This window comes from Adiantum capillus-veneris, chromosome 18 (genome assembly GCF_014529385.1).
Source record: "Adiantum capillus-veneris isolate H3 chromosome 18, ASM1452938v2, whole genome shotgun sequence".
NCBI classification, from domain to species: domain Eukaryota; kingdom Viridiplantae; phylum Streptophyta; class Polypodiopsida; order Polypodiales; family Pteridaceae; genus Adiantum; species Adiantum capillus-veneris.
This window is the reverse complement of record NC_140948.1, coordinates 99,611,283-99,899,640: the sequence shown is the minus strand read 5'-3', so window position 1 is coordinate 99,899,640 and position 288,358 is coordinate 99,611,283. Positions and strand designations below refer to the sequence as shown.

The 288,358-nt window shown below is 44.9% G+C and overlaps 5 protein-coding genes across 8 annotated transcripts; 3 read left to right on the top strand and 2 right to left on the bottom strand.

Annotated features, from left to right (window-relative positions):
* The first annotated feature begins 29,381 nt into the window (after window positions 1–29,381).
* LOC147436084 (uncharacterized) lies at window positions 29,382–34,932 on the top strand. The gene is made up of 7 exons (XM_086488090.1): window positions 29,382–30,136; window positions 31,391–31,449; window positions 31,698–31,753; window positions 31,830–32,344; window positions 32,847–32,899; window positions 33,038–33,135; window positions 33,210–34,932. The coding sequence occupies exons 1-7, from the start codon at window positions 29,540–29,542 to the stop codon at window positions 34,676–34,678; spliced, it is 2,847 nt and encodes a 948-aa protein (XP_086344216.1). The 5' UTR covers window positions 29,382–29,539; the 3' UTR covers window positions 34,679–34,932.
* Window positions 34,933–84,035: 49,103 nt separating this feature from the next.
* On the top strand, window positions 84,036–264,212 carry LOC147436081 (Pseudouridine synthase family protein). Of its 4 annotated transcripts, none has more exons than XM_086488979.1 (15): window positions 84,038–84,230; window positions 105,426–105,479; window positions 106,283–106,328; window positions 106,412–106,612; window positions 115,248–115,308; window positions 168,206–168,251; window positions 168,805–168,936; window positions 169,017–169,143; window positions 169,311–169,410; window positions 169,540–169,600; window positions 170,103–170,233; window positions 197,653–197,770; window positions 231,063–231,186; window positions 262,845–263,021; window positions 263,597–264,212. In XM_086488979.1, the coding sequence occupies exons 1-15, from the start codon at window positions 84,138–84,140 to the stop codon at window positions 263,671–263,673; spliced, it is 1,548 nt and encodes a 515-aa protein (XP_086345105.1). In that variant the 5' UTR covers window positions 84,038–84,137; the 3' UTR covers window positions 263,674–264,212. The 4 variants fall into 4 exon arrangements, with proteins under 4 accessions (XP_086345104.1, XP_086345103.1, XP_086345105.1 ...); XM_086488980.1 differs by having other exon boundaries at window positions 84,039–84,230; window positions 168,826–168,936; XM_086488978.1 differs by lacking the exons at window positions 262,845–263,021; window positions 263,597–264,212 and adding an exon at window positions 260,369–261,388 and having other exon boundaries at window positions 84,036–84,230; window positions 168,826–168,936.
* Window positions 223,360–224,183, bottom strand: LOC147436083 (uncharacterized). Its single transcript, XM_086488982.1, has one exon. The coding sequence runs from the start codon at window positions 224,173–224,175 to the stop codon at window positions 223,375–223,377; it is 801 nt and encodes a 266-aa protein (XP_086345108.1). The 5' UTR covers window positions 224,176–224,183; the 3' UTR covers window positions 223,360–223,374.
* On the bottom strand, window positions 224,427–226,181 carry LOC147436082 (uncharacterized). The gene has a single exon (XM_086488821.1). The coding sequence runs from the start codon at window positions 226,179–226,181 to the stop codon at window positions 224,427–224,429; it is 1,755 nt and encodes a 584-aa protein (XP_086344947.1).
* A 149-nt stretch (window positions 264,213–264,361) lies between the features above and the next one.
* Window positions 264,362–268,032, top strand: LOC147436080 (uncharacterized). Its single transcript, XM_086488981.1, has one exon. The coding sequence runs from the start codon at window positions 266,511–266,513 to the stop codon at window positions 267,660–267,662; it is 1,152 nt and encodes a 383-aa protein (XP_086345107.1). The 5' UTR covers window positions 264,362–266,510; the 3' UTR covers window positions 267,663–268,032.
* The last annotated feature ends 20,326 nt before the right edge of the window (window positions 268,033–288,358 follow it).

Below are 288,358 nucleotides of genomic sequence, written 5' to 3'. Positions count from 1 at the left end.
AGTATGGGTGTCAAATTCAGACTTCAACCAAGCTATCCAACACTAACAGGTGCAACATTGGATGATTCTAATGAAGCTACTTGAAGCACAAGTATTTTACGAAGGTAACACTCAAATATAGTTACCTAAAGTTGTAGCTCAACCTGGAACAATGAAGGTCATTCAAGGAACAGAGGGCTCCACCCCAAAAAAGGAAAACCAAAAGAAAACAAAAGTCAATCACGAGTGAGGGTAATACAATCTCTAGATGGACACCTCAATTACAACTACAAAAGCAAGGCTTGTACAACATAAACAATCAAATATAGATACCAAAGTGTAGTGTCCATCAAGACATCAAGAAAAAGAAGAAAATGCAAAAGACGGTCACACACGGACCAAAGGCAAGGTGGGTTCCAAAATTGCTAGTGGGAACTCAAACACAAACAACTCACACAAATCAATAATCGCTTCACATGGAAGATAAATCAAAGGCTCTATCAATCCCTACAACATGCAACGGACTTGTTTCACAAAGCAATATCAACATACGATAAGCAAGTCAAGAGGAGCCGAAGAATGCCAACCTACTCATGAACAAAATGGTGGCATCCGTAGACCAAACAATGAAAGAGACCTAAATTTCCAAGACTTATGGAATTGAGTTTTTTGCCTTGAATAGGCACGTCCAATTCGCCACTAAAAATACATGGCATAATAGTCAGAGTTGGGCAACTAAGCCAAGGCGTTAGTCCCAAAGATTCAAGTAATATTCTTTGTGGTCTAAGCGTCTTAGCTACTCTAGGTATTGCTCAAGCTGGAAGAGTTGAGCATAATTACTTTTTTGCTCATGCTAGTATAGGTGAGCATAAGAGTAGTCTAGGTATATGAAGTGTTGTGAAGTGAAGGAGAAAAACCAAAAGACACAGTGAAGGAGAAGGAGAAAAGCACAGTGAGGTATAAGTGGATAAGCTTCTACATCAAAATCCCTTCTTAGAAACGTGGAATCTATTGAGACGTCCTTTGATGTCACATGTGCTACATTTATTCCTCGAAGCACCCATCAAATCCCTCTTCCATGCTGCATGCTTTTGTTTGACAAATTTCTCATATGCATATAGACTGTCCCATAATCGGTACTTGCATTAGACACTCTTTGTTTGTTTCACCCAAGCACCACCTTGCATGACAATGCTCAATTACAATAAGATTGTATACCAAAGGACTTTTTTTCCACCAAGTTTTTTTCCTATGTTTATCTAGGTTTTAAAACCTAACCTAGAAACACATCATCTTCTTGTAGATATTATTCTACATCAGCAATAAGGAAGTGGCTACCCAAATCAATTGACAACAACTTGGACCAAGAGCTCAGATCACAAGATACTTATGAAAAGCACAAATCTTACATTCACGGACAACGCCAAAGCTTCAACAAGCAATAGCGGGTCGAAGAATGGCATACAAACAAGCAATGGATTCTGTAGAAAGTCATCAACAACAATCTGAAGTAGCTACAAAATTGGTCAAATATTGCAAATGGCTCGCATTGCAATGGTCCCAAAGAAAATGATCATCAACAAATCAACGAAAGAAGCCCATCTCCAACAAAATTCAGCAACATAAGAACTATCTTCAAGGCCAAAAATGGTACCAAAAGGAGAATGTGGCAATAATTATTTCCTCGATAAATAAACTCCAACACACGCATCAACAACAACCCAGGAGATATAAAGCACTCAAGAAAGGGGAGAGCATCACCAACCACAAATCATACAGAGTTAAAGATCAATCTTGAAGACACAACTGATCGAAGACATCCTATGACAAGACTGCACATGGTTGTGTCAAGGGACGATAGTTGAAGATAATCCTATGACAAGACTGCACATGGTCGTGTCAAGGGATGACACGAGCTAGGAAGGGGGGATTGATTGAACGGGCACCCACCTAGTCAGACACATAGTAGAACACTTCATTTTTAGTCTATTATTTTTTTGAGCTATTGTAGTGATACTTTCTATAAATCCTAATTCTAGAGTAGCGGGTCAATTTCGTGAGATGTAATTGTTTCATGATGATTGTAAAGATCCATGTGAGTCGGTCACTCACCATTTAGAAATCCCTAGATATAAAGGTCAATAACTTTAATGTGAAAGGAGGCTTATCTTTGGAAGAACAAGGAGCTCTAAAAACGTATGGTCAAGCTATTAAGCTACTCCAAGTTGTAGTCAACTTTTCTAATGATTGTGTAATCCAATTTCAATTCCAAAACTTGCATTGTGTTCCTCTCTCTTTGCTCTTTCATTCAAGTGTAAGCATAATTATCAGTTTTGCTATGGTTTGTGACTCCGCGTTTGTGAGCCTTAATTAGAGATTTGAGTTCTTAAATCACTACTTTTTGAATTTTTGACCATAGGGTGGATGCATGAATAGGTGGACCAAAAACCTTGTCCCGGACAGAGGTTTTATAACCGGTACATAAAACCATCTCTATTAGTTCAATTTGATATATTCTTTTGAACAGATTTTTAATTAAATATAGAATTTCCACAACTTTTTGTTAAATATAGAAGACGGCTCTGTACCTCTTAACTATGCACGTCAGCCAGCTCTTTACACCATTACTATTTCCACGTCTCTTTTTCAAATATAGAAGACGGCTCTATAGCTCTCAACTATGCACGTCAGCCAGCTCTTTGTCTTCCCGCTCTCTCGTTTTCTTGTCTCTCTCTAACTCTCTGTGTAGGAGCACAGATTGCTGTTTTACTTTGTAGGCCTATCACACATCTATTGCTGTCATATACTGCTCTTGCTCTCTATAGGCCTATCACCTCGCTCAATCTCTCACACTGTATGTGACTGCTCTCAGCCTCACTATGAACTGTGTGCTAGGTATGCTATTGATGCGGTCAAGGAATATAATGCTAGGAGAAAGAGGGAGAAGCGTGCTAAGAACAAGCTTGAGCAGGTAGCACGTGAGGAAGATAATGATCAAAATGGTGCTGATGATGCAAAGCGTCAAAGACTTTGCAATGACCTTGTTATGCTCTTTAATCGGCGTACAAAGGCCCTCGATGTTGCATCACGCTCAGATATTTTGTGCAAGTTTGTCAATCATCCTTCTCTTGGAGACCTTGAAATGCCCAGGGCACAAACAACCTTCGTTGAAGCCATACGCAACATAGAAGATGCAATCAAATTACCCAAGAGTGGACAGGAGCTCTTTCTTAAAAGGTTCATCACCACAATGCTTATGAATGTTGAGTGTACATCTACCTCAAAAGTGAATGTTTCAGCTGCATCTAAGTTGCTAAATTTGCACAAGAGGAAGTTCATAGCTGCAAAGAATCGGTTGAGGGCAGCAGGTGATGGCAATTTGCCAATCTCTTTGTGTGCTCGACAGCCCATGGATCGTGGCTTCATAACACCTGATGAGAAAGAGTTGATCTTCTCTTTTTGGATGTCTAACACTCGTGTTTCACCCAATAAGAAGGGTGTGTGCAGAAAGCGTATTGGAAGAAATTCATATGTCAAACATCCTGTGCATCTTCTTGAACAATCTGAGGTAATAACTTGCTTCACTATATCCATTTTTGTTTTCTAATATTTGCATTCATGACCTATATTCTCTATAAATGGGTTGATAAGAGTAGATATGAAATCGGATATGAAGGAAGTTATAAATGGAAATAAGGGGAATCTGTATTTGGTCCTAGACTAAGAGTAGATAAATATTGGATGTGAAGGAGAATATAAATGGAAACATAGTTTTTATCATACGCGTATGTTTGTTGAAACATACGTTTGCAGACGCATACTTTCACACGCGTATGATATGTATAAACTGGTTAGGTAAAAAACTGGTTTACATAACCAGTAAAAATCTTTTAACACCTATTTCTCATTGGTATACATAGTGGTTAAGTGTTCACATGTACTCGTCAAGTGTTCACATGTACTGTTTGTCATGTCAGATAGGTAAAAAACATATCTGTTTGAAAGGAAAATAGTGGTTTACATATCCAGTAAATTTTTTTGTACACTTATTTCTCACTCGTATACATCGTGATTAAGTCCTCACATGTACTGGTTAGGTAAATAACATACCGGTTTTAAATGAAAAGACTGGTTTACATTAGCAGTCAGAACATTTGAACTGGTTGACACTTATATACCACTGGAACATACCAAGGACATGTGTTCATTTTTTTAAACACATTTTTCTTACTGGTATACATCGTGGTTAAGTGCTTACATGTACTGGTTAGTAAATAACATAGCGGTTTTAAATGAAAAGACTGGTTTACATCAGCAGTAAGAATATTTGAACAAGTTGACACTTATATACCACTGGTATGTACCAAGGACATGTGTTAATTTCTTTTAACACTAATTTCTCACTGGTATACATCGTGGTTAAGTGCTCACTTGTATTGGTTAGGTAAATAACATACCGGTTTTAAATGAAAAGACTGGTTTACATCAGCAGTAAGAACATTTGCACTGGTTGACACTTATATACCACTGGAACGTACCAAGGACATGTGTTCATTTTTTTAACCCTTATTTTTCACTGGTACACATCATGGGTAAGTGCTCACATGTACTGGTTAGGTAAATAACATACCGGTTTTAAATGAAAAGACTGGGTTACATCAGCAGTAAGAACATTTGCACTGGTTGACACTTATATACCACTGGTACGTACCAATGACATGTGTTCATTTTCTTTAACACTTATTTCTCACTGGTATACATCGTGGTTCAGTGCTCACATGTACTGGTTAGGTAAATAACATACCGGTTTTAAATGAAAAGACTGGTTTACATCAGCAGTCAGAACATTTGAACTGGTTGACACTTATATACCACTGGTACGTACCAAGGACACATGTTCATTTTTTTAACCCTTATTTTTCACTGGTACACATCATGGGTAAGTGCTCACATGTACTGGTTAGGTAAATAACATACCGGTTTTAAATGAAAAAACTGGTTTACATCAGCAGTAAGAACATTTGAACTGGTTGACACTTATATACCATTGGTACGTACCAATGGCATGTGTTCATTCTTTTTAACACTTATTTATCACTGGTATACATCGTGGTTAAGTGCTCACTTGTACTGGTTAAGTAAATAACATACCGGTTATAAATGAAAAGACTGGTTTACATCAGTAGTAAGAACATTTGCACTGGTTGACACTTATATACCACTGGTACGTACCAAGGACATGTGTTCATATATACTGGTTTACCTAACCAATTAAGTGAAAAAACATAGTGGTTTGAAATAAAAATACTGGTTTATAGTAATGTAACAGTTTTCCTCAAAACCTGCAGTTTTCTTTAACCATATATGTCTTTCATTGTAGGTGGAGCTCTTTCTCAACTTCAAAGAACAATACCCTGAAATTGTAATAAGGCAGCGGGCGTTTGAGTACATGAAGCCATATTTTGTGCGGAAATTGACAGACCGATATACTTGCTGCTGCATTTCACATGTTCAAATGTCCTTCCTAAAGGATGCCATAAATCACATGCGAAGTTCTGTATTCGGTCTGCATGGAAAAGCTTGCCATTGTCAATGCAACATATGCAAAGACAATGGTGGATGCAAGGCACCAAAAAACCCTATCAAGAGTGTAACAGCCTTATTGGACTCTATACTGTGTCCTAAATCAGATACGTCCACCTTCCATGCCCTTGCCTGATTGAGTGGTCAATGTAAAAGGTGTGGCCCGGATAAGTTAGACTTTTGTGCTGCAGAGGCTGCATTTATTGCTAAAAAGTTTGTGGTGAATATTTTTGAGGACCTAGAAGTAGGAACTGCGCATGACGGTCTGAAGAAGAAAAAGAAAGTCTTGTCGCATAAGGAAATATCATGCCAGGATCTCTCAGTCATGTTGAAAGACCATCTTAAGAAATACATAATGCATAATTTTGTGTATAGATGGCAAGCAGAACAATATAAGGAATGTATACAAAGCTTTCCAGAAGATGTTGTTGTGTCAGTTGTTGACTTTGCTGAAAATTATAGTTTCAAAGAACAAAATGAGATTCAGTCCATGCACTGGTATTCAAATCAAGTAACTATTTTTGTGCACATAACATATTTCCGAATTGCAGGTAACGACATCACCCTAGATCAGTATTATTTCGTTTGTATTAAGCCTTCAATAATTTCTGATTTTTATATTATGCAGGTGACATCCACAAGAAAATTCACTTCTTCATTTCAGATGACAAGCAACATGACACACATTTTGTTCAACACTGTTTTCTGAAACATGCGGAATGGCTAAAGCAATTTGGTCTAAATATAAAACGTCATTGGGTATGGTCTGATGGAGCAACTTCACAATTCAAAGCAAGAAGACCATTCTATTTCCTTGCCAGGTATACCATGTTCTAACAAACATTATCTGAAGGTGGTTTTAATATAGAGACCTATCATAGTGGCATTAAAGTTGTAATAAAATGCTTGTCTAACATCAGTAATATTATAATATGTGTTTTTTTTGGTAATTTTATCGTGCCAAGAGTATATTAATTAATCTTCTTCTATCCATTGAATAAATTGTAGATACAGTGTTTTTACGGGATGGAAAATGTCTTGGAACTTTTTTGGATCCGGACATGGTAAGGGAGAACACGATGGTGCGGGAGCAGTGATAAAAAGGTCTTTAACTCAATACCAATTGCAGCCAAACTGCCCAAAGATAGACTGTGCTACAGATGTTGTGGCATTATTGAGACGGACCTTGTCAGATGGTGCTACAGCTACCTATGCATCCCAGGCCTGTTATGTAAGCAAGATTTTTTGGGTGATTGAATTGGGAGATGTCGAAAGGGGAAAAAATTGGGATGTGAAGGCTTAAAAAATACCCGCTCAATGCACTCTGTTTCTGCATATTCAGAGCATGATACAACTGCTTTGAGAACACGTTCATTGTCTTGTTTCTGTAGTGCATGTAAACAGGAAAAGTGGAGGAGATGTGTGAGCAAGTCACACGTTCCTTTTTGGACATACCTTATTTTGGAGCCTACAGAAGAAGGGGAAGACAATGACAACGAAATAAATGAGGATGCAGCATATGAAGGACACTATGACACCCTCAGTCAAGCTCTTATTGTTGGTGATAATTTTGATGTTCCCGCACCAAATGACAATGAAGAAAAAGTGGATTTCTATATAGTGAAATGCACTGCAGCTATTCAAGAGTTTCATTCAGACGCTGAAGATGAATGGGGCAATATCATTGGGCAAGGATCCTATGCTATCAAAGGGTTTTATTATCGTATGATAAATGAGCAGACCTACGAGCTTTTGGACAAAAAGCCAGAGGTGTTCATATATTCACATCTTGTTCGGGCAATCAAAATCCCCATGATACCCCATCCCATCAACTCAAAACTATATACAATATCACTTGATGTCAGTGAGTCTATCTACAATAGTATGCCTTTTGAGCTGTAACCATCTTAAGAAATGCATAATGCATAATTTTGTGTATATATGCCTATTACTGTAAACTGAACTCTCTCTCTCTCTCTCTCTCTCTCTCTCTCTCTCTCTCTCTCTCTCTCTCTCTCTTTGTCACTTCTCAGTATCATTTCTGTATCATACCAATCATTTCTCAGTATCATACCGGTATCATACCAATCAATTCCCAGTATCATACCGGTATGATACAGTATCATACCAGTCATTTCCCAGTATCATACCCATATCATACATTCCCTCTCTCTCTCTCTCTCTCTCTCTCTCTCTCTCTCTCTCTCTCTCTCTCTCTCTCTCTGTCATTTCTAAACATCATACCAGTCATTTCTCAGTATCATACCGGTATGATCCTGAGGAGTGACTGGTATGATACCGGTATTATACAAGTTCCTCTGTGTGTGTGTGTGTGTGTGTGTGTGTGTGTGTGTGTAACGTCTCAGTATCATACTGGTCACTCCACAGTATCATACCGGTATCATACGAGTCCCTCTCCCTCTCTCTGTCACTCCTCAGTATCATACCGGTCACTCCTCCATATCATACCTGTATCATATTAGTCACTTCACAGTATCATACCGGTATCATACCAGTCACTTCTCAGTATAAGACTCTCTCTCTCTCTCTCTCTCTCTCTCTCTCTCTCTCTCTCTCTCTCTCTCTCTCTCTCTCTCTCTCTCTCTCTCTCTCTCTCGTGTCACTTCTCAATATCATACCGGTCACTTCACAGTATCATACCAGTCACTTGAAAGAATCATACCGGCATCATACATATCACTTATTTGTATGTGAGTCTCTCTCTTTCTCTCTCTCTCTCTCTCTCTCTCTCTCTCTCTCATTTCTCAGTATCATACCAGTCATGCCCAGTATAATACCGTTATCAGACACTCTCTCTCACTGTCTCCTTTTATTTGCAATATACTTCAAATATAGAATACAACGTATTTCCGTGCAACTTGCTTGTAAATGTATTATACATGAATTCTGTTACATTGATTGAGCCTTTTGGCTGAGTAATTCTCCATTTGCTTGTAAATGTATTATACATGAATTCTACTACATTGATTGAGCCTTTTGGCTGAGTAATTCTCCATTTACATCCATCGACAAAAAAATACATCGACAAAAGTCGCCCACTTCACAGACTTTATGAAGCTTTCTTTTTATATAAAAAATCTGTTCCTTTCTTCTTGAAAAAGTCAATCCGCCATTTCCAATAAAAACGACGCACATAGGTGTCGTCAGGTTGTCCGTCTGCACAAATTACAGTCCTCTTTGTATACTCAATTCTGTCCTTAGAGTATAACCAATGTGCCAGCCAGTTTATGACAGTGGTTGACAGAAAACAGGCGCGCACTTCTTTAGACTGCTTTTCTAGCTTGGGAAAAACAAGAAATGACCCCAATTGATTAAACATTAGCTCATATCAAGAATCATCAACGATAAGTGTGTCAGGTGGTAGGTCAGGAAAATTTTCGAGATTCTTGTGGAACACTGGTTTATCTGTCGCGCCCAATTTAAAAGGGGCCTTTGTGCACTGCGCCTGACTTACCACTCTATTGAATCTTTTGTGGTGGTCAGGAAACACTGTCACTAGCGTGCGTTTGAGCTTCTCAAACTCGCAGCAGCTCCATATCCACACTTCGAACCAACTGAAACAAAAATTCAGAAACACTTCTACATCGGGCCTTACCCAAAACTGTGTATCCCCTTCAACAACATACCGCATTTATGGCCAGTGGGGCAATTCTTCACCATATTTTCCATCAAATTTCTTGAGCAGTAATCCATTAGGGTCCAAAATGAGAACCCTACGCTGGACGCTCAACGGAGGTGGTGGCCTTGGCCATATCAGTGGGATTCTTTTAATTAGTCTATACCATAGAGGAAACACGAGCACTGCAGGAGACAACACGCAATTCCATATTGCACGAATGTCAGCCCTGAACCTATCTGCAAGGCACCATTCTTAAACTGAAAACATATCTGCAGATGCAAAATTACACAAGACTCAAATTTAAATATGCAATTAGGACATATCTATAGATTGAAATCATACAATAAAAACACACAATGTTCAAAAATTAGGCACAAGATGAAAGAGATGTCGAATGGGAAAGAAAGTTATATTAATTTCAGAAGTGGTTACATAAAAAGAAACATGGGGGGGCAACCTATAATCTTTTGCAGGCTTTGGGTTTAGGGTCAGAACTTGTGCCAGTATTCTGCATCTCCTTAGTGTCTTCTATGTCCATCTTCTCTTCTGGCTACCCCTGGGTCTCTTCCTCTTCCTTCCTTTTTTGCTCCATTTCAGGATTTTCATCTCCAGACTTCTCGATTTTTTTTCTTTTTTCCTTTCTTATATGCTGAGCAAGGGTCTCCTCGGGACTTCCCTCCAGCCTGACATCTACACGACCATCAGCTTTAGAAAGCTGTGCAGCAAGAGATCACTTATTAGAGCCATAATCAATGAAAAAACTTACTCTTGCCACGTTGGCCTCGTTTTCTCGGGGTCTTTGATCTTGTCACCCACACGCTGTCTAGCAACACATCGTCTTCCTCATTCTGGGTTTTCTCTTCAGCACCAGTCATACTCTGCTCCTTTACCTCAAAGTTTTGTTCTTCTTCTTTTGTTTCCAAAACAGGTTTCTCAGCATTACCAAGGACATTTTCATCAAGCAATACCTCCATAGGTGTCTTGTATGCAGGCGTCACTGCATCGTTCCCTGTGTCTTTACCGGAAGTAGTTCTGAAGCAGCTTGACTCTAAAAAAACATCAGAGAAGACAAAAATCAACCACCTGATTACCCATTGAAACAATTTTCTCACCTGTTTTTGGGCATGGTTCAACTGGTTTCTTCTTTAGAAGGGATTGATCTTCTGCAGAAATAACTCCGAGGCAATCCTTAAGCATGCACTTTCCTTTCTCAGCCAGGTGAGCATAGCAGAATGCATGGTATGCATGTGAACAAGGCAATAGAACAACATGGCTTGAGCGATTGTGATCATGAATTCTTACACCACAAGCATTGCACACATCAATGAGAACAACACTATGTCCATGAGCTGTTACTCGTGCAGGCAAGACTATGGTTTCAGGTAGCATTGGTTGACTAATCATTCCTGTCACAAACGTGACATAGAGACCAAAGGTTTCCTCACGGTCCAAGCATTTGGAAAATTCTTCCTATAGGCAAGAGACCTCTGTTATCAGACAATGTCAAACAGGTATAAAATCAGTATGAATGCTTGAAAATTAGTATAATGATGTTATCATACCGGTATGATTACATCCTGCTGGTATGATGTTATCCCACCGGTATAATGTTATTATACTGGATAGTATAACATCATACCGGTAGGATAACAGTATACCGGAAGCATAACATCAAACCGGTTGGATTTTATCATACCGGTTGGATCTAACCATACTGGTCGGATGTAACCATACCGGTCGGATGTAACCATACTGGTAGGATTATCTCCTAAATCCTACCGGTAAGATAACATCCTACCGGTAGGATATAATCATACCGGTAGGATGTAATCATACCGGTAGGGTATAATCCTACCGGTACTGTCACCTACCCTTACCAATATGATATAATCCTACCAGTATGAAAAATCATACCGTATGGTACTTTGCATGTATTATACTACAATCAGATGGAGTTAAAAGCATACCTATGCCTGCTGTAGGGTGGCTTTTGCTTGGTCAAATTTTTCTTGGAGGCTGTCAAGCAAGCCTGTTGGTACATTGGAATCATCAGGGAAGTGCATTTGGATGGTGTCAACGGCACCCTCGCAACGGTGCACATCAGCAACAGATTTGACCACTGAATCCTTAGCCTTCTGACACTCGGCTGATACATTGTCATGAGATTTTCTAACCTCAACAAGAAGTTCTTGCAAGGAAGTGGATACTTCAACACTAAAGGCAGACTGAGTGGTCGCAAAAAGTCCACTTCCGACTGGTGTACTTCTGGATGGGGTATGTACTAAGAAGACGGCAGAACCAGTTGGGGTACCTGTGGATACTTGGGAAGTCTCTAACTTCCATTGTTCTCTTTTCCTATCTAAGTGACCTTCATTGGTCACATTCTTCACCACCTCAAATGCAAACTCAGCCCACTTTACCGGACCTGTACATACGAAATAAACATATCCGCGTGCAAACTTGACTCCTAGCAGATAGTTTGGTGGTTTGGATTGGTACACCTGCTTGTAGAGCTGGTAGAGTGCCTTGTAGTGATCCGGCCTTGCTGTTTTTATCGGCACTTTTTTCTCCTTCACTAGAAGACACGTGAAAACTTTCATCCAGTCGGATATGGGCACATCTACATCTGTCAACTTCCTAACATCTTTCCCCTCAAGACATAACCCATATTCCCTGTGAAAATCCTCCTTTGTCGTGCAGAATGCCTTTAATGGCACCTCCACATCCTTGGGGTGAACAAAGCGGCTGATTTTGGGAGGAGGCTGTAACTTCTGTCTCTGAAAGGAATAAATCCATACTCATTACTCAATGTATCCACACCTCAGTACTCTACTACACACAGGTCCGCTGTACACAACACAGAGAGAGGTGACATACCTTCGTGGGAGAATGTCGGGTCTTTGTGGGGGAGACCTGTCGGGCTGCATTCCTTGGGCTCTTTCTTACACTACAAGAGGTTGTGTGCTCTTGTGACGCTGTTAGCGACGGAAATACACTGGGTTTTTATAACCCCCGGCGTCGCTAAAACCGTCGCTAATAGCGTCGCTACGAGAGCGTTGCTATATGCGTCTCTATAAGCGTTGCTATATAGAGACGCTCATAGCGACGGTTATAGCGACGTTTACACAGAAGTCTATAGCGACGCTCATAGCGACGCTACAGAGCCATAAATAGCGACGCCCGAGAGATTTTTTTTTTGGTGACAGGGCATTGAATGCCCTGCCACCCATCAACCATATTGTACTTGATTCACTTTTTAAAAAAAGTGCAAGGGTAGATAATAGACCAAAATAGTCACCCACAAGACGCATTGTTTGCAAAATTGACAAGCATAAAATTGACAATTGTACACATCATAGGCAAAATGAATTGATTGGAAAATGTAATAATGACAATTGTACAACATCATAGGCATAAAGAATTGATTGGCAAAATGAACTGCGGTGACAAATGTAATAATATACATGGTTCAAAAAGACGTATAAAATCCGTCTCATGATACATAAGCTATGAGAAACCCTAAACTAATGCTATCTAGCTACGGCTAAACTGACGTCGTCTAGTCAGACGTCTCATCGCGTCCAAGCGGCGTATCTGTCGGATTCTGCAAAAAAAGACAATAAGACAGCTTTCAGTAAGTATAAACATATAACAACATTTATAAAACAATACAAAAAATAGAAAAGAGTAAACCCTAATACTAACCATGCCGCCGCGAGAACTGAGAATGTCCATCAGGGCGTTTAAGCCCTTCCTGCCTGCGTACTCGCGCTCGTACGGTGTGGGATCACGTCCTGTCATCGACCACTGTCAAAACATACAAAGATTTCATTATGTTAGAATTAAAAAACTCATAAACCCTAAACTATTGAACATAAAGAGCAATGCGAAAACACTTACAAAATCGCCTCAAATGATGCCCATCCACCGCTCCCCAAGTGGTGCAAGCTCCCTGCCTCTACTCGCGCTCTGGCTGCATCCTTTTGTTGCTTCCACTTGTCGGGATTCTCGCGCGCTGCTTTCTTCGCATTCTTCCAATCTTCTTTGGCCAGCCAATCTGGCCTGTTCCACCCATGCTTGATTGCTTTTTGCACTTCGGAACGCTTGTGTTTGCAGTATTCGCGCATTCGAATCTTCATCAGGTCTTCATTGAAGCGCTGATCCCGTGTTGGAACGGGAAACTCATCATGAAGTATGCTGATGACTCTGTCTTTTAAATCACTTGGTATTTCACTCCATTTGTTTAGTATGTAGTGTCTAAACAGCTGAGAGCAAAGACCACACATGCGCGAGATCACCCTTGCCATCATCATCCATGATGATGCCGCCGCTGAAGTCGACGGAGTAAGGCAAGCCCTCTGGCCGGTGACGCGTGAACCTGGGTGTCCCGGCAGGGGTCTCTAGCGGCGTGTCGATGGGGGTACGAACGTCAGGTGTCTCCACTGGCGTCTGGGCCCCGAAGCGAGGAGTGTCGAGTGGGGTGGCTCCTTGCGGAGTAGGTAGAGGTGTGTAGCTTCTAGGAACAGTCAGCCGCGCAAAACCTGACGTAGATGGCGATGCTGTGGCTGGTGTGGGGGCGGGCAAAGAAGGGGAGGGTAAAGAGCCTCGTCGAACACAAGGCGGTGTGGAGGCATCGGCGGTGGAATCCCCACAACAACCGCCACCGCCACCACTAGAGCGCCGGTACGAGTGTGAAGATCGTCTCGTCGACACCGAAGCTTCGGAGCGCGCAGAATGCTCCGAAAGAGAGGGAGATGCGGATGGAGTAGGAACGCGCGATGATGCGCCAGAGCGATGACGCTCCACGTACCACTGTCTCTGCTGCGGTGACAAAGAAGAAAGAAACTCCTCATCATCCATACCTGCATTAAACACATGAATATTTAAACTTAATATTGAATGAATAGAGTAGACAATGACGCAAAGATCATTAAATACAATGACGTAATGACGCATATAAATACAATGACGCAATGAATTCAGTGATAGAAGAGGCAAGTCGAAAACTCAGAATTTTCAATCAAAAGATGTGAGCACGAGTAGAAAAGAGCGTTATACACCATGGAAGGTACTTAGAGAGCCAGAGCTTTTACAACACGGAGCAAAATTGTTCAAATACAATATTTGTGGCTTTAAGAGATCTCTCTCTCATCCTCGCATAACTCAGCATAACTTCCTATATCTATATAGAGCTCTCCGTTTAAACACATATCCGCTGTTTCATTTTGTAGCTCCTCTGCATGCACCCCATATAGAGTAGTAGCATCTTGATGCTCGTCTGGCACCACCGCAGCGGCTTCTGATTGAGCATCTTCTCTGCTCTTCTCCATTGACGCCGTTGTGATTGGCACATGGTAGCCTTCATACGTCCTTGCACTACGAGGGGCTACCTCTATGACGTACCACCAGTTTGATGTAGACTTTGTAGGATGAAATATTACCTGCCAGAGCCACATAACTTACATGAGAGCTTTCAAGCACATAACTTGTAAAAGGGGGATGTTAACTATTTACATACTTACTTGTTCACAATGCTCGGGTAGTACGAAAGTGTCTCTTAGGTCAGTCCATTTCTTAGTAGAATCCACCTCAAGAAAACCAGACTCTCCTCTACGCACAGTAGCGTTGCGACCCTCCATGATTATCTTGAACCATTGCACGTCGAACAAGTCGACAAAAAATCCTCTGTAATCGATCCTCAAAATCTCTTGTAGTGTGCCGAAGTAAGTGAGTTCCGCCACCACAGGATTTGCATCAGAGGAACGTCGTCGACTAGACTGTTCAAATTTTACCATGATTCCACAATCTTGAGTAAAACGCTTTTTGTCGATCCGTTCCACCCTAAAATGTCGACCTTTACACCATGCTGCTGTGTATGACTTATACTACAACGAACAAAGATTATGAGTGGCGGTTCATCGGATAGTGCATCGGTGGTCGTCTTCCCCGTCTCCACTCGATTCGTGCCCTCTGTCGCTCTTGCTTTGCATCCTCATATTGTGAAATTCACTTTTGCATCACTGGATTGTGAAGCATGCAAAATCGGTTGATTTTAGCCTCTAGATCTTCCGTCATCTTCTTCTCAACACCGAGATTGCACATGACAATCCCAGATATGCGCTCATCATCTATGGTTCGCCATAGCGTGTCCCGGGCTTTATCAAATCCGTCTAGCCACTCTCCAATGTACACTAGGGACTCTGATACCAACCAACCTTTTGCCATGCTACCCTCCAGACGTGCCTTTTGACGCACATATCCCTTAAGCGTTTTCATGAAACGTTCTAAGAAGAACATCCATCTGGAATGAACTGTGCCAGCTATTTCCACCTCATCAACTATGTGAACAAGAAGATGCACCTGAATGGTTAGCATGGTAGTAGGAAAATGTTTCTTAAACATGCACACAAGCTCCGCAACATTTAGTTTGGCGAATGGTATGGAGTCTACGTTGATCTCCTTTTGTGAGATCCATTGCACCAGCTTTGCAAGTTTGTAGATTGTGTTACGGATGTCAAGAGACAAACATCCCTCAATGGCAATCGGTAAAATAAAGTGTAAAATAATCTGCAAAAATTCGTAGCACACCATCCGAAGATTTATTCTCCTCATGCCATGATGCTAGGGCGGCCATGGACTTACATTCGAAGAAATGCTTGATGCGAGGAAGCAGAGGAAAATTTCACAAAACCTTTTGTGGAATTTTTGTCCCGTGGAGATCTACTCGATATCTTTCGGAATCACATTTCGGACACTTCTCCATGTCTATGTATTCCCCTCTGAAAAGAATGCAGTCATTAGGACAAGCGTGGATAGAATTGTAATCCATCCCCAAGTTTCGCAAAATCTTTCTTGCTTCATCTCGGGAATCTGGCATCACATTGTTAGCTGGTAGTATGTGCTCTTTAAGCAATCTACACAACATAAAAATACGATACAGTCGTGGAAAAATCTATCAGATCATTATACATTTAGAGTTTTATTAAAGTAAACTAATTGTAATAGATCACCTGAAAAGCGCTGTGACGCTAGTGTCACTCCATCCAAACTTTGCTTGCATGTTGAGAAGAACCAGGAGTGCTTTCAATCTAGACATACGTGCTCCATTATACAATGGCGTATCGGCTTCACTTTTCATATCATCATAGATAAGCCTTTCTGAATCCATGATCGTCTCGATCATTTCATCAATCTCGGGCTCAAACATTGCCTCGTTGGGAATGTGCTCTGCATGATCATCCCCCGAGCTGTCAGAGGCTACATCTTGTGGCCTCACATATGCTGCTTGACCAAAGCGCCTGCGAACACGTCTATTGGGTTGCAAGATTGCTGCTTGTTGGCCAGCGTCAGAGTCCTACGAGTTATAATTGGCAACAACTCGATCTATAATAGATGGATCGAACTCGCCAAATTCGCGAACGTGCTACAAAGAAACACGTCTTGTCCGTCGCACAGCATGCTTGCATTGATTACAAGGACATAAGACCCTCGTTGAGAGATAGGTGTTTCGGTTGGACGGTCCCACATCCTCGTCACTACTCATAATGAGGATAAAAATCTTATAACCTGGACAAAAAATTTAATATTCTATTGGCATTCTTCGTCTTATCTCTCTCTCTCTCTCTCTCTCTCTCTCTCTCTCTCTCTACCTCACATTCTCTAGTCATGTCCAATCCCCGCACACCTCGGTCTAGAGGTGCACGGAGATCAGAACCACCGGGTTATAATCTCGTCTTTATTGGTCAATACCTATATTTGTGGGTACAAGAAATCTACAGACCCGCGTCTACATGATACTGCATGTAGTGGACAAAACCCCTTTGCCTCTTCTCTAGCTGTAGCACTTCACAGCATCTTAACATCTTTTCACAGTAGATCTTTTCACTGTTCGTCTAACTCTAAACCCTAAACCGTAAGTAATTCTTGCGTGGACTCGATCTAACGTAAATAAGCGTAAATCTAAATAAACGTAAATCTAACTAAAAATAAACCTAAATCTAATTTAACGTAAGTCTACATCTAACCTAATCTTTAACCTCTTTTGGGATAGTTTCCTACGACGTTAAAACTCTCTTCTTCTTGTGTGTGTGTGTGTGTGTGTGTGGGTAAACCTAAATAAACCTAAGTCTAATCTAATATAACATAAATCTAAATCTAACGTAAATTATGTTATATTAAAAACAAAGAACTAAACTAACAGGGATTATAAGAACCTTAAAACTGATTTAACACATAATTTTTCACATAACTCGACAAGAGTTGGCATTCTCATCACTAAAGATGTGAGAGTTAACTTCCGGCGGTGACACTGCCTCATCTCCATCCACATCTGACGACAGCAATTGGCCCTTTGGACCGTTCTTGCTCTTGTTACTAACTTTGAAGTTGCTGTTGAATGACTAGAGGTTGTCTAGATGGTCATTGTCGGGGATGTAGTGACTCTTGCCGCCCTAAAGATCCACCTTCTTCCCTATCTTCTGAAGACATTTCACCAGTACTTTTGGATCGACGGAGCCCACCATGAGTGAAGGCAGCAATACCCTATATTCCATTGAGGGCTTTCTTCACCCGCTTCATGCAGGCATCGCAGTCTATGGAGACCTAAATCTAATCTAATATAACGTAAATCTAAATCTAGCGTAAATAAACGTAAATCTAACTAAAAATAAACCTAAATCTAATCTAATTTAGCTTAAATAAACCTAAATCTAATTTAATGTAAGTCTACATCTAACCTAATCTTTAACGTCTTTTAGGATAGTTTCCTACGACGTTATAACTCTCTTCTTCTTGTGTGTGTGCGCGTGTGTGGATGTGTGTGCCAATAAAAAGAGATAAATGGTATAACCTTTCTATCACCCATGCCAAGTATGATAGATTGGTTATGCCATTTCCCTCTTGAATAATAGGTCTTGAGTTCAACTCCTCATCGGCTAGATCTTTAGGTCTTTTAATTTTAATTAGTTTCCTACGACGTTAAATTAGTTTCTCTCTCTTTCTCTCTCAATGTGTGTGCGTTTTCTTTGTTTATGCATGTTTTCTCTCTCTTTTCCTCTCTCAATGTGTGCGTTTTTTGTTTATGCATGTTCTCTCTCTCTTTTCCTCTCTCAATGTGTGCGTTTTTTGTTTATGCATGCTCTCTCTCTCTTTTCCTCTCTCAATGTGTGTGCATTCTTTGTTTATGTATGTGTGTGTGCGTTTTTGTTTATGTTTGTACTCTCTCTCTCTCTCTCTCTCTCTCTCGCAAAAACACTATGTGTGTGTGTGTGTGTGTGTGTGTGAGAGAGAGAGAGAGAGGGAGAGAGAAAGAGGGGAAGGGAACATGAGAGTGAGGAGAGGGAAGGAGCATACCTGGCTCTCCTTCCTCTCCTCGTGTGTGTGTGTGTGTGTGTGGAGAAGAAAGAGAGAGAGAGAGAGAGAGAGGGAGAGCGTTACCTGCTCCTTGCTTGAGGGCGCCGAAAAACTCAGATCTGAGATCTGAGTTTTTGGGCGCTCTCTGTTATTTTTTTTAGCCCAGCCGGCGTCGCTATGAGCGTCGCAAATTTACTTGTAAATTTGCGACGTTCATAGCGACGCCGGGATTTTTTTTTTTTGAGCGTCGCTGTGTGAGCGTCGCTAATATGAATAGCCTCTTGTAGTGTTAGGTTGCTATCCATAGCGAAGGGTAAGCAGCGTGCACAGGGGGCTGTAGAGCGAGCTGAGAAAGGCGCAGAAGGAGAAAGGCACAAAGATACAGAGAAGTCACAGTCATGAAAACATTCGACTGAACATTCGTTCTGACGTGGGCTCCACACGTGTTTTTGAATCCTCCACATGATTTTTAAGATTTTGTATCCTCCACACGAATATTTAATTCAAACAATTCTTGCCCATAACACCAGTTTCATACCCCCTAAATTTTAAGCCTCCAAAAGAAACTTTCAACCAGTTAAAACCGGGCCACCTATTCATGCATCCACCCCATAGGAGAGTGTTCTTAGACCATAGGGAAACATTTCTAGCATGTTTTGTTGCAGTTTTCAGGACCTTTTTCATGATGGATTGATTTTGGTACCTTGTTAGATTGCGACTAGACTTGGTAGGATAGTGCCTCTAGGTATCCTAGATTTCCTCCTAGAGTTTCATTGCATTTCGAGTCCGTTCGAGTGTTGAAATGGCGTGATGACATAGACAATGAGAAAGGACATAGGTAGATTTTCCTTATCATTGAGTGTTGACTTGCTTGCTGAGATGGTGTGTTTTTTTGTTAGGTTCACTTCTTAAGATTGACAACCTCAAAGAGTCTCTCTAACAACCCGCTAACAATGCTTGATGGCCCCTTATTTTCTATTAGTATATTTTTGATTTATGTCTTCTTACAATGCTACCAAACTTTTTTTGGTCACTTGAGTACCACAAATAAGGTTTACAATATAGTATCTTTCAAGTACTACAATCGAAAAGTGCCTTTACAAACAGACTCAACATCTTGTGGATGGAGGGTGCTTGCCAATGCATGGAGATATCTTGAGCCAAGGTGCAAGATGGCTACACTTATTGTAAGTGTGCATCCCATGTGCCATTGATTTTTTTTTACTTCTTAACTTATGTACGTACTCATGTTCTTTATTTTGTTTTTCTATTTGCTACAGTTGCTTGAATATCCAGAGTCTTGGGTCACGTGGGTGAAAGAGAAGGCTGTTGCTATGGTTTTGGAAAGATCAATAAAACCAAATGATCCAGACTCTCATATGGCACCAATTATAGATGACCCAGATCAGTCTCCGTTGCCACCAAAGAAAGGTAGAGTCACCAAAGGTTTGGATGCAAAAAACAAGGGATCACAAGAAGAAGAGTCATGGAAAGGCCCTTCAATGAGGAGCCATACAAATAAGAGCCCTGCTAAGAAGATCCCTTTCAAGAGGAAGAGCCCCACCAAGAAGAAGAGCCCTGCAAAAAGAAAACCAGAATCAAAGGGCCCTCCATTCCATTCACCATTGAAATTCAAGGTTCAAAAGCGTCTTTCAGCTAAGAACGCTAAGGGAGAGTCACCTGGCTCACCTTTCAAACTACCATTCATGTTGCCAAAGAAGGTTGCCAAGTCCGACCCAAGCCAATCACTCCTCTGGAGCCCAAAGCACCAACCCCCATAGAACCCACTGCCAAGTCCCTCCTAAGGAGCCCAAAGCCATCACCCCCCAAGGAACCTAACTCACCACCACCCCCTCCTAAACACAAAACAAAAAGGGCCTCTGAGGATGCATTATCCTCCCAGACAGAAAGAAAAATGCAGTTTCATGATTGATTACTTCACAAAAGTTATGTACACTTTTGTTTATTTTTCCATATGAACATACATCCGTTGGTGGTTCATAATTTTGTACTTCAAAATTTAATACCAACTATTCGATTCTTGACTGTATATCATTGTGTCATGTAAATTTAAAACAACATAAATAATGATCATAACAAGGTATAAAAGGCATATATGTATATTTGCAAAATACAATGATTATAACAATAAACCACAATTTTGTCAAGTCCTTGCAAGTGACTCAAATACAACTCTTTTTGGGGGAAGACACGTCATGCAAGAAGTTGAATTCTCCATCCTTGTGCTCACAACAATGCCATCCACTTTGAATCTATACTTAGGAGATGTTTCATCAAGAAACTCAAGAGATTCTCTAACATCCTATAGTCTCTAATTTGTTGTTACTATAAGGCTTCTATGTTCAATGTGTGGATGGACTATATATGACCTTTAATTTAGTTCCAGCTGTGGACAATTTTCCTCTGAGTCAAGAGGAACCCAACTACCTAACTTACTTCTCCATCTCCTAATATAGTCATAGCCCAGAACTAATGATTAACGACTTTGTTGATATGAGATAGACATAGAATTTGGGCTTACTCTACAGCTGATATTATTGCCAATATGAAAAGTTTTTGTGGTACTCCATCCTCCTCCAAGTACATTATCCAGTTCAGTCATATAAAGTCTTCTATTAAGCCACATCGTCTTTGTCCTCTACAAATCCATTATTTTGAAACATGCCACAAAGACATGTATAGGCAAGAACCATTGAACTTTAATGCTTCTTGAAATCCTACCGGTTGTATTTTGCAAAATAGACAAACAAATTTATTGTTTTGTAAAAAGAAGGTGACTTGTCAACATACATAACATTTGCAATCCCCTTATGCATTGCTTTCAATGTCCCACTTAGGCTCTCCACAGGCTGCCACTCCATAGCTGTTGAAAGGAAGATATCTGAAATGGAATCAAAAAATGAGAAAGAACAATGGGAGAATGTTAAATTCATTGTATCAAATAGATAAGTTTTTCTATTCCTTAAAGTAAAAATGTAGTGAGGGATGAGTGTGGGATGTTCATCCAAGTCTAACACCATATCCTTAGCCATGTACACATGTTGAACCTCAGCTTGCCAGCCAGAAGAACATGACCTTTTCAATGGTTTTTTACATTAGTTCGTTTGGTTCTCTTACTTTGTGTACACATTTGCATGAAGGAAGCATTGTTATCCAATCATTCATATGAAAAGACATGGGTTTCCAAAGACCATCCTCTCTAACGTTATGAAAGTCACAAGAAGTTATGTTATGTAAAGGGGACGTGTAGAAGATGCCATGGAAACTCGAAGATTAGAGAAGAAAAATAAAAATACAGTGACAGAAAGAAGCAAAGCTCTCACAAAGTGGAGGGAAGGTGAAAAAATTAGATGTTTGAAAAAAGTACGTGATTTGTCATTAGTGGTCTTGTTTTTAGAGACTTTGAATAGAGATTTCGAATCTTTTGACAACGATTTTGTGAAATATAAAATAGAATAAAATATTAGACTTTAGTACTTTGGGCCGCAAATTTAATGGGCTTACTCACTGAAGCACCTAAATATAACAGTTTCGGTCTTGTGATCAAGACATTTAGCTGTTCGCCACCAAAATAGGACCATCAAGACCCACGATAGAGAACACAAGAGTACCATACTTGTGTATACGTGTCAAATGACTATTGGACTATTCTTAATACTTAAATTAACAAACAACCCTTTTCTAACCGTTTTTGGCCCTAATGATCTACAAGGCTCTTGCTAGTATCTTCGAGCATACTGTAAGAAACCAATGTGAGAATGGATTATAGATATGTGTCCCATGTAATGGAATTAGCCTATTCAACTTGAGAATAGCGGAAATTAATGAGAATACTTTCGAGAAATAACTTTGTGAGCATAGCGGGTAGACATAATTGAAGATAGCAACATAATCATAGCAATTAGTTAACTTGGCATGAACAATACTTTTGCAAGAGAGAGAATTTAGAGAACATGACAACAGTTGAGGACCGGATTTATGTGGAGCCGGTCCCCCCTCCAAAAGGCATTTGTATTATAGATTCTCTCATTAAGAGAGACTTGGTACAATACAATCTTTGTGTTCCTTGAGACCTCCTTGGCAATATGAAGATGAAAGGTTCACACACCAAGCTTTTGCATAATTTCAACAATCAATCTTAGCTTGGAAACAATCAAGAACTTGTGAACATCATTAATCTTTGTGTTCCCTAAATCATTTGAGTGCATGAAGATGTATACTTTTTATGCATCAACTTGTGCTTAAACCAATAATTAATCTACCTTGCAATATATAATCTACTTGCATTAAGTAATTAATCTACTTGCAATAAACCATTAGCCTTCTTGCAATAAGCATAACATGCACTTGTAGAAAGCATTAACTATCCCAAGCCTCAATCCCAAGACCTCAAACACCTTCGAAGGTGGAGAGAGCTAGCAGGGAATGAGGGTAGGGAAGAGGAAGAAGAAACATTTCATACGAGAAAGAAGTAGTTCCTCACTTATCCATTGGTTAGCCTTGCTCTTTGATAGACCATCTCTCATTTGAGCCCCTTAACCATTGGCCCCGTGTTGAGATAGATCTATAAGCACATGTCTATATCTTAACCCTTGTTCCCGTGTATTCTCCCACATTAAGTGATCAGTTTAATATGAGAAAATCATTTGGGTTGGATAGATATTAATTTTTATGACATTACCTCTCTCTTGAAATCATAGTCGTCCTCGACTATGAGGTAGAGATGGTAAAGTCTCACCCATTAGTCCATTGGTCTTAGCGGGTAGAGGATCCATTTTTACCCTACGACATCATTCCAGAGTGGATGACTAATCCACTTGGTGCTTGAGAGACATTGTCTGCCGCAAGCATGTCTGCTTTTTTTAGTCCATATCATACTTCCAAAGTAGAGTGACAAGGTCTACTTGGTGTTTGGGAGACGTAGTCACCACAAACATGATCCTAAGTATGCATACTTTAAAATTTGTGCACAAAACATAAAAAGAGAGTCCTATAAGACAAAAACATTGATCATTTAAAATGCATTTCTTTTACATTTGCTTACTCTTTTGTGTCATTGTAAGAATCATTCACAAGGTTCATATTATCCTTAAGCCATGTTCTTTGCATGCATTTAGCATCTTTGAAAGGATAATTAAATAAGATACTGTCAGTAATCTTACCATTTCTTAATACCTTGTCTTCTTGTTGAAGGATGAACTTGGGTTGGAGCTCCTCTGCTTCATCCTCGATCTGTGATGGGTCTTCATTTGTGTGTAATTTGCCTTAGATGAGCCTTGGGAAAGTTTAGTAAGACCCAACTTAAAAAAAAAAAAAAGGATAAGGCTCTTTTGTGCGTAACGGTAGGAGCCTCTTTTGCCTAGCTAATAAATGGATATAGCCTGTTTAATCTTGTAAAAAGATTCGTTTTGATCTCGGCTATACTCCTTTGCAATGAAGATCTTCCCAGGTATCTTAAGCTACAAGGGACTTTTGGATCTTCCGTCTTTAGCCTCGAAAGGTAGTTTCTCCTTAGAAGTATGTTCACGTTAATAGAGACATACTGTTGTTAAGATAAGAACTACTTCTTTCTCCTATGAAATGTTTCTTCTTCCTCTTCCCTACCCTCATTCCCTGCTAGCTCTCTCCACCTTCGAAGGTGTTTGAGGTCTTGGGATTGAGGCTTGGGATAGTTAATGCTTTCTACAAGTGCATGTTATGCTTATTGCAAGAAGCTAATGGTTTATTGCAAGTAGATTAACTACTTAATACAAGTAGATTAATTGTATTGCAAGGTAGATTAATTATTGCTTTAAGCACAAGTTGATGCATAAAAAGTATACATCTTCATGCACTCAAATGATTTAGGGAATTGTTAACCCTCACGGCTCACGGACACCCCATCACGTACGACGGACGTGTATTATGTATTTGGTAGAGTCAGGTACCGGGCTTGTCGGACCAATAGGAAAAGGGTAAGAGTGATCGCCGATGAGAGGCGCACTCTAACTGGGACATTCAAGGGATTAGTTGGCTAAGCATGGGCGCCCAAGTGTGAATGGGGTGAGCTCATATAAAAGCCAACTAAACCTAAAATTCACTCATTCTCTCATTTGTGCAATAGAAGAGTGCTCTTGCTCCATCTCCATCTCCATCTTCTTCTTCTTCACCTCCTTGTGTGTGTGTGTGTGTGTGTGTGTGTGTGTGTGAGAGAGAGAGAGAGAGAGGGAGAGTGTGTGTGTGATCGAGCATTACGAAGGCACGACGGCGGCGAAGCGGTTGAGCGCGGCACGACTGCAGCTTCTTCTTCATCGCGGCGAGGAATCCACCACGAAGGCGAGCGTAGAGCGGTGAGTGACACACCCTTTTCTCTCTTGAGCTTGCTAGTTTAGGCTTGTTGTGTGCTTGGAGCCATTTGTGGCTCGCACACGGTGTATTGGCAAGTCCCTTGCTTCGACAGTGCGGCAAGGAGCGCACATTTTTGGCGCCGTTGCCGGGGAAATGCCCTACACTAAGCTCGGTTAAGCACTTTACGCTTTCTTGTGGTGCAATTTCTATCATAGGAAAGGCAGGGAATGAGTGTGTGTAGTTGTGTGGAGATTTCTGTTTTCTGCGTTTTCTGCGTTTTTCGGTTTGCACTGCACAGTAAGCATTTCTTGCGTTTCTGCATTTTCTGGTTTGCACTGCACAGTTCTGTCAAGTTTCAATTTTCTGCATTTTCTGTGTTTTTTGGTTTGTGCACAGTTAGTTAATTAAGCAGGCTAGTAATTAGGTGAGACAGAAAGTAGTTAGGTGAGGTCAACGCGCACCAAAACGCGTACCAAATAATAAAAATAAATCGTTTTCGAAAAAAAAAATCGAAAAATAAAAACGTGAGCGAGGGGGAGGTTAAATTTTCGAAAATAAAAAACGTGAGTTTTAAAACGGACGGGTTGGTTTGTATAAAAGTTAGATCGGGGTCGTTTGCCCAAGCCCAAGCCCAAGCCCAAGCCCAGGCCCAGGCCTCAGTCCTCAGTCTTATGATATATACTAGACTCACCCTTATATATATACCCTACTCCCTCAAGAGGGAATGAGAGCATGTGGGACAAGTCCTCCACTCTCCTCCCTTCTCTTCCCACTTGCACCCTTAGACTTGCTATTTGGAGCCTAGTTCCCCAGCTAGGAAAAGATTGTTTCGGGCTTTTCTGGAGCAAAATAGAACCAAACGGTGCGCTGTAAAGCACAGCACGTCTCTCCTAGCGATACGCTCGTTTCGAGCTATCACACAGCCCATTCCACGACACGCTCTAAAAAATCTAGCAAAAAAACAAACAAAAAACACGCAAAAAACTAGTCACAAGGCCTTCTAGAGTAGCTTTTTGACACCTGGGGGTATCAAAAGCACATGCACTTACGCTCTGGGCGGGTGCTAGAACACGAGCATATTGAGGGTGCCTCTGTTCATACGGACACCCATTACCCATCCACAATAGGCTCTAGACCCTCAGCGGGGACACAAGGTAGCACCACCCAAGACCCTAAAATAGTCGCTAGTGATTCCTCCTCCGACTCAGAAATCATGGAAGCATACCCTACCCAAAACACTGAGAGAGAAGGCCATGCACCTCCCGAAGCTCCACAGCCTAGTACTAGTATGTTTAGCCGTTTCATAGAAACATTAGGTAGAGCTACTCGCTCGGAACCTGATGCAAATGAAGCACACGAAGGGGGTGGGAAAGTGGACTCTCCTTTCACATCGCACGTGGACCCCACACCCCCAAAGAGTGTCCATGTGGATATCCTGCCAACTTCTTACCAAGAAGGCCCTGTTGAGCTGCCTCCTTCAGAAGTTCCCTCTAGAGTACCGTTGGTGACAAGTAAAACCACGGGGAGCAACATTGCTTCTACCTCACAAGAAACCGTTAACACGTCGACTCTAGAAGGATTGTTCATTAATGATCATTGGACATACGACCTCCACACTGAGGTGTTGACGGATCTACACTCTGGCCACGCCTACCATGTAGGATGGATAGAGATTGTACAATCCACCTCTAGTGCCACGAGCATCGAAGATCAACAGAAAATGATCTGTAATGTTATCCATGGCATTATTCAATCGGAAAGGCAAAACCGAGGGGTAAATATACTCTCAACTGGCCCCATGATATTTCTGGATACGAGCAAGGCTCAACAGCCTACTCTATCACAAATGGAGACTCCTCTAATGAGCTCCATGGACCCATCTTATGTCATTTCACTTGGGGTCTCTATGCAATCTGAGCCTCCGAGCAACAACTTTAGCTTCCCTAACTTGGCTCAACCCTCTATTAAGGAAAACATAGTGCTCACTCCAGGGATAAGCCTGACAAAGAATGTACCGATGACATCTACGGTTAGCGCAGTGCCACTACCTAGTGTCGTAGTACCTAATATGGGGCCTCGACCGTATGTGCCTCTAGCCCCTTATGCACACATGGCCCCCACACCTCCAATTGTACCACTTGCTTATGCTCCTCGAGTGCCGCTCCCTAGCCCTTATCCGAGTGGACCTATGCCCGGTTATGTTCCATATCCTGCATCATCCACACATATGCCAAGACCGGTACCCGTCCCTCTCCCACATATGATTCCAAGAGTACCTCCACCGGCCCTGCCTCCTCACATAGGTGACTTGGCAGCGTTTGCTCAAACCATAGGTCGATCTATCGCGGAAAATATGCGTCATGCATCTGATAGAGAGCCTAGAAGTAAGGCAGTACAAATTGCCAAACTCACGCAAAAATTCAATGGGGACGAAGATGCTAGAAAACACATTGAAGTGTTTGAACAAGTATGTGATTCCTTAGGGGAACGCAACGAACTACATAAGTGCAATGCCTTAAGCTTGACATTAAGTGGGAAGGCTGGAGATTGGTATAGAACCCTAAGGGTGGACGAGAAAACAAGTGCGCTCCTTGCCGCACTGGAACACAAAGATTAATGATGTTCACAAGTTCTTGATTGTTTCCAAGCTAAGATTGATTGTTGAAATTATGCAAAAGCTTGGTGTGTGAACCTTTCATCTTCATATTGCCAAGGAGGTCTCAAGGAACACAAAGATTGTATTGTACCAAGTCTCTCTTAATGAGAGAATCTATAATACAAATGCCTTTTGGAGGGGGGACCGGCTCCACATAAATCCGGTCCTCAACTGTTGTCATGTTCTCTAAATTCTCTCTCTTGCAAAAGTATGGTTCATGCCAAGTTAACTAATTGCTATGATTATGTTGCTATCTTCAATTATGTCTACCCGCTATGCTCACAAAGTTATTTCTCGAAAGTATTCTCATTAATTTCCGCTATTCTCAAGTTGAATAGGCTAATTCCATTACATCCCACAATGCACTCCACTGGCTCCCATTCCTCGTACAAAGAAGAGTAAACGTTTGTAAGTACAATAACTAAAATATAAGAGACCAGAAAGGTCTAAGAGGAAGACAATAAAAGGAAGGATAAGAAACCACTTACAGTTGCATCGTGGTTTATGATGCACCTTTGAAACATTACTGCCATTTGCGATCACTTCAGAGTGAGTGAAGACATATTGCTAAAGTAAAGCCTCTTTTATTGTCTTCTTACCGACCTCCACTTTAAAATCTAGGACTTGTGCTTTCCATGCGGAACGAAATAGATTTGTTGTGGAGGATCTTTTCCTCCTTGGCTGCATGAGAACATAAGAACCTTTGCATATCGTCTGCTCTTGCCATTGACTCTCCGTAGTGATGGAGTTTGAATGGAAATAGAGCTAATGTTGCAGCTTGGCCTCCTTGGTAGACTCATGGTTAGACTAATTGGGGAGAGAATAGAGCAATCCCTAGAGCTTTTAGGACGGGAAGAAGAAGAAGAAGAAGCCATAGTTTTATATGAGTGGAAGACGAAAGAAAACTTGCTTGCAATGAAGGGAGGATGAGTAATTTTGAAAGATTTCTTAATGGAGGAATAGCTTTTACTGGCGGGAGCCTTGATAGCTTTTAGTCACTATCTTTCACTATCTTGACAGCTGTCAGAGTCCCTTACCAGTAGTTCCACATGTTCATACCACCAACTACGTAAAAGCAAGATATTACCTCACCTTTTGGAATGTTTTTTCTTATTTCTTGATTTATTTCAGCTATTTTCTACGTTACGTTGCCTTGTTGCTCATTAGACGCGCATTATTTTCTCTATCTTCAATATGGCCCTCTTAAACCCCTCCAAAATCTCCTAATGTAGGTCGTACCCACTAGCCAAGACTCTTCTCGTGACAATTGAATTATAGCCGTTTCTCAAAGATGGGCAACCATGGAGCCCTCGCTTCCTTAGCCCAAGTTTAGACAAGCCCAACAGAAGCCTTCCCCAATGCCCATTGTCAGAGTGGGTCTTATAGCCGTAGGATCTGTGTTAAACCTGCATCAGGGCTCGGGAAAAGATAGGTTCGCTTTATCCAAAGCGTGTTCAAAATGAAAAATGACCGGCTCAAGTTTGGGCAAGAAGGTTCTCAAGCCGGTTCAAATTATGGAATTTCTAGTTATAATATGAGATTTTTAGTGTGATTATCCCTCTCAAATCTAGAGATAGCTTGTTCATATGAGTGTGAAAAGGTTCCAAAGCCGGTCCACAAAAAATGTTTCCTGAGCCCTGACCTGCACTGTCCTCACTTTGGGGGTCCGAAAATGTTGTCCTTGACTTTGGTCCAAGGAAACGATGCTACAGCCGCTTATGAAGCTTCCTTTGTACGTTGAAGCCCTGTTTGAAAGACTATTTGCTCTACGATCCTGGAGTTCGACCATATACTCTCGTACCTTCGTTCCACAATTCATGTTTTTGCGTCCAATACAATATTAGCCTAGGCCTATACGTCTGTGCTTTTCTCCCTCGCTCCCTCCCTTCCGCCTCTCTCTCTCTCTCTCTCTCTCTCTCTCTCACACACACACACACACACACACATACACTCACCCGCAATAGGCGTGCCTTTTCGAGACCATGCGCATCAGAAAACGCCCCGCTACTCAATGTGGAGCCGCCGTTGATGCAGGCCGAGCTCTAAATCAGGACAGGAACTCAGATGCGCAACCCGCAGATCATAATTACAAGCATCCTCAACTTCATACAACCTCTAGAATAGGAAATCATTCTGCAAGAAATAAGTCAGAGGCCAGAATCGATCACGGCAGCGGCATACAGCTAGCTGCACCATCGCGGCCATTTCTAAGGGATTTAGGTTCGACTACAGAGGCTTCAACGCTGGAGCGCTTGCTCCCGCAGGGGCAAGATTATGATCACAAGGCACGCCTTCTACTGCAAGATAATTTGAAGTGGCAGCAGCTGCAGGTACAATATAATTATGAGCCAGGAGGCTCAACACATGCTAGTTCTGATGCTGGCTTCCAATCCTTTGATGTCAAAAGGAATGTTGTGTCGACAAGCCGCATATTGAATAGGCAACAACTGCAGCCCATCGCAGAATGTGATGCAGGCAGAATACCAATAATGGCCACAACCAGACATAACCAAAGAGTGCTGCAGAACGCAGGCACGTGTCTCCCAGTTGCTGTAGCTATGGAGCATCATATTGGACAGGTAAACATTTTTGCATTTTACATATTTGTATGACTCCTAACCTGGTCCCCAGCATCATCAACTGATGCTGCAGCGTGTGATATTGAAGGTGATAGTATAATTTGAATTCGTAAAAAGGTGCTCAAGTACATGCCAATTTGCTGCACTCTATGGATGCATTTGTGACCCGTGCTCTTTTGGCAATCGACTGTATTATATTGAGTAGCCATGTCTTTACAGCTTGTCCATGATCACTAGCCGCAGAGATCAAGCCAAGATCAACCTGGATGTGTGCTGATAACCACCTGCACCCACCGATGCTTACCATCTATATCATGGTAACTTGGAGGACTCCTGATATTGTTCTCTGTTAGCTGCTTGAGCACAGCTGGTTACAATATACTGTGCTTAGCTACAATACTCCAAGATGCTTTGAAGTCATGACCAACTTGGGTGACAAAGGAACTGCACACAGTACGAATATCGTTGTCGGCTGCATATGGTTGTACAGCTGTCTTCAGCGCTTCTTTGGCATTGATCTCCTTCCTCTTTGTCAAAATTTTCAGTTGCGTATGGACTGGCCATGACACCAAATTTCTTCTGTTGTATTACCAGCAGAGTTTACACATTATACCTGTCATGAATATCGGACCAGTATCTTCTGGCCTATCTCCTCTTCATGTCTGTTATACAATATATAGGGTTTTTGAAATCACACAATATTAAGCATGTGACTTTAATTTGGCCATTGATCTCCTTGCTGACATATTATATAGCAGTTAATGCTTGGAACCTTCAAACGCGTGTATCATGTGTGCGTTAACAAAATCTACCATCGGGCTTATTCAACTAGGGTAAGGGAGCCAGTTTAGAGGCGTTTTGTGGAAACGTGATGTTTTTGGGGGGGATTTTGCAAAATCTCATCATTTTCAATATTTACGCATTGCACGAGATTCTTCATGAAAAGGTGAATCAAATGATACCAAAATTAATATTTTTTATATTTTATTTGAATGCTCCATTTGAAACAATTCAGCTTTTGAGGCATTTTGAAGCATTAGAGACACTCAAGACCCAATAATGGTACACTTTTCAGCAAATCACAACAAGACACATAAGCAAGGTTCTTGGAATATGCCAAATTTCTTGCTTCTAAATTGGGGGTGGATATGTATCTAACCTGGGGGGTCAAAAAATTTCGTCTCTAAACTGGCTCCCTTACCCTATGGCACTATACTTGAGCTTATTGTTGAACTTTATATTTTGAAATTCCAGGTGACACAATCAATAGAGCTGCATTTTCAGATGGCCATGGACAAGAAAACCTCAAGCAGGTGCACTTACATTTTTTCATTCAATCTTGTTGAGTTCTTTGTGAAAAAGACTGGCAGTGAAAGTGTCTTGCATACCATCATCGAAATTAATTCTTTGCACAGGTGTCTAGTACAGGGGTTCTATTTGGCAAGTCATGCTGCATGCATTTTCTCTTGTTGTTTGACTAGAACGGAGCACCTACTGTAAACCTATATCTCAAGAGCAGGGAGTACTAGCTGTTTTTTAAACTTTGTGTTTTCCAACACAGTTTGGCATTATCCAAAATGGATTGCAACGGGACTCTCAAGAAGCAGCTTTCTGCAAGTAAGTATGCTTTTGTTTGTGTCCATGTAGACCATGATCAGCAGGCAATCATGAATTCACTGCATATTTTGAAAAGGTATCATCAGAGCCAACATGGATGCTGAAGCAAGTACAGAGGATACAACGAGCAACGAGGACACGTCTATGAAGTTCAGAACTAATCTGCCTCAAGGCATAGAAAACTTTAATGAGCAAGAGGAATTTATGAAGATTCTTACATCAGATAGTAAAATTGCAGAAGATGGTCAGGAGGACAACATGCTGCAAAGTGCATTGGATTGGGGAACTGAAAATCTTCTGTCTTGCGGTCAGAGGAGTGGGCAAGGGTGGCAGTGCAAAAGGAAGAGGGCACCAGATGGGGGTTCAATTTACTGTGACTACCATCAATCAAAAACCACCCAACACTGTGCTGCCAGCTGGAACACCGGCACAAAGACCATGAAGGAAAACAAGAGAGCTTCCAAGCAAATTAGCAGCATCTCGCAAGGACAAAATATGATTGATGTCAAAGTGATTGAATTACCTCTGTTTCCCTCCCAACAACACATGATGTATGGGAATCTGCAATCAGCAGATGAGTTCAGTTCTGAGGTGAGTGCACATCTCCTGTATTGTCATACTTTTCTCATTTTTTTGAAAGATAATAACAACCATCTCGATTTTTATTCTACTTCAAAGATCAAATTTATCACGAATTTGTTTGGACCTAGGAGAATGAACATATTGCAGATATGAACCCTCTTTTGGACCAATTGATAGGTTTCTCTGTGAAGTAGGCACAGACCTGCCTTGCATGTATGGCCATGTGAAACACAGATTATGTTATATGCAGGAATATAGACACCGAACACCACAAATGAATTTTTTAATGTTTATCGCGCTTGAGATATTCCATGTTTTGCGTGAAACTCGTCAAAATGTTTCAGAATAATCGAGGATAAATAATTTTTATATTTTCGAAATTGATCAACAGAAGTCCACCTCCACCCGTATGGTCCACTTGATGTTTTAAGTCTCATAACCTGCTTTCTGGTTTCAAATGAAACTTTGCTGCTAGGCGTCTCTTATAAAATGAGGTTGTTACCGTGTACAGGGTGGTGCCATTTCTGAAAGAGTGTCTCAAACAGCAAGCTACTCAAAAGTTCAGTAAGTATCCAAGATTCGCTTTAACGAGAATCGACAAATTGTGACTGTCTCCACACTTATTTGTGGGCTTTCATACTACAAACAAGAATGATATGATAAGGTTATAAATGGCCCTCTTCCTTGTACAATGGCATGCAGTTCCAATGCTTTGGATCTGAAGCTTGCGCTGAACTCCGAGGCTTTACCAAGCTTGGTTGAGACAGACGTACCTACTCAACTTTCACAAGCTGTGAGAGGTATGTGCTATTATCTTTGTACTTTAACATGAGTCACTGATAAAAATTAACTTTTGGCCTGGTTTTGAGGTCAGAATCTCCAGTTTCTGGTAACTTAGACGTCAAGAGGAGAAGGGTTGAAGGTGCGGCAACATTCGAGACAAGAATGTCGGCCATGAGGGAGCATGTTGACCTGCATCCTCTGACAGAAGTAGACATAGGGTGTGCTGGGCCGGAACATTTGAGTGCAATTAGCGTCTTTGACTCCGCATTAATGAACAGGCAAGAGATCAATAGAGCAAAAAGTGAAACTGGCATTGTGAACGGGAATAAAAGCATTTCCCTCGATAGAGATAACCTAGTTCATGAGCAAGAACAGAAGAGGTTGCCCGATGCAGGGACTCTTGAGCAAGAACTACTAGCACAGAATGATGATCTTCTCCTGCATGAGCAAGATCCTCACGGGCAGTATAACTTGATGGTTAGAGAACAAGAGACAAATACCATTACTGCACATATAATTGAGGCGAATGAGCAAGGGCAGCAGCATCAATGCAAGCGGCATGATGGGCGAGGCTGGCGATGCAAGCGAATATGCACCCCAGCTGGAAACACTTATTGTGAGAATCATGCAGGTGGATTAAAGCAACGAACTCACTCCGCTCAAATAAAGGCAGAGAGTAAAAGAAATGTTGAGCTGGTACAGCAGCGCTTTCCGTGGGGACAGCAGGTTAATTCTTGTGTTGCAGATAGAACGAAGTCGAAGCTCACAGGCCATAATTATATTCCCCAGGAGACTCCTCAGGAGTTCTGCATTAAGGTGCACAAAGCTGTAAGTCCTAAACCAAAGCATGAATTAGTAGAATTAAGTCAGAGTGAACTCGACAAGAACATTGATGACGAGATGCATGATCCATCAAAGCAGCCGCACGCCTGGAACAACCTGCAAGAACATGAGATGAAACATGCAGCACAGAAAATGCGAAGACGATGGCCAGAGTGGAAATTACAAGAAAAGAAAGCAGCTGCAGACAAAAATAAGGACCAAGATCGCACCAAACGTCTGCAGAGTCGCTCGCAGAGGCGATGTGGGCGACATGATGGGAGAGGGTGGCGGTGCAAAAGCAAGTGCGTGCCAGGTAGTGTATATTGTGAGTATCATAAGGAAAAGCTGAGGAGGTACCTTGCAGATTCGAAGCAGCGGCAGCAGCAGATCAAGACAGCTAGTGGCAACAACGTCGACGTGTGCTCAAAAAAACTGGAAGAGCAGGAAACTGCAGATAATTGCGGCAGGAAGGAGAAAAATAGTGTTGTAGTCGAGCATGTCAAGGAAAATCAGCAGAAGAGCAAGTCCAAGTCGACAGCTGATAGTGGCGACGTCTCAACAAAGGAAGCGGAAGAAAGTGCAGTCGAAGAAGATGATCGTCTGCTGCATATTGACATGAGGAAGGAGAAGCAAAACAGTATTGTAGATGAGCATGTGAAGCCGGCAACTTCTGCGCCTCGCAAGAGAAAGCGGCGATATCTTCACGACATATATGCCCGTTCCATATCGAGTGCTTAGTGGCAGCAGTACAGCTAGCGCCACCTTCAATGTATATATCCCCGTGGTAGCATATAATACGTTCTGGTTAAAGTCGTTGCAAACATTTTCACTTTTGTATCTGAATGTGCGTACGCTTTCCTCAATGGAGTCTTAACTAACTTAGCCTACCTCAATGTTTGAGAAACATATACTTATTTATATTAGAGTGGGAGTCAAGACGATATTCATTATATAGAGTAAATGTCCCATACTGGGAGACCTTAATCTATGTCGATCATCCTCTAGGATTAAAGCTCGTGCACAGGCTTTGCTTGCGACAAAACTTTTGTCACGATCGCCGATTGCCTGCAAGAAATGCGAAGCAAATACAAATTGTTAGTTTGTGTGTGTGTGTGTGTGTGTGTGTGTGTGTGTGTGTGAGAGAGAGAGAGAGAGAGAGAGAGAGAGAGAGAGAGAGACTGAGAGAGTAAAAAGAGTGTTTTTACCTCATAAAAAAGCACACCTCAAACCAAATGGATGGCATTGGAGGTGCAGCTAGTTGTGCCTTGTATAAATCGTTTGCTTTTCTAAGCTGCATAGTCGGTCCTTTGGAGGGTCCTTTTCGGCCTTGGAAATGGGCTTCTAGGTTAATTTTACGGGCGCTCTTGCCCTTCGAATTTCTAAGAGTTTGTTACTTTTTGGTATTTTAGTGCATTTTTTTAACGGTAGCTCATATTTTCATCCATACAAAACGGGCAAAATACCCCAAAATTGGTAAAATCCCCGATTGAAGGCAATCGTGATGGCCTTTGTCTCGTGCCTCTTTTGTACCTCCTCTTACATTCTCGAGCTTATATGATGACACACATATAAAGCATAGCAGGTGAACTCATATATGCATGCTGTGTTGTAAGTTCATGTGTCAAGAGGAGAGATTCAACCACAGATTATTGGACAAGGAGAAAACAAGTGGCAAGATTTAGACACATGTTTAAAGGTGCTTCGTGCATGGTCTCCAATTTAGAATGCCAATGATGCAAATGCCATGCCTACTTGAAATTCTTGATAAGTTCACTCATTGTAGGGTGAAAGCATGTTAACCTATCATGCTTTTTCATGTCCCGGACAATGCTAACTAGCACAATTTTGACATATATATGCTAACTAGTACAATAACTTGAGCTACATCTCCAAGATCTATGACATATGATATATCAATAGAAAGCACTTGAAACAAGGAATCCAAATGTACAACCTCCGACAAATTTTGATATTATTTGTAAAAAATTTACCAGACGCCCAACTTTTTGAAGATGTGCTAACTTGAAACTGCTAACTAGCACAAAAAGCGCGACAGGTTAACATGCTTTCACCCTGTAGTGCTCATTATTTCAACCTTTAAAGAGTTTGTCACTTTATGTATGTACATACGTATATGTAGACGACAATTACTCATTGATCTTCATATAAAAAATTTAGCCGGTATAATAAATAGTTATCGTGAAAGATAGTTGCTTATAATTATTTAAGTGTGGGGCTCAAATAGAAGTGACATAATTTCACATATGAAAATATTTGAAGGTTACGACTGTGTGAAAAAAATCACATTGTGTATAATTGTATTTAAAATTTTTTACCTTGAAATGCTATTGAAATGGAAGAAAATACACTCATTGCAAAAGAACCACATGGACTCTTTTAGATTAGTATAAATATTTACAAGTAAGAAAGTTGCTAATTTTACCTAGACTTTTTTTTTAATTGCTATAAAAACACATATATAATTTTTCCACTTGAAAAAAAGAATGTAGAAAAAATCCAATATGTAAAAACCATAATATTTACATTCGTCGTTATTCACACTCTACAATGAAAAACTTTGATATTACACTCAATTTTCATAGGTATAAAAATGTCTTAAACTTGGAGAGAGAGAGAGAGAGAGAGAGCATAACCAGATTTTGCTTACACTATAATTCATCTATCGCCTACAGTCATACAAAGCCTTGGCTGCTTCTTGAGAAACAATGAGAGAGTTGCACGTTAGATGTGTATTTGTATGCAAGAAACGAAGGAGAAAGAGACAGTTAGAGAGAGAAAGATATCGGTAGCCACATTAGCTTGCAATGTAGCACGCTTCCAAGGGCATAATATCAAGCACGCTGCATGGCGCAACAAGCTAGCCCTAAGGAAAGCTCATTTATGGAGCTAGCCCTTGATTGTCCACCTTAAAGCCGGATTGGGGGGACTGATCTCATCAAAAATCCATCTTTTCCCAAATGGCAGCAGCCGCAACTAGCTGCTTGCTACATAGAGTACACGTGCCACAGTATCGGGTTGTCCGCCTCAATTGTCGTCCACAGAGTGAAATGGTTTGTGCTTCTAAAGAGAGAGAGCAAAGAGAGTAGATCAGTGACAATCTTTAGCCCATGCAAGCGAAAGGTGGACCCTCCATTGTTTGCAGCTTGCTCATTGTGTTAACATAGAGAGGGGAAGGGTGATGGCGTGGAGCTACAAGAGTTTGTGCAGGACCATGCAGATGCAGCGCCCTTAACAGAGGGTGGGAAGGAGTTTGCAAAGACGTACTAGAGATATATATTACAAGGACTTTTAATGAAACCTTTCCTATATACATATTAAAAAAAGAGGATTTCCTATGTATTTTTCTAGATTGATACACCCATAACTAGAAAAAATGCAATGTAGAAAAAATCGAACATTTCCTAGGTAATGTACCTAGAAAATTAGATGAGGCTTTCAATAGAACTTTTACATATAGAAAATTAGATAAATAGACGTCCATTAAAATTTGCTATATAGAAAATTGGAGGGACTTCCTACAAAATTTTACATATAGAAAATTGAATGAACGTTTAAATTTAATTTTTACATAATTCAATAGAATGATTAATCTATATAGCAATATGAGCTATCATTTATCTTATAAACCGATCAATGTATCATCTTTACATGATTTTTGGATCGTCAATTACAATACACATTACACTAATCAATACACTAACAACTTTGATGAAAAGAATATCAAGTATTTTTGAACTTTTTTATCACATACAATTTACAAAGTAACGATAATAAAACTGTTATCAAACCTCATGATGTAAAGTGACTACATTTAGACATTGAACTTTTATTTCTTTGCAAATAAAAATAACGTCATCATATCAAAAGAGATAATACATCAATTGGTTCTAAAACAATAAATTGTTCAATCACCAAGCGTACGACAAATAACGTGAAATATAAAGTTCAACATAGTTTGTTTTTGCACTTGAGCCCTTACATAAAACGACTTTCACTTCATCAAAAGTCAACTCGTGATCAAGTTTCCTTTCAATGATAACCCTCCCGCTGTCAACCAACCACCTCACCAAATCACTACAACACATCTTGTGAAAATCGATGCGGATACCAACGGATCAAAGTTTGTTTTGAAAAAAAAAAACCCTAGTATAAGCATCGGTATAAGCATCGACATTGTATCGTTGGTATACGCATCGGTACACGGACCATTGGAATAGATAATTAAATGTGTGTCGATAGAAACGTCGAAATAAGCACTGGAAATTAAGTTCACATACCGATGTCTATTCCAATGCGCATTCTGACGTTTATATCGATACCCGTACCGGTGGCAAAACCTGCAAAAAAAAGTTGGATAGAGAGGACTGGGAATTGATGCTGCATGCACTGCAGCACCAGGAAATAGCCCTCTCTGCCCAAAGGAAGAGCGCAAAAGCAACTGCACTCCACCTATAGTTTAACATTGAAGAGCGCATGAGTACAGATTAGCAAAATTGTAAGCATAACAAAACCACAAAATCAAAAGCTTAAACATGACAAGTTTCCAAAAGCATAATCATAACCTCGACTCCCAAACCATAGGCACAAGGACATGAAGATTTTCTAACCATAATTAAAACATGATTTGAAAACCTCAAGTATAACCATAATGTGCTTGCCAAACCATATTTGCAAAACCATAAACATAATCTACTTGTCATACCATAACCATAACATGATTGCCATGTCATAACCAGAACGTGATTGCCAAACCATATTTGCAAAACCATGACCATAACCTGCTTGTCATACCATAACCATAAAACAATTTCCATACCATCATTCCAAAATCATAACCATAACCTGATTGCCAAACCATACTTGCAAAACCATAACCATAACCTGCTTGTTATACCATAACCATAACCATAACAGCCATACCATCATCGCAAAACCATAACCATAACCATAACATGATTGCCATACCATCATTGCAAAACCATAACCATAACCTGATTGCCAAACCATAACCATAACCTGTTTTCCTTATTACCATACCATAACCATACAATGATTGCCAAACCATACCATAACATGTTTGCCTTACCATAACCATACCATGATTGCCATACCATAATGGGCCAAAATCATAACCATAACCTGATTACCATAGCATAATCATAATTGTAAATGAAATGCAAAACCACAAGCATAAGCGTGAAATTGTACGTGTATACAATGACTGAGCACAACTGTATCAAGAAGATCACAGCTACAAAAAGAAACATATATGGAGGATGTCACCCTCATGGTAACGCCTCCCAATTGACGGCCTCTCCCTCCTCCTACAGTTGGGTCAAAAGGGCCACAAGTCCATGCTTGTACTCATACTTCTCCTCTTGGCGTGTTGGAGGGTGCTTCACGGTAGCTTCCTACAAAATAAACAATTAACCATGAGATTAATTTTCAAATAAAATATACATGTTCAATAATTAAAAGCATATGTATAATACTTACAAATCATGTCAAAGTGTGTCGTAGCTCCTACTCCAAAGATATGACATTTTAGCAAAATCCAAACGTACTCTGACTGCATCTCTCTGTTGTGCTGAAATCTCTAAGGATTGTCATGTATCTTTCATGCAATCCCCACCCACTCCTCTACGTCCAACCATGCCGTAGTTGGACTATGGTCCTTGTACATGTCTCTTGTCTCTGACTGACGATGTGACATTGTGGCAATCGTCACCGGCATGTACTCTCTTTGAATGGCCTCGATGATGTAAATTTTTCTTTCATCATCTTGATCATCCCAAATGTCCATCACAAAGTGGCCAAACTGAACTGTATAGAGTTGCCAAATCCTTTATCGCATGGTATTTCCGACCCTAACAGCCCCATCTCTGGTCTTGTACAGCTTGCTAGGATCATTCTTGTCTGATCCCCAAGGTGTACATGGTGTGCCAATCAGTGAACTAGCTACTGAAGAGAGTGGTGAACGCTCTCTCGGTGGTGTGGATGCATCGGTAGAACCACTACCACAACAACCGCCACCTCCATAACGATGCCTACCTTGTCTCCAAGAAGAACCAGCTGCATGTGTCGGTGTAGGGGGCACACTCAACAGAGGTGTAGGTCCGGTCGGTGTAGGGGGCACACTAGTCCTAGGTATAGGGCCGGGGCCGCCATATTAGATCTAGAGGAACCATCTCCCCAAAGATTCTGTGTGTGAGCAACCTGCTCTGGTGTGAATTGTGACAAAAAGGAGCACATCCACTCGGGTGACATGCCGGCTAGAGTGACATGAAAATCAAAACTAGGAGATTATGTATCATCATCATCGGCCATGGCTATAGATACACAAATAACACAGACACAATCCATTAGTTCACAAAAGAAAAGCTTAAGGAATGCAAATAATAAAAAAATGAAGCTGCAACACAACTCATTATTTCTATCCATTATTGTAGACTAACTATAAGAGTTTTACAAAAGAGTTCCTATCAAAAATCAATAGTCAATCTCTCATCTTCTATGAGAGCTGATGCACCAAAGATCTCGGGGAGTTCACTATTTAGTACCCCTTATATAACGTACGTTCCCGAGGTATTAAAAAACCCCCTCTTTTAACATGTCTAAATGAATAAAATGACCCTTATTTTAGGAAATAAGACCCCTCCTATTGAACTCATGTTATTTATTAACATGATTACTATCGGAATTAGGGTTGCAAGAAGGAAATGCACACAGGTTGGAGAAGACGAAGGAAGATCAAGGCACACAATAGAGAGTGTATTACTTAGTGTGCAATGGAAAGATAGATAGCTCTAGAATGAATGGACGTATATACAATGCACAGGGGAAAAAACTCCTAAAGAGGGAAAACATGCCCCGACGGTCGTAAGTGTGTCTTTTGCTTTATGTTTTTGACGGGTTTCTTTTGTTTTTCTCTCTTTTAGAGTGCCCTTGTGCTATATAGGGGGTGATTTTTTTTTTTTTGAAGCCATTAGGTATACCTTATAATTAGTTGCATGATGTTTTTATTTTTAATTGCTTTCCCTCTTTGCTATCTTAAGTCTTAATATATTTCCCTCATAAATTGAATATTTCAATTAAAAAAACCAATGATTTAGCCATTGTTCCCACCTCTATAGCAGCCATGCCACTTCCATAAAACCCCAACGTGCAATGGGGAGTATATCCACAATCAATGCGCTCAAGGTGATGACGTTTCGAAGACACTATAAGAAAGGGGGTTGAATGCCTCTGGAATAGCCACGTATCAACAAGAGTTTCTAAAGAGAGAAAGAATTGGGCACGCGGGTATCACCACAAGTGTTACCGCGACTGTCAGCTCATGGCAATCTTCGAGGGTATAAGCGAGGGTATGCATTTTATGATTGCCGTGCAAATTGCCATGTTCATAGCCACGGTGATAGCCGCGTTTATACCCTACACACACTTTATTTAAAAAAAAATTCCCAGGATCTCAGATGATTCAAGTCCCCATATGTCAAGACTTTGCATCACCTAAAGATCCTTGGATAAAATATGTTTTACATAGATATCACATTTATTTATCTTTTAAGATTTAACAATATCATACAATTTTTGAAACAAAAGAAAGTTAAAAACAACTTGTTGACAAAATTCTTTTTTTTTTATATCGAGAGTTTGCAAAATGTATACAAGGCCTTTCAGCCGGGCATCCAAAATAAACGTGAAATATTTACAAGGGATCTTGAACGGGCGTTCAAAATGTGAGGGGATTATGTTGTACAAGGGCTCTTGGCCAGGCTTTGAAAATGTGAGGGGATTGTGTTAGTAAGTTAGTAACCCTCAACGTCACCCTGGCCTCCCTCGTCGTCCTTGCCTTCGTCAATGCCACCTCTTTGAGTCTACAAAAATAACAAAGAAAACCACATAATTAGTAAACATTTAATAAGTAAAGAACAAAATAATTAATTAGCTAGGTTGACTTTGTACTTATGTAGTGGTCAAGGTGTCGATGAGAGCGTCAAAATGTGCTTGATTGATGTGGCCTTGTTGGAGCATCCACAGATAGGTATTGTATTCATCAGTGCATTTTCAATACTTCACCACCTCCCTTGACACTCGATGTCCTATGAGGTTTGCATGCATATTAAGAATTATTTATATCAGTTTCCATCAAGATTATGGTTCAAATAAAAACTAAAAACTTTACTTACCAGTTTGTCCTTCTAGACGTCCTTTATGCCAAAACCCCAACTGTGAGCTTGTTGTCCTGTCCTTGCTTGCCTCTACTGAGGATGGTCGATTCCACTATTCCTCTCTTAAAGGGAAAACTCCCACTCTGCATCATGCATATTGGCACCCCTATTTTGGAGATTGGGTGTTGGCATTGTTGTTTAGGGGCCTTGCAAACGGTGGACAATTTACTACAAATGAAGGTCTTGTGATAAAACCTTCCATCCACTACGTGGTAAAAGATTGGCCCTGGGGATTCGAAAACCGTAGCTGCATTGTATCAACAATATACTGCAGGTACTGAGGATCTTGTTGCTCCCATTTGATGAAGCAATTAGTGTAGGTAGAGTGGATCAAGCTCTTCAAGTGATTGTAGAAGAACTTGCCATTGTTTGTACTAAGGTTGGGGGTGCCATCTCGATGACACCTATAGTATAGGCCATTATCATCAGCATCAAGAACGTCCACATCAGAATTGTACCCCAGATCTGGCAAGTCAGTGGACGATCCTCTCCCATCTCCTCCAAAGCAAGCGTCAAAACAAGAGCCTCCCCTGATCCTTGTATCAGCTTGCTATCAATGGACTCTTGTCGACCCCCAGAGCCACACGAACTATGTCGCTCACTCTGCCCTAAAGAAGATCAATGACCACGATGGCTAGGATGGAGTGATAGTGGAAGCGGGGAGGGTTGATGCGAGGGAATCATAGAAGAGGGTGCCGAGGGAATGCTAAAGGAAATGTAATAGTAGGAACCGAGCGATTGGGTGAAGGAAATGTAGTGGGGGGTGTCGAGGGAAAGGGTGAAGGAAAGATAGTGGGGGCCTGCGAGGGCATGGCGAGGGTGAGGGGGAAATCCCATATTGAGACAGCTGATGTGGCGTATATGAAGAGAAGATCCCTTCTGAAGCTCTCTCATACTCTTGCCGCATGCGCAAGAATGAGGCTATCTAGGGATCCATAGGGACCAAATGAGGAGGAGGACAAGAAGGGGAGTAGTCATAGGGATCGGTGCCCCCAAAAGGATTCCCAGAAGAGGAACCCACAGTTGTCCTAAAAGAGTGCAAGAAGTCTTCGTCTTGCTCGGCCATGTCACAACTGAAAAGGAGAGAAAAGAGAACTCAAATACAACCTAAAAATACTAAACGGGCAGTCTATTGCCAGTAAATAGGCATGCCAAAACCTCTCATAGATGGGCTATAGCCTTGCTATAAACTAGGGGTTTTGGCCAGCCCATTTGGCCCCTCTATTAGAGGGGTTATGGCATGCCTATTTGCATGTAATGGGCAACCCAAACACACTACCCACCATTGAAGGGGGTGAGAAAAATAGGGCCAAAAAAAACATGAGCATGGGGGACAACCCATGGGCTCACATGAGCCTTTACCTCGACCAATTTAAGGCATTAGTTTGGCCCCTCTATACGAGGAATTTGGGCTGCCCATTGCATGTAATTAGGCGTGCAAAATACCCTCTACTAGTGGAGCCAAAGTCATGTCGTTTGGCCCCACTACTCGAGAGGTTTTGGCATGCCTATTTTCATGAAATGGGCTGCCCGTTTGGGGAGCCCATTGCATGCAAATAGACATGCCAAACCCATCTAATAGAGGAGCCAAACTCATGTCGTTCAGCCCGTCTATTAGAGAGGTTTAGCATGCCTATTCGCATAAAATGGGCTACTCGTTTGGGGAGCCCATTGCATGCATATAGACATGCCAAAACCCCTCTAATAGAGGGGCCAAACTTATACCCAAAACTAGGGGTTTTGGGATGATTTTGGCCCCTTTATTAGAGGGGTTTTGGGCTACCATTTGGCCCCTCTAATAGAGAGGTTTTGGCAAGCTGGTTTGCATGCAATGGGCTGCCCATTTGGGGAGATCATTGCATGCAAATAGACATGCCAAAACCCCTCTAATAGAGGTGTGCGCATATGTCGCACGTGTCAAAGCAAGGGACTTGCCATACACCATGTGCAAGCCATAAATGGCTGCAAGCACACAACCACACTAATCTAGCAAGCTCAAGAAAGCAAGGGTGTGTCACCCATCGCCCTACGCTCGCCTTCATGGAGGATTCCTTTCCGCGAAGAAGAGGGAGCTACCACCGTGCCACGCTCAACCGCCTCGCCGCCGCTGTGCCGTCACAATGCTGGATCTCTCTCTCTCTCTCTCTCTCTCTCTCTCTCTCTCTCTCTCTCTCTCTCTCTCTCTCGCATACACATACACACACACACAAGGAGATGAAGAAGAAGATGGAGATGGAGCAAGAGCACTCTTCAATTGCACAAATGAGAGAATAAGTGATTTTTAGGTTTATGTGACTTTTATATGAGCTTGGATATTCACACTTTGGCGCCCATTCTTAGCCAACTAACCCTTGAACGTTCAAGTTAGAGTGCTCCTCTCATCGACGATCACTCTTACAATTTTCCTATAGGACCTACAAGCCCAGCCCCTAACTCAAAACAATGTAATGTACGTGGATGTTTACTGGGCCGACGCCTATTTGCCAAGGTCAACACCAAGCGATAGGGGGCGTTGGGTAGTCACCAAGCCTCCTATTTGCTCGGTGTTGACTTCACTGTCGCATGTAATGTCTTTGACACCAAGGTCAGTACCAAGCAATCCAGAGCATTGGGTAGTCCCCTAGCCTCCTATTCGCCCAGTATTGACTCCACTACATGAATTGTAATCACATCACCAAAAGGGTCTCCATCGTCGGTTACACAAGGTCAACACCAAGCGATAGGGGGCGTTGGGCAGTCCCCAAGCTTCCTATTTGCCCAATGCTGACTTCATTGTCTGACTTATCGATTAACATGCCTCTCTTCCTGATGTAGATTCCATCCTCGGAATCTATTGGTTTGAAGCGCGTTTGTCAAGGTGGAAGAGCATTTGAGATGAATGTCCTTAGCCTTCTTCAGTCACTGCAAAATCAAACAAAATTGGCACAGTAATTGCATTCTTATATACAATTAAAAAGCATATGCAGTTGTAGGCAAACAAATTGATTGGTAATGGAATATTAAACAATTTGTCAGCAATCAACATTAGATTGTAATATAATGAAACACATAAACAGTTGTAAAGGTAACTAAACAAGTCCGAGGTTGCTAATTTAACGGTCAAAAGGCACTAGAGATCAACTATTAATACCATGGGCAAGCTTCTCAATTTTCTCTGGTCAATTAAGTTGTTTAATCGTGAGAACCAAATATTTCATGTGTGAGGGCGGACTAGAGGCTATACCTAGAAGACCTTGTAGTTAAGATACGATAAAAGGAATTGCTCATGAAATCATCAATTATTTCCTTTTCTTTGACCCCCCAAAGTCTTTTCACAGTGATTCAAATTTGATGTGTGTGCTTATTTTGTATGCCTTTGTTTTTTGCTTTTCAAGGAAAAGCGCCCACACTGGGAACCTCTAGGGCTCTAGTACCATATTAGGTGATACATGTGAGTAAAGCAGCAAATCAAGCTGAGATTTCGCTTCCCACTTAAGATTTTACATTGTGGCACTTATATTTTTTTGTTTGTTCATTTTTCAGCATTTTATATTTATAACTTTGGGGGGTCATATAACACTATTACCCTCCCTAGGCTTATCACATTAGTAAACTCCCTTTATAATACTTAAGCTAAAGGTCAATAGGGACTAAGCCCACTAGAAAGCCCTAGTACATTGCACACAATGCTGCCTAAATCGGATTAAGAACCTAAAGTAACCATTGATTAGTAGGAAGGCATTCCCCATGGTATTAAGAGAAGATCTCTAACGCCTAGCTTGGTCAAACTAGCTTAGTCGGACTGCTTGATTTTCAAACCTAGACAAGTGATTATGACAAAAATTTACATTGAATTTAATGTTTGGTACTAAGCAAATGCGTTGAATATTATGCTACCAATCACAATTAAAGCAAACAAACATGGATGCAAAAAAGATAAAGGGCAATGCTAATAGATAAGAAACACCTGTTTGTATTGATGATCGCGCTTGATTTGAAGAGTGAACGAGAGAAATATTCCATGAAGGTCAAAATCCTAACAACAGCAACATGTTCCTGTACACACTAAACACCATATAAGTGAATTTGGGAATTTCCCAATTCCCATTTTCAACAAGAGCTTAAGATTTGACCACATGGTCAAATCTAAGCCAAATTTTTTAGAATATGGCTTGGAAGATCTTTTCAAGTACTACCTTATGGAAGGCTTTGGTCTTAAACAAATAGTTTGAGATTTGTCCATATGGTCAAATCTTCAAAACATGGTGACTCCCAAATTGCCTCTAAAGTCTCAAACTCTCTAATATGGTGTTACTAGGAAACACAAAGAATACCTCTAGGAGGCACATTAGTAGGAAGAGGTACCAACCCTTATTAAACACAATTAAACAACATAAGGAACCCTAACCTAATTATTTTCACTCCCCCTAGAGAGTCAAAGGAATAGGATATTGTAGAGATTGGGGGGGAACCCTAAGGCTAAACCCCTATCCTCATCGTCGAGAAAAACAAAGTCATCATCCGTGAGATCATATGTGCCATCCGTGTAATCATGTAAATTGTCTTCATCATTAGAGACACCAATGTTTACTAAGAAGGTCACTATACGTCTATAGTCATCTTGGTCAAAAGGGTAGGCTTGTGCAATGGGAGAAACGCTCTCTACTAAGTATGGATCAGTCGTGCTCAAGAGACATATCAACCATTCTAACTCGTCAAAATTCCTCTCACATGCTAGCGTACCTATCAAATCCTAGTCACAGGCAAGCACCGGAAAGACCATGTGAAACACTTGTGAAAAGTAAGAAGGGTACCTCTCACCCAAGGCAGGAGTGGATGACTCTAGCATACTAGCCATATTAGACCACATAGATAGATGATGGTTAGAGTGCAAATATTACAAGGGTCGTGTCCTTGTGCATAATGTGTTTTTATGATTTTGTGTTATATATAGAACTCGTAGATTTCCAGATTTTTGTTTGGTGGCTCTTGCTCTTTTACTTTCTTATTTTTGTTTTTTGTGAGTATAACGCTTTATATATACATTCCCAAAGATTGGGAGATTGAGAGATCAGAGAGGAAGGTTGAGAGAGAAGCGAGTGAATGATAGATGTCAGCAAACACTCCCCAAGTTCCTTGGGTAGATCATACCTTTTGGAATCGAATGATATCATCACCTTTTGAAACCAATTGTTCCAAGTTGTTATGTGTGAAGGATTTAACCAATAGTTTTTGACCGACCTATGTGTTTCATCTAGTTGCAAGGGTGGTACGGTACTCTCCCATGATTTTATTTGCAACGTTTTTGTAGGTGGTGAACTTACAACAGGAGGTGAAAACTCTTCCTTGTTTGTATGGATATGTACAATGGTAGGTGGAGGTTATGTAGAAGCTTCTATTTTCACATAGGACCTACATGAAGAGCAAGAAGCTTCATTTGACTTCCCTGCTCCTGAGCTAGGTGGAATAAATCGTTTTTTCTTCGGTACCCAAACTAGCTCTGGAGCGGGTGAGTAGCATTCCGTGATTTTTTTTCTTTTCGTGATCATCAATTCATCTTGGAGCTACAGGATTGGGCTCACATGGGTCAGGTGATAGGTAAGAGCACAATTTACGTTTTGGCACCCAAATTTGATCATTTCCTTCATAGTAGTCTTGGTCTTCCAATAGTTTTTTGGGAATCCAATGCAACATTTCTTAACATTTCTTGGGGTGAGTGGGACGTCTCTTACCACGCTCCTGTCTTTGAGCACTAGCTATGATCCGCTAAAGAAGCTTTAGGGACCCACTTGTATGTTTTCTTTGTTATATTATGATGGGTCTTGTGTATCTTATGCTTTATTTCAACTACAACAGTTGAAGCTCTAGAGAGTTGGGCTATGGGGACATATGGTTCAACCTCTTGGACATGCAATGTTTTGGGTTTTATTTCCTTAAGAGGCAATATCTCAGGGACTATGGCTTGAGTGGCATGTCTAAGCGTTTCTTTCTGCGTTGTGACACCCCCTATCACCCAATCAATAGTGCATTTAGTGGCTATCATCCACATGCATCCTAGGTTTATATTACCATCCATTGTTCTAGTAGGCATGACCAAAAAGTCTTGAGCTACAACCCCATTGTCATAACTGATAGAAGTATGCCAGATTCCAAAAACTTTAGTTTTTTTCTTATTGACACCCTTGATTTGGAGAATACTCTTGGATAGAGGTGGCTTTCCTAACTGACACCACACCCATTATGATAGCAGACTATACTTAGCACCCGTGTCCAATAAGGCGTTATATAGCACTTTTCCATAGGTACTATTTAACTCAATAGGGTATCGTAGAGGTGTGTCAAAGTCCAACCAATCATCCTTTATTTCAACATGGAATGAAAATGTAACTCCAAGGTTGGCCTCTCGTTGGTGTCTTATGCATTGTTGTCGCTCTTTAGCCTCAGCTTGAGCTTGTATCTTCTTCAATTCTGTTTGTACCTTGGTTGCCTTTTTTCAATGGATGTCACTTAGCTACTCTTGGCTTAAAGGATCATAATATCTTTTAAACTTGCTACCATTGAGGAATCCAATGGTTTCAACTCCATCAAGAGTCTCCATACGAATGGTTCCTTGTGGGGTGATTTCACATTCTTTTAATAGTTTTCAAGCTATGTCCTTACGAAGCTCTCTAGGTGGAAAACCCTTAACTAGAAAGTTCACAATCTTCTCACTCCATTCAGGCATGGTCTAGACTAAAAATAAGGAAGTATCGGCAATTCATCATCGACTCCAGTAGGGGCTTCACCATTAGGTATGCAAGACAAATGATCCACCATAACATGTCTTTTACCAGGTCACCACAATGGTAAAGTCAAACTCAAGGAGAATTAACAACCTTCGTGTAATTCTTTCCTTGTAATGATCCAAACGAGGCTTGATGATCCGTATAACCTCCTGGTGGCCGCATTGACCTTCTTGAGATCCACAACACTCTGAGTTTCCCATTCTTTTTTGGCACAATCACTATTGGAGACATCCATTATAAGTGCTCAATAGGGTATATGAATCGCGTTTCACAAGCTTTTTAATCTCTTCTTGAACGATCTTTGCATATTTAATGTTCATTGGGTAAGGTCGTTGTTGAACTGGTTTAGCCATGCTATTCATGGGGATTGTGTGTTGCACCATGGAAGGTGGAACACCTTTCATATCATGATATGTCCAAGAAAATATATCCCTAAATTCCTTGAGAATTTCTTTAAGTACACACTCCTCAATCTCTCTCAGATCTTGGGCAATGAAAACAGGTTTGGACTCTTCTCTTGGGTCTGCTAACTCTATTTACTTAACTATCGCTGGACCGTCATAAACTCCATTGCTTCCATCGATAGGTTTTCTTTGAGCCTTTGTATACACAACCTTACGTTTCTCTGTAGTGTAGGATTTGAAATGTTCAGGTGCAGGGTGTAAGTCTGCGGGGTTCTGTTGTTTTGTGGACTGTGATTTCACTTCCGATTCCTTTTGTTGTTGAGCTAACTCTCGATTTTTCCGTCTCCTTACGGTATGTCTCAACTTTGGCTTCTCTGTAGCCTCTATTTGTGGATGTCAATGGGTTGTGGACTACACCACATAATTCTTTGAAGGTATTCACCCCAGTTATCTACCAACTTTTGATGAGCATCACATGCCCCTATATAATTAAGCCATTCTGTGGTAGACTTCTTTTCATTTATTCTAGCACGCACATTTGCTCGATATCATCGCCTCTTATATCTCTTACTCTTCTTGTCTAATTTTTGATTATGGTCGATCTCTAGTGAAGAGTCACTACATGAATCGCTACTTGTGTCTTTTGCTCCCTTAGATGGATTGTCATCTAGGGTACCATTGGGCCCTGAATGGTTTGTCCCCACATTTGCACTAAGATTTAACTCAGATTCTTCATCCTCATAGTCAATTTCAATTGATGATTCTGACCCTAAATTGTGTGGGCTATAGTCTTGTGAGACGCTACTGGTTCCAATGCCAGTCAAACCTTCATCTTGTAGGTCATCAGAAGCTATATGCATTGCTTCTAGAATATTTAAGGGTACAAGTGGTGGCATTTCATCCCCATCCGGTGTTACCCACACCGTCCCCCTATTTTCCCAAGTGCTTATGGTTGCTGCTAAGTGGACCCAATCCACATTGTCCGGCTCAATCATCCCAGGTAGAACATCCATATAAGGAGAATCTTCCCCAACATCAGTGTCCATTTTACATGTGTAACAATACTGCAATGGGGGCGAGTCAATTATAAACTTGTTTCCTAGAGGATGTGCTCGACCAGTTACAAGATCCACTCGAATGACAGAATCTTGGAACTATAAGTAGACATGGTTTTTAGACCAGTCATGTCCCATTTTTGCTTCGCTCATGAAAGGACCTCCTAAGATCATCTCCGATGACATAGTGTGCTTGGAGATATCCATAAAAATAAAGATATTTCTTATTTTATGTCCAAAGTCCTTGATCTTGAGATCTTCTAGCATCCCAATAGGTTTAACAATAGACCCATCGGCCATCTTTACTACTGGCATCTCCTTTGCTACTGTCCCATTCCTCCTCTATTGGCATCTCTCTAGCTCCATCCATCTGTGAAAATTGTGGTAGCTCAAACTTCAGTTCTCCATTGAGGAAAGCTCGAAGAGCTAAGAATAGCTCAGGGTCTCCATATAGTTTGGACATGATGGTGGTTCCGACTTCTAAAGCCATGAAATCCATCAATTTGGCAATATTTAATGGCACCTTTTGTCATAATAATCAATATCTAATTCTCCTAAATGATTTTCTCATGTTAAACTGATCATTTAATATGGGGAAGTGCCAGGGGAGAAAAAGCTAGAATATTGGTTAAGCTAGCAGACCGGCCACAATAGGGATCCAAAGGAGGGAAAATAGGGATCCAAAGGGGGGGCCATCTGCAAAAGAGCAATGTGCAACAATGGGCTTAAAAGACTCTAAGGTTCAGCCCATTAAGACTTAGAAAATGCTAAGGTTCCAAAATTCAAAGGTTGTGTCCAAATATCAAAGCTTAGGAAATTTGGATGCTTTGTGTGTGTCCCAAAAGTCTTCAACCATCCCTACATAGGAGGGGGCGAGCCCTAGAAGTAGGAGATGAAAGAGAAACTCTCTCTCTCTCTCTCTCTCTCTCTCTCTCTCTCTCTCTCTCTCTCACACACACACACACACACACACACACACACACACACACACACACACACAAGCTCCCTTTACACAAAGGGAATGAAGGACACATGTTAGCTCCCTAGCCCAGATGCCCACAAGATGTACTCAATTCCTATTGGATGGCCTTGGAGGTGGACCAATGAGAATTAAGCTAGAGTAAATCTAGTTTAATCCCAAGGGGTCCAATGAGCACTCACCAGCCCAATGGCTATTGGCCAGGAGGCAAAGGGGTCCAATGAGAGTTTAGTTGAATTCAATAATTACCTAAAGCTCTCACAAAAGGGGAAAGGGGGACACATGTCAGAAGGTGTTAGGAAATAAGACGTAGCTAAATAGATATTTGAGTAGATTACTTAATGGAGAGAGATAGATTTCACACACAAGAGATTATAGAGTAGAGAGAGAGAGAGAGAGAGTACACACGATATACGTGGTTCACCCAATGTGGGCTACGTCCACGGGAAAGCAGCCACTCAATGGCTTTAGTACTTCAAAACAAGAAGTAGTTTACAAAGGGATTATACCCTTAATGGAGCTCCCGCGTTGCTTCACTCTCACCACCTCACACTCACCTTGTTGCATCAACTTCACACTATGAAATGTGTGTAGAAATGGCCTCCTTTTATAGGCCAAAAGGGCTGCCCTCTCTTATGAGAGACAGCCATGTGTAGCCGCCCTTGTGTGAATAAGTCCAAATCGGACCCTCTAATCCGTCCATGTGTGGCCGCCCTTGAGAAGACAAGTCCGCTTTTGAATTCGGCCACCGGCCATTGAATTCGGCCACCGGCCACCGGCATTGACTTTCGACCACCGGCCCCCGGCCATTGACTTCCGACCACCGGCCATCGGCCATTGACTACCGGCCACCGGCCAACCGACTGGTTGTTTTCCGACCACTTTTCGGCCGCCGTTCGGCCATAATATTCCGACGAAAAAAAGTCTCGTGGGCCTCCGCCCCCGAGGCCTCTAAAGTTGCCCCTGATTCTTGTCCGTGAAAATTTTGGTTTCCGGTGAGTGATTTTCCTTCACGCACGATGGCTTCTCCTCATAATGGGGGCCTTACAAATGTGTGCTTTTACCACAGAAAATTACAAGGGTAAATCAGGCTCCATACTTAACAGAAGGCTATCACTTATGCTGCTTAATTTCCATTGCCTAGGCTTGGGGAGGTCCAATAGGGATGTAGTATGAGCATTTAGCAAAGGGGGTCGACCAAGAGAGAGGGGGGACTGATTTTTGGAAGGCCTTATCACACACACACTCACACAATCTCATGTGTGAAGCAAAGAAGACTCTCTCTCCTTCTCAAGCTTTAATGAAAAGCTTACCACCTACTCCAAGCTTGTGAGAAGGGAGGCCTATATCAACAAATCTTGGCTTTGTGATGCAAATCCAACCAAGATCCAAGCTTCAATGCATGCTCATCTCCTCTACCATGCTAATTACTAAGCTAAGCTATGCTAATATGAGTGATTATGTGAGGACATGGACATCTTTCTCATAAGAATACTCCTTCTTCCTCTCAATCTACTTTCATACCCCGCTAGCTCTCACCATCTTCGAAGGTGTGTGAGGTCTTGGGTCTGAGACCGTGAGGAAATTGATGTTGTGTTTGATAAGTGTTTTTCTTAGTGCATGAAGTTTCCATCTTCATTGCACTAGCTAGTATTGAAGGAACACAAAGAATTGTATTATAGAATGTCTCTCTTGATGGGAGAAACCATAATACAAAGCCTTTTGGAGGGGGGACCGGCTCCATGCAAATCCGGTCCTCAACTGTTGTCAATTGCTTAATTTCTCTCTCTTTTGAAGTATTGTTCATGCTATCTAACTAGATGTTATGCTTTTTGTTGCTCTCTCCACCCAAGCACTCTTGTTAATCTCATTAGGAATCTATTCTAATGAAATGCTCACTATGTTCATGCTATATTCTGCTACACACAAGTTACTAGACCATTAAATGTTACATTGGTATCAAAGCACAAGGTTTCTCTTTTCTTGCTCAAGAAGGGAGGTCCTCAAGCTAGCTATAAATGGTTGGTACTATTAATTGCATGTGAGTAAGTAGAATAGGGATTTTTCAGCCTTGCAGTGTGCCTGCCTTTGTGTAGTTAACGGGGCATCACCGTCGAGAGCTATGGTCTTAATAGTGGAGTCCTACGGGGCTTGCCTACGGCTTAACCACTATTGAGCTATTAGAAGCTTGACAAGAGCCAGTGTTGTTTTGGTGTTGAACGACCCTGTCTTCTATTCCTTGCAATTAATGGTATTCGAGCCACGGGTACAATAGCTTGAGTGCTTTTTCTAAAGGGGTAAAGAGGAGTAGCAACTAGGGCTTGAAGTGCCAAAGTACACCTAAAAAGTTTACACCTAAAAGTTGCTAGAGTGTCTGACAATAGTAAAGAGAGTGAAATTAATGTTGATAACTTTGATTTGCTAATGAGTAGGCTACTAATGATGCCCCGATGCTTGTTAGCTATCTTGTTTCTAGGCTTCAACAAGCCATGAAAAATCCATCCCTCCAAAGTGAATTGCAACGGCAGCTTCGTGCTCATGGGATTCTCCAAGCTCCCCACCATGACGAGAGAGCACCTAGGAATCCTCCTTGCAAGACTTCCAAAAGAGGTCTCTCTCCAATTCGGGAAGAAGAAGAGGATCCATATGAAGGGCTCAAAAATTTTCTCCTTGATGACGCATCTCCTTGAGTCAAAGGAGAAATCAAGAGCCTCCACTGAAGGAAGGAGAAATAAGTGAGTCTCCCACCACCTCGATGGAGATGGATCCACGAAGACGACGGGCTAAACGCTCTCCATCACCTCCAAAACGGAGAAGACCATCGCATACTTCTCCACACCATACTTCAAAGAGGGATGACAAAAAGCAAGAGAAGAAAGGGGCGAGAAAGAGGACACCCTCTTCTCCATCTTCTTCATCCTCTTCCTCTTATGAAAGTGTTGGTGAAGACAATGAAGATCAAGGAAAGAAAAAGGCGAGAAAGAGGTCACCCTCTTCTCCATCTTCCTCAATTTCATCATCTTCTGAAGAAAGTGATGGTGCAACCTTTGAACCATCGAAAAGAAATGGCCATAGGAAATCCTATGCCATGTATAAGAGGTCATCCAAGCTCAAGAAATTCAAAGAGCGAGGGAAGAGCATCTCTTTCCTTACCTATGATGGCACTTTTGGTGCTATGGACAAAGTCTTGGCCTTTATCCAACAAATCGATGCGGCGTTTGGAGATGAGGGCTTCACGGAGTCCTCTAAGCTACACCATGTAGCTATGCACTTTCAAAAGACTGCCAGACAATGGTGGTCTAGCCTACGGGCCAATGGTGAAGCTCCACGAACATGGAAAGCTTTAAGAGTTTCCATTATGAAGCAGTTTTTGGCCACCGATGCGAAAGACAAAGTACTCACCGAATGGCGAAGCTTGAAGATCTCTCCCTACAAATCCATTCACAAATATGTAGAAAAGTTTTGGGATTTACAAATCAAAGCCATTGTCTTCAAGAAGTTGGATTTTGGAGAGCAAAAACCAACAATTTTGTGAGGGCTTAACTGAAGAAATGGCGGAGTATGTCAACTCCCAAAGGCCACGCACCATATCAGCGGTTATACATTATACTATGGTGGCCTCTCGAATCAATTTCCAAACGGGGGCTAAAGAAAATTGTAAGCCCACAGAAAACAAGGGTTCCAATGAGCCTAAAGGGAAGGACAATGTCCAAAAGTCTCCTAAGGGCAACTCCAACAAAGCTAAAGAGATTATAAAGGTAAAAATAAACTCTCTCCTGAAGAGCTTGAGCGTTACCGCAAGGATAACCGCTATTTCAAGTGCGGTGAGCAAGGGCATGCGTACCGCACCTGTCCCCAAAAGAACACCCGCCATGAACCTCCTAGAGCTACCTTGGTCAAAATCCAAGAGGAGGAAATTCACCACAAAGGATCTCCGCTATGCCATGCTTGGGGAAAGGTAAGAGAATATGATACTTTTATTCTCTTTGACCCTGGTTCTACTCACAATTTTATATCTATAGAGTTGGCCACCAAGCTAGGCATACAAGCCTACAAGATGGGAGATGTTCTACCCGCAGACAGCGCTTTCAAGGGGCAAGAAGCTTCAGTCACTCCCTTAATCGAGAAATTGAGGCTCCATGTCCAAAGCTATGTGGACAAAGAGGACTTCTTTATCTCTCCTCTCAAGCATGAGGATGTAATCCTATGGGTACAATGGTTTGATCGCATGGCTACCAATGTTAAATTCCCTAAAAGGAGAATCTCCTTTAAGTTCAGGAAAAAAGATATGTATATAGATGTTAAGGAAATGGGTAGCACTATACCCATTATACATACACAAGATTTCAACAAGTCAATAATAAAGAGCTCTATTTTTGTGTACATGATTTTTGTTAAAGATTCTCAAAATGAACCTAATGTTTTAACAAAAGAACATATACACAATCAAAAGGAATTAGAGTTATCCAATTTTCTCACGGGGTTTTAGGATGTCTTTATTGACGACATCCCTTGTGTGCTACCTCCTAAACGAGGTAATGATGACCATGAAATTGAGCTTCTTCCAAGAAGTTCACCACCTAACAAACCTCCTTATAGTGTTTCTCAAGTTCAACAAGAGGAGATTATGCGGCAAGTGCACGAGTTAGTCGAGAAGGGCATGGTTAGGCCTAGCTCATCTCCATTTTGTTCTCCTGTGCTACTAGTGCAAGAGAAAGATGGCACATATCGTATGTGTGTCGACTATAGAGCACTAAATAGGATCACTATCAAAAATAGGTTTCCCATTCCACGGGTAGAAGACCTATTTAATAAGCTACAAGGGTCCACCTACTTCAATAGGAATGACCTAAAAAGTGGCTATCATCAAATAAGGATAGTTGATCAAGACATTGTAAAGACCGCATTTCGCACTACGTTTGGTCTTTACGAATACATTGTCATACCTTTTGGCTTGACCAATGCACCAGCCACATTCAACCGCTTTATGGAGAAGCTATTCAAGCCTCAACGAACCTTTACTGGAGTATTCTTTGATGATATCATCATCTACTCTAATTCATTAGACGAACACAAGCAGCACCTCTAGGTAATATTTCAAGTTCTAAGAGAGAATAAACTTTATGTCACTCGAAAGAAAAGTGAATTTTCCTTACAAGAGATACAGTATTTAGGTCACATTATTCTCAAGATGGCATCCAAATGGATCCATGAAAGTTAGAGGTAATAAAAGGATGGCCTAAACCAAGGAATCTTCATGAATTAAGAAGCTATATAGGTATTTGTGCATACTATAGACACTTCATAGAAAATTTCTCACTAATAGCAGGACCATTACATGACCTAACAAAGAAAAATGTTAGGGTACACATGGTCTGCCGCAAGAGAACAATGCTTTCAAAAAGCTTAAAGAAAATCTTATCTATCAACCTATGCTTACACTACCGAATCTCTCAAAGCCAATTGAGGTCCAATGTGATGCTTGTGGTGATTGCCTTGGAGCTGTTTTGCTTCAAGAAGGGCACGCCATAGGCTATGAAAGTCGAAGTCTCGACCCTGTTGAGCACGCTCTAGGCATATATGAAAAGGAAATCCTCACAGTTCTACATGCCTTAGACTCATGGAAGCGCTATTTATTGGGGACTCCTTTCATTCTGCAAACGGATCACCAAGTCTTAAGTACTTCATGACGCAGACCAAGCTCTATGACAAACAAATGAGGTGGGCAAACTTTCTTTCACAATTTCATTTCCATATTGCTCACATTGATGGCAAGCATAATCAAGTAGCCGATGCACTCTCAAGATGGCCGAGAGTGAATGCGGTTTCCATAGCAACTCACAATGATCTATCTTCTATGATAGATGAGTATGCTAATATTGTTCCCGATTTTAGAGATGTGATTTCAGCCCTTGCACTAGGGAAGAAAGAGGAACCATTTACTTTACAAGATGGTTATCGTCTCTATGGCAATAGACTATGCAGTACTAGCTCACTACGTGAGAAAGTAATAAATGAATCTCATGCTCCTCCTTATGCAGGGCATAGAGGAATTCACTCTACCCTAAAGGGGATTGAAACATATTTCTATTGGCCTACCATGAAAGCAAACATACAAGAGTATGTTTCGATCAAAGATCCCAATGGGAGAAGTACTTACCTTTAGTGGAGTATGCCTACAATAACACTGTACATACTTCCACAGAAAAAGAACCTTTGGAGGTAATTGAGGGAAGATCAAAAAGTCCCTTGCTACTTAAGGTACACGGGAAGATCTTTGCTGCAGATGAGTATAGCCAAGACCTACAAGAATCTTTCCAAAAGATTAAGGATGTTATCTCTATCTCATAGCAAAGGCAAAAGGCTGCTGCTGACAAGCACATAAGAGCAAAGGCCTTTAAGAAAATGGTTGGGTCTTACTCAAATTTCCCAAGGCTCGATTAAGGCACACGACGGGTAACAATCCTACGAGACACCAAAAGTACTATGCTAAGTTAGCAAAAAGGTAATATGGTCCCTTCCAGATTTTTAGACCAATCAATGAGATGGCCTATCAACTCAAGTTGCCCAACCATTGGCTCATACACAATGTTTTCCATGTGAGCCTACTAAAGCCTTACAAAGGAGAGCCACCTCAAGAACCAACTATTGAAGACCCACTGGAGATCGAGGACCAAGAAGAGGTGCTGCAGCCCGAGTCCATTCTCCGACATGAAGACAAGGTACTAAGAGGCGGTAAGACTATCCGACAATATTTTATCAAGTCTAAGAATTATCCTTTTGAAGATGCTAGATGGATGCAAGGCATACAATTAAAGGGTAACCTAAACCTTGTCAATGCTTACAATGCTTCCCTAGAGTAAGCAAATGTACAAATGTTAAAAATGAATAAAGTTTTTGTCTTATAAGACTCTCTTTTTGTTTATTGTGCAAAAAAATGAAGTATGCATGCTTATATCAAGTTTGCGAAGACGACGTCTCCCAAACACCAAGTAGAGCTTGTCACTCTACTATGGAAGATTGATAGGACTAATGTACAGACATGCTTGCAGCAACTTCGGCTCTCAAGTGCCAAATGGACTAGTCATCCATTCTGGAAAGATGTCGTAGGGTAACATAAGGATCCTCTACCCGCTAGGAAAAGGACTAATGAATATGCTTCATCTTCTCTACCCCATAGTCAAGGACGACTATGATTTCAAGAGAGAGGTAATGTCATAATAGTCAATAACTAATTCTCCTAAATGAATTTCTCATGTTAAACTGATCATTTAATATGGGGAAGTTCCAGGGGAGAAAAAGCTAGAATATTTGTTAAGCTAGCAGACCGGCCATAATAGGGATCCAAAGGAGGGAAAATAGGGATCCAAAGGGGGGGCCATCTGCAAAAGAGCAATGTGCAACAATGGGCTTAAAAGACCCTAAGGTTCGGCCCATTAAGACTTCCAAAATGCTAAGGTTCCAAAATTCAAAGGTTGTGTCCAAAGGTCAAAGCTTAGGACATTTGGATGCTTTGTGTGTGTCCCAAAAGTCTTCAACCATCCCTACATAGGAGGGGGCAAGCCCTAGAAGTAGGAGATGAAAGAGAAACTCACACACACACACACACACACACACACACACACACACACAAGCTCCATTTACACAAAGGGAATGAGGGACAGACGTCAGCTCCAAAGCAGTGGGTTATTTCAGAAAGACTCATATCTCAGACACACATTGGTGACCTTTCATTGGGTAGAGAATTCATGATGATCAAATTGCTTGTCAAGGGTTGTTGGGTGGGGCTTTCATCAATATGTATGCCAATTGTGGTTTGCGGATGCAAAGAGAACACTCCAGATGCAATCACCTACACAGGCCTTATGCAAGACCTTCACACAGATGAGAGAATTCACGATGAGATGCATAGTCAAGGACACCACCTATGCTTTCCCTCCGAAAAGTGCAAAAGTTCTTGATGGGTAGCCTTTCTCGGATGTCGTCTCTTCAAGTGATTTGATTGCAAGATGCCCATTATGGTTGTGGCAAGGAAGTAGTGTGTTGCTTTTACTGGATGCTACAACTACACCTTGAAGGCTTGTGGTCTTATCCACCACGTCGACACGGGAGAGAGAATTCACGAGGAGATAACAAGTCAAGGACTATTGGAGAAAGATGTGCTTGAAAGTACTCTCATTGATATGTATGCCAATTGTGGTGTCCTCATGAAAGCACATAAGGTTTGTGATGCCATCCTCTATGGATCCAAATGCCATAAAGCAGGAGCCGAAAACTCAGGCACACCTGGAGAAGCAAGACCGCATGCAAGAAACTCTAGACATGTCAATATTTGTGGATGATGAATATCCTATAATCATCATATGTTTTGGGGTCCACAGGCCAGTTAATCCACATGCTTATGCAATAAGGTTGTGGGACAATCTAGGGAAGAAGAAATATTCGCTACACAAGTCAATCATAGATAGGAAGAGCATGATGAGGGTTCAATAGCAATGAGTTTTTCATTTCTCTCATTTAGACTAAAAGTCTGGGTTGTGGGTTACTTAACAAAGGCACAGAATCAACATGAACATTGTGGCAAGGTTGCTCTCACCATATGCACATGGAAGGCCTCTCTCTAAATAAAATCTCCTATGCTTACACCTTTCATGACTCTAGCCTTCTGTAAGTTCTTCACATGGGGAAGAGAATTCACGATGAGATTGCTACTTACGGGCTATTGGAGAAACAAGTGCCTCTTGGGATAGGTTAATTGTGGGATATACCTAACTTGGATGTGGCAAGGATGTGGTCTCTTGGAGCGAGTTGGTTACAAGATATGTTGGGCATGACTGTGGTGAGGAAGCTCCGGTCTATTTTACTGAGATGTGAAGTGAGGTTTCTTACAAGAGGAGGATATGCCTAGAGGGATGGCCAAGGAAGCTGTGTTCTCTTTTTCTTGGATGCCACACAACATAGCCACTTCAACTGCAGTCACTTTGCTTAGCATGGTCACTCACTTAAACTTGTTGGATGAGGGCTAGATACTTTTTATAGTACGAGGGAAGAATATGGCCTTTCAGCCAAACAAAGAGCACTACACTTGTATGCTTTCCCTTCGTGGGTGTGTCTTGATGGGCATCCTCTTTGGGATGTTGCCTCTTGGAACGTGTTAATTGCAAGGTATGCCCCTCATAGCTATGGAAATGATGCTCTCGGTTGATATGCCCTGATATAAAGGGATGGACTCTCTCTACAAGGATTCACCTATGCTTACACCTTGAAGGTGCTTCGACATGGTGAGAGTATTCATGATGAGATTGCTAGTAAGAGAGTTCTCGATATGTATGCAGAATGTGGTGCTGTCACAAAAAGCATGTAAGTTCTTGATGTGCATCCTTTCTGGGATGTCTGTTGGAGCATGTTGATTGTTGGATATGCCCAACATGGTTGTGGCAAGGAGGATCTCGGTTCTTTTAAGGAGATGCGAAGAACAGACCTCTTTATACATGGTTGCAGCAAGGAAGCCTTGAGATGTTTTTACCAGATGCAAAGGAAAGGCCTTTCTTCAAATACAATCACCTATGCATTCAGGGCCTGGGCCGGTTGGGGGGTTGTTGGAGTAACATGTTGTGGGTGGGCAATATGCTAGCCGATATGTTCGCTAAATATGCCCAACAAGGGTTGATCGATGAACCTCTATGCTTTTTTGTTGGATGTGACATAGTGGCACCCCTTCAACTGTCTGCCAATTGGTTTGTTGAATGAGGACCAACAAATGCTTCTTTACAGCATGAGGAAAGAATAAGGGATTTTAGCGAGACAAAGAGAACTACAATTGCATGGTTGAACTTCTCAATTTGATCTTGATGGGCATCCTCACTAGGATGTCATCTTGTGGGGTACCCCTTATCACTTGTGGCAGGCTGATATGCCATAGATGGAAGGGAAGACCTGTCTCCACATGCAATTACATATTCTTGCACCTTGAAGGTGCTTCGCTATGGTTTGGTCAAGAAGCATGCAAAATGTGATGCCCTTATGAAAGCAAAATGCGGTCTCTTGGAGCGTATTGGTTGCAGGATAGCCCAACATCGCACCTGCATAATATGCCCATTAGGATATGCCCAATATGACGGTGGAAAGGAAGTCCTAACCTACTTTAATTATCATGAAGTGAGGGTCTCTCACAAACAAAGACCCTTGGAGTTCTCTTATAGGAGGATATGCCCAGCAAGGGCTGGCTGAGGAAACTCCGAATTGTTTTTGTTCGATGAAACACAAGTGCACCTCCTTAAAAGTAATTACTTTTCTTCGTGCGAGCCGAACGCATGTAGTTGCTCAGGTTTCATCAATAAAGGCCAAATGATTTTCAATAGCAATACGGAGATATATGGCATTATATCAGACAAATAGCATTATAGTTGCTTGGTTGACCTTTCCAAGCAGACAAAGAATTTTTGACAAAGTTATGAGATTATTTGAAGTTTCTTTCACATTGGCCACTCTACCTCCATTGTCATGTGCATTTGCACCAGCGATGCCATACGGAGGGCTTAACACAACTTGTGTGCATAAAAAAGAAACATTCGATTGCGTGGAGAGTAATCACTATCATCTTTTGATTTTTGAATCTAAGAACGCACTGAATAAACACATTGAAAATTGCATATTGCCATGGGGATGGCACATCCCCAAATATTTAAAAAATTCAAAAATTCGGGAGAATTGTGCAAACTCCCCCGTGCAAGGAGACTTGGATGTTTTCTTTGTTTTCCAAACATAATAGGGGAACGACATTGTGAGTGCAATTTATGATTCTCAATATGGTATACTATTCAACACAATCAATTAGCTATGATTGTTCGACAAGGTTGAATTAAATTTACCATGATAGTTGTATCACAACATAAGCATATGTTGGCTATGAGCACAACAGCATGTATGTGCAAGGAAGGCTTTTCCGTTAATGCATATTGTATAGCGGCTTCCAAAGTTTGGAATATGCTATTAGCATACAAACTTGGGGGCCTTTGCCATCTGTCTACCGATTAGTTTACTAGGTGTGAGTCTCACACAAAGAGGACATACATGTATATACGACATCTCTCACTCTAGCTGAAGATATGGTTACGAGCTAGATTCCAACACATACAACAAAATCAAGCTGAAATTACTCTCAAAAAGAGCTTTTCCCTCGAAAGTTTAGGACAACTGGCCACAGCAAGGCGACAAGGTAAGACAATTTCAAGTTTTTCTATGTTTAAACCTTTACTTTGGAAAGGAATACCTGCTATACAAAGCAAAGTGCTTTGACAAATTTAATGAGAATCAAGGCTTCTAACCCATGCCGAGGTATTTGTTGGGAATGGGATCGTGTTAGCTAGGGTGGATGAAAGAGAAACATAGTGCAAGTGTGTGAGTGTGTATGTAAGCAACATTATCACTCAAGTGAATTAGGTTCCAGGATAGAATTAGCTTGGAATCATAAACACAATCTTGAGTATTGACTTAGTTTAGCATAGGCTCACCATAGACAAGCATGTAGTGCAAAATAGATTTGTGTTTATTCATTCATGAAATGAGCTTTAAGTAGCTCTACAGCCTTGCTCCCCAGCATGTGGGATAATTCCACTCTTCTCTCCTTGACTCACTGTCATAATAATCAATATCTAATTCTCCTAAATGATTTTCTCATGTTAAAATGATCATTTAATATGGGGGAGTGCCAGGGGAGAAAAAGCTAGAATATTGGTTAAGTTAGCAGATCGGCCATAGTAAGGATCCAAAGGAGGGAAAATAGGGATCCAAAGGGGGGGGCATTTGCAAAAGAGCTATGTGCACCAATGGGCTTAAAAGACCCTAAGGTTCAGCCCATTAAGACTTTCAAAATGCTAAGGTTCCAAAATTCAAAGGTTGTGTCCAAAGGTCAAACATTAGGGAAATTGGATGCTTTGTGTGTGCCCCAAAAGTCTTCATCCATCCCTACATAGGAGGGGGCAAGCCTTGCAAGTAGGGGATGAGAGAGAAAAACACACACACACACACACACACACACAAGCTCCCTTTACACAAAGGGAATGAGGGACACATGTCAGCTCCCTAGCCCAGATGTCCACAAGGTGTACTCAAATCCTATTGGATGGCCTTGGAGGTGGACCAATGAGAATTAGGCTAGAGTAAATCTAGTTTAATTGATTTAAAAACACTTAATAAAAGAACCAATGGGAATTAAGCTCTCTAGAAGACTATTGGACAGTCTCCCAAGGGGTCCAATGAGCATTCAACAACCCAATGGCTTGCCTGATTCCTATTGGCCAGGAGGCAAAGGGGTCCCATGAGAGTTTAGTTGCATTTATTAATTACCTAAAGCTCTCACAAAAGGGAAAAGGGGGACACATGTCGGAAGGCTATCACTTATGCTACTTAATTACCATTGTCTAAGCCTGGGGAGGTCCAATAGGATGCTAGCAAGAGCAAATAGCAAGAGGGGTCGACCAAGAGAGAGAGAGAGGGGGCTGATTTTTTAAAGGCATTATCACCTACACACTCACACTAGTTCATGTGTGAAGTAAAGAAGACTCTCTCTCCTTCTCAAGCTTTAATGGAAAGCTTACCACCTACTCCAAGCTTGTGAGAAGGGAGGCCTACACCAACAACTCTTGGCTTTGTGATGCAAATCCAACCAAGAGCCAAGCTTCAATGCATGCTCATCTCCTCTACCATGCTAATTACTAAGCTAAGATATGCTAATATGAGTGATTATGTGAGGACATGGACATCTTTCTCGTAAGGAGACTCATTCTTCCTCTTAATCTACTCTCATACCATGATAGCTCTCACCATCTTCGAAGGGAATTGATGTTGTGTTTGATAAGTGTTTTGCTTAGTGCATGAAGTTTCCATCTTCATTGCACTAGCTAGTATTGAAGGAACACAAAGAATTGTATTGTAAAATGTCTCTCTTGATGGGAGAAACAATAATACAAAGCCTTTTGGAGGGGGGAACGGCTCCATGCAAATCCGGTCCTCAAATGTTGTCAATTGCTTAATTTCTCTCTCTTTTGAAGTATTGTTTATGCTATCTAACTAGGTGTTATGCTTTTTGTTCTCTCTCCACCCAAGCACTCTTGTTAATCTCATTAGGAATCTATTCTAATGAAATGCTCACTATGTTCATGCTATTTTTCGCTACATACAAGTTACTAGGCCATTAAATGTTACATTGGTATCAGAGCACAAGGTCACCAGTCCCTATGTTGGTCTTTGAACTGGGGTCTGACTTCGCAGCTTTTTCCGATATCTTCCTTCGTGTTTTCTTCTTCTTTTGAGATTGGGCAATTGATTCCGTGTCTCTTTCTTCAAGAATATGATTTTGTTTTTGGAGCATCAATCATGTGAGTACGTTTATTGGTATCATAGGTGTACTTTGTGATGGCTCATCGGTAACCTCAATCAAGTTTAATGGCGTGATCTTCGACGCATTTGGATTATTTGGACATTGGGCAATCAAATAATCTATGCCACATCAATTACAAATGAGTATCGGCATCGTAGACGTGCTCGCTTGATTGGTTTGCATCAGTGTGGCATTCTTTTGTAGCCTAATAGGACACTCGGCCACACGATGTGGACCTCCACACTCATAGCATTGAAGAGGTGGTCTCTTGGTAGTGTAATTGATATTTTGGCCTCTTGCAGCAAGAGAATCTACTTGATAGACAGGTTTAACTTGTCTCCAATAGTCCTCCATGTAGTATTGTGGACTTTCTTCAAGTGCATCAATCCCATAGGAAATATTAGGGTCTATATCTTCCTCACAGCCTTCCAAACAAGCAATAGATGACTCACAACCCACTTGATTCACAGAAGTGATTCTCGAATGTGGTGGTTGCGGTCCTAGCACTGGAGGTGGGGAGGGTGTTGTTTGAACAACATTTTGGATCCTAGGGACCATGTGTTGTGATGTCTATTCAAGAGGTGGGGCCGGCATCAATGCAGACACTCGAGGTGTGTCTGTCCATGCTAAGGTTGGTCTATCAGCCATCGCGTGCTTAAATACTATGCAATACCTTAGCTTGATGACCATACCTCCCACAGGCATTGCAATTCCCATTGACTTTTACTCTAAAAGTAGGGCATTCACTGGTACTATGCCGACCATAGCATATTGAGCACCATTGTTGCTCCCTTCTTGGATACATATGATTGTTTTGTGGAGCATGATTGTCTCTAAGACTCTCTTGAATGGCCTTGGTGAGATCTGCTAAAGTTATCTCAAATATCTTTGGCTCCTTAGCAATAGCCTTTAGAATAATTGGTTGATGCCCCGATGCTTGCGAGCTAGTAGATTTAGGCTCAAGAGACACTCTTTCTCCTTGCATCATTAAATTATCCTCCAATTGGATCGCATTGGTGGTGACTGCTTCCCAAGTGGTGATACCTCTAATGACTAGGCCATTGTAGATATCCTCATGTTGTAATCCCCTAATGAATCTATCAAGCAATTGATAATATTTGAAGCGCTCATTTGGATTACAACGAGAATTCAAATGCTTCAAGCGACTAATAAAATCTCTCACCGACTCTCCTTCCTCTCGTTGGGCTTTCTAGAGCTGAGAGGCTCTTCTATGTATTCTTTCAAGAACATTCTCCTAACAGTAGTGTAAATCCTTTTTCTTCCACCCTTAAGATTCTATACCAATCCCCAGTCTTCCCACTTAAGGTTAGGCTTAAATCATTGCTCTTATGCAGGTCATTGTGTTTTCCTAGAGAATCGCATATTTGTTCAAACACTTTGATATGCTTTCTCACATCCTCGTCTCCACTAAATTTTTGTATGAGCTTGGCTATTTGTACTACCTTACTTCTAGGCTCTCTATCAGGCATGTTACGCATATTCTCAGCAATAGATCGATCGATAGTTTGAGCAAATGCTTCCAAATCTCCTAAATAAGCAGGCACTGTGGGTGAAGGTGGTCTAGAGACTACATGTGGAGTAGGTATTGGCATTGGGCTTGGCGCATAGGAAGCCCTTGGGTTCCACATTTGGTACGGTGTTGTGCCATGTGGCAGCCCAAAGTTCATATGTGTGGCCCTAGGCATAACAGACGTCGGATGTGACATGCTTTAATGCTAGCCGGTATGGTCCCATGGAAATAAGAGCTTGGGTATTGTGGTTGTGCAGTATAGGTCGTTGAAACAATGGGAGGGGTAGGAACTACATGAGTATGAGGACCTATAGGTGTATACGATTGGTACACACTTATAGGTATTGTTGCAAGCATTGAGCTACCATGTATCGGCGCTTTACTAACGAATGAGGTCCATGGCATGTTTCTTGGCATGCCCATCATTGGGGTAGGCATGGTAGCTGTGGTGTCATCAAGGGAAAGATGAGTTAAACTTGGAAAGGTAAAGCTATCACTTGTGGGCTCAGATTGCACTGAGACCCCTGGAGAAACAACATATGGAGGATCCATCAGACTTACCAAGGGAGTCTCCATTTGCGATAAGGTTGGTTGCCTAGCCTTCCCCGTATCCAAGAATCTCATGAGACCCGTTGAATACATGTGGATCCCTTTGTTCTGCCTTTCTAGCTCAATAACCCTATGGATAACATCACAAACTCTTTGTTGTTGATCCTCTACACTAGTAGCACCCGTTGTGGATTGTAGGACATCTAACCAACCCACGTGATAGGTGTGACCTGTGTATAGGTCGGTTAGAGTTCCCGTTCGTAGTTCGTACTCCCAATTCTCATTTAGGAAAGCTCCATCTAGAATTGAGGTGCTAGGGGTGTCTTTTGAACTAGATGCAATGTGGCTCTCTATGGGTTGACCCTTAGTGGTCGTTAATTCAGGAGCACTTGATTGCTCTCCTAGAAAGGATATTAACATAGGAGCTTTGGCTTTTAACTCTCTTCGTTGCTCTACTCTCGATTTCCTTTTCCCTAGCAGCAATGATATATCATTCAACCTCTTGTACTTCGGCAAGACTTCTACCATCAGGTAATATAACCTCGGAGGGGAATAGCTCTGAAGAGTCAGGGGGTGCAGTGAATGGAGTATTCACGTGCACACTCTCCAAGAGCATGGGGTCTACGTTGGTCATGAATGGTGAATTTACTTCCCCACCCCCTCATTTACATCGTTAGCTCCATGTCTGGAGCGAGTGGCTCTACTAAAGGTTTCCTTTAAGCGGCTAAGCACGCTCGGCCCGGACTGTGGTCCCATGGCATGCATGTCTTCACTTGAGCTATCAGGATTAGGCATTGGGTAACCCTCCATGACGTCGTAGTCAGAGAAAGAGTCACTAGACACAATATGAGGGCCCTGAGTGGTACTACCTTGGGTTCCTACTGAGGGCCCGGAACCTAAGGTAGGTGGGTATTGAGAACCCGCGTAAGTCGAAGTGCTCGCTAGTTGCTCGGTCTCCAACACATGACCAGAGTGCAAATGCATGTGCCTTTGGCACTCTACAAGCGTCGGCGAATACCTTCGAAGGTTAACCGCTTCATTTTTTAGGCATTTTGCACCCCGTTTTCACTCGTATTTTGATGGTTTTAAATGTCTTTTTACGATCGGTTTTTGAATTGGATCGTGTGATAGCTCAAAATAAGCATATCGCTCAGGGGGTCATGGTGTGCTTTACAACACAGTGTACGGTTATCCGAAGCTCCGATGGTCCTCAAAAGGGTCGATTTTTACTTAGGCATGAGGCTAAAATAAGTAATTTTGAGCGTGAGCGTGGGCTTAGGCTTGGGCTTGGGCCTGGGGAATGTTTTTGATCTCGGTCCTACCTTTTTTTTAAAAAAATTAAAAAATTAAAAAATTAAAAAATTAAAAATTTATTTTTATTTTTATTTTTTTGAAAAAGGTCGCCGCGCGCGCGAGCACACACACACCTAACCTACCTACTTGCAACTAACAAAGCTACTATTACATACTAACACAATACCATAGCAACTAATTAACTAACAAATCTACTTACTGTACCTTACAGAGTTAACCTTATTAACAAAAACAGTACACTGCAGCACGAACAAAGTTTACAAATCCGGCCACACACCTTCTTTCTCTACCTTTCCTGCATCTCAAATTACACCACAAAGCAACATAGAGTGCTATTCGAGCTTAATGCAGCCCATCTCCCCGGCAACAACGCCAAAAATATGCGTGCCTATCGCACCTGTCAAAGCAAGGGACTTGTCATACACTGTGTGCGAGCCACAAATGGCTGCAAGCACACAACTAGACTAATCTAGCAAGCTCAAGAGAGAAAGGGTGTGTCACTCACCGCCCTACGCTCGCCTTCGTGGAGGATTACTCGCTGCGAAGAAGAGGGAGCTACCACCGTGCGGTGCTCAACCGCCTTGCCGTCGTCGTGCCATCACAATGCTCGATCACTCTCTCTCTCTCTCTCTCTCTCTCTCTCTCTCTCTCTCTCTCTCTCTCTCTCTCTCTCTCTCTCTCTCTCTCTCTCTCTCATGCATACAAACACACAAGGAGATGAAGAAGAAGATGGAGATGGAGCAAGAGCACTCTTCAATTGCACAAATGAGAGAATAAGTGATTTTTAGGTTTAGGTGACTTCTATATGAGCTCGCCTATTCACACTAGGGTGCCCATTCTTAGCCAACTAACCCTTGAATGTTCCAGTTAGAGTGCTCCTCTCATCGGCGATCACTCTTACCCTTTTCCTATTGGACTGACAAGCCCGACCCCTGACTCAAAACAATGTAATGTCTGTGGATGTTTAATGAGCCGATGCCTATTTGCCAAGGTGCACCAAGCAATAAGGGGCGTTGGACAGTCACCAAGCCTCCTATTCTCTCGGTGTTGACTTCACTATCCCATGTAATGTCTCTGATAACAAGGTTAGCACCAAGCGATAGGGAGCGTTGGACAGTCTCCCAAGCCTCCTATTCGCCCAATATTGAGTCCACTGCATGAATTGTAATCACATCACCAAAAGGGTCACCATCATCGATTACACCAAGGTCAACACCAAACCAAGCCATAGGGGGCGTTGGGTAGTCCCCAAGCTTCCTATTCGCCCAGTGCTGACTTCACTGTCTGACTTGTCAATTAATAAGAGGGGTCAAACTCAGACCCAAAACTAGAGGTTTTGGGATGATTTTGGCCCCTCTGTTAGAGGGGTTTTGGGCTACCGTTTGGCCCCTCTATTAGAGAGGTTTTGGCATGCCTATATGCATGCAATGGGCTGTCCATCTAGGGAGCCCATTGCATGCAAATAGACATGTGAATACCCCATTTATAGAGGGTCCAAATTCATGCCGTTTGGCCCCTCTATTAGAAAGGTTTTGGCATGCCTATTTGCATGCAATGGGCTGCCCGTTTGGGGAGCCCATTGCATGCAAATGGACATGTCAAAACCCCTCTAATTGAGGGGCCAAACTCATACCCAAAACTATGCACGGGGAGCCCATTGCATGCAAATATACATGCCAAAACCCCTTTAATAGAGGGATCAAAGTCATACCCAAAACTAGGGGTTTTGGGCTACCGTTTGGCCCTTTATTAGAGAAGTTTTGGCATGCTTATTTGCATGCAATGGGTTTAGAGAGCCCATTGCATGCAAATAGACATGCCAAAACCCCTCTAATAGAGGGGTCAAACTCATACCAAAAACTAGGGGTTTTGGGATGATTTTGGCCCCTCTATTAGAAGGGTTTTGGGCTACCGTTTGGCCTCTCTATTAGAGAGGTTTTGGCATGCTTAATTGCATGCAATGGGCTGCCCGTTTGGGGAGACCATTGCATGCAAATAGACATGCCAAAACCCCTGTAATAGAGGGGCCAAACTCATCCCGTTTTGCCCGTCTATTAGAGAGGTTTTGGTATGCCTATTTACATGCAATGGGCTGCCCGTTTGGGGAGCCCATTGCATGCAAATAGACATGCCAAAACCCCTCTAATAGAGGTTTCAAACTCATACCCAAAAATAGGAGTTTTGGGATGATTTTGACCCCTCTATTAGAGAGGTTTTGGCATGCTTATTTGCATGCAATGGATTGCCTATTTGGGGAGCCCATTGCATGCAAATAGACATGCCAAACCCCCTCTAATAGAGGGCCAAACTCGTACCCAAAACTAGGGGTTTTGGGATGATTTTGGCCCCTCTATTAGAGGGGTTTTGGGCTACCATTTGGCCCTTCTATTAGAGAGTTTTTGGCATGCATATTTGCATGAAATGAACTGCCCATTTGGTGAGCCCATTGCATGCAAATAGACATGCCGAAAACCCTCTAATAGAGGGGCCAAACTCATACCCAAAACTAGGGGTTTTTTACATTTAAGGGGGGAGGCAAAATAGGGCCAAAAAAACATAAGCATGGGGGACAACCCATGGGCTTACATGAGCCTTTACCTTGACCAATTAGGGCAATAAACTAAGGGTTTTGGGCTAGGATTTGACCCCCCTATTAGAGAGATCTTGACATGCCTATTTGCATGCAACGAGCAGCCCATTGCATGTGAATATGCATGTCAAAACCCCTCTAATATGGGGGCCAAACCCCTAGCCCAAAACCCCTAGTTTATGGAATGAATTTGTCCCCTCTATTGGATGGCATGCCTATTTTCATGCAATGGGCTACCCAAACGGGTTGTCCATTGCATGCAAAAACCCATGCCAAAACCCCTCCAAGAGAGGGGACAAATTCATGCCATAAACTAAGGGTTTTGGCATGCATTTTGTCATGCAATGGAACGCTCATTTGGAACAGTCCATTGCATGCAAAACCGCTCTAATTGTGGGGGCACAATAGAATCCAAAAATTGTGAGTATGGGGGGCAACCCATGGGCTCATGTGAGCCTTTACCTCGACAATAAGAGAAAATAACACTAATTCTAAAACAAATGCAAAAGTTAAAAGAATATAAGTGCACTTACATCAAAAATGTGTCGCACGCGTTCGATTTTGTATGTATCCTTGCCGCCACCAACGCTTCTTTACACTCTCTTGCTGCCAACGTTTGACTGTCAAAATAGCCTACGTGTGTGTGTGTGTGTGTGTGTGTGTGTGTGTGAGAGAGAGAGAGAGAGAGAGAGAGAGTACCCATGTTTTATGGAGATGGAGAATAAGAGAAAAGCACAGACGAAGCGAAGAAGATGTGCAGAGGGTAAGTGTAAAAAAATTCCATCCCATCCCGATGATATATTTATATAATTTTTATTAAAAAATTACCGCACAGATAACAGCGCTGTTTACCGTGTTGATTGCCGCGTGTATACCCTAGGGTGTGTTTTTTTCTTTAAAATTGATCACTTCCCTCTTCTTTTTCCGACATGCTCCCTCCACTTCTTTTAAGAAGAATCACATAGTTGATTTTAATCATTCTCAATTTTTTACTTGAAGCTCTTGTTCCTCCCCTCTCGCATTTCGAAGATGCAAGCGCCAACATGGGACGAAGACGGACCAGACAATGCGGTGGAACGTGATCGATGGTTGAACGACAGGTTGTTGTGTCCATGCAAGCGTTGCAAAAGGGCCATTCCTAGGCTCCGACAAGTCTGCTTGAAGCATGTCAAGGACTATGGAATGTGGGACAATCCACAAACGCAAATAACCGATCTTTGCAAACTTTCCCACATGGATACTGCTCCTTATTGGAGTTTTGTGGGAGGAGGCTCTCGAGCGAGAAAGTTGGAGAGACAATTGCAAGAAAATAGGTTTGCCTCTCCACCAACAATGGGCGAGAGTTTGAGATCCAGTGCAGGTGATTATGGGGAGGAGGAGATGATAGATCTACCGCACTAGATGGAGGAGGATACAGTTATGGAGAATAGGTGTTGTTGAGCTTCTTGCTCATGAGGAGGGTCCGTGTGACGATGACGATTGTGGATACGAAGAGACTATGCAAAAGGAGGAGGATACTCTTTTGGCTACAAGCAAGACACCTATATATCCCGAAGCTTTGTTCTCTATTCTTCGTGTTTTGTTAGAGATTTTGAATCTACAGGTCATGTGTGCAATGAGCAATACAAGCATTGATCGTCTTTTAAGGTTAAGTAAACTTAGATTTTTACAGCCTGTTTTCAAAGCTAATGGATAAATAATAGTCATTGTTTTCTACCACCAACACATGAAAAATACAAAGAACCTTTGAATGAAAAGACCCCATATAGATGGACAATGAGAGATTGGAAAAGATCATGAGATAGGCATTGCTCAATGGACCCCCCTCCCCGACAGCCACCCAAGGGATGAGACAATGTTCTGTGTTTTTTGAGTTGCCTTATTGGACCAATTTGAAGCCAACAAGCAGGTGGAGTAGTATAGAAGTAATTGGCATCCTTCGTCTTTGTGTACCATCAAGAATCTTGCTCTGTACAACTGAGAACATGGATGTGCAATATCTAATCATAAGTGTTTGTATGCACGTTGTGCCACTATTCCCCATGGCATCATCAGGTACTCGACGACCTAGGAGTGTCATTGACTCCATTTCATGCAGCAATGTACAAGACAATAGTGGATGTTGGGTGATGATGGAGTTCAAACGATTGATGTGGGTGACAATGCAGCCCACCTCAAGAGGTGCACACAAGGTCTCAAGGAGACACATGGCTTCTTGAGCACACCATTGGAAGGGAAGGATCATGGAGTTCAAGAAAACCCATGATGGCAAGCGACTTGCAAAGGTGCAACATGTGTATGTTGCTTCACAACTAAAGCTAGAGACAGTAGTGGCTCTATCGAGGTTTCCTACAAATTGTAATTTCACTCCTTTGTCAAGTTTCTAATTGTATATTTTGTATTTTTGCTATATATATTGCTTTGATGTCTATAAGGTTTTCATTACTTGTTCATGTTTGCCGATGTATTTCCATCCAATTTTGTAGAGTGGGAGCCAATAGAGTCCTTCACAGGAACTTTTGAGGCCATCCATGTTGACCTTGGCAAGCTGCTCTATGTTGGTTGTCCATCCGTGGAGCTTGTCTCACGGGACATTTTTTTTTATAACCATACTTATGTAACACCTAGGAAAACTGGGTATGGTAATCTTTTTCCGATTCATCCACCAACCTTGTAGAGTATGGAATGGCCTAAGCGTGATAGTGCCTTGATCACATCAACCAAAAGGAGAATCAAGGCGGATGTGCATTCAGCAATGAAGTGTACCTATGGTTCCCACAAAGCCTCCCTAACTTGATTTATGTCACTTCATGTGTTCGTGTTTATATTTTGACTGCAGAGTGTTCACAGGACACAAACAATGTGGACTTGCAAAGGTGGAAGTGCAATCAACGGCTTCCTTATAGTTGGATGGGAGACTAAGGTGGTCAACCACCAAGGAGATACAATCAAGTGCTCTATAGTTGCTGAGAATGTGGCATGCGGATACCATATTGCGAAGCAAAGCTTGTCAATTGTCTTTCCCTACAAAGGATGGAAGCTGAAAAAGGGAGAATGGGAGGTACTAGACTCTGATGTTGCTCCTAGAGAATCAATTGATTTGCAAATATGCTTCCACGACAATGCAGTGCACAACATCTCGATGAATAACGACTGGAATCTTAGTCACCTTTGCGAGTATCTTAATTTTAGATATAACTTGCCCAATCAATATGTTTTTGTAATCAATGAAAAGGTTGTTCCTTCCAAAAAGAGAAGAGCTTTTCTGTGTGAAAACATTGGTTTTCCGTGATGTATTAATGTAAAAGCTTGTAACTGAAGCGATTTTTCTCCCATTAATACATATGGCATTTTGAATCTCTTTTTCATCTTTAATTTGTTCAAGGTTTCGTTTGAAATGTGCAAGTTTTCTAATTTGGAGCATGAATACTTTCAATGTTGATATCTTTCAATGCTTATCACGTAATTTTGTTTATAATTATAGTTTTAAGTTAATTTGACGTTAATTTTAAGTGCTTTTAAACTATGATATACATGAACTGCCAAGCATGAAACAAAAACCACTTGTAGACACTTGCGTGTCAAAACAACCAAACCAATCGAAGTTCGAAAAAGCATGTAAGCATGGCGGCAATGATCCCCCCTTGGGATAAAACAAGCCAAGATGTAAAGTGCCACTCACGTAGCGAAAAATCCTCTTGACAGCCTACCAATGCTTAGACCCTAGGCTATGCATAAATCTGCTGACCTATGAGACTACAAACTGAATATGTGGCCTCATGTTGCATACATAAATGAGGCTGCCAACAGCAATTTGGTAAAGAGTGACATTAGCAAGATCACCAGCATCATGAAGACTCAGTTTCAAACCTGTTTCCATGGGAATGGAACTAGGTTTTCAATCCTCAAGTCCAAACTTACATAGCAATGCCTATATGTAGCTTGTCTGACACAAGGCAATACCACCGAGTCACACTGCTTAAACTGTATACCAAAGTAATGATCAAGTCCAAACTTACATAGCAATGTCTCTATGTAACTTGTCTGACACAAGGCAATAACACCATCACATTGCTTGAACTATAAGTAATGATGCAATAACCCCAAGTCTTTCACCTTGAAAGTAGCATTCAAATCAGCCTTAAATTCAGCAATATGTGTCTTATTTGGCCAAGTGACCATCAAATCATCCACATAGAGAACCACAATGAGAAGTACATCACCCTCACGCTTTCATACAATGTGCTTTTTGTTAGACTATTACAAAAGCCTCGTTTGATGAAATGAGTGTTAGCCTTCTCATAGCAACTAAGACGAGATTGATTCAGCCCATACAAAGCTTTCTTACATTTTCACACTTTATCTTCTTGTCCTTTCTTGACAGAACCGCGAGGTTGCGTTACATAAACTTCCTCAAATATCACCATTCAAGAAAGTAGTAACAATGTCCGACTGATGTAGATCCCAACCAAAATGAGCTGCCAATACACATAGAAAATGCACAGTAGTCATACGACAAGTGGGAGAAAAAGTCTCTTCATAATCTATGCCTATTTGCTAAGCATAACCCTTTGCAACAAGTCAAGCCTTATAGCAATCAATCTCACCATCTGGCTTGCGTTTTAACTTGTAAACCCACTTTGTATCAATGGCCTTTTTGCCAGGAGGCAAATCACATAAAGTCCATGTGTCATTTTCTATAAGCATCATATTGTGATTGCATGGAACCCATCCATTTTTATGAATTTTGTGCTTCATCAAAAGACAGAGGTTCTTCAACATCACATAAACTAGACATAGTGAAAGCATAAAAATTTGATGCATTAGATGCATGATAAGAACCTGAAAGAGTACAACTAGACAAAGGTGCACTATAACCAACAAAAATTCATTTGACAGCCTTATCATCCAATGTTTTGCACTGCGTTGTGGTACCAAAGTATACACCAAACAGTTAAAAACACGCATGTGCTCAATAGAAAGCTTTCTATCATGCCATGATTCATATGGAGTCATAGACCGCAAAGCTTTCGTAGGACACTTGTAAGTACATAAGTCGCACACATAATAGCCTCAAGCCAAAATGAATGTGGTAAAGCTTGACTTTTGACCATACATCTTGCCATTTTCGTAAGAGACCTGTTTTTCCTCTCAGCAAGACCATTTTGTTGAGGTGTATACAAAAATATACATTGGTGATTTATCCCATGACTAGCCAAAAATGCATTAAATTCATGAGACATATATCCCCCCCCCCCCGATCTGAAGGGAGGGTGCCTATAGTACATTTTGAGACATTTTTAGCCATAGCCAAAAATTTCTTGAAGCAGAAAAACACTTTGGACTTTCCCTTAAGCGGATACACCCACACATTCCTGGAGTAATCATCAATGAAAGTCACAAAGTAAAGGTAATTGCCCAAGGACGAAGTTTGCATGGGCCCACAAACATCACTACGTACAAGCTACAACCTGCATATGGCCCTAACTGAACCATCCTTTGGAAACTTTGAACGCTGCATCTTACCCAAAATACAGCCTTCACAAACATGTTTGATAGGTGCTTCAAGAGGCGGCAAAGAAGCAACCATATTAGATTTCTGCAAATGCAACAAATTGGCAAAATTCAGATGGCCAAAACATACATGCTAAAGTTTTGGATCTGAAATAGCCTTTGAATCCACAACGTCATTTGCAAAATTTTGCCCACACTTGTCATACAAAGAGAGCTTATACAACCCACGACATAAGATGTCAGATGCAACAATTTCATCACCAAAATTGAGATCATATATTTTACATCTGTCATCCACAAATTTGACTACAAATCCAAGTCTAGCAAGTGCAGATATAGACAAAAGATTCTTCTTGATCTCAGGTACACACAATGCATCAACAAGTTGTAAGAACTTCCATTTGCAGCAGTAAACACAATCTTTCCGACTCCTTGAACTGGATAAGAAGCATTGTTGCCACAAGTGGTTGAATTTCCATGAGGGACATACTCAAGAGAGGTAAACAAATCACGATGTGAGGTAATGTGCTTTGTAGCACCAATGTCAAAATACCACACATGTGAATTTGCAGCAACTGACATGCATGCATCATGGATAGTAGGATCATAAGTGCACTCTACACTAAAAGCCCATTCTGCAGCAACATCAACATCACAATCTCCTTTCATAGAAGACTCAACAATAGCTGCAGTTGTAGTGGAACCAGCCTCTTTATTCTTAGCCTCTTTTGCCTTCAACTTAGGACACTACTTGATCAAGTGATCATTAGCTTTACAATAATGAAAATGCATCTTCTTTTTGCCCTTTTCACCAAAATTCCTAGACGAGTTGCTGCCAAAAGAAGCATTAAGAAACATGTGATTTACTTCTCATAGAAGAACCATGAGAATTGGCTACATTGCTGTTATCACCTTTTCTTTGAGTAGCAATAAGGGCTTGTTCAACTGCACATTGTCTAGTCCTATTTTTTTGGAAAGTGACTCTTGCAACAACAATGTGCATAATGCATCAAACTTGACAAGTTGTGGATTTTCTCAGGTCATAAGTCTCCAAGTACTAGCAAAAGTCTAATAAGAATCTAGCAAAGCATCAAGAACAGTTTGTGTAATGGAATTGATATTTTGGTATTTATTACAGCTGATGTGTGGAAAAGGCTTGACCGAGCTAGGTCTATGTGAATGGATATATAATTTATGCACCCTTTATCATTCAAGTGCTCTTTTATGAGCTCTAGCCATTTATGACCGGCCGGCCAGTTTGTACTCACTTTGACCATTCAAGAAATCTATAAAGTAAATACGTGCAAGAGGGAAATGGTCACTCTTGCACGAGGGGTGATTGCACCTAGTGTCTGCGTCTTTCTTCTCTCCTCTCCTCCCTCCTCTCTCGTCATGCTGGCATAGCACTCCGCTCTAGGAGGTGTGCCTGCACGTTCTTGCTTATTCTTTCTCGCTCTCTGTCTCTCTCTGTTCGTGTTGAGCTTGATTATGGATTTGTGTGAGTCATCAAGTATGTAGATTTGTTCATTTATGGCTTGATGTGAGCTATTTTGGGTATTTTTCAAGGCTCTCCGTGCTCCCATTTGTAGCAGTGGTATCAAAGCCAGCAACACTCTCCTACGAATAAGATAATCATGGCCTTGAAGTGAATTGTGATGATCAAATATTGCACTTAAGTTTGTGTGTTTACTCTATGTGTTTTATTTACATGATTCTCAATTAAAAGTTATATGTTTGTTTTGTCTTTCCCAAATACTTGAATCGTGATGTAACATAGAATTAGAACAAGATTAACTTAATTAAGATCTCGACTAAGGTAAATTAGAATAAAGTAGAGACAAAGATTGTAGAAGAAGGAGAATGAAAAAAAGAGGATCATTTGTTTTTGTCATAGGAATCAACCCAAAGGGCCATTGCGAGAATTGTATTAGAAGGGGAGAAAGAAGAAGAAGAAAAAAAAGAAGTTTTTTATGGGGGAACCGACCCCAAGTTAGCTCAAAAATTTATTATTAGCAAGGGGTATTTTTAATAAACGAAAATGAATTTGTTGGGAACTGCATCATGACGAGCAGAGGCGTAACATCGCGAGCAACAGGGCAAACAGAGCCAGAGCAATAGGAGATGGCATGGTTGTGAGAAAATACGTGTTTCTATCTCTTTTACCTTCTCTCTCCAACCAACCACCACCTGCACGTGGTTCTGCTATCGAGAGGTGGCACTTTGCATGCCAAAGTCTCTCTCTCTCTCTCTCTCTCTCTAACAGAAGAGAGGCCTGCAGCTTGCATGCACATCTCACAACCTCTCAAGGCACTGAAACTACTGGTCCATCATGGGATGTTAACAACCAGTTGCCCCTAGTCCACCCACCCGATTGCCGAGTCATCTCGTAGTTTTTGGTAACCCTCGTAATGCACGGTGTCATGGACATCACAACTGCCAACCAATCTTGCAACCACCTTGCATCGCTAGAGTTCCCATCAATCTCTCTAGCATATACCTGGGCTACCACAGGCTGTGCATGCAACTCTCTCTCTCTATCTCTCTCTCTCTCTCTCTCTCTCTCTCTCTCTCTCTCTCTCTCTCTCTCTCTCTCTCTCTCTCTCTCTCTGCCCCTTGTTTACTACATAGTTGCACACACACCCAGTCCTAGCTACTAACTAACCATGCAAAGTTTTTGTCTCTCAACCAATAGACGTGCGAGCGTCTCTCCTCTATGCCCCTCGTTTACACCAAACATTGACACACCCAAATATATCACAGCTTTCTCTCTCTCTCTCTCTCTCTCTCTCTCTCTCTCTCTCTCTCTCTCTCTCTCTCTCTCTCTCTCTCTCTCTCTCTCTCTCTCTCTCTCTCTCTCTCTCCCCCACTTCCCTGCGTCCTTTAGCAGCATCAACAACCTCCGTCTCCTCGACTCTTCACTCGGCCCAACCTAGCCACCGCCTCCTCCACTATCACACGCCCCCATCGTGCCTCTAGCGTACATAGACATATGTGCCATTTTGCTTCTGAGAGGCTACCCTACCATTTACTTCCTTCGCCATTGGAGTATCCGATGGTTGGAAGAAAAAGCATTGTGCGGGTTTGTTTACGGATGGGAAACAAATGTTGCAATTTTTGAGCTAAGTCAAGTCAGTTGGTGGACTGTGGGTCAATATGGAATTACACTTTGAGATTTGAAGCAGAGAGGACAATAGAGGGCTTAATATTAGAGGTGCTACAAAAGAATTACAATAAATCAAACAAGATCTGTGGTAGCAAGGTTCTAGGCAGAATGATGCTTCCTTGGGGAGAACCTAATGCAGTCGTCGACCCTCTGCCTTGATGATTGGTTTGAACTCTCATCCAAAAACCAATCAACAACTAAGAGCCTCTCAAGAATGGCACCTGCTCCGTCTTTGTTCATTTCTTCATCTTGGACTCCTCCTCGACCAGGGCCTCATTTGTTTCACATTATAGAGTCTGCCCCAACAAACAAGCGGCTTTCCATGATTTTGAACAAATCAGTCGTAGAAGATGAATGTTGGATGATGAGGACTGTCCTTGATTCACACGGATTGTATCAGTTTGGCCTCATATTTAATTTTGGCCTTTTGAAGATGTTTATGCTAACATTTCATTTCAGTTCTTTCTCTTTCCCCTCTCCCCCCTTCCTTCTTGGTCGATGGTCGATGGCATGGAAGCATCAGACATCGACAAAGCTCTTCGACAACCAATGCAATACTTTCTCGCACAACGCCCGATGCCGGGCATCCACCTGCATTGATGATGATCATGATGATTTTAATTTGACGATTGTAGGTTTTTAGTTTTCAGTCCTTCACTTTACTTCATTTTCTTTTAATACCTAGGAATTGGATTAAATCCATAAGAATTGTATCAATTTGGTCTCATAGGCTTTTTAGAGACGGTTAATATAACATTTCATTTTGTTTCTCTCTCTCTTCCCCTTAACTAAACTGCGGGCCCTACCTTTGTATTTGATTGTTCACAACCTCGCAAGTCGATGACTTTTTGGCACCCATACACACACTCACTTGTCAATTTGAATGCTATATGCATACACACACACACACACACACACACACACACACACACACACACACACACACACACACACACACACACACACACACACACACACACACACACATATCGTGAGTGTCTCGTTAATGTGCAAACCGGAATCTCTACTTGATGGATCCTTCTCCTTTTACTCAAGCTAATTAGACATTTCCTTCGCCCTAATGACAGGGCTACACCTCATGTGGTCTACATTATCTGACTTTTAAGGAATTGTTTAGCTTAGTTTAGGTAATTCGTACAAGCTGTAGACTCCCATACTATCTACTACACGTTTAAACGAGAAGCTTAAGTATGTTATGTCCAACTAGAAATGCCTATCCTAAATGGAGACTTCTAGGAAAGCGCAGCTCCTTTCGAATTACTTTTGCATTGTTTTTTATCTATTGTTTATAGTATGGCCTTTACATGATGGATGCTTCTGATATCTTGACTAAACACTATTCAGTGCCCTTTACACTAGTCCATATTGTGCTCAGATTTAATTAATTTTCAACATTGCCATTGTCAACTCAAGGTGCCAAAACTGTACGTTCTAAATGTGCATTCAAATACTTATATTGAATCAAATTCTAGATAGGCGGAATATTCTTTTATTTCATGGCCAATTATTAACACATTTTGACTTTGTTAACTATACTTTGGTGTAAGTTTGTTACAGCTTGTATCTCTCTCCCCACGCACAAACTGGTATATATATTTCAAATGCAGTACATCATCCAAGTACGTACATCCAATACATTCCTGCTTTTCTTTTTTCATGTTGAGCTATGAACCCATCCATGTCTCATATTGCAGCTTGCACTTTGAACTAAATTGAATTGTTATTGAGAGCATTTGACATTAAGCTATGCCCATACTCACACGATCTGAGGTACTTTCCATAATCAACAACACTTTGTAAGTACTTTGATATACTCCAAAGTGGTGCCAAACAGATGGTAAATATTTTTCTCTTTTATGTTTGTCTAGTCCATTGGTCACATGCACACATATTTGCCGATTTAAGCAGTGTGTCAATGCTCATCTTGGTGTAGATTCACCGATTTAGGCAACACCTGTTGTCAGTGCAGATTCAACGGTTTAGGCAGCACACTACTAAATAAGACATTTACTGTTTCCAACAATATTAAGTGTAGATCCACCGATTTAAGCAGCACAAGTGCCGAACCGTCGCTTTAGGCAGCACCTCGGGTGTAGATTCGCCGATCAATCACAAAATCATGCTACAATGGCTAGCCATCACTGTCTCGAGCATACTTTTGTTACTCGGGTATACAAAATAAAGGATATTTGGATTTGGATTTGAAATGGGTATATGCTGGCATATATTTGGATTTGGATTTTGAATTGGTATATGATGCTTTTCTGTCGCGACAATGTTTATGAAAGTGAATTTGAGATTGATGAGAATAGATTATTGAATGATGAGTGTGACTAATGATATCCTGATTCATCATGGTAAGACATATACTGCTTATTCTAGTGGTACAAGACACTAGAATAGGTAGTATGTGGATGACGGAAAGCATAAGCAATGTTGTTTACTTTCATAAATTTCTCTTTTACTATGTGATATTTTTGACACACAATACTAATCACGATTTTGACAAGTATGGTTTGCAGATTTTATCTTTGCAATTGAGGATATTTTCTTTCTAATGGAGAGGTATTTAATGGAATTGATATTTTGGTATTTACTACAACTGACATGTGGAAAAGGGTTGACCGAGCTAGGCCTATGCGAATGGATATATATTTTATGTACATTTTATCATTCAAGTGCTCTTTTATGAGCTTTGCACCAGCCAGCCAGTTTGTACTCACTTTGATCATTCAAGAAATCTATAAAGTAAATACTTGCAAGAGGGAAATGGTCACTCTTGCACGGGAGAGATTGCACCCAGTGTCTGCGTCTTTCTTCTTTCCTCTCCCCCCTCCTTTCTCGTCGTGCTGGCATAGCACTCCACTCTAGGAGGTGCGCCTACACGTTCTCACTTATTCTTTCGCTCTCTCTATCTCTCTCTGTTGGTGTTGAGCTCGATTATGGATTTGTGCGAGTTGTCAGGTATGTAGATTTGTTCGTTTATGTCTTGTTGTGTGCTATTTTGGGTATTTTGCAGGGCTCTCCTCGCTCCTATTTGTAGGAGTCTGCACAAGGGAACTGTCAGAAATGACTTCGCCTGTAGAAATAAGTTGCTCATTGATATCCTTGACACCAGTAAGGAAAGTTTCCATGTCATCTTCCTCATGCATAATCTTCGACTCCAACTCTTTATGCAGCAATAAAATTTTTGCCCCATTGCGACTTGCATAAAGACCACCCAAAATATTCCAAGTTTGTTTTGCAGATTTCGCTGAACGAATGTGAGGAGCAATAGTCCGCTTCACAGACAACACAATCAATCCATGAGCCTGCGCATCTTTTACATAACAACGAGGTTGCTCAGCTATAGGCAAACAACTCTGTCAGCAACAATCCTGTCACCATAACTTGCAACATCCTCAACATTGCCTACATCCTTAGAACCAGGACGCACATCTATGCCCTGCAAATCACTATTAGACATGATAGACTATGTTGGTTACCGTGGGCTGTTAGTTTGAGTAGTTTTTATCTAGAGTCTAACCAAGGGGATTGACATTATATATTTTAACCAAGGGGTTTGGATTGCATGGGAAACGCCCAAGGTTATTAGTGCAATACTACTTGCTTTTCACTAATATTTCAATTAGTGTTACTAGGCCCTTTTCAGGTAGGCGATTTGGGCATGTGCATTTGACTATGGGTAAGTGAACGCTATGTTCAATCTCCAGGTACGCATATGTTTTAGTTTTATTTCATTTTTGAATATATCAGTCCATTTAATTGTGATGGATATCAAAGGAAATTTACTACATTTGAGTGGTGTCGTATTTTTATTGCCATTTTTTTTTGGTTGACAAAGAGAGCATTTAATAATCTCTCTCCCATTTCCCCTTTGCATTGGCAAAAAATGGAGGTTGTATCACTCCATCTTTGTGATGGATATCAAAGGAAATTTACTATATTTGAGTGGAGTCGTATGCTTATTGCCAAATTTTTTGGTTGACAAAAGAGTATTTATTCATCTCTCCCATTTCCCCTTTGCATGGCAAAAACTGGAGGAGTGCAAGTTCGTATTAGGGTTCGGGAAAAGACAGGTTCGCTTAATCCAAAGCCTATTCAAAATGAAAAATGGATGGCTCAAATTTGGGCAAGAAGGTTCTCAAGCCAATTCAGATTATGGAATTTTTAGTTATAATATGAGATTCTTACTGTGATTATCCCTTTACAATTTAGAGTGTGAAAAGGTTCCAAAGCCGGGTCCACAAATTTTTTTTCCCGAGCCCTAGTTCGTATATCCAAATGGGTCCAAAATAGGGGGTGAATTGAACTGAAGTCCTTTGGTTGGCAAAGGGAGTTACATGCATTTCCACATATAGCAAAAACGAGCCATGGTGTGCACTCCCAAAAATTAAACTGCCCCATGTTTGGGAAAAATGTTTAGAAATTTGATAACATCGTGTGCTAGTTACAAATTCGACCGAGAGCAAGAGAAAAAGAAAATAATCCACTCTAAATTTTTAAAAATTGAGTAAAAATAGGGAATAGTAGCTCAATGTCTACAAAGTTTCCTTTTGTAATGTCTAATTAGGAAATTCAGTTTTTGAGAAAAATGTCAGATGAACATGGTGGAACATAGCATTTGCGATAAACACTTTACGGCCAAGGTGGCTGGCAGGCTGGCTGGCTGTTGCGTAGATGGGTTTCGTGAATGGAGAAGATTTGTCAGCTGCACAGCAACGCATTTCGGAATTAGAAGCTCTGGTGGCATCCCTTTACTCAGAAATCGAGGTAAAGTTGCCTGCCATGAGAGAGAGAGAGAGAGAGAGAGAGAGAGAGAGAGAGAGAGGAGGAGGAGGAGGAGGAGGAGGAGTGAATTTCAAACGTTGTAAGAACAATCCCAAGAGTATGCTGAGGAAGGCTAACTTGTGGTCTATGAGTCAAAACCATGCACACAAATTTTCCATGTCTCTAAGCATCATGAAGCAAGGTTTGTCTATCTCATGACTACTTGACCCCTCAAGTGTTAGATGGGACCAATGGTTCCACAGAGGCGACATGGCGGGATCCCCATGTGATGCCCAAGTAAACTCCAATTGAACTATCTGGAAATGTGATTTCGTGTGTTCTCAAGAACTGCTTGTTGGCTAGGAATTCCACTTGGGGGTCATGGTGATTGACTTTGTGAGAGTGCGCGTGTGCGGAAGAGAGAGAGAGAGAGAGAGAGAGAGAGAGAGAGAGAGAGGAGACCTCAAACGCAAGATGCAGGAAGAGGGGGCGATCAGCCCCCCATGACTACCATGAGCAGAAGACCCAATACACAATGACCAGATGATGGAAGTGGGTACCCCCATGGCCCTATAAATAGGTGCCCAACGGGAGGTAGGGCAAGGCCTGATAAAAATCCCCACGACCCAACAAAAAAATGATATATGGAAATATATGTGGGCGACCGGACAAAAGTGGACGGCCGGCCCCAAACTCGGGCGGCCGGACCAGGTACAACCTAGACTATGGGTGGCCAGCCCAGAGACATAGTAGCCGTACAAGTATGCCCTAGACTTGTGAAGCAGCAGAGTCTACGCTAAGGAGAATCTGGGAATCAGTGGCCAGACCAAGATGTCTGCGCTGACCTGCCTGTAACTCCTGCCTCCAGTCCTCCGGTGTAAACCAGAACATAATCCCGCCAACAATGCCACTAGACCTGGCCGGGTTGGTGTGGCTCTCAAGATGAATGAGCTAGGAGTGGCCTACTACCCAGGTTGGGGGAGGAGTCTGCTGTGAGGTTACTGAGGATGAGTATGAGCAACTCTGAAGGTAAAAAATCAAAGGATCAAGAGTGTAGAAGAGCAACTGCACTACCATCCAAGCCAAGCTCCAGTCGCATAATGATGCCCGATCTCCCGCATCCCGCGGGTAAACTCTCCAAGAGAGTCCAAAGAACTAAAGTCCCACTCCAGTCTGTAGATCCAAGCAATGAATCTGTCCAAGAAGAGATCCAAGATCCTCTCCCTAAGTCCATGTAGATGCTCCTGTGTAAGCAAGTGATCTGATGTGTCAAGGTCAAGTGGTAAGTGTCTATCCACCCAAGATGGTGGTGTCCTCTCTGGGAATGTCGGAATCCCATATGCCATGACCATGGCCATATCTCGTGTGAACTCCTCTGATGAGTGCATAGGTGTGTCCATAGCAAACCACAAGTCACCACCCCCGCTGGAGTGTGCAACCGCCAAATGATGGCTGGAATGAATGGATCTCCCAAGGATCTGACGCCCGTGTATGATCAAGCCGATGTCGAAACTACCGTGTATTGCAACAGTCACTGAGAGACCGCACGGACCACCACCGAATGGTGTCCTCGCAGGAGGTAACTTCATCCTCTGTGAAAAACACAAGCCATGTGGTTGCTGTCCACCCAAAAACGCAACCGTGAGGTGATGAAAACGCTGCTGTCCAGCGATTTTCAGCGCGCTCGTACGCTCCTGGCATGGTCCGGAGCGGTGCAGAAGAGTATGGGAAGGGTGGTGAATCACTGTCACTACCCTAGATGGGCTGAAAACAGAGAAAACAGCAAGGGGTAATGGCTGAAATCTGATGAAGATGGAGAGGATACTCACTGGCAATGCACCAGATGCAAAGCCGGGTAGGTGGTGGCGAAATCCGGGGTCCAGAAGCTGAGCGTTGCCCTCCTGTTGCAAAAACACAGGTCAATTTGCAGCTCACTTTTGCTGCACTTTTTGGCACCAAAAGCCTTCTGTTTGCTGAAAAAACAAAGGCTTGATGGGTACCCTAGGTGCCCAGCAACTTGTGGAAGGTGTCCACGACACAAAGTGACCAATAAAACCGCCGGAAATGGGCTGAAAACCCAAAAACGCAGATGAAGGTCAAAAACGCAAATGGATCTCGAGGGGTTTTCCGCGACAAAGTTGTCCAGAAATAGCAGCGCTGGCAGCCAGCAGGTGATCTCCAATGGAGGAAGAAAAAACGCAGGTGGGAAGGAGTATTCTCGCGATAGAAACGCTCCCGTTCCTTCGCTTGCCTAGTTGATGCAAAAACGCTGGCAGATTTGGCTCCAATTTTGCTTGATCCAGCCCTTGGGAGAAGAACCTGATGCGATGTAGCGCCTCACGTTGGCGATTGATACCATGTGAGCTGGGCTCTGATACCATGTGAGAGTGTGTGTGCGAAAGCATGAGAGAGGAGAGAGAGAGAGATAGTAGACCACAAACGCAAGATGTAGGAAGAGGGGGCGATCAGCCCCCCATGACCACCATGAGCAGAGGACCCAATACACAATGACCAGATGATGGAAGTGGGTACCCCCCTGCCCCTATAAATAGGTGCCCAAGGGGAGGTAGGGCAAGGCCTGATAAAAATCCCCACGACCCAACAGAGAAATGATATATGGAAATATATGTGGGCGTCCGGACAAAAGTGGGCGGCCGGCCCCAAACTCGGGCGGCTGGACGAGGTACAACCTAGACTATGTGTGGCCAGCCCGGAGACATACTAGGCGTACAAGTATGCCCTAGACTTGTGAAGCAGCAAAGTGGTGTAAGTCTCACAGACTTGGGGTGTCCAAGTTTGTTTTAGTGGTATGAGAGCGCGTCCGATTTCCCTTCTACCGGGAAATCCGATCCTTTTCTCGCGACACTTATGGATTCCAACAAAGATCAGTCCACTTCTTCAGCATTTGGGAATGCGGGAGGAGATCACAAAGAAGATTCTCATGAAGAGTACGGCCCACCTCAGCCTACTTAGGCTAAGATTGAAGAGATGGAACATCGACAATTGGTTGACGACGCAACAAAGATGATGATTAACATTGCGAAGAATCCAAAATTTGAAATTTTTTTGACTCAGCAATCCTTTGAAGAAGTGCATACCAAGTGGCAGAAGGCCACAGAACCACCCATCAAACCGGCACTCAAGAAACCTCCTTCTCCGAGGATGTTTACAGAGCAAGAATTAGAAGAGGTGGTTGAGACACAGATTTGCCGGCTTTTGTACGCGAACAATAAAACCAAAAAGCACGGCAAAAAGCAGAAGAAAGGAACTGACTTCCTGGGATATTTTGGTCGTCAATCTACTTTTGCATCGGCAAGAAAGCAAAAGAGGCGTGTATGATTTGAAGGATAGTTCTTCTTCTTCTTCTTCTTTTGACAGTTCTTCTAGCTCTTCTGACTTGAGCAAAGAAGACAGAAAAGGGAAAAAGCGAAGCAAAAAGCAAAGCTTCGGAAAGGGCAAGAAAAAGGCAAAGAAGCCTAAGTTTCGCTCAGTTTCTGACAGTCCTACAGAGGACTCATCCTCAGATAGTTCGGACTCCGAGGATCACATGTTTTACGCAAAGAAGAAGCATTTCAATAAAGCCAACCAGTATGACTTCCTCCAAGATAAAAGCAAGAAGTTAGAGAATTCAAAGAAGTGGATAGTCAATTAAATTTGACTCTTTTTTTGGATTTCTAGATGCTACGAGGGCTTTGGCCTTCATACAACAGTTTGACATAGCTTTCTCTAGAGTGCATTACTCAGAGCACTCCAAGATTCGGAGGGCTACCTCTTTCTTCAAGGGAAATGCTCGAACATGGTGGTCCACCCTTCTACTGAGAAAGGAAGCTCCGGTTAAATGGTTGAAATTCAAAAGGCTTTTTATTTCTTCTGGGCTGACTCTGGAGTACGAACAAGATATACGAACTGCTTGAAATTATCTTCGGATGACCAAGAGAGATTCTCTAGACACGTATTGCGAGAGATTTTGGAGCTCTTTTCTACCAGCCTCTTCATTTAAGAAGGTCTCGTTTAAAGAACAGATTGAGCGGTTTTGCTGCGGACTTCCTACAGAGATCCGAGATTACTGCTTAGAACAAAAGTCAAATTCTATTCAAGAATTGATGGGTCATGTGAAACGGGGTTTTGCCATACATTCAGGCAATCTGACTTATCCCACTGATGAGATCTTCACTCAGAGAATCGAATAGACTTCTAATAATGAAAGTAGAAAGAGAGAGAGTTCTCAAGAAAAGAAAGACAAGGATTCATGACCCCGGCTCACTCTTCGAGAGAGGGCCAACTACATCAAAGAGGGGAAGTGTTTTGGATGCGAGGAACATGGGCACGTCGCCGCGAAGTGCCCTGAAAAGGCACAGTAAGAACAGAATGAAGACAGGCCAGAGAGTTCGAGAGCAGTTGAGGAACGTGGACGAAAAGGCAAGATGAAAGCAGGACTGGTTCCAGTTTGCATGGGTACTGACCCAGATTGATGAAAGTACAAAACTTTGCCGAGCTTGGGGCAAAGTGAAAGATCAAGAAGCCTTGATTTTCTTTGATGGAGGAACCAAGGCCAACTTCATTTCACCTGAATTGGCGGCGCAACTCGAAATTACACCCGATCGGACGGGACCACAAGGAGAGACAGTTCTAGCGGCACCCGGACGGACGTGGCCATTACATCTGTCATTGGCAAACTTCGGTTGCATTGTCAGGGGTATTTGGGGCACGAGGACTTCTACATAATGCGCTTGGAAGGTTGTGATGTCCTCTTGGGAGTCCCTTGGTACCATAAGAACAACGCCGTGGTCGATTATCGGGTGAAGAAAGCGACATTGACTAATGAAAAGGGCCGAAAAATTGTACTTGATGTGATAGTGAAGGGCGAGTCTATCCCTATTGTATCGGCTTTGGCCGTTTCGAACTTAATGAAATCCAGTCTGTTTCTTGATCTTTTTGAAAGAGTTGAATGATGAACATAGGACAAATATGTCTGAACTTGATAAAGAACGCCAAGATTTTCTCCACACTCGTGCCGATTGCTTTTCTTAGGGCTTGCCAGTCGACCTGCCACCAGCTCGTCCTGAGGATCATACCATTGATATGATACGTAGAAGCACACCACCGGACCAGCCACCTTACCGTGTGAGCCGAGCCCAGAATGAAGAGATTATGAACCAAGTGAAAAACCTCTTGGAAAAGGGTCTTATCCAGCCGAGTAACTTCACCTTACTGCTCTCCGGTGTTGTTGGTTTTAAAGAAAGACGGATCTTGGAGAATGCATTGATTATAGAGCTCTCAATAAATTTACCATCAAGAACAAATTTCTGATTTTGAGGATCGATGATATTCTTATCCGACTATAGGGATTCTCCTGTTTCAGCAAGATCGATTTGAAGAGCGGATATCATCACATCCAAATCGCGCCGGGAGATGTCTACAAGACAGCTTTTCGGACAAGCTTTGGTTTATATGAATTTTTGGTGATGCCTTTTGGCCTTACCAATGCTCCAATGACTTTTAACCAAATGATGGACAGGATTTTCAGAGAGTACAGATCTTTTGTTGGCACTTACTTTGATGTCGCAGCAGACCCCGGACACACTTTTTGGGACACATCTTCTCATCAGCAGAAGTGCAGATGGACCCGACCAAGATTGTGACTTTACGTGATTGGCCCGATTTGAAGAATGTCCATGAAGTTAGAAGCTTCTTGTGCTTATGTTCTTACTACCGGTGTTCATTAGAAAGTTTGCAGAAGTTTCTTCCCCTTTGCATATCTTGACACAGAAAGGAGTCCCATTCTCGTGGGGACCCACAGAGGTGACTCCCTTTCAGACTTTGAAAGAGAAATTGGCTACAGGATTAGTTTTGTATTTTCTGGGTTTGCAAAAGTCATTCGAAGTATACTGTGATGCTTGTGGTCGTAGTCTGGGTGCGGTCTTAATGCAAGAAGGCCATGTCATTGCCTATGAGAGCCGATTGTTTTCAAGGCCGGAATTGACAGCACAGATTTATGAGAAAGAGCTTTTAGCGGTTATCCATGCTCTTACTTAGCGGCGACATTACCTGCTCGGAGCTGATTTTACGGTCTTCACTGACCATCAGAGTTTACGCTACTTCTTGTCACAGAATCAGCTATCGGAAAAGCAAATGTGGTGGGCTAACATCCTTGTCACAGTTTCACTTCCAAATTCAAGCATAGTTATCCAGAACGGAAACGGGGAACGGGAATGGGAGGGTCCGGAATGGGACGGGAACGGGGAGGAGGAGGGGGGCCGGAACGGTCCACTAAAGCAAGGCTTGAATCACCTCCATTCAGCTTAGTCCCAAATAAACTCCTAAACAACCCCAAGCAAATCTGCCCCCTAACCTACTCTCAAACTGCACCAAATATGTTCCCCAAATAGCCCCAAATCTGCCCCCAACAGCCCACTTTTTTGCCCCCAAATGCCTACTTTTGTCCGTTCCGCCCCGCGTTTCGCCGTTCCGCCTCGTTCCCCCCATTCCGGAACACCGTTCCGGTTACACTCCGTTCCGAAACGGTGTTCCATTCCCATCTCCGTTTCCGGAACGGGACTCGTACGGAACGCCGTTTCGGAACGTTTGGACTGTGTTCCCCCCGTTCCCTGTTACGCTGCCAGATTGTCCATGTACAGGGACAAAAGAACTTGGTGGCAGATGCTTTGTCCCGGAAGCCGTTAGTCTTGGCTATTTTTGCGATTCACCATAGAAGCTTCGAGGACATAGTCAATCAGCACGCCACAGATCCAGATTTTTCAGAAGTATTCAGTCGAATACAGAATGGGGAGGTAGTAGCGGGATATTCCATTCGGGATGGCTACTTGATGAAGAAAACGATGTTGTGCGTTACACAGCCGTTGAGTGAAAAGGTTCTAACCGAATGCCATTGTCCACCATTTACGGGTCACCGTGGCATTGACACCACCTTGAAAGGTGTGGAGCGATACTTCTTTTGGCCGAGACTCAAAAAGGACGTGGACGATTTTATACACAGTTGCTTGGTATGCGAGAAGGTCAAGTTTGACAAGCATAAAGCACAGGGATTGTTACAGCCTTTACCCATTCCCACTCGCTCCTGGGAAAATATTGCTATGGATTTCATTTTTGATCTCCCGAAGACACAGAGTGGGCACGATGGTATCTGGACTGTTATTGACAGATTTAGCAAGCAAGCTCATTTCATTCCAGTGAAGAAAACAGTCAAGCCGGATCATCTAGCGAGACTGTTCATTGCCCAGATATTCAGATTACATGGCATGCTTGAGATAATAGTCTTTGACAAAGATCCCCGATTCACGAGTTTGTTTTGGAAGGCTATTTGGGAGAACATTGGCACACGGTTGCAGTTCTCGTCATCTTTCCACTCATAGATAGATGGGCAATTTGAGATTGCAAATTCAGTCGTACTGGATTTGTTGAAGTCTTACATTTCAGATCAGAAGACTCAATGGGAAAAGTTTTTGCCTTTGGTGGAATTTGCCTACAATAACATGATCCACTCTTCGAGGGGGAAGGCGCCATTTGAGATTATTGAAGGTGCTCCGAAGGTTCCACCCTTCCTAAGCACGAAAGATAAGATTTTTGAAGCCGACCAGTACACGAGGGACTTGCACACTGCTTTTGCCAAGGTCTGGGAGGCTTTAGAGAAATCTCAGGAAAGACACAAGAAGGCTGCAGATCGACACGGTCGCGATTTGAAATTAAAGGAAGACGATTGGGTGCTCTTACGTTTTGAGAAGGCGCGCCTGAGAAAGAAAAAGGGAAAGGAGCGGCTTTTTTCAAAGCTTAGCATGAGATACTATGGACCGTTCCAGATAAAAGAAAAGATAAATGATGTCTCCTTTAGACTGAAGCTGCCCGATACTTGGAGAATTCACAATGCTTTTCATGTGAGTCTCTTGAAGCCTTTTAAAGGCGATGTGCCCGATGATGGGGAGCCAAATGAGCAACCCGAAGTGGAGGAAAGCGAGTAGATACTCGTTCCAGAACAGATATTGGCACATAAAGATAGAAAGATTAAAGGTGAAGTGATTAGACGACTCTTGGTTAAATTCAAGAACTATCCTGCATTGGATGCGAAGTGGATGGAGGAGGAGGACCTAGTAGATACTCCTCGGATTGTGGAACTTTACCTTGAAGCATTCGGTTTAGCATAGTCTACTCCTATAGAACCCCGATTTTAGCATGGGTGAATCTAGTGCGCGGGCTTGCACAAGGGGGAGTCGCTCTGCTCCTTTGTCAACAGATTACCCTGATTTTTGATCCAGAGTCACTGATGTCCCTTTGGGTTTCAGGGATACTGGTGAGCTGACAGTATTCTGCTGTATGACTTTATGAACTAGAATTCCCCAAAATGAAAATGATACTGATTGATTTGTACTGACTTGTTTGAGTGCAGGAATTGATAGACGAAATGACTGCAGCATTTCGGTCTCATAAATCTTTATAGACATGATTGCAATATGGATTAGTCAATCGGGCATCTATGAGGTCCCGATTGGATCTAGATGCGATTGCTAAATACGTTGCCGATTAATCATGGTCTGAGATTTGGAATCATTTTGAATGTGATTTGTCATGTGATGTGACTGTCGATTGGTACATGTGCTAGATGTGTTGTTCCTAGTGCGTCGGTACTAATAGTCAGTGTCTACTAAAACTTCTCAAAGCATCTGGATGCAGAGTCTGAGAGTGAGCACCTACCCACTCTCTTGTACTTTGAACACAGATTAATACAAAAAGAAATACCGAAAGGGGCACCAGTCTTGGGGGCCAATATCTCTAGGCACAGAACTATGCCGGGCCGTGGCGACTTAATTGTGAAATTGTGACTGTTTGGAAGTGAATCTCTGCTGTGTCACGGTAGAATCTTGACTTGGGGTGTCCCAAGTTTGTTACACATCTCCCATGGCAGCAAGTAGTAGTACTAGTACCTGCAGTACCCACAACACAAGTACCAAAGCATCAGCCAGCGTTTTTCAGCACCCCTTCACCAGCGTTTTCAGCCATTTATCACCAGCGTTTCCAGCACCAAAACTCAGCGTTTTTTACCTCAGCACTCCAACGTTTTCAGCATGCAATTTTCAGCCCATTCATCACCAAGCAATGCTGGTTTTCAGCCTTAGCCTTGCAGAACCAAGCATCTAATGGATGGGACCACCAATAGAGGCAGTTCTAGTGGCACCCGGACGGGACATAGCCATTACACCTGTCATTGGCAAACTTCGGTTGCATTGTCAGGGGTATTTGGGGCACGAGGACTTTTACATAATGCCCTTGGAAGGTTGTGACGTCCTCCTAGGAGTCCCTTGGTACCATAAGAACAACGCCGTGGTTGATTATCGGGCAAAGAAAGCAACTTTAACAAATGAAAAGGGCCGAAAACTTGTACTTGAAGTGAAACTGAAGGGCGAGTCTATCCCTATTGTATCGGCTTCGGCCGTTTCCAAATTAATGAAATCCAGTCTGTTTGTTTACTCGATCTATTTGATAGAATTAAATGATGAACACAAAACGAATATGTCTGAACTTGATAAAGAACGCCAGGATTTTCTCCACACTCATGCTGATTGCTTTTATGAGGGTCTGCCAGGCGAGTTATCACTATCTCGTCCTAAGGATCATACTATTGATTTGATGCCTAGAAGCACACCATCGAACCGGCTACCTTATCGTGTGGGCCGAGCCCAGAATGAAGAGATTTTGAACCAAGTGAAAGACCTTTTAAAAAAGGGTCTTATCCAGCCAAGTACTTCACCCTACTGCTCTCCGGTGTTGTTGGTTTTAAAGAAAGATGGATCTTGGAGAATGTGCATTGATTATAGAGCTCTTAATGAAATCATCATCAAGAACAGATTTCCGATTCCGAGGATCGATGATATTCTTGACCGATTACATGGATCTTCTTGTTTCAGCAGGATCGATTTAAAAAACGGATATCATCAGATCCGAACCGTGCCGGGAGATGTCTATAAGACAGCTCTTTGGACGAGCTTCGTTAATGCCTTTTGGCCTTATCAATGCTCCGACGACTTTCAATCGAATGATGGACAGGATTTTCAGAGAGTACAAATGTTTTGTTGGCACTTTCTTTGATGATATTATAGTCTTCTCCAAAGATGAGACAGAACATAGACACCATCTGCTACTCGGCTGGATAAGACCCTTTTCCAAGAGGTCTTTCACTTGGTTCATAATCTCTTCATTCTGGGATCGGCTCATACGGTAAGGTGGCTAGTTCGGTGGTGTGCTTCCAGGTATCAGATCAATGGTATGATCCTCAGGACGAGTTGGTGGCTTGTCGCCTGGTAGGCCCTCAGAAAAGCAATCGGCACGAGTGTGGAGAAAATCTTGGCGTTCTTTATCAAGTTCAGACATATTTGTCCTATGTTCATCATTCAACTCTTTCAAAAAGATCAAGAAATTGACTGGATTTCATTAATTTCGAAACGGACGAAGCCGATACAATAGGGACAGACTTGCCCTTCAATTTCACATCAAGTACAATTTTTCGGCCCTTTTATTAGTCAATGTCGCTTTCTTTGCCAAATAATCGACCACGGCGTTGTTCTTATGGTACCAAGGGACTCTCAGAAGGACATCACAACCTTCCAAGCGCATTATGTAGGAGTCCTTGTGTCCCAAATACCCCTGACAATGCAACCGAAGTTTGCCAATGACAGGTGTAATGGCCACGTCCCGTCCTAGTGCCGCTAGAACTGTCTCTGCTTGTGGTCCCATCCGATCAGGTGTAATCTCGAGCCGCGCCGCCAATTCCTGTAAAATGAAGTTGGCCTTAGCTCCTCCATCAAAGAAAATGAGGGCTTCTTGATCTTTCACTTTGCCCCAAGCTCAACAAAGTTCCGTACATTCATCAGTCGTGCTTGGGTCAGTACCCATGCAATTTGGAACCAATCCTGCTTTCATCTTGCCTTTTCGTCCACGTTCCTCAACTGCTCTCGAACTCTCTGGCCTGTCTACATTCTGTTCTTGCTGTGCCGTTTTAGGGCACTTCGCGGAGACGTGCTCATGTTCCCCGCATCCAAAACACTTCCCCTCTTTGATGTAGTTGGCCCTCTCTTGAAGAGTGAGCCGGGGTCGTGAATCCTTGTCTTTCTTTTCTTGAGAACTCTTTCTCTTTCTACTTTCATTATTAGAAGTCTGTTCGGTTCTTTGAGTGAAGATCTCATCACTGGGGTAAGTCAGATTGCCTGAATGTATGGCAAAACCCCTTTTCGCATGACCCATCAATTCTTGAATAGAATTTGACTTTTGTTCTAAGCAGTTATCTTGGATCTGTGTAGGAAGTCCTTAGCAAAACCGCTCAGTCTGTTCTTTAAACGAGACCTTAAATGAAGAGGCTGGTAGAAAAGAGCTCCAAAATCTCTCGTAATACGCGTGCAGAGAATCTCTTTTGGTCATCATCTGAAGGTGATTTCAAGCAGTTCGTATATCTTGTTCGTACTCCGGAGTCAACCAAGAAGAAATAAAAAGCCTTTTGAATTTCAACCATTTAACCGGAGCTTCCTTTCTCAGTAGAAGGGTGGACCACCATGTTTGAGCATTTCCCTTGAAGAAAGAGGTAGCCCTCCGAATCTTGGAGTGCTCTGAGTAATGCACTCTAGAGAAAGCTATGTCAAACTGTTGTATACGAAGGCCAAAGCCCTCGGAGCATCTCGAAATCCAAAAGAAGAGTCAAATTTAATTGACTGTCCACCTTCTTTGAATTCTCTAACTTTCTTGCTTTTATCTTGGAGGAAGTCATACTGGTTGGCTTTATAGAAATGCTTCTTCTTTGCGTAAAACATGTGATCGTCGGAGTCCGAACTATCTGAGGATGAGTCCTCTGTAGAACTATCAAAAACTGTGCGAAACTTAGGCTTCTTTGCCTTTTTCTTGCCCTTTCCGAAGCTTTGCTTTTTGCTTCACTTTTTTCCTTTTCTGTCTTCTTCACTCGAGTTAGAAGAGCTAGAAGAACTGTAAGAAGAAGAAGAAAAAGAAGTAGAGGAACTGGGTAGTCCTTCAAATCGTACACGCTTCTTCTGCTTTCTTGCCGATTAAAAAGTAGATTGATGACCCAAATATCCGAGGTGTAACCAACTTGGACACTCCAAGTCAAGATTTGACCGCAACACAGCAGAGATTCACTTCAAAAGAGTTTACAGTTCACAAGTAATTCGACACGGCCCGGCGGAGCTCCGTGCCTAGAGATATTGGCCCCAAAGACTGGCGTCCCTTTCAGTATTTCTTTTTGTATTCATCTTCAAGCAAAGTACAACTTCAGTGGGCGCTCTCTCGCAGACTCTGCGTCCAGATGCTCTGCAGAGGGAGCCCCCTTGGGTTCTTTATAAAGGTTACAAGGGTTGCTAAAAGCAGAGCCCCAAAAGCTTCAAAAATTAAAAGCTTCTTTTTAAAGTTCTTAAAATAAAGCAACTTAAAAAACCTCTCCAAAATAAAGCTGGCGTAGGAATTTTCCACCCTTTGCGTAGAAAAAGCAGCCAGCTTTTGCGTAGGCTTTCTGTACAGCCAGCCGCGTCATGAGGTTCCGCTTTTTTCGGCGGGAATTGCGGGGCTGCCATACGGACCTGCCACGTCAGCAAAACAGCGTGAATTTCGAAAAGAAACTTGCCACGTCACTGCCTTGTCAGCATTTCAGCCAGCCGGGGCGGGGGGGGGGGGTTGTGTACAGTGGGGCAGCCACGTGACCAGTTTGTGACATACCCCCCTCTTGAAAGCATTGTAATCGCCCTCGATTACGCCTGCAAAACAGATAGAAGCCATAAACTATCTTAGCAGACACTGACTGTTAGTACCGACGCACTAGGAACACACATCTAGCACGTGTACCAATCGACAGTCACATCACACGACATCATAGGACATCACTTGACATCACATGACAAATCACATTCAAAAACTCATTCGGATCTCAGACCATGATTAATCGGCAACGTATTTAGCAATCGCATCTAGATCCACTCGGAACCCCATATAGGCCCGATTGTCTAATCCCTATTGTAACCATGTCTATCAAGATCTTTCAGGCCGAAATGCTACAGTCATTTCGTCTATCAGTTTCTGCACTTAAACAAGTCAAGAACAAGTCACTATCATTGTTTTTGGGAATTCCAGTTCATAAAGTCATACAACAGAATACTGTCAGCCCACAGTATCCTTGAAACTCAAAAGAGACTTCAGTGACTTTAGTATCAAAAATCGGGGCAATTTGTTGACAAAGGAGTGGAGCGACTCCCCTCTTGTGCATACCCGCTGCACTAAATTCCGCCCAAGCTGAGTTCGGGGTTCCATTTGGAATAGACTATGCTAAATCAAATGCTTCAAGGTAAAGATTCACAATCTGAGGAGTATTTGCCAAGTCCTCTTCCTCCATTCACTTCGGATCCAATGCGGAGCAAGTCTTGAATTTAACAAGAACTGTCTTATCGCTTTACCCTCTATCTTTCTGTGCAAATATCTGCTCGTTTTCCTCCACTTCGGTTTGCTCATCTGGCTCCCCATCATCGGGCACATCGCCTTCAAAAGGCTTCAAGAGACTCACATGAAAAACATTGTGAATTCTCCAAGTATCGGGTAGCTTCAGTCCAAAGGAGACATCATTTATCTTTTTGGAAAATTTGGAAAGGTCCATAGTATCTCATGCTAAGCTTTCGAAAAAGAAAGCTGCTCCTCTCCCTTTTTCTTTTTCAGGTGTGCCTTTTCAAAACGTAAGAGCACCCAATCGTTCTCCTTCAATTTCAAATCGCGACGATATCGATCTGCTGCCTTTTTCTGAGATTTCTCCAAAGCCTTTCGGACCAAGTCCAAGTCCCTCGTGAATTGGTCGGCTTCAGAAGAAAATCGTATCTTTCGTGCCAAGGAAGGGTGACCTTCGTAGCAAATTCAATAATCTCAAATGTCACCTTCCCCATCAAAGAGTTAATCGTGTTTCTGTAAGCATATTCCACCAAAGGTAAAAACCTCATGAAGTCTTTAGATTCAAAGAAGAAGACTTCAACAAATCCAGTACCACTGAATTAGCAATCTCTGATTGCCCGTTAATCTGCGTGTGGAACGATGACGAGAACTGCAACCGCGTGCCAATGTTCTCCCAAATAGCCTTCCAAAACAAACTTGTGATTATGGGGTCTCTCTTGGAGGCAATCGTCTCAGGTATGCCATGTAATATGAATATCTGGGCAATAAACAATCGTGTCCACGCTGTGTTTTCGGGAGATCAAAAATGAAATCCATTGCAAATACTTTTCCAGGGGCGGATGGGTATGGGTAAAGGCTGTAACAATCCCTGTGCTTTATGCTTGTCAAAACTTGACCTTCTGGCATACCAAGCAACTGCGTACAAAATCGCCCACGTCCTTCTTGAGTCTTGGCCAAAAGAGTATCTCCCTACACCTTTCAAGTTGGTAGCAATGCCGCGGTGACCCGTAAAAGGCGGACAGTGACATTCGGTCATAACCTTTCCCCTCAACGGCTGTGTAATGCACAACATAGTTTTCTTCATCAAGTAAAAATCCCGAATGGAATATCCCACTACTATCTCCCCATTCCGTATCCGAGTGAAAATATCTGCAAAATCTGTATCTGTGGCATACTGATCGACCATATCCTCGAAGCTCCTATGATGTATCGCGGAAATAGCCAGAACCAACGGCTTCCGGGACAAAGCATCTGCCACCAAATTCTTCTGTCCCTGCACATGGACAATGTGGAAGTGAAACTGTGACAAGATGTTCGCCCACCGCATTTGCTTTTCCGATAGCTGCTTCTATGACAAGAAGTAGCGTAAACTCTGATGGTCTGTGAAGACAGTAAAATCCGCTCCGAGTAGGTAATGTCGCCACTGAGTAAGAGCATGGATAACCGCCAAACGCACTTTCTCATAAATTTGTGCTGTCAATTCCGGCCTTGAAAACAATCGGCTTTCGTAAATAATGACATGGCCTTTTTGCATTAAGACTGCACCTAGACTACGACCACAAGCATCACAATATACTTCAAATGACTTCTACAAATCTGGCAAAGTCAAAACTGGTCCTGTAGTCACTTTCTCTTTCAATGTCTGAAAGGCAGTCATCTCTATGGATCCCCACGAGAAAGCGACTCCTTTCTGCGTCAACATATGCAAAGGGAAAGCAACCTCTGCAAACTTTCTAATGAACCGCCCGTAGTACGAACACAAGCCCAAGAAGCTTCTAACTTCATGGACATTCTTCAAATGGGGCCAATTACGGATAGGCTCTATCTTGGTCGGGTCTATCTGCACTCCTGCTGAGACGTGTCCCAAAAACTGTATCTCTGGTAAGGAAAATTCACTTTTCTTCGCATTAATCACCAACTTGTGATCTCATAATGCCTGAAAGAACTGTAACAGATGTTCTCTATGTTCTGCCTCATCCTTGGAAAAAACAATGATGTCGTCAAAGAAAGTGCCAACTAATAGTTTGTACTCTTGAAAAATCCTAAGTCCATCATCCGGTTAAATGTCGCAGGAGCATTGGTTAGGCCAAAAGGCATCACCAAAAACTCAAATAACCCAAAAGTCGTCCGAAAAGCTGTCTTGTAGACATCTCCCGGGGCGATTCGGATCTGATGATAAATCGATCCTGCTAAAACACGAGGATCCCTGTAGTCGTTCAAGAATATCATCGATCCTAGGAATCGGAAATCTGTTCTTGATGGCGATTTTGTTGAGAGCTCTATAATCGATGCACATTCTCCAAGATCCGTCTTTCTTCAAAATCAACAACACTAGAGAGCAGAATGGTGAAGTACTAGGCCGGACAAGACCCTTGGTTCATAATTTCTTCGTTCTGGGCTCGGCTCACATGGTAAGGTGGCTGGTTTGGTGGTGTGCTTCCAGGTATCAGATCGATGATATGATCCTCAGGACAAGCTGGTGGTAACTTGTCTGGCAGGCCTAGAAAAGCAATCGGCATGAGTGTGGAGAAAATCTTGGCGTTCTTTTTCTATGTCAAAACATATTCGACCTTCAATCATCATTAAGTTCTCTCCAGAAAATCGAGGAAAGAAGCTGAATTTCATCAAGTACAATGTCTGTGCTCTTCATTTGTCAAGGTCGCTTTCTCTGCCCGAGAGTCAACCACGGCATTGTTCGTATGGTACCAAGGGATTTTGAGGAGGACATCACAACCTCCCAAGGGCATTACGTAGAAGTCCTCGTGCCCTAAACACCTCCGACATTGCAAAGGAAGTTTGCCAATGATCGGTGTAATGGCATCATCCCGTCCGAGTGTCGCTAGAAGTACCTCCGCTTGTGGCCTCAGCCTGTCAGGCGTAATCCCAAATCGAGCCGCCAATTCAAGTGAAAAGAAGTTGGCCTTGGCTCCATCAAAGAAAAATGAGGGCTTCCTGTTCTTTCACTTCAAAGTTTGTACTTTCGTTCATCTGATTCGGTTCGGGCCCCACGCAATGTGGTCCAGTTCTGTTTTCATGTGCCTTTTCTGCCACATTCCTTTGCTGCTCTAGAACTTTCTGACCTATTTGCAGTCCGTTCTTGCTATGCCTTTTTGGGGCACTTTGCGGAGATGTGCCCATGTTCCCCGCATCCAAAACATTTCCCCTTTGTGAGATAGATAACCCTTTCTCTAAGAGTCTGTTGGGGACGTGTATCATTCTTTTCGTTGTTATGGGAACTCTTTCCCTTTCTACTTTCGTTGTGAGAGGTCTGTTGGGTTCTCTGAGTCAAGATCTCATCAATGGGGCAAGTCAAATTTCCCGAATGTATTGCAAAACCCCGGTTTCACATGACCCATCAATTCTTCAAAAGTATTCAACTTCTGTTCCAAGCAGTAGTCTATCTCTGTAGGAAGTCTGCAGCAAAACCGCTCAATCTGTTCCTTAAACAAGACCTTCATAAATGAAGAGGCTGGTAGAAAAGAGTTCCAAAATCTCTCGCAATAAGCATCCAAAGAATCTCCCTTGGTCATCCGAAGATGATTCCAAGCAGTTCGTATATCTCGTTCGTACTCCCAAGTCAGCCAGGAAGAAATAAAAAGCCTTTCAACCATTTAACCGGAGCTTCCTTTCTCAATAGAAGAGTGAACCACCAGGTTCGAGCATCACGGAACCCAGAAAAGGATTCAAATCGACTGTCCACCTTCTTTAAATTCTTTGACCTTCTTGCTTTTATCTTCGAGGAAGTCATATTGGTTGGCTTAAAAAAAAAAAAGTTTCTTCTTTGCATAAAACATGTGATCGTCGGAGTCCGAAGTATTTGAGGATGAGTCCTCGGTAGAACTGTCAGAAACTGTGCGAAATCTAGGCTTCTTTGCCTTTTTCTTGCCCTTTCTGAAGCTTTGCTTGTCCTTTCCTTCTATGAGTACATGTTCTGCTTTTTTGCACTCGTCTGTCTTTTCGGCTTTACTCCCTTTCTGAGAGTAAAAGCAATGGCCACACGCCATCTCGAGTAACTCGTATCAATCGGGTAATTCTTCAAGTGTATTACCAATCTCGGGTTCTTGGAGTACTTAATCAATCTGTTCACACATATGCCAATTTGCAGTTGAGGTTTGTACTCCTTTTCTGGCAAACTTGTCCGTTTTTTTTTTTTTGGCCCAAATCTTCATTCTTTTCTTCAGTTCCCGTGCCAGATCTTCAACTTTTCTTTGCCTTCCCATTGAGAGGTGTCATCTCTGTCAGATTCTTCACCAGAACCCATGTGTAACTTGGGATTTTTAATGGCCTTATGCCGTGTAAGACAGAGCGATGAAGACGGGAGCGCGCCCGATGCGTGATGTATAAAGGGTGGGAGTGGCTAATAAGTCCGGGGTAAAAAGGATCGGATCCTCCGTAGAAGAAGAAACTTTCTGCGCTCTAATACCACTGTAACCAACTTGGACACTCCAAGTCAAGATTCTACCGCGACACAACAGAGATTCACTTCAAAACAGTTCACAGTCCAGAATTGATTCGACACGGCCCGGCGGAGTTCCTGCCTAGATATTGGCCCCAAAGACTGGCGCCCCTTTCGGTATTTCTGTTTGTATTAATCTTCGAGCAAAGTACAACTTCCGCGGGTGCTCGCTCTTAGACTCTGCGTCTAGATGCTCGGCAGAGGGAGCCCCCTTGGGTTCTTTATAAAGGTTACAAGGGTTGCTAAAAGCAGAGCCTCAAAAGCTTCAAAAATCAAAAGCTTCTTTTTAAAGTTCTTAAAATAAAGCAACTTAAAAAATTTCTCCAAAATAAAGCTAGCATAGGAATTTTCCAGCCTTTGCGTAGAAAAAGCAGCTAGCTTTTGCGTAGGCTTTCCGTATAGCCAGCCACATCATCAGGTTCCGCTTTTTCCGGCGTGAATTGCGGGGCTGCCGCACTGGCCTGCCACGTAGCAAAACAACGTGAATTTTGGAAAAAAACCTGCCACGTCAGCATTTCAGCCAGCCGGGGCGGGTGTGTGTGTAAAGTGGGGCAGCCACGTCACCAATTTGTGACACGAGGAAGTCAGTTCTTTCTTCTGCTTTTTGTCGTGCTTTTTGGCTTTATTGTTCGCGTCCAAAAGCCGATTGATCTGTGTCTGAACCACCTCTTGTAATTCTTGCTCTGTAAACATCCTTGAAGAAGGAGGTTTCTTGACTACCGGTCTGATGGATGGTTGTGTGGTTTTATGCCACTGGGTGTGCACTTCTGCAATGGTTTGCTTAGACAAAAAATTTGCAAATTTTGGATCCTTCGCAATTTTAATCATCTGCTTTGTTGCCTCGTCATTACAAAGCTTCTCACTCAAAAGCAGAGAGCCCAAAAGCAACAAGTGCGCTTGGTGAAAATCAGTATAGCCTGGTCAACGCTTTTTTCTTCGCAAATTGCGGAGGGTTTGTACTGTTGCCACGTCAGCAGTGTGAATTGCGGATACCCGTACGGCAGCGAGTCTTTCGCTTTATTTCTCTTATTTCCTTGTGTCCCCGGGGTCCCCTCGTCACTGGCCATAAGTTGGGACAACTTCTAGGGTTGCCACGTCACCAGTTTGTGACAGCGGATCTCAAAATATTGCTTTTTATAAAAGAAATTCTAAAGGAAGAAATCTTGAAGATAGCTTACTAAGCCCACCTGTGATGATCAATGCATGGTAGGAGCAAGAGTGGATTGTGGATTCTGGAGATGACCTTGGCACATACTAGACAAAAGGACCTTGCTCAGTCACGTAGATGGGTGGCAATACAATTAGTGATCTTTTTGATCACTCTTTCCCATAATGCCAGAGTAGAGGAGCTAGTCTCGTCAAATTTTCTAAACAACTTGTTATTTTGGGACGGATTTCAGTAATCCAAAATTTCAATACCGCATTAGTCCTCTTGAAAAGACGCATTAAATGAGGTCATGATTTATTTTCTTTTGAAAAATTTCTTTATTCTCAATTGGAGGGAACAGAGATTTGAGTACATACCAAGCTACAAGGTTTATACTTTTTAGCAAAACACAATATGACACACACAAAAGATTTAAAATACATCCCAATTTTTTGTGCTTGTTTGGACTAGGATGCATGATACGTTTTTCACAAAACATTTTATACATGAATAATGGGCGTATAGTACATTTACCCACATTATTCAACCATATTATTCGATGACATGTCAACTTTTTTAAAATCTTTGTATTATTACTTACATATCGATTGATACCTTATCGATCGATATAAAAATACTATAAAAGTAGAATTTTTTACCTGCATAATACAACTCACCTCCACACAAACTACAAGGCTAACCCGATAGATTATGATAAAAATTTCATCATAATCTATCTCTATTTTTTTGTAGTTTTGATCTCTAGCGCCTCTAGTATTTTTACTATAGCTTGACAAATGCTAGCCTTTATCATGGCTGAGTATGCCCATCACCTCCGGAGGGTGATAGAAACTCAGCTTGTAGGTTTTATAGAGTACGTTCAAAGCATGAATGACCTCTATACAAAACTGCACCTACTCTTGGGCATTGATGACGTGAGTAGGGATGTCATAGCTGTTGTCCAAGCTATTCATGATAAATGTGATAATCTATTATTTCTGTTTGGACAAGCAGCGAAGTTGAGGTCACATATTGTCAAGTTTGGATCTTTGCTCTTCGTAGGTTTGTAGTAGTATTCGTTTTTCGATTTCATTTTCAGCTTACCCGAGGACTTAAGAATGTGTTCCTTTAGAAGTTGTTGAGTGAAGTTGGATTTCTAGGATTAAGTTTTTAAGATGTCTTATCCTTTTTTGCTTGAAGTTGAGTACTTGTTTTAAGCCAAGTAAGCTACGTCAACTTATTTTACGCATGCCTTTCCTAAAAACATTTTTAAGTTAATAATGTTTTGTTTTATCTAGTTTTGTTTCGTAGCAAACAAAGTGATTTAGTTAGTTAGTTTGTTTGTTTTTGTTTTTTCTTTTTTTTTCTTGCTTTTATAATTTAATGAGTGCTTTATTGCCTCTTATAATTCGTGAGTTCAGACTATTCTGAACTTATGAAGGTATATCTATTTTTGTGTAGTGTTTAAAAGTAGCAGACTAACCTACTAAGTGTTTTTATCACATAGTGATTAAAGGCATTTTTAAGTACATAAAGTTAACTTTTAGATAGTAGATATAGAAAAAAGGTACATATGTTTTTACTTCTAAATAGGCTTAGAATTATTTGATTGTTTACTGCATAGAATTTGTGAAAGAGAAAACTTTTCTAATAATTTTTTTTGTATAAATCGATCGATATATGCTAATATTATTCGAAAATTCATGAATAATTTTTAGTGTTTGTGAATAATACCGTACTATTTGCATTATTCGAGATGTTTTATGCAACACAGGTTTTGGGGGAGGATCTATTTACTATTTGGAGGGTATCTCCCTTCATTGTCCCCATAATTCTATGCATGCTTGGATTATAATCCAACATGTGTGTAAAATGATGTGTATGCTCTCCATGATCTGCACATACTACATGCAGAAGGTTAAACGCGCATTACCTTGTAATGAGCCCATGTGCTAAAATGCATATTTGACTTCTTGCAATGTGCACTTTAAAGGAAGGCTGGTACAAGTGTCAGCATATTCACCCATGCCTACGCATATACTTAGCATGCAATTATCTTTGATAAAAAAATGTGGTCCTTTCATGCCACACGGTAGCTTTTAAGTGTTGAATTTGCACATTGCTGGAAGGGAACTAAGCGGTATGTGTTTATTTTCAGGTGCTCAAATCTCAAAATACAGCATTTCAAGAGAGTCTTTGCGATTTCGAGAAGGTATCGATGACCTTAAGTTCAATTCTGTTGGATTGTGCTTAAGTAGCATAGTTAGAAAAGGTGCAAATATGGGTAATTCTTTTGTCAACAAAACATAGTTTCTCTTGGAATGCCGTAATAGCTTTAGTGAAAGTGAAAAGCTGAAAAAGGAAAGTTTCATGTTGTTGTGATTGTGTGTTTATTTTTGGTTCTTATGGTGTTTGTTTATTGTGGCTTAGCAGGTCCGTTGCTTTAATTTATCTTGTTGGCTTTACGAATTGATATCTCTTATGAAAATTGCACCTCTTTCTTAGGCACATACAGGAGGAGAAGTATTGCGACCTATATTATGATAAGATTTATGAAACTACTCTTAATGCTCAAATAGGCAGGGAAGTGAGGGTGCATACAATACAAAGCTCAGTGCTTTGGTTTATAAGTTTTTTTTTTCTTTTTATAGAAGTCGGTGTAATTTTGGAACCAATGTCTTGTGGTCTTCTCTTATTTTGTTGCCCTCAAGAGGTTGATTTTTCGGGTTTCAACTTTCCTGATTTCTGGTTTAGTGGTAGCTTTAACTTTAGATGATCTATTGTTCATAAAACTGTTTTCTTTTTTCTGGACATATTTTGTTTATCAAGAGTGTAATTGAAAGAAAGTAAAGCATTAGTTTCAGCTCTCAAGTTTTTGTTCTTGATTCTTTTGGAAGTTGTTTTGGTAATTTCTAAATCTCTTTGTTACCTCTCTTAATTGGTAAGTTCAAATTTTGCTGGTTTTATGAAGCCATTTGATTACTCCAGCAAAGTTAATTTTGTAATAATTTACAGAGTAGGGTGGTCCAGCTGATTACAAAGCAAGAAGGGACGGCTGCTTGTGAGTAAGCGTGCAATTTAGCAAGTATTTTCATCATGAAGGACAGATTTATGATGCCAATCTCTTATGTATGACTTTTGCAGATGACAATCTAACTACATGCCAAAAATCCTGTGGCATCACAACTTCAGAGAACCATGCAACTGAAATATTGAGTGAGGCAAAAGAAGCTCAAAGTATATTGCAAAGTACTCAAACTCAGATAGTAGAGAGTGAGCAGGTCATAAGTTTGTTGCCAGAGATGTTTGAAACACACACTATCTCTAAACCAAAAGTGCAGAAAGGTTGGTTGTTAAATATTTCTGATAGTACAACGATGTGGCCTTTTACCAACTTGTCCTCTGAGTGTCTTGTGTGAAGTTTTTGGTTTTGGTGGCTAATTGCTTGAATATTGCGTGCGCAATTGGGTTGTCAGATATCATGAATGAATTCAATATGAACCGCATGGTCTGTAATGCCACTAGTGTGAGACTGACAGAGAGGAGAGAAAACAGGATAAGGGAGAAGTATCAACAGAAAGTCTTTTATTCTGTAATTCTTATGGAAGTACATATCAAAATAATTGGAATTGGGGGAAAGGCTCTCAACTAAAAGCTTAGGAGGACCCAGGCTAGAGGTATGCCTGCTTATTAAAAGGCCTGATAAGAGAAATTGAAAGCGTGAAAATGAGGAGTCCATATTAAACATGTGGTCTCTTTCTCAAAATCCTGTCTAGTCTCATAGACGTGCCAAGTGGAGCTCTTATTAAGCTCAACTTGGGTCATAGCAAGGGGTTTTGGACGCCATGTATTTCTTGCAAAAGTAGAAAACATAAATATTTTTTTTCCTAATGTGTGGGCAATGTTGGCTTTACATAGCTTAAGCCCCTTTTTTGAAAATGTGGCATACAAGAATCCATGCTCCATTAATTTGTGGCTGATGAAGACCATCTTTCCCTCCATCAAGGAATTTGTGGATGTTTCGATGTTTTTGACGGATATGACAAGCCAAATGCCTACTAAAAAAGTTTATGTTTTAAGGCATTCCATCCACAGGAATCCTTAGCTGCTTGTTTCAGCATGGTACAAAAATGCCCGAGTGGCCAAACTGGGCATGTAGAAGAGTAGATGAAACTATGCCATGTGAGAGAGGAGCCAAAAGCGTGAAATGCAGCAGCCCTATGGTAATCGACGGCCGTTTTCCCCTATGGTTTGTATTCCTTGAAAATTTCAGGGATTTTTGCACCACCAGTTCTGTTTGTTGTTGCCTGTTTGGCATCTTTTGCCTTGGGAATGATGCAATCATTTCGGGCTCTCATGTGATATGATAGGCGTCTCCCGAATTGTTATAGGGTACTATGAGGCCCCATATCTCCCAAACCTAGTGATCCGTTTGATAGGAGAGCTGGGCCATGAGGTTTATCCTAGGCCACATGCTGGTGTTTTTGGATGCCAACCAACATGGAATAACACGCAAAAAACATGTTACAAACCATTTATGCAAGAGGATTCCGATCGATGTAAATCGAATCTATTGGACATGTCTAGATATGTCGGTCCCATGAATAGGCTCACAAAATTGCCATATACTAGATCCATGGACTCAATAGAAAAACCTTGTCTTTGAAGACGTGGTAGTAGCATGTCCACATAGCACATAGAGCATGTGCATGTGACATCCCCTTCTGCTTAAAGTGAGACACTGGTTTCGAACTCCAATGCACACCTCAATATTGTCTTTGATGAATGGCCTACTCCTGTTAATATCTACCATGGCTACTCTTGAGAGGAAGAGGCTCTGCCAGGCTGATGTGGCAATGTCCACGCCCATGGATGATGGATCATGATGCGTCTACTCACAAGCGATTGGCTGTGTGGATCAAAGATTCCCTTGTTGATTACCGGCAAACAAGAACATTTTCTGCCCCTTTTTCCCTTCCCCTTCATAAACACAGGATCTGGAGTTCAAAAATTTCTCCCCCCTTTCCCTATTCAAACGAAGGATCTGGAGTTCAAAAATCACCATACGAGGAATTGCTATAATTTTCTTGTACCGGAATTGTAACATTTAATGGCCTAATAACTTATGTGTAGCGGAAATTAGCATGAACATAGTGGGCATTTCATTAGAATAGATTCCTAATGAGAATTACAAGAGTGCTTGGGTGGAGAGAGCAACAAAAAGCATAACACCTAGTTAGACAGCATCGACAATACTTTCAAAAGAGAGAGAAATTAAGCTATCGACAACTGTTGAGGACCGGATTTGCATGGAGCCGGTCCCCCCTCCAAAAGGCTTTGTATTATGGTTTCTCCCATCAAGAGAGACATTGTAAAATACAATTCTTTGTGTTCCTTCAAGACTAGCTAGTGCAATGAAGATGGAAGCTTCATACACTAAGCAAAAGACTTAATCAAACACAACTTGAACTATCTCCGTTCTCAGACCCAAGACCTCACACACCTTCGAAGATGGTGAGAGCTAGCAGGGTATGAGAGTAGATTGAGAGGAAGAAGGAGTATCTTACGAGAAAGATGTACATCTCCTCACATAATCACTTATATTAGCATAGCTTAGCTTAGTAATTAGCTTGGTAGAGGAGATGAGCATGCATTGAAGCTTGGCTCTTGGTTGGATTTGCATCCACATGCCAAGAGAGTGTTGATGTAGGCTTCTATCTCACAAGCTTGGAGTAGGTGATGAGCTCTCCATTAAAGCTTGGGAGGAGATAGAGTATTCTTCCTTCACACATGGTCAAGTGTCAGTGTGTGTGTGTCAATGCCAAGCAAAAATCAGCCCCCTCTCTCTCTTGGGCGAGCCCTAGCTGCTAATTAGGTCTGGCTTTTGCCTCATTGGACCTCCCCAGGTCAAGCCAATAGGTATTAAGCAGCATAAGTGATAGCCTTCTGACATGTGTCCCCCTTTCCCCTTTTGTGAGAGCTTTAGGTAATTAAATAATTAAACTAAACTCTCATTGGACCCCTTTGTCTCCTGGCCAATAGAAATCAGGCAAGCCATGGGGCTTCTGAATGCTCATTGGACCCTTTGGGAGACTGCCCAATAGTCTTCTAGGAGACTTAATTCTCATTGGTTTCTTTTATTAAATGTTTTTTAAATTAATTAAACTACATTTACTCTAGCTTAATTCTCATTGGTCCACTTCAAGGGTCTTCCAATAGGAATTGGGCACACCTTGTGGGCATCTGGCCTAGGGAGCTGACATGTGTCCCTCATTCCCTTTGTGTAAAGGGAGCCTGTGTGTGTGTGTGTGGCTTTCTCTCTCATCCCCTACCTTTGGGGCTTGCCCCCTCCCATGTAGGGATGTGCAAAGACTTTTAGAGCACACACAAAGCATCCAATTTTCCCTAGGGTTGACCTTTGGACACAACCTTTGAATTTTGGAACCTTAGCATTTTGGAAGTCTTAATGGGCTGAACCTTAGGGTCTTTTTAGCCCATTGTTGCACATGGCTCTTTTGCAGATGGCCCCCCCTTTGGATCCCTATTTTCCCTCCTTTGGATCCCTACTGTGGCCGGTCTGCTAGCTTAACCAATATTCTAGCTTTTTCTCCCTTGGCACTTCCCCACATTAAATGATCAGTTTAATATGAGAAAATCATTTAGGAGAATTAGATATTGATTATTATGACATTACCTCTCTCTTGAAATCATAGTCGTCCTCGACTATGGTGTAGAGAAGATAAAGCATATTCATGAGTCCTTTTCTTAGCGGGTAGAGGATCCCTATGTTACCCTACGACATCATTCCATAATGGATGACTAGTCTATTTGGCGCTTGAGAGCCTGAGGCTGCCGCAAGCATGTTTGCACATTAGTCCTATCAGTCTTCCATAGTAGAGTGACAAGCTCTACATGGTGTTTGGGAGACGTCGTCTCCGCAAACTTGATCTAAGCATGCATACTACTTCATTTTTGTGCACAAATAAAGAAAAAGAGAGTCTTATAAGACAAAAATTTTGTTCATTTTTAACATTTTGTACATTTGCTTACTCTTGGAAAGCATTGTAAGCATTGACAAGGTTTAGGTTATCCTTTAATTGTATGCCTTGCATCCATCTAGCATCTTCGAAAGGATAATTCTTAAACTTAATAAGATATCGTCGGATAGTCTTACCGCCTCTTAATACCTTGTCTTCATGTCGGAGAATGGACTCGGGCTGTAGCACCTCCTCTTGGTCCTCGATCTCCGGTGGGTCTTCAATAGTTGGTTCTTGAGGTGGCTCTCCTTTGTAAGACTTTAATAGGCTCACATGAAAAGCATTGTGTATGAGCCAATGATTGGGCAACTTAAGTTGATAGGCCATCTCATTGATTGGCCTAACAATCTGGAAGGGACCATAGTACTTTTTTGCTAGTTTAGCATAGTTCTTTTGGTGGCCCGTAGGATTCTTGCCCGTCGTGTGCCTTAATCGAGCCTTGGGAAACTTTAACAAGACCCAATCGTTTTCTTTAAAGGCTTGGGCTCTTCTGTGCTTGTTAGCAGCAGCCTTTTGCCTTTGCTGTGAGATAGAGATAGCATCCTTAATCTTTTGGAAAGATTCTTGTAGGTCTCGGCTATACTCATCTGCAGCGAAGATCTTCCCATGTACCTTAAGTAGCAAGGGACTTTTTGATCTTCCCTCTATTACCTCGAAAGGTGCTTTTCCTGTGGAAGTATGTACAGTGTTATTGTAAGCATACTCTACTAAGGGTAAGTACTTCTCCCATTGGGATCTTTGATCTACTTCCGTTACATAGGCTTTTAGTAGATCGAGAATGGTTAGGTTAGCTATTTCACTTTGGCCATCAGTTTGTGGATGATAGGCCGAAGAGAAGTTTAGCCTTGTTCCTAAATTCTCAAAGAGACCCTTCCAGAAATTACTGGTCATTCTAGGATCTCTATCCGACACTATGGACATTGGCAAGCCATGGTACTTGAAAATTTGTGAAATGAAGAGGGTTGCCATTTGATGGGCTTTGATAGTCTTTTTGACGGGTATAAAATGAGCTTGTTTACTGAACCTGTCTACTATCGTCCATATCCCCGTATTCCCATGGATAGACTTAGGCAATCCAAAGATAAAATCCATGGATATGCTCTCCCAAGGTGAATTAGGGATTGGCAAGGGTTGAAGCAATCCAGGTTGCTTCCCTCTATCAAATTTTGTCTTTTGACATACCACACATTTGGAAACATACTCTTGTAGTATTACCGCCGATATGGTACGTGGCCTTTGGGAGTTGACATACTCCGCCATTCCTTCGGTTAAGCCCGCACAAAATTGTTGCTTTTGCTCTCCAAAATCCAACTTTTTGAAGATAGTGGCTTTGAGTTGTAGGTCCCAAAACTTGTCTACATATTTGTGGATGGATTCATTGGGAGAGAGCTTTAAGCTTCGCCATTCGGTGAGTACTTTGTCTTTGGCATCGGTGGCCAAAAACTGCTTCATAATGAAAGCTCTTAAAGCCTTCCATGTTCGTGGAGCTTCACCGTTGGCTCGTAGGCTAGACCACCATTGTCTGGCGGACTTTTGAAAGTGCATAGCTACATGGCGTAGCTTAGAGGACTCCGTGAAGCCCTCATCTCCAAACGCCGCATCGAATTGCTGGATAAAGGCCAAGACTTTGTCCGTAGCACCGAAGGTGCCATCATAGGTAAGGAAAGAGATGCTCTTCCCTCCCTCTTTGAATTTCTTCAACTTGGACGACCTCTTCCATGCGGCATAGGATTTCCTATGGCCTCTTCTTTTTGATGGTTCAAAAGTTGCACCATCACTTTCTTCAGAAGGTGAAGAATTTGAAGGTGGAGAAGAGGGTGACCTCTTTCTCGCCTTTTTCTTGTCTTGATCTTTGTCGTCTTCACCATAGCTTTCATAAGAGGAAGAGGATGAAGAAGATGGAGAAGAGGGTGTCCTCTTTCTCGCCTTTTTCTTCTCTTGCTTTTTATCATCCCTCTTTGAATTGTGGTGAGGAGAAGAATACGATGGTCTTCTCCGCTTTGGTGGTGATGGAGAGCGTTTAGCCCGCCGTCTTCGTGGAGCCATCTCCGCCGAGGTGGCGGGAGACTCGCTTCTTTCTCGTTCCTTCGGTGGAGGCTCTTGAGTTCTCCTTTGGGAAGGAGATGCATCATCAAGAAGTAAATTCTTGAGCCCTTCATATGGATTCTCTTCTTCTTCCCGAATCGGAGAGAGACCTCTTTTGGTAGTCTCACAAGGAGGCTTCCTAGGTGTTCTCTCGTCATGGTGATGAGCTTGGAGAATCCCGTGAGCACGGAGCTGCCGTTGCACTTCACTTTGGAGAGATGGATTGCCCATGGCTTGTTGAAGCCTAGAAACAAGATAGTTAACAAGCATTGAAGCATCATTAGTAGCTTGCTCATGAGCAAAATCAAAGTTATCAACATTAATTTCACTCTCTTTACTATTGTTAGCCATTCTAACAACTTTTAGGTGTAAACTTTTTAGGTATACTTTGGCACTTCAAGCCCTAGTTGCTACTCTTCTTTACCCCTTTAGAAAAAGCACTCAAGCTACTATACCCGCGGCTCGAATACCATTAATTGCAAGGAATAGAAGAGAGGGTCTTTCGACACCAAAACAGCACCGGCTCCTGGCAAGCTTCTAATAGCTCAATAGTGGTTAAGCCGTAGGCAAGCCCCGTAGGACTCCACTATTAAGACCATAGCTCTCGACGGTGATGCCCCGTTAACTGCACAAAGGCAGGCGCACTGCAAAGCTGAAAAATCCCTATTCTACTTACTCACAGGCAATTAATAATACCAACCATTTGTAGCTAGCTTGAGGACCTCCCTTCTTGAGCAAGAAAAGAGAAACCTTGAGCTCTGATACCAATGTAACATTTAATGGCCTAATAACTTATGTGTAGCGGAAATTAGCATGAACATAGTGGGCATTTCATTAGAATAGATTCCTAATGAGAATTACAAGAGTGCTTGGGTGGAGAGAGCAACAAAAAGCATAACACCTAGTTAGACAGCATCGACAATACTTTCAAAAGAGAGAGAAATTAAGCTATTGACAACTGTTGAGGACCGGATTTGCATGGAGCCGGTCCCCCCTCCAAAAGCCGGTCCCCCCTCCAAAAGGCTTTGTATTATGGTTTCTCCCATCAAGAGAGACATTGTAAAATATAATTCTTTGTGTTCCTTCAAGACTAGCTAGTGCAATGAAGATGGAAGCTTCATACACTAAGCAAAAGACTTAATCAAACACAACTTGAACTATCCCCGTTCTCAGACCCAAGACCTCACACACCTTCGAAGATGGTGAGAGCTAGCAGGGTATGAGAGTAGATTGAGAGGAAGAAGGAGTATCTTACGAGAAAGATGTACATCTCCTCACATAATCACTTATATTAGCATAGCTTAGCTTAGTAATTAGCTTGGTAGAGGAGATGAGCATGCATTGAAGCTTGGCTCTTGGTTGGATTTGCATCCACATGCCAAGAGAGTGTTGATGTAGGCTTCTATCTCACAAGCTTGGAGTAGGTGATGAGCTCTCCATTAAAGCTTGGGAGGAGATAGAGTATTCTTCCTTCACACATGGTCAAGTGTCAGTGTGTGTGTGTCAATGCCAAGCAAAAATCAGCCCCCTCTCTCTCTTGGGCGAGCCCTAACTGCTAATTAGGTCTGTCTTTTGCCTCATTGGACCTCCCCAGGTCAAGCCAATAGGTATTAAGCAGCATAAGTGATAGCCTTCTGACATGTGTCCCCCTTTCCCCTTTTGTGAGAGCTTTAGGTAATTAAATAATTAAACTAAACTCTCATTGGACCCCTTTGTCTCCTGGCCAATAGAAATCAGGCAAGCCATGGGGCTTCTGAATGCTCATTGGACCCTTTGGGAGACTACCCAATAGTCTTCTAGGAGACTTAATTCTCATTGGTTTCTTTTATTAAATGTTTTTTAAATTAATTAAACTACATTTACTCTAGCTTAATTCTCATTGGTCCACTTCAAGGGTCTTCCAATAGGAATTGGGCACACCTTGTGGGCATCTGGCCTAGGGAGCTGACATGTGTCCCTCATTCCCTTTGTGTAAAGGGAGCCTGTGTGTGTGTGTGTGGCTTTCTCTCTCATCCCCTACCTTTGGGGCTCGCCCCCTCCCATGTAGGGATGTGCAAAGACTTTTAGGGCACGCACAAAGCATCCAATTTTCCCTAGGGTTGACCTTTGGACACAACCTTTGAATTTTGGAACCTTAGCATTTTGGAAGTCTTAATGGGCTGAACCTTAGGGTCTGTTTAGCCCATTGTTGCACATGGCTCGTTTGCAGATGGCCCCCCCTTTGGATCCCTATTTTCCCTCCTTTGGATCCCTACTGTGGCCGGTCTGCTAGCTTAACCAATATTCTAGCTTTTTCTCCCTTGGCACTTCCCCACATTAAATGATCAGTTTAATATGAGAATCATTTAGGAGAATTAGATATTGATTATTATGACAGGAATGCTCTACTGTGAAGCTGTAAGAGGTGACCTCCAGCCTACAATCTTCTTTCCTCTGATGTCTCTTTATATGTTTCTAACTTTGTGCTCTCGTATCAATGAAGCCATCTTACTGTGATATATTTTGTGGAGAATTATAGGATATACTACTAATGAACGGCCTTTCCATCACTTGGGGATACACTATTAATGAATGGTTTTTCCATCACCTAGGGTGAAACTTGAAGACATTGTATGTGTGGCTATTATGGTAATACGGCCAAAAATTCCCTAAGAGGAGCTTTAAATATTTTCGCTTCGTCAATATCTTAGTGGCATGAGATCATAGTCTATTTAATCAATTTTATTCGGTAATCTGTTTTTCTCCATAGCATGAAATGTTTTCAATCAAAGAGTTTTCTTGTATGCTAAAAAATGGAGGCAATACAATGATATGCTGTGAAACCTGTTGCTTACTGTCACTCCACCTTCTTTATGTAGGTGATCTTTCTCATTACTCTCGAAGACATGTGGCCTTGAAGATTCTGTATTTGGGTGCAAGGTAGGGTTGATAGGGTACACAAAGGCCATTTTTTGTATTGTCGTACCGTTGAGTGATTGAATGTTATAGTAAAGTGGATCTTTGCTTTTGTTGCTTTGCTGTTCTTTTATTTGATTGAGCAGATTTTCTTGAGCTTCTGTATTGATTTGCCAAACATTTGAGCACATGTAGGGTTTCAAATTTTGACTTGCGATAAACCATGCCTTTTGAAAGTATTGAAGGTTTTAATTTTTGGCATATGGTTCGATCTGGTGGCAAGTCAAAATTTGACACATTCAAAGCATAAAATTGTGACTTGTGACTAGACCATACAAGACGGTTGTGATCCTATGGATGTAGATCTTAGCTCTATAGTCCTGCACTTGACACACCCATTACCCCTTCTTTGTTTGGTTTTCTCTCCAGTCCGTAGTTGCCAAGAAATCCGTTTCTTCCACAGTAGATCTTGGGGAGAGGTTCCTGAAACCTCACGTTTCTGAAACTCATGTTCCTTTGAAGACCAAAACGTTTACTTGTATGATTCCCATCTAGGTTGTTTCTTTGTGTGGTAACGATCTATTTTATTTGAAACTTTGTATTTATTTACCTATGTTGGGATTGTTTCTTGCTCGAGATGTATTAGCATCAGGAGCATATGCTACAGATAGGGCCTGGCACTCTCAGTAGAGCAGCTGACACCAGAGCTCTTGGTTACAAGCCATCTTCACCAGCATAAGAGGGCGATCCAAGACATTAAAGCTAGGCACCAGTGACACCTTAAGGAGAGGTGGCAGAGGAGGACGGCTGCCCGTGCAAAGACTATGTCACTCTTCAAGCACGGCTCCCCTATGTATAATGTGGATGGAGCTGACTAGGGCTGCATTCTCATGCTGTTGTATTTTCTAGGCTAGACATACAGACATGCATTGAGCGGTGCGGAAGCATGAGAGAGAGAGAGAGAGAGAGAGAGAGAGAGAGAGAGAGAGAGAGAGAGAGAGAAAGAAAGAAAGATCTATTAACGTCCTTTAGGAGGCTGAACTCGACCTATAGGACAAAATAGATACATCCATCTTCTATGGGGTCTAGTTCATCAGGTAAGGGAAAGAAAAAAAACCAAAATTCACAGTAGCTCAGAGCTCCATCGTCATGAGCTTACTGTTATACTTACTGTTATACAGTGCTTCCAGGCTATTATGACTCATAAAAGCTTAGTTTTACATAAGGGGTGATAATCCATGAATTTACATCAAAATATGTATATATAAGGAGAGATAATCTCTACTTTGGGGGTGTGGGATTCTTGAATTCTCTAATGAGTGCTTTTCCAGCTCTATATACTGCCCATTTGCCTTCTTTCCTTGCTTCACGTACTTTTGCTAATTCACTGGCTCGATCCTTAAGCTGCAAAGGGGTGAGTTAATCTGAAATCCACACTTTAGTGCCTTGTAGTGATTTTGTTTGCTTCATCACAGCTATCTTCTCCTCCATAGTATCATAATGTACTGCTGCTTGCTTCCCTTTGACCTCCAGGTAGATTGGATCTCCAAGGTCCACAAAAGGCACTGCTTTTCCTAACTTGTGCTTCCATATGGTTGTTTCTGTCATGTATTCGTCCTCTTCTATGACAACTTGGGTCCAATCATCCGGCATACCACCAATCCTGATAACTTTTTTATTTGCCTGCACTTGGTCTCTTTCTTGCATTTCTGAGATAACTTTTGAGAGAGAGAGAGAGAGAGAGAGAGAGAGAGAGAGAGAGAGAGAGAGAGAGAGAAATGAAATGAGAGAAAAAGAATGAAAGATTTTATTTACGTCTTCAAAAGGCCAAAGAGAACTGGCCTATGAGACAAATCAATGTACAAAGTATATATCCGCTGGATATCCTGTGTGCGTGTAAAGCAACAAAAATGTGGGGTGTGACCGGATAATAATCGAACATCCGGTATATACAATGGGGTGTGTGACCGGGTAATAACAAAGCATCCGGTGTACAAAATGTAGTGTGACCGGGTAATAACAAAACATCTGGTATACATGATAGAATATAGAAATGTGATAGGAGGGAGGAGGGTGTAGGGTGTATGTGGCTGAGTCAGCTCCAGCCAGTGGTGAGGGTAGGGTATAGTATCTGATACATCCGCGAGCCTGATGTGATGAGTCTAGCTATGTGAGCTAGGTCAAGCGTCTGCTCTGCTCTGCTCTGAATGTGGGTTGCATGTCGTGCCCTGATGGCCTGAACCTCTCTCCTATGTCTCTGGGATGCTCGAGAGTGATATCCTAGTAGCCGTGGTCTCCGTCTAGCTCTGGCCTCCTCAGCTCGTGCTAGAGTCATCCCCTGGTATGTGGGTGGCTGTGGCTGCGTCTGTGTAGGTGCTAGAGCCTGGAAGTAATCCGTGAGCTGTGTCTGTCTGTCCTCAGCTCTACCCTCCCCCATCTCAAGGGCTCGCTCTCTATGCTGGTGCATCTCTATCAAGAGTCTCCCCAGCAGCCTCTGATCCAATGATGTCATCACTGACTGTAGTGAAACTCTCGGTCTATCAAACAGGATGGGGTAGCGTGATCTGATCTCAGCATAGTGGGGACATCTGCACAGGAAGTGGCTCTCACACTCTACCTCCTGTCTGCACAATTTGCATAGCCTGGCCTCTCGTGGGATGCGGGCTGCTCTGCCACTCTCTATCTCAAGCTGATGTGATGATACTCTGAGCTGTCCAATGGCCACCCTCGTGCCATGCGGTAGATATATGTCCATGTATCTAGGCCGCTGTATGAACCCATCCTCAGTGAGCGTGAGGAAGTGGTCTCTGTAGTATGCCATCTTCGTGGCCAGTGGCCGCGAAGGTGTAATCCAGATCTGCTCTGTGTATCTCTGTATGAGCTCATACCTGATGACTGTGTTCCTCTCAGTGTGTGAGAGGACCTGGCGTGGTGCATCTGGATCATACTGTGAAGGAGGCAATCTGTCCATAGAGTAACCATAAGTCTGAAGCCACCTAGTCACACTGGCATACCATGACCTTTGATCTCCTGAGTCTGCTAGCTCTCGAGACGCCTCTAGAGCAAGGCGAGGTAGTCTGTCTGCTCTCATGTCTCTCAATCTATGAAGATATCCCACAGTCTGGAATAGTGCCTCCACTACCATAGGTGAAGCACCAAACTCTGCTCTCACAATATCATGGGGAACTGATGGCTTACTCCGAATCATCCGGGCAAGCATCAGTATCTGTGGCCTCTCAAGTCTGCTCCACATCTGCTCTGAAAGACCTGGGGTCCATACTGGGGCAGCATATAGTAGGGCTGGAGTGACTAAGGTGTCAAATAACCAGCTCTTCGTGCGAGGCTCCTGAAAATGTGTCTGATGGTAGCCCCTCTCAAGCATAGCTAGCGCTGCGTATGCTCGGGTGGTGCGGTCTCTAGCAGCCTGTGCCATGGAGAAGTGGCCCGTCCTAGCAGTGAACGTGATGCCCAAGTACACATATGACTCTACCACCTCAATCCGGCTATCTGCAAAGGGGAATACTGATCTCCTCCGAACAATCCCTGAAGTGTGGAATATCAGAACCTTTGGCTTGCCAAGGTTCACTGTCACCCCTCTGTCTGTACAAAAGGAGCCGAGAGCCTGTATGTGGAGTTGTAGATCCTCCTGTGACTTTGCAAGTAGAACAATGTCATCAACATATAACATAATATGTACCTGAGTGCCTGAGAGGTCGGCACCTGCTCCTCCACTCTGTCTGATGTAATCTGCTATCTCATCTATATATAAGCCGAAGAGAGTAGGGGAGAGCGGGCAACCCTGCTTCACCCCAATGGTGCTAGTGATGCTATCTGAAAGTCCGCCAGGGCATCTGACTCTGCCTGATACTCGCTCATACAAAGCATATATGGCCCATATCATGTCTGGCGGTATACCCAGAGATATAAGGCGCTGTAACAGTTGCTCTCTAGGGACTGTGTCAAAAGCTTTGCGGAAGTCCACAAAGCAACAGTAGAGGCGTCTCCCTTGGCTCCGTGACTGCTCTATCAGGCATGTGAGAGTGAAGATATGATCCACAGTAGAGAAGGAACGCCGGAAGCCTGCCTGCTCAGGTGCTCGTATCCCCTCGGTCTCTGCGTATCTCCTCAACTCAGACTCTAAGACTGCTCCATAGATCTTGGCCATCATATGGCCAATCATGATAGTCCTGTAGTTAGCTGGATCCATACGGTCCCCAGCTTTGTGTAGAGGCACTATGGTGTGTAGAGTCCAACTCTCTGGAAATCCCTCTGCTAGTGCCGTGCTAAACATATGTGCAATCAGTGGAGCCAAAGTGTGTGCAGCATATATGAAGTGCTCACCCTGAAGCTCAGTGTGGTCCGCCGCCCGTCGGTGCTGTAAACTCTGGATACCTCGTCTCACCATGTCTATGGTAAATAGAGTGGGAGCTGTGGGTCGGGGCTCCACTGGGTGTGGGATGGGAGGCTGGTCCGACATCCGGTATAGTGTCTCAGCATATGCATGCCAAACTGCAGGTTCCTCTATAGGTGTAGGGGGGGCCCGTTGTCTCATGTCTCTCCAGGAGACTGCTGCCTCTCTGCTCGTGTCTCCTCAAAGGCTCTCCTCTTACGTCTAGTAAGAGTGCCCATCTGTCTGTGCATCTGTCTCTTTGAGATCTGTCCAGTGACATGCTGTGCTCTGAGGCTCCGATATAGCTGTCTGCACTCGTCGTCATACCATCTGTTCTGGGGCATCGTCCCAGGGCGTGGTGTATCACTAGAGTGTGTGGTAAGGAGGAAACTCTCTAGTGCCGCAGAGTGGAGAATGGTAGTTAGCTCACTGGTGAGTGTCGAGAGTGGGGCGTCTGGGTCTAGCTGTCGAATCCCTGCATACACATGGTATCTGTATATCTCTGATAGCTCCTCACTGAAGTGTATAGTGGTATGCTGTGTGGAGGGAGGAGCAGGTAACGTGGGTGAACTAGTCCTGATAGATAGACGGAGGTATGTATGGTCTGCCCCAATGGGTCGTGGTGGGATGGTGAAAGAGCTAATGATATCCATGGCCCCTATGGAGCCTAAAATGTAATCCACTATGCTCTGCCCTCTCCTGCCACCATGCCCCATCTTGCCCCCTTTCTGGAAGCATGTATACCCTCCCGATGTCGGCCAACGGGACATCCTGTTGTAAATCAAGAGGTGGTGTGCTGAGCCCAATGCCAATAAGTGTGACCCATATCTGGTGGAGTCACTCCCTCTATCCTCTGAGGTCCGCCCTAGCCCCACGTCCTCTGCTGCTATGGTGTGTAGTAAGGTGGGGTCATCGAAGTCATATATCTCACACTGTCGGCTCTGTGTGGGGGCATTGAAATCCCCTACAAGTAGGATCTCTCCCAATGCCGCGTAGTGAAGGATATCCTCTGATAGAACTGAGAAAGGTGACTGTGTCTGTGGCCCCTCCTCCTCCTCAGCTACACTCTCCTCCTCCTCATCCTCCTCTAGAGTCTCCCCCTCCAATGTAGGCTCATGCCGTGTCTCTGCATGCTCTGCAAAATGTGATCCGCGCGGAGGGAAATAGCATAGTGCAACATGGATGGCTCTATCCTGAGCTAACTGTATACGTACCCACATGAAGCAGGCCTCTGTGTCCCTGCTCATCACTGTGACTCTGTCGTGTAGCTCTCTCCGTACTAGGAGGGCGATCCCTCCTGATCCCCGTGATGCTGGCTGCCTCCCTGTGGACCTCCTAAATGAAGACTCCCAATGATAGCCGCGAACATGTGGGAGACCTCTCTCCTGGCGCTCATGTGTCTCTGTGAGCATGATGATATCCCTCCCCTCCATCACCTCCTCTAGACGTCCTGGCTGAGTCCATAAACAACCATCACAATTCCATACCCCAATGGTGATCTCATAAGGTGCCGCTTCCTTGATGGTCTCCATAGTCTCATAGGCCGCGAATCCCTATGCGATGGGTTTGCCATCCACAAAGATCCGCCCATCTCGTTAGAATGCCTTCTTACCCTCCCTCCTTGCTTGCATGATTTTTGGCATGCAAAGCTTTCAATGCTCCACTTGGGTTTTGGTGAGGTCCTCATCAATGTATATTGGCTCTCCCGCCAATCCTCTCAATGCGATCCTCTTTTTTAAGAAGGCAATCTTGTCCATGAGGTCCTTGAATTGTAGCATGAGGACCCTCTTTTGCGGGTCTTTCCCTACTCTCCATGCTTTAGTGAAGGGGGTTGTTGTGTATCCCAACTTGGCACACAACGTGCGCCCATCGCTCTCCGGTGATGCCCCACCTTCCTCCTTGATGCCGCTCACCCGCACATTAAGCATGCGGGCCTCTCGCATTTTCTTCTCTTCGAGGGTCGCGTGCATCCATAGTGTCTCTTCATGCTTCTTCTCCTCCTTCACTTCCTTTTTGATTTTGTTACGGACTACATCCACCCATCCCTCCTTGGTGGCTTCCATCTTGACCTCCATTGCTTTGGTGAGCTCCTTGGTGATTTCTTCTTTAATGGCCACCTTGTCGGCTTCTTGTATTTCTCCTTCTTCCTTGAGCTCTCTTGATGCGGCCACTTCTTCCTTCAAGGAGATGATCTCCTCCTTGAGTTTCGCATTCTCTAACTCGAGGCTTTTGATGGTCTTCTCCATTGCTTCCATTTTCTTCAATAGCTTGTTCTCGATGTGAGTGAGTGTGGAGTCCGTCTTAGTCTTGTTCTCCTTCACAAGGGCATGGAGCCCCGCCTCGATTTTCTTGAGTCGGTCCTCCATGGAAGTCATGGCGACCTCCAATAGTGAAGGAAGAAGAGAGGGGGGGAAGGTGAGGGGGGAGGGGAAGGTCACTCCAACCCCTCCATGTTGGGTTGGCTAATGGCGTGGGGTTGGGTGGACTGGATGGGGAGGTTGGACAATCGGGATGGTGCAGAGCTGCTGGACTGCTGACAGACGAGGGTGCTGCTGCCTGCCGTGATGGAGCAGACTTCAATATGCAGCTAACTGTGCGATGGTAGTGTGCACAGTTGGCGCAGCTGTGGGTAAAACGAGAGAGAGAGAGAGAGAGAGAGAGAGAGAGAGAGAGAGAGAGAGAGAGAGAGAGAGAGAGAGAGAGAGAGAGAGAGAAATGAAATGAAATGAAAATGTTATATTAACGTCTTCAAAAAGGCCAAAATGACCTATGAGACCAAAAAGTTACAATTGGTGAATCTGATACCATGTCTGAGTACGGAAATTACCAAGTTACAAAGTTACCCAGTTACAGAGGACTAACACTAAGACTCTAAGTTACCCAGTTACAGAGGACTAACACTAAGACACTAAGGCACTAAGGAAATTACAAAGTTACCCAGTTATAGAGGACTAACACTAAGACACTAAGGCACTAAGGAGAAAGGAAATAAAGGGGGGGGGGGGGGGGAAGGGGGGGTTTGTGGGTTCATATGAAATCTCTCATCGGTCGCTGTCGGATCTCATCGACCTCCTCCATGGTCAACACTCTGGTTGGGCGTCTTGCATGTCGAGCTAGAGTGATCTGTATCTTCTGTTGCAACCGTTGTCGGTAGTGGGAGACCCCCCGAGGTCGTGGACGTCTGGATCTGCCAAGTTCAGTGGCTCTGTCAAGCAGTGTACCTCTAGTATGAGTAGGCTGTAATGACTGCTCCGTTTGCTCTCCTCTGTCTGGTGTAAAGAACTCTGTGATTCGTCTCTGAGAGTGTCTTTGAGAGAGAGAGAGAGAGAGAGAGAGAGAGAGAGATGAATGAAATGAAATGTTATATTAACGTCTTCAAAAGGCCAAAATGACCCATGTGACCAAAAAGTTACAATTGGTGAATTTGAAACCATGTCTGAGTACGGAAATTACAAAGTTACAGAGATACAAAGAACTAACACTAAAACACTAAGGAGAAAGGAAATGGGGGGGGGGGGGGGGGGGTTGTTTGCAGGTTCAAATGAAATCTCTCATCGGTCGCTGTCGGATCTCATCGACCTCCTCCATGGTCAGTACTCTGGTTGGGCGTCTTGCATGTCGAGCTAGAGTGATCTGTATCTTTTGTTGCAGCCTTCGTCGGTAGTGGGAGACTCCACGAGGTCGTGGGCGTCTGGATCTGCCAAGCTCAGTGGCTCGGTCAAGCAGTGAACCTCTAGTATGAGTAGGCTCTGAGATTTGCTGTAATGACTACTCCGTTGGCTCTCCTTTGGCTAGTGTAAAGAAATCTGTGATTCGTCTCTGAGACTGTCTTTCCCCTGATGTCCTCAACAAGCTCTCCCTAAGTCTGCGCAACTCTAGTAGGAACAATCCGAGACACCTCTGATCCTTGTATCTCATGACTCTAGAAAGAGGTCCTAACCCTTCTCTGAACAGGTAGTGGAAGCGGCCGCGTATCTCATAGTATACCAGGTAGTGACATGTGTAGTGCACCTCTGTCTCTGGCTCTAAGTTACATAGGTGACATATCTTGGCCCTTGCCGGCACCCCTCGAAATCGGGATCGGCTAGTCTCGATCTGGAGCTGATGTGAGGATGTGCGTATCTGTCCAATAGCGCATCTTATCCCATGAGATAAGTGTGTATCCATGTATGCAGGCCTAGTCACAAAGCCATCCTCCGTGAGTTGGAGAAGATGCTCTCTGTAGAAGGCCATCTTCGTGCCCAACTCCTGTGTCGGCTGTATCCATGTGCTCCTGGTATCTAGCTGAATCAGATCCTGATGTATGAGTCTGGTGATCTCTGTCCGTGTGAGAGACAGGGAGGGTGCATCCAGGGAGTATTGAAGCGGAGGTAATCTATCCATGTTGAGACCATGCGTCTGAAACCATGCTGTCATCTGTCCATACCAACATACTGTATCGCCTTGTAGATCTAGTTGTTGAGATGACTCCAGGGCAAGCCGAGCGTATCTGTCCCTGGGGAGATCCCATAGACCGTGCATAAAGGATACTGATCTAGTCAATGTCTCCACCACGAGGGGGGGCGGCTGGCTCGGCTCGGATGATCTCATGTGGTACTGGGGCCCTAGCCCGAATCATCCGAGAGATCATAGAGACCAGAGGCCTCTCCATACATCTCCATCCATCTGTGTTGCCAGATCTCCCATGGTGGTGTACTGAGGGTCCCCATACCTGAACTCCATAGAGCATAGCTGGAGTCACTAGAGTGTCAAAAAGCCAAAGCTTTGTTCGCGGTTCCTGAAATTGAACCTGCGAACACATCCTCTCCAGTCCTCCCAAAGCTGCGATGCTCTCGTTAAAAACACCGCTCCATTGAAGACTACCCCAAGATAAGTATATGCATCTGTGTACTCCATAGTCTCCTGGCCATACGTAAATGTGGGTGCCGACCTCCTGACCCACTGTGGTGTGGTGTTGAACACCATAACCTTGGTTTTCCCCAGATTGACAGACAATCCACTCTCACGAGCAAATGTATGCAGAGCATCCAAATGACGCTCAGATGCTGCATCCCCTCTGGAGAGTCAGAAATCAGCACAATATCATTAGCATATAGTAACATCGGAATCCATGTCCGTGCTAGCTGAGCCTCCCTGTCCCCTGACGCTCTACATAGTCCGAAAACTCATCCACATACATCCAAAAAGAGTTAGCGATAGGGGGCATCCCTGCTTTATCCAATAGTGGAGTGGACCATTTCAGACATTCCGTCAGTGGTGCGTACGTGTCCCATCACTGTCTTGTATAGAGCCAGAATACCCCATATCAGCTCTGTAGGCACACCCATGTCCTGTAATCTGCGTATAAGTTTGGCTCTCGGCACTGTGTCAAAAGCTTTGCGGAAATCCACAAAGCTACAATAGATTCTCTTGCCATGGTGTCTACCCTCCTCAATAATAGCTCCGAGTGTCAGAATCTGGTCAGGAGTGGAGAAACCTCTCCTGAAACCTGCTTGCCCTGGTGCTCTTATGCCCTCTCGCTCTGCCCATCTACTCAGCTCCTGCTCAAGAACGGATGCATACAACCTAGCTAATGTGTGACCAACCATGATGGTGCGATAATTTGCGGGAATCATGGGATCTTTTGACTTGAAAATAGGCACAATTGTAGACATACTCCAAGTCTCCGGGAAGCCTTCATACATGGCTCGATTAAACATCATAGCCAGGAGCTCTGCAAGCATATCTCTGGCATGGATGAAGTGCTCTGCTACCAGAACATCATGATCATGTGCTCTCCTTGTCTTCATCGTGTCAATGGCTTTCCTTACCCTCACGGCAGTAAAGAAAGAACATGTCTCCGGGCATGTTTCTAGTGGGTCCGGCAGAGGTGGTTGCCTTGATGCAGTGTAGACAGATGTGGCATATTCCCCCCATATCTCACTGGAGGTGACTGCTGGTGGTGGTGAATGCTCGTGGAATAGCCTCCCATGTTTCGCCCAAGTCCTGACTTATAAGTAACTGATACAGATCCCGCTCTAGCTCAGATAGATAAGCCCTTTTCTTTCGTCGCACTAGGTGGCGAAAGATAATCCGTGACTGTCTATGTGTAGTAATACCCATGAGCACTTGTCACCAGCGTGTGACTACTATCTATCCTTTTTGTTGATTTCTTTCTTATTATCTATTTACTTTCACTTTTTGGAAACACCCCTCGGGAAATCTAACTGCCCTGCATTGCATAGCTAGTGTGGAACTGTCCAGAGGGAGTCCAGGCCTGAGGGCAAGAGAGCACTACGGTTGGACAAAGACTATGGTTAGCCAAAGTGGGGTCATTGACTAGCCAAAGTGGAATCCTTTGCTACAGAGGCTACATTTCAGTTCTGGATGTGGCCGCAGTGTACAAAGAGGGTCGGATGACCTAGAAAGATACAATGGCAGCATCTCCTAAAATTTAGGGAACTGCTATTTTGGGACCTGAAAATGTGTTGACGTCATTACCTCCGGAATGACAAGGGGAACATTTTCTTACTCTGCCGTGAAGTCAACTGGGCAACCGGTTGGGATATTTTTAGACGGCAACCCCGAAACGGGAAAATGCTTGTAAATGTGCCAAGTGGCACCTTCTGGTGCACTTGCCTCATGCAACAAGAAGTGGCGCTGAATTTGAAGGAGAGAGAGCCTCATTTTCAGATTTGTCACAGGTTAAGAGCTATGGAGTGCTTGCTTTCCCTCTTATGCACAGTGCGGTGCCAGGAGTGATGCCCTGCACGCTACGCACTGCCCTCTCTCTCCCCTTTGGCAGTATGTTATGCCCCACTAGTGGGCTCTTCATGTGACCAATGTACAGTTGTGTGGGTTCATGCGCGATTGCCGAGGCAAGAGCCTCTTGCACAGGTACTGGATTAGCTAGCGGCTAATCCCCCCGCAGGTACAGGTGAATTCGGAGAGGTTTCACGCCAGAAATCTCGTCCGATTCAAAGGGCAAGTAGCCCTACAGGTGCGGGAGCTCGAGGACTTGCTACGGATGCGACCCGCACACGAAACGGAGCCCGAAACAGTAAATTACAGCCTGCTGTGTATTTTTGCAGGTTTAGGGTTTTGGCCCTAAACGGACCCTAATACCCCGAGGAGGTTCGGGGACGCAAGGGGACCGCTGTACAGGTGATCTGGCGCATTTTCAGGGCTGAAAACAGAGAATTCAGCGTGCTGCAGATTCTCGCCAGGTTTTGCAAAGTGCCCGTATGCGTTGGGAAAGTCAGTCAATGCGTGGGAATATTGACTGTGAAGGGTTCTAGTACAGTTATGTTGCCGAAATCAGGCTGGAACAGTGGAAATTCAGCCGAGTTTGTGCGGGGCAGCGTGTAGGGATCCACAGCGTTTATTCCCTCTTTTGAACAATAAAGAAATACCGAAAGGGGCGCCTAAGTTAGGGGCCAATCTGGTGTCGGTCTACTCATACAAGTGCAATCTAGCAGCCTGTATCCCTCTCCCCTTTGTTGTGTCTTGAAAGTACAGGTAAAATAGACGACTAATAATGGGTGAAAGCTAAATCAAGGTTTAAAGTAAAGTCTACCGCCCTTTTTGGATTGAATAGGCCGGTTTCAACACTTCCCTCTATAATTTGATCCTCGTCTCTCTACACTCCTCATCATACCAATTGTTATGGGGCATGCTCCCAGATCGTCTCCGTGTGGGCTGGCTGTGGGGATATGCCTCTGATGCTGCATGATGGAGCGTCTCTGTCAGTATCTGAATGAGCATTTAGTGGCCGTCCTGGCTCCTGGGTGCATAGCTGCCTGTATATCTCATCCATATACACAGAATCCGTCTCCCTCATGAAGGTATATCGAGTGTGTGTGGGGACCTCTCATAAAGGAGCTGTGCTGAATTCAAAGGTTAGGGTGAAAGACAAGATAGCATGATCGACTGCTACTCCAACTGGCCTAGTACCCACCATGAAATCCTGAAAGAATGGAATGAGACCTGGCTGGGCCATAACATAATCCATTGTGCTGGCACCATGTCGGTGTGGAAAGCAAGTAAAACCTCCAGCTGTCGAAAATCTTTATAGGCCATTCACAATGGCCGATCTATGTGCGGTTCCCATATCTATCAGGTATCTGCCATATTCAGTGTATTCCTCATCTTGTGATAGTCTGGATAGACCCATCTTTGGGACGTCGAGCTCCCTAAGCATCTCCTCGGAAGTATCATAAAATATTGTCTGGTGGTGGGCAGTCCTAGCATTGAAATCCCCTACTATGATAATGTCACCATCCTTGGAAAACTCCCATATGTCATTAGCCAAAATAGCAAAAGGGGGATTGTCCTCTAGGTGATGCATATACTGACGTACTAGGAGGAAAGTAACAAATAGCAATGTAGAGGTATCGGCCCGTCTCTGCCCTTAGCCTCACCCACATGTACCTAGCCTGTTCATCCTTGCGTGCTATATGTATCAGTGGCTGCAACTCCTCCCTGAATAGAACTGCCACTCCCCCTGAGCCCCGTCCTCGATGCTCCGATCTGGTCTCCTGTCTGCAGGCTGTCTCCCATCTATATCCGCTCACCTGTGGCATGGATTGCCCAGGTGCTTGATGCGTCTCAGATTAGAAAATGATGTCTCTCCCCATGAAGCTATCCTCAAAGTCCCCTACATCAAGACGGAGTGACCCATTACAATTCCAGGTTGCCATCTTTAGTGTGGTCCCATAGGTCGCGGGGTGTCTCTCCAATATTGCCACCTTTCTATCCCTGTAAAAAGCAATCTTCCCCTTTTCCCTTGCTGCTCTAATTTCCGGCATTACTTCTTGCATATGAGCAATTTGCGAGAGGGTGAGGTCATCTCCAAGAAAGATGCCAGTCTTCTTTAGAGTTGGTCTCTTCTTCAAGAAGTCCTTTGCTTCCATGGAGGGGAAGCGGAGAATGAGTGCCCTTTTCTTCGAGGTTTGTCCGTTGTTCCCACTTTTCTTAGTGCCCACTCTCCAAGCCCTCGTATGCATCTGCTCTTTGACCCCCACCAGAGTCATGAGTTCTTTCACCTCTTTATCCACATTATCTTGGTCTCTTAGGCCACATATCCTTACGTGTAAGGCCCGCACATGTCTCCTTTGCTCCTCTTCTAGTGTCAAGTTGATGATGGTTGGTGTGGGGGTGGGGGTTATTTCCTTGCCTTTTCCTTTCTTGACAATCTCGATCCATTTTTTGGCCTTTTCTGCTTTTTGTTGGGTCTTTGTGATGACATCTACCCACGAGGTCGTCATTTCTTTTTGTTGCTCCCCACCTTCTTTGATGGCCCGTACTTGTTCCTTAATCGTGTTAAGCTCTTCAATGACAGAGGCTTGAAGCTCTCCCTCTTCGAGGACATTCTGTGATCGCACCTCTGCAAGCTCTTTCTTGAGTAGTGGATTTCCTCATCTTGGGCCTTCACGCGATCCTCGAGTGTATGTATCGTGATTTCCTGTGCTGCCACGCGCGCGTCTAGTCTGTTAATAATACCCAGGAGGTGGTGGTTGATCTTGCTGATGGACTCGCTCAATTCTTCTTTGCATTTTTGGATGGCATCCTCCACCGGGTCATCCTTGCCTTTGTGCTTTCTCATGATTGAAAGGCCGCAACAGGAGAGGGAGAGGGGGTATAGGAATGAAGAAGAGTTTTCTCTCTCTCTCTCTCTCTCTCTCTCTCTCTCTCTCTCTCTCTCTCTCTACGCGGGCAGAGACTCTCTCTCTAGCCTTTCTCTCTCTACGTTTTTTCCCCCCCCTACCTCCTTTCTCTCTCTACGCTCGCGGGTTCTCTCTCTCTCTCTACGCCCTTTCTTTCCTACCCTCTTTCTCTCTCTACGCTCGTGGGTTCTCTCTCTCTCTCTCTCTACGCCCTTTAAAAGCCTCTTTCTCTCTCTACGCTTAAAGCTTTTCCTCTCTCTCTCTCTCTACGCCTAAAACTCTCTCTCTCTAGGCTACCTTTCCCAGCCCTCTCTCTCTCTCTACGCCTAAAATCCCTCCCCACTCTCTCTCTACGGTCGGGCCGGCGGGGAGGGGGGGCGTGGGTTGGGGTTGCAGGGGGGTGAGCGAGAGAGAGAAATGAAATGAAATGTTATATGAACGTCTTCAAAAGGCCAGAGTGACCTATGAGACCACAAAGTTACAATGTGGTGGATCTGATACAAAGTCAGAGTAACAAGATGACAAAATTACAGAAATGACAAATTGACAAAATAAAATACTATGGAATCCTGAACTGCTAGGTGTGAACTATGCAGCTAAACAGCTAGCTGGGGTAGCTAGATCACAGGAGATCTAGCATCGGTCGTTGGCGGATCTCATCAATCTCCTCCATGGTAGTAGTCTGACCGGGCATCGTGCATGTCGAGCCAAAGTGATCCGAATCCTCTGATGCGGCCTCTGTCGATGCTGTGTAGTCCTCCGCAGTCGTGGGTGTCTGGATCTCCCCAGCTCAGTCGCTCGGTCGATCAGTGTGCCTCTAGTGTGAGGCAACGAGCTTTGCTGTGGTAGTAACTCCTCCGGGTGTCCAGTGGCAGCTCTATAGAAGTCTGTGATATGTCTTTGAGACTGGCTAGCCTCTCTTCTCATCACGCTCTCTTTGTGTCTGCGTAGCTCGAGCAAAAACAAACCCAGGCATCTTTGATCCTCGTACCGCATGAGTCTAGAGAATGGTCCAAAGCACTCTCTGAACAAGCAATGGAAGCAGCCTCGTATCTCATAGTAGACGGGGCAATGGCATCTGTAGTGCAACTCTGTCTCAGGCTCGATGTCACACAGGAGGCATGTCTTGGTCTCTGCTGGTACTCCGCTGTATCTCCCAGTCTCGATCTGCAGTTGGGGTGAGAGAGAGAGAGAGAGAGAGAGAGAGAGAGAGAGAGAGATGAAATGAAATGAAATGTTATATGAACGTCTTCAAAAGGCCAGAGTGACCTATGAGACCAAACTGTTACAAAAGTGGTGAATTTGTTACAATGTCTGGGTACCTTAGTACTAAAGTACTAAGTGTGAAAATAAATGCGAAAAAACTAAATACAAAGTATTAGATAAACTTCTTAGGAGCATTCTGGGTGTCTGGCTAGAATGCTTCTAATCCGTTGTTGTAGTCTCCTCCGGTGAAGTGTGCTTCTGCATCTCGGTCGTGGTCGTCTGGATTTCCTAAGCTCAATCGCCCTGTCAATGAGGGTGCCTTTGGTATGAATGTGGGTACTCCTTTGTGCTCGCTGCTGGCCTCTTGCTTCTCCTTCCATTCCTGCTTCTCTCGATCCGAAGAAATCTGTGATCTGCCTCTGAGGCTGTAGTGCTCTTTGTCTTCTTATTAGATTATCCCTGTGCCGATGTAGTTCCAGTAGGTACAAGCCTAAGCATCTTTGATCCTGGTATTGCATGACTCTATCTAGAGGTCCAAAGCCTTCTTTAAATAGGCAATGGAAACGCCCACGTATCTCATAGTATACGGTGCAATGGCATATGTAGTGTAATTCTGTGTCCGGCTCCATTCCGCATAACTTGCAAATTCTGCTCTCAGGTGGGATTCCCCTAAATCTGCCAAATTTAATTTCCAGCTGGTGTGAGGATGTGCGAATTTGACCAATAGCACATCTCAAACCATGAGACAGGTGGGTATCCATGTAGCTCGGGCGAATCACAAAACCATCTTCAGATAGTTGTAGGAAGTTTTCTTTGTAGTCGGCCATCTTCGTGCCCAATTCTTGTGTAGGGTCTACCCATGTCCTCTTAGTGTCCAACTGTATAAGATCTTGGTGGATGATTTTATTAATCTCCGTTCGTGTGATTGCCAGTGATGGAGCCTCAAGAGAGTATTGGAAGGGGGGTAATCTTTCCATACTGAACCCGTGTCTCTGAAACCACGAGGTATACTGCGCATACTAGCATGATGTATATCCTTTCATTGCTAATTGTCGAGAGGATTCGAGGGCGAATCTAGTATATCAACAATTATTTGTATCCCACAAACCATGTATAAAGGACACTGATCTGGTAAGAGCTTCAATTTCTATCGGAGGGGCAGCTAGTTCCGCTCGGGTAATCGCGCGTGGTACGGAGGCCTTGGCTCTAATCATTCGGGAAATCATAGATACCAAAGGTCTCTCCATTGACTTCCAATTATCCCGATCCACAGATGGTCCACAAATCTGGACCCCATAAAGCATAGCCGAAGCCACCACAGTATCAAAGAGCCAAAGTTTTGTTCGTGGTTCCTGAAACTGCACTTGAGAACACATTCTCTCCAACCCTCCCAAGGCCGCAGAGGCTCTGGAAAATCTAGCATCCGCTGCTTTCTTAATAGTAAACTTCGGTCCTGTAAATACCACACCAAGGTATGTGTATGCATCTGTGTACTCTACTGTATCCTGACCATATGCAAATGTAGGTGCCGATCTCCTAACCCACTGCGGTGTGGTGTTAAACACCATAACTTTGGTTTTACCCAAATTTACCGACAGTCCGCTGTCCTCTGTGAATTTATGTAATGCATCTAACTGCCTCTGCATTCCATCTGGTGATTCTGTTATCAATACAATATCATCTGCATACAAGAACAAAGGGATCCATGACCCTGCAAGTTGAGCACCTGTGTCACCCTCTCTATCAATGTAATCTGATACCTCATCTATATACATACCAATTAAAGTAGGGGACAGTGGGCATCCTTGCTTTACTCCAACGGTGGAATGAACAATGTCGGAATCCCCTTCTGGAGTACGTACATAACCAGTTACTGACCCGTATAAGGCCATGATCCCCCAGATAATCTCTTTGGGGACCCCTAACTCTTGCATTCTGCGCATCAATCTGGCCCTTGGTACTGTATCAAAAGCTTTCCGAAAATCCACAAAGCAACAATACATCCTTTTCCCGCTTGCTCTTCCTTCCTCAATAATGGCTCTGAGTGTAAGAATATGATCTAAAGTGGAATAACCCCTCCTGAATCCAGCTTGTCCTGTTGCCCTTATGCCCTCATTCTCTGCCCATCTACTCAATTTTTGTTCCAGAATGGATGCGTACAGTCGGGTCAGTGTGCACCCACCATAATGGTACGGTAGTTCCCAGGTATCATAGGATCCCCTGACTTGAAAATAGTTACGATAGTAGATAATTTCCAAGATTCAGGTAATCCTTCACACATGACCCGATTAAACAGACGAGCAAGGACTTCTGAAAGTAGATCCCTTGCATGGATCAGATGTTCTGCTACTAAACCCTCATGATCATATGCTCTTCTTGTCTTCATCTTGTCAATGGCTTTTTTCACCATTTCCGTAGTAAAGAAAGTGCTAGTAGCAGGGCATGGCTCTAGCGGATCTGGTAATGGAGGCTGTCCAGATACCATATATAATGATGTTACATATTGACCCCAAATCTCAGGAGAAGTAATTGTCGGAGGCGATGAGTGCTCGTGAAATAAACGCCAGGCCTCATGTGAGTCCTGACTCAAGAAGAGCTGATATAAATCCTTCTCCAGTTTGGCTAAAAATGACCTTTTCTTGCGACGTACTATACGCCGAAGAGCAATCTGAGACTGCTTATATGTGATGATTCCAAGTGTAAGCTCTTTTTGGACCTGGGTTCTCGTCTCTCTGCATTCCTCGTCGTACCAGCTGTTTTGAGGCATGTTCCCAGATCCTCTCTTTTGATCAGGCTGAGTATGTGGGTATGCCTCTTGTGCTGCTCCATGTAGTATCTCTGTTAGCTGAGAAGTAATCTCCTCTACAGTATATACTGGCTCGGCTGCCCACATCCTATTATAGATCTTTTCCACATAGACTGAATCAGTCTCTGGCGTGAGAGTATATCTTGTGTGTGTCTTCTTCCTTTGTACTTGAGAGGCATTGTATTGGAAGGAGATTGATAAGGTCAAGAGAGCATGATCCACTGCATTCCCAACCGGTCTGGGTCCCACCTTAAAGTCCTCGATACTAGAAATAAAGCTTGGTGAAGTCATGACATAATCCACTGTACTGGCCCCATGCCTTTGCGGGAAGCATGTGAATCCCCCAGATAAAGGGAAATTTTCTAGACCATTAAGTATGGCCAAACCATGTGTAGTTGCCATCTCCATGAGATGTCTCCCATATTCAGTGTGTTCTTTATCTTGTGAGTTTCTAGTAAGCCCCTCCTATGATAAATCCACTTCTCTGAGCATTTCCTCAGAAGTATCATAGAATACTGCTTGAGAGTTGGCCGTTCTGGCCTTAGAGTCTCCTAAGAGAACGATGTCTCCATCTCTAGAGAACTCCCATATGTCATTATTCAATATGGAGAAAGGGGACTGTCCTTTAGGTGAGGAGTAGACTGATGTACTTGGAGGGAAGTAGCATATAGCGATATATAGAAATCTACCTGTCTCGGCTCTCATTCTCACCCACATATACCTTGCTTGTTCATCTTTCCTGATAATCTGTAGTAGTGGTTTCAGCTCCTCTTTAAATAAGATTGCTACTCCTCCTGAACCCCGGCTACCTCGTAGAGATCTCTTGTCTGGTCCACGAGCTGTTTCCCATAAATACCCCTACACATGTGGCATAAGCTGTCCCGGTATCTGGTGTGTCTCTGAGTAGAAAACTATATCTCTGTCCCTAAAGCTGTCTTCAAAGGCACCTACATCTAGCCTATATGATCCATTACAATTCCACGCCGCTATCCGGAGCCTCGCCCCATAGGTCTCGCACCGTCATGATGAGCGCTTTTCCAGAACCACTACTTTCCCTCCTATATGAAAGGCGATTTTCCCCTTTTCTCTTGCTGCATCTCTAGCATCAACTCTTGCATGTGTGCCACTTGTGCCAATGTAAGGTCATCTCCCAGGAAAATACCGGTTTTCTTAAGAGTTGGCCTCTTCTTTAGAAATTCTTTCCTTATTTCTATATTCGGGAAGCGGAGAATAAGTGCCCTATCCTTTACGTTTCCCTTCTCATCGATTCCTTTCTTGCCCACTCTCCATGCACTTGTGTGAGTAGGCTCTGTGATGCCCATGCGTTGTAGCAGTTCCCTCACTTCTTCATCTACATTCTCTTTGTCTTTGACTCCTGTGACCCGCACATGCAGAGCCCGATTCTTCCTTTTCTGTTCTTCTCAATGGTCATATTAATAATGGTGGAGGTAGGTGTGGTCTCAGGCATCTGGGCCTTCCCTTTCTTCGCATCCTCAATCCATTTCTCCGCTTCATCAACCTTTTCTTGTGTCTTACAAAGATGTTCCGCCCATGAAGATGCCGTTTTCGATTTTTGTTCATCTCCTTTCCGTAGAGCTTTCATCCGATCCTTCATGTCCTCGAGCTCCTTCAACACTGAAGGTTGGTCGTCTCCCTTCTCCTTAGTTGCAGATTTGCAAGCCGCAAGTTCTCCTTTTAGCTCCTCGATTATTGCATCTTTTTCCCCCATGTGCTTTTCCATATTTGTTCTCCATGCTTCAAAACTTGCTACTGCCTCATCGAGTTTCTTTTGCATAACGCATTCTGTTACATTTACTTCGGCCTTGATTAGGTTTCGTAATTCTGTTTTCACGATCTGAATTTCCTCATTCTGTATCCCCCGGATCTCTCTCCTTAGTTCTCTCATCATGTCTCCATACAGGGAATTCCTGTAGCTCTCAATGTTCGTGTGCATTTCCTTCCTGATGTCATCCCTCATATAGTTTAGCTCTGATTTGAGCATCACCTGGACCTTCTCCATCATTATCTCATCATGTATCCTGGAGGTTTTCCCAACTCGTAAGGATCCTGGTGATAGTACAGTATCTCTGTTTCTCCGTTTGAAAGTAGCCGTTGTTTTTTTTGGGGTAGTGTAGCTATCTACACCCGGCCCTTCCTCTTCGGTAGGCAGATCCATCGAACCCGAGCCCCAAATGTGGGGTAGGGTACTAGGGTGGGGGATTGAGAATAGGGCAAGACTTAAACTTTAACTTAAACTTAAAAAGGCTTTATCCTGCCCTAGCCTCGTGTGCCTTGGCTTCTGCCCTGTGTTGCCTATGCTGCCCGAGCCTCACGAGCCCTACGAGCCTCACTGCTCATGCTGCTTGCCTTACATGCTTCACTTGCTGCCTTTGCAGAGTTTGGTACCCTGCGGCTTGCAGTAGACCTCGCGCGACGCGTAGGAGACCAGCTCGCATAGGACCTCCTACTCGCGCGACACGTAGGAGGACCAGCTCGCGTAGGAGATTCTCGTGTAGGAGAGAGAGAGAGAGAGAGAGAGAGAGAGAGAGAGAGAGAGAGAGAGAGAGAGAGAGAGAGAGAGAGAGAGAGAGAGAGAGAGAGAGAGAGAGAGAGAGAGAGAGAGAGAGAGACGTGTGAACCAACTTCCCGGGCAATGAACCAAATTTACCTTAGGCTTAAAAGTCTCTTTAAACTTGAGTTATTGACTTCCTACGCGTAGGATGTTGGGACCTGCTACGCGTAGGACTGTCGAGCACCTGCACAGAGTCTGCGCGCTTTTCCAGAATCTGCCCTGCCTGCGCTGCTCAGAATCTGCACTCTCTACAGATTCCAGGACTGCAGCGCTAACCACCTTGCAGCCCTGCACCCCCTTCGCGAAGAGTGACACCTGCAGGCTGCAGCGCTAACCACCTTGCATCCCTGCACCCCCTTCGCGAAGAGTGACACTTGCAAGACTGCAGCGCGAGAGACTATCGACCTTTGGAGCGTGAGAGACTGTCGAACTTTGCCTGAGGTTACGCGAGAGACCTTTGCCTGAGGTCACGCTCTCTATGTGTCTGCGTAGCTCGAGCAAAAACAAACCCAGGCATCTCTGATCCTCGTACCGCATGACTCTAGAGAATGGTCCAAAGCCCTCTTTGAACAAGCAATGGAAGCGGCCTCGTATCTCATAGTAGACGGGGCAATGGCATGTGTAGTGCAACTCTGTCTCAGGCTCGATGTCACACAGGAGGCATGTCCTAGCCTCTGCTGGTACTCCGCTGTATCTCCCAGTCTCGATCACACAGAGAGAGAGAGAGAGAGAGAGAGAGAGAGAGAGAGAGAGAGAGAGAGAGAGAGAGAGAGAGAGAGAGAGAGAGAGAGAGAGAGATGATGATGATGATGATGTATTTACGTCCTCGGGGGGCCAAAATGACCCATGGGACCCAAAATCTCATATATGAGACTCCCCCCTTCCCATGTGAAGGAGGGGACATGTCATGATTCTGTGGTGATTTTGTTTGTGAGTGTGGTGTGATGTTCTAGCACTTTGGCAAGATAGATGCCTAGTGCTACTGGAGAGGGATGTGTTCTTGAGAGAAGCTCCTCAAATGTAGTACATCCTTGAATAAGTTGGGGAAAGTTGACCCGAATGTGTGCATATGCTGGACATTCAAGGGTTACATGTGCCTCATTTTCCAATGAGTTCAAGTTGCATTGAGTGCATCTCCTCATGTTTGCATCAATATTGAGCCATCCTCCGGTTTCACTTTTGAGCATGTGTGATCTTGTCCGCATCAAGGTGATGGCCCGTCTCGCACGGTAAGACATGGGTGTCCTGATATGTATTTGGGTTTCCCCGGTCTTGTACTCTTCCCAGTATCTCGTGTTTATGTGCTTGCAATAGTATTCAAACTTGGACCTGTGCATTGCATTCTTCCATTTGCTGTGGAGGGCCTCAAGTAATTGTAGTTCAAAATTCAGCTCGTGCTCATGCTCGGTACCTGCCTCTGCATGCATGTCCACGTGCTCCCACATTCCATTTAGAGAACCATTTCTTGATGTCCTCAACAAGGCTAGAGGTGAGAAACTTGCTTTTGTGGTTCTTTTGCGGCTTACATCCTACCTCCCATGCTATGTGAGGCAAACGGTTATGAGGCATCAACTTCACCTTCAAGAGATATCTATGCATTCTTTGCAAGGCAAGCATTTCCAATGGTCTTTGTCTAGTCTCCAATAGCATCACTGAGAATGGTGTTGTGGTTTTTATCCCCATATGTCTACATAAGAACTTTTTCTGAATTTTCTCAATGTCATTCCATGTGGTGGCCGGAATACTTGGTCCCCATACCTCTACCCCATACAATAGCGTTTGGACCACACACGCATTGAAAACCATGGACTTTATTTCCCACCTTCTAGTGATGCTTTGTTTGCACATGTTTTCAAACTCGTAATACCTTGCTTGTCCTGCTTCAATTCTTGTTTTTGCACATTGCCCCCATCTATGATTCGAGGGTATAATGATGCCCAAGTATTTAAAGCTGTCCACTGCTTGAATCTCTTGCCCATCATACATAAGGGCGGCGGGCTGATCCTTTGATTTGTGTGTACAAATCGCCATACATTTTGTTTTCGTGACATTCACTGAAAGTCCTGTGGCTTCGCAGAAAGTATGTACCGCATCCAAAAGTTTTTGCAAGAGAGACATGCTATGCGCTAAAAGAACCACATCATCAGCATAAATGAAGAGTAGCAAAGTAATGAGACCTATGTTTGGTGCATCTCCATTATCTTGCGTCGTTTGGCAGATAAAGCCCTCAAGCTCATCTATGCATAGCCCAAATAATGTTGGGGACACAGGGCATCCTTGTTTGACCCCTATTGTGCTAAAGAACTCTTTGGAGAAGCCTGTTTGCATTTTCAGTTTACATCGAACCGCATGGTATAGGCGTGCCACCGCAACCCTCATGTGTATGGGAACCCCAATGGTCTCCATGCGGGACCATAACCCATGACGAGGTACCGTATCAAACGCTTTCTTAAAGTCCACAAAACAGTATTACATAGTTTCCCCTTTGAGTCGCGCCTCTTCCATCATAATCCGGATTGTAATCAAGTGATCTATGGTACTATGTTTTGCTCTAAAACCTGCTTGACCGAGAGCCCTCTTTCCACTATTTTCAGCCCATGTGCTAATATCCTTTTCTATCAGGCTCCCAAAAAGTTTTGCCATGCAAGAGCCTACCATGATGGTGCTGTAATTCATGAGTAGGTTACGGTCTCCGCCTTTAAACAAAGCTTTGACCCAATTCTCTTGCCAATCTTCAGGCATGCCTTGGTGGATAGCTTGATTCATCATGCAGTGTATCCATTTCTTGGCTTCATTGCCCGACCATTTCAGCATTTCGGAGTTGAAGTGCAAAATGTTAGAGGCTTTCCCAGTGGCTAGTTTTTGCAAACCTCTCAAAGCCGCTGCAAAAGTTTTAGGTTTCTTAGTGTCAACCTGAATTTCAGCATTCATCATTATTTGAGCATCGGTGGGAGCATAGAGTGTTTGTGCATATACATACATTTCGTCCATGTTGAAATTTCCCATTATATCCTCCTTTTTTCCTTTCATGTTGCGCCATGCTTTCTTGGGCTCTTTCTTAAATTTGATCACCTCTTGCTCCTCCTTCAAAAGTTCATGCATCCTTCTCTTTTTCCTTTTCAGCATCCTGTATTCCTTGGCTGCACTTTCCCACTCCTTCGTGGACTTATTGAAGCACTTTAACTTGCGTTTGGCTGCTTTACATTCTGCATCAAACCATGGGTTATGAGGTTCACTTGTTGGTGATTTCTTTTAGATCGCCCCATAGTGACCTCTGCAGCCTCTTCTATTGCTTGACGAAAGGTAGCCCAATTTTCTGAAATGTTTTGGGACATGCATTGGCTACTCAATAGGCTGTCCAAAAAAGTGGCATAATCGAATTTCTTTGTGGCTTGCATTCGATATGCCCAACTTGTCGCCTTTTGGATGCGTTGTGTAGGCATGTGTGGGAGGTCTAGACATACATGAATTGGAGTATGGTCCGAGTTCGGTGACCGAGCCCCAATTTTAAAGTGTCCAATTAAATCCAATGCATTGTGGCTAACTAACGCATAGTCATTAGTGCTTCTTCCATGGTTTGATGTATAGCATGTGTATGTTCCGGAGCTTGCAAATTTCTTGGTGCCATTCATGACTACAAGTTGCATAGAATTCATCATGGATATCAAAGCCGAACCTTGTTCATTCATGAGGTGATCGCATGAGCATCTATCCCATATTGCATCTAATACAAGATCGCCATCTTTGTCGGCGGGATGGGTTGAGTAGTCAACCAATTGAACCTGTATGTTGGCTATGGGAGCATTAAGATCCCCGAGTATCATCACTGCCCCCTGTGGTGTGTAGGTTGCAATATCTGTATGTAGGTCGGCAAAAGGGTCATTCTTGGAGAGATTATGCAAATCATAGAACGGGGATTCCCGATGTGGGATGTAGCATCCCGCAATGAACATCGATCTCCCAGATGTACAAATCTCAGCCCATATGTATCGTTTGTGTTCATCTATCTTGCATATCTTAACCTGATTTTGCATTTCCTCGTACATTATAGCAACACTTCCTTGCCCGCGCATCTTAGTACCAGGCCACCAAACCGAGTGTGTAATATATCTTGGAATACTCGGCAGTCTACATGTGTCCTGTTCCCACGTTTCAAGTAGAAAAAGTATGTCTGCTTGTGGTAAAACCTCTGTCAATCCTTCCCCTTTGTGCCAAGGGAAACCTCGGCAATTCCAACTTGTGACGTGTATGTTCGTGGTCCCATGGGTTTCCCCCTGTCATGCTTCTGGTGGTGTTGCCCCTGTGGGGGTGGTGTTCTTTTTCATTCGTTCTTCATATGCCCGTCTTCTTTCCTTGAGAGAGAGAGAGAGAGAGAGAGAGAGAGAGAGAGAGAGAGAGAGAGAGAGAGAGAGAAATGAAATGTTATATTAACGTCTTCAAAAGGCGAGAGTGACCTATGAGACCAAACTGATACAAAAGTGGTGAATCTGTTACAATGTCTAAAAAGTGTGAAAGTGTGAAAATAAATATGAGAGAGAGAGAGAGAGAGAGAGAGAGAGAGAGAGAGAGAGAGAGAGAGAGAGAGAGAGAGAGATATGAAAGGAAATATAATATCTACGTCTTCAAAAGGCCAAAATGACCTATGATACCAAAAGGTTGCATGTGATGAATCTAATACCAGGTCTGGGTACAAAAAGTACAAAGAACTGAAAAGAAAATAGTGGGTAGGGGTGGGGTGAAAGTTGATACAAAGGTAATACAAAGGGTGAGTTGATACAATGGAGCTCTCTGATAGTCGAGGCATCATATACATATACATCAGTATCCAAAAGGCTGTAGAGATTTAATGTCCTCCAAGGTAGGCACTCTGTCGGGACGGCTCGTATGTCGTGCCAGTATGGTGTGGATCCTCTGTCGCAATCTGCATCGATGTCGAGAGGGCCCCCTCATCCGTGGGTGAGGGGACCGCCCCAACTCTATCTCCCGATCAAGCAATATGCCTCTGGTGCCTCTGGTGTTGTTATGTTGTGGGGGTTGCTCAAACTCCTCTATTTGTGACTGAAAGAAATCTGTAATCTTCCGTTGTCGCTGGATATCTCTCATTGTGCCCCTCTTCAAGAGGTCCTCTCTGTGTTTGCGAATCTCCAGTAAGTAAATCCGAGGCATCTCTGATCCTGGTATCTCATGACTCTAGAAAGTAGCCCAAAACCCTCTCTGAATAGACAGTGAAATTGGCCTCGTATCTCATAGTATACTGGGAAGTGACATATGTAATGTAGCTCTGTCTCTGGCTCTATATTGCACACCTGAAAAATCCTGGACTCAGCGGGTACTCCTCTAAATCTGCCTGTCTCGATCTCTAGCTGATGTGAGGATGTGCGTATCTAACCAATAGCACATCGTATCCTGTGGGATAGATGAGTATCCATGTATCCTGGTCTGATCACAAAACCATCCTCCGTGAGTTGGAGAAGATGCTCTCTATAGAAAGTCATCTTCGTACCTAGCTCATGTGTAGGTTGTATCCATGTCCTCTTCGTATCCAACTGAATCAAGTCCTGTCTGATGAGCGTGGTAATCTTTGTCTTAGTGAAGGAGATGGAGGGTGCATCTAGAGAGTACTGAAATGGGGGTGGCCGATCCATACTAAAGCCTTGAATGAATGAAATGAAATGCTATATTAACGACTTCAGAAGGCCAAAATGACATATGAGACCACAGAGTTACAACATGGTGGAATCTAGTACAATGTCTGGGTACAAAAGATAAAAAGTGGGTTGCTGAAGAAAATTTAAAAAATATACCTACTAGATGGTAGGGAGGGGGGGGGGGGGGGGGGACTCATACAATATCTGATACAAAGGCGGATACAGGGCTGAGACAAAAGTGATACAAGGGCAGATACAAGAGTGAGCATGATATACAATCCTCATCAGGATCACAGCAAGTCTATCATTGGTCACTGGTGGATCTCATCAATCTCCTCCATGGTCAATAGTCTGACCGGGCATCGTGCATATCGGGCCAGGGTGACCCGAATCCGCTGATTTAGTCTCCGCCGATCCTGTGTAGTCCTCCTCAGCTGTGGGCGCCTGGATCTCCGGAGCTCAGTTGCTCGGTTGATCAGCGTGACTTTGGTGTGAGGAGAGTTTGAGCTCGGTCGCTGCACCTCCGGCTGCACAATATCCGCTCTACAAAAGAAGTCTGTGATCCGTCCCTGAGACTGGCTAGCCTCTCCTCTCAACAAGCTCTCTCTGTGTCTTCGTAGCTCCAGCAAGAACAATCCCAAACATCTCTGGTCCTCATACCCCATGACTCTGGAAAGCGGTCCAAAACCCTTTCTGAACAAGCAATGGAAGCGACCTCGTATCTCATAGTAAATTGGGCAATGGCATACATAATGCAACTTTGTCTCAGCCTCCGTATGACATAGGGGACATGTTCTGGTCTCTGTTGACACTCCAATGTATCTGCCAGTCTCCACCCGAAGTTGGTGTGAAGATGTGCGTATCTGGCCAATAGCACACCATATCTTGTGAGATAAGTGGGCGTCCATGTATCTGGGCCTCACCACAAAACCATCCTCAGTGAGCTGGAGAAGATGCTCCCCGCTCCCTATAGAAAGCCATCTTTGTGCCCAACTCCTGTGTCGACTGAATCCAAGTCCTCCTGGTATCCAACTGAGTCAGGTCCTGGCAAATGAGCTTGGTGATCTCGGACTGTGTAAGAGTCAGAGAGGGGACATTCAATGAGTACTGGAAGGGGGTAGTCTGTTGTGACAGCGCGTCTGGAGAGAGAGAATCAGAGAGAGAGAAATGAAATGAAATGAAATGTTATATTAACGTCTTCAAAAGGCGAAAGTGACCTATGAGACCAGAAAGTTACAATGCGGTGTATCTGATACAAAGTCAGATTAACAAAATAAATTAAACTAGGATAACAAAATATAAATACTGCGGGATCCTAAACTCATAGTTACCCGGAACGCGGAACAGGAACGGTGACGGGATCCCTGCGGAACGGGGGAACGGTAAGGGGTTCGGAACGGGAATGGCGCGGAACGGGAGGTATAAAAAACACCCAAATAGTGCATTTTTTAGCTCCTTGTGTTTAAATACAAGGAGTATTAGAGTGCTTTGACTCTAATACTCACAAAAAACTCGTTTTGAAGACCATTCAATCTTGCTATGACTAGATGATGTGAGAGAGAGAGAGAGAGAGAGGGAGAGACTCGAGAGAGTGAGAGGGAGAGGGAGAGATTTGAGAGAGTGGGAGGGAGAGGAAGAGAGCTTGAAGGCTTAAAGCCTTGAGCCTTGAGCCTTGAGAGAGTGAGTCTTGAGAGGGAGAGATCTTGAGAGTGTGAGAGGGAGAGAGCTTGAGCCTTGAGGATTAGCTTGTGGAGAGAAAGGGGGAGGGGGGTGCATTTTATGAGTCCTTGAGGCCTTGCACACTTCAAAAAGAAGCCCAAACATTTACTTCAATTTTTTCAATTTTTGCCAAATTTGTTTGTAGCCGTTGGCCGTTCCAGGGGCATTCTGGAACGTTCTGGGGGCGTTCGGAACGTTCCGGAACGGCCGTTCCGGTTTGCACTGGCCACCCGGAATGTCAAACGTTTCGGGACGTTTCGGAACGTCCGAGAAGGGAACTGCCCCCCCGGAACGCCGGAACGGGGGCTAGGGGGCGTTCCCCGGTAACTATGCCTAAACTAAGCAGTACAATGTGAAGACAATATGGGAGGGGAGTAGAGATCCATCTTCATCTGCACTCTGGACGACGAAAGAGTATGGCTTGAATCCTTTGCCGTAGCCTCCTTCGAAATTGTGTAGCTCCTCTCCTCCCTCGGGGTCGTCTAGATCTCCCTAGCTCCAATGCTCGGTCTATGAGAATGCCAGTAGTGCGGGTAGACCTCTCCACCGTCGCTGGTTGCTCCTCTGTCTGTTCTTCTGGGTGTACATTATGTAGTGTAAAGAAATCTGTGATCTGTCTCTGGGGATGTCTCTCTTCACCTCTCCTCAGTAAGGTTCCTCTATGCTTGTGTAACTCAAGTAGATAAAGCCCAAGACATCTTTGATCCTCATAACTCATGACCCTAGATAGAGGCCCAAAACCTTCTCTGAATAGACAGTGAAAACGACCTCGTATCTCATAGTACACTGTGCAATGACATATGTAATGTACTTCTGTCTCTGGCTCTAGATGGCATAAGCGGCATATTCTGTTATCTGCCGGTGTCCTTCTGAATCTGCCAATCTCAATCTCGAGCTGATGTGAGGACGTGCGTATCTGGCCAATGGCACACCGCAAACCATGCGAAAGATGCGTGTCCATATAGCTAGGTCGAATCACAAACCCATCCCCTGTGAGGTGGAGAAGATGCTCTCTATAGAAAGCCATCTTTGTGCCCAACTCTTGTAACGACTCTATCCATGTCCTTCTCGTGTCCAGCTGGATCAAATCCTGACGGATGAGTCTATTAATCTCAACCCGTGTCAGAGACCTCAAGGGTTCTTGAAGAGAGTATTGAAAAGGAGGCAACCTATCCATGGTGAAACTATGTGTCTGAAACCATGATGTCATCTGAGCATACCAGCATGATGTATCCCCATTAAAAGCTAATTGTCTGGAGGACTCTAGAGCCACCCTGGCATATCCGTCTCTGGTAGTATCCCATAGACTGTGTACTAAGGAGACTGATCTTGTGAGCGCCTCAATCTCCATAGGGGGGGCAGCTAATTCCGCTCGAATGATATCATGCGGTACTGAAACCTTGGCTCTAATCAGCCGAGAGATCATAGATACTAGGGGCTTCTCCATACGCCTCCACCCATCCTGGCCTATAGAAGGTCCCCAAACCTGCACCCCATTTAACATAGTAGAGGCTACCAAAGTATCAAAGAGCCATAACTTTGTCCTAGGTTCTTGGAACTGAACTTGTGAACACATCCTCTCCATTCCTCCCAGAGCCGCACCGGCTCTAGTTAGTCTAGTCTCTGTTGCTCTTCTCAAAGAAAAACTCGGCCCCGTGAAGACTACCCCCAGGTAAGTGTATGCATCTGTATACTCCACAATCTCCTGACCATATTTGAAAGTAGGTACTGATCTCCTGACCCATTGCGGTGTGGTGTTAAACACCATAACCTTTGTTTTACCTAGGTTTACACCCAGGCCACTATCCTCTGCAAAACTGCGTAGTGCGTCCAGATGTCGTTGCATACCTTCTGGTGAGTCAGATATCAGTACAATATCATCAGCATAAAGCAACAATGGGATCCACGTCCCTGCTAGCTGGGCACCCCTGTCACCCTTTCTGTCAATGTAATCAGACACCTCATCCACATACATACCGAATAGAGTAGGAGACAATGGGCAACCTTGTTTCACTCCAATAATAGAGTGAACTAAATCAGATACCCCTTCTGGAGTGTGTACATGTCCCACCACTGATTTGTACAAAGCCATTATCCCCCAAATTACCTCTATGGGCACCCCCATCTCTTGCAGTCTGCGCATCAATCGAGCCCTTGGTACCATGTCAAATGCTTTGCGAAAATCCACAAAGCTACAATAGATCCGTCTCCCATGTGCTCTGCCCTCCTCAATGATGGCCCTGAGTGTCAGCATATGATCAAGAGTGGAGAAACCCCTCCTGAAGCCGGCCTGACCCTTTGCTCGTACACCCTCGCCCTCTGCCCAGCTACTCAGGTGTTGCTCCAGAATAGATGCATACAATCGTGCCAATGTGTGTCCAACCATAATAGTGCGGTAATTCCCAGGCTCTGTAGGGTCACCGGCCTTGAAGATGGGCACAATATTAGACAATCTCCAGGTCTCAGGTAATCCCTCACACATGGCACGATTGAACAACTCTGCGAGAACCTCCATCAGCATATCCTTGGCATGTATAAAGTGCTCCGCTACTAGACCGTCATGATCATATGCCTTCCCGTTCCTCATCCTGTCGATGGCCCTTCGTACCATCTCAGGCGTAAAGAAAGTGCTCGTAGTTGGGCAAGGCTTGGTAGGGTCTGGAAGGGGTTCCTGTCCCGAAACCGTATATAATGATGTCGCATATTGGCCCCACACATCAGGTGAAGTAATCACTGGGGGAGGAGAGTGCTCATGGAAGAGCCGCCATGCCTCTCCTGAGTCCCTACTCAAGAACATCTGATATAAGTCTCGCTCCATCTGAGCTAGGTAAGCTCGCTTCTTCCATCGCACAAGGCAATCCGAGACTGTTTGTAAGTGATGACTCCTAACAGAAGATCCCTCTGAAGCTGTGCCCTCATCTCTCTGCATTCCTCATCATACCAACTATTCTGGGGCATGCTCCCAGCATGTCGTCTCTTACCCGGCTGAGTGTGTGGATATGCCACCGATGCAGCCCCATGCAGTGTCTCAGTCAGTATATTGGTGCACTCCTCCACTGAGAGGCCTGTATCATTTCTGCCAACTATGCCTTCCAATAGACGGTCCCAGATCTCCTCTGTATAAACGAAATCAGTCTCTGGTGTAAATGTATAGCGGGTGTGTGGCCTGGCTCCTGGTGTCTGGGTTGTACTATACTGAAATTTAACGGACAGTGTCAATAGGGCATGATCTACTGCTATGCCCATTGGCCTAGCTCCCACTGTGAAATCCTGAATGCAGGAGATAAAGCTCGGTTGTTCCATAACATAATCTACTGTACTGGCCCCATGTCTATGTGGAAAGTATGTGAAACCGGCTGCTCCAGAAAATCGCTGTAAGCCATTAAGTATGGCTAATCCATGTGTGGTCGTCATTTCCATGAGGTATCTCCCATACTCCGTTTGCTCTCTGTCATCTGAGCATCTGTCAAGCCCCAACTCACCCGCATCCAGCTCTCGAAGCACCTCATCTGAGGTGTCGTAGAAGACTGTCTGCGAGTTACCCGTTCGGGCATTGAAGTCCCCGAGGAGAATGATATCACCATCCCTTGAAAACTCCCAAATGTCATCATCTAGGATAGAGAAAGGCGACTGCCCTCTGGATGCGGCATACATTGATGTACTGGGAGGAAAGTAACATATGGCAATATATAGGAATCGACCTGTGTCAGGTCTCAGTCTCACTCACATATATCTAGCATGATCATCTCTTCGTACAATATGCAGTAATGGTTGTAGTTCCTCTCTGAATAGCACTGCTACTCCTCCTGAACCTCTACTCCCGTGCTCAGATCTCGCATTTGTCCTGTGAGCTGTTTCCCATCTGTATCCCACCACATGTGGCATTACCTGTCCAGGGGCCTGATGAGTCTCTGAGAAGAACACAATATCCTTGTCTTTGAAACTCTCCTAAAATGCACACACGTCCAACCTCATAGACCCATTACAGTTCCAGGTAGCCATCTTCAGTGTGGTCCCATAGGTCTCGCACCGTCATGCAGTACGCCGCTCTAAAATCACCACCCGTCCATCTCTGTAGAAGGCTATCTTTCCCTTCTCCCTTGCCGCTGTAATCTCTGGCATTACCTCTCTCATATGTGCGAGCTGTGAGAGGGTCAGGTCATCACCGAGGAAAATACCTGTCTTTTTGAGAGTAGGCCTCTTCCTCAAGAATTCCTTCTTCTCTTCCGACGAGGGGAAGCGTAGTATGAGAGCTCTCCCCTTTGAATACTGTCCCGGGCCATCACTTTTCTTACCTACCCTCCATGCCTTTGTGTGCAAAGGCTTTTCCATCCCCATCATGGATGTAAGGCTTGTGACCTCTTTCTCCACGTTGTTTATGTCCTTGAGACCGGTCACTCTCACATGCAGTGCTCGCATCCGCCTTCTTTGTTCCTCTTCGAGAGTCATGTTAATAAGCGTCGGTGTACAAGGAGTTTCTTGACCTTTCCCTTTCTTGGCGACCTCGATCCATTTTTCAGCCTCGTCCGCCTTTTTCTGTGTCCTTGTTATCATCTCCGCCCATGAAGATGTCTTTGCCACACTCAGCTTCTCTTCCTCTGTGATCATCCTTACCTGTTCCTTAATTTCCTTGATTTCATCAATTACCGAGGGTTGAAATTCGCCTTCCTCTAGTCCATTGCTTACTCTATCAGCAAGCTCCTGTTTAAGGGCTGAGACTTCTTTTTTGAGTACCCGTATCTCGGTGTTTGGGTTCTTCTGTTTGAGGGCTGATACTTCTTCTTTGAGTGTCTGTATTTCTGCGTTAAGGCTCTCTTTCTCCTTCTTCCACTGTGCGCCTTCATTGAAGACCATCTGAAGGAGGTTGGCCTTCTCCTTCCACCATCCTTCCATCTCTGTTTTCCATTCCTTCATTTCCCTCTCCATCTGTGCCATCTGCTTATTCGTGAGCATGAAGGTTGCCTTTGCTCGCGGCTTGCAAACAGGTGAGACATTGGCGGCTTCTGTGTCCTGTGCAGGGTCTTCTTCAAGTGGATCCATTCCGGTGAGGCCCAAAGAATGAGAGAGAGAGAGAGAGAGAGAGAGAGAGAGAGAGAGAGAGAGAGAGAGGAGCGATAGATGGGCTGACGAGAGGGGTGGGGGGGGGGGTGTTTTTTCGCGATAGACAGAGGAGGAGAGAGAGAGAGAGAGAGAGAGAGAGAGAGAGAGAGAGAGAGAGAGAGAGAGAGAGAGAGAGAGAGAGAGAGAGAGAGAGAGAGAGAGGGTGCGCCTGCACGACCTGCTCCCCCTACGTTTCCAGCTCCAGCCCTGCGCGACCTGCTCCCCCTGTGTTTTTGCAGCCTTGCATGCTCAGCAACCCTCCATGATCTCCTGCAGCCTTGCGTGACCTGCTCCCCCTGCGTTTTTGCAGCCTTGACAACGCGTCTGCGCGCGCACGCGCGCGCGCACACACACACACAAAGAGAGAGAGAGAGAGAGAGAGAGAGAGAGAGAGAGAGAGAGAGAGAGAGAGAGAGAGAGAGAGAGAGAGAGAGAGAGAGAGAGAGAGAGAGAGAGAGATGAAATGAAATGAAATGATATATTAACGTCTTCAAAAGGCCAAAATGACCTATAAGACCAATCCGTTACAAACTGGTGAAGTTGATACCATGTCTGCGGTAAAGAAAAGGAAGAGATACTAAAATGAATCTAGAAGTGCTACCAGTTGGAACTGTGTGGGGTATGTGTGACCACTGATACAATGGGTGCCCAATACAAGAGCTTATTGATAAATGACTTAAAGTGAGTGTTCATGTGTCTATATGCTTAAGTGGCTGTACTGTGGAAGCATGCCCTGCTTAATCATGCATGTCCATCTAGAGGCGTACAAGGTGCCGGGCTAGATGTCACGTGCTTATCTAACCCTATGTGCATGTGGTCAAACTGTAACTCTTATTTCTAGGGTTTAGGACAGCTAGGAAGTGTTCTGGCACCCTTGTGAGCCTGTTCGCAGGACGTGCATGTTCAGGAACTTTAGAGTAGTTGCATACCCTTTTATTGCACATGAGCACAACAAGTGTTTGCTCGATGTAGGCACTCGGGAGTGTTCCCATACAGTTGCATTAGTACCAAGCCTAGGTAGTTACCGCATACCAAGCACCTCTCATTAAGGATTTTAAACTCGTCAATAAGTGACATTTGGCCAACAGTTACAAGGTTGTGGGGTGCCTTCTGGCCTTTCTACTGATCAACCTAGCTATCAAGGGCTATATAAGCAGCCCTTGGCTCCCATTTGTGGATTAAGTTCAGTACCCAATCTAGGGTAGCTGCACCCGCAGTACCTAACAGTTCTAGGGTTTTCCCATCGTGCACCATCGCCAACAGATCTCAGCCCTAGAACCGCAGGTTCGCACCAGCATTAGCTTTTTCAGCCCGCCATCAGCATCAATGTTTTTGTTCAAGATCAACCGACCGCATCATATCAGCCAACGTTTTCAGATTTCAGCTCTTATCTCCATCTTCATTAGCATCTAGATCCATTGTATCAGCATTTGTGCAATCTAAAGCAAATACCTCTCTAGTGATAGCGAGGGGGCCCTTGGATGGGGGTTTGGGACCCCATTGGGTGTTAAGTCTTCTCTCTCTCTCTCTCTCTCTGGCAGAACCTTTACTCATAGTATCTCTCTCTCTTCCCTCTCTAGTCTTTTGCACATTTCTCTCATGAAGTAAAAGGAGACTCTCTCATGAAGTAAGCAAGCAAAGAGCTCCTCCTGTAAGCGTGCCATTTGCATCCAACGTCATGGGCTCAGGAAATCCTCGGCACTATCTGGGCATATCACATCTCTCAAAGCAACGACCAATCACACCCCTTTTCAACTAGTCTTCGAACTGGAAGCTATTACCCTTTTGAATTCAACTCGGGCTCTCCTAGGGTAGGCAGTCCTCGTGTTGATTGTGTTGTGGAGTCTACCCATATCTCTCCTCTCCATTCTTGAAGAAAGTAGATTGTTAGCTTCTAGTGCTCTTTGACAGAGCAGCTCCATCGCAAAGCGTGGCATGATCGTCATATTTGCAAGGCAAAAATCATGCAAGGGTCCTTGGTGCTACTCTATCAAGCATGCTATCAGAAAAGAACAAAGAAGCCGGTCCCTACCTGGCAAGGACCATACAGAGTGTAAGAAATTTTACCACAAGGAGTGGTGCAATTAACCACTCTGGACGATGTTCCTTTGCCATTTGTAAATGGATCTACATTGAAGTGCAATTGTCACTCAAACTGAGGCATACATCAGGCTATTCTCCTCCTCAGATGGAACTTTAAATCTACAGGATCCCCATACTCCCAACTCAGTATGTTCTCCACCAGCTAATCCCCGAGTCCATCTTGTTGTCACCGAGAATTCTTTTTCTCGCTTTCATCTCTGATCATCTGTAACCAGAGTGTTCTCCTTTATGAGTTCTTGTATTCCCTTGATTGATCTTGGTGATAGTGCATATTTATTTTTGCACCTCTGTGATTTTTACTGCTCTATTGATGATGTGAGTTGGTTTTTTGAGCTCTTGTATTTACCTTTCGTTTTTCATGTGTATTAAACCTCGAAATCCAATCTATGCCTTGGGCAAACTACCCAAACTTTCTTCTTTCATGTGTCTCACTTCACTCATCCTGGTTTCTATTCTTCATGCGTTCATCCACGGTCGCAGTCTCCATCTAATGTGACTAAAATTCCATTATCTGCTACGTGTGCAATTTAGTCCACCGTGCCCATGAGATAATACTAGTCTATTTCAAATTGTCAACAGAGTCAAGTATAGATTTTTCAAAAGAATGGCTTGTAAATTTCTGGTAAACCAATGATTGAACAGCTTGCAAACCTTGCTGCCAAGGGATAAAGCGTTTGTCTCTCTCAACACTTGATTTGATTAGCACTATCTAGTGAATTTGTCGAAAGCCACAACAAGGTTTTGAATACCTTGTGAGCATGCACTGAGCACTGAGAGTGAAACCGGCCTTGGCTTTCACCCGAAATTCTTTACTTCAAACTTTAGGACACAAAGGAACTTCACGAATAAGCCTGTGACTGGAATTCAACACTTCAAGACAAACCACGGCCTGACAGCTAGAGCGCTACCAAGCAGACAACGACACCCTGTTGGCCCCAAAGACTGGCGCCCCTTTCGGTATTTCTTTATTCTTATTATACTTGGGAAAAAAAACCTGTAAACTTCTACAAGCTGTCCCACTTTCGGGCTGAAATTCATCTACTCCAACCGGATTTTGGCAACATAACCACAGTAGAAGTCTCCACGGACAAAATCCCAAGGAAACATTGACTTTCCACGCACTTTAGAGCTCTTTGCAAAACTTGGTGAGAAATTGCAGCTCGCTGAATTCTCTGTTTGGCGCTCCGATCGGTGTGCCAATCACTTTTCTGGGTAGCCCTCGAGCTCTCGCACCGGTAGGGTCACTTGCCCCTTGAATTAGACGAGATTCCTCGCGGGAAATCTCTCTAAATTGTCTTGTGCAAGCACCCAATGCTTTCCCGAGTCTCCCCTTGCAAATAAACGATCCGAACGCTTGCACCTAACCCTCACCAAGCTGTCCAAACCTATCTATGGCTGTAATTGCAGGTTTTTGACCCAATTTTGCTAGCATAACGGCGCAAATATCCTGGTCAAAAGTACACGTCAAGGACACTTTCCCTTGCGGTATGGAAGCTTTCCAGTGAGCTACAGGTCAATTTCAGCATGCTGTAATTTTCTGTTTTGCCATTGTTAGGTACCTACTACCCTGTACACGCATCTCAAGGCCGTTCCGAGGCTCCCTTGGCAACTTGCAGTTTGGGTGCGAAACCCTAAACCTGCAGAAAAACACAGCAGGCTGTAATTCTCTTTTTGAACTGTTTCGAGTGGAGCGAGCACGTCTATGCGTGTCTCAGGTGCTCCCGCATGCAATGGGACAGTTCCCCTGTAAATCGGACGAGTTTTCACACAAGAAAACTCGCCGTTCTTGCATTCCTTCGCGGTGGAACTGTGCGCACTTGAAGGGGATTAGCAATTAGCTAATCCGGTTCCTATACAGAAGGCCCTTGCCTTGGCAAATGCGCATAAAACCCCCAGAATTGTACATTGTCATCTAAGAAGTCCAACTACCATATGTGCAAAGGGGAGAGAGAGATGTGCGAGAGCAAATCATTGTGCTGCATAGAGCAAGGGAGAAGGCAAGCTTTCCATTAAAGCTGTGAGCACTTGCACCCACTACTCACACACACTATAGCACACACTTATGGGCAAAAATCAGTCCCCTCTCTCAGTTTGGGTGCCCCCTCGTCATGCAAATCTGGCAAAATTATTTGGAGCCACCATGTGTCCCTTATGCCTCCTCTGAGTTAATTTCCTAGTACCCACCAACTTATAAGTGTCACGAGGGGCCTAAATGACTTTGAACTGAGCCTAGACACCCTTTTACTACTCGGATTCCAGTGCCGATTTGCTCGACCAACTCGTGGTGGCCTGCCCTTCCCAATTGCGGGTAAAACTCTCGGCCGTCGATCGTTTCACATTGGCCATACAATGTCCGACCATTTGCAACTTCAAAAAGAGGGTCCCAAAAATTAAACAAAAATCATCGGAAAGAAACCAACAACTCAAGTTAGCAATTGCCACGTGCTCTTGACAGAGAGCTGCGAATTTGATAACCTGTTTGAGAGTTGCCATTTGATTTGTTGTTCTATGCTTGAGCAAATTTTTTCTTTCTCGAAGCAATCCACCCCATATCCCATCTTGAAGCAATCCACCCCATACCCCATCTCTCTCTCTCTCCCTCGCCCCCTACCCCCTCAATATCTCTCGCCTCTACCCACCCCCTCTCTTTCTCTTGTTCCTACCCACACCCCCTCGCCCCTACCCACCTCCTCTCACTCGCTCGCCCCTACCCACTCCCCCTCTCACCCCTACCCACCCCTGCTCTCCCCTATCCACCCCCTCTCACTCTCTAGCCCCTACCCATCCCCTCTCACTCTCTCGCTCCTACTCACCCCCTCTCGCCCCTATCTACACCCCCTCGCCCCTACCCACTCCTCTTATTCCACTCTCCCCCTTGCCCCTATCCACCCCTCTATTACCTACCCTCTGGCCATTGCCCATGCCATCGCCTAACCCCTCTACACGTTCTCCATCGCTATCCAGTTCTCTAGCGAGCAGGCTCTCTCCAACGTTCTTGCCGAGCACGCTCTCTCCAGGGTTCTCGTCCCGCAAACAGATTCTTACAGGATCTCGTAGGTGACAACATCTGCAAAGCTCTCCATGTATGCTAATGTGGGATTTTGACAGTGTGTGTGAGTGCAGCATGTAAGCTTTTGTGGTCTCAACATCTGTCAGTGCTGTATGTAACCTTTTGCGACAGTGTGTGGTATACCACAGTTTGGAGTAAGTCCGTATCACTATGGCAGGTACCAAGAGGCAGTCGCGCAAGCATGCCTTGAGGAAGAGGCCTGCCCTTGTTGAAAGGCATATTACTTCTCGAGATGAAGAAGAATCCGACCACAATAGCCATGGCGTTACAGACATGACTTCGAGTGTACCTAGTGATGAAAGTTAGAGGGTGTTTGCATAGGGTTAGAGGGTGTTGAAAGGCATATTACTTCTCGAGATGAAGAAGAATCCGACCACAATAGCCATGGCGTTACAGACATGACCTTGAGTGTACCTAGTGATGAAAGTTAGAGGGTGTTTGCATAGGGTTCGGATTTGAGTTCGAGCTCAAAATCAGGCCCTTTCAGCGCTCAAGAAGAAGATCCCAAAGGAAAAAACAAGAGCAATAATCAATTATTAAGCCATGAGATCAATAGGCCTACAAAAACCAAAAGCCGGACAAAATTCTCCTTAAATTTTCACTTGCTGCCACCTAATCCATCTCTTCGCAATGTACCTCCCAAATTAGCTGCAGAGACCTTTTTAATGGCATTCGCTGATGCAAATTTACCGGCGGATGTCCGTGTAACTATATTCATGAGCTTTTAAACCTTTTTGGAAAGGTACATAGTCACACTCTTACTGCGACATGCGCTAGGGATGACAAGCTTCCCAGCTTTGAAGCCCGCTATACGTGCGTACTTTTAGCTCTCTGAAGATGCTACAATCCAGGCATGTCAAGAATTGTTTCAGGCTGATGGAACAAAGCGCTTTTGGTAGTCTTCAAATATTACTCTCTCGTCAGGGATACTAAAGAGCCAAAGGGAAGACGTGATATTCCCATTACGTTTCCACACTATATCACCAGATACTTTATACATCACTACAATTGAGGGCAAAACAATTTTGAGCCCAAGTACAGACCACTCAGTCGAGCTTTCAATGTTTTGCAGCCCCTATGTTGGCCTAGGTCATCAATATCCATGTCAGCCCTGCAGAAGTAGACGAGGATACGCAATGATTGAATTGAAAAACAAAAAGGAAATCTCTTGAAAGTGCTACAAATCAACCACCAAAGAAAAAGAAGAACAGGACCAAAGTAGTGGAAGACACGATGGAGTCACTACTTCATTTGCCATTCTCAGAAAGTCAGACTAGGGTGATGCACATTCAACGACGTTCCCTTGCTACCTCCACCCCTAGTTCTATTGTGCCGGTGGTCAGCTCTGCCATTCCCGCTCCATCTCTATGTTACATCTGTGGCTTCTCCCTCACATGCACCTCTACCCACTTCTCTCGTCTTTACTCCTACCACAGTGACTATTTCTCACACACCACCCGCAGTTACCTCGTCATCTCTACCTATCTTCGGATCACCCATTGAGCATGTTACTAGCTCACCTGCAGTGCCCCTTGAGAGTCCTACACTCCCAAGCACTACTGCTAGATCTTCAGTTGTGGCAGATTCTCCTTCGCTATTCCGGCCTTCTGAGGAGATCCTGCAAGAGTCAAACAATGCTATTGCTACCATTGAGCTAGGAGCAGAGCGGTTGGCTGCTACTCTCCAATGCCACTCAAGCACATATGCAGCCATGGAGGGATGCATGCATGTCATTCAGAGCGGAGTCGCGGATAGAGATGCTACAATTTTTGTGTTGCGTCAAGCCTTGAGAGTGAAATCTCAAATCATTGATGACCTCAAAGCTCAAGTTTAGGGATTTCTAGATGCTATTACACAAAGATATGGGGGCTCATCAACACAACACTAGAGATTACCAAACTCCAAATGCTATGGGGTATGGGTGGACTGGTCGAGTGAGATAGGTACAAACTCCTCTGGGTTATGCACAGACAGGTCCTGCTATAGAGTTTATGGAAGGTGCTCAGCCTCAACCTTTTGATTACTCCCCTCAGGGGTTTCAGCACAGATGCAGCCGACACAGATGCATAAATGCAGCCGACACAGAGAGTACCTTGTGAGGGATTTGCTGGCGCACCTCGCCATGGCTGCGTTAGACGGCGGCCTCAGTACCATCCAAGACAAGTGCTTCCATCTGCCGCTCAGCAAGTGGCAGTTACTTTCATAGAGAGCTAGTTTGTCCAGAGCTCGGTCCAGCCGCCTACAATCGATCTTATGGATCCACCTCCGGAGGCAGACTCTTCGGGTGTTGTAGTGGCGACGGTAGCGATGACACTCTCTTTAAGTTCACACGATTGAGAGAGAGTACTTCAACATCATTGGATATGCATATGCAATTCTTTATTAAACTTACTTAGTACATCCTTTTCCTTTCACAGTTTTTAGTGTTTTCTCTCACCGAGACGGTAAGTGGTCTTGTGACGGGCAACCTGTAGTAGGGTTACAACGTCACTTGCACAGGACGGGTAGTTAGTTACAAGTTGGTATGTAGTTCACGTTGGACAGGATTCGCCTGGGTGGTGACATGTGGCAATGATACGGGTGGTGGTCTAGTGGACACCGTGGCTAGATCACCACCACCACAATTTGGAGATATATGTAGCTGACAAGGATATTTTGCTAGCGGTTGGTGGCTCTTTATGATAGTATATATGTGTGATTGGTTCTAGTCTTTGTATGCTTCGTCTACTCTCTATGGTCGAGCGTCGTGAGTCTTGTGTCTTGTGTCCAACATCGCACTCTGCATTCTTCCTGCACATTGGAGCCTTGACACCCCCATTGTACCTGAGTCCTAGGCTTGGAGCTGAGTGTGCTGCCAGATAGAGTTTGTATTGGTTCCACGAGTTAGTTGTAGCGCGGATAATGTGTCGTGCTCTCTACAGTGGGTGGTCCTCAGTGCAATGTGCGTGACAATCTCACTCAAACAAACTGAACAGAAAAGGAAACCATAGATATCAACAGAGCTCACAAAGACACAACAGCAGACCCGAACATATGACTCGACTATCTCAAAGACTGATACAGACTCTGGCGTGGCAGCACACTCAGCTCCAGCCCAGGACTCACAGGTACAATGGGAGTGTCGAGGCTCAGATGTGCAGGGATAGTGAAGACGTGCTCTGTGTAAAGACTCACTCTAGACGACTACGTACAAGATCATGCCACTGGCCCAAAACGACTACTCATATGTACAATCATCAGGAGCCACCAACGGCTCATAAAGAACATCATCTAAGTCTATCTCCACTGGGTGGCGGTGGTGACCTGGCCACGATGTCCACTAGACCACCCTATCCCTGCCACGTGTGTTTGCCCAAAGAGTCCGCCTAGTGTGAACCGACCAGACCAAAGACCAACTGTAAACTAACTGTCCTGTGAAAGTGACACTGTAGCCTGCTACAGGTTGCCCGCCACAAGACCGCTGCCTGTCCCGGAAAGCGGAACTGAAGAACTGAAATATCGGCGATCTACTGTTGGTGGTCGGATGATGGAGGAGGAGGAGGCTGATAGAAAGGTGGGTAAAGAGATGGGGGCCAAGTGTTTGGTGAGGGGTAGTGGCCATGAGGAGGGTACATCGGGTATGGAGTAGCCACCCCATGAGCAGCAGGCTGTGTCGGGTGAGCGTGAGTAGGTGGAGGTGGTGGAAACCCAGGAAAAGACTGGGCAGACTGCGAGGGTGGAATAGGTTGTTGGAATCCAGGGAAGCCGTAGAAGTGCTGAGGAAAGGATGGGGACTGGGAGGGGGAGGCCATTGAGGGTCCATGAAATTGTGATGAGACCGATCCTGCTAGCTTAGACTCCATATTGGTAGGATTTGCTTTCTCTGCTATTTGAGAATCCCCTGAATGTGCTTTGGAAACGTCCGTCTGTGTCTGTATCTGTGTTGCCATAGCAGGAACTTGCGGAGAAACCGGGGTTGTAGTTGTAGCTGCATAGCTAGAACTGTTTGTGAAATGGCTATAGCTTGGTATTTTGCACATGAGGGACACAATGTATGTACCATAGGAGAGAGGTCCTGAACTGCTGCGGTCATATCATTTGCCTCTTTTAACTGTTTTTGCTGAGTGTGGACAATATGTTTGAGGTCCACTACCTGTTGAGTTAAGATTCTTATGCGATCTTGAGCTGTAGCAATGAAATTGTCCCTATCCATCGCTCGTTGAAGATGAGCTTGCACTTCCCTTGTCATACCGTCATAGCAAGTGCGATGCAGACCGTTGGTACCTTGCAATGAGAGGGCTATATTGATAATCGTTGAAATGGCTCTTTTGTCCGCCTCTAAAAGTCTATCGGCCTGAGGCGCAAAAGTCTCATATATGTCATGCTTTTCAGATGTAGGTGTCCCAGAGCTAGATGCCCCTGCAGTATCCCTAGGTGCCCCTGCACTAAGAGTAGTACATGGTGCTGGCGACACAACTCGAGGTTGTGTTTTAGTGACTGCAACACTACTCACAAGAGGTGGTGTGAAAGTTGAGGTGGCCACAGAAGTAGACATATGCACTGTTGGTGTTGTAGTATGGACGTCAGAGATTTTGACCTGAGATTCTGAGAAGGGTAGTGTTGCTAGTTGCTCAGACGAATCTTTTTGTACCTTTGCCCTCTTGCGCCAGAACCCTTTCCCTTTGGCCATTTTGGAACGGTTTTGTTCTTTTTGGTCATCTTAAAGGGTGAGAACAATTGTTGCATCTGCCTTTCGCTGCATAATGTGCACTACCCAATACATAATAGGGGCTGCATAGCAATTGAACCTTTCCGCTTTCCCTTTACGCTGAGTCCGAAAACGCTTTGCCCTGTCCTGTAGCGCTTTAAACAGCAGATGGTGAAATGGGTACGGCAAGCAGTGGTAGAGACAAAAAAAAGCATCGCATATTGCTGGAGAACCTGGAGAAGATGGAACCCCTGTTCTTTCTGGTGCGCACAGTAAAAAATAATACTGTAACACTGAATACAGTTGCTGACTCTTGTGATAGTCTGGATGTGAGTCCAGCAAAAGTTCCTGACAAGCATTTGCAGTTTCTTTTGGTGAGAGATTCGAGAAGGTTTTGGTTGCGGGCAGAGGTGCCAGCACAGTCAATATTCCCATAGCCTGTCCGATATCCTCCATTGTAAGTGCAGTACCATTCAGCTTTGGAAAAGTGAGCAAGAGGGAACTTAGCTTGGCAGTAGAGATATTGCATGACAAATCGGCCTGAGCCAAATTTTGAAGACCCAAGTGTATCATTTGCTGCTGAGAGAACACATCCTTGAGTGCTGGATTCGGAGCCTGTAAATGATATATCATTACTAAAGGTACCTTGGAGAGGGCACCAGACGGGCGAGGCACCTGGAGAGTGGTGACCCTGTCAGTAGTGACTGATTGGGGTGAATCTTCCTCTGAAGATTCCTCTGAAAGCTGCTTTGAACTAGGAGTGTAATCTGATTTACTGTCAGAGCTATCCCCAGAGGCAGAGGACTCTTCCTCTGACTCGAGATGCTTTTCTCTATTCCGAGTTCTAACCATCTTGATAAACTGTACCTGAGAATCTATACTGATTGATGAGTTCCACTGTAGCAGGAGCAAGGGCGAGACCCAATTCGGTATTGGATGACTGACTGAATGGAGTACCAAAGCTATAATAAACGCTCTCTGCTTTTGCTTTTGCTTTTTGCAGGTAAAACGCTCTCTCCTTTCCTCTTTTGCGTTTCGCAGGTAAAATACCGCCCTTGCTGGGAAGTGCTTTTCACAGGATAAGTGGCGCTTGCTTTTTGTTTTTGTTTTTCGAAAGAGTCTAGAGGCGAGGGTGCTGGGGAGCCTAGGATGAGGGGACAGAGGCTAGAGGCTAGGGCTAGGGGCGATTGGCGAGGGCTAGGTCTAGGGGCTAGGGGCGAGGGCGAGGAAATAGGAAGGGCGAGGGACTAGGGGCTAGGGGCGAGGGCGAGGGCGAGGAAATAGGAAGGGTGAGGGATAAGGGGCGAAGGGCGAGGGGATAGGGGATAAGGGGCGAGGGCGAGGGGGAAGGGGAGGGCTAGGGCTAGGGGCGAGGGGATGGACAAGGCGAGAGGCGAGGGCGAGAGGGGGCTAGTGCGAGAGGCGAGGGGCTAGGGGCGAGGGAATAGGGGGTAAGGGGTGAGGGCGAGGGGAAGGAGGGGCTAGGGCGAGGGGCGAGGAGATAGGGGTAAGAGGGCGAGGGCGAGGGCGAGGAGGAAGGGCGAGGGCGAGGGCGAGGGCGAGGGCGAGGGCGAGGGGAAGGGGAGGGCTAGGGCGAGGGCGAGGGGAAAGGCGAGGGATAAGGTTAGGTCAAGGGCGAGGCAGGCCAAGGCTAGGGCGAGGGCGAGAGTAAGGGGGCCAGAGGCGAGGAGAGAGGGAAAGCGCTAGGGCTAGGATTAGGGCTAGGGGGGGTTGAGAGGAGAAACAAAGTCGAGGGTAGAAAAATAAAGAGGGAGTTTTAACGCGTAGGAAACTATCCCAGAGACCTTAAAGGTTTAGCTACGACCAATATATATACTTGATTAATAGAAAGCATTGATAATTTCGAGGTACTCAGAAAGAATTAGCAGTGGCAGATAAAATGCGAAGTACTTTCTTAAATACCCCACTCAAGGATACAAAGGCATTTATGCATATCAAAGAACTGAGTTTCTTGAGAGGCAAAAGCTGAGAAAAGGACCTGAGTTGAGATTGAGGAGATTAGGTTATGCCCAAGACAGACAGAGATTGAAGACAGAGAGTGAAGGATAGAGTTGATCCAATTCCAGAATCAAACCCATTGAGCTTAACAGAGTCTGCAGTAGGAGAGTTGTCTAAGGAGAGGGTGTAAGAGATAAGATGAAAAGGAACAGCAAGATGCCGAAGATAGTGATGCCGAAGTTATTTAAAGGTTCAGGAATTTGCGAAGCTCAACACTTGATTGTAGCCCGGTTAGACCCTTGAGCGGCAGCTTAAGCATGATAGCATTTGATCCGAGATCCATTGACTAAAGGCAGCGGAACTCCTTCAAGAGTGGCTAATTGTACAGCTCCGTGGGGTAGAATCTCCATCACCTTATATGGTCCTTGCCATGCTGGGACTAACTTCTTTGCTTTTTTCAGAAACTTGGCCTGATAAAGTAGCACCAGTGCTCCTTGCGTTATTTGCTGCTTTCTGAGATGGCGATCATGCCAGGCTTTACGATGAAGCTGCTCTGCTTCTAGAGCCAGTGAAGCCAAACTTCGGCTTTCCTCCAAAAGGAAAAGATGAGAGACAGATGCCGACCCCAAATTTCCATTGGCACGAAGACTGCCCACTCGCGGGGATCCTGAGTTGAATTCGAAAGGTGCTATCGCTTCCAAACCGAAAGCCAATTGAAATGGGGTGTGATTGGTTGTGGCTTTGAAAGAAGTTCGATATGCCCAAAGTGTACTGTGGATAGCTTGAGCCCAAGTCGAGGGATGAAGATGACATGCTTTCCACATGAGTGCTATCAGAACCTTATTAGTGCTCTGTGCCTGTCCGTTTGCTCTAGGGTAATAGGAACAAGATTTTCGGTGAAAAATCTTGTAGTTGGCAAGCAAGGTAGAAATTGTTTCATTCACATAGTGACTACCCCTGTCACTGGTGATTTCCAAGGGACATCCAAACCTGCACAAAATATTTTCGTAGAGAAACTTGGCTACCGTAGTGCTAGTGCAGTCCGTTGTTGCAAGTACCTCTGCCCACTTTGTTGCGTAGTCTGTAGCCACCAAGAGATACTTCCGATTGCCGGGTTGGGCAGAGGGAGTAATTGGACCTACAAAATCTATGCCCCATCTCTCAAAGGGTTGCCATGGCATAGAGACCTGCAGAGGACGGTTTGACTGTTTGCTTGGTTTAGGGCCACAGCGCTGACATACATCGCATACCTTTACATAGGCAATTGCATCGCGAAAAATATAGGGCCACCATAAGCCACACTGGAGAATCTTCTGTGCAATAATATGACCAGGGTAATGGCCACCAGTGGGACCACTATGGGCATCCTCTAAAATATACTCGACTTCATGAGGGGAGACATACGCCTCAGAACACCATCCTGCCTTGATTTGTATAGCTGGCCCCCAATCAGAGTGAAAGGCCTAGACTTCAGCAACAGGCGTCTCTTCTGCAGGGGAGAAGCATTCTCTGGGTAGAGGCCAGTAGAAAGCAGATGCAAAACATCGCCGTACCATTCCGGAGTGGTATCCACCTTAAAGAGACTGCTATCAGGAAAGTCGTCAGCAACCCCTGTTGCTTCTTCACCAGTGTGAACGCGAGAAAGGTGGTCGGCAAGGAGATGATGTTTGCTGGACCTGAGTTCCACTTCGAAATCGAACTCTTGAAATAAGAGTAGCCATCGCCATACTCTACCTGCAACCTGCGGCTTGTTGAGTAGATATCGCAGCGCATGGTGATCAGTAATAACTGTGAAGTGGACCCCTAATAAGTAGTGCCGAAATTTTTACAGAGCATACACAATAGCTAAACCTTCCCTTTCTGTGGTGCTAAAGTTGCACTCTGCCTTGGTGAGTAGGCGACTCGTATAACGAACAGGGCGATCCAGGTTATACTCCTTACTAGGTTGAGTCAGCACCGCACCCACAGCTAGTTGACTGGCATCTGTATGCACATGAAAGGTGAGAGACCAATCGGGAGCTACTAAGATAGGCGCTTCAGTGAGGCGTTTTTTAAGGTATGCAAAAGATTCAGCCTCTACCTTTGACCATTGAAAGGGAACAACAACAGTGGTTAGGCGGGTTAGGGGTTGAGCCACCTGTGCATACATGCGTATAAACCTGCGATGATAACCTGTGTGGCCTACAAAGCTCTGTACCCCTTTTGGGTTGATGGGAGGTGGTAACTTTAAGATTGCCACGATCTTCTCTAGGTCAGGCGCTAAACCTTTAGCAGACACCACATGGCCTATAAGTGTGCCTTCAGTAACCAAAAAATGACATTTGTTAGGATTTAGCTTTAGGCGTGCCTCTTTGCACCTGAGGAAGACAGCAGAGAGCTGAGCGAGGTGTTCCTCTAGATTTTCCACTGGGGTTGAACATTGAGCACCTGAGAAGGTCGAAAAATCGTCCATGAAGATGCGAAGATGATCCGTAAGCAAAGGACAAAAGATGAGGTATACCGCCCTATTGAAAGAGGGTGGGGCATTTTTCAACCCAAAAGACATTCGAGTGTAGATAAAAATACCCCAGGGAGTCACAAAGGCCGTTTTCAGTTGATCACCTGGATGGATGCCCAACTGATTGTATCCGCTAAACCCAGCCATGAAACTATACAATACATGCCCTGCTACATCTTCGAGCATACGCTCAAGGAAAGGTGTTGGGAAACCATCTGGGATAGTTACCTTATTCAGAGCACGGTAATCTACGCACACACGGATTTTGTTGGACTGCTTCTTAGGCGCTATCACCATGGGTGATAACCACTCAGAGTGCTCCACAGGTACAATGATCCCTGCCTCTTGCATTTTTTCTAACTCTGACTTGACCGCCTTAGCATACTTCGGGTTGAGCTTGTAAGCTCGGCCTCTTACAGGCTTAGCCCCTTCAACCATAGGTATAGTATGGACACCCAATTCTGGTGGAATCCCCTCTAAATCCTTGTAGGACCAAGCAAACACATCTTTAAAAGAGTGTATGAGAGAGACTACCTGATTGAGTAATGCGGGATGCTCCCATAACCAAGCTGCTAACAGTACGTGCTGAGGGTTGTCAGGATCTCCCAGGTTGACTTCTTTGACCGGGTCCGGGGGTGTAGCTGGAGAGGGTGCTTCTGAAGATGAGAGGTGAGCTGCCTCCTGGAGCTTCAAGACATCGTGTGTAGGTGTTTGATCGATTGGAAACTCTGCATACTCTCCTTGTAACCATCTTGGTGGGAGCTCCTCGAAGGGTAAATCTTCAGACCCAAACATGACAGAGTGCTTTTGTAGGGGGTCCGACTTGGGAGATGCTACAGGAAGGGGGAAATCTTTGGCGAGTGGATGCAGAGGAGATTTCTTCCCCCTTCGGTGATATGTTATAGGCTCCCCAAGACCGAGGGCTTCCATCGGCGGGTCATTCGAAGCATGAGAATTTGGGGTTGACACACTTACTTCTTCGACTGTTGTATTGTCCGCTGTAGGACTTTGGACATCTGTGTCCTCCTGAGGAGTTTGAAGATAGAGTGTTACCGGTGGCACAGGTGAGTTTTGAATAGAGACCATGTAGCATGGCATCGATGTGGTAGCTTCCAACCACTGTAGCAGGTCCTCCTCAGACCCATCAGGTGGGATGGGCTGCTCAAGGTCGAGGTTGGACTGTACTGACAATGAACTGTGATGAACCACCGGATCCATCCCTCCTTCAAGCCGGATTGGTTGCATTTGGGAGCCTCCACATGACGTCGTTTCCCCAATCATGAAGTGCCTTAGTATGCCGCAACCATGGTCTACCAATCAGCAAAGGGAATCCTCCTTCCACCTGAGGAAGACTGACCACCACAAAATCCAAGCTAAATGTGAAGTCTTGTACCTTCAAAGGCACCTTCTCTACTATGCCCACAGGGTAGACTGTCCTCTGGTCTGCCAATGTAACAGTGAATGGAGCAGGGCGAGTAGGCTGCAGACCTAAGGCTGACATGGTAAATTCGGGCATTAGATTGATTCCAGACCCACCATCCACTATGACGCCTGAGAATTGATGCCCAAGAATAGATACAGTAAGACGTGGACTTTTATAGTCGGTGAGGGGAGCAGCTAGATATGAAATCATGTAGGACTCCAAGGGCTGCACAGGTAGGTGACCGCCACTAGGCCTTGTACCAGGGTACAAAGACTGAATTATTGAGAGGGTGTCACTTCTAAGGGTTGCATCTAGCCGGAGCATCTCATAAAGAGACACTTGCTGAAAGGTGTTCTTCAAGATTGCTTCTGCTGTGGGCCTAGCTCCTCCAACCTGGGCTTCCTCGAAAACTTTGACCTGTTGCAAGTCAGCTACTGCTGCCAAGAAGGCTCCATCAATGTCCGAAAGCATAGAGATTGGCCTATTCTTTGCACCACTTACGGGTGTGACATTTTGAACAGGTTGCGGAAGGGTTGAACAGGATGGTCCCGTTGGCAAACTTAAACCCAGGGCTGCTCTTTGTGCTCGAGTGAGCATCCCAGCAGGCTCTGCTGCTTGTTGTGGCTGAACTGTATGTGTAGTAGGTGCTGGCTGAGGGGTGGTGTTCACTGTGATTAGATTGATTTTCGGGAATGTAAACTCTTGTTGGTTTTGATTCGGGCCTGAAGATGAGGATGCCCTTTGTTTGGGACAATCTTTACTGTAGTGGTCCTTAGACTCCGGACAATGTTTGCAAGGAGGAGACCCTTCAGGTAAAGGACACTTACTTTGATAATGGCCATATTCACCGCATTTGTAGCATAAGATTGGCCGATTAGACGGACGAAATGGGGGACGAGGTGGTCGCTGCTCTTGTTGTTGCATGATGCTGGAGGCTGAGGTGTAGAAGCTTTGGGGAACTGAGGGAGTACTAGCATGATAAAAGCTGGGGGTTGCAAAGTTGTTGTGCATACCTTGCTGCATAGGGGGTGTTGTCAGCAGAGGAGGCAACGGGTTTTGATGGCCATAGGGTGAGACCATGTTGGATGCAGGTGCTAACCCTTGTTGGAGAGAAGGACCTAGACTTTGTTGTATTTGCCGCAATCCTTTGATATAGTAACAATCCTTATCTTCGTGCCCATATTTTTCGCAGAAGTGGCAATAAGCCCGAAGGGGACAGTCCTGTGGAGGATGTCCAGGAGAGCGACAAGAGCTGCACCATACCATAGCTTTAGTCTCCTGCTGAGACCGAAGCTCTTCTAGTTCTCTCTTGATTTGATCCAAAGCCTCAAGGTGCGATGGTTTCTCTTGTCTCAGAGAGATTGATTTCTCTTCTTGGAGGGCGCGTTATAGTTTGAGGGCTTCGAGTTCCCTGCGCAAGGAAGTCAAAGGATCAGCAGGACTACCTTCCGAGAACACAGAGGGAGTATCTATATGAGGAGAGTTGTCGAACAGCTTCCTAGCCCCCTCTATTCTAGTAGCAGCTACGATGAATTCCTCCAGAGTGGCGTCAGGTCGGAGGCTCTCCTGGAGTTTTTGTTGAGAGGTTTTTGGAAGCGCCTTCTCCACCCACTTCTTAACCATGAATTCACCGGGTTGCTGGGGAAGCTTGGCAACCAGAGACTTGGTTTTGGTCATAAGCTCTGCAAAAGTCTCCTCTGGCTGGAGCACCATGTTGGCCAAATCATCCAACACTTTCTCTTGGTAGTCGCCCGGCCTGAATGCTGCACAGAACTGTTGTCTTAAGTCTGCCCAAGTTGCAAAATGATTCTCTGCAAACTGGCTGTACCATTTGTCTGCTAAGCCGTCCAAGGTGGATGGAAAAAGTACCAGATAAGCATCTTCCCTGTTAAGACCACGTCCTCTACAGAGATACGAACCTCCGTGCATGGTCGTCCGCATCTTCCGAGGAGAGTCCTTTGAAGGTGGGGAACTTGATGCTTACCTTGGCCAACACACCAGCCAACGCCTCCATGGCCCCTTGTTGAGCCTGTTGCTCAATAGCCTGCTGTAGCAGAATAGGAGAGAGCTTTGTTGGAGAAGGTGATCTGGAAGATGTGGAACCGGATGAAGGAATGGGGGATGTCGTATGTGGAGGTATGGTTGATGAGGTTAATGGACTTCTACTAGATACCACAGGGCGTCTTCTGTTATAGTGCTTCAGAGGGCTCAGTAGTGCGCTTTGACGCTCAACTGACCGCCTTGTATGTGTCATGCAGTGAGCAACACAGGTCTAAAACAGAACAAGTGAGGATAGTGACTAGACCACCTGGTCCAGGACCAGTGACTAGACCACCTAGCTGGCAGGACGAGGAGGGCTGGACCAGGGCGAGGACTAGACCAGGACCAAGGACCAGGGACGAGGACTAGGACTCGTTGGACCAAGGCGAGAGAGGACCAGACCAGCAGACTATCTACACATTGTAAGCAAGTGTGCGGAGCCAGGTCACAACCGATTAGCTTCACGATTTTATCTCCACAAGAGTGAGACTTCCTTTGAGGTCCCACCGTGATCGCCAAAATGAGAGCACCTGTAGCGCGGATAATGTGTCATGCTCTCTACAGTGGGTGGTCCTCAGTGCAATGTGCATCACAATCTCACTCAAACAAGCTGAACAGAAAAGGAAACCATAGACATCAACAGAGCTCACAAAGACACAACAGCAGACCCGAACATATGACTCGACTATCTCAAAGACTGATACAGACTTTGGCGTGGCAGCACACTTAGCTTCAGCCCAGGACTCACAGGTACAATGGGGGTGTCGAGGCTCAGATGTGCAGGGATGGTGAGGACGTGCTCTGTGTAAAGACTCACTCTAGACGACTACGTACAAGATCATGCCACTGGCCCAAAACGACTACTCATATGTACAATCATCAAGAGCCACCAACGGCTCATAAAGAACATCATCTAAGTCTATCCCCACTGGGTGGCGGTGGCGACCTGGCCACGATGTCCACTAGACCACCCTATCCCTACCACGTGTCTCTGCCCAAAGAGTCCGCCTAGTGTGAACCGACCAGACCAAAGACCAATTGACCAAAGCCCAACTGTAAACTAACTGTCCTGTGAAAGTGACACTGTAGCCTGCTACAGGTTGAGTTCCATGGTGTTCTGGGTCTACTTTTCTGTCTTGAGTTTCTCGTTCCATCGCTGTGTGTGTTTTCTTTCTGTTGGAGTGAGCCTTGAGGTTTCACACATTGCACTGAACATCATCTACAGTAGAGAGCACGACACACTTTTCCTGCTACATCCAGCTGAGGCCACTTCAAAGAATGACGCTTCAGAGTTTGAGCAATGGCAGTCTGCAGTGAGTTAGATGTCATTGAAGAACAACACTTTGGGTGTAGGTTCCTAGTCCTAAGAAGCAGATGGGATGGGCGCAAGACCAAGCACAAGGTAGATGGGACAGTAGAGAAGGACAAAGCTAGGCGTGTTGACAAAGGCTTGATGTGGACTTTAGTCAGATCTTCTTTCCACAGCTCGTGTGACGTACTATTCAAACGATTTTTGCATGCTTGAGCTTGACTCTGAAGTAGTAGGCAAGGACCATGCTTATTCACTTACAAGAGCAAGCATTGAGGGCCTGGTGTTGGAAGTTAGACTACTTAATTTGTCACCCAGTCTTGCACCGCACTCGTGCAGACTTCTATTGCTGCATGATCATACATCTCTGATGGAGTCTGTGCTATTTTTTAATACGACCAGTCTTGATTTCATGCATATTAGCACAGACTACATCTCTGATTTAGTCTGTGCTAATTTTTAGTATGACCAATCTTGGTTTCATGCATATTCTCCCAGGCTTCAAGACTTTCTAACATGGAAGGGCACATGAAGCTTATCCTCAGCATACGCCATTTTGATGCTCAGAAGCAGAACCTTGTCATTGAAGTAATGGAAATATTTGAAAGCTTTATGCCATGTAATGCGTGTCCTTGTTGATTTCAATGCTAAGAAGTCCTAACCTGCACTTCTTGCATGCGTATCATTGTTATTGGTTGTAATTCAGTCATTGGCCACAAATGTCATTTTTCTGTGTCGTCAAATGCAGGTTTCATGGGTTTGCTTCGGATGCTAGTGCACAAAGGACTGTTGAGGTATACTTTAGTTTGTTTCACCACTCGGCTAAGTAACTATTGAAGCGTGATGGTGGCTGCCTGCCCTAATAACATGGAAAGCCATCCAAGGCCTTAGGACCAAGCTCATGCACCCCATGATCTTGCTCATTCCTGTCCCTGTTCTATGTACGCCATAAAACGATCAAGTCAATTTGGGTTTCAAAATGTGGAAAGGTTAATTTTGAGTCTCTTAGTCATGTAAGTCATGGAAAGGCTAATTTTTAGTCATGTAAGTGTGTCCTTCAATGCTATGTGCTGACACAATAGCAATTCTTTTGTCGTGTTTGTCTTATAATGCAAGGTACTCAAAAATAGCGTAGTGTTGTCTCCTTCCAGCACCCTCACTCCCATGTCATAAAGGACTCGACTCTCATTCCATTCTCGTTCTCAATCCATGTGACTATTCGGCCTGCAATTTTGTAGACCACAGAATATCTGATTTTTTGAGCTTTTTTCGTTGAAATGATTTCAAATAGCTAGGAAGCTCTTCTGCAAGTCTTCTTGTGCTTCAAATTGATCTTTTATATCTCAGAGGCGACCAATGATTGTGCAGTTGGAACTCTTTAGGGCCTTAGAAAAGACGAGGCTTGTGACCGGGGGCCGACTGGAAGCAAAATATACCCGTTGTGGACGCACAGACAAGGGCGTCTCAGCAAATGGACAGGTTTCCATCATTGAGCTGTCTGTATTATTGGAACATTAAACCTGGTCAAGGTTGATTGTTTACCTCTTCAAATTTGGCAGGTGGTTGCACTACTTCTACGCTCCTGTCAAAAGCATCCTAACCTTGTCAATGTTTCAGAGGGGGAGGATAGAGTTGCAGCTGCAATCTCCAGCCGTTTTGAGGAATTGCAGTTTTCCCAGGCGATAGGTGCGATCCTTTGAAATGGTGATACGGCACAAAGTCACCTGATATGCAGTAAATTTAGTTTGAAGATGCTTCTGAAATCTTGTACCACTAGCTCTAGGAGTGGCAAGAATTGGATTTCAGTGCATGGAGCATTACTTTAACTACCATCATTTGCACACTGGTTGTAGATTACGAAGAGATAGATTATGTTGGGGTTCTTAATCGTGCTTTACCACCCGATATTCGTATTCTAGGATGGTGCTATGTCCCTCTTAATTTCCATGCTAGGTAAGATATCATTTTTTATGAATCTGTCACGATCAATTTGTATGGTCTGTGCAAAGTTCCATGTGTCATGTGCAAGAGTATAGCATAAGAGGGAAGGTACATTCATTCTTAATTTACACGTCTTGTCAGGTTCAGCTGCCTATCAAGAGAATACAACTATTTCTTTGTAAATGATGGTTTGGACATAGAGGTCAGTATTTCTTTTTGGGCTTAAATGATTACAATAACACAGTCCTTTCTTGGAGGATGTTGATCAATCTGAAATGCATAAAGTCACGCTTAGGAACTAGATTTCATTTCTGTACTAAATTTTCCAAACTTGGGAGACCATTTGGGGAATTCCAGCCTCAAAGCCTTGTTACAAGAAGGTGTGTGTTTACTCATAAAAATGGATCTGTGGCATGAGAAACATAGGACTAGAATTCCAGGAAATTTCAAGCGTCTGAGGGCCAAATCTAACTGGCAGAGTGGGTTTTTGAGTGCACACAACTTGTATTGAGAACTGTCTAGTTTCTTTATAAGTAACAAAAATTGGTTTGAAAAAGTAAAAGGAAACTCTACCACAAGATAAAGTAAATGTTTCATGAGCCCTCAACATAATGTGGCAAAAGTTTTTCTGGCTTCATAAACCTGTTTTTTAAGTCAGGTGTGCCAATTATGCAATTAAGATAATAATATCAGAAATTCTCCAGGCTATGAAACATGCTGCAAAATTTTTTTGTGGAGAGCACGACTTCCGCAACTTCTGTAGAATGGATGCTGATAATGTTCGAAATTTTAGGCGTGAGATCTTGGCTTTTGAAATTTTTCCTTGCTTGGACGTGTGAGTTATTCTTGTTCCTTTTCCTTGTTATGTAAGGATTATCTTGTCAATATGCTTAAATAAGCAGCACTGTCTGTTAAAATCGCTTAATTTTTCCACTTCCTAGCCATCATCATGTGTATGCCAGCTGGGAGAGTCAAAGGGGTAATGAGGAAGGTCTGCATTTGCAGACTATTAGAGTGGGAAGTGGAGACTAGGGAGCGTTATGTCTGTGGATGCCCTCCTACCACAAGATCCATGGACAGTACCGGCATTAATTCAGAGAGTTGCTCTCGGAGAGGGATCATAAAGTAACCAGATCAGAGATTTGGATTGTAATTGATCGAGACAGAGAGATTTGGGAAAAGAGAACGGTTGTCCCTTGAGGTTGAGACAATGCTTATTGTTCAGGAATCCCAAGATCAGAGTTCTATGGATTTGAAAGGCGATTGCTCTCAGGTTCATCTTGGTATGGTCCTGGAGCTTGATTGCACATCTTACAAGTATTGTATGTTCCTCAAATGTATTTCGATCTCCTACCCGTGCATGAGGTTTGCTGACTAGTCGTGGTTATGTATGTTGGTTAAGGAAAGCAATACTTGGTTTGACATGAGCACGCTCGGCATGAGAAGGTAAGCCAACCTTTAAAAAACTGGGTTTTTAGAAGTCCAAAGTGGATCACTTCTTGTTTGTGAAGCATATACATGGAGAGATTGTGACAGTCACCTAGGTTGATGATTTAAGTCTTATAAGAAGTCATGATGAGCAGATTTGAGCTATCAAAGGTAACCTATTGAAGGGTTTGGGAGAGTTGTGTGACTTCTTGGACATTCAATAGATAAACACTATGTCAAGCATTTGAATGGTGTAAGAAAATATGCCTTGGATATGCTTGAAAAGTATTGAATGACAACACTTTTTTTTTTTGGCAAGAAAAAGATCCTTCCATTAGTTAAGAAAACTGCCCAATGGGCTACAACCTGCCCCTGCTAGAGAGGGCTACAGCAAAATGTGGGGAGACTCTCCCAATGAAAAGGTAATGTATGTACAATGATGGCTAAATCAGGTTATGGGAGGAGTAAACAACCACACTGGTGGTGGACAATACTGCCATCCAGGCGCGCCATGAATCAAAGTTGCAAGCGCTCCTCAATGCACGTGGGCTGGTGCTGCTCAAGGCCCCTATGTACCTGCTCCCAAGACCGAAGAAGGTTTAGAGCAATACGGTCCTCCCATCTCCTACTCAAACCTACTCTGCACAACTCTGTAAAGATCTAGCGGGTGGAGGGGCTCCACGGGCCGCCGTATGTGGGACCCAAGGCACAAATCCGATGCAATAACGATTCCTTCCAAGGTTCCTCCCTTTATAGCACGTGTTGTTCCCGCTTTCCTTCTCCTCTTTTCGGGCAGTTTTCACATCAGGTGCAGCATATACCATGGCTGACAACAACACGGATGTGTTCAAGATGTTTGCTGCTGAGAACAGATTGGACGGGGACAATTACCCTATGTGGGCTTATATAATGCAACATGTTCTTGTGTCAAACGACGTTTGGAACATTTTGCAGGGCATTGATGTACATCCTGTTTCTAAGGATACAAACGATGTTGAGGATGCTGCAGGTCTTGCTGCAAGGATTGCTACTGTTAGAGTTGTTTTGCCTACAGCTGAGCAAGCTCGTTGGGATGTAAAAGATGTGCAAGCTCATGTATTGATTGCATTATCTGTGAAGTGCACCATTACTTCCCACATTCGTTCAACGAAATCTACAAATCAAGCTTGGGATATTGTGGCAGGTCTTCATGCAAGTCGCAATGAGGCTAAAATTGCATTGCTGCATAAAGAGCTAGAGTCAAAGATCATGCATGAGGAAGATGATATCCTTGTGCAGACTGTTCTTGATGCCTTGCCAAATTCTTACGAGACTTTTGCTAGTATTTTGAGACTTATGACACAAGGAAATCCCGAAGTTGTGAAGTTTGATGCATTATGCACATTGCTATTGCAAGAGTCGCTTTCAAGAAAAAACAGGACTAGACAGCGTGCAATTGAACATGCCTTTATTGCCGCTCAAAGAAAAGGTGGTAACAACAATGCAGCCACTTCTTATGGCTCTTCTACGAGTGGAAAATTACCTGTTCCTAATGCTTCTGTTGTGGCAGCAATTCGTCTGGAAATTTTGGTGATAAGGGCAAAAAGAAGATGCATTGCCATTATTGTAAAGCTAATGATCACTTGATCAAGCTGTGTCCTAAGTTGAAGGCCAAAGAGGCTAAGAAGAAAGAGGGTGGTTCCACTGCAAATGCGGGTTTCACTACAAATGCAGCTATTGTTGAGTCTTTTGTGAAAGAAGAGTGTGATGCGGATGTTGATGCAAAATGGGCTTGTACCTATAATCCTGCTATCCATGATGCATGCTTGTCAGTTGCTGCAGATTCACATGTGTGGTATTTGGACAGTGGTGCTACAAAGCACATTACCTTACATTGTGATTTATTCACCTCTCTTGAATCTGTCCCTCATGGGAATTCAGTTACTTGTGCCAACGATGCCTCTTATCCAGTTCAGGGAGTTGAAAAGATTGTGTTTATTGCTGCAAATGACAGTTCTTTCATACTTGTTGATGCACTTTATGTACCTGGGATCAAGAAGAATCTTTTGTTTGTATTTGCACTTGCTAGACTTGTTCTTGTAGTCAAATTTGTGGATGACAGATGTACAATACATGATCTCAGTTTTGGTGATGAAATTGTTGCATCTGGTATTTTATGTCGTGGGTTGTATAAGCTCACTTTGTATGACAAGTGTGGGCAGAATTTTGCAATGTAGTTGTGGATTCAAAGGCTATTTTAGATGCAAAACTTTGGCATGCACGTTTTGGTCATCTAAATTTTGCCAGTTTGTTGCGTTTACAAAAATCTTATATCGTTGCTTTTTTGCCGCCTCTTGAAGCACCTGTCAAACATGTCTGTGAAGGTTGTATTCTGGGTAAGATGCAACGTTCGAAGTTTCCAAAGGATGGTTCAATTAGGGCCACATGTAGGTTGCAGCTTGTGCATGCTGATGTTTGTGGGCTCATGCAAACTCCATCCTTGGGAAATTACCTTTACTTGGTGACTTTCGTTGATGGTCACTCCAGGCATGCATGGATATATCCGCTTAAAGCAAAGTTTGAAGTATTTATGTGCTTCACTTTTTTTTGGCTATGGCTGAAAATGTCTCAAAATGTACCATGGGCACCCTCCATTCAGATTAAGGGGGGGAGTATATGTCTCATGAATTTAATGCATTTCTGGCTAGTCGTGGAATAAAACACCAATGTACAGTGCCTTATACACCTCAGCAAAATGGTGTTGCTGAGAGAAGAAACAGGTCACTTACAGAAATGGAATGATGTATGGTCAAAAGTCAAGCTTTGCTGCATTCGTTTTGGCTTGAGGCCATTATGTGTGCCACTTATGTGCTAAACATGTGTCATACAAAAGCTTTGCAGTCTATGCCTCCGTATAAAGCATGGCATGATAGAAAATCTTCTATCGAGCACATGCATGTTTTTGGTTGTTTGGCATATGCTTTCGTGGCACACACAGCGTAAAAAATTGGATGATAAGGCTGTCGAATGTTTTTTTTTGTTATAGTGCTGAAAGCAAAGGTTTCAGGGTGTATCATTTACAAACAAAGCGTATTTTGGTTTCACAGGATGTTGTGTTTTTGGAAGATACTGTTCAGCCCTTGCTATCATGTACTAGAGACAATAATGTAAACTCACAGGACATTTATGACACTTTGTTGCCTCTTTTCAATGGTAGAAGTTCGAATGTGAATTCCAATGAGGCAAATGTACAACCAATGGGGGTTTTTGAAAATGTTATGGATCAGCCTATTACTGATGCAGATGTACATGATGTACTCAATGAGGAAAGGGCTGAGAATGAGTAGGCTAGAGGTATGCCAAAATGGCTGGTGGATACAATGCGTGATGGTAAATTGGATGCACCTTTATCTAGTCATACTCGTTCAGGTTCTCTCCATGCATCTTATGCATCAGATTGTTATGCTTTGGTTGTGTCTAACTTACATGATGTTGAGGAATCTCTATCTTTTGATATAGCACAAAATTCAAAAAATTGGATGGCTGCCATGCAATCTGAATATGATGCACTTATAGAAAATGACACATGGATTGTATAAGATTTGCCTCCTAGAAAAAATGCCATTGGTACAAAGTGGGTTTACAAGTTGAAACACAAGCCGGATGGTGAGATTGATCGCTATAAGGCTTGACTTGTTGCAAAAGGTTATGTACAGTAAAAAGTCATAGATTATGAAGAGACTTTTGCTCCCACTTTTCGTATGATTACTGTGTGTTTTAAATGTGCATTGGCAGCTCATTTTGGTTGGGATCTACATCAGTCAGACCTTGTGACTGCTTTCTTGAATGGTGACATATTTGAGGAAGTTTATGTAACGCAGCCTCGTGGTTTTATCAAGAAAGGACAAGAGGATAAAGTGTGCAAATGTAACAAAGCTTTGTATGGGTTGAAGCAATCTCCTCGTGCTTGCTATGAGAAGGCTGACACTCATTTGGTCAAACGAGGTTTTCGTAACAATCCAACAGAAAGCACATTGTATGTAAAGCGTGAGGGTGATGTACTTCTCATTGTGGTTCTTTATGTGGATATTTTGCAGATCACTGGACCAAATGAGAGATATTTTACTGAATTTAAGGCTGATTTGAATGCTACTTTCAAATCAGCAGTGTGATATTTTACTGAATTTAAGGCTGATTTGAATGCTACTTTTAAGATGAAAGATTTGGGGCTGTCGCATCATTACTTGGGTATACAATTTAAGCAGTGTGATGGTGGTATTGCCTTGTGTCAGAATAGTTACATGGAGACATTGCTATGTAAGTTTGGACTTGAGGATTGCAAACCTATTGCCACTCCCATGGAAACAGGTTTGAAACTGAGTCTTCATGATGCTGGTGATCTTGCCGATGTCACTCTTTACCAAACTGCTATTGGTTGCCTTATATATATATACAACACGAGGCCGGATATTCAGTTTGCAATCTCACAGGTCAATAGATTTATGCATAGCCCAGGGTCTAAGAATTGGCAGGCTATCAAGAGGATTTTCCGCTACTTGAGTGGCACTTTACATCTTGGCTTGTTTTATCCCAAGGGGGGATCGTTGCCGCTAGACTTACATCCTTTTTCGGACTCAGATTGGGCTGATTTTTTTGACACGCGAGTGTCCACAAGTGGTTTTTGTTTCATGCTTGGCAGTTCAGTATATCATGGTTGAGCAAGAAGCAACCTACTGTGGCCACTTCTAGTCGTGAGGCTCAGTACAGGGCAGTCTTCACAGCTACGGTTGAGTGTGTTTGGCTCAGACGCCTTATGGTTGATTTGGGTGTTGGAGAGGACACTGCCAACACTATCTACACTGACAGTCAGAGCGCATTGGCAGTTGCGAGGAACCCAATTTTTCATGCTCGCACAAAGCACATTCAGGTGCATTACCACTATGTCAGGGAGAGGTTCTCAGCGAGAGATTAGCTTGGCTTATGTGCCAACACAGGACAACCTTGCAGATCTTTTCACAAAGGCATTGTCTCGTGAGAAGTTCGAATCTTTCTGCAAAGCTTTCGGCTTACTCCCCTTTGTGGATTGATCATTGTGGACTGATCATATCCTCAGGGCACGGCACTGCCCTTTACTCTATGTGCCATCTCTCGTTCACCACATCACTCCAGGGGGGATTTGCTACCATATACATGTGGTAGTAATGTGTGTGAACACACTTAGGACCGCTAGGGCATTTTTTCCCTCACTAGGAGGTTTTTCCCCCGTGCATTGTATTTACACCCATCATTCTAGGGCTATGTATCTTTCCATTGCACACTAAGTAATATACTCTTTGTTGTGTGCCTTGAGCTTACTTCGTCTTCTCCAAGCTGTGTGTGTTTTTTTGCAACCCTAATGCCAACAAAAAGCTCATCTCGCCGAATAGGGAGCACGCTAGTCGAGGCAAACCAACCTCCTAAGAAGTTAAGAATCTACTCATCGCCTCAGCATAGAAGAAAGCGGTTCAGGGTTACACATTTAGTACGACAAGGCTGCTGTCTTACCCCCTTCCTCCTTCTCTCCTTGTCACAAGACGGGCACCACGTGCCAATAGAAAAGAATAGACTGAACAGACTTTTAGCACTTCAATAACAGCTGAATTGAGAGAGAGAGAGAGAGAGAGAGAGAGAGAGAGAGAGAGAGAGAGAGAGAGAGAGAGAGAGAGAGAGAGAGAGCTTGTGACGCAGAGTGGCGAAATTCCACCCGAGAGGGTATTAGCCCCAAACCTTGGTGCCCCTTTCGATGTTTCTTTATATTGCATCAACACTGTACAAGTCGGTACTCTAGACTCTGCACCTTCTCCAGGAAGCATGTCAGAGAATGAGCCCATGGCCTCATATTTAAAGGCCCTATGTCCCAAAAGCAGCTTACATGAAAAGCCTTCAAACTCAAAAGTTTCTGGTCCAAAAGCAATGCCAAAAAAGGTGCGAGCGTAAATCACGGAATTCCGTACAACTGCCATCGCAAAACGCGGAAATCCGTACAGCCTACCACGTCAGCACTGTCAGCGTGATTTTTGGAAACGGCCACATCATCAACTGCGGGTCGTGCTTTATTTTAATCCTTTGTCACTTGGGGCTCCATCGGATAGGGTCCCCATAAGTTGCTAGGAATTCTTCTTGTGTTACTTGTTCTTCTTATAGTTTAGGCCCCTCGGCCGGCATCTGCAAGTTGGCTCCATTCTTCAGGGCTTTGACACGTTAGCAATTTGTGACATCTCCCCTTCTTGAAAGAGAGTAATTGTCCGCGATTACAACATATTTGCAAAACAACTCAAGTTAGCTCAAAATTTCCGAGGGTCATTCTGAGGGACATTGTGAGGAACAATCAGTTTGCTCTTTTTGTTAAGGAGTTAGCTTCTCCTTTCGGCTCTTTTGATCAAGGAGTTGGCTTCTCCTTTCGTCCTGATCGGAACTGTTGATATTCCGGCGTAGTAAAATTAGCCATCACACCCAGACCACACTGATCTTCCCCAGGTGTCTAGATGCATTAAAATTACATACCCAGGCAATCTCATCCAAATAGGAATATTGAGTGGTTGGCACATCACAATGCAACGCAAATGCTCACATGTGCATGTTACAAGACATAGAAACATAAAGCCGCCGATGAAAGCTCCTCCTGCGTAACCTAACAAGGTCCGGGCCGGGAGATATTCAACGACTCCCTCATCACTCCTCCTGCATAACCTAAAAAGGTCCGGAGCGAGAGATATAGAGGCCTTTGACAACCAAACGCCCCCCAGACTGTAGCTTGTGTTGTTTGGAGGTGCTAAGAGTAATCACTGCTCAGACTTCTTAAACTCCTCCCACATAACCATCGAGGTCCGGGCCGGGAGTCACAACAACAATACTCAGTGTTACCGGGGAACGCCTATATGGGGCCTTGGAACGTCGGAACGGCGTTCCGGCCGGTCAAAAATTCAGGGAACGCGTCGGAACGGACTGCCGTTCCGACAGGCAGGCCATCACCGGAACGGACCGGCTGGAACGGGGCGGAACGGCCGGAACGGCAGCAACGGGCAGAAACGGGCAGTTTTTCAACTTTTAAAAATATAGTTGTTTGGGAGATTTGGGCAGCCAACGGCCATTTAAATTTTACAGCCCTATATAAATCCCCCCTTCCCCCATTCTTCACCAAAGCATCAAGGAAGTTTGAAGGGGGCCATCTCTCCCTTGCTCTCAACTCTCGAGTCTCGACTCTCAAGCCATAGAGGCCTAGCCTCTAGCTCTCAAGCCATAACCTCTCTCTCTCTTGGGCTAACCCTCAAGGCTCAAGGGTCAAACTCTCTCTCTCGGTCTCAACTTCCAAGAGGTGAAGCCTCTCTCTCGAGTCTCAAGCTTTCTATCTCAACTTCTCATTGCTCAAGCCTCAAGCAAGAACGGAATCAAGCCTCTCTCTCTCTCTCTCAAGCCCTCTCTCAAGCTATCTCTCTCTCAAATCCTCAAAGATCAAGCTCTCTCTCTTTCACGGATAATCCATGGCCTCTTCTTCTCGTTCAACCCCCTCCGTTCATGCGGGCAACACTCAAAAGGCGAAGGAATGGTCATGGTGGGATGAAGTGACCTCGGAGGGCACCTTGTCGGCGGCGGGAGGTTCTCGTGCATGGGGATGCAAGCTATGCTCTTACACACGGAAAGGGGGGCATGACAAAGTGAGGGCACACTTTCTTCGAGTGCCGGGACATGAGGTGAAATTTTGTGCCGGGACATGAGCATTGTGTATGTACTATGGAAATTGTGTTTGCTCATTGTTGTTCATCTGGCTATGTACTCTGGGCGCCTCACATCCCAATCAAGTCATAATAAGGTTAAATGGTCTTCGAATCGTGTTTTTTGTGGGTATTAGAGTCAAAGGACTCTAATACTACTTGTATTCAAACACATAACGCTAAAAAAAATAATATTTGGGTGTTTTTTTAGCCTGCCGTTCCGGGCCCATTCCCGTTCCCCCGTTCTGCAGGGAGGCCCGTCGCCGTTCCCGTTCCGCGTTCCGGGTAACTCTGACAATACTCCCCCCGTAAATAACCACAAGGATCCGGGCCATGAGTAAAAACAACACTTTTCAATCATTCAATACTCCCCCCCGCAAATAACCACAAGGGTTCGGGCCATGAGTATGAACACGCATTCTCAAACATCATTTCTCACTACTCCACCCGGGAGTAAAATCACCAATCATTGAAACCAGTATTAAAATCAGAGTCAAACAATTCAAATCGGCACCAAAACATGTTCAAAACAGATACCATCCATTTCAAACAAATTTCAAACAGGATCACCAAACAAGTTCTCAAACAAAACTTAAGAAAAAAAATCTCGACATTAGTCGAGCTCGAAAAGTCGACTGACTTTCCATCTTGAAACCTGCACAAAAAATTAGGGTTAGGTTCATTCCATAAGGTGGAGCCGAGCACAACATGGTCCATCAGCTCTTGGACAGACAGTGTTTCTTTGGCGGCGATGGTAGTCCCAAGATAGCAATCGGACTTGACCTCCAAGGTCATTTGCTTGTGAAGAGACATCTACTGAGAGATGTCGATAAATTTAAAGTTATAATCTGCTAGGGTTTCCATGGCAAGCATTTCAGGATACCCCAGTCTACCAGAAGTTTCACTCCGAAGGAAGATGTCAGAAACCATATAACTTTGGGAATTTTCTTGAAAGCTTGCCAAGTCCTTGGAGTGTGCGGCTTCTATAAACATCAGCATCTGCATGGCACTGCTTTTGAGAAAAACAGCGACTCGAAACAAACCTTGGATCCTTCTCTTGCAAGTTATCTTTATGGCTTATGCCCTGTAAGACATGAGCGGTGAAGACGGGAGGGCGCCCGATGTGCGATGAAGTAAGGGTGGGAATGGCTAATAAGTCCAGGTCGGGCTCGAAAATACTTCAAATAAAATTCCAGTAGACTTTTGGAAGTGCCGGTTTGCTCTGTCTGCTCTTTGGTAGGACCGGTACGCTTTCAGAAAAGCACACGCCTGATGCTCTGATACCACTGTCACAAGACGGCACCACGTGCCAATAGAAAAGAACAGATTGAACAGACTTTTAGCACTTCAATAACAACTGAACTGAGAGAGATAGAGACGACACGCGACACGAAGTGGCAGAATTCCACCCCAGAGAGTATTGGCCCCAAACCTTGGGGCCCCTTTCAGTATTTCTTTATATTGCATCAACACTGTACAAGCCGGTACTCCAGACGTTGCACCTTCTACAGGAAGCATGCCAGAGAATGAGCCCATTGCCTCATATTTAAAGGCCCTAGACCCCAAAAGCAGTTTACATGAAAAGCCTTCAAACTCAAAAGCTTATGGTCCAAAAGCAATGCCAAAAAAGTTGCCAGCGTAAATCACGGAATTCTGTTCAACTGCCATCGCAAAACATGAAAATTCGTACGGCCTGCCACGTCAGCACTGTCAACGTGATTTTCGGAAACTGCTACGTCATCAACTGCGGGTCCTGCTTTATTTTAATACTTTATGTCACTTGGGCCCCCATTGGATAGGGTCTCCATAAGTTGGTAGGACTTCTTCTGTTACTTGTTCTTCTTAGGGTTTAGGCCCCTCGGCCGACATCTGCAAGTTGGCTCCATTCTTTAGGGCTTTGACACGTCAGCAGTTTGTGACACTCCTCGTCCCCCTACCAACAACACACACTTGTACAAAGATGACACCCCTCTAATCCAAGCATCTAAAAAGCCCATCCGGTGTATAGTGGCCTCTAGGAAGTCCCAGTTAACTCTGTCGTAAGCGTTCTCAAAATCGAGAAGAAGCACCACAAGATTCTCTCCTTAGAGACGAGCGAGAGTAGTCGTCTCCTAGAAGGTGAAAATATTGTAAAGGATACTACGCTCCTTGACAAAACTTGTCGCCCGAAGTAGGCAACTCTCTCTCTCTCTCTCTAGTAGTATTAACAAACCTACAAATCAAAAAATTCAGCTCTACTCTTGAGACTTCTAGTTCTTTCTCTCACCATGAATGCAACCAAGAAGATGGACTACTGTTCTATCGCAAGAGAATCTCATGTCTTGGAATTCAGCCAAAGAACTTGTCTTGAAGAATGATGACATGAAGACACCCTTAGAGATTCACCAAGCTCTAAATGTTGATGACGAAAGACATATTGAAGACAGTTGTACCCTACGTCGAAAAGATTTAATTTGAGCTTCAAGGTTTCAAAGATCAAGATATCTTTTGTATTGCAGATCTTGATGGCGCAGATGTCATACTTGCCATGTCTTGGAACCATAGAGTGGACTCAGCTATCTACTCTCAAAAGAAGACGGTCGAGTTTACCCATAAAGGCAAAAAGTAGGAGATCAAAGCAGTTGTAAGCGGAGACAGAATACCAATGGTAAGTCATACTCAAGTCTCTAGAGCAATTAGGGATTGTGTGCAATGTTGTTTGCTTTATGTAAATGATAGCCATGATAAGATGCATGCTGAAAGTCAAGAACAACTCAAAAAAGTACAAAGATTGTTTTTCAGAAGATCTTCCTTATCAACTACCTTGAGAAAGGCCTGAAGATCATCAAATAGATATCATCCTTGACAACTCTCCTCCCAACATTGCCCCTTTTTGAGTGAGATGTCCTCAACAAGAAGAAATCAGGAAGCAAGTAGAAGAACTACTTAGTCGTGGGTTGATTAAACCTAGTAGCTCACCCTTTTGTTCTCCAATTCTTCTTGTTCAAAAAAAGCATGGCATCTTCAAAATGTGTAGCAACTATCGGACACTCAACAAGATAACTGTGAAGAACAGGTTTCCTATTCCATGAATTGATGACATTTTGGATCGCCTTGGTGGCGGCAAGATTTTGAGCAGGATTGATCTAAAAAGCGGCTATCACCAAATCAATGTAATTCCACAAGACACTCACAAGATTGCTTTCTGTACTTCTTTTGGCTTGTATGAATTCTTGGTGGTTCCTTTTGGATTAAGTAGTGCATCTGTAACTTTCAACCGCATGATGGAGCATATCTTTAGAGGTCACCACTAATATGTCGGCAAGAAAGATAGAGAGCATTGACGACAACTAGAAATTGTTTTGCAATTTCTTCATGAGAACCAACTTCTCATCAATGGTAAGAAAAGTGAGTTCTTCATGCATAAAAGAAATTATCTTGTGCATGTGATCTCTTCAGAAGGCATTCAAATGGATCTAGAGAAGATCAGAATAATCCAAGAATGGCAGACCTTTGTGGTGTGCATGAGGTGCGGTCTTTTCTTGGGTTATGCTCTTACTACTGCCGCTTCATCAAGCATTTTGCCCATATTGCTTCTCCTCTACATGACCTAACCAAGAAGAATAGCATTTTTCAATGGAAGGAGAAAGGGAAGGCGCTCTAATAGCAAGGTCCCCCTCCTGTGTTGTGTGTCCATACTGATCCAAAGCGCTGTAACCTGCTCTCTAAGATCTGTATCCAACAAAATCCTCCCTAGAACGCACAACATGGCATTGCCACTCTATTTATCTGACAGTGTAAGGGTCAGTGACGCATGATCGGAAAAAGTAGTCCCTGCCAAGATGCATATTGAACCACCCCTGTCGCAAACGTAAGCTCTAGCGTAGAACTGATCTAATCCTAGATAGATTCACCCCCCCTACTTAGCGGTCGGGGGACCCAAAGAAAGAGAGGCTATCTGAGGTCCGTACAAAGCATGCATGCTACTATAGATCCGAAGTTTTCAAAGTCACCCCATTACACCATTGCTTTGCATGAGGCAAGGAATCCACAATATGTGACCAAAACTCAGCCCATGCACTCGCATGGTTGGGTGCTTAAATGTTTAGGAAGCCCACAAGGCTACCTTGAAACTACATGGTGACCCTCTGTGCCTTGCTTGGCACAAGAGTACCTCTGCCCACAATGGCGTGCTGCCATGAGTCCGCAATAGTCACATATACACCTCCCTGAATGCCACGAGGCCCAAAAGTAGAGAAACAGTAAGTCTCATAGCGGCCACACAAGATCTGTCCACAACGGCAATACGGCTCTCACAAAGGTGGTGCTCTTGAAGCATAAGAATACCTATCGTGCCACCCACAAGGCATCTTTGAAGCTTTTGCCGCAAGAAATCCCTCTAGCGTAGAAATTGGGGTCCACCTAGGCCTTGCACATTCCATGAAACAATCCCCGCAAATAACCACAAGGGTCCGGGCCATGAGTATGAGCAAGTATTCTCAACATCATATCTCACTACTCCACGCGGGAGTAAAATCACCAATCACGAAACCAGTATTAAAACGAGACTCAAACATTTCAAATCGACACCAAGACAGGTTTAAAACAGATCCATCCATTTCAAACAAATTTTAAATAGTACTTCCTCAAAAAGAGTTCAAAAGTATTAAAACAATTGGATAATTAATATGGGTTTTTGTTCAGATAGTCGGAAACTTTTGAGGACAACTGGCTTGTCATTCTGCATCACGGTAATTGTACGGTTCGGGACTTGGATTGTCATGTCATTCTTTCATGCCAAGGCATGCCCAAGAGAACGTCACAGTTGCCCAACTTCATAATGTGAAAATTGGCTTTTCCATGATATCCTTGGATGGTCACTGGAAGAGTACCAATGAGAGGTACCACCTTCTTGGTCAGATTGGTAGCTAACTTGGCTTCGATTTCGGCGACCCTGTGGATCATAATCAAAGTCCATCTGCTTCAGGAATTCTGGATGGATGAAGTATTCGGTAGCTCCTGGGTCAAAGAAAATTAGGGCTTTGAAGCCGTTGACTTTGCCATATGCTCTACATAATTCATTTGTACTCTCAAGGCGTATGCCATAGATGTAGGTACTAGTCCAATGGACAGTCTAGATCTCTTAGCTGGAGGTGGTCCTAGGGTTCCGTCGATTGTCGGCACGGGCGTCGGCTCTACTGGTCTGTTAGTGCGTTGTGAGCCACCAAAATAGTTATGTCCTGTTTGAAAGCAAACTTCTTATAGTAAGGTGTCTCGTTGTTGAGGCGTCAAATGAGGCCTTTGTGGTTGGCTTTCACGACACTTTGGAGAATTTGTTCGTTGTTGCCGAGAGTTGTGGTTAGTGGCCGGAGGTTCTTGTGTGGTAAACTCTAGCTTTCCTTTCATCAGTTTGTAGCCGACGGCGGCATAGTCCATAAGCTCTTGCATGGTGGAGACTTGCTTGGAGAGACAATATTCTTGCAATGGTGATGGTAGTCCAATGGTGTATCGCTCGCATTGGGCCTCCAAGGGAACGAACCCAAAGAAGGACACTGGAAGGTACACGTCGAGAAACTTTGGTTATAGTCGTCCATGGTTTCTGTGGTAAACATTTTCAAGTTGCCCCACTCTGCCAAAATCCGGACTTCAAAGAGAAAAGTCATATACCTACGTGCAAAGACTGTCTTGAAAGCTTGCCAGGTCCTTGGAGCATGCGGTTGTGTCACGATTGAACTCCACCACTGCATTGCATTATCTTTAAGAAATCCTGTTGCTCGAGAAATCTTGGATTCTTCTGTATAGTTTCCCAAAGCATAGATGTTGTCGAATTGCTGTAGGAACTGCAATGCTTTCTTCTGATCTTTCACCCCGGAAAAAGTGAAAAATTTGACTATCGTGCCACCAACTTTGAAATCTTTTGGTTGGTTAGGTGCGTATCCCAGGTACGAATAATAAGGGTATCCATACAGGCTCCAACCATTGTAGCCTTGTGGCGATGTGGTGGGGGAGGTGGGGGCAACAGCGGTGGCAAAGGTGGTTGCACTGGATCAGGGTCAAATGGATGCACCATATTCTTGAAGACTGTCCCGATTGGAACAGACGGCTGGGAAGGTTGCCGGTTGGAAACTTCCGTACTTTCTTGTGCCGGAGTAGGAAGTACCACATGGGGCATTAGAGGGGGTAACATATAGTTTAGAAACTGTTAAAAACTTTGCAGCATCGGGGATGCTGCTGAGGATGCCGCGAAAGAATGTTGCGAAGCTCATCAAGGAGAAACTGCAAGTATTTTGCTGAATCCATGAACACCATGTCTTGGGTTCTTTATGGCTTATGCCGTGTAAGACAGAGCAGTGAAGATGGGAGCGCACCCGATGCGCGATGAAGATGGGTGGGGGTAGCTAATGAGTCCTAAAAGCTCAAACTCGCAAATTCTCTTTTAAGTTAGTCTTTTTAGACTTGCAACTTGTAAAAATTCTCAAATTGGTCAAAGGGCGTTAATTTAAGTCTTTTATGTCCACTTAAAAATTAAAATTGTGTGAGAACACACATTTATTAATGCTCTAAGTGACATTTAGGTTGCTCAAGTGCCGCAACTCAATAGAGTGTTACCTCCCAATAGAAAAGAACTTGTATTTTTTTCTATCAGTTTTAAATTTTACAAGTGTATTTTCCTTTTGTAAAACAAGGTAGTGAGAATAGTGCACCTTAGTATGATCACTGATGAGCGACCACACGTTATGGTGGACCCACGCAATGGATCAGAACATAGATAGTGCACACTTCAACCTAGATAACCCAATAGGGCGCCCGTGACTTGTAATTCGTGCATATCGGGATCATACTTTACATAGAAAGGGTTGATGCCATGGAGCGTGGACCAAATCCGCTAGAAAAGACAGTTACAATCAATAAGATGACATGATCATGAAGATTGCTCATTATGCATATGTGGGCTGAATGCATTGCATGCTTTTATCTCCTCATAGAAGTGTTAAATCCATGTTTTGAAACAAAAGCCGTATTGTAATCGGAAAGAGCTTTCTTTTGATACCCATATTGACGTGTGTTTTTAGCAGTTCCAAGATGGAAGCTTCTAGAAAATTCTAGAAGATTCTAGGAGATTCTAGAAGGAAGGTCCCAAAAGGAGGACACGTGGTGGGACACTTATCACAAACTTTCCAAAAGATGACACTTGTCAAAAAGCTTTCAAAGGAAGAGACAAGTGTGTGGACACTTGTCACACCAACTTTATCTCTTACTAAACACTTGTCACAATCCTCTTGAGGCAACTTCCCTATAAGTAAAGCCTCTTTCCTTCTCATTTCACCTTCTCCTAGTTGTTGAATTTTCCTCTACCATCAACACAAGAAGTCCCCTTCAACACCATCACTATCTCTCTTTACGTCTACTATTCCCTCTTCCTCAAGAAGCCATCTCTCTCTCTCTCTCTCTCTCTCTCTCTCTCAGTATCGACGGAGGCTGCGTCAGAGGATTCGGATCACTTTGGCTCGACATGCACGACGCCCGGTTAGACTACTGACCATGGAGGAGATTGATGAGATCCGCCAGCGACCGATGCTGGATCTTCTGTGATCTAGCTATCCCAGCTAGCTGTTTAGCTGCTTAGTTCACACCTAGCAGTTTAGGATTCCATAGTATTTTATTTTGTCATTTTGTCATCTTGTTACTCTGACTTTGTATCAGATCCATCACATTGTAACTTTTTGGTCTCATAGGTCACTTTGGCCTTTTGAAGACGTTAATATAACATTTCATTTCATTTCATTTCTCTCTCTCTCTCTCTCTCTCTCTCTCTCTCTCTCTCTCTCTCTCTCTCTCGTTTTTGACGACAACACACGTGTAAATCTGAAATTTGAGTTTTCATCTTGAATTTCCATTTGTTAAACCCCCCCCCCCCCCCCCCCCCCCCCCCCCCCCCCCTTACGTCAGTATATGCTGTATCCATAGGACAATCTCCTTTCTCTATACTAGATGATGATATATGGGAGTTTTTTAGGGATGGTGATATCATCCTCCTAGGGGACTTCAATGCCCGAACGAGCAACTCTCAGACAGTCTTCTACGACACTTCAGATGAGATGCATAGAGAGCTGGGTGGGTGAGTTGGGGCTTGACAAATGGTCACATGACAAAGAGCAGATGGAGTATGGGAGATACCTCACGGAGATGACGACTACACATGGGTTAGCCATCCTTAATTGCTTACAACAATTTCCTGGAGCAGCCGGTTTCACAAGCTTTCCACACAGACATGGGGTACTATGTTATGGCACAATTGAGCTTTATTCCTTGTATTTAGGATTTCATAGTGGGAACCAGACTAGTGGGCGTAGCAGTGGATAATCTCTTTTGACATTGTCTGTTTCATTTCAGTATAGTACATCCTAGACATCATGAGGCAGGACAAATACCCGTTATACATTTACACCTGAGACCGACTCGGTTCATACAGAGGAGATCTATAGCCGTCTATGCACAGTTGGTCCTGGCCTCTTAGTGGAGGAATGCACCACTTTACTGACTGAGACACTGCATGGTGCAGCATAAGAGGCATACCCACACACTTAGCTGGGTCGGAGTGTTTCTAATTAATGGTAAGAAAAGTGAGTTTTTCATGCAGAAAATAAATTATCTTGGGCATGTGATCTCTTCAGAAGGTATTCAAATGGATTTAGAAAAGATCAAAACAATTCAGAAATGGCCATATCTCTGTGATGTGCATCAAGTGCGATCTTTTCTTGGGTTATGCTCTTACTATCGCTGCTTCATCAAGCATTTTTCCCATATTGCTTCTCCTCTACATAACCTAACCAAGAAGAGTAGCACTTTTCATGGAAGGAGAAAGAGAAGGCAGCTTTTAAAAAGCTGAAATCGTGCTCACTTCAGACCTAGTTCTCGTCATCCTCGACTTGGCAAAACTATCATGGTGGAAGCAGATGCTTGTGGCAATTACATTGGTGCTGTGCTCAATCAAGAAGACCATGCAGTAGATTTCGAAAGCCGACGCCTAAATGATGCAAAGAACAGTTATGATATTTATGAGAAAGAGCTGTTAGCTGTTGTTCATGCTTTGAAGATATGGAAACATTATCTCTTAGGCAATGAATTCCTTGTCAGAACTGATCAGGAAAGCTTGAAGTATTTCAAAACTCAAAAGCACTTACATGAAAAACATGCAAAGTGGGAATTTTTTTTTGTCGATGTTTCATTTTCAAATCTTATATACTCGTGGCTAGCACAATGAGGTCGCAGACGCACTTTCAAGAGTCCCTCGAATTTCAACCATCACAGTGGCTCATCATGAAGACTTTCAAGGTATAAAAAATACCTATGACAGGGATTCTGATTTTCAAATAATATGGTTAAAGCTGCAAGAAGGAGAATCTCATCCAAACTACTGCATCAAAGAGGGATACTTCATAATGGATAATCCTCTTTGTATAACTCTTCCTTTTTGTCAAAAGGTGTTGAAAGAGAGTCATGAACCTTCTTATGCAGGACATAGAGGAAGAGTAGCTACTCTAAGCCCCTTGGAACGTTTCTTCTGTTGGCCAACATTACGAAGGGACACATGCAAGTACATTGACAAATGCTTGGTATGGAAAAATCAAAGTTTGATAGACAAAAGGCTCCTGGATTGTTGCAACCTTTGCTTGTCCCAGATGGTCTTTGGGAGTCTATTACAATGGATCTCATTACAGGAATTCCAAGGACAGCACAATGGAGCGATATGATTTGGGTCATCATTGATAGGTTGAGTAAGCAAGAACATTTCATTTCTTGCCACAAAACATTGAAGTCTCCACAAGCTGCACGACTCTTTATACAACATATCTTTAGCATGGCACGCCTTCAGAAATCATTTTTGATAGGGACTTTACAGTAATTTCTGGTGTGCTTTATTTTGAGAATTTGAGAATAACCTTAAAGTTCTCCTCATTATTTCATCCACAAACGAATGGGCAAATTGAAGTCATGAATCTCACTTACTTGATATGTTGAAAGCTTTTGTTAGCGAGCAGAAGTCACAGTGGGAGAAGTATCTACCTCTATTGGAGTTTGCCTTCAACAACAACAGACACTCCTCTATAGGGAAGGCTCCAAACAAAATTACGTAGGGAAGGAAAATACATCCATCTATTATCCGTACCAAAGAAAAGATTTTTGCCATTGATGAGTTTGTTTCGGACTTGAAGACAACTATGAATGCCCAAGAACGACAAAAGAAGCAAGCAGATAAGCAATGAAGGCATTGTTTTTTCAAAGAAGGATAATATGTCTTACTCAAGTTTGAAAACAATAGGTTAGAGCAAAGTTAAGGGCCAACAAAGTCTTTTTTGAAGCTGTCGAAAAGAGGAGCCTATTACAGAGGATTCTGTAGAAGTTGAAGACACAAAGCAACTCATCAAACCTGAACAAATCCTCTTTCGTAAGGATCAAACTACAAGAAGTGGCTTTCTGACACGGAAATTTCTATTGAAGTTCAAAGATTTACACACAACGGACGCCAAGTGGGTGGATGAAAAATTCGTGCAACCTTACCCTAAGATTCTTAAACAATATGAGGAAGCTTTTCAGTTGAGGATAGCTGAGTAAGAGTTGGTGGGCTGTCACAACTCAGTAGAGTGTCACCTCCCAATAGAAAAGAACTTTTATTCTTTTTCTATTAGTCTTAAATTTTACAAGTGCGTTTTTCTTTTGTAAAACAAGATGGCAAGAACAGTGCACCTTAGTATGATCACCGATGAGTAGTCACATGTTATGGTGGACCCACGCAGTGGGTTAGAATATAGATAGTGCGCACTCCCACCTAGATAACCCAACAAGGTGCATGTGACTTGTAACTTGTGTATATCGGGATCATACTCGCACATAGAAAGGGTTGATGCCTTGGAGTGTGGGCTAGATCCGCAAGAAAAGACAATTACAATCAATAAGATGGAATGACATGAAGATTGCTCATTATGCATTTGTGGGCTGAATGCATTGCATTCTTTTATCTCTTCATAGAAACGTTAAATCCATGTTTTGAAGAAAAAACCGTATTGTAATCCGAAAGAACTTTCATTTGATACCCATATTGATGTGTGTTTTGAGCAGTTCCAAGATGGAAGCTTCTAGAAGATTCTAAGAGGTTTGAGAAGGGAGATTCCAAAAGGAAGGTCTCAAAAGGAGGATACGTGGCGGGACACTTGTTTTAAAATTTCCAAAAGATGAAACTTGTAAAAAAGCTTTCAAAGGCAGAGACAAGTGTGTGGACACTTGTCACACCAACTTTATCTTTTACTAAAAAACACTTGTCACAATCCTCTTCAACTTTTCCCTTTTCTTCTTGAGGCAACTTCCTTATAAATAAAGCCTCTTTCCCCCTCATTTGGCCATCTCCTAGTTGTTGAGTTTTCCTCTGCCATCAGCCCCCTTTACTACCATCACCATCTTTCTCTCTACATCTACTATTTCCTCATCCTCAAGAAGCCATCTCTCTCTCTCTCTCTCTCTCTCTCTCTCTCTCTCTCTCTCTGTGTCTGTGGGGAGATCCTTTGCCTCTCGGGAATTACAGAACCAGCATGGTTGGTCACACTCTGGCTAGGCTATATACATCAGTTCTTGAGCATGAGTTAAGTGGATGGGCAGAGAGAGAGGGCATACGGGCAGCAGGACAGGTAGGGTTCAAGAGAGGTTTCTCCACTCTTGACCAGATTTTGACACTCAGAGCCATTATTGAGGAGGGTAGACACCATGGCAGGAGGATATATTGTAGCTTTGTGGATTTCCGCAAAACCTTTGATATAGTGCCACGAGCCAGACGCGTACGCAGATTGCAAGACATGGGGATGCTCACAAAGCTGATCTGAGGGATCTTAGCTTTATACAGGATAGTGGTAAAATAGGTACGCACTACTCAGGGCATGTCCAACATGGTTCACTCCACCATTGGGGTGAAGTAGGGTTGTCCCCTATCTCCGACTCTCTTTGGGATATATGCAGATGAGTTTTCAGATTATGTACATACAGAGGGTGATAGAGGTGCTTAGCTTGTCGGGACATGGATTCGGTTGCTATTATATGCTGAAGATATTGTTCTAATCTCTGATTCTCCAGAAGGGATGCAACGTCATTTGGATGCACTGCATGTATTTGCACGGGACAGTGGATTGTCGGTGAACCTTGGTAAGACCAAGGTAATGGTGTTTAACACCACGGCGCAGTGGGTAAGGAGGTGCGCCCCCACTTTTACATATGGTCGAGAGACTGTGGAGTATGCAGATACATACACTTATCTTGGGCAGTTTTCAGTGGTCCAGTATTTTTCCTGAGGCGTGCAACAGATACGCGATTGACCTGAGCCCATGCAGCATTGGGGAGACTTGAGAGGATATGTTCACAGGTTCAGTTCCAGGAACCTCAGACAAAACTTTGGCTCTTTGACACTTTGGTCACTTTGGCCATGTTGTACGGTGTGGAGATATGGGGCCCCTCAGTTGATCATCATAGCAGAGCTGGCAGTACTGACGGATGGAGATGTATGGAGAAGCCATTGGTGTCTATGATTTCTCTGATGATTAGGGCCAAGGCCTCAGTACCACATGACATTGTTAGGGCGGAGCTCGCTGCTCCTCCATTGGTAGTGGAGGCACTCACTCGATTAGTTTCATTTATGCATAGCACTTGGGCTCTCCCTAGAGACAAATATGCTCGATTAGCACTAGAGTCTTCACGACAGCTGGCATTGCAGGGAGATAGATCATGTTGGTATGCAGAGATGGCATCTTGGTTTTAGTTACATGGCTTTAGTATGGACCGGCTACCCCCATTTCAGTACCCTCTGGATGCACCCTCCATCCCCCTCACAAGAGCAGAGATTACCAAGCTCATCAGACAGGACTTGATTCAGTTGGATACGACGAGGACATGGATACAACCCACACATGAGGTAGGTACGAAGATGACTTTCTATAGAGAGCATCTTCTCCGACTCATGGAGGATGGTTTTGTGATCAGACCAGGATACATGGATACTCATCTATCCCACGGGATACAATGTGCTACTAGTCAGATACGCACATCCTCACATCAGCTAGAGATCGAGACAGGCAGATTTAGAGGAGTACCCACTGAGTCCAGGATTTGTCAGATGTGCCAAATAGAGCCAAAGACAGGGCTACATTACATCTGTCACTGCCCAGTATACTATGAGATACGAGGCCGCTTTCACTCTCTATTCAGAGAGGGTTTTGGGCCACTTTCTATGGTCGTGAGATACCAGGATCAGAGATGCCTTGGATTATACTTAGTGGAGATTTGCAAACACAGAGAGGACCTCTCGAAGAGGGGCACAATGAGAGAGATCCAACGACAACGGAAGATCACAGTTTTCTTTCAGTCACAGACAGAGGAGTTCGAGCAACCCCCACAACATAACAACACCAGAGGTACCAGAGGCATACTGCTTGTACCAGAGGCATACTACTCGATCGGGCGATAGAGTTGGGCCGGTCCCGTCAGCCATGGATGAGAGGGCCCTTTCGATATCGACGCAGGCTGCGACAGAGGATCCATACCATACTGGCGACATAGGAGCCATCCCGGATACTGATATATATGTATGTGATGCCTCGGCTGTCAGAGAGCTCCATTGTATCAGCTCACCCTTTGTCTTCTTTTGTAGCAGCTTTCACCCCACCCCTACCCACTATTTTCTTTTCAGTTTGTACTTTTTGTACCCAGACCTGGTATTAGATTCACCACATGTAACCTTTTGGTCTCATAGGTCATTTTGGCCTTTTGAAGATGTTAATGTTACATTTTCAATTTTTTTTTTTCTCTCTCTCTCTCTCTCTCGGGGATTTCAGTGATTGCCCATCATCAGACAGTATTTTATGATAGTTTAGAGGAGATGCTGAGAGAGTTGGATGTTGCAGAGATGGGCCTATCCAGACTATCACAGGATGGAGAACACACTTAGTATGGACAACACTTGATAGACATGGGGACTGCACATGGATTGGCCATCTTGAATGGCCTACAAAGATTTCCCGCTGCGGGGGGTTCTACACGCTTTCCACACAGACATGGAGCCAACACAGTGGATTATGTCATGGCACAGCCGAGCCTCATCTCTAGTATCCAGGACCTCACGGTTGGACCCAGACCTGTTGGTGTGGCAGTGGATCATGCTCTTGTGTCGTTGACCATTTCTTTTCAGTTTAGTGTAGCACACAGTCTACGGGCAGCAGCCCCTACTCGCTACTCCTTCACGCGGGAGACGGACTCTGTATACATAGAGCAGAGGCATACCGACATACCCAGCCTAAGTAGAGACGCCGTTCGGGGAGCATGCCCCATAACAGTTGGTATGATGAGGAATGCTGGAACACTAGAGCTAGACTTCAGAGGGAGGTGCTTTTGGGGGACATCACTCACAGGCAGTCACAGATTGACTTCCGACGCCTAGTGAGGCGGAAGAAGAGGGCATTTTTGGCTCGCCTAGAGCAGGATCTATACCAGCTATTCTTGAGTCAGGACTCACATGAGGCATGGAGGCTCTTTCATGAGCACTCCCCCCCGTGCTACAGAGGCCTTGGGCCAGTATGCATCATCTCTGTATTCAGTTCCTAAGCAGCCCCCCCTTCCCGACCCCCCCGATCCATGCCCACACACATGTGCTTTTTCCACCGTTGAGATGGTGAGGAAGGCCATTGACAAGATGAGGATTGGGAGAGCATATGATCATGATGGCTTAGTGGCTGAGCATTTCACGCATGCCAGAGATTTACTAGCAGAGCTTCTAGCAGTTATGTTTAACCGTGCCATGTGTGAGGGCTTGCTTGATACTTGGAGCCTATTTACTATTGTATCTATCTTCAAGTCGGGAGACCCTATGGAGCCTGGGAACTATCGCACTATCATGATTGGACACACATTGGCACGGTTGTACGCATCTATTCTTGAGTAGCAGTTGAGGAGATGGGCAGAGAAGGAGGCGATATGCGCAGCCGGGCAGGCAGGTTTCAGGAGGGGTTTTTCTACTCTTAACCATATCTTGACACTCATAGCCATCATTGAGGAGGGTAGATCGCGTGGGAGACGGATCTATTGTAGCTTTGTGGATTTCCGCAAAGCATTTGACAAAGTGCCCAGAGCTAGATTGATGCGCAGATTACAGCAGATGGGAGTACCCACAGAGCTACTTGGGGGGTCATGGCATTATACAGGTCAGTAGTGGGGCATGGACGCACCCTAGAGGGTCTATCCACACCTGTTTACTCCACTATTGGGGTGAAGCAGGGCTGCCTGCTCTCTCCTACTCTATTTAGTATGTATGTAGATGAGGTTTCTGACTACATTGAGAGAGATGGTGATAGAGGTGCACAGCTGGCAGGGACATGAATTCCACTATTGTTATATGCTGATGATATTGTGTTGATCTTTGACTCTCCGGAGGGGATGCAACGTCACTTGGATGCTTTGCATAGGTTTGCCCAGGAAAGTGGTTTATCCGTCAACCTTGGTAAAACCAAGGTCATGGTATTTAATACTACCCTACAGTGGATCAGGAGGTCAGGGGGCGCCTTCACATACGGCCAGGAGAAGGTGGAGTATACAGATGCTTACACTTACCTTGGAGTGGTTTATAGTGGGCCAGCATTTTCATTGAGGAGGGCACCAGAGACTAGATTGACCAGAGCCCATGCAGCATTGGGTAGATTGGAAAGGATGTGTTCATAGGTTCAGTTTCAGGAGCCTCGGACGAATATCTAGCTCTTTGACACTTTGGTGGCTTCTGTATTGCTCTATGGAGTTGAGATTTGGGGACCTTCACTGGATCATCACGGGAGGACAGGCCGTAGTGATGGATGGGGGGACATGGAGAAGCCTCTGGTCTCTATGATCTCGCGGCTCATTAGAGCCAAGGCTTCAGTCCCACGTGCTATTGTACGAGCAGAGCTAGTTGCCCCCCCACTGGTGGTTGAGGCGCTCACCAGATCTGTCCCCTTCATACACCGCATGTGGGAACTTCCCAGAGACAGATATGCTCGCCTTGCACTTGAGTCCTCTCGAGAGTTAGCCATGCATGGAGATACATCATGCTGGTATGGGGAGATGACATCATGGTTTCAGGTGCATGGGTTCAGCGTAGACAGATTGCCTCCCTTCCAGAACTCACTGGATGCACCCTCTCTGACTCTTACATAGTCCGAGATCACCAGGCTCATTCGCTAGGACTTGACTCAGCTAGACACCAAGAGGACATGGATACAGCCAGCACAGGAGCTGGGCACGAAGATGGCTTTCTACAGAGAGCATCTCCTCCAGCTTACGGAGGGTGGTTTTGTGACGAGGCCCAGATACATGGACACCCACTTGTCTCATGGGATACGATGTGCTATTGGCCAAATATGCACATCTTCACACCAGCTGCGGATCGAGACTGGGAGATACAACGGAGTACCAACAGAGGCCAGGACATGCCCCCTGTGTGACATCGAGCCTAAGACAGAGTTGCACTACACATGCCACTGCCCCGTCTACTACGAGATATGAGGCCGCTTCCATTGCTTGTTCAGAGAGGGGTTTAGACCATTCTCTAGAGTCATGCGGTACGAGGATCAGAGATGCCTGGGTTTGTTCTTGCTCGAGCTGCACAGACACAGAGAGAGCCTGATGAGAGGAGAGGCTAGCGAGTCTCAGAGACAGATCACAGACTTCTTAAGAGCTGCCACTGGACACCCGGAGGAGTTACTACCACAGCAGAGCTCGTCGCTTTACACTAGAGGCATATTGATCGACCGAGTGACTAAGCTGGGGAGATCCAGACGCCCACGACTGTGGAGGACTACACAACATCGACAGAGGTTGCATCAGAGGATTCGGGTCCACTTTGGCTTGACATGCACGACGCCCGGTCAGACTAGTGAACATGGAGGAGATTGATGAGATCCGCCAGCGACCGATGCTGGATCTCATGTGATCTAGGTATCCCAGCTAGTTGTTTAGCTGCTTAGTCCACACCTAGCAGTTTAGGATTCCATAGTATTTTATTTTGTCATTTTGTCATTTTCTCATCTTGTTACTCCGACTTTGTATCAGATCCACCACATCGTAACTTTCTGGTCTCATAGGTCACTTTGGCCTTTTGAAGACGTTAATATAACATTTCATTTCATTTCATCTCTCTCTCTCTCTCTCTCTCTCTCTCTCCCCCCCCCCCGGCACATGTGCACCTTCCGATGCTTAGAGCGGCGAAAAAGTGCTGTTGGCCCACCAAAATCCTCGCACGCCCCTATGAAAATCCACCACTTGGCTCACCGCCTGTATCGAACTGCAGTGACCTCGCCTTCACGATCAACGGCAATCATAGCCGTTTCACTAGCGGGAGAATGCGTCATTTGCTTGCACGTTCTGCACTGCTTGGCACGTCGTCATAACTCTCTCTCTCTTTTCCACTCTCTCTACATCACTGTACACGTGCGCATTTTCTCAGGCTGCTCGGCAACCGATCACTTCAACGGCTTCTCAGAACGGCACTGCTGCATGTGCACAATCTCTCTCTCTCTCTCTCTCTCTCTCTCTCTCTCTCTATTTTTCAGGGCAGCACACCTATAAATCTGAAATTTCAGCTTTCATCTTGAATTTCTAAGCTTTTTCCCTCACCATTCTCGTAAGCAAGAAGATACTCTCTCTCTTTCTCTCTCTCTCTCTCTCTCTCTCTCTCTCTCTCTCTCTCTCTCTCCCCCCCCCCCCCGCCCCCGCCCCCCCTCCTCTGGCGGACTGATTTCCGGGTAGCCAACCTATAAATCTAAGAATTCGGCTTTCTCCATTCAATTTTGCACTCTTCTACTCATCCTACAAGCAACCAAGACGTTGGATCTCGTGTGTATGACACGCTACCCCTGAATTCATCTAGGTATATGTTTGAGAAGTTTACTCATGTTCAAGTTTGCTTTTATGCATGTGCACATGACATCTTGCATGATCTACGAGTGTGAGTCTACTTAAACTCACTCTCGGGTTGATTGTCCCCGTTCGTGAGCCTAGTGCTAGAGAAATTTCCTGCTTAAGTACACGATGGTAAGAGACCCAACGGAACATAAGATCTGAAAACACCTGGAAAGAGGTGTCAAACCATGAGGTAATATCGTTTGTTTTCCTCAATGCAAGCATAACTTTTGGACCACAATTACCTTTAAGCGGCTAAAAGGTGATGGCTTTGATACCACATGTTTTGCCACTGCAGAGGGTGGTAGATAGTGAATTAGTGTAACATTTCAGGAATTGCATCCAAGTTGCAAAACTATTGTGTGCTCCTGATTTAGTTCAGAACCACTTTGATAGCTCGTGCATAAGAGAGTTGGTGGCCTTGATCACCATAGGCAGTGGTCCTGGAGGTATCTTTTTGTTGTAGAACAACTAGGTACAAAAGTTGGTGGATTGCTTGTATTTGTGTGAAGGATGCATAGGTGGCCTGAAGTCTCCCCTGTATTCGTTCAGGACTGCCTTAAAGAGTAGCAGCTAGAAAAGCACAGAATCTGAGATTCCTGAAAAAGCAACAGAAATAGAGATGACCAGCCATTTCACCAAAAATAAGAACTTAAAGAGAAAAATTTTCAGTGCAGAGAGAGAAACATCTAAAGAAAGAATTGACCACACAAGAAAGAAATGGTGGTGCCAGAGCCAAGAGCCTAGGCTGAGTGGTTGATCAAGCCTCTCAGGCTCTCCTGATCTCTGATAGTAAGAAGGGAGGGGAAGGCCATACCAGCTAATGCATTTACTATGTGCATCCATAGTACATGCCACTGAAGGATATTGCAAGTACAGGACTACAGCTGGATCCATATGATGATCAGTATGGTAAGAGCAAAACCTCGGTGTTGGTTTTGAGTATGTAATCCAAATGCAATTTGTGTAGTCTCAATAGAACAAAAGAAACAACACAAGGTGCTCAAGCATTTTGTGGTAACTGTGGTTTGCAGCCAAAAGGTGCACAACATCTGTAAACAATGAAATCAACTCTCACGTATATTATACATTTTACTTAAGTACATGTTGGTGACTTGGCTTGCAGCTAATTACGGATGCACAATTGTTGTTTCAGGTGGGAAGGGTTTGAGCTATGGATGTTTCGAGTAGAAGGAACGGCTTTTTTATGGCATCAAGTGCGATGTATGGTTGCTGTATTGTTGTTGGTTGGCCAAAAAAGGGAGAATGAATCTGTATATTTCTAACTTATTGCGAATAATTCTATCTTTTTCTTTGCTTTCCAATTGGTTGCGATTTTATTGTACATTTAGAGTTGGCTGAAGCCTAATTGATTTTGTTCCAATTTCACATTTTGAATTTTGTCTTGTGCCACCCCTCCCAAATGTGGACTTGTAGACAATCCATCAGTTATAGCAAGACCTTGCACGTACCATAGATTGACCCTTGGTAATCTTGTCCCTGTGAATCCATCAATAGAGGCTGGCTTGAGTTCAACTCATCTTGTCGGATAGATCTTTAAGGTCTCTTGGGATAGTTTCCACGACGTTAAAATTCTCTTCTTCTTCTTCTTCTTCTCGACCGATGCTTGATTTACTTTGAGCTGGAGGATTATCCCCTTCTTAATAGCTTAAGTATCTTGCATCCCTCATTATTTTGTACCTTTGCATTGACTAGAGAGCCTCTAGTCTTTCCCCCACTTTCACTACAACATTTTGTTTAGGACGTTAGTCTTTCTTTCAGCACACAGACTTTGTATTAGATTCACCAATTTGTAACTTGTTGGTCTCATAGGTCATTTTGACCTTTTGTAGACGTTAATATATCATTTCATTTCATTTCGTCTCTCTCTCTCTCTCTCTCTCTCTCTCTCTCTCTCAACAGGTCTTGAGTTCAACTCTCCTCGTCGGATAGATCTTTAAGGTCTCTTGGGATAGTTTCCTACGGCGTTTAAATACTCTTCTTCTTCTTCTTCTTCTTCTTCTTCTTCTTCTTCTCTCTCTCTGTGATTGGACCGGGCTATATGGTCACTCATTTATCCCATGGGATACGATGTGCTATTGGTCAGATGCACACATCATCGCATCAACTAGAGATTAAGATGGCAGATTCAAAAGAATACCAACAGAGGCAAGGATTTGCCAGTTATGTCATATAGAGCCAGAGACAGAGTTACATCACATTTATCATTGTCAGGTATATTATGAGATACGAGGCCGCTTTCATTGTCTATTTAGAGAGGGCTTTGGACCGTTGGCTAGAGTCATGAGATGTCAGATTTAGAGATGCCTCCGATTGTTTTTGCTAGAGCTGCACAGACATAGTGAGGGTCTCTTGAGGAGACCAGGCAGTGGGAGACATTCAAAGAGGGAGATCACTGACTTCTTTAGAGCAGGGACTCGGCAGTCTAATGAGCAAGCTTCACAACGGTCTTCAAAGCCCACCTATATTAGAGGTTTATTAGTTGACAGAGCCATTGAGCTCGGGAGAGCTAGACGCCGTCTATGAGGGCGACCATGAGATCGACAGAGGCTCCATTAGAGGATCAAGACTATTCTACCACGACATGGGAGACGCCTAGTACGACTACTTACAGAGGCGGACATTGACGATGCTCTTCAACGAGTACTTCTCGGGTAGCGCCTGATGCGGGGCATCCTCAGGTATTGATGATGATGATGATGTTACTTTTTCACTTTATTTCATTTTTATTTTGTACTCGGACATTGTATTAGATCCACCAAGATTGTATTATTTTGGTCTCTAGGTCATTTTGGCCTTTCAAGATGTTTAATATAACATTTCATTGCATCATCTCTCTCTCTCTCTCTCTCTCTCTGTGTGTGTGTGTGTGTGCGCGCGCGCGTGCGTGCGCGCACGCTGCCAGCTCCTCCTTTCGTGCTCGTGCTCTTGCAAGCCCCCCCTTCGCGCTACTTGCCTGGCTTCCAGGCCATGGTTTAGGTCCTTTGGGACATGGTCTCCCTCCCTTGGGCTACCCATTGACCCCTTTCACATGGCCGCCTCCCTCTCAGCATGAATTTCTCAATCACCAACAAGCAGATATCAACACTTGAGGTTGAAGTGAAGGAGTGGAAGAAAGAGATGGAGGCAACGTTTCTTTAAAAGATGGAGGAATGGAAAGAGGAGGAGAAGAACCTGTGCGAAAGGATTTCTCGCGTCGAAGAGCAAGCGCCTTCAGAAGAAGCCACAATCCGAACTCTCCAAGGTGAACTTCTTGCAATAAAAAGTGGGTGGCTCGAACAAGGCGAAATTCAGCCATCCATGATGGAAGAATTGAATACCACGAGAGACGAAATACGGGTCATCAAGGAAGATGAGGAGAAGTCATGGGCTGCGGTCATCTCCGCAACACAAAAGAAAGTAGAGGAGGCCGAAAAATGGATTGAGGTCGCCAAGAAAGGGAAAGGTAAGGAAGCTCCTTGTACACCCAATCTTATTAACATGACCCTCGGAGAGGAACAAAAGAGGAGGATGCCGGTTCTACATGTGAGGGTAACTGGCCTCAAGGACAAACAATGTGGAGAAATCCTCACATCCATGATGGGGGTGGATAAGCCCTCACACACAAAGGCATGGAGAGTGGGCAAGAAGAGTGATGGCCCATGAGAATTTTCAAAATAGAGCGCTCTCATACTATGCTTCCCCTCTACTCACTCTCTCACAGCTTGTGCATATGAGAGATAATTCCAGAGATTACGGCGGCAAGGGAGAAGGGAAAGACGGCCTTTTACAGAGATGGTCGGGTGGTGATTCTAGATAGTAGCATAGCACTTGATACATGCTAGAGATATGCTCGCAGAGTTTCTTGCAGTGTTTTTCAATCGTGCCATGTGTGAGGGGTTACCTGAGACTTGGAGGTTGTCTACTATTGTGCCTATCTTCAAGGGAGGTGATCCTACAGAGCTTGGGAATTACCGCACTATTATGGTTGGGCACACATTGGCATGGTTGTAAGCATTCATTCTTGAGTAGCAGTTGAGTAACTGGGCAGAGGGTGAGGTTGTAAAGACATAGGGCCAGGCCAGTTTCTGGAGGGGTTTCTGCACTCTTGATTGTATTCTGACACTCAGAGCCATGATTGAGGAGGGCAGGTCACATGGGAGACGGATTTATTGTAGCTTTGTGGATTTCTGTAAAGCATTTGACATGGTACCGAGAGCTCGATTGATGCGTAGACTATAGGAGATGGGGGTGCCCATTGTGTTGATCTGGGAATTATGGCTCTATACAAAGCAGTGATGGGACATATACACGCCCCGGAGGAAATATCGGATTAGTTCACTCCACCATTGGGGTGAAACAAGGTTGCCTATTGTCTCCTACTCTATTCCAAGAGCTCGATAGATGCACAGGTTGTAGAAGATTGGGGTGCCCATTGTGTTGATTTGGGGGATTATGGCTCTATACAAATCAGTGATGGGGCATGTACGCACCCCGGAGGAAATATCGGATTTAGTTCACTCCACCATTGGAGTGAAACAGGGTTGCCCATTGTCTCCTACTCTATTTGGTATATATGTTGATGAGGCGTTTGATTACATTGACTGAGAGGGTGATAGAGATGCCCAACTGGCAGGGACGTGGATCCATTGTTGTTATATGCTGATGATATTGTGTTGATCTTTGAATCTCCAGAGGGTATGCAACAACAATTGGATGCATTACACAATTTTGCAGAGGAAAGTGGATTGTCCGTAAACCTTGGTACAACCAAGGTTATGGTTTGGGCTAGAGCTTATGCGGCCTTGGGAGGCTTGGAGAGGATGTGTTCGCAGGTTCATTTCCAGGAACCGCTGACAAAGTTCTGGCACTTTTATACTTCAGTAGCCTCAGCTATGTTGTATGGGGTGCAGATATGGGGACCTTCTCTAGGCCAAGATGGTTGGAGATGTATGGAGAGGCTCTTGGTATCTATGATCTCTCGACTGATTAGAGCCAAGGCCTCCGTATCCCACTCTATCATTCGAGCAGAGCTAGCTGCCCCTCCTATGGAGATTGAGGTGCTTACGAGATGAGTCTCCTTTGTGCACAGCTTGTGGGATACTGCTAAAGACATATATGCTAGAGTGGCCCTTGAATCTTCCAGATAGTTAGCTCTTCAGGGGGACACTTCATGCTGGTATGCATAGATGACATCATGGTTTCATACGCATGGCTTCACCATGGACAGGCTGTCCCCTTTCCAATACTCTCTTCAGGCACCCTCAATGTCTCTTACACGGGTGGAGATTACTAGACTCATTCGTCAGAACCTGATTTTTTTTTTAAGAGAAAAAGATCCTTCTATTAGTTAATGAAAACTGCCCATAGGGCTACAACCACCTCTGCAAGAGAGGGCTACAACAAGCATGATGGGGAGACTCTCCCAATGAAAAAACAACATATATACAATGAGGCTAAATCAAGAGATGGGAGGAGGGAAGAGCCACACAGGTGGACAGTAGTGCCATCTGAGCACCCCCTGGACTATGGTGTAGAAAGGCCCAGGGCGCCAGAGTCGAAGGAAAGCCTCGCGGCGCTCCCGCATGCGGTCGGAGCTGCCCTGTAGTCCCTCAAGCTGTCCTCTGAGAGTATGGATCAGCTCTAGCCAAAAGTCACGAACAGTCTCTGCTGGTGGCACAAGGCGAGCCTCAAAGATGCAAAAACAGCGGGCCCGCCAGATGAACCAAAGTGTCAGGCCACTGATGAGCTCCCAACACTCCTCTCTCTCACTGCACCACTCCTATGGAGTAAGCTCTGTAGCAGGCTGTGGTGTAGGTCGCCCCCCCTGCATCACTATCATCCTGTTGGTGGAAGATAGCTCAAACTGAAGTGTCGGGCCTGTGAGGGTGGACCAAGCCGCTGCCCCCCAAGTGTACTGTTGAGCTGTGGAGAGAGTAGGCATCAGCCGAAGAACACGTAGCCACACCTGCTGGGCTGAGGGACAGTCCCAAAGACAGTGACGCTGACTCTCCACCAAATGGTCACAAGTTGCACATGTGGTCGAGAGACCACTATGCACTAGCTAGCTCCCTACTGCTGTGGCTCTATGTGCGACCAGCCACTGAAACAAGGTGACTCGCCTCGGCCGTCTGTCCCACAACCTCTCCCAAAAGTCTGCCAAGAACTCGACTGTAAGACCCTCCTCCTGCCAATGACGTCAGAACCTGATTGAACTGGTTACCAAGAAGACATGGATAGAGCCGCCATAGGAGTTGGGTACGAAGATGGCTTTCTATAGAGAGCATCTTCTCCATCTCAGAGGAGATGGGTTTGTGATTCGACCCAGCTACATGGACACACATATACCTCATGGTTTGCGGGGTGGCATTGGTCAGATAAGCACATCCTCACATCAGCTGGAGATCGAGACTGGTAGATTCAGGGGGATACCAGCAGACAACAGGATATGCCGCTTATGCCAGCTAGAGCCAGAGCTTGAGACAGAGCTACATTACATATGTCATTGCAGAGTACTATGAGATACGGGGATGTTTTCACTGCTTATTCAGAGAGGGTTTCGGCCCTTTCTCTAGGGTCATGAGTTTTGAGGATTGGAGATGGCTTGGGCTATAGCTACTTGAATTACACAGATACAGAGACAGTTTACTGGAGATAGCTAGAGAGAGACAATCCCAGAGACAGATTACAGATTTCTTTTCACGAGATATGGGATAGCCAGAGGAGCAGCCATCACTGTAGAGCTCAGCCCACACTCACTTGACCACTATCGGCAGTCTCATCGATTGAGCACTAGAGGTACGGATATCTAGACGGCTACGATTGAGTAGAGGGGCTACACAGCATCGACGGAGACTATTGCTGAGGATTCTAACCATACTCTTCGACATCCAGAGTGCAAATGTGGATGGATTGTAGTAGTAGTGTCTTTGTTCTAGTTTCTTTTGTACCCAGACATGGTATCAGACTCACTAATTTGTAAGAGATTGGTCTGATAGATCATTTTGGCCTTTTGAAGACGTTAATATAACATTTCATCTCTCTCTCTCTCTCTCTCTCTCTCTCTCTCTCTCTGAGTACAGGTTGTATTGCAGCATTCCACAGGGGTGTTCTTCTCATGACTCTTTATCGATACTATCTTCTGTGTATGGCGCACTGTATTAGTCATGCATCATTCCAAGGTTGTACATTCGGGGCTTTTACTTTTATCTGATTTTGTACTTAGACTAATTGTTTATGCTTGTCAGCTTTGTTTTAATTTGATCGTGCAGGTGTTTTGGCCTCCTGAAGAGGTTTGAGTTCTCTCTGGTATAACCTTTCTGTGTGAAACCGGCCCGTGGTGGGGCGGTAGGCATTGGCTTTCACCCGAAATTCTTTACTTTACTGTAGACACACAGAGGAACTTCACGATTGGAATTCAACACTTCAAGACAAACCACGGCTTGGCAGCTAGAGCGCCACCAAGCAGACAACGACACCCTGTTGGCCCCAAAGACTAGCGCCCCTTTCGGTATTTCTTTATTCTTTAGGAGGGTAAATTACAAAGAAGAGTCCTGGGAATCCTTTGTCTATATCCAACTAGATACCACTTGATTTGGCCAAATTTCGGCAGCATAACAGCCCCAAAACTTCGGCGAAACCAATTCCCCTACTGGAACTCACTTCCCCTACTGGAACTCACTTCCACTGGCATAAACCCTCTGATTCCTACCCAAAAATAGTAAATTCAGCACATTGTATTTACTGGTTTTTGCCCTGTTTTCAGCCCCAAACAGTCCCCTAACTGTCCTCTACCAATGGGGCACTATTCCCAATGGTTCTGGCGTCCGTATGGCTGAAAAACAGTCAATTTAGAGCGCATACACAGCGCTGAAAACGCACCTGTACGGTGAGGTTATGACCCTCACCAGTGCCTGCTTTGGAGTAGCAGTTAGCTACCCCTGTTCCTGCTCATGGAGGTTCTTGCCTCAACACAAAAGCATGAAACCACACAGTTGTACATCAGTCAAATGAAGAGCCCTCTTGTGGGGCATCACATAATTGCACGTGGGGGAGAGAGAGAGCAGTGTGTAGTGTGCAGGTCATCACTCCTAGCACCACACTGTACATAGAGAGGAAAGCAAGCACTCCATAGCTCTTAACCTGTGATAGCTTTTCAATGAAGCATCCCCCTAGCATAAATCGAGCGCCCCCTCTGCTGCCCTTGACCTGTAATGCATGTGTGAACAAATAGATGCAAAAAGGGGAAGATTTCCATGGCTACCAAAACCTGTGTATCGCTGAAAACACAGCAAAACAGCCCTGTAAACACTCATCTGATGCCTTCCAATGCTGAAATGAGCTCCTTGGACCTAGGCAAAGTCATGGGAAGCTCAAAAATAGAGAGAAATGGCTGAAAATCTGAGTTATCAGCCTCCAAAAGTGCTCCAAAGAGTCAGTTACGAGTTCTGTTCTCCCAAACTTGGTAAATTGGCCAAAAAGTGCCTCTTGGCACTCATACATGCAATTTCCCCGCATTTGGCTTCCTGCTTAAAAATCTCTTAACTGGTGCATTAGTTGACTTTGCAGCTGAGTAATAAAATGTTCCCCTTGTCATTCTGAAGGTAATGACGCGAACACATTTTACAACACAAAATAGCAGTTTCCTAATTTTTAGGAGATGCTTCCGTTGGGCTCCCGCTGGTCTTTTGACCATCTATCCTCATTGGAACCGCATCCAATAGTGCAATGTGGCCCAACTGTCGGATACTTTCTGTTGGTGATCCCACCTTGACTTTATGCCTTTATTGAGTTCACTTCCTAGTATCCACCAACTTGCTAAGTGCGACGGGGGGACCTACATGATCTTGAACTGAGCCTAGACATCGTTTTACTTTACGAGTTCCAGTGCCGACCAACTTCCCGTCTGCGGGTGAAACTACCGTTCACATTGGCCATACAATGTCCGACCATTTGCAACTTCAAAAAGAGGGTCTCAAAAATTAAACAAAAATCATTGGAAAGAAACCAACAACTTAGTTTAGCAGTTGCCACGTCCTCATGACATACCCCCCTCTTGAAATCGCAAACGTCCTCGATTGCATACCATAAATCATAGTTACCGGGGAACGCCCCCTAGCCCCCGTTCCGGCGTTCCGGGGGGCAGTTCTCTTCCCGGACATTCCGGAACGTCCCGGAATGTCTGACATTCCGGGTGGCCAATGCAAACCGGAACGGCCGTTCCGGAACGTTCCGAAACGCCCCCGGACCGTTCTGGAATGCCCCTGGAACGGCCAACGGCTACAAACAAATTTGGCTAAAATTGAAAAAATTGAAGTAAATGTTTGGGCTTCTTTTGAAAGTGTGCAAGGCCTCAAGGACTCATAAAATGCACCCCCCTTCCCCTTTCTCTTCACAAGCTAATCCTCAAGGCTCAAGCTCTCCCTCTCACTCTCAAGATCTCTCCCTCTCAAGACTCACTCTCTCAAGGCTCAAGGCTTCAAGCCTTCAAGCTCTCTTCCTCTCCCTCCCACTCTCTCAAATCTCTCCCTCTCCCTCTCTCTCTCTCTCTCTCTCTCTCTCTCTCTCTCTCTCTCTCTCACATCATCTAGTCATAGCAAGGTTGAATGGTCTTCAAAACGAGTTTTTTGTGAGTATTAGAGTCAAAGCACTCTAATACTCCTTGTATTTAAACACAAGGAGCTACAAATTGCACTATTTGGGTGTTGTTTATACCTCCCGTTCCGCGACGTTCCCGTTCCGGACCCCTAGCCGTTCCCCCGTTCCGCGGGGATCCCGTTGCCGTTCCCGTTCCGCGTTCCGGGTAACTATGCCATAAATACATGCCATCGATGATCTTGTGTGGTAAGCACCCTTTTATCATCGCATGTATCTGCAAGAAAGACTGTCAAAACATATGTACAAATGACTTAATGAGACCTTCATAATTTTGTCAAATTGTACACTGCTGTTGCACTGAATCCATGAGTACATTTGATGTGCTAGCTCTATCATTACCCCCTCCTTTGCAGACACTGGGTTGGGGCATATGTAGGCTGTAACCCAAAGGCCTCAAGGTAAAGTTGCAATACATTTGGTGACTCTTGACAGTTCATGCTCTTCCATCCACTTTGCATCCATAGGTGGATAGTTCTTGAACTTCACCACATAGCATCTTGCAACCTATCCCTTAACTTTTACGTGTGCAAAAGGCTCTTGCCTCTGCAAACAAACATAATTCCACAACCTGATGTACCACCCATGACCAAGTAAGCTCAAATTTCAAGATAATTTACCGATGCGTCAAAGAATCCAAGCAATCGCCTCAGAGAATCGCCAAGCAGCATGTCACCTTGCATACCCACATCACTCCCGCAGGAGATCTAGTGGCCAATCTACCACCGTGAGACCTCTCCCTATCTCATCTTGGTTCATACTTGCAAACCCTAAAAACGCAGTAGAAAATCAATCCTAATTTGACCACTTTTTGGCAAGGCAAACTTGCGGCATTTCCTGTTTGTTTTGTGAAGAGAAACCCTCTTCCTTGGTGTCATTCATCCTGTCAGTCATGTAATTTCAAGTTTCTGTACTCTGTGTCTTTACCCAAAACAACCAAGGCTCACTTCTTGAGGAAAAAGTGATTGATATCCCGGCAATGGAACCTTGAAACCGGCCCGTGGTGGGGCGGTAGGCGTTGGTTTTCACCCGAAATTATTTACTTTACTGTAGACACACAGAGGAAATTCATGAATAAGCCTGCGACTAGAATTCAACACTTCAAGACAAACCACGGCCTAGCAGCTAGAGCGCTACCAAGCAGACAACGACACCCTGTTGGCCCCAAAGACTAGCGCCCCTTTGGGTATTTCTTTATTCTTTAGGAGGGTAAATTACAAAGAAGAGTCCTGGGAATCCTTTTTCTATATCCAACTAGATACCACTTGATTTGGTCAAATTTCGGCAGCATAACAACCCCAAAACTTGTGCGAAACCAATCCCCTTGTTGGAACTCACTTTCACTGGCATAAACCCTCTGATTCCTACCCAAAAACAGTAAATTCATCACGCTGTATTTACTGGGTTTTGCCCTGTTTTCAGCCCCAAACAGTCCCCTAACTGTCCTCTCCCAGTGGGGCACTATTCCCAATGGTTCTGGCGTCCGTATGGATGAAAAACAGTCAATTTATAGCGCATACACAGCGTTGAAAACGCACATGTACGGTGAGGTTATGATCCTCACCGGTGCCTGCTTTGGAGTAGCAGTTAGCTACCCTTGTTCCTGCTCAAGGAGGCTCTTGCCTCAGCACAAAAGCATGAAACAACACAGCTATACATCAGTCAAATGAAGAGCCCTCTTGTGGGGCATCACATAATTGCACGTGGGGGAGAGAGAGAGCAGTGTGTAGTGTGCAGGTCATCACTCCTAGCACCACACTATACATAGAGAGGAAAACAAGCACTCCATAGCTCTTAACCTGTGACAGGTTCTCAATGAAGCATCCCCCCAGCATAAATCGAGCGCCCCCTCTGTTGCCCTTGACGTGTAATGCATTTGTGAACAAATAGATGCAAAAAGGGAAAGATTTCCATGGTTGCCAAAACCTTCGTTCGCTGAAAAAGTAGCAAAACAACCCTGTAAACACGCATTTGATGCCTTCCATTGCTGAAAATGAGCTCCTTGGACCTAGGCAAAGTCATGGGAAGCTCAAAAATTGAGAGAAATGGCTGAAAATCAGAGTTATCAGCCTCCAAAAGTGCTCCAAAGAGTCGGTTACGAGTTCTGTTCTCCCAAACTTGGTAAATTGGCCAAAAAGTGCCACTTGGCACTCATACATGCAATTTTCCCGCATTGGGCTTCTTGCTTAAAAATCTCTCAGCTGGTGCATCAGTTTACTTTGCAGCAGAGTAATAAAATGTTCCCCTTGTCATTCTGAAGGTAATGATGCGAACACATTTTACGGCCCAAAATAGCAGTTTCCTAATTTTTAGGAGATGCTTCTGTTGGGCTCCCGTTGGTCTTTTGACCATCTATCCTCATTGGAACCGCATCCAAAAGTGCAATGTGGCCAAACTGTCGGATACTTTCTGTTGGTGATCCCACCTTGACTTTATGCCTTTATTGAGTTCACTTCCTAGTATGCACCAGCTTGCTAAGTGCGACGGGGGGACCTACATGATCTTGAACTAAGCCTAGACATCCTTTTACTTCACGAGTTCTAGTTCCGACCAACTTGCCGTCTGCGGATGAAACTACCGTCATACAATGTCCGACCATTTGCAACTTCAAAAAGTGGGTCTCAAAAATTAAACAAAAGTGGGTCTCTAAGAGTATGTGATCGCATTTGAACGCTCGTTGCTGTTGCACGCTCCCCCCCTGCACCATCGTTGCCCCTCACCCCCCCTCTCTCTCTCGCCCTCGCGCTGCCTCCCCTGCCCCCCCCCTCTCGCCCTCGCACTGTCTCCCTCGCTCAGCCCAGCCCGCCACCGCTGCCCCCAGCTGCCCGCCGCTCTCGCCCCTAGCTGCCCTCTAACCCGCCCGCTGCCCCCCCATTCCCTAGCTGTTTTCTCTCCCCCCCGCCCCCCCCCTCCCCGCAGCCTTTTGTTCCTTCGCTCGCCACTGTATCCTTCCCTCCATCCCCCCCCTGTCCGCATTGCCCCCGAAGGTTTTCTGCACCTAGCTCTGCATCGCTTTTTCTTCGGACTAGTGTTCGGCTTACTCGGTTGCAGTTCTTCTTCACCATCCGCTTCTTCGACTCAGCAGTAGACACAGATGGAGGCTCCAACTCCGCCACAGAGGGACTCGCCTGAAGCCCCCTCGCCCGACCCCGCTGAGCCCACCATTCGACTTGCTCTTTCGCCGACAGAGCAAGCGAGCCTTGCCGCAGAGGTAGAGCGCTTACAGGCGACTTCTGTCATCTGCAAGGTTCTCGGCACCCGTCCTAGCAGAGGAGAGCTGCGAGACCTTCTCCAGGCCCGCCTTCTCGCAGAGGTGGGCAAGATTTTGGATGTCCAGATCCTCGGACGGGGGTACTACTAGATCGAGTTCGAGACTTCCGAGATGGCCTCCAAGGTCATAGCTATGAGTCCACTGGCCATCCGAGCATCATGCGCCCACTTTCGACAGTGGCGACATGGTTTTGACCCGACTTCGGATGTGCTTGTAGAGGAGGCAGACATCCCCATCTCAGTCTGCTTTCCGGGTTTACAGAGGGAGTACCTTCCACTTCTCTCCAGGATTGGCTCCGCCATCGGGACTGTCCTGGAGACACCTCGTACGGCAGCATCAGTAGCTGCCAAGGCGGCTGGCATCCCTTGAGTTCGAGTTTTGGTCAGAGATACCCACATGCTCCCGAAGGTCATCCTTCTGCCTCGGGTGAGTGGGGGTTGGTTTAGACAAAGTGTGGAGTACTCGGGTCTCCCGAACCAGTGCTTCATTTGCAGACAGATGGGCCATCTAGCGAAGGCCTGTCCACAGAGGAGGCCACGACCTGCACCTCAGCCTCAGCCCCAGCCTGCCAAGGCTGGGCCGCAGCCACAACCAGCGGCACAGCGCACAGATTCTGAGCCACCCTCCGAGCCTGGGGCTCCATCGGAGGAGGGATGGCAGTAGGCTCGTGGCTGTCGACGCCAGGGGCCACACCGGCAGCCTGGCACTCAGAGTGGCCCTCAGGTGCCTACTCAGCAGCAGTGGATTCCCACGGGGAACCGCTTTGGTTCTCTTGAGCAGGAGGAGCCTCCTACGCTAGCCTCCACTTCCGCTTCACCCTCGCCAGCCACCCCACCTTCAGATTTCCCCTCTTCCTCCTCATCCCCTCCCCGCCCTCTACTCCCGCCCACTCCCCACCTCGCCCCCCTGTCTTTGTCGCCCCACCCCCCCCCCCCCCCCCCCCCCCCCCCCCCCCCCCCCCCCCTCCCCCCCCAGCTCCTTCTCCCCCTCCTCCTGCTTCAGTACCACAGTCGACTCAGGAGACTGGTCCCTCGCCGGCGGCTAGGAGATCTCTTGGCAGTGCCTTTGCCACGAGTCGCCTAGCGAGAGAGGGTCAACCCTTCTTGCGCCCCCCTCTACAGATTCAGACATCTTCCCTTGCAGCTATCCCTCGTGGTCTGACGAGCATTGACCTTCGACGCCGCTGGGATTTCTTCGATTACGGATTCACTCGCTTTCTCGGCGATTCCGTAGCAGACCACGAGGCAGCCTGCTTCAGGGTCCACGCTCTGTTCCTCGCCGCTAGGGGGACAGAGGCCTTGGACTCGGCAGTTGGTTTCTCCTTTCTCCTCTGTGGTCGGACCGAGACAGAGTGGTCCCTAGACTCAGTGGTGGGATGGTTGCATACACAGGTTCTCGAGTTCTCTCACCACATGGGAGAACTTGGAGTTACAGATTTGCTGCAGACTTTGTGGCCACTGGCCAAGTTTGCGATGACACCCCCAGACTCAGCAGGATGTAGGCACATTGTGGTGTACTTTTTTGCTGATACGCAGTGTTTTCCTTGCTATGTATACATTCATGAGGACTCCTGGACAGAGGAGGTTGCTTTGCGCACGGCTCGCTCTGCTTGGGCTTGGGCCAGGCACTCACTACAGGCTCGCCTATCTAGAGGACGCTCGGATGCGGATTACTCCCCATCCAAGCCTGCCTCGAAGATAGCCCGTCTTGCTGCTGCGGAAGCATCTGTTCTCTCTCGCTTCCCATGAGGATCGTCTCGTGGAACGTGCAGGGATTAGGTGGGCCCCAGTTTCAGCGATAGCGGGGCCGATTGCGTCAGGAGCTTCAGCGTTGCCTTGTGGGAGGAGATATTGATCTCCTTATGCTTCAGGAGCACCATTTGTCTGAGAGCCGCATTCGGCGATGTGGTCAGATTTTGCGGGGACGTTATGATACCTTTTGGTCAGCTGCTTTTGGACCTGGAGGCATCCAGGGTGGGGTATGTATGACTATTGCGGACTCATTGCAGCAGGCCATTGTGGGCAGAAGGATTATTGTGCCAGGCAGGGCTCAGTGGATTACTTTGCAGGTTCAAGGTGTCCTTGTGGGCTTCTTGAACATCTATGCGCCCAATGTGGCGAGTGCTGGTGCAGAGTTTTGGTCACAGATTGTTGAGTCTTTGCCACAGGTTCACCATTGGTGTGTAGGAGGGGACTTCAACATGTTGGAGGACCCCTCTGACAGGATCGGAGGCAGCCATGCTACTGTACATGGAGTCGAGTTAGCAGCTTGGGAGAGGTTGTGTATGACTTTGAGGGTCTCGGATACATGGCAGCATTCTGGCTTTGTGAGGCCTCCAGAGAGTCTTGCCTTCTCTAGATCAGACTGCAGAGTGGGAGGAGTGAATCTATCGCGGATAGATCGCTTCTACACTAGTGACCACTTCAGTGACTTGGGGGGATCAGTGAGCATCCTGGCAGGGACATCCTTCTCGGACCATGCTCCAGTGATCCTCACAGTGGCAGACAGGCAGAGGAGTGGGAGCACGATGCTTCGCATCCCAGAGTGGGTCTTGTTGGACTCAGCACTCAGAGAGAGGGTAGAGGCTCTCTGGACAGAGGGCATGGACAGCCAGGCTCTACCTGCAGACAGAGTGGCCTTAGGCCTAGCTCAGCTTAGCCACTTTTTTCTCCAGGAGTCTTTGGCTCGACGGGCTGCAGCGAGAGAGGAGGTGCAGCGTCTCAGACGAGGCATTGCTTCACTACAGAGGATGCAGGAGCAGCATCCAGACAGTCCATGGTTGGAGGAGCAGTTACAGCAAGCTCGACAGGAGCTTGCTTGCACAGAGGAGAGGCGCCATGAGTTTGCCTTTCACCGACAGGCATCTCAGTGGACTCAGGTGGGTGACAGAGTGACAGGTGCTTTTTTTGAGGCAGTGGGACCTCGGCACTCGCATGCCAAGCTCAATCAGCTGAGGAGACCCGATGGGTCAGTTGTTTGTGATTCTGAGGATATGCGTGCAGTTGCAACTGACTTTTACCATGAGCTACTGTCGGCTGAGCCCCAGTCAGAGAGACAGGATGCATGCAGGGAGCAGGTTTGGGCACAGATGCCTTGTCTTGTGACTGAGGAGATGCGCCAGAGGCTAGAGATACCTCTTCAGCTTGAGGAGCTGCAAACGGCTCTTAGGGACCTCCCTCGTGGTAGCTGTCCAGGTGAGGATGGGCTGACTCCCAGCTTCTTCTTGGAGTACTGGGACCTGATTGGCCCAGATCTTTGTAGTGCCTTTCAGTACATTCTGCACACAGGAGTGATGCCGGATAGCATGAGTGAGGGCCTGATTTACCTCATTCCGAAGGAGGGTGGCTCCTTGGATGAGATTCGACAGTGGCGCCCCATCACCATCCTCAACTCAGCCTACAAAATTCTTGCCAAGGCTCTGAGTTTGAGGATTCGGGCACTTTTGGAGAGCCTTATACATGGGACTCAGACAGGTTTTGTCAAGGAACGCAGTATCCTTGACAACATCTTCACTTTCTGGGAGGCTTCTGCCCTGGCACGTCTCCGTGGGGAGGACCTTGTGATTCTTCTTCTCGATTTTGAGAAGGCATACGACAGAGTTGACTAGGACTTTCTAGAGGGCACGCTTCGCAGGATGGGCTTCTCAAATGCTTGGATCAGAGGGGTGTCAGCTTTATACAGACAGGCTCACAGTCAGGTGCTTTTGGCAGGAGGTAGAGGTGAGCGCTTCATGCTCACACGATCAGTCAGACAGGGTTGTCCTCTTGCCCCCTTTCTCTTTCTGTTCTATGCGGAGGCGATGAGCAAATTTTTCGTGTCACAGCAGGTTGGTTTGAGGGGCTTAGCACTCCCTATACGGGGAGATGAGCTTCTGGACGCTGAGTTTGCAGACGACTCAGCCTTGTACTTAGAGGGCCAGGAGGCCAATTTACACAGATGTGGGCAGGCTTTGGAGACCTTCTGCTGTGCATCGGGCGCACTGATCAACTGGAGAAAGACAGTGGCTTTCTCGGTTGGTAGTGCTCCTGTGCCAGATTGGATGCCAGGAGAGGGTTTTAGGTGGATACCCCCAGGGATAGCAGTTCGGTACTTGGGCTGTTAGGTTGGTTTGGACTTGTATCCCGAGTAGCAGATTGCTCCCCTCCTCCTGTCTATCAGGAGCAAGTTGTCACATTGGAGCGCAGCACGACTTTCTTTGGCTGACAGAATAGTAGTGGCCAACCAGGTGTTATTGGCGACTATGTGGTACATCACTTCTTGCTGGATCTTCTCGAGTTCTTGCATCAGCCAGGTAGAGAGATTGATCAGGAACTTCCTTTGGTCAGGTCGCGACACTCAGATTGCCCGAGCCAAGGTGGCTTGGTCGGTCATCACACTTCCTTGTTCGCAGGGAGGGCTTGGGATCATTGATCCAGCACAGCAGAGCAGAGCCCTTCTTGGGAAGTTCGTCGTCAGAGGACTTCTTCCAGGCGAGGAGCCCTGGAAGGAGTTCTTGCTGCAGAGGCTTCGTGCCAGGGTGCCTCAGTCAGGAGGCCCTTGGCAACCTTCGACTAGATGAATCTTTACAGAGTTGCGCCGAGTTGGTTTGAGCAGGAGATTGGAGGACCGATTCGCTGTGAGTTTGCTGTGTTCTTGGGAGCTATTACGGCGTGGCCTAGAGCAGAGACAGCCGACGTGCACGGAGGAGCGCCTACGGCAGCCCCTCGTCTGGAACCCCATGGTTAGCACTCAGAGAGGCCACTTGGTTGGGAGTAGGCCTCATGTTTCTTGGGGTCCCATGGCAGCAGGTCCAGCGCGCTCTCTAGGTGACTGGCTAGAGTTCACATGTTTGTCAGAGGAGGTGCAGTCTGTCCAGCTACAGGGCATGAGAGGGATTCAGAGCATGTGTCAGGACATCTCAGAGTCAGTTCCAGCTGAGTGGCTCATGCCTCTCGAGCCAGTAGCACCCCAGTGGATGGGAGCCTTCACACGACTGGAGGTTCTCATTTCAGTCACGGCTTGCTCAGAGACTGTCCGAGCCCTGTTCTTCGAGCTTCAGGGTGGGGGACGATTACAGCGAGTTGCAGTAGAGGCCCCGCAGGTAGCAGAGTAATGTTTCCAGAGGATCCGAGTTGTGGGCATCTGTGGGAGGACTTGCGTCATAGACCCTGACCCAGCAGCTCTTGAGACAGGACACTGGAGGCTATGGGCTTGGGAGTGCTGTCCACTGGCACGAGTACAGTGGGATCCTGGTGAGTGGCTTTGGAGGGACCCCTTCTCTTCTGCAGACCGCCCAGGAGTCCCTTTCTTTCAGTACACTGTTCGGCTTGGACGTCATATACTTGCAGCACAGAGAGAGGCCCGCCCCGCTGCAGCACGTCATTGGCAGGAGGAGGGCCTCACAGTTGAGTTCTTGGCAGCTTTTTGGCAGAGGCTATGGGACTCTTGACAGCCGAGGCGCGTCACTTTGTTCCAGTGGTTGGTTGCACACAGAGCCACAGCAGTAGGGAGCTGGCTTGTGCATAGTGGTCTCTCGGCCGCATGTACAGCATGTGACCAGTTGGTGGAGAGTCAGCGACACTGTCTTTGGGACTGCCCCTCGGCCAAGCAGGTGTGGCTACGAGTTCTTCGGCTGATGCCTGCCGTCTCCACGGCTCGACAGTACACTTGGGGGGCAGCGGCTTGGTCCACCCTCACGGGCCCGGCACTTCAGTTTGAGCTATCTTCCACCAGCAGGATGATAGTGATACAGGGGGGGCGACCTACACTCCAGCCTGCTACACACCTTACTCCACAGGAGTGGTGCAGTGAGAGAGAGGAGTGTTGGGAGCTCATCAGCGGCCTAGCTCTCTGGTTCATCTGGCGGGCCCGTTGTTTTTGCATCATTGAGGCTCGCCCTGTGCCACCAGCAGAGACTGTTCGTGACTTTTGGCTAGAGCTGATCCATACTCTCAGAGGACAGCTTGAGGGACTACAGGGCCACTCCGACCGCATGCGGGAGCGCCGCGAGGCTTTCCTTTGACTCTGGCGCCCTGGGCCTTTCTACACCATGGTCCAGGGGGTGCTCAGATGGCACTACTGTCCACCTTTGTGGCTCTTCCCTCCTCCCATCTCTTGATTTAGCCCCATTGTATATATGTTTTTTTTTCATTGGGAGAGTCTCCCCATCATGCTTGTTGTAGCCCTCTCTTGCAGAGGTGGATGTAGCCCTATGGGCAGTTTTCATTAACTAATAGAAGGATCTTTGTCTCGGAAAAAAAATAAAATTAAACAAAAATCATTGGAAAGAAACCAACAACTAAGTTTAGCAGTTGCCACGTCCTCGTGACACTATCACCCAAGTGTGGTAGATTGGTTATGCCATTTCCCTCTTGAATAATAGGTCTTGAGTTCAACTCTCCTCGTCGGCTAGATCTTTAGGGTCTCTTGGGATAGTTTCCTACTACGTTAAAACTCTCTCTCTCTCTCTCTCTCTCTCTCTCTCTCTCTCTCTCTCTCTCATGGTTGGTCACACATTAGCTAGGTTGTATGCATCCGTTCTCGAGTAGGAACTGAGTAGATGGGCAAAGCGAGAGGGCATAAGAGCACCAGGGCAAGCAGGTTTTACGAGAGGTTTCACCTCTCTTGACCAGATTTTGACACTCAGAGCTATCATTGAGGAGGGTAGACACCATGGTAAGAGGATCTATTGTAGCTTTGTGGATTTCCGCAAAGCTTTTGACACAGTGCCGAGAGCCAAACTTATATGCAGATTACAAGACATGGGGTGCCTGTAGAGCTGATATAGGGTATTATGGCTCTATACAGGACAGTGATGGGGTGGGTACGCACCACTGAGGGAATGTCTGACATGGTCCACTCCACTATTGGAGTAAAGCAGGGATGCTCCCTATCCCCAACTCTTTTTGGGATGTATGTGGATGAGTTTTCGGACTATGTAGAGGGTCAGGGGGACAAGGGGGCTCAGCTAGCAGGGACATGGATTCTGCTGTTACTATACGCTGATGATATTGTGCTGATTTCTGACTCTCCAGAGGGGATGCAACGTCATTTAGATGCTCTGCATACATTTGCTCGTGACAATGGATTGTCTGTCAATCTGGGGAAAACCAAGGTTATGGTGTTTAACACCACACCACAGTGGGTCAGGAGGTCGGCACCCACATTTATGTCTGGCCAGGAGACTGTGGAGTACACAGATACATATACTTATCTTGGGATAGTCTTCGGTGGACCGGTGTTCTCACTAAGAAGAGCATCAAAACTAGACTGACAAGAGCATATGCAGCTTTGGGCGGACTGGAGAGGATGTGTTCGCAGGTTTAGTTTCAGGAACGAAGAACAAAGCTTTGGCTTTTTGACACTCTAGTGACTCCAGCTATGCTCTATGGAGTTCAGGTATGGGGACCCTCAGTAGACCACCATGGGAGATCTAGGAACACAGATGGATGGAGATGTATGGAGAGGCCTCTGGTCTCTATGATCGCTCAGATGATTCGGGCTAAGGCCTCAGTACCACATGAGATTATTCGAGCTGAGCTAGCCCCTCCCCCCTCGAGGTGGAGGCATTGACGAGATCAGTATCCTTTATGCACGGTCTATGGGATCTCCCCAGGGACAGATACGCTCGGCTTGCTCTGGTCATCTCGACAACTAGCTCTACAAGGCGATACAGCATGTTGGTACGGACAGATAACAACATGGTTTCAGTCGAATGGTCTCAACATGGATAGATTACCTCCGCTTCAATACTCCCTAGATGCACCCTCCCTGTCTCTCACACGGACAGAGATCACCAAACTCATACGTCAGGATCTGATTCAGCTAAATTCCAGGAGCACATGGATACAAACGACACAGGAGTTGGGCACGAAGATGGCCTTCTACAGAGAACATCTTCTCCAACTCATGGAGGACGGCTTTGTAACTAGGCTTGCATACATGGATACAAAGTTATCTCATGGGATAAGATGGGCTATTGGACAAATACGCATATCTTCACATGAGCTCCAAACCGAGACTGGCCGATTTGGAAGGGTGCCGGCAGAAGCCAGGATATGTCACCTATGTAACTTAGAGCCAGAGACAGAGCTGCACTACACATGTCAATGTCCGACATACTATGAAGTACGCGGCCCCTTCCACTGCCTGTTCAGAGAAGGGTTCGAACCTTTTCTAGAGTCATGAGATACAAAGGATCAGAGGTGTCTCTGATTGTTCCTGCTAGAGCTCCGTAGACTTAGGGAGAGCTTGCTGAGGACATCAGGGGAAAGACAGCCTTAGAGACGAATCACAATTTTCTTTACACTAGCTAGAGGAGAGCCAACAGAGCAGTCATTACAGCAGATCTCAGAACCTACTCATACTAGAGGTACACTGCTTGACCGAGCCACTGAGCTTGGCAGATCCAGACGTCCACAACCTAGGGGGGTCTCCCACTACCGACGAAGGCTGCAACAGAAGATACGGATCACTCTAGCTCGACATGCAAGACGCCCAATTAGAGTACTGACCATGGAGGAGGTCGATGAGATCTGACAACGACCGATGAGAGATTTCATCTGAACCCACACCCCCCCCCCCCCCCCCAAAGGGTTGTAACTTTGTAATTTCCGTACTCAGACATGGTATCAGATTCACCAATTGTAACTTTTTGGTCTCATAGGTCATTTTGGCCTCTTGAAGACGTTAATATAACATTACATTTCGTAACATTACTCTTTCATGGGTTTCTCACTGTTTTTAGGGTTTTGTCGCTTTTTCTTTGCTGTTTTTTTTTAAAGGGTTTTGAAATTGCTTCTTGGTTGTTTTTAGGGTTTTGTCACTATTTTTTACTGTTTTCAAGGTTTCGAAACTGTTTGTTTTACTGTTATCGAGGGTTTTGTCACCGTTTCTTGTTGTTTTTGAGGGTTTCAAATCTGTGTTTTGCTGTTTTTTAAGGTTTCACAAGCATTTCTTGCTGGTTTTTAGGGTTTCTTGTTTTTTTTTTTTGGTTGTTTTTAGAGTCTCTCTCTCTCTCTCTCTCTCTCTCTCTCTCTCTCTCTCTCTCTCTCATGGAAAGCATCAGAGAAGTGCCAACAGCTTTCCCCACATGTAAGAAGACGCATCCATCGCCAGCCGCCCACAAAGCTTCTTTCGTGCAGACAGGGAAGAGGATGTCGGCAATAGAGAAGAAAATGAGAGAATAGAGAAACGAAGTGGAAGAGTGGAGGAAGGAGAGGAGCACTATTTTTCAAAGATGGACCAAAGAAAGAGATGGCATGCATAGGAGGATCGCTTCGCTCGAGGAGAAAGTGGTCATTTAAGATTCCATCATCCGAAATCTACAAGCAAAAAGTGGGCGGCTGGAAGAAGGCGAAATTCAGCCATCCATGATGGAAGAATTGAATACCATGAGAGAAGAAATACGGGTTATCAAGGAAGATGAGGAGAAGAAGTCATGGGCCGCGGTCATCTCCGCAACACAAAAGAAAGTAGAGGAGGCCGAAAAATGGATTGAGGTTACCAAGAAAGGGAAGGTAAGGAAGCTTCTTGTACACCCACTCTTATTATCATGACTCTCGAAGAGGAACAAAGGAGGAGGATGCTGGCTTTACATGTGAGGGTAACCGGCCTCAAGGACATAAACAATGTGGAAAAAGAGGTCACAAGCCTCACATCCATGATGGGGGTGGACAAGCCTTCACACACAAAGGCATGGAGAGTGGGCAAGAAGAGTGATGGCCCGAGAGAATCTTCAAAAGGGAGAACTCTCATACTACGGTTCCCCTCCTTGGAAGAGAAGAAGAAAGAGGCCTACTCTCGAGAAGATAGGTATTTTCCTCGGTGATGATCTCACTCTCTCACAGCTTGCGTATATGAGAGAGGTAATGCCAGACATTATGGCGGCAAGGGAGAAGGGAAAGATGGCCTTTTACAGAGATGGTCGGGTGGTGATTGTAGAGCGGCGCTCTACATGATAGTGTGAGACCTATGATACCGCAGTGAAGATGGCTACTTGGAATTGTAATGGATCTATGAGGTTGGACGTTGGTGCCTTTGAGGAGAGTTTCAGAGACAGGGACATTGTTTTCTTCTCAGAGACTCATTAGGCCCTTAGACAACTTATGCCACATGTGGTGGGAACGGATGAGAGAGCCCACAAGATAGTTGTGAGATCTGAGCATGGAAGTAGTGGTTCAGGAGGAGTAGCAGTGCTATTTAGGGAGGAGTTACAACCACTACTACATATTGTACAGAGAGATGATCATGCTAGATACATATGGGTGAGGCTGAGAGTTGACTTAGGTCGACTTCTATACATTGCCATATGTTACTTCGCCCCTAGTACGTCAGTATATGCTGCATCCAGAAGACAGTTTCCTTTCTCTATACTAGCTGATGATATTTAGGAGTTTTTTAGGGATGGTGATATCATCCTCTTAGGGGACTTCAATGCCTGAACGGGCAACTCTCAGACAGTCTTCTACGACACTTCAGATGAGATGCTTAGAGAGCTCGATGTGAGTGACTTGGGGCTTCTTAAATGCTCACATGACAGAGAGCAGACAGAGTATGGGAGATACCTCACGGAGATGACGACCACACATGGGTAAGCTATACTCAATGGCTTACATCTATTAAGTGGAGCAGCCAGTTTCACATGCTTTCCACACAGACAGGGGGCCAGTATAGTGGACTATGTTATGGCACAGTTGATCTTTATTCCTTGTATTCAGAATTTCGTAGTGGGAGCCAGACCAGTGGGTGTAGCAATGGATCATGCTCTTTTGACATTGTCCGTTTCATTTCAGTGTAGTGCAACCCCGACATCAGGAGGCAGGGCACATACCCGTTATACATTTACACCAGAGATTGACTCGATTCATACAGAGGATATCTATAGCCGTCTATGCACAACTGATCCTGGCCTCTCTGTGAAGGAGTGCACCACTTTAGTGACTGAGACATTGCATGGTGCAGCATCAGAGGCATACTCACACACTCAGTCGGGTCGAAGGTGACATTCTGACAGCATGCCCCAGAATAGTTGGTATGATGAGGAGTGCAGAGAGATGAGAGCGCAGCTTCAGAGGGATCGTCTTTTAGGAGTCATCACGTACAGACAATCTCGGATTGCTTCCCGGTGCCTTGTGCGATGGAAGAAACGAGCTTACTTGGCCCAAATGGAGCGAGACTTGTATCAGCTGTTCTTGAGTAGAGACTCAGGAGATGCATGGTGATTCTTTCATGAGCACTCCCCTCCCCCAGTGATTACTTCTCTTGATGTGTGGGGCCAGTATGCGTCATCGTTATATACGGTTCCTGGACAGGACCCCCTTCCAGATCCTAGAGAGCCATGCCCACCTACCAGCACCTTCCTTACCATTGATATGGTAAAGAGAGCCATTGACAGGATGAAGACCAGCAGGACATATGATCATGATGATCTAGTAACAGAGCACTTTATACATGCTAGAGATATGCTGACCGAGGTTCTTGTAGTGTTGTTCAATTGTGCCATGTGTGAGGGGTTACCTAAGACTTGGAGGTTGTCTACTATTGTGCCTATCTTCAAAGCAGGTGATTCTACAGATCCGTGGAATTATCGCACTATTATGGTCGGGCACACATTGGCTCGATTGTATGCTTCCATTCTTGAGCAGCAATTGAGTAATTGGGCAGAGGGTGAGGATGTACGAGCAAAGGGCTAGGCCGGTTTCAGGAGGGGTTTCTCCACTCTTGATCATACTTTGACACTCAGAGCCATCATTGAGAAGGGTAGGTCACATGGGAGATGGACTTATTGTAGCTTTGTGTATTTTTGTAAAGCATTTGACATGGTACCGATAGCTCAATTGATGCGCAGACTCTAGGAGATGGGGGTGCCCATAGTGCTGATTTGGGGGATGATGGCCCTATACAGATCAGTGATGGGACATGTATGCACTCCAGAGGGGATATCTGATTTAGTTCACTCCACCATTGGGATGAAACAGGGTTGCCCATTGTCTCCTACTCTATCTGGTATGTATGTTGATGAGGTGTCTGATTACATCGACAGAGAGGGTGATAGAGGTGCCGAGCTGGCAGGGACGTGGATCCCATTGTTGTCATATGCTGATGATATTGTTGTAGCGTGGATAATGTGTCGTGCTCTCTACAGTGTGGGTGCCCCTTAGTGCAATGTGCGTGACAATCTCACTCAACCAATGGAAACTCACTCAAACAGAATGAAACGCAGGAACAATGGATAACACCACAACAACAGAGACACAATAGTGGACCAGAACATGTGGACTCGACTATCTTAAAGAACCATGTACAGACTCTGGCGTGGCAGCACACTCAGCTCCAACCCAGGACTCATAGGTACAAATGGGGGTGTCGAGGCTCAGATGTGCAGGGTGGTGAAGCAGTGCTCTGTGCATAGACTCGCTGCTCTCCCGCACGATGTTGGACCAAGGTGAAGAAGATGATACCAATGACCAACCGCTACTACTCATATGTAACACCATAAAGGGCCACCAACGGCTCATAAATGTCAACCATGTGGTGACCTGGCCACGATGTCCACTAGACCACCGTCGGTACCCTGCCACTGCCACGTGTTACTCCCAGCCCAGAGGGTCCGTCCAGTGTGAACCAGACCAAGTGTAACCAACTGTCCAACTGTCTATCCTGTGAAGTGACAACTGTAGCCCTGCTACAGGTTGCCCGCCACAAGACCTCTCACCGTCTCGGTGAGAGGAATACTGAAAAAACTGTGAAAGAAAACCACTAGGTACTGCCTCCGTACATTTCTTGAAGCAGGTGCTAGGCCCAACCATGACCTTACATGCCTCAAAAGTGGAGTAAAACACTGCCCTGCTTGCAACGCCTTAAGCAAACTCAAAATTACTTCTTCATGCCCTCGATCCTTCTGCTTCAGATATTCTGAGCTCACCTCAATCAAGTCACCATAAAGGTCCAATCCTGCTTCAATGCATTGACATGTCTCTCCATCCAAATAACCTTTGAACCTTTGAACTCTGAAGTACCCTCTCCCAGACTGGCAGAGCTGTTATGTCTGCTCTGCCTTTTATAGGCTGAAGACATACTGAGGCTCCTCGCGTGGTTAGCAAGACCTGCCTTTCTTGGAAATGTAATCTCACGCCTTTCTTGGAAATGTAAGCTCACTTGCATCTCTGCTGCTTTGAATTTCTTGTGGAAGGGCTGTTCCGGGAGGCAGACCTCTAGAGAACCGAGTGGGGGTCCGAGATGCACTTGGTGTTGCTGAGCTTTGGCCACTGTCTCTTTCGCGGCAAGGAGAGAAAGGAGGGAAATGCCCAGAACAAAAGGCACTGTGTTGCCTGTGCCTACTACACGAGAACGCTCGACCAACAGGTAGAAACTTTGCAACCTCGAGAGCAAGAAGTGCAAGTAGCATTTGAAACAAAATGAAAAGAGCCAGCACAAACTCGTAGCATTCAGAGATTAGGCCAGAAATCCTCCATGGATTTCTGCCATTCATGGCGTGTGGATATATCAATAAAATGTCACAATACAAGAAAAGCCCCAACGTGGAAAATATCAGCTCAGCTCAGCGAGGGGAAAGGGGGAGGGTAGGGGCGAGAGGAAGTGAGGGGGTGGGCAAGGGTGGGAAGGGGCGAGGGGAGTGGGCTGAGGCGTGACAGGGTGGATAGAGGCGAGCCTTGAGGTAGGGGCGAGAGGGTTGGGCTGGGGCGAATCCTAACTGGGCTGGGGCGAGACAATTGGATAGGGGCGAATCCAGCTAGGTAGGGGTGAATCCAGGTAGATTGGATAGGGGCGAGCCAAATTGGGCTGGGGCGAGACCAGTGGATAGGGGCGAGAGGGGGTGGGCTGGGGCGAGAGGGTGATCTAGACTAGTGGCTAATTAGCATGAAAGGAAAACCAGGTTCAAATACTTGAACAGGCATTCCATCACACAACTAAAAGGACCTTGGTTTGAAGCTTCTACTTGCTAAAACATGATCAAATACTGACCAAACTATATTTGAATGTAGCTATCTGGTGTAGTGTGTATGAAGGCATGTCTTCAATTCGACTTACCGACTCCATTGCCAGCTCATGTTCAAGCTGCCCACGTGTAGCCTTCATCACTACATTGAACTCCGTGTATGAAGCACGCATGGCGAGCCACAAAGTATCCATAACTTTGAATGCCACACAATACAGCAACTCGAAGGCCATCTCGTCTTCAACAAGAATTCTCAAGAAACAAACTGCAGCCCAAGACCTCGGCTTTCCTGACCAAAGGTCAAGCATTTGAATCAGCATAGAGGTGATGTTCACACTAGCAACTGCGAACGGATACTCCCACGTTGCTCTTCTACCTCCTTTCTTGTACAACAGCTGTTGAAATGTTTTCGGGTATCGTTTTGAGAAGAACAACAAATTCTCGAGAGAGATAAATCCTCCACCCCTGAAATCTGTGGATGGGTCAGTCCCTTGCCACCCCATATCTTTCCATTGACTGGAAACAAAGCCATTCAAGTGTGAGTTGGGAAAAGCAGCAGACCATAAATCCTTCAATACCTCACACAAGATCAAGAGGAAAGACTTCATAGACTTCAATTGCGTGTGGAGACTATTTTTGATAGCTGTCGTTCTGATCGCTTCCACAAAGGGAGCATCTGAGTGATCAATCTCTGTGACCTTTACACTTGCCATTGGCTGAGGTGGCTCATTGGGCTCAGCTACTGTAAGAACTTTGGAAGATGGAGGTGGGGTATTCTCAGGCAAAGAGTGAACAGATACCCCATAACAAGGCATAGATTGGGTAGCTTCCAACCACTCTAGCAGGTCTTCATCTGACCCATCCGGCGGAGTAGGCTGTTCCAGTTCGGGATTGGACTCCATGGACAGGGAACTATGATGCACCACCGGATCCATTCCGCCTTCAAGGCGAATCGGTTGCATTGGGGAGCCAGGGGTTCGTATCCACATTGCATCGTTCCCCCAATCATGTAGTGCTTTCGTGTGTCGTAGCCATGGTCTGCCAATGAGCAATGGGAAGCCGCCTTCTACCTAGGAAAGGCGAACCACCACAAAATCCAAGTGAAATCTTGAACCTGCAAAGGCACCTTTTCTACAATGCCCAAGGGGTAGACAGTCCTCTGGTTGGCCAAAGTCACTGTGAATGGGGCAGGCCTAGTGGGCTGGAGACCCAATGCCAGCATAGTGAATTCAGGCATCAGGTTGATACCCGACCCACCATCTACTATGACCCCTGAGAATTCGCGGCTCATAATAGAAACGGTTAGACGCGGACTCTTGTAATCAGTAAGTGAAACTTCGGGATAGGATATCATGTAGGATTCGGAGGGCTGCACTGGGAGGTGCCCGCCACTAGACCCTACACCAGGGTACAGAGATTGAATGATGGCAAGGGTGTCACTTCGAAAATTTGCATCCAGTCGAAGCATGTCATACAATGACACTTGCTGAAAGGTATTCTTCAATATAGTCTCTGCTGTAGGTTTTTCTCTTGGGATCAGTGTCTTGTCAGTTTCCTTGATCTTTTGTAAGTCAGCAGCTGCTTCTAAGAAAGCCCCATCAATATCGGAGAGCATAGTAAAAGATCCTTTCTTAGCACTAGGGGATGGCATGTCAGCTGCTGGAGGAGGTGTAGGCATTGGGGAGGAAAGGGCTGTACCTGCTGGAAGATTGAGGCCGAGGGCTGCCCTCTGAGCTCGTGTGAGGACACGAGCTGGCTCCTCTACCAGCTGCAACTTCTCTTGAGAGGCAATCATATGGGTAGAAAGTGGTGGCTTGGGGTTGGTACTAACTGCTATCAAATTGATCTTGGGAAAGGTGAATCCAGGTTGGCTCTGACTTGGGCTCGCAGAGGTAGAGGCGCGTTGTTTTGGACAATCCTTAGTGTAGTGATCCTGAGCCTCAGGGCAAAGTTGGCATGGAGGAGAGCCTTCTGGCAGAGGGCATTTGCTCTGATAATGCCCATACTCTCCACATCTGTAGCATAAAATGGGCCGATTGGAGGGACGGAACGGTGGACGAGGTGGTTGTTGCATGGAGTTTGAGGGTGACATGTAGAAGCTCTGAGGGGTTGAGGGAGCATTAGCATGATAAAAACTGGGAGATGCGAAGTTGTTGTGCATACCTTGCATAGGAGGTGTTGTCAGCAGAGGTGGCATAGGGTGTTGATGACCATAGGGTGAAACCATGTTGGATGTAGGTGTCAACCCTTGTTGAAGGTTGGGGGCGAGGCTCTGTTGTAGTTGCCGCATTCCCTTCAGATAATAGCACTCTTTGTCATCATGGCCAGGCTTCTCGCAGAAATGGCAGTAAGCTCGAAGTGGGCAGTCCTGAGAAGGATGCCCTGGAGATCGACATGAGCTACACCATACCATAGCCTTAGTCTCCTGCTGAGACCTGAGCTCTTCTAGCTCTCTTTTAAGTTGATCATAAGCCTCTTGATGTGGGGGCTTCTCCTGTTTGAGAGAGAAGGATCTCTCTTCCTGAAGGGCCCGCTGTAACTTTAGGGCTTCCAGTTCCGTGCGTAAAGAAGTCAAGGGGTCTGATGGACTGTCCACGAGTACAGGGGCAGTCTCTACCTGAGGAGAGTCAGTGAATAGCTTCCTAGCTCCCTCTATTCTAGTAGCAGCAGCAACAAAGTCCTCCAGACTGGCTTCAGGACGGAGACTTTCTCTGAGCTTTTGTTGAGAAGTCTTAGGCAGAGCCTTCTCTACCCACTTCTTCACCATAAATTCTCCTGGTTGCTGAGGCAGCTTGGCGACCAGGGACTTTGTTCTGGTCATGAGCTCAGCAAATGTCTCCTTGGGCTGGAGCAACAGGTTGGCCAACTCATCTAGAATCTTTTCGTGATAATCCCCTGGTCGGAAAGCTTCACAGAACTGCTGTCTTAACATAGTCCAAGTAGCAAAGTGATTTTCAGCAAACTGACTGTACCATTTATCTGCAAGACCATCCAAGGTGGACGGAAAGAGCACAAGGTAGGCGTCTTCTCTATTGAGGCCACGACCTCTGCAAAGAGAAACAAACCTCCGAGCATGGTCATCAACATCCTCTGTGGAGAGACCCTTGAAGGTAGGGAACTTGATGTTCACCTTGGCCAGAACACTTGTGAGCTCCTCCATGGCCTCTTGCTCCTGAGCCTGTTGCTCACTAGCTTGCTGTAACAAAATGGGGGAGAGCCTTACCGGAGAAGGTGACCTGGAGGATGTACAACCGGTTGAAGGAATGGAGGGAGCTGTATGTGTAGGTATGGGTGATGGTGTTAATATACTTCTACTGGGTACCAAAGGTTGGCGTCGTCTGTGGTAGTACTTCTGGGGGCTCAGTAGTGTGCTTTGACGCTCTAATGACCGCCTTGTATGTGTCATGCAGTAACCACCACCCCAACCAAGCTTTGGGCAAGAAGACCTTCACCTGGTTGAACAGTGGACTAGACTCTACTAGACCGGGCGAGTGACTAGACCAACTGGCCTAGACCAGGACGAGAAGGACCAGACCAGGGACGAGGAGGACTAGACCAGGACGAGGACTGGGTGGACCAGGGCGAGAGAGGACTAGACCAGCAAGGTGAGAGACTAGACCAGCTAGATTAAGCTGGCTAGGGTGAAATTGGACCAGACCAGCACAGGCGAGACGAAGAAAAACCAGCTAGCTGCTTTACTTGTACTCAACAGAGAGTGAGACTTCGGTTGAGGTCCCACCGTGATCGCCAAAATGAGAGCACCTGTAGCGCGGATAATGTGTCGTGCTCTCTACAGTGTGGGTGCCCCTCAGTGCAATGTGCGTGACAATCTCACTCAACCAATGGAAACTCACTCAAACAGAATGAAACACAAGAACAATGGATACAACAGAACAACAGAGACAAAACAGTGGACCAGAACATGTGGACTCGACTATCTCAAAGAACCATGTACAGACTCTAGCGTGGCAGCACACTCAGCTCCAGCCCAGGAGGACTCACAGGTACAAATGGGGGTGTCGAGGCTCAGATGTGCAGGGATGGTGAAACAGTGCTCTGTGCATAGACTCCTTGCTCTCCCGCACGATGTTGGACCAAGGTGAAGAAGATGATACCAATGGCCAACCTCTACTACTCATATGTAACACCATAAAGGGCCACCAACGGCTCATAAATGTCAACCATGTGGTGACCTGGCCACGATGTCCACTAGACCACCGTCGGTACCCTGCCACTGCCACGTGTCACTCCCAGCCTAGAGGGTCCGTCCAGTGTGAACCAGACCAAGTGTAACCAACTGTCCAACTGTCTATCCTGTGAAGTGACAACTATAGCCCTGCTACAATTGTGTTGATCTCTGACTCACCAGAGGGTATGCATTACACAGTTTTGCAGAGGATTGTGGATTGTCTATAAACCTTGGTAAAATCAAGGTTATGGTGTTTAATTCCACACCACAGTGGATCAAGAGATCAGCACCGACTTTCACATATGGTCAGGAGATTGTAGAGTATACAGATGCATACACTTATCTTGGGGTTGTCTTCACTGGGTCGAGGTTTTCTTTGGGGAGAGCAGCAGAGACTAGACTGACTAGAGCTTCTGTGGCCTTGGGTGGCTTGGAGAGGATGTGTTCGGAGGTTCAAGGTTCAGTTCCAGGAACCTCGGACAAAGTTATGGCTCTTTGATACTTTAGTAGCCTCAGCTATGTTGTATGGGGTGCAGATATGGGGACCTTCTCTAAGCCAAGATCGTTGGAGACGTATGGAGAGGCCCTTGGTATCTATGATCTCTCGACTGATTAGAGCCAAGGCCTCCATACCCCACAGTATCATTCGAGCAGAGCTAGCTGCCCTTCCTATGGAGATTGAGGCGCTTACCAGATGAGTCTCCTTTGTGCATAGCTTGTGGGATACTACTAGAGACAGATATGCTAGACTGGCCCTTGAGTCTTCCAGACAGTTAGCTCTTCAGGGGGACACTTCATGCTGGTATGCACAAATGACAACATGGTTTCAGAGGCATGGCTTCACCATGGACAGGCTGCCTCCTTTCTGGTACTCTCTTCAGGCACCCTCAATGTCTCTTACACGGGTGGAGATTACTAGACTCATTCGTCAAGACCTGATCCAGTTGATATCAGGATGACATGGATAGAGCCGCCACAGGAGTTGGGCACGAAGATGGCTTTCTATAGAGAGCATCTTCTCCACCTCACAAGAGATGGGTTTGTGATTCGACCCAGCTACATGGGTACAAATATGTCTCATGGTTTGCGGTGTGCCATTGGTCAGATTCGCACATCCTCACATCAGCTGGAGATTGAGACTGGTAGATTCAAGGGGATACCAGCAGAGAGCAGGATATGCCGCTTATGTCGGCTAGGGCCAGAGACAGAGCTACATTACACGTCATTGCACCGTGTACTATGAGATACGGGGCCGTTTGCATTGCTTATTCAGAGAGGGTTTCGGGCCTTTCTCTAGGGTCATGAGTTATGAGGATCGGAAATGTCTTGGGCTATATCTACTTGAGTTACACAGATATAGAGACACTTTACTTGGAGAGAGAGAGAGAGAGAGAGAGAGAGAGAGAGAGAGAGAGAGAGAGTCCTAGAGACAGATTACAAATTTCTTTTCACTAGATATGGGACAGCTAGAGGAGCAGCCATCACTGCAGAGCTCGGCCAACACTCATTCGACCACTACTGGCACTCTCATCGACCGAGCACTGAAGCTACGCAGATCCAGACGGCCACGATTGAGGAGAGGGGCTACACAACATCGACGGTGACTACAGCAGATGATTCGAGCCATACTCTCTCGACATCTAGAGTGCAGATGAGGATGGATCCTAGTAGTAGTATCTTTGTTCTAGTTCTTTTGTAGCCAGACATGGTATTAGATTCACTATTTTGTAATAGATTGGTCTCATAGGTCATTTTGGCCTTTTGACGATGTTAATATAACATTTCATTTCATTTAGCTATCCCGGCTAGCTGCTTAGTTCACACCTACCAGCTTAGGATTTCGTAGTATTTATATTTTATCATTTTGTCATTTCATTTTGTTACTCTCACTTCGTATCAAATCCACCACATTGTAACGCTCTGGTCTCATAGGTCATTTTGGCCTTTTAAAGATGTTAATTTAACATTTCATTTCGTTTCATTTCTGTCTCTCTCTCTCTCTCTCTCTCTCTCTCTCTCTCTCTCTCTCACACACACACACACACACACACACACACACACACACACACACACACACACACACACACACATCATGATATGCCACACAAGCTCTATGTTTCTGCGATTGAGCATGAGCTGAGCCATTGGAGGGTGTATGAGCACAAGGACAGGCTGGTTTCAGGAGAGGATTCTCTATGCTTGATCATATACTTACACTTCAAGCTATCACGGAGAAGGGTCGAGCACATGGATGCTGTATCTATTGCTGCTTTGTGGATTTCCCCAAAGCTTTTATAGAATGCCTAGAGCAAGATTAATGCATAGATAGTATGACTTGGGTGTTTGGAGTGAGATTACATGGGGTTTCTTGGCACTTTATGAAAGGGCCATAGGTAGAGTGCAAGTGCTAGAACGGCTATCGGAGATAGTTCTCTCCACTGTTTGAGTTAAGCAGGGATATCCCGTCTCTCCTACTCTCTTCAGTATGTATAGTGATGTAGACTATATTGACAGAGAGGGTGATAGAGGTGCACAATTATCGAGTACTTGGATGCCCTTGTTGCTTGGATATTGAGGCTCAAAGGAGCAATGGATATGCCTGTAAACTTTAAAGATGAAGACATGAGAAAAGCGTGCTTTCAAAGGAAGGCGTGAGAAAGCACATTATCGTCGGGACTCAGTGAGAGCATAAAAGCTTCATAAAACCAAATATGGACTCATGTGGAAGAAAATGCAAGTGATTACTAATGATTAAGGCTGAACCGAGCTTTATGAGGGAAAAGTTTGAAACAGAGATGTATAAGGCAATGGAAGCTGGCAAGAAAGATATGTAGATACACATGAGGAAGGACCTGCAGAAGGAATTATATAAATTTTGAGCTGATCAATAATGGCATGCAAATAGAATTATGCAACTCAACATATGTGCATATAGTCAAAAAGACTTACCTATGCCATCTTTAACACCATGAAATGAATAAGAAGAGGATCTCTCGGCTACTTAGATGGCCTATGGACACATGTCAGCGGAACTACCTTACCTTAGCCCCCATCCGGTAGCACCCCCTAGTTGGGGCAGTGTTTGAGGTTGTAGGTGTGCACATTTACCATCGAGCATCCCATACCACCCTATCTCACGTCTCCAAGGTAACCTTGCGCATGGCTAGCCTTGCAGGCTATCCCTCACAAATAATCTATTGACCTCCTTATATAGGTGACCTGCCACACTATGCATGTTCACATGAATTCTGTCTCTCCTATGATGTGGACATAAATTTGATACAGAAATTTTAAGGGCAGGGAGAGTTACCTACATCATAAATCCTCTGCTAAACATAAAAATCTTTCATGCTCATTTGGGGCTTGATATCCTTCTCGGTCCTTCATTTGAAAGTTGTGTCTTGAAGACACAGTTTTTGTAGTGTCATCAATACGTACTTGATAATTGGTTCTTAAAGGTTCTTTTGCAAATGGTGGCGTCTTTCAATCCACTAATTTTGAGGGTAGTGGCAGGTGGTGGATGATCTGCTAGACATACAAAAGTACGAAAGGAAGCCCCAATACATTATGGCTCCCGAGTCTCCTCTCGTTTTGCAATCCTGCAAGTTTCAAGGCCTTTCATTCTATTGCAGTCCCAGTATGTGACTCTGGCCAAATTTCTTTGTATTTTATGGTACTTCTTCAAGTTAATGCTGAGAACACATTAAAAAGGAATTTTTTCAGCAAGCTAAAGAATACAATCTACTGTTATTTATTTAAAGGTCGTGAAGAGCACCATCATCCATTTGTGTCACAAGAGTTTGCTCTCTAAGGTTAGATCGTTACATAAGCAAGCATGTGAGATAGTGCGCACATAAGTTAACATTTAATCAATGTCTGAGTGCATAGGAGATACATTTTTATGGGAACCGGGTGTCAATGGTGCAAATAAAACTTGTGGATTTCTTATTTGCTGATCTTCATTCCTGAACTCTGGTTCCTTCTACATGAATGGGATTCTGGCTGATGTGGGCTTTTGTAAATAACCTCAGTGTGCTGAAAAGGAGAGATTCTCTTACTTCCATATTAAAATACAAGCAGTAAACCTTAGAGTGATTTGTGGATTTTTCTGGGGTTACATGTCTGTTGTACATCCCCTTGCTTTGTGTATGTACCTTAGGGTCTGTGTACTGTAGCAGGGCTACAGTATCACTTGCACTGGGCAGGCAGTTACAGTTGGTCTTGGGTTCACACTAGGTGGACTCTCGCCTCGGCAGTGACACGTAGTAGACACAGGGAGTGGTGGTCTAGTGGACACCGTGGCCAGTTTATCGCCACCACATTTGGAGACAGACGTAGCTGGACTGTCAGGAATATTTGTGTTAGCCATTGGTTGCTCTTTATGGTTGTATGTATGCTCATTTGGTTTTGGCCGTCGTATGCATCATAGACGTCGAATGAGTCCTGAGTCTCGAGTCTTGTGTTCAGTCTAGCACTTGCACATCTGCACTCCCCCTTGCACAATCGGAGCTTGGACACCCCCGTTGTACTCGTGAGTCTTGGGCTTGGAGCTGAGTGCTCTGCCAGTCAGAGTCTGTACTGGTTCCATTGTGTTTTGAGTCTACTGTTGTGTCACTCGAGCTGGTCTTGCTTATTCCGTATTGCTTTACAATGTTCATTTCTATATTTGGAGTGAGATTTCTTGTACATTGCATTGAAGAGTACCCACAGGAGAGAGCACAACATAATTTTCCTACTTCAGGTGCTCTCATTTTTGGCACGCCCGGTGGGACCTCAACTGAAGTCTCACTCGACTGAGCGTACATGGTCGAGAAGCTAGTTGGTTTAGTCGCTCGCTTGGCCTAGTCTGCTGGTCTAGATTGGTCTGATCTAGCTTGGTCTAATCCACCTTTGCCTTCGTCCAGCTTGGTCTAGCTGGTCTTCACCCTCGTCCAGCTTGGTCTAGCTGGTCTTTGCCCTCGTCTTGCTTGGTGTCCATTCTTGCCCTCATCCAAGTCTAGTGGAGTCTAGCCTGGTCTAGTCAAGTTGGTCCAATGGGTCTGGACTGTCCAGCAAGTTCAAGGTTCTTCTTGCCTATAGGTTGGGTGGATTTGTTGCTACTGCATGACACATACAAGGCAGTCTAAAGATCGACCAAGCCCACTACGGAGTCCTTTGCAGTACTACCTCAGGAAGTGTCAGCCTGCCTTATTGAGTAGAAGTCCTCCACCCCCACTTCCACTACCCTCTTTGGCATCTCCCGCAACCAGCTCCTCACCACCCTTATCAACTTCCCCAATACACTTTCCACCAACTGTGTTACAACCGACTCCTAAGCAGGCAGCAATCGAGGAGCTGACAAGCATTCTGGCCAAGGTGAACATAGAGTTTCTGACTTTCAAGGGACTTGACAAAGGATGTAGACGACCATGCAAGAAGGTTTTTACATCTCTTTCCAGAGATCGTGGTGTCAACAAAGAAGAACCTTGGATTGAGAAAAAACAGATGCCGCCACAGCAGCCAACCTCGCTATCTCTGAGGCCGGTTTGGATGGGGAGTAATCCGCATCCGAGGGACCTCTAGACATGCGTGTCTGAAGTGATTGTCCTACCCAGGCCCAAGCCGAGTGTGCAACCCGTAGGGCTACATCCTTTGTCCAAGAATCCTCATGTACAAATACATAGCAAGGAGGGCTCTGGGTGTCAGCAAACAAATGCACCACAATGTGCCTACAACATGCCGCATCCGGCGGCGTCACACTGAACTTGGCCAGAGGCCAAAGTGTCTGTACAAGATTTCTCACCCCTAAGTTCCCTGTTTGGTGTGAGAACTCAGTGGCCTAGACCTGAAGCCAATCAAGAACTGTCCACTCCGTAGGATCCTTGCTGCACAGCGGAAAGGAGAAATCTACCGCTGTATCCAGAGCCTCAGTGCCTCGAACTTCTAGAAAGAGGACATGGACTCCAAAGCAAGCCTCCTCCAAGTCGGGAGAAGAATCACCTAGGAAGCGTGTGACGTTGTAATTAAAGAAGTCCCAACACCTGTGAATGTCGAAACTGGTCAACCCATGAGGGCCTGTTGCAAAAGGAGAGGTCTGAATCAGAAGTGGCGGTCTCAGATGGGGCTGTCCCTCCCGAGCCATGCGACTCGTAGCGAAAGCACCACAAAGAGAACATCACGCTGTAGAAGTATGTACAATCTCTTGCGCCTGACGTCATAAAATCTAATATCTGACCAACCCAAATGATTTTCTCATATTAAACTGATCACTTAATGTGGGAGAATAAATGGGAACAAGGGTTAAGATATAGATGTGCTTATAAATCTATTTCAGCACGGGGCCAATGGTAAAGGGGCCCAAATGAGAAAAGGTCTATCAAAGAGCAAGGTTAACCAATGGAGCAAAAGACCTTAGGGTTGTCTTCATTAAAGCCTCCAAAGGTAACTGTTAAAAGCCTTAAGACAGTCTTTAAATTTTTACTCTTAGTCACTAAGATCCAAGCAGGCAAGGGGGCAACTTGCTTAAGCTAGGGCTGTGCTTAAGCAGGGGGCCTGCCTGCTTACCAAGTTCAAAGTACTTGCTACTAATGAGGGGGCGAGCCTTACAAAGGAGGGAGGTGGATAGTATGTGAGAACCTCACCAATGAACCATAATCTCATGGGAGGAAAGGGGCCACATGTCAAGTGTAGAGACACACTACTCAAGCAAGTAGGGGTTGTGCTTAAGCAAGGGGGGTGCTAGCTTAACCTCACAAGGGGAAAGAAGGACACTTGTCAAGAGGCTACACACCTTGCCCCAAAGGGAGCGAAGCTCTCATTGGCTAGAGGGCTACATGGCCCAATGAGCTTCAAAGGAAGCCTAGGAAAAGGGGTCGACCTAGTTAGCTCTCTCTCTCTCTCTCTCTCATTTGAGCATCCCACGAGCTCTCTCTCCCTCATTCTTGCCTTCACACACTCTTGTGAAGTAAGGATTCCATCTCCTTCTCCAAGCTTGAGAAGTTGAGTGCCAACTACCACAAGCTCTTGACTATGGATGCAAATCCACACAAGAGAATGCTTATGCTTGCTTATCAATCTCTCTAATCTCCATTAACACTATGCTAAGCTATGCTACAGTGATTATGTGCAAGGGGTCATTGCTTTCTCGTAGAGCTACTTCTACTTCTCTCTTCTTCGTCACTCCCTGCCAGCTCTCCTCACCTTTCATGGTGTTTGAGGTCTTGGGATTGAGGCTAGGCATTTTCCAAGTTCATGCTAATCATGTTTATTGTTGTTATCCTTGGTGAGTGAAGCTTACCATCTTCATCTCATCAAGAAGGTCTCAAGGAACACAAACAATTGTATTGTAAACAAGTCTTCCATCATGGAAGAATTTATAATACAAATGCCTATTGGAGGGGGGACCGGCTCCAACTAATCCGGTCCTCTATTGGTGTCAATTTCTCTAAACTCTCACTCTCTTTTACAAGTATTGATCATGCCATGTTAATGAAGTAATGTGTTAGTGTTGCTCTCTCCATCCAAGCACTTTCTTTCTCACTATAAATCTATACTCAAAAGAATGCTCAATATGTTATTCACTTTCCGCTCCAACTCAAGTTAAAAGGCTAATTCCATTACACCCGAGCAGGAGAGCAAGATGGGTCCGGAGATGAGGCTGAGGGCTCCACCAGGAAGAGAGGAGGAGCGGGAGGAGGGGGTGTGGGTGGAGGAGGCGGTGGAGGGTGGGGGGGGGGGGGGGGGGGGGGGGGGGGGGGGGGGGGGGGGGGAGAGGAAGGGAGGGCGGTGGAGGCGACGAAGCTGAGGTGAAGGGAGCATCCTCAAGGGGGGTCCTGTTAAAGGGGGTGAAAACGGTTCCCTGCTAAGCTGTAGGAGGTCGGCCGCCAAAGGGAGCACTGTGGTGAGCCCGTCCCTGTTGGCGGCGGCCAAGCACCTGTGGCCAACCATCAACTGGTTGATCGTTGGCCTTTGTCGAGGTACCAGCCTGTGTGTCGTTGGTATCTGTCTGTCGGGCCTGTTCAGCCTTGGGAGGCTACGCAGTCGCTGTGGGTTGAGATCTCATGCGAGGACAGGCCTTTTCTAAGTGGCCCATCTGTCTGCACATGAAACACTAGTTCGGGAGACCCGAATACTCCACACTTTGCCTAATCCAACCTCCACTCACTTGAGGCAACAATATCACCTTCGGGAGGGAGTGTGTGTCTCGAACAAGAACCCACATAGTAGGCAAACCTACGATTCTGGCCATAACTGAAGCTGCAGTGCGAGGTGACTCTAGAACCGTCCCGAACATGGAACCAATCCTAGAAAGTAAGAGAGATACTCTCTCCTCATGCCTGGAAGCCGACTGAAATAGGCAAGTCGGCCTCCTCCTCAAGCACATCTGTGGTAGGGTCAAAACCATGATGCCATCGTCTGAAGTAAGCTCGAATTTTTCGGATGCCAAGCGGGCTTATGGATATCACCTTGGCTGTCATCTCTAGAGACTCGAACTCTATATAGTAATACCCTCTCCTGAGCATCTGGACATCGGTGATCTTGCCCACATCGGAGAGGAGTCGGGCCCGAAGTAAATCCCGAACCTCGCCGTGACTGGGTCGAAGAAACAAGAAAGGAATGCTTCTTTAGGGGGAGGAGCTTTTGCAGCTGGCTCTACTAACAAAACTTGTTTCAAGTGTGGCAAAGAAGGGCACATAGCAAAGGATTGTCTAGCATCGAAGGCTTGCAGCATTTGCGGAAAGAAGGATCATCTTCCTTCCAAGTGTTTCAAAAGGGACATAGGCAAAACCAACAGAAATCCAAGGCCCAAAGTGTATTTGGCAGAAGAAGACAAAGATGAAGATGAAGAAGCAGGCGGTAATAGCCTTCTAGTCTAGGACGACATTCTCTAGCTTTTGTTCTGACATTTCCCCTCCAATTGTATTTGTTTGGAGATAGCTTAGACTAGCTTGGTCTCAGTTTTATACATCTGTTTGAGGGGAGGTGTTTGAGTATCTCATGGATTAGAGATATTTTGTCTCCAGGATTTGGGGATGGTCTCCTGGATTGGAGATGTTCTTTTGCTCCTGGATTGGAGTATGCCAGAGATGTCAGTTTTTTGAGTTTCTTTCTAGTCCAAACCTCAAGGGGAGGATTGTAAAGTGTGATCTTTGTCCTAGAATATGAGTCAAGGAGAGAAGAGTGGATTTATCCCACATGCAGTGGTGCAAGGTTGTAGAGCTACTTAAAGCTCATTTCATGAATAAATAAACACAAGCCTATTTTGCATTACATCTCTCTCTTGTTTATGGTGAGCTTGTGATGGCTTAGCAACAACTCAAGATTGTGTTTATGAGTCCAAGTTAATTAATCTTGGAACCTAATTCGCTTGAGTGATAATCTAGCCAACAAGCACTCACTTGTGTGCATGATGTTTCTCTTTCATCCACCCTAGCTAGCACGATCCAATTCCCATCAAGCCTACTTCGCTCTTGGGAGTAGCTATGGAGTGGTCTCGAGCAACACCAGCCCACTTGCACGGAGGAGCGCTTGAGACAACCCCTTGTTTGAAACCCCATGTTTAGTGCTCAAAGAGGCCACTTGGTTGGTAGTAGGCCTCATTTTTCTTGGGGTCCCATGGAAGAGGGTCCAACACGTACTCTAGGCGACTCGCTTCAGTCTCAGATTTTTCAGAGTAGGTACAGAGCACCCAACTACGGGGCATGAGAGGGGTGCAAAGCATATGCCAGGACATTACAGAGCCTCTTCCAGCTGAGTGGCTCACCCCTCTAGAGACAGCAGCTGCCAGATGGATAGGGCCTTCACGCGATTGGAGATTCTCATCGCAGTTCGTGCTTGCTCGGAGTCCGTTTCCCCCATGTTCTTCGAGATCCAGGGAGAGGGTCCACTTCACAGAGTCTCAGTAGAGGCTCCATAGGTTGCAGAGTGCTGCTTTCAAAGGATACGAGTAGTGGGCATTTGTGGGAGGACATGTGTCACAAATCCTGACCAGCAGACCTTGAGGCAGGCCACTGGAGGCTTTGGGCTTGGGAGAGTTGCTCGTTGTCACGAGTGCAGTGGGACCTGGAGTGGTTTTGGAGAGACCCCTTCTCTTCAGCTGACCACCCTGGGATCCCTTTCTTTCAATACACTGTTCGACTGGGGCGTCACATATTGGGAGCACGGAGAGAGGCTCGTCCTGTTGCAGCGCTCCATTGGCAGGTCTCAATGTTGAGTTCTTGTCAAGGCTTTTGGGCACGGTTGTGGGACTCTAGAGAGCCGAGGCGAGTCACTTTGTTCCAGTGGCTAGTTGCACATAGAGCTTTAGCAGTGGGGAGTTGGCACATCGTAGCCTTTCGGCAGCTTGTGCAGCTTGCGACCATCCTTTGGAGAGTCGGTGTCACTGTCTGTGGGACTCCCCCATGGCACAACAGCTTTGGCGTATGCCAGCTCTTGCCACAGGGCGACAATACACTTGGGGTGCTCCTGCCTGGTCCACCCTCACTGGCCGGGTGCTAGAGTTTGAGCTATCATCCACCAACAGGATGATAGTGATCCAGGGGGTCGACCTACACTTCAGCCTGCTATAGAGCTGACCCCCCAGGAGTGGTGCACTGAGGGAGAGGTGTGTTGGGAGCTCGTCTGTGGCGTGACAATCTGGTTCATTTGGCAAGCCCGTTGCTTCCGCATCTTCGAGACCCGCCCTGTCCCACCGGTGGAGAGTGTTCGTGACTTTTACTCTCAGGGGCGAGTTTGAGAGGCTTCAAGGCGGTTCCGATCGCATGCAGGAGCGCAAAGAGGCTTTCCTGCTACTCTAACGCCCTGGTCCCATCTTCACCATGGTGGCACTACCGTCCACCTGTGTGACTTTTCCCTCCTCCCATCTCGTAATTTAGGCCCCACTATACATATTTTGTTTTCTCATTGGGAGAGTCTCCCCTTGTCTTTGATGTAGCCCTCTCTAGTAGAGGTGGTTGTAGCCCTATGGGCAGTTTTAGTAACTAATGGAAGGATCTTTTTCTCGGAAAGAAAAAGAGAAGGTTTTATATGCGTTGGCAAACTTAGTGATCCAACTTGATGAGACTTTTGCAGAACTCATGACAAGGACGAAGTGTCTAGTTGCCAAGCTTCCCCAGAAACCAGGAGAATTCATGGCCAAGAAGTGGGTGGAGAAGGCTCTCCCAAGACTTCTCACAAAAGATATCGGAGACTCTCCAACTTGAAGCAACTTTGGCAGAGTTTGTCGCTACCACTACTAGGATACAGGGGGCAAGGAGGCTATTCAAAGACCCCCCTCAGGTAGAGACCGTCTCAGTTCTCATGGAAAGTGCCTTTGACCCCTTAATTTCTTTACACAAGGAACTGGAAGCACTAAAATTACAATGAGCTCTTCAAGAGGAGAGGTCCTTCTCTCTTCAACAAGAGAAGTCCCCACATGAGGAAGCTTTGGAAAAGATGAAGAGAGAGCTAGAAGAGCGCAGGGCTCAACAAGAGTCTAAGTGCGTGGTTTGTTGTAGCTCATATCGCTCTCAGGGGCATCCTCCACAAGAGTGCCCACTTCGAGCTTATTGCCACTTCTGTGAGAAGTCTGGACATGAAGAGAAAGATTGTTACTATTTGAAAGGATTGCGGCAATTATAAAGAGCCTTTTCTCTACTCTTCAACAAAAGTTGCCACGTGCCTCCAACATGATTTCCCCCTATGGCCATCCAAATCACATGCCCCCTTTGCTAACTACCCTTCCTATGCAAGGCACTTTCCCATCTCAGAACTTTTATCATTCTAACACTACATCAGCCCCTCCTCAAAGCTTCTACATGTCAACGTCCACCTCCATGTAGTAGAAGTAGACCTCGAGACCACCTCACCCCACATCGTGCCCATCCAATTGACCCACTTTTGTGCTATGGATGTGGAGATTATGGGAACTACCATAGTAAATGTCCTCTTCACGAAGACACAGTAAGGACTATCCAAAACAGCATGCCTCCACATTTTCGAGCCCGAGTTAGAGCCAACCGGAATTCACATTTCCAAAGATTAATCTCATTGTAGTAAGCACCGTCCCTCAACCGCCTCCTTTTGCGCATGTGGTTGCCCTTCAAGACAAGTTGCAGCAGGTAGAGGAGCCCGCTGGTGTTCCGTCCTCACTCGAGTACAAAGGGCAGCCCTCGGCCTCAGTCTTCTAGCAGGTCCGACTCTTCCCTCCCCAGTCTCACCAATGAGTACACCTCTTCCGGCAGTTAATAAGCCATCCACTATTGCCAACGGTGGACCAACTTCTCTGCTCCAATATCGATGGGGCCTTCTTGGAAGCAGTAGCTAACCTACATCAGATCAAGGTACTAGAGAAGGCATTGTATGAAGCAAGAAGAGTCTCTCTCCGTGCTGTCAAAATGTGGCACCCGAGAAAGGGGTCTTTGGATGATCTGCTGAAGAGAAAGGATCCTGCCAAAAGTTCAGCCAAACTCCAGAAAATTATCTCAAGTTGCAAGGAAAGCGTGCTCGCTACTGCTAACCCCCCCCCCCCCCCCCCCCCCCCCCCCCCCCCCCCCGCCCCCGCCCCCGCCCCCGCCCCCGCCTGTCTTCGCGCGCGACAGCCCAGCCCGCCCGCCCCCTCTGCTGCGCGCCGACCCACCCCCGCCTGCTGCCCTCTCGTGCCGCCCACCCCCCCCTGCCCACTGCCCTCTCACGGCGCCACACCCCCGCCCGCTGCCTCTAGAGTTTCTGCCACCTTGCCCGCCTTATCCGCTCCCCCCCCCCCCCCGTCTTCCTCTTTCCCGAAGTTGCCCTGCAATTGGCTCTGGCAGCATTGTTTCTTTGGACAGTGCTCGTCGCGCTCAGTTGCAGAGTCTTTTCTCTGTTCGCTTCTTCGCCACAATAGTAGACACAGATGGAGGCTCGAGCTCCGCCATAGAGGAACTCGTCCGAAGCCCCCTCGCCCGACCCCGCTGAGCCCACCATTCGACTTGCTCTTTCACCAACAGAGCAAGCGAGCCTAGCCGCAGAGGTAGAGCGCTTGCAGGCGACTTCTGTCATCTGCAAGATTCTCGGCACCTGACCTAGTAGAGGAGAGCTGCGTGACCTTCTCCAGGCCCGCCTTCTCGGAGAGGTGAGCAAGATGTTGGACGTACAGATACTCGGACGAGGTTACTATCAGATCAAGTTTGAGACCTCCGAGATGGCGTCCAAGGTCATCGTCATCAGTCCATTGACCATCCGAGCAGCACGAGCCCACTTTCCACAGTGGAGACATGGTTTCGACCCTACTTCGGATCTTCTAGTAGAGGAGGCAGACATCCCCATCTCCGTCTGCTTTCCGGGTTTGCGATGGGAGTACTTACCACTTTTGTCTAGGATAGGCTCAGCCATTGGGACTGTCTTGGAGACACCTCGCACGGTAGCCTCAGTAGCTGCCAAGGCGGCTGGCATTCCCTCAATTCGCGTTTTGGTCAGAGACACTCACACGCTCCCGAAGGTCATTCTTCTGCCTCGGGTGAGTGGGTTAGACAGAGTGTGGAGTATTCGGGCCTCCCAAACCAGTGCTTCATTTGTCGACAGATGAGCCATCTTGCGAAGGCCTGTCCACGAAGGAGGCCTTGACCTACACCACAGACTCAGCCCCAGCCTGCAAGGGCTGGCCAACAGCCACAGACAGAGACACAACGCACACATGTAGAGCCACGCTTGAGCCTGGCCCCCCCCTCCCGCTTCAGTTCCACAGTCGACCCAAGGGGGGCCTTCTCCGGCTGCTAGGAGATCTCTTGGCAGCGTCTTTGCCACGAGTCGCTTGGCGAGAGAGGGACAACCTTTCTTGCGGCTCCCCCTACAGATTCAGACGTCTCCCCTTGCAGCTATCCCTCGTGGTCTGACGAGCATCGACATCCGGCGTCGATGGGACTTCTTTGACTACGACTTTACTCGTTTTCTCAGCAGACCATGAGGCGGCCTGCTTCAGGGTCCATGTTTTGTTCCTTGCAGCTAGGGGGACAGAGGCCTTGGACTCAGCAATTGGCTTCTCCTTTCCCCTTTGCGGCAGGGACCAGACTGAGTGGACTCTCGACTCAGTGTTGGGATGGTTGCACACACAGGTCCTAGAGTTGTCTCACCACATGGGAGAACTAGGAGTTACAGACATGCTTCAAACTTTGTGGCCGTTGGCCAAGTTTGCGGTGACACCTCCAGATACAGCAGGATGTAGACACATTGTGGTTTATTTCTTTGCCGATACACAGTGCTTGCCATGCTATGTACACATTCATGAGGACTCCTGGACAGAGGAGGTTGCTTTACGTACGGCTCGCGCTGCTTGGGCTTGGGCCAGACACTCGTTGTAGTCATGCCTATCTAGAGGACGCTCGGATGTGGATTACTCCCCATCCAAGCTAGCCTCGAAGATAGCCCGTCTAGCTGCTGCGGCAGCATCTGTTCTCTCTCGCTCCCCATGAGGATCGTCTCATGGAACGTTTAGGGACTAGGTGGGCCCCAGTTTTAGCGTCAGCGGGGCCGACTACATCAGGAGCTTCAACGTTGCCTTGTGGGAGGAGAGATTGATCTCCTTATGCTTCAAGAGCACCATTTGTGTGAGAGCCGCATTAGACGTTGTGGTCAGCTCTTGCGTGGATGATATGATTCTTTTTGGTGAGCTGCTTTTGGACCTGGAGGCATCCAGGGTGGGGTATGTATGACTATTGCAGACTCTTTGCAGCAGGCCATTGTGGGCAAAGGGATTATTGTGCCAGGCAGGGTTCAATGGATTACTATGCAAGTTTAGGGTTGCCTAGTGGGCTTCCTGAACATCTATGCGCCCAATGTGGCGTGTGCACAAGCAGAGTTTTGGTCACAGATAGTCGAGTCTCTGCCGCAGGCAGAACACTGGTGCATAGGAGGGGACTTCAACATGTTGGAGGACCCTTCTAACAGGATTGGTGGTAGCCATGCTACTGTGCATGGAGTAGAGTTGGCAGCTTGAGAGAGGTTTTGTATGACTCTGAGGGTCTCGGATGTTTGGCAGCACTCTAGTTTTGTGAGGCCCCCAGACAGCCTTGCCTTCTCTCATTCGGACCGCAGAGTGGGAGGAGTGAATCTATCGCAGATAGATCGCTTCTACACTAGTGAACATTTAAGTGACTTGGGAGGGACAATTGGGATTCTAGCAGGAGCTTCCTTCTCTGACCATGCACTAGTGATCCTCACAGTTGCAGACAGGGAGAGGAGAGGGAGCACGATGCTTCGCATCCCAGAGAGGGTTTTGTTGGACTCTGCACTCAAAGAGCGAGTAGAGGCTCTCTAGACAGAGAGCTTGGACAGGTAGGATTCTCTTGCTGACAGAGTGGCCTCAGGATTAGCTCAGATTAGCCGTTTCCTTCTCCAGGAGTCTCTGGCTCGCCAGGCTGCAGCCAGAGAGGAGCAGCAGGGTCTCAGACGGGGCATTGCTTCGTTACAGAGGATACAGGAGCAGCATCCAGACAGTCCTTGGTTAGAGGAGCAGCTACAGCAGGCTCGACAAGAGCTTGTTAGCACAGAGGAGAGGCGACATGAGTTTGTTTTCCACCGACATGCACCTCAATGGACCCAGGTGGACGACAGAGTGACTGGTGCTTTCTTTGAGGTAGTAGGACCTTGGCATTCGCATGCCAAGGTCAGTCAGTTGCGGAGGCCCGACGGGTCAGTTGCTTCTGAGCTCGAGGATATGCGTACAGTTGCTACTGATTTTTACCGTGAGTTACTGTCTGCAGAGCCCCAGTCAGAGTGTCAGGATGCATGCAAGGAGCAGGTTTGGGCACAGATTCCTTGTCTTGTAACTGAGGAGATGCGTCAAAGGCTTGAGTTGCCACTTCAGCTTGAGGAGCTGCACATGGCTCTTAGGGCCCTCCCTCGTGGTAGCTGTCCAGGTGAGGATGGGCTGACTCCCAGTTTTTTCTTGGAGTACTGGGACCTGCTTGGCCCAGATCTTTGTAGTGCTTTTTAGTACATTTTGCACACATGAGTGATGCCTGACAGCATGAGTGAGGGCTTGATGTACCTCATTCCCAAGGAGGGTGGCTCCTTGGATGAGATTCGACAGTGGCGCCCCATCACCATCCTCAACTCAGCCTAAAAAATTCTTGGCAAGGCTCTGAGTTTGAGGATCCAGCCACTTCTAGAGAGCCTTATACATGGGACTCAGACAAGTTTTGTCAAGGAACGCAGTATCCTTGACAACATCTTTACTTTTTGGGAGGCTTCTGGCCTAGAACGGCTCCGTGGTGACGACCTAGTGATTCTTCTTCTCGATTTTGAGAAGGCATACGACAGAGTTGACTGGGACTTTCTAGAGGGCACTCTACGCAGGATGGGCTTCTCAGATGCTTGGATCAGAGGGGTGTCAGCTTTGTACATACAGGCTCACAATCAGGTACTTTTGGCAAGAGGTAGAGGTGATCGCTTCATGCTCACACGTTCAGTCAGACAGGGCTGTCCTCTTGTCCCCTTCCTTTTTCTGTTCTATGCAGAGGCGATGAGCAGGTTTTTGGTGTCGCAGCAGGTTGGTCTACGGGGCTTAGCCCTCCCTATTCGGGGAGATGAGCTACTTGACGTTGAGTTTGCCGACAACTCAGCCTTGTACTTAGATGGCCAGGAGGCCAACCTTCACAGGTGTGAGCAAGCTCTAGAGACCTTCTATTGTGCATCGGGCATACTGACCAACTGGAGAAAGACAGTGGCTTTCTCGGTTGGTAGTGCTCCTGTGCCCAATTGGATGCCAGGAGAGGGTTTTAGGTGGATACCCCCAGGGATAGCAATTCGGTACTTGGGCTGTTAGGTTGGTTTGGACTTGTATCCCGAGTAGCAGATTGCTCCCCTCCTCCTGTCTATCAGGAGCAAGTTGTCACATTGGAGCGCAGCACGACTTTCTTTGGCTGACAGAATAGTAGTGGCCAACCAGGTGTTGTTGGCGACTATGTGGTACATCACTTCTTGCTGGATCTTCTCAAGTTCTTGTATCAGCCAGGTAGAGAGGCTGATCAGGAACTTCCTTTGGTCAAGACGTGACACTCAGATAGCCCGAGCCAAAGTGGCTTGGCAGGTCATCACTCTTCCTTGTTCACAGGGAGGGCTTGGGATCATTGACCCAGTAGAGCAGAGCCCTTCTTGGGAAGTTCATTGTCAGAGGACTTCTTCCAGGTGAGGAGCCTTGGAAGGAGTTCTTGCTACAGCGGCTTCGTGCTAGGGTGCCTCAGGCAAGAGGCCCCTGGCGACCTGCGACCAGATGGATCTTCACAGAGATGCGAAGAGTTGGTTTGAGCAAGAGACTTGAGGACCGCTTCATTGTGAGTTTGCTTCGATCTTGGGAGATCTTGCGGCGAGGCCTCGAGCAGAGACAACCTACTTGCACGAAGGAGCGCCTATGGCAACCCCTTGTGTGGAAGCCCATTGTTAGCACTCAGAGAGGCCACTTGGTTGGTAGTCGGCCTCATGTTACCTGGGGTCCCATGGCAGCGGGTCCAGCGCGCTCTCTAGGTGACTGGTTAGAGTTCACAGGCTTGTCAGAGGAGGTGCAAGGTTTCCAGCTACAGGGCATGAGAGGGGTGTAGAGCATGTGCTAGGACATCTCAAAGGTAGTTCGAGCTGAGTGGCTCACGCCTCCCGAGCCAGTAGCACCCAGGTGGGTGGGAGCCTTCACACGACTGGAGGTTCTCATCTCAATCAAGGCCTGCTCAGAGACTGTTCCATCCCTTTTCTTCGAGCTTCAGGGTGGGGGACGCTTACAACGAGTTGCGGTAGAGGCCCCGCAGGTGGCAGAGTGCTGTTTTCAGAGGATCCGAGTAGTGGGCATCTGTGGGAGGACTTGTGTCATCGATCCTGACCCAGCAGCTCTTGAGACTGGACACTGGAGGCTGTGGGCTTGGGAGTGCTGTCCATTGGCACGAGTACAGTGGGATTCTGGTGAGTGGCTCTGGAGGGACCCTTTCTCTTCATTAGACCACCTAGGTGTCCCGTAATTTCAGACTTTTTCAGTACACTGTTCGACTGGGACATCATATACTAACAGCACAGAGAGAAGCCTGCCCCGCTGCAGCACCTCATTGGCAGGACGAGGGTCTCACAACTGAGTTCTTGGCAGCCTTCTGGGAGAGGTTTTGGGACTCCAGACAATCGAGGCGAGTTACCTTGTTTCAGTGGCTGGTCGCACACAGAGCTACAGCAGTTGGGAGGTGGCTAGTGCATAGTGGTCTCTCGGCCGCATGTGCAGCTTATGACCATCTTGTGGAGAGTCAGTGTCACTATCTTTGGGACTGTCCTTCGGCCCAGCAGGTGTGGCTACGAGTTCTTCGGCTGATGCGTGCTCTCTCCGCGGCTCGAAAGTACACTTGGGGAGCAGCAGCTTGGTCCACCCTCACGGGCCCGGCACTTCAGTTTGAGCTATCTTCCACCAGCAGGATGATAGTGATGCAAGAGGGGCGACCTACACTCCAGCCTGCTACAGAGCTTACTCCACAAGAGTGGTGCAGTGAGAGAGAGGAGTGTTGGGAGCTCTTCAGTGGCCTGACACTCTGGTTCATCTGGCGGGCCTGTTGCTTCCGCATCTATGAGGCTCGCCCTGTGCCACCAGCAGAGACTATTCGCGATTTTTGGCTAGAGCTGATCCACACTCTCAGAGGACAACTCGAGGGACTACAGGGCAGCTCCGACCGCATGCGGGAGTGCAGAGAGGCTTTCCTTCGACTCTGGCGTCCTAGGCCTTTCTACACCATGGTCCAGGGTGTATTCCGATGGCACTACCGACCACTTGTGTGGCTTTTCCCTTCCCCCATTTCTTGATTTAGCCCCATTGTACATATGGTGGTTTTTTCATTGGGAGAGTCTCCCACCATGGTTCTTGTAGCCCTCTCTTGAAGAGGTGATCGTAGCTCTATGGGTAGTTTCAATAACTAATAGAAGGATCTTTTTCTCGAAAAAAAAAAAAGAAAGGATCCTACCAAAACCACTCTTCGGGGTCCCACTACACTCGTCCCAGACGACGGCTCTCCCAAGCTCAAAGCCGCCAGTGTCATGACTCAAGATCTGTCGGGTCGGGATCTAAGACAAGTCCTCCCACTAATGCCCACAACTCGGATATGTCGAGTCGGGATCTAAGACAAATCTTCTTATTGATGCTTACAACTTTGGTTCTTAAAACAACACTCTGCCACCTATGATGCCTCAATCGAAACTCTGTGGAGATGACCCTCACCCTGAACCTCAAAGAACATGCAGGATCTTGTCTCTGAACAAGCCCTAGCTCCAATGAGGACCTATTGCGTGAAAGCCCCCATCCGGCAGGGAGCTGCTAGCTCAAGAGGGGTATGCCACTCGACAAGTATAGCCTTTGTAATTCCGGCACATTCTCTACACCCTCGTCATGCCACACAGCAGAGCTCTCTGAATCCCCTCGGGAAGACATGAAAACTATAGCCAATCCCAAAAGTACGTGCCGGTTCCTCTGCCATGGTACCCCAAGAAACATGAGGCCCGCTACCAACTATGTGACCTCGCTGTGTGTTGACCTTAGGGTTCCAAACAAGAGGCTGCCTCAAGCGCTCCTCAATGCAAGTGGGCTGGTGGTGCTCAAGGCCCCTGTGTAGCTGCTCCTAGGACCTAAGTAGGCTCACAGCAAAGCGATCCTCTCAGCTCCTGCTCAGGCCAACTCTGCACATCTCTATGAAATCCCACTTGGTGGAAGGGCTTCAAGGGACCACAAAAATTTCTTGATCAGCCTCTCCACCTGTCTAATGCATGAACTCCAGAAGATCCAGCAAGACGTGATGTACCACAAAGTAGCCAAAAGCATTTGGTTGGCCACTACAACCGTGCTGGCCAAAGAGAGCCGTGTTGAACTCCAATGTAGGAGTTTCTCCCTAATGGAGAGGAGGAGAGGAGCAATCTGCGGCTCTGGAGACAGATCTAAACTGCTGGGTCTAAAGGCTCTCTGACCACCTCTATTGTATATTTTATACTCTCTTATTCTTTGGGTGAAAACCACTCCTAGGGTTACTTAAGTGACCCTCATATTTGTACCCTCACAATAATAAAACGTAACATTGAAAAGTGTGCCGAACAGCACTCGCAAAACCCTGCGCATCGTTATCTCTCTCTCTCGTTTGCAACTCGTGCCTCCATTGCCTGCACTCAGAATGCCTCACGCTTCCCTCAAACTGGTATCGGAGCCTAGTTCAGGTCTCTGCCTACGTGTAGCAGGTGTTTGCCTTCTCTCTCTCTTCGACCTCAGCCTGCAGCTCTCTCTCTCTCTCTCTCTCTCTCTCTCTCTCTCTCTCTCTCTCTCTCTCTCTCTCTCTCTCTCTCTCTCTCTCTCTCTCTCTCTTCGAGTTCAGCCTAGTCACCTTTTCTCTCTCCTCTCACTACAACTCATAGCTTCTTTATGAAGTTTGAGATTGTGAGAGTCTCGCTTTCGCGACATGGCAGGGATTAGCAAGCAAAATCAATTACCAAAGAAAGGGGAAATTCATAGGTGGCTGAAATTTCAGCATTTTGAAGCTTTACAAGCTGAAATTTCACTTACAGGTCGAGAAAATTGGGGGTTTTGCCCAATTTGCAGAAATTTCAAAAATTAGACCGTCAAAATTTGGGACTTCTGCAATAATTTGCAGACATTGGTGAATGTATTGCAATTTGTGGACAATTTGAGCAGAGAATTTGAGTTTTTTCAAGAATTTAGAGAAGAAATTACAAGAAAACGCAAGCTTATATGCATTAGGAAGTTTATGTGTGGCATGCGGAATACTCGCCATTGAGTTGATGTATTGCTGAAAATACATTTTTGCTGCAACTTTTAATCTATTTGCAGATTTGAGGTTGTTGCATATGCACTTTGGTTCTACTGTTGAAGTGGAAGTATTCTTACAAAGAATGTATCCCCTATTTGTGTGCTGAAATTTCAGCTTCTATTGCTGAAAATTATCCTTCTTTACTGTTGTACACTTGCTATAAAGTGCCGGTAGCGTAGTATTACCACCTCTTGCTCTTCTACACCGAGTATGTCTGTAAGAGGCTAAAATCTCACTTTTCAGCCTGGTGTCATAAAATTACAGCAATCAATTTTTGGTCCTTTTGCACCGAAATGGCCTCTAATGCGTCTAGGAGTGGTGAGTCAAAGTCTCTTCTTGAAATCAAGAGGTTTGACGGCTTTGGCTTTGACTTGTGGAAGGATAGAATGCATGCAATCTTATTATTAAAAGACTGTGATGATGCACTTTTGGAAGTGAAACCTGTAGCTTTGTCAGATGATGATTGGGCTAGGCTCAACAAGAAAGCTATTGCTTACATCAAGATGGCTGTGTCTGATCAGGTGCTCACGGACATTAAGCGTCTTGACACTGCTTATGCTATCTGGAAGAAATTGGCAGATACGTATGAGAATACAACTTTTATGACAGCCCAAATACAACTCACAGTAAAAGTCAGTAGCAACTGCACGTATATCCTTAGGCTCTGTAGCAACTGACCCATTGTGCCTCCTCAACAGACAAACTCTGGTGCGTGCATGGCAAGGGCCCACAGTCTCAAAGAACTTACTAGTCTCAAAGAACCTAGGTCCACTGAGATGCGTGGCGCTGAAAGGAAAACTCATGGCGCCGCTCCTCGATGGTGATCAACTCCTATCAAGCATGTTGCATCTACTTCTCCATCCATGGACTACGGGGGTGGCCCTCATGCATTAGGTGTAGGGAAGCAATGCCCCAATGGAGCCGTTTCTCCTCCTCCTTGGTTGTAGCTAAGCGAGCTTCAGACTCCTGGAGGCAGAAACGACTATGCTCCGCAAGACCAGTGGGCACTCTACTAGCAAGGGTACCTTGCGTGTCCAAGCTCTCTATGTCCAAAGTGCCACAACTTTCTCTCTGAGCTCTACATCCAATTAATTTCTCTTTGGAATGTGCAATATGGCACTCCCGCTCCTCTGAATATCTGCGCCACAATAAGGATCGTTGGTGCATTATCTGAAAAAGTAGTCCCTACCAAAATGCATATAGATCCTCCCCTGTCATAGATGTAGTCCCTAGTGTAAAAGTGAATCTATCCTAGATAGATTCACGCCCCCTACTCTGTGGTCAGATCGGGAGAAAGAGAGGCTATCTGAGCCTTGAGGGCCGTACAAAGCATCCATGCTGCCATACAGAAATTTTCAAGGTCATACATAGACTCTCCCAAGTTGCCAACTCAGCCCCGTGCAGAGTAGTATGGTCGCCTCCAATCCTATCCGAAGGGTCCTTCAACATGTTGAAGCCCCCCCCCCCCCCCCCCCCCCAAACACACCAGTTCCCTGCATGAGGAAACGACTCTGCAATATGTGACCAAAACTCAGCCCGTGCACTTGCATGGTTGGGCGCATAAATGTTCAAGAAGCCCATAAGGCTACCATAAACCTGCATAGTAACCCACTAGGCCTGACCTGGCACAATGATACCTCTGCCCACAATGGCTTGCTGCCATGAGTCCGCAATAGTCATACATATCCCTCCTTGAATGCCTCCACGCCCAATAGTAGCTGACGAAAAATTCTCGTAGCGGCCAAGCAAAATCTGACCACAAATCCAAAGTGCAGCTCTCACAAAGATGATGCTCGTGAAGCAAAAGGATATCTATCATACCACCCGCAAGGCATCTCTGGAGCTCTTGATGCAAACGAGGCCTCTGATGCAGAAACTGGGGTCCACCTAAACCTTGCACATTCCATGAGAAAATCCTCATGGGATCAGTGAGAGGAAACCAATGTTGTTAAAGCAGCCAACCTCGCAATCTTCGAGGCTAGCTTGAATGGGGAGTAATCTGCATCCGAGTGACCTTGAGATAGACCTATCTGAAGTGCCTGTCCAAGTGAGGCGCAAGAAGAGCGTGCAGTCCGTAGGGCTACATCCTCTTTCCCGGAATCCTCATGTACAAATACTTAGCAAGGAGCACTCTTGAGTGTCAGCAAAGAAGTATACCACAATGTGTCTACATCTAGCTGCATTGGGTGGTGTTGCGCTGAACTTGGAAAGGGGCCAAAGAGTCTGAATCAAGTTTGTCATTCTGAGGTCCCTTGTGTGGTGCGAAAACTCTAGACCCTGGACTTGGAGCCAATCGAGGACTGTTTTCAGAGTTCGCTCTGTTTGATCTCTGCCACACAACGGGAAGGAGAAGCCAACTGCTGAGTTCAAAGCCTCAGTGCCTCTAGTGGCCAGACAGAGAACGTGTACTCTAAAGCAGGCTGTTTCGAGGTCGGGAGATGGGTCACCGAGGAATCAGGTAAGCAGTAATCGAAGAAGTCCCACCGTCAATGAATGTCAAAACTAGTCAACCCGCGAGGGACTGACGCAAGAGGAGAGGCCTGCACCAACAGTTGTGTCCTCACGTAGGGCTGTCCCTCCCAAGCCAAACGGCTCGTAGAGAAAGCACTGTCAAGAGAACGTGGAGTTGCTGATGAATGCCGAGTCTCCCGAGCCTGAGGGGGAGTGCAAGAGTGGTTGGGAGAAGAAGCTGAGGCCTCAGTGAGGGGGATTTGCAGGAGGGGGGGGGGGGGGGATGTGGAGGGGCGGGCGGCGACAAGGCTGAGGTGGATTGAGGCTCCTTAGGGATATCTTGTTGTAAAGGGCCAAAATAGTTCTTTGTAGGAACCCATTGCTGTTGGACTATCGTAGGTCAGCCACTGGTGGGGCAGTGTAGCGAGCCTGACCCTGTCAGCGACGGTTGTGAACTTGCTGCTAGCCATCAATTGACGGGCCACCAGGCTATGAGGAAGTACTAGCCTATGTGTCCTAAGTACATGCGTGTTGTGACTGATCAGCCTTGCGAGCGTGTGGCGCGGGTAGAGATCTCGTGCAGGGACAGACCTTTGCCAAATGGCCCATCTGCTTGGAAATAAAACATTGGTTCTGGAGTCCCTAATACTCCACCTTCTGGCGGAGCCAACCACCACCCAATGTTGTTGGACTATCGAAGGTCAGCCACCGGTGGGGCAGTGTAGCGAGCCTGACCCTGTTGGCGACGGTCGTGAACCTGCTGCTAGCCATCAATGGACGGGCCACTAGGCTATGAGGAAGTACCAGCCTATGTGTCCTAAGTACCTGCGTGTTGTGATTGATCAGCCTTGGGAGGTTGAGCGTGTGGCACGGGTTGAGATCTCGTGCAGGGACAGACCTTTGCCAAATGGACCATCTGCTTGGAAATAAAACACTGGTTCAGGAGTCCCTAATACTCCACCTTCTGCCGGACCCAACCACCACCCAATGCTATTCGACTATCGTAGGTCAGCCCACCGGTGGGGTAGTGTAGCGAGCCTGTCGCTGACCCTGTCAGCGACGGTCGTGAACCTGCTGCTAGCCATCAATGGACAGGCCACTACGCTATGAGGAAGTACCAGCCTATGTGTCCTAAGTACCCGCGTGTTGTGACTGATCAGCCTTGCGAGGTTGAGCGTGTGGCACGGGTTGAGATCTTCTGCAGGGACAGACCTTTGCCAAATGGCCCATCTACTTGGAAATAAAACACTGGTTCGGGAGTCCCTAATACTCCACCTTTTGGCGGAGCCAACCACCACTCACGGTAGGTAGAAGGACAACCTCGGGAGAGCGTGGGTGTCTCGAACCAAAATGAGTACTGTGGGTATATCTGCAGCCTTGGCACCGACTAATGCTGCCATGTGCGGAGTCTCCAAGATAATCCCAATCTCGAAACCAATCGTGAAAAGAAGTGGGAGGTACTCTCTCTCTCATGCCAAGGAAGCACACAAAAATGGGTAAATCTGCTTCCTCGGCAAGAACATCTGAAGCTGGGTCAAACTCATGGTGCCATTGTCGAAAATGAGCCCTGACCGCTCGGATGGCCAACAGGCACATCGCAATGACCTTGGCGGCCATCTCGGGAGTCTCAAACTCTATCTGCTAGTATCCCCTAAGAAGCTGAATGCCGATGATCTTTTCCACCTTTGCGAGGAGACAAGTCTGAAGGAGGTCACGCACCTCACCTCTGCTGGGATGACTGCCAATAATCTTGTAAATTAGAGAAAAGAAGCTTAGACGACGCTCCCGCTGCTCGCTGCTGCTGTCCGCACCTGCCCCCACTCCCCCCCTTCGCCATCGCCGCCGCCGTCCCCCATGCCCTCGCGTTTCTCTCTCGCCCACACCTCCTTGCGCTTCCCTTCCTGCCCGCCGCTACCGAGCTCAGCCTTGCCCGCTGCCATACTCGCTACCTACCCCCCCCCCCCCCCCCCCCCCCCCCCCCCCCCCCCCCCCCCCCCGCGCCGTTGCCCTCTTCCCAAACAACACGCAGCTGCTGCCCGCTGTCCATCTCGCCCGTCCTCACCCACCACCACCCCTCCCAGCTGTCCGCCCCTCGCCTGCATTTTTCCTTTAGCCCTCTCCCTCTCCCTTCTTGCTTAATGGGCTTCGCCAGCACCATCGACGTGCTCGGTCCAGCAGGTTTCCCTCGTTCCGTTAACGATCCTCCGCTTCTTCTTCACAGCAGGCAGACACAGATGGCGGCTCATGCTCCACCGCAGAGGGACTCCAATAAATCCCCCTCGCCCGACCCCGCTGAGCCCACCATTCGACTTGCTCTCTCACCGACAGAGCAAGCGAGCCTAGCCGTAGAGGCAAAGCGCTTGTTGCAGGCGACTTCTGTCTTCTGCAAGATTCTCGGCACTAGACCTAGCGGAGGAGAGCTGCGTGACCTTCTCCAGGCCCGCCTTCTTGCGGAGGTGGGCAAGATCTTGGATGTTCAGATCCTCAGACGAGGCTATTATCATATCGAGTTTGAGACCTTCGAGATGGCGTCCAAGATCATCGCCATGAGTCCCTTGACCATCTGAGCAGTTCGAGCCCACTTTCGACAGTGGAGACATGGTTTTGACCCTACTTCAGATGTGTTGGTAGAGGAGGCAGACATTCCTATCTCCGTCTGCTTTCTTGGTTTGCGGAGGGAGTACCTACCACTTTTGTCCAAGATAGGCTTAGCGATTGGGATTGTCCTGGAGACACCTCGCACAGCAGCCTTGGTAGCTGCCAAGGCGGCCGGCATTTCCTCAGTTCGAGTTCTGGTTAGGGATACTCACACTCTCCCGAAAGGTCATCCTTCTTCCTCAGGTGAGTGGGGGTTGGTTTAGACAGAGCGTGGAGTATTCGGGCCTCCCGAACCAGTGCTTCATTTGTCGGAAGATGGGCCATCTTGTGAAGGCTTGTCCACGGAGGAGGCCCCAACCTACACAACAGACTCAGCCCCAGTCTGCAAGGGCTGGCCAGCAGCCACACGCAAAGACACAGAGCACACAGGCAGAGCCACCCTGTGAGCCTAGGGCTCCAGCGGAGGAGGGATGGCAACAGGTTCGTGGTCGATGCCAGCAGGGACCACAGCGACAACCTGGCACTCAGAGTGGTCCTCAGGTGCCTGTCCTTCCCACGGGAAACCGATTCGGTCCTCTTGAGCAGGATGAGGTCCCTGCTCCAGCCCCCACCTCAGCTTCACCCTCGACAACCCCTCCTTCCCCTCCTTCCCCCTCTCCTCATCAGCCGCCCCCCGCCTCCTGTTCCCGCCGCCTCTCCCCCTCTCCCCTCTACTTTTGCCGATCCCCCCCGCCCCTCTTCTCCCCCTCCTCCCCCTGCTCCTTCAACCCCCCCCCCCCCCCCCCCCTTCCGCTCCAGTTCCACAGCCGACTCACGGGGCAGGGCCATCTCCGGTTGCTAGGAGATCTCTTGGCAGCGCCTTTGCCACGAGTCGCTTGGCGAGAGAGGGACTGCCTTTCTTGCAACCCCCTTTACAGGTACAGACGTCTTTCTTTGCAGTAGTCCCTCAAGGGCTGATGAGCTTTGACATTCGGCACCGATGGGACTTCTTTGCCTACGACTTTACACGTTTTCTCGGTGACTCCTCTTCAGACCTTGAGGCAGCCTGCTTCGGGGTTCATGTTTTGTTCCTTGCAGCCAGGGGGTTAGAGGCCTTGGACTCAGCAGTTGGCTTCTCTTTTCCCCTTTGCGGCAAGGACCAGACTGAGTGGACCCTCCACTCAGTGTTGGAGTGGCTGCATACACAGACCCTAGAGTTCTCTCATCACATGGGAGACCTAGGAGTTACGGACATGCTTTTTACTCTGTGGCCATTGGCCAAGTTTGCGATGACTCCTCCAGACGCAGCACGATGTAGACACATTATGGTTCACTTCTTTGTTGATACTGAGTGCTCGCCATGCTATGTATACATTCATGAGGACTCCTGGACAGAGGAGGTTGCTTTACGTACGGCTCAGGCTACTTGGGCTTGGGCCAGACACTCTTTGCAGTCACACCTATCTAGAGGACGCTCGGATGCGGATTACTTCCCATCCAAGCCAGTCTCGAAGATAGCACGTTTAGCGGCTGCGGCAGCATCTATTCTTTCTCGCTCCCCATGAGGATCGTCTCATGGAACGTGCAGGGACTAGGTGCGCCCCAGTTTCAGCGTCAGATGGATCGACTACGTCAGGAGCTTCAGCGTTGCCTTGTGGGAGGAGAGATTGATCTCCTTATGTTACAGGAGCATCATCTATGTGAGAGCCGCATTAGACGTTGTGGTCAGCTCTTGCGTGGACGTTATGATACTTTTTGGTCAGCTGCTTTTCAACCTGGAGGCATCCAGGGTGGGGTATGTATGATTATTGCGGATTCTATGCAGCAGGGATTATTGTGCCAGGCAGGGCTCAGTGGATCACTATGCAGGTTCAGGGTTGCCTTGTGGGCTTCCTGATCATATATGCACCCAATGTGGTGAGTGCACGAGCAGAGTTTTGGGCACAGATTGTTGAGTCTCTGCCGCAGGCAAAGCAATGGTGCATAGGGGGTGACTTCAACATGTTGGAGGACCCTTCTAACAAGATTGGTGGTAGCCATGCTACTGTGCATAGAGTTGAGCTGGTAGCTTGGGAGAGGTTATGTATGAGGGCCTTCTCTCGTTCGGACCACAGAGTGGAAGGAGTGAATCTATTGCGGATAGATCGCTTCTACACTAGTGACCATTTCTGCGACTTGGGTGGGACAGATGGCATTCTGGCAGGGACTTCCTTTTCGGACCATGCACCAGTGATCCTCACTGTGGCAGATAGACAGAGGAGGGGGAGCACGATGCTTCGCATCCCTGAGAGGGTCTTGCTGGACTCTGCACTCAGAGAGCGAGTAGAGACTCTTTGGACAGAGAGCTTGGACATGCAGGATTTTCCTGCTGACAGAGTGGCCTCGGGACTAGCTCAACTTAGTCGCTTCTTTCTCCAGGAGTCTTTGGCTCGCCTGGCTGCAGCGAGAGAGGAGGAGCAGCGTCTTAGACGGGGCGTTGCTTGCTTGCAGAGGATGCATGAGCAGCATCCAGACAGTTCTTGGTTGGAGGAGCAGTTACAGCAGGCTCGCCAGGAGCTTGTTAGCACAGAGGAGTGGCGCCATGAGTTTGTTTTCCATCAACAGGATCTCAGTGGACACAGGTGGGTGACAGAGTGACCGGTGCGCTTTCTTTGAGGGAGTGGGACCATGGCATACGCATGCCAAGGTCAGTCAGTTGAGGAGGCCCGACGGGTCAGTTGCTTCTGAGCCAGAGGACATGCGTGGAGTTGCTACTGACCTTTACCGTGAGTTATTGTCTGCAGAGCCTCAGTCAGAGCGTCAGGGTGCATGCAGGGAGTAGGTGTGGGCACAGATGCCTTGCCTTGGACTGAGGAGATGCGTCAGAGGCTTGAGTTGCCACTTCATCTTGAGGAGTTGCACACAGCTCTTAGTGCACTCCCCCGTGGTAGCTGTCTAGGTGAGGATGGCTTGACTCCCAGTTTTTTTTGGAGTACTGGGACTTGCTTAGCCCAGATCTTTGTAGTGCTTTTCAGTACATCTTGCACACAGGAGAGATGCCTGACAGCATAAGTGAGGGTCTTATCTACCTCATTCCCAAGGAGGGTGGCTCCTTGGATGAGATTCGACAGTGGCGCCCCATCACCATCCTCAACTCGGCCTACAAAATTCTTGTCAAGGCTCTGAGTTTGAGGATCCAGCCACTTCTAGAGAGCCTTATACATGGGACTCAGACAGGTTTTGTCAAGGAACGCAGTCTCCTTGACAACATCTTTACTTTTTGGGAGGCTTTTGCCCTAGTGCGGCTCCGTGGTGAGGATCTGGTGATTCTTCTTCTCGATTTTGAGAAGGCTTACGACAGAGTTGACTGGGACTTTTTGGAGGGCACTCTAGCAGGATGGCCTTCTCAGATGCTTGGATCAGAGAGGTGTCAGCTTTGTACAGACGGGCACACAGTCAGGTACTTTTGTCAGGAGCTATAGGTGATCGGTTCATGCTCACACGTTCGGTCAGACAGGACTGCCCTCTTGCCCCTTTCCTCTTGCTGCTCTATGCTGAGGCGATGAGCAGGTTTTTGGTGTCGCAGCAGGTTGGTCTACGAGGCTTAGCACTTCCTATTCGGGGAGATGAGCTATTGGACGCTGAGTTTGTTGACGACTCAGCCTTGTACTTGGATGGCCAGGAGGCCAACCTTCACAGTTGTGAGCAAGCTCTTGAGACCTTCTGTTGTGCATCTGGCACACTGATCAACTGGAGAAAGGCAGTGGCTTTCTCGGTTGGTAGTGCTCCTGTACCCGATTGGATGCCAGGGGAGGGTTTCAGGTGGATTCCCCCAAGGACAGTAGTTCGGTACCTGGGCTGTCAGGTTGGTTTAGACTTGTCTCTCGAGCAGATTATTGCTCCCCTCCTCCTGTCTATTAGGAGGAAGTTGCTACATTGGAGGTCCGCACGACTTTCTTTGGCTGGCAGAGTTGTAGTGGCCAACCAGGTGTTGTTGGCTACTATGTGGTACACCACTTCTTGCTGGATCTTCTCGAGTTCTTGTATCAAGCAGGTAGAGAGGCTGATCAGGAACTTCCTTTGGTTAGGGCATGACACTCAAGCAGCCCGGGCCAAAGTGGCTTGGCAGGTCATCACTCTTCCTTGTTCACAGGGGGGCTTGGGATCATAGGCCAAGCACAGCACAGCAGAGCCCTTCTTGGGAAGTTCATCGTTCGAGGACTTATTCTAGGTGAGGAGCCCTGGAAGGAGTTCTTGCTGCAGCGGCTTCGTGCTAGGGTGCCTCAGGCAGGAGGCCCCTGGCAACCTTCGACTAGATGGATCTTCACAGAGATGCGCAGAGTTGGCTTGAGTAGGAGACTGGAGGACCGCTTCGCTGTGGGTTTGCTTCGATCTTCGGAGCACTTGCAGCGAGGCGTGGAGCAGCGACAGCCTACTTGCACGGAGGAGCGGCTTCGACAACCCCTTGTTTGGAACCCCATGGTTAGCACTCAGAGAGGCCACGTGGTTGGTAGTCGGCCTCATGTTTCTTGGGGTCCTGTAGCAGCGGGTCCAACACGCTCTTTAGGTGACTGGCTACAGTTTTCAGGCTTGTCAGAGAAGCTGCAGGGCTTTCAGTTGCAGGGCAAGAGAGGGGTGCAGAGCATGTGCCGGGACATCTCAGAGGCAGTACCAGTTGAGTGGCTCACACCTCTGGAGTCAGCAGCACCCAGATGGATGGTAGCCTTCACGCGACTGGAGGTTCTCATCTCAGTTCGGGCTTGTTCAGAGACTGTTCCCTCCCTGTTTTTTGAGTTACAGGGTGAGGGACGCTTACAACGAGTTGCAGTCGAGGCCTCGCAGGTAGCTGAGCGCTGTTTTCAGAGGATCTGAGTGGTAGGCATCTGTGGGAGGATTTGTGTCATCGATCCTGACCCAGCTGCTCTTGAGACTGGACATTGGAGACTGTGGGCTTCGGAGTGCTGTCCACTAGCACGAGTACAGTGGGATCCTGGAGAGTGTCTATGGAGGGACCCTTTCTCTTCTACAGACCACCCAGGTGTCCCTTTCTTCCAGTACACTATTCGACTGAAATGTCACATTCTGGCAACACACAGAGAGGCTCGCCCTGCTGCAACACCTCATTGGCAGGAGGAGGGTCTCACAGTTGAGTTCTTGGCAGCTTTTTGGGAGAGGTTGTGGGACTCCAGACAGCCAAGGCGAGTCACTTTGTTTCAGTGGCTGGTCGCACACAGAGCTACAGCAGTTGGGAGCTGGCTTGTGCATAGTGGTCTCTCGGCCGCATGCGCAGCTTGTGACCATCTTGTGGAGAGTTAGCGCCACTATCTTTGGGACTGTCCCTAGGTGTGGCTTCGTGTTCTCAGCTGATGCCTGCTCATTCCACGGCTCGGCAGTACACTTTGGGGGCAGCCGCTTGGTCCACTCTCATGGGCCCGACACTACAGTTTGAGCTATCTTCCACCAGCAGGATGATAGTGATGCAGGGGGGGGGGGCGACCTACACTCCAGCCTGCCACAGAGCTTACTCCAGAGGAGTGGTGCAGTGAGAGAGAGGAATGCTGGGAGCTTATCAGTGGCCTGACACTCTGGTTCATCTAGCGGGTCCGTTGCTTCCGCATCTTTGAGGCTCGCCCTGTACCACCAGCAGAGAGTTTGTGATCTTTGGTTAGAGCTGATCCACACTCCCAGAGGACAGCTCGAGAGACTTCAGGGCAGCTGCGACCGCATGAGGGAGCGCAGAGAGGCCTTCCTCCGACTTTGGCGTCCTGGGCCTTTTTTCACCATGGTCCAGGGTGTACTCAGATGGCACTACGGTCCACCTGTGTGGCTTTTCCCTCCTCCCATTTCTTGATTTAGCCTCATTGTACATATGCTGTTTTGTCATTGGGAGAGTCTCCCCATCATGGTTGTTGTAGCCCTCTCTCGGAGAGGTGGTTGTAGCCCTATGGGCAGTTTCATTAACTAATAGAAGGATATTTTTCTTGGGAAAAAAAAATCTTGTAGATTACAGAGGTGGCGTGAAGGTGCTCCACCTCTTCTGCAAGGCTTGCTTGCTCCGATGGCGACAGAGCAAGTCGGATGGTGGGCTCGGCGGGGTTCGGTCGAGGGGGCTTTATCAAAGTCCCTCTGGGACAAAGCACGAGCCTCCATCTGTGTCTGCTACTGCCCGGGGCGGCGGGGGGAGGGGGGGGTTGTGGGGAGGTGCGGGAGCGTTGAGACGTCCTTTGTTGCTATGTGCCCTTTCTTAGGTGGATTCTTGAGCAATAGAGGGAAGATCGAAGAAGTGACGAGGGTGGGTGGATAAGTGTTGAGGGGCGGGGCATCGACATGTCCTTTGTTGTTGCGTGCCCTTTCTTAGGCGGATTTTCAAGCAACAGAGGGAAGGCCAAAGAAGTGACGAGGGCAGCGCTGGCAGGGCAGGGGGGAAGCAGCGGGCGGTTGGGTAGGATAAGGCAACACGAAAAGGACGGGGAGGCTGGGTGCAAGCATCGCAAGCAAGGGATGGGCAGGGCAGGGAGGGATGCGTGAGCGGAACGGGAGGCAGCAGGGCGGGGGCAGTCCGAACGATGAGGGAAGGAGAAGAGGGGGAGGGGCGGTGGGCGATGGCGAGAGCAGAGCAGCGAGTGAGTGGATCTCCGTCTTATGACTATTTGATGATGATCATATACTTTCGGTTCAACTTTTGAAGAAGAATCGTCTTATTCGAGAAACAAAGTACGACCATTTGGAACGGAGAAAGGGAAAGAAGGAATTCAAGGATGGTGGTCACAACGTCAAGTTTGACACTTTTTCAGGTTTGACAAACACAACAAAGCCTTGTTTGACACCACTTTCTATATTGAGGCTTGCAAAGCAGCTTCGTTTCTGAAAGGCAACACACAAACGTGGTGGTCAACACTCTTACTACACGGCAAGGCTCCAGGATGAAGGGTGAAGTTCAAATGTTTGTTTGTATCCATGTGGTTGACACTGCAATATGAAGCTGATGTACTAACGGCATGGAATAACCTTCACATGAAGGAAGACGACACCTTGCCTACTTTTACGCAGATTTTGGGATGCTTTCCGTCCACAGTAGCTTTTTTCTGGAAGGTGTCTGTAAAGGAATAGATGGAGAGATATTGTTGCGGTCTACCCAAGGAAATACAACTCTACTGTTTGAAGCAAAATTGAAGTGCCTATTTTTGACAACAAAACTGAGTGGGAGGAGTACTTTCCAGTGGTGGGGTTTGCTCACAACACTGTGTACACTTCTATGGGGAAGGCGCCATTGGAGATTGTCAAGGGTGGCAAAAAGGTTCCACCTTGTGCACCAAGGACAGAGCACTGTGTACAAGATGTGGCACATTGCTTGTGCCAAGGTAAAGGAGGCTTTGTAGAAGTTTCAAGCAAGGCATAAGAAAGCAGCAGACACGCATCGACACAACCTACAGTTGAAGGAGAATGATTGGCTGCTTCTTCGGTTTGAGACGGCACGCCTTACAAAAGCAGTTATTGGTTTACTGAGACACTTATTTGTACGTAGCAAGAGTGAGTCATATGGCAGCGGGATGCACTGGGAGGATGAAGCGTCCAGAGCAGAGACATCATACAATTCTTCAAGGGAGACAGACGGAGTCAAGATCTAGGAATTCAAAGCTTAAGAGAGCTAAGAGGACAAAAGCCAAAAAGAGGAGGAGAGAGAGTCAGAGAGAGATGCCTCCAATTAGACAAGCATACATGCCCACGGAGCCTCCACAGAATCTACCTCTTCAAGCTTGTTCTTCTTCGGCACAGTTTCTCCTGTGCTCCACATTCTCTTGGGGAATTTCTGTACCTTTATGTAGTTTTGATAGGGATGAAATTCCTCTTGCTGTACGTGTGACACAATAATAGGAAATTTTTCCACCTGTTGGACATCTTGTAATGGTATATGTCAGGAGATCTGAGAGACTGGCGACCAAGAAATTGGTCATGATTGTATATGTTATGGACATTTTGGGATCTACCTTTGTGATGATTGGCATTGTATATTTACCTTGAGATGTGACTTCTCTTGGAAAAGAAAAAAGAGGATGGTGATTGGATATTTGTATGGAGCAGTTGTCTATCTCAGATGCATACTGTTGATCCAGCCTGGCACTGCACATATGAGCAAAGCTGCTGAAGTTAGAACCCTTTGTTTGACATGTCACCAGAATTGCAAGGTTGAGATGCATGAATGAAGTTGTTCGAGGAAACATGCTCATCATCGAGCATATGGCAGCAAGAGGAAGTATTGTGAAATAAATGAGAAATTATTAAAATCTTTGACCAAAAATGGAGTATGTAACCGGGCGAAAGATTCAACCGTGCCATAAATAAACGTGATCACTCAGAAAACTTAAAAGTATGGATGTATATAGAGAAAAAATCAGTGCCAACATACATTATGTAGGAACAGAGAAAAAAAGGACTGACCAGAGGGAAAGCACGCTGATTATGTTCTTGGAGAATCACCACGTGCAGCTTACATGCATGTACATAGAGCCAAGAAGGTACTATTTGTGCGGGTTACACTAACCCGGCACATTTTATACTCATGCATTTTTAAGTACTATGTACATGCAGCTTACATGCATGCACATAGTGCAAAAGAGGGCACCATTTGTGTTGATTCCCAAACCATGCGTATTGTCTGTCATGCATTTCAAATGACTATGCATTTGCACACTAAGAGTACACAGGTTTAAGACACCTGTTTCAAAGGACACTTATTTGGAGGCCTGCCAAAGGTGAGGGTTGTGAAACTGGTTTAAGACACTCACATTACACATGACCAAATTTTCTGCAGCGAAATCAAGCACCAACAAACCTTCGGCATTTTCCGTAAAGAAGATACTCGTCTATTAGAGGGTCACCAGAATTTACATAAATGCCAGGCTGGAGAGGTACATCCATGTCCCGCATCCTCTTCTATGGGAGGGTCACCAGAATTTACATAAATGCCAGTCTGGAGAGGTACATCCATCTCCCACATCACACAAAACCTCTTTTTGTTAGCATCCAGTTTGGGAGAACAGATAATTTTCCCCAGTTATGCAGCTAGGAGTGGAAGCAGGCATTTTGTTGATAATCCTCAACGTCCATCTAGACAAGACATTTATAATCAAGCTTTGAAAGTCTTTTATGAGTGCCCCAGGGGAAGAGCATGCATAAGCTTGTATTAAAAAACAAAAGGAGACTTTTCTTACAGTTCAGTTCATGCAGCCATATCCACCATCGACACTAAGAACATGCATGTGGCCACTTTGAGGCTAGGAAAGGAAAGTGGCAACCCAAATGAAGTACGAAAAACTCCCAGTTAAGATTCCCTTGTCCATAGCCATCTTCAGGAGGGCTCATAACTCACTTCGGAGAGAAATCAGTGTCTATGAGAGGTGCTAAAAAATCATTTGCATAGAAGAGTGGTGCTATATTGGGTGCTTTCTTTGTGGTTTATTTTTGGTTTTCTTCAAAGATATGTCAGAATGTTACTAATTGGTAATTCTCGTTCTTTTAATCACAGGCTCAGCGAGGTTCCTTCATCTGCACCTAAAAAGTTTGATGAGTGAGCATCTGATTGCTATTGCATTGCTCAAACATTCAAACTTGGAGTTGCCCAGATTGGATGGCTTAGAATCTTCAAATGCTTTGACTTGCAAACAGCTATCACATGTTCCTCTATCATGTCGTCCCACTGAGCGTGAGTTCCTATATTTCTCTGTGTAGTTTTTTCCATATGGCAAACACATACGGGTATGGAAGTACGATTGGAGTATGCAGCCCTTTAAACATACATGTCCCTAATTTTGTTTCGTAAAACACAATCAATTACACACGGTCAGCACTCATAGTACCATAGAAATGTGGCACTTTTCACATCTTACTTTAGTGTTGAAACCACTACGAAATTAAATCATCATTAATGCCTCCATCAACCTCATTACCTTGAATTTTTATTGCCCATTTTAGCGGAGTATTATATTATTTTTCATAGGGGTATGAAAACAATGTTTCATACGGGTATGGCTCAAGTAACCATAGGAGTATGTTTCCAACTATGCTTTTCTGATGGAACCATGCTTTTCTGAACAAATTCTGGTGCATTTTGGAATTGTATGTCCCTCTTTCCAAAAAGGCCAAGAAAAAAAATATATAAATTCCTCAGTTGCATTTTAAAAAACAAGTATATAATTTGATCCCATGCATAGAATCGAAGTGAGAAAGTTCTGAGCAAATTGATATGCTACTATTGAGCATGCTACTTGTTGGATGCAGCAACCTATGAGGAACGGAGGATAAAACTTCTCAAGAAGAAGTCACAAAGCTCATCTTTGTCAACCCTGCTATCATGAATACACTAATAAATGATGCAGGAGTTGCTTTGCTGATTGCATCCAGAGGCTTGGCCAGTTCTGTTCCATGAGTTGTTGATAAGCTCCCCGCCCGTGCAAATGGAGGGAGCTACAGAATACAAGCGTTCTTTTCCAAACTTGCAGGCATCGCTTATCCATGTTGGGCGTACTCTCTATTGTACACAGACACAGTATCAGCTTGTTAACAATGATCATGCTAACAATGGTCAGGGTGAATGTTTCTTGTCTCTTCTAGGGATACAATTGACATTACAAGTGAAGGGTTCAGATATAGTTTATAATCCTTGAAACTGGATACACTAAGGCCATGCCATATAATCCAGTGGAATACCAGAGTTGATAGAAGCGCGGCTTTCAGGAATTACCTACTTGTCTTCTATTCTTAGAGCTACCTAAAATACCCAGTCATTTCCATGCAAACGCATATGTCTGAGGAAGTCTCATTATCCAGTTTTAGAACAATGTACTCGCTTTGAGATTTGGGTCCCCTGGCAAAGAAAATCTCTTTTTCCGTCAAAGATTATATTGCAGGAGTGGTATTCATATGTCCATTAGAGATGCTTCATATGTCCTCTACATCGCCGTATGCTACTTTGCACCTAGCAGCTCCAGGTTTGCACAGACAGGTGGAGGGGAGACAGAGGAGGTACACACACACGGAGGAGAGGAGGAGGATGATACACACTCACCATATGCATGTCTTAGGGACGAGATCATGGAGTACTCTAGACTGGGTGAAGTCTTCCTCACGAGGGATTTCAATGCCAGGACACAAGAGTAGACAGTGTGATATTTACGACTTCGACGACCCAGAGCTACTCTCCACTATGGAGGACACAGTGGCAGAGAGGATCTCTAGTGATACCACCACACCCACACCATATGGGAGGCACCTACTTCGATTGGGATCACAGCACCGTCTCGTTATCTATAACGGGATGGCGCAATGACCATCATCCGGCGGCGTGACTTGTATACCGCCATCAGTAGCCAGCGGAGGTAGTACAGTGGACTACATCATTGGCTTCAAAGAGACAGCCCACCTACTCACATCCTTCACCATCCCACCATTGCCTATTGGGGTTGACCACGCATATCTCGCCCTCTCTCTCACTGGCTCACCCATCTCACATACACCACCTACATCCACACCATACACCACTATACACTTCACACATGAGCTAGCCCACGTTTACTCAGCACATGTATATGAGGGGATCTACACTCTCGACATACACCACCTACATCCACACCATACACCACTATACACTTCACACATGAGCTAGCCCACGTTTACTCAGCACATGTATATGAGGGGATCTACACTCTCGACCCAGACACACCACTCTCTACACTCACTAGCCAGCTCTCAGCAGTTCTACACACCTCAGCCCTCAACTGCTTTCCACACACTACCCACAGTGGCCGATCCCCCCCCCCTCTGGGAGGATGCCCCAGAATCGCTGGTACGACGGGGAGTGCAGAGATCTATACAGACAGCTACGGGCTCGACGAGCCTTACAGGAGATTACTGAGAGCGAGGTCAGACGACAAATGAAGGCCATCACACGTCATAAACGGCGGGCCTTCGAGGAGGCACAGGAGCTTGAGCTATACCACCTTCTTATGAGTACAGACTACGCCACAGCATGGAGGATTCTGAGAGAGCCACGCCCCACCACCCCCCTGGAGGACCCCCAGATTTGGCATGATTATGCCGAGCGCTTGTATTAGATACCTTGGCAGCCACTAATCCCAGAGCCATCTAATCCTCGACCTACTACCTCGACTTTCTTCACATCTAGCATGGTGGAGAGGGCCATCCGACGCCTTCAGCATGGCCGATCAGCAGATCACACTGGACTACAGAGTGAGCACTTGATATATGCAGCAGACACTCTTTCCCCCTTGATAGCACGTCTCTTCAATCGTGCCTTGGTTGAGGGACTACCAGAGGAGTGGACTATGCACACCATCGTGCCTATCCACAAGTCTGGCAACACCCTGGATCCAGGGAACTACAGGACTATCATGATTGGCCACACACTGGCCAAAACTATATGGGGTTGTTCTTGAGGCAGAGCTTAGCACGCATGCAGAGGCATCAGGGATACGAGCGTCAGGACAAGCAAGCTTTCGACGCACTTTCGGGACTATCGATCACATTTTCGTGCTTCGCTGCCTGATCGATGGAGCGAAAGCACGGAAGAGGAGACTCTACTGCTGCTTTCTGGATTTCCACAAGGCCTTTGACACTATCCCTAGAGAGAGACTCTTCCAGTGCCTTCAGGAGCTACAGATACCATCTGAGATGATATGGGTCATTCATTCTTTATACGCACAGGTCTCTGGTAGAGTGCGCTGCCCAGGTGGACTATCGGATTCCATTGCTAGCACTATTGGTGTGAAGCAAGGATGTCCCCTCTCCCCGACTCTATTTGGTCTCTACATCGACGAGATATCAGATTACGTTCTACGTGCAGGAGGGGCGGGATCAGACTTGGCAAGTATACCAGTACATATTATGCTTTATGCTGATGATATCATCCTAGTTTCTGAGACACAGGAGGGACTACAGAGCCACCTACGAGCCTTGGATGATTTCTGCACACATCGAGGGCTCACAGTGAACCTTGGTAAGACCAAGGTCATGATCTTTCACACCTCCAGGACAGTGCGGAGCCGAGCAGTACTCACACCAGCAGGCGGGTAGGTCGATGTGGTTGATTCATATGTATACCTGGGGGTGACTTTCACTGGCACCACTGGTAGATTTTCCATGGCACAGGCAGCCCGAGACCGGCTTACACGAGGATATGCAGCGCTGGCCACCTTGTAGCGCAGATGCCATCAGACCCACTTCCAGGAGCCCCGCACCAAGGGGTGGCTTTTTGACACTAGTCACACCTGCCATGATGTATGCAGCCGTTGTATGGGCTCCAGGGCTATCTGCATCCCTATGGACACAGATAGAGCGCCCACAGATCATCATGATCTCCCGTTTGCTCCACAGCAAACCCTCAGTACCACATGATATCATCAGAGCAGAGCTAGCTACCCCACCGATGCTAGTAGAGGCTCTCTTTCAGACAGTTTGTTTCATACAGCGCATGCGAGAGCTCCCACCAGACAGACTCACCCGCAGAGCTTTTGAGGCATCGATACAGTTGCATCAGGAGGGGGACGTGAGGGCATGGTACTCACAGGTCGTAGAGTGGTTTACATCCCATGGCTTGGACATCACGGATCTGTCCCCTTTTCAATATGATCCCGACTCCCCTCACATACGCCTCTCACACATCGAGAGGAATCGAGTTCTCAGACAGGATCTCTGGCAACTATACATCAGGGAGACATGGATCACACCCAGAGAGCCTCTTCCCACGAAGAGGCAGTACTATAGAGACCACTTCCTCACTATTTTAGCAGATGGTTTCATCCAGAGACCGAGATACATGGATGTCTATATGCCACATAGAGCACGGGTCGCCATCGGACAGCTCAGAGTATCATCACACCAGCTAGAGATTGAGGCAGGGAGAGCGGCACATGTCCCCAGAGCAGAGAGGATATGCAGACTTTGCACAGCAGAGGTTGAGAGCGAGGAGCATTACGTATGCAGATGTAGAGCATATGAGGAGATTAGAGGCAGATATTTGACCTTGTTTGCAGATCAGCCCACTCTACATCAGATCTTTGAGTCCAGAGACCAGCGACAGCTCGGCCGCTTCCTCATAGAGGCAGAGCAGCATCGGGACACCCTCCTCCAGGCAGCACTAGGGATGAGAGACGAGCGCCAGACACAACTCACGGACTTTTTCCAGAGGACCATAGCAGCACCATCACTTTCGACCACCCAGAGAGGAGTGACTCTACAGCAGGCTGAGGAGGTTCGAGCTCACAGACGCCCACGCACACATGGACGTAGGGCACCCCGCCTACACCAGAGAGAGATCGAGGAGATCTAGGAGCACTACTACATATCCTTGGAGGAGCGACGTACTCGGGCTTTTGCAGATCCAGCCGCCATCTTACGCGGATTGTCCGCACCCTACCCATCCATGCATCATGTATTACACCCTGATTATGGGACTGGATGGAGTTAGAGATAGGATAGCATCTCATGATTGTATTTACCCCAACATATATGATTGCATCTCTCCCCCAGTTTTTGGAGCTCCACCCCCACCCTCTTTGTATCACCTCCCCCCAGACATTACACAGGATAGTTTACTTTTACTTTTGTACCCTTTTATCCTTTATGGATACACAGAGGACACCCACCTCATGTACTTTGATTTGTCTCATAGGCCGATTTCGGCCTCTTTATAGACGTTAAAAAATCTTTCTTTCTTTCTTTCTTTCATATACAACAGTCCTCATACTTTGTACTAGGTAACATGTTTCGGGCTACTCGTGATAGCAAGCTACATCTATAAGTTTTGATCAACAAGCTATCCAATCAATCCAATCGCATTTGCACGTCCAGCATACCTTCACATTTCGTTTCACCTGGTTTGCTGGCTTTTGAAGGTACAAAAATGTTAAGGTAGGCACAAATTATAAGTTTTGACTATTTACTCATCTGTATAAACATTATAAAAGCATTAAAGGAGTTATATTGCAGGGTGTCTTCATCGAGCTCAATAGAAACACTTCAAAACAAAGCCTATATCGTATCCTATACGTCACATTATGTATTGTCTAATGCATGGCTTACGCAGAATACTCGATAACTATGATCCGTAACACTAGTGGACATGTCAAATAGGCTGAATGCCTATAAGGTAATTGTGCACTCGAAAGTTGTATTTCTAGCTTTTTGCAAGTGCGAAATTTTGATGTATTATGTAGGCACAATAGGATGAAATTCACCATATATTATGCTTGCAATAAAGTTGCACAAAGGGCTCATTCAAGATTTCCCCCCCTAACTTGATGGAGGTCATAAGTAGTAGAGAAAGACCTTGAAATAAGTTTTTCAGGTTTCAATAGTGGAACATTTATCAATCAAGGAAAGTTGTTCAGAGGTATCAGACTAAGAATGCTTCTCGGCCATAAGGGCCATCTCGACTTGACGTTGAAGTCGAGGACCATCCCCGAGCTCTATTGAAGAACATTAGTCTATTGAAGATGCTCTAGCACTTGTTTGGTTCTCTCGTAGCTTTGTTGTTGCATCTATTTTCGAGTCAAATTTTTTACTTGCAAATAGAAGTGTTTCATTATTTACCAAAAGTGATGATGCCAAATTTTTTCATGTTCTACACAATCTTTAGTTTGTTAAGGTCCTACACTATTGCATCATGCATAAGTACATCGTTTTTAGTACTATGAGTTGATTGAAAACATGCAAGACATTTGTCTATGCTAGCATACCTCTACTAAGATCAATAGTCTACAGAAACGGATTGTTGACATAATTCTTAATTTTAACGCTAGCACAAATCTGGTGATCTTTCGTTATTTCCTCTAAAAAAGGAGATGGTTTAAGATAGTTTATCCCTTCTAGTGATCAAAAGCCTCAACACCTTATGCAGAAGTTGAATTATGCACTTGAAAATACATAAACATAGTCTGAAACTTCAATAAGAAGCTTGTGTTCTACATTATAAACACACGAAATTTAACAATTATAAGGAGTTTAAACCGGTAGTGCACATCCAATCTCATGACAGTCTAAGATCAAATCCCAGCGAGGAATCCTCTTTAAGGTGAATAAGAGTTGCTACTGAAAACCTGTCTTTAGCAGCACTAAAGGAGTCTATGGAGGTTCTTGTATTTTGAACTATGAAAAAGGAGCCATAATCTTTTAACACTAGTTTGGTACCACAACCGGACATTAAAGTGTCCTTTTTGGATCTTTTTGTAGAAAATGCCAAGACAAAATCATGATAAATTTTTACCAAGTTACATAGTATGTGACTTGTCTCATGGGTATACTACATAAGAGAAACACCAGAAAGTTGTTTTCACTATCTCTATTTAACTAAAAAAAAGGTTCATGAACATCATGTTTAAACAAGGTGAAGAGTCATTGAGGTCTACTAAAAAGACCCATCATCAGGGGGGATGAGAGTTATGGGGAGCGGGTATGAATGAGTGCTTACAAACACGTCATTTTTTTGTATTTCAATATATTTTTTTTGTCCATTATACACACATAATCACAAATGTCCTATATGTTACAGAGGGCCCCACTTAAAGAACAAGTTGAAAGGCTTACATTGGCATTTTAAACCAAAATAAAATGAAAAGGAAGTAGAATAAGTAAAAGGATCCATTGCCAAATTAAAACAAAAGAAAAAATTGATGTTTTCATAGAAAAAGGTAGGTCTAATAGGCATAGGATTTAATAAAATTATAAAAATGCTACTTTTCACATTTTGTGAAAAATCTATATGTAATAAAAACAATAAAATTAAAAAGCACATTAAAAATTTAAGTAAAAGAATATTTTTATGTTTTTTATAAGGAAAATAGGTTTAATAAGCATTAAAAATATAAAAAAATAATTTTGTGTAATAAATTTTTTCGAAGTCCTTAAATGAAAGGACCCTTCATCAATATCTCACATCATGGGATCAAACTCATATGAATATATTCTTTAACCCTTCGTTCTCTAAAGCTTTTTGGCTTGCTAAAGGCCTTAGTGCGCTACGGTTGTTCAATTTTCATTGCTTGACAAGTGTCCCAAAGGAGGCTTAAAAGTCCTCTGAATGAAAAGAAATCAGGGTCTTCTCTATGCTATTTTATAAAGTCGCATTTACCTTTTTGGATTAAAAGTGTATTCATAAGAGTTTGATCTCATGATGTGATAGAGTTTTTTATTTAAATCACTAATATGTTTCATTTTTTTTGTTTATTAAATTTATCTTTTCTTATGAAAAAAACACTAAAATATTATTGGTTTTAATTTTTAATTTTATTGTTTTTATTTTACTTCCTTCTCATTTTATTTTGATTCAAAATGTTGATGTGCAATGTGCACCTTTCACATTTAAGTAGGGCCCCTTGTAATATATAAACCATTTGTGATTATCTGTAAAATAGATAGCACAATTGTATATTAAAACACAATAAAAATTCCATGTGATTGTAGGCACATATTTAAACTTATTTTCCCTCATCTCCCTTTAACTTAGCAGGTCTCCGTGTCTCCTCATCTTGTTTCAAGCATGCCAAAAAATGAATGCAAGCTTTAGAGAATAGCATTTTAAAATGCTATCACTGCTTTCTATTCACAAGACTAAGGCCCCATAGGGACACTTGTCTAACAATGAAAATTGAACGACCTTCACCCCTTGGGTACTAAGGTCTTTAGCATGCCAGAAGGTGTGTGTATTCTACTATGTGGTGCATAAATCATATAAAAATAATTATGTTGGCTTTGATTTACTTAACTATGTGGTGTTTGTAAGTATATAGAGTGGCACATAAAGTAGTGTGACAAACAAAATTCATTTTAGCTAGGAAAAAAATCATTCAATTTGAGCGGATAGGACAAAACAAGAAAAAATAGGGGACACTAATGTGTCCATTTAAATTATAAATGTTTTTTTATACATAAAAAATTGGCTCATTCGTTCATCTCCATTGGCATCTTTCTTAGAAAAATCAATTCGATAATGTTTGAAGCATAGAAATGATCTATGATTTTTTTCAAGTTTTAGGACATTATAATGTCCACATGACATTTCAGTATCTAGGTACCAAACTAGTGTGAAGATTACACTAATTAGGGAGACATGATAATTGTAATACTAAAACTTATGCCAATTTGCACGTTTTACGTGCTATTTCAAGAGAGGGCAATTTAAGTAGTGGGTGCCATTGAAAGTTGAAAATTTAACACACTCCCCCCCCCCCCCCCACCCCCCCTCGCCCCCCCGGTAGAGTTTTGGCATCTCAAGTGAACTTCCAGTGTGATCCCATTATTTAGTTTGGATTTTAGATATTCATTGTACTTATTTATTAAAGATTGGGTAAGGCAATTTATTGAAGTTGCTATATAAGCAACCCTTAGGCCCCATTGTATTTACATCAGTTATTTCATTGCCAAGGTTGTTGATTCAAGAGAACCTCTCTCTCTCCCCCTCTCCCTCTCTCTCTCTCTCTCTCTCTCTCTCTCTCTCTCTCTCTCTCTCTCTCGTGATTCTCCCCTTGGTCTCTAAGCTTCCGCATCGTTGACTTTGACATGATATCCTTGGTGGAGCAAGGCGACACTGTGAGAAGAGAACCCTTCCTTTTGCCACCATCGCCCTACCGTCATCATTTGGCATCAGCTTCCCCTCCGCTATTTGCATTTCAAAACGCTAGGGTCCTTGAGCCTTTTCAATGTGCCCTTTGATGCACGTCATCGGTGGACCTAGGCATTGCAATCGCTAGCATTTCAGAACGTGTGCATTGCAAGCACCAACAGTAGCTCGACGCCCCCCTTGCTAGCGTTCTAAAACGCATCCACTAGCCCTCAACGAGATGATACAATGCATCATCTCCCTATTGACGGCCTTTCAAAATGCCTTCCCCTCTTCCCTTTTCTCCTTGCAGCGCCTTGGCTACTACCAGCGTTTTGAAACGATGTGGGTAGTTTGCCTTGGTGACTTGAAGCCCAAGCAAGGGTTATCGATAAAGGGTTGCTTTGATTGGCTTGGAGAAGTGTGAACAAAGGCTAGTAGAGGACAACGAAAAACTTTGGAGAGCAGTTAGGACCGACTTGGGAGTTGTATGTGGCCCTTAGAGTACACGAAGGAGCACAAGTATCCAGATCTTGCAGCTTCAACAAATCCCCCCCTTGCTCGAGCGCTCGTGACCATGACCAAAACCAACAAATGGCTATCGATAAGAGATCAACCATCCACTTAGCGGCCTATGCTAACAAAATTTCTCAAGAAATCTAGCAAATTGTTTGGCTTGAGATTGTGAAGCCAAAAGAAAATGGATGAGTTTGCTAGAGGACAGAGGCAAAGGCACGATTGACAAGGATGGAAATACTAGTACTCAGTTAACTGCCTCGGTACCCACAAGGTCCAGCAATAGTTGTTATACATGTGACGTGAGGCTTGTTTGGCTTGGGATTTTGAAGCCAAAGACAAAATCAAGAACTCACACGAAGACAAAGTCAAAGGCAATCTAGACATAGATTACGATAGTATAGATTTAACAGAGAAGATCGGCATGACACATGTGGTGGTGACCATAATGGACACAAACACCAGATTTCTAGTCAAAGGGTAGTTGCTGCCACTAACTTCATCTAGAGAGAGGCTTGTGTCTGGCAAAGTGGGGCAAATAGTGCTTTGTATAATTAATTTGGATCCTTGTGTTGGAGTTCAAGTTATTGATACGTAGGTTGAAGTTCAAGGCACATGCATCTGGTAGGGAACCAATCAGACATATCTAAAACACTATGGATGAGTGCACCAATCCATTTTTGTTGGTCTGATTATGGACATGATGTGTTTCAAAGTTCATTAAAGTAAGTGGATGAACCACCCCCAAAAGAGGGACAAAAATTGGGAATATTCTTGAAATCTTTCTTATGTGCCTTCATGTGATTTGCTAAAATGTGTATAATTATTTATCGTAGGTCTTTTGATGATATTAAAAATCTATAGTTTTGCAAGTACATGAAAACTTGAAAAGACTCATGATTCACATACTACTTTCTCATTTTCAAGGCAATACCATCTCTCCATTTTCTAGATTAGATAAGCATCTAAATGTATTCCTCTTCCATACTCTAAATTAAATGAGAATCTAAGTGTACTCCCCTTCTCCCCATTCCTGAATAGAATCAATTTTTAACTAAGCCCTTCTCATGGCTAATCACATGATTTTTAAAAAGGCGCATTAAGAAGGGTACATGGGTGTCAAATCCTGTCATAGAATTAATAGGTTATAATAGACATTTTACATAGTAGAATATATTTTGTCTTCTTCATCAATTCAAACACATGAAGATCTCTCTTTAGAAGATTTTAGCCCCGGGGGATTCACCATGGAAACCTTACCGCACCACGTAAGTGCGAGGGGGGGGGCTTAACAAGTTACATAAGCATATAAGTTAGGAGCAGCCTCCCAATAAGTTAGGGGGTATCATATTTAGGAGGAGTGGGGACTGAACCGGATTGATTACTTGTAACAATTGGTCACCAATGTGCGCTAAAACTCATATGAATTTTGGGAAAGTTTTTTATCGGGTCACATATTAAATTTTGCATCAAGCCGGTCACAGATAAGGGCTAATTTGGAGTAGGTCAAGGGTTGATTTATATCAGCTTTCGATGGGTCAGAATTGGACAAGCAGCTAGAGTGCAGGTTGATTAGGCACATAATTTGAAAGTCAAACTAAGACATATTGAGGATACATCTAGTTATCAACAAAAGTGGTTTCTTAGTACGTTGCCAGTCACTATGCTACACACTCTTCGACTAGCTTTACTTAGTTGGATCATGTGAGACCTAAATTTTATATGTAAGATAGGCGTATGATAGTTTTCTTCATTGATTGTCATCTAAGCGTAGAAAGGGGGGTCATGTTCCCTAATATGAGTTGTATATAGGGGTTTTATCAAAGTTTTCTGCTCGCAGGTGGCGTCTTGTTTTGTATATAGAGTGACTCCCCCGAGATTTTAGCAACTTGAAAGTACTAATCTAATGGACAATGGTGATCTCAAAATGTGTAAGAGCATGGCTTGTAACATCAAATTTCCTTTTCTCAATTCACTCAAAACAAGAACTTTTGCCAGCAAAAACAAAAAAACCAATCATTAATAGCTAAGGAGCATCCCAATTGTGTAAAGTACTCAACTACAAAAAGAGTGTATATGTATACACCATGAACATCTATCACAAAGCTTTGTATATATATATAAGGAATCTAGGGATGGAAATCATGGAATCCAAGCATAGGAAAATTATTTCAAAGTAATCAAATTTTATGGAGATTATTCTTTCAAATGGGTTTGCAACTTTGCCTTTAGTGAAAACCATTCTTTACACAAAAAGATCAAACATTCTCATGAAACATTCCTTTCATGCTTTAAAAGCACAAAGATTTTGGTTAGTTTGATGTGATCTTTGACAATCAATAAGAATTTGAAAATGATAAAGTATTGTACAATAGTCAAACTATAAAGAAAAAAGTGGGAGGTTTCACTATATGGGATGAGGGATTTAGAATCAATGGGAAATTATTAAAGTTGTGAAATTTAAGCTAGCACTTCAAGCTTTTTGAAACGCTTGCAAGAGCCTTCACAAATTGATGTAATTTTAACCAAAAAGATATTTTAGGCTAGCCACCTTTTAGGTTTCACACGCCTTCTTTTTCGAATCAATATTGGTGCCTCGTGTTTTATAGCTAAAGGATCACACTTTCATTATCTCATGTAACAATGTGGATTTTTTTTTCTTCTTATTCACCAGAAAAAGAACAATAGTAAAAAGCATGTGTACACGTACAAAATATATTTCTATGGATCAAGAAGATAAAATATGGAGAAAATCTTATTGCAAAAGTAAACTTTAGAAATTAGCGAAAGATAGAGATAAGAAGAACTGTTTTTAAGCTCAACTACAAGAAAATACACATCCATGAAAAATTACAGAATAGAGGCACCAAGAATAGCATGTAAGTGGCAATATCTTTGTACTATCTTTTTTGTCTTATTAACATCAAAAGAAAAATTCTTCTTATCCCATGTTTTGCAAGGTCTCTTTACTTTTTTTTTGCTTATATAGCCTCTTTCAAGGTGGCACTAATTGCATCTATTCTTTTTGCCTACATCTCGAAAGTATATGTTCACCCTTTACAAGGCACTAGGACAAAACCATTCGTCTTAGATGATGGGCTACAAGTATTTATATGACACCTTTCTTCTAGGTCTTGCAAATAAGTACCAATTGAGGACCTAAACTCATTCAAAAGCTTCTTGATTGTTGACGCATACATATACACAATCAAACATGCCAAAAACAATTTCAAGATCCATGCCCAAGTGTGGGATGGGGTGGTCGGAAAACAAGATGAGAGGAATGTTGAGTGGGTGAGAATGGCTTTCTACTCGTGCATGTAGTAGGGAAAATAATGGGGTAAGGGAAACATGCAAGTATGCTCACTTCTCATACCAGAGGTGGAGAATCCGCACACCTTAAGGTGAAAGTAGCAAGATGATAGGAATATGAGAGGGAGAGAGAGTGCGTGTGTATGGTGCATATCTCAACATAAGCAAAATGGAAAGAACAAGCATAAACCATACTCACAATGAAGTGTATCCCAAACGACACAAGGTATGGCACCAAGATGGATTGTGTTGATTCCTTGCAAAAGATGAATACAACAGGTAGCATAGGGCAAGAAGATGAGAAGGGGACAAGACCTAGGATGCATAATGGAGGGATGGGAGTTGATGGCAAGGAATATCATGAGTATAGCCATCATTCTTCTTCTTGAAATCGTGCCTTCAATCCTTTATTACAAGTTATGGAGATATGGTGCTCGTGTGTGTATGGTGATGGTGATGGTGTTGTGGTTATGTGATTAGGGTTCATGCTACTAGCATGTAGCACAAGGGTGTGTATGTGTAGGTGTGTGGGTATGTGGATATGGGATAGTGTGCATATGGGGTAGTGTGTGTGTGTGTGTGTGTGTGGTGTTCTTTTACAAAAGAGGCCTCCTTTTATAGGCCAAGAGAGTGATTAGGAAAGAGATTATGAGCAAGAGGAGTTATCACAAAGTAGACTTAGCTAGAGGCATTCCCCCAATGAGAGAGATCCATGTGCCCTTCTTATTGACAAATTTTCTCCTAATCGCCTTCATCATGGCGAGCTTTATCTCCATGCCACCTTCCATAGCTTGAGTCCAAGAGATTCCTTATAATATTTGAGATAATCTTGACAAAATAAGAGAAAATACAGTAATAATGGAGAGAAACCTATAAGAAATTGTGTGTGTGGAGTTGGATAATCAAGACTTCTTCCCACTGGACAGATAGGCTCCACCATTTTGGCCATATCTCCCAAACTATACCTCCAAAAATTATTAAAAAAAAGGGGCCAAAATATCACGTCAAGGCCTACAACTTTGCTGTTGAAGGAATGGAGAAAAAGAGAATATATAAGTCTTTTCCCTTCCAAAAGTCTTCTAGGTTGTCCCCTCTTGACTTCATATGCAAGCCTTGTGTCCACAAGTGAATTATGATTGAATTTGATAATATGTTGTTGACTCCAACTCAATAATGCATAAGATTATCCTCCCTTTCACTATTGAACTTTTACTCTTCATCTGTAGTGATCGTCAGGTAGTGACTGTCGGGTAGAATCAGCATCCATTGATTTTTTTTTCCTTTTCATAGGGTTTGTTCCTACCTCTCCTTATTCCAAGATCTAGATGTGTCAAAACCATAGCTATATACAAAATAAATACCTAGGTTTTTTTGTGATTTTCATGTGTCAAGTGCATACCAAGAGAGATATGGAGCAAAATTTGAAAAGCATCCCTCATTAGCCCTCCCCCTGAAGCTATTTATGTCTCTAGCTCTATACTTGATTTTTCTTTAGTTAAGGTGGAGGAGTCTCCTTCCTCAGGGATTTTCATCATAGGTGCTTGATCAGACCTCAAAAAGTACTGCTTCAGCCTCCATCCATTGACACGTGTTTTGTGGAACCTACCATCTGCAACCATCAATCGGTAACTGTCAATGTTGTAGCGCTTTCTAATGACAAATGGCCCCTCCCATCTGGGTGAAAACTTTTTATCCTTACTAGTGTCAAACATGTTATCATATCCTAGGACCAACATACCTTTCTTGAGACCTTTTTCCCTAAGTCCCTTGTTGAAGGTAAGTTGACGTTGCTCTGCCTGAGCTTTATCATAGTTGATGGAATCTTCCTTGTCTATTTGAAGCCTCTCTAGATCAAGAATGTGGTTGTGAAGATGAGCATTAGGGAATTCCGTCGGCGTAGGTAGCACCTTGACACTAGCCAATTGTACTTCAATGGGTAAAATGGCCTCCCTAAACCAAGTGATATGGTGTGAACCCAAGGGATGTGCAAAATGAAGTGCGATAAGCCCAAAGTGCAGCCATAAGATGCTTGTTCCAATCACTTTTATGATTGTTTACATGTTTAGTGATGATCTTGTATATCATACCATTTACCTTTTCCACCAAACCGTTGCATTGTGAGTAGTAGGGAGTTGAGTGTTGTCGTGAGATACCCAACTTCTCCATCGGCTCTCCTACTAGGTCTCCTCTAAAACCTGGTCCTTTGTCAGAAATTATTTCAAGAGGAGTGCCAAAACGGCAGAATTTTTTTTCAAATACAAACTTAGCCACTTCCTTAGATGTAATCTGGGTGGTAGCAACTGCTTCAGCCCACCTGGTCATGTAGTCCATGCCCATGATGATATATAATTTACCTAATTGGCTCCTTGACAAAGGCCCGATGGCATCAATTTTCCATTTCTCAAATGGTCCATATGAGATTATAGGAGTTTGTGGCTCATATGTGAGCCTCTTATCACCAGCCTTCTCACACTATTTTCATGTCTTTCACCAGTGATGCACATCTCTCTGTAAACTAAGCCACACAAACCCGGCTTGTAGAACCTTCCTACTAGTGATGTCAAGTACAAACTACCCTCCACAAACACCATCATGAAAACTTGAAATTATTTCTAAGATTTCTCTAGAGAGAGGTACACGCTTAAGAATTTGATCCTTACCCTTGCAGTAGACATCGTCATTGATAAGGTAGTATTCTGTTGCCTTACGCACAAGCCACTGCTTTTGGCCCTTAGTAAGATCTTTAGGACACTCTCCTGTGTCCAAGAAACTCATGATGTCAAGCATAGCATTGCTACCTTGGAAGAGAGGCAGCTTCAACTTGATAGCACCCACCACTAGAACATCTTGTAGCTTCTCTCTAGCTAGAGCATCTGCTTCTTGATTTTCTGCTCAAGGGACATGATGTAATTGTACAACTTGAAACTTCCCTAAAAGTTCCTTAACTTCGCACAAATGGCCTAGCAAGCTATGATTTTTACAAGCCCAAGTTCCTTGTATTTGTTTTATTAAAAGCATGGCATCACCAAATACATTTAACCGTTGAATACCTTGTGTCACACACCACTCTAACCCAAGAGTTAAGGCTGCATATTTCTACTTCATTGTTGGAGTACGAATCCAAGAAATTCGCAATGGAGAATAACTTTTCCCTTTGTTCGTTGAAGATGATAATGCCCGTTGCAGCTTTGTCCACTTTCCTCTTATAGGCTCCATCAAAGAAAAGAGAGTGAGCCCTCTCTATCTTAGGGACTTCCAACACGAGTGTTACTTCTTTGTCGCTTGTCTTGATGTTCAGCTTCTTTTCATGGTGGCGATGAGTGAGAAGGCCTCCTAAACTAGCTCTTGTGGAGCTCTCCACTTGCATTGTGTAGTCAAACTCTTGCAACCTTGTGAGCCATTTGGAAGTCCTAGAAGAAACATCCATGTGTTGCATTACATAAGGAAATACTTCTTCCATTGTTAAGATTATGAATGGTCTAGAAAATAAAGAAGAGCAAACTTTGGTGGTAGCAAGCATTAATACAAGCACCATGTGCTTCACTGTCGTGTATCCCTTTTCTGATGGAGTCATCATGCCACTAGAGAAGTAGATAGGACGCATGAAAGAAGTTTGAGGATCCTTTTGCATCAATACCTCCCCAAGTGTGTCATTGCCCACACTAGGTTTACATAAAATGGCTTGTCCTACTTTGGAGGTGCAATGGTGGGAAGTGAGGCTAGAATTTGTTATACCTCATTGAACTGTTGTTCATTTTCTTCATTCCAAGTAAAGATCTTTTGATGGGTAGCTTGTTGTGAAGGGAGAACCACTTAAGAGAGTAGGTGAATGAACCTACTCAAATACCTCACCTTCTGAAGAAAAGAGACCAACTTCTTTGCTATGGTGGGAGAGGTCAAAGCCACCAAGGCTTGAACCTTGCTTTGGTCAGCTTCAATGCCCTTAGAAAATATCACATGGCCAAGAAGAGTAACCTTGCTTTCACCAATGTGGCATTTATCCACATTGAGTTGGTCACCCAAAGCTTGCACCCTAGCTAGACTTTCATAAACTTTCTCCAAATGAAGAGAACGAGAGCTATAGATACAAAAGTCATCAATAAAAACATGGATTAATTTTCCAAAAAATGGCTAAAAAACAGATGTCACATAGCGTTGAAAAGTGGCCAGAGCATTAGTGAGACCAAAAGACATAACTCTATAAGCAAAACACCCCCGTGGTGTGATGAAGGTTGTCTTCTTTTGATCTTCTTCAGTGATGCTAATTTGGAAGTAGCCTGAGTAGCCATCACATACTGTGTAGCGCTCATGTCCTGCTACCTCATTGAGAATTTGGAAGTAGCCTGAGTAGCCATCACATACTGTGTAGCGCTCATGTCCTGCTACATCATTTTCCTCTTCCTTTTCATCTTGAAAAGGAAGAGGAAAATGGTCCCTCTTTGTCGCTACATTAAGGGGCTTGTAATCAACACAAACCCTCTACTTACCATCCTTGTTTGGTGTGACTACCACTAGAGAAACCCACTCTGAGTCTTCAACACGATAGATGAAACCTGCTTCTAGGAGTTTTCTCACCTCTTTGAGCAAGGCCTCTTGTTGAATTACTCCTAGCCGCGTGAGCTTCTGCACTATAGGTTTACTTCCCTCTTTAAGCTTAATGTGATGTTGAACTACTGTGATGCCAGTGATTTTATCATTTTCAGCAATGAACAATCTGGTAAAATTACTTAGCATCAAAATATAATCTTCACGCTCATAACTCACTAGAGAGCATTCGATGTAGCTTACTTGCTTCTACCAGAGGTTGTATACCTGGTGTCTCCCCTTGGTTTGATGATGAGGCATCAAGTTGCTCCATCTTCTTAGGGTCCTTGAGAATGACCCCCATCACCTCAATGCTACTTCCTCTTTCTTCAGTTATTGTTGACTCCTCCTCTGAAGTGATTGAAGAGTCACTACTAGAAAACTCATCCATAGAGGTTTCTAGATCCATGTCGCATTGCCGACGTGTCTTCATGTCGTAAAGTATTGTCTTCCCTTTGACATCCTTCATTTGGATTATGTCGGTGGCCCAATCCTGCTTAGCTCTCATAGACATAAGCCAAGGCCTACATAGGATAGCCCTCCCCTTTGTGTGGCATGACAAAGATGTCCACATCTACCTCGATGTTGAACGCCTTTATCCTAATTGCATTTATAACACCAACACATTGAACTTTTACATTATTTTCCATTTTGGCTCGGCATGGTGCTAGCCTACTCACCTCTAAACCCAAACAGTGCATCCTTTTTTCACTCATGATGCATATTTGTGCAATGTAGATATTGGAGATGTGTTGCCCTTTGATGTGAGCATCCATCACTGGTAGTATGTCATCTAGATGCTTCGCAAAGATAGCCCCAGCTATCTTTGGCTTTGGTCGTCTCGTGCTAACCATCTTTGTCCATTGTCTCCTCACCCTAGGTGCTAGGTGGAGTAACTGGGGCCAGGTGAATTTTGGGCCCTACACAGAAACATATTGAACCAAATCATATGGTTTAGAACATTCACCCAAAGAGAAATCTACAATGTCAATTTTACATCGTGACTTGGATGGATTTTTGCTAGATTCCTCTTTAGTTTTCATGGCATCTACTCCTTTAACCTTGGTCTTACCTTTCGCCACTCCCTTGATATCCTCCTCCACTTTCTTCTTTCCCTTACCTTGAAGGCTGATGACACTTATTGCCTTATTGCCAGCTGGTGGTGGGGGTAAGGATGGAATGAGAGGTTGTGGTGGTGGTGGTGGATGTGGTTGAATGGGTGGTTGTAGGATTTTCACGGGTGGTGCTTGTTGTGGTGTCCTCGATGGTGGTGGTCTTGCTCTTGGTGGTGAAATCTAGTTTTGTATGGCTCCTCTGTTGAAATTCTGCCTCCTTGGGTGTGGGCAGTAATACATGCCATGGCCATCTTTCCCACAATTATAGCAGTGGTATTCTTGGTTTGGCCTTTGTTGTCCTCTCCCTTGCTCTTGATTGCGGTTGTGTGCATGCCCTTGTTGCACCAAATGCACAGATAGATTCTCAAGCTGAGTAGTGATGCGACTCAATAAGTCTTGTTGCTCTTTTGATGCCTCTTATGGTTGGGTTCTTTGAGCGGTTGTTGCAGTCAGTGGGGTTAGTTGTACTGAGCTTGATTCCTGTGACTCATTGACTCTTGCTTGCATGCGCAGTCTTTTGTCTTTAAGGCGGGGGGCTACTTCCACCGCCAACTCATATGTTGCAGGGAATCTCCCCTTCAGCTTCTCTTTAAGCAGCGACCACATGTCAACAATGAAATGATCCTTCTTCAAGAAATTAGGCGCTCCTACACCTTCCTCTAGTGAGGCAGCCCATCGCTCCCACAAATCCACAAACTTGGATTTGTAAGTGGCATACTCTAGCAGACCTCCCTGCTTTAACTTTTTCAGCAAGCTGACATAACATTTCTGAGGTTGTGCCTCCACCAATCCTCTTCACAAAGGCAGCTTGTGGTAAGTCCCATGTATCCGTGGTATCTTGGGGTAAAGCATTGTACCAAGACTTGGCCTCTACTTTCATCAGTAAAGGAAAGATTCGTAGTCGTAAGGCATCATCATCCTTGTTGGAAACCACACAACCGATATCAAAGTTATCCAAAAAATCAATGGTGATGTCTTCTCCCTTCTTGTCACTAAACGTGGGAAAAGAGACCCTTGCCATGGTAGTAAATCAATGAGCAAACAATTACAGGTTTTTTTTTTGAATGACTTAGTGATTCAAAGGTTCATACATGGGTGGAAAACTTGAGTAGGACCTAAGAAGAGCACAAGGCTAGAATATAATAAAGATGCTTACATCAAAAGAGTGGTAGTAATTAAGAATGGGCAAGATGATGGGACATGGGGATCTAAAGATTTCAAGCATCTCTGCTCTAAATAGAAAAAAAATCTTTTTGTGGTAGAATATCTTCCTATCAATGTACACGTTTATATGCATGTGTTGCAAGAAACGGAAAGGAAAGAATTCTAGCCTATTGTTATTATCTATGCTGGGTATAGGGTAAGGCTTTTACCACTAGAGTTGCATACCTTAATTGTTGACAAGATGGCACCTTCACCACAAGCCTCTACCTCTTGTTGAAGTCCGTATAATCCTCCATATTGGGTTCAAAACACACTAGGCGAGAAGAGTCTATCTCAATCGGCTTTCCATTTTTCATACGACGGCGACGCTTGGGTGATAGTACTTGACTTGAACTCTCTAGGCCTAGAGAGAGTGTAGGCCCACTTGCTTCCACCAAATGCTTTAGGCTTTGTGGCTTGGACTTTGTGGTTGATATAGTTGACGACTCTTCTCTGACCATTGAAGAGAAGAAACTTGGTGCTACACAAAATCTTACTGATGTGAGAGTGTTGATGTGGTTCTCGAAAGAAAAACTCACTGTTCTTTCTTCACCTCCTCTATCAACACTCATTGAGAGAATACTTTGGTTGACAACAGTGATGACATTTCATAGCCCTCCCACTTGATTCTCTTGATTTGAAATTAGCACGAGCATTGCGAGATGGGGAGCTTACCTCTTGGATATTGACGACACTACAACCTGACATTAGCACTTTGATGAAGGCCTTGGGTGCTTCTATAGTCTCCTCTTCTTCAGTCCTCCAATTGGAAAAATCTTGTAGACACTTGTCTATGATTGATGGCATGCATCGCTACTCTTTGTTGACTGAAGGTCTTTGCAAAGCCCTCCTCAGTGGGGGCACCAAATGAGAGGCCGAATCCAAAACAAAACCGGTAGCCTCTACACCAAGACTATGCACAATGGCCTCCTCATGGGAGGTACACAATAGAGGCACCACCTAGCAAGATATGCGACTAGGACGCATACATATACACAATCAAGCATGCCATGGAAAACATTTTCAAGATCCACGTCCAAGTGTGGGATGGGGTGGTCGGAAAACAAGATGAGAGGAATGCTGAGTGAGTGAGAATGGGCTTGCTACTCTTGCATGTAGTAAGGAAGATAATGGGGTCCCTCCTTATTGACCAATTTCCTCCTAATCGCCTTCAATATCATGGCGAGCTTTGTCTCCATTCCACCTTCCATAGGTTGTGTCCAAAAGATAATATTTGAGATAATCTTGATGACAAAATAAGAGAAAATACAACAATAATGGAGAGAAATCTATAAGAAATTGTGTGTGTGGAGTTGGATAATCAGGACTTCTACCGTGTGGATAGATAGGCTCCACCATTTTGGCCATATCTAGCTCCCAAAGTTATAGACAAAATAAGGGCCAAAAGATCACGTCAATGCCTAAAACTTTGCTGTGGAAAAATTTTTCAATTCGGAAAAAAAAAGAGAAAATTTTGACAAAAAAATATGTATGTCTTTTCTCTTTCAAAAGTCTTTCAGGTGGTCCCCTCTTGACTTCATGTGCAAGCCTTGTGTCTACAAGTAAATTATTCTTGATTTTGATAATATTCTGTTGACTCTAACTCAATAATGCATAAGATTCTCCTCCCTTTCACTATTGAACTTTTACTCTTCACCTGTAGTGACCGTCAGGTAGAATCAACATTCAATGATTTTTTTCCTTTTCATAGGGTTTATTCCTACCTCTCCTTATTCCGAGATTCAAATGTGTCAAAACCATAGCTATGTACAAAATAAATACATAGGTTTTTTTGTGATTTTCATGCATCAAGTGCATACCAAGAAAGAGGTGGAGCGAAATTTGAAAAGCGTGTTGACGAATTTGTAAGTCCAAAGGGCATAATTGTAAATTTATAATGTCAAAATCAAGTGTTGAATCCTGTCTTTGGTATATCATCATCCTTGATCTGCATTTGATAATAGCCAGATTTAAGATCATTTTTTGTGAAAATAGAAGCTCCATGTAGTCGATCAAGTAACCCGTCAATCCTTGATTGTTACGTAATCTAATCTATGGTAGTCCATACAAAGGCATAGAGTACCGTCCTTCTTCACATGAAAAATAAAAAGAGTACTCCATGGAAAAACACCATGTTGAATGATACCTTGTTCAAGAAGTTGAGTAAGTTACTCGTTGAGCTCTACAAATTTTAGTACCGACATCTTGCATGGTCTTCGAGTAGCTAATGGAGCTAATGGGATAATCTGGATTGCATGATCAACTTCACACTTAAGTAGTAACTCTAAATTTTCTTCAAGAAACTCATTGTCAAACTCCATAAGTCACTTAGGTTCAAGTGTTTTAAACTTATTTTCTATTGGGCTAAGCTTTATAGTAGCATAAACCATCTCATTTTTTCTATAGCTTTTTAAGGGGAACGTTTTTTGGCGAGCATTTTCTAGTGAGCGCTTGTTTAGAATCCGGCAAGCAGACTCCAAAAAGATTATTTCTCTCTCTCAACCCTTGATAGTTGAGGATCCACACTTTTTTCTCCTCTCTCTCTCTCTCTCTCTCTCTCATAGATTTCTTTCCTTGGCGAGCACACATGCACAAGGACCAAATACACCTCAATCAATAGTTGTGATCCTTGAGCAATAAAGGTCTCTCTCTCCCTCTATCTCTTGCAAAGTTACCTCTCTCTCTCTCTCTCTCTCTCTCTCTCTCTCTCTCTCTCTCTCACACACACACACACACACAAGGACATGTATACTATAATATATATCTCTCTCTCTCTCTCTCTCTCTCTCTCTATATATATATATATATATATATATATATATATATATATATATATATATATATATATATATATATATATATATATATATATATATATATATATATATATATATATATATATATATCCTCCATCCCCCCTTTTCTCTCTTTCTCTTGCCCCTCCACCCTCTCTCTCTCTCTCCATTCCCGCCTTACCCTCTCTCCCCTCCCTCTACCCTTCTCTCTTTATGTGTGTGTGCTGACGGCTGGGTCAACAGCACGACATAACTCAGCAAATCCTTATTCTCTGAGAGTTATGGAATGCTGAGAATTATGGTTATATATAAAACATTTGTAACAAGTAGGTAGTCTAGTTGTAGAAGACGGGTTGCAATGGCACTTCCAGATTGTAAATACCAAGACATATGACCCCTCAGACTCTATTTTAGGTTTAACTTAAGGTGACCTTAGTATATAAGGTACCTAGGTCATTTTGTAAGGAGAACTATATCAGAATCATAAGTTTAGCACTGGTGTTGATTGTGTGAGAGAGAGAGGAAGAGAGAGCGTGAGCTTCATCCTGACGCTACTCCCTGCTAGCTCATTGCATTGTAGATCCGACTTCACCATGGCGCTAGCCTTGGCAAGAGGTACACGACAACGCCAAGCATTCCTCATGGAACGGAGCATACGCGCTCGCGCATCTACAAGCTACTCATGGTTGTAAGTATATCAAATGATGTTTGTTTTCTACCTAAAAGTAGTCATTAGAATCGTAGCAACATAAGCTATGCATATGTACTCATAGATTTCAATTTCGAGCACTTCCATAATACTGCTTTGTCTTTATATGATCTTTTTTGCAGATGGGTTTAGAGCGAGGATTTTGACTGTAGAGGCTTAGGGAGAGGTGCATCCTAGTGAGATGATGGTGTTCCTTAAGTTTCAGGTATGATCTGATGGGTTTCTTTCTGTTCAGAAGTTCAAAACGGCAGTAGGGTTTACCTTCTCAGTCCGGCAGAGAAGAGGCGAGAGTGAATGAGATGTCTACAAACCTCACCAATTCAAAACAACAATAGGGTCTACCTTCTCATTTCGGCAGAGCAGAGGCGAGAGTGAATGAGATGAGCGTTTGAGTTTTGAAGCGCAAGGAGATCACCTGGCACATGGGAAGAATCTATCAAAAGTTGACGTCGACATCGTCCTTTGACAAGTCACATCACGCATACCTTGAAATGATGACTGAGCCGCCCCTCCCTATAATAAGTGGCCCCTTCCAACTACTAAGTCCATTAACATTTTAAAATTCCCCTTTTCTTTTTTGAATTTATAAAAAATTCCTTTCTAAAGTAGGATTGTGGGTTGGGTGGTGTTGTTGAGAGTAGTGAGATTCTAGGTTGTGGTTTAGTTCGCCTTCTAGAATGTTGTATGTGTAGGATGGTCTCATCCTGACAAGGTAAAGAGATTTCCTCTGTGTGCTTATCCTGTCATCTCTGTCCTCAATTGACATTATGTTGATCTAGGTTGTGTTGCATGCACTTTATGGGTTGTGTGATTCGCTCCCGCAACATTGGTGCCACTGTCGGGGATACAAGGACTTAGGTAGGTATTCCTACTAACACTCGTGTGATGGTTGCTTGCTTTAGTTTTGGCTAAAGAAAGCATTTTTCTTAAGTGGATTTGGAAGAGGTTATTCCAATATCAAATGGATAGCCAAAAAATGTGTCTTGCCGAGAGTCTGGGACTAGGTAGATTTAGTTAGGATTTGTAGATTAGAGTAGTTGTTGGTGGTCGAGTGATTTGTGAGGTGATAAAAGCATTTGCTAGTCCGTGTGTGGCATTGAAGCATTTTTCTACTCATAGATGAAAAACCCCGTATGATTTGTAGAGTATCTTTAGGTAAGTAATATGTTTTTGATCTAGAGCTATTCATCATTGATTTATCTGCTAAAGTACTTGTTTGCATTTAAATCACTAAAAAGTCTGCTTTTGAGAGTAAAAATGCAAAAAACAGATTTCTGTTGACATTTTTGCATGACTGATTGATGTTAAGCATATAAAAGAGCAAGTACAAGGGTTCTGTATACAAAAATTGAAAATTTGTAAACTTGGACATTATACGCGTATAATGTCTCAAGGGGTATCTAGAGACCAAATTTTATAAATCTGACTACACCATAGTGTTCAAAAGGGGGTTTTACCATAGGTATAGATTGAAACTAGAGTTTTCACCAACTCTTGACACCCAAAAGACAAAAAACGGAGTGTCTGAAATGAAAAATAGAAAAACTTGTGATTCTGAGCACATTTTTGCATGAAAATTGGTAGAAGTGCTTGAAAATCATTGCTAGACACTTGAGGATGCTTATGAATGAATTTTGTCCAAAAATGCATCAGCAAACATCGTACGCGTATGATGTCTCAAGACCAGATCTGAAAGTCAAATTTTACTTTTGGCCACATAGGGGGTTGGGAAATGATGTGTTAAGCTTGCTTGCAAACTTTCAACTGATTTGGACACATGCTTTTGCACTTAAAGAGAATTTGCAGATACAAGAAGTTAAAGGTGAAAAATGGTGATTTTGAGCAATTTTGACATCCAAAATTTGGTGTGATCACATATTCTTGTTGTATGCAAGGAGTACCTTCGATAGAAATATAAGTGAAATCTGAGAAAAAGGACATCATACGCGTATGATGTCTCATAGGCTAGATCTGGGTCAAATCAAACATTTGAGTATACCTCAGTGTCCTAGAGCATAAAAGAAGTCCCTAGCCAAAATTCCATAGAACTTGGAGCTCATTTGGGCTTGCAGAGAGAAAAAGATGAAACTTGAGAGCTTGGCAATGGTGAATGGATAGCAGTAGGCAGATGTCGTGCAAGAGATTTACAAGGAAAAAGACCTACTCGTCTTACTGTTATACGTGTTCTCGCGATAA

Coding starts and splice junctions, on each gene's coding strand:
- LOC147436082 (XM_086488821.1), bottom strand. CDS start 226,181: ATGACCAGAACAAAGTCCCTGGTCGCCAAGCTGCCTCAGCAACCAGGA.
- LOC147436084 (XM_086488090.1), top strand. CDS start 29,540: ATGCGCATCAGAAAACGCCCCGCTACTCAATGTGGAGCCGCCGTTGAT. Junction 31,754..31,829: donor CAAGAAGCAGCTTTCTGCAA/GTAAGTATGCTT, acceptor TATTTTGAAAAG/GTATCATCAGAGCCAACATG. Junction 32,345..32,846: donor CAGATGAGTTCAGTTCTGAG/GTGAGTGCACAT, acceptor TACCGTGTACAG/GGTGGTGCCATTTCTGAAAG.
- LOC147436080 (XM_086488981.1), top strand. CDS start 266,511: ATGCAGCGCTGGCCACCTTGTAGCGCAGATGCCATCAGACCCACTTCC.
- LOC147436081 (XM_086488977.1), top strand. CDS start 84,138: ATGGGTTTCGTGAATGGAGAAGATTTGTCAGCTGCACAGCAACGCATT. Junction 168,252..168,804: donor GTGCACAAAGGACTGTTGAG/GTATACTTTAGT, acceptor TTTATATCTCAG/AGGCGACCAATGATTGTGCA. Junction 170,234..197,652: donor ATTTTTCCTTGCTTGGACGT/GTGAGTTATTCT, acceptor TTGTTGTTTCAG/GTGGGAAGGGTTTGAGCTAT.
- LOC147436083 (XM_086488982.1), bottom strand. CDS start 224,175: ATGCCTTGTTATGGGGTATCTGTTCACTCTTTGCCTGAGAATACCCCA.